This window comes from Somniosus microcephalus, chromosome 8, assembly GCF_052327205.1.
Source record: "Somniosus microcephalus isolate GS21.2 chromosome 8, FLI_Smic_1.0, whole genome shotgun sequence".
NCBI classification, from domain to species: domain Eukaryota; kingdom Metazoa; phylum Chordata; class Chondrichthyes; order Squaliformes; family Somniosidae; genus Somniosus; species Somniosus microcephalus.
The window spans coordinates 268,411,237-268,618,576 of record NC_140994.1 but is presented as its reverse complement, the minus strand read 5'-3'; the positions used below and the strand labels follow the sequence as shown (position 1 = coordinate 268,618,576).

Genomic DNA, 207,340 nt, shown 5'->3' with positions numbered 1-207,340 from the left:
ACCTAACCTACTGGTTCTGTTGGAGGATGTGACAACGGAGCTTGCTGGGGGTAAGGCAGTGGGTGTGATGCACCTGCATTTCAGGGAGGGCATTGATACAGTTACTCTGGAGAGGCTGGTACTGAAAGTAAAGAATGCAGAATCATTGGAAATAATTTACAATGGATACGATAACAACAACTTACATTTACACAGTCGCTTTAACGTAGTGAAACATCCCAAGCAGCAATTACCAAACAAAATTTGACACTGAGCCACATAAGGAGATATTAGGACAGGTGACCAAAAGCTTGGTCAAAGACGGAGGTTTTAAGGAGCGTCTTAAAGGAGGTAGAGAGGCGGAGAGGTTTAGGGAGGGAATTCCAGAACTGAGAGCCCAGGCAGCTGAAGGCATGGCCGCCAATGGTGGAGCGATGGAAATCGGGGATGCGCAAGAGGCCAGAATTGGAGGAGCGCCGAGATCTCGGGGAGGTTGTGGGGCTGGAGGAGGTTACAGAGATAGGGAGGGGACGAGGGCCGTAGAGGGATTTGAAAACAAGGATGAGAATGTTAAAATCGAGGCATTGCCGGACCGGGGGTTCAATGAGCACAGGGGGTGATGGGTGAATGTGAGTTAGGACACGGGCAGCAGGGTTCTGGGCGCGCTCAGACTTACGGTTGGTGCAAGGTGAGAGGCAGGCCAGAAGAGTGTTGGAAGAGTCATTGAAACGTATAAAAGTAGAGGGCTTGACGGGGTAGATGGTCCTTTTCGGAAGGAAATCAGCCGTCCTTACCCGGTCTGGCCTATATGTGACTCCAGACCCACAGCAATGTGGTTGACTCTTAACTGCCCTCTGAAATGGCCCAGCAAGACACTCAGTTGTAACAAACCGCTACGAAAAACAGTAATATTAAAACTGGGCGGACCCACCCGGCATTGACCTCGGCACTGGCTTCGGACACGATAACACCACACCCAGCCCAGTCAACCCTGCAAAGTCCTCCTCACCAAAATCTGGGGACTTGTGCCAAAATTGGGAGAGCTGTCCCACAGACTAGTCAAGCAACAGCTGGACGTAGGCATACTCACAGAATCATACCTTTCAGCCAATGTCCCAGACTCCTCCATCACCATCCCTGGGTGTGTCCCGTCCCACCGGCAGGACATACCCACTAGAGGTGGTGGCACAGTGGTAAAGTGTTGGGAGAGAGTCTCATGGCTTCAGGTCAAGCATGGGTAAGGAAACCTCCTGCTGATTACCACCTACCGCCCTCCCTCAGCTGATGAATCAGTACTCCTCCATGTTGAACACCACTTGGAAGAAGCACTGAGAGTAGCAAGGGCACAGAATGTACTCTGGGTGGGGGACTTCAATGTCCATCACCAAGAGTGGCTCGGTAGTACCGCTACTGACCGAGCTGGCCGAGTCCTGAAGGACATAACTGCCAATCTGGGCCTGTGACAGGTGGTGAGTGAACCAACAAGAGGGAAAAACCTACTTGACCTCGTCCTCACCAATCTACCTGTCGCAGATGCATCTGTCCATGACAGCATTGGTAGCAGTGATCACCGCATAGTCCTTGTCCAGATGAAATCTCATCTTCACACTGAGGACACCCTCCATCATGTTGTGTGGCACTATCACCATGCTAAATGGGACAGATTCCGAACAGATCTAGCAGTTCAAAACTGGGCATCCATGAGGCGCTGTGGGCCATCAGCAGCAGCAGAATTGTATTCCACCACAATCTGTAACCTCATGGCCCGGCATATCCCTCACTCTACCATTACCATCAAGCCAGGGGACCAACCCTAGTTCAATAAGGAGTGTAGAAGAGCATGCCAGGAGCAGCACTAGGCGTACCTAAAAATGAGGTGCCAACTTGGGGAAGCTGCAACACAGGACTACATGCATGCTAAACATCAGAAGCAGCATGCCATAGACAGGGCTAATCGGTCCCACTATCAACGGATCAGATCAAAGCACTGCAGTCCTGCCACATCCAGTCGTGAATGGTGGTGGACCATTACACAACTAATGGGAGGAGGCGGCTTCATGAATATCCCCACCTTCAATGATGGTGGAGCCCAGCACGTGAGTGCAAAAGACAAGGCTGAAGCGTTTGCAACCATCTTCAGCCAGAAGTGCCGTGTGGATGATCCATATCGGCCTACTCCCGAGGTCCCCACCATCACAGAAGCCAGTCTTCAGCCAATTCGATTCACTCCACGTGATATCAAGAAACGGCTGAGCGCACTGGATACAGCAAAGGCTATGGGCCCCGACAACATCCCAGCTATCGTGCTGAAGACTTGTGCTCCAAAACTAGCCGCGCCTCTAGCCAAGCTGTTCCAGCACAGCTACAACACTGGCATCTATCCAACAATGTGGAAAACTGCCCAGTTGTGTCCTGTCCACAAAAAGCAGGACAAACCCAACCCGGTCAATTACCGCCCCATCAGTCTACTCTCAATCATCAGCAAAGTGATGGAAGGTGTCATCGACAGTGCTATCAAGCGGCACTTACTCACCAATAACCTGCTCACTGATGCCCAGTTTGGGTTCCGCCAGGACCACTTGGCTCCCGACCTCATTACAGCTTTGGTCCAAACATGGACAAAAGAGTTGAATTCCAGAGGTGAGGTGAGAGTGACTGCCCTTGACATCAAGACAGCATTTGACTGAGTGTGGCATCAAGGAGCCCTAGTAAAACTGGTCAATGGGAATCAGGGGGAAAACTCTCCACTGGCTGGAGTCATACCTAGCACAAAGGAAAATGATTGTGGTTGTTGGAGGCCAATAATTTCAGCCCCAGGACATTGCTGCAGGAGTTACCCAGGGCGGTGTTCTAGGCCCAACCATCTTCAGCTACTTCATCAATGACCTTCCCTCCATCATAAGGTCAGAAATGGGGATGTTCGCTGATGACTGCACAGTGTTCAGCGCCATTCACAACTCCTCAAATAATGAAGCAGTCCATGCCCGCATGCAACAAGACCTGGACGACATTCAGGCTTGGGCTGATAAGTAGCAGGTAACATTCACGCCACAGCAGTGCCAGGCATTGACTATTTCCAACAAGCGAGAGTCTAACCACCGCCCCTTGGCATTCAACAGCATTACCATTGCCGAATCCCCCACTATCAACATCCTGGGGGTCACCATTGACCAGAAACTTAACTGGACCAGCCACATAAATACTGTGGCAACAAGAGCAGGCCAGAGGCTGGGTATTCTGTGGAGAGTGTCTCACCTCCTGACTCCCCAAAGCCTTTCCACCATCTACAAGGCACAAGTCAGGAGTGTGATGGAATACTCTCCACTTGCCTGGATGAGTGCAGCTCCAACAACACTCAGGAAGTTCGACACCATCCAGGACAAAGCAGCCCGCTTGATTGGCACCCCATCCACCACCTTAAACATTCACTCCCTCCACCACCGGCATACCGTGACTGCAGTGTGTACCATCTACAAGATGCACTGCAGCAACTCGCCAAGGCTTCTTCGGCACCACCTCCCAAACCCGCGACCTCTTCCACCTAGAAGGACAAGGGCAGCAGGTGCATGGGAACACCACCACCTCCAAGTTCCCCTCCAAGTCACACACCATCCTGACTTGGAAATATATTGGCCGTTCCTTCATCGTCGTTGGGTCAAAATCCTGGAGCTCCCTCCCTAACAGCACTATGGGAGCACCTTCACCACACGGACTGCAGCGGTTCAAGAAGGCGGCTCGCCACCACCTTCTCAAGGGCAACTAGGGATGGGCAATAAATGCCGGCCTTACCAGTGACGCCCACAGCCCAGGAACGAATAACAAAAGAAGATGTTGAGAGATTGTTTGCCCCTGGCTGGAGAGTCTGGCACTAGGGGGCCGAGTCTCAGAATAAGGGGTCGGCCTTTTAAGACTGAGATGAGGAGAAATTTCTTCACTCGGAGGGTGGTGAATCTTTGGCATTCTCTGCCCCAGAGGGCTGTGGAGGCTCAGTTGTTGAGTATATTCAAGGCTGAGATCGCTAGATTTTTTGACACTAAGGGAATCAAGGGCGATGGGGATCGGGCAGGAAAGTGGAGTTGAGGTTGAAGGTCAGCCATGATCTTATTGAATGGCGGAGCAGGCTCGAGGGGCCGAATGGCTGACTCCTGCTCCTAATTGTTATGAGTCGAGTCTGGAGATAACAAAGGATTGGATGAGGGTTTAGCAGCGTGGAGGTCCAGGGATTGTCATCAGCCCAGGAGAGTGTTACCAGTGGGATCCACATGGGATCTGCTTTGTGTTTAAAACACACTATCCCGGGGCAGAGAGTGCCTGCGGAAATGGCGAGCAATCTTTAACAAGGAATAACATCCTTCTCTTTTCAATGTATAAACACATAACATTTCTCAGAACCCATTTGTTAAAAAAGCTGCCAGCTCGTCATCGAGTGGTCATCGAACTTGGGACTTTGTGCCTCAGTACCACGTGGGGCAGTGCAGCCAACAGCTGAGATTATGATTTTTTTTTCGATGTTTTGCCCCCTCTCTGTGCCATGCCCTAGCTGACAGCCTCTCGGTCCCAACACCCGGCTTCTGCTACTGCCCCCGGCGTTACTTGTCGATTTGGTGGCACCCCTTAAGAGGAGCGGCTGAGATTTGTTCTTTGTTCGTTCCTGGGCTGTGGGCATCGCTGGCAAGGCCAGCATTTATTGCCCATCCCTAATTGCCCCCGAGAAGGTGGTGGTGAGCCGCCTTCTTGAAACACTGCAGTCCGTGAGGGTATTTTTTGTAGCGGTTTTAATTTACCTGAGTCACAGGAACAGGAGGAGGCCATTCAGCCCCTCGAGCATGTTACACAGGAACAGGAGGAGGCCATTCAGCCCCTCGAGCCTGTTACACAGGAACAAGCGGAGGCCATTCAGCCCCTCGAGCCTGTTACATCGGAACAAGAGGAGGCCATTCAGCCCCTCGAGCCTGTTACACAGGAACAGGAGGAGGCCATTCAGCCCCTTGAGCCTGTTACATTAGGAACAGGAGGAGGCCATTCAGCCCCTCGAGCCTGTTACACAGGAACAGGGGGAGGCCATTCAGCCCCTCGAGCATGTTACACAGGAACAGGAGGAGGCCATTCAGCCCCTCGAGCCTGTTACACAGGAACAAGCGGAGGCCATTCAGCCCCTCGAGCCTGTTACATCGGAACAAGAGGAGGCCATTCAGCCCCTCGAGCCTGTTACACAGGAACAGGAGGAGGCCATTCAGCCCCTTGAGCCTGTTACATTAGGAACAGGAGGAGGCCATTCAGCCCCTCGAGCCTGTTACACAGGAACAGGAGGAGGCCATTCAGCCCCTCGAGCCTGTTACACAGGAACAGGAGGAGGCCATTCAGCCCCTTGAGCCTGTTACATTAGGAACAGGAGGAGGCCATTCAGCCCCTCAAGCCTGTTACACAGGAACAGGAAGAGGCCATTCAGCCCCTCGAGCCTGTTACACAGGAGCAGGAGGAGGCCATTCAGGCCCTCGAGCCTGTTACACAAGAACAGGAGGAGGCCATTCAGCACCTCAATTCTGTTACACAGGAACAGGAAGAGGCCATTCAGCCCCTCGAGTCTGTTACACAGGAACAGGAGGAGGCCCATTCAGCCCCTCGAGTCTGTTACACAGGAACAGGAGGAGGCCCATTCAGCCCCTTGAGCCTGTTACACAGGAACAAGCGGAGGCCATTCAGCCCCTCGAGCCTGTTACATCGGAACAAGAGGAGGCCATTCAGCCCCTCGAGCCTGTTACACAGGAACAGGAGGAGGCCATTCAGCCCCTTGAGCCTGTTACATTAGGAACAGGAGGAGGCCATTCAGCCCCTCGAGCCTGTTACACAGGAACAGGGGGAGGCCATTCAGCCCCTCGAGCATGTTACACAGGAACAGGAGGAGGCCATTCAGCCCCTCGAGCCTGTTACACAGGAACAAGCGGAGGCCATTCAGCCCCTCGAGCCTGTTACATCGGAACAAGAGGAGGCCATTCAGCCCCTCGAGCCTGTTACACAGGAACAGGAGGAGGCCATTCAGCCCCTTGAGCCTGTTACATTAGGAACAGGAGGAGGCCATTCAGCCCCTCGAGCCTGTTACACAGGAACAGGAGGAGGCCATTCAGCCCCTCGAGCCTGTTACACAGGAACAGGAGGAGGCCATTCAGCCCCTTGAGCCTGTTACATTAGGAACAGGAGGAGGCCATTCAGCCCCTCAAGCCTGTTACACAGGAACAGGAAGAGGCCATTCAGCCCCTCGAGCCTGTTACACAGGAGCAGGAGGAGGCCATTCAGGCCCTCGAGCCTGTTACACAAGAACAGGAGGAGGCCATTCAGCACCTCAATTCTGTTACACAGGAACAGGAAGAGGCCATTCAGCCCCTCGAGTCTGTTACACAGGAACAGGAGGAGGCCCATTCAGCCCCTCGAGTCTGTTACACAGGAACAGGAGGAGGCCCATTCAGCCCCTTGAGCCTGTTACACAGGAACAGGAGGAGGCCCATTCAGCCCCTCGAGCCTGTTACATTAGAAACAGGAAGAGGCCATTCAGCCCCTCGAGCCTGGTACACAGGAACAGGAGGAGGCCCATTCAGCCCCTCGAGCCTGTTACACAGGAACAGGAGGAGGCCATTCAGCCCCTCGAGCCCGTTACACAGGAGCAGGAGGAGGCCATTCAGCCCTTCGAGCCTGCTCCGCCATTCAATGAGATCATGGCTGATCTTCTGCCTCAACTCCATTCACCGGCCCTATCGCCATATCCCTTGATGCCCTTACTAGTCAGAAATCTATCGACTTCTGTTTTGAATATACCCAATGACTGAGCCTCCACAGCCCTCTGGGGCAGAGAATTCCAAAGATTCACCACCCTCTGAGTGAAGAAATTTCTTCTCATCTCAGTCCTGAATGGCCGACCCTTTATCCTGAGGCTGTGGCCCCTGGTTCTAGACTCCCCAGCCAAGGGAAACATTCTCCCAGCATCCATCCTATCAAGCCCTGTAATAATTTTGTATGCTTTGGTAAGGGCTCCGTAACCCTTAATCCCCTTACCCAACAACAATCTATCAATCTCAGTTTTGAAATTTTCAGTTGACCCCCAGCCTCAACATGTTTTTGGGGAGAGAGTTCCAGATTTCCACCCCCCTTTGTGTGAAGAAGTGCTTCCTGACATCACCCCTGAACGGCCTGGCTCTAATTTTAAGGTTCTGCCCCCTTGTTCTGGACTCCCCCCACCAGAGGAAATAGTTTCTCTCTCTAGCGACCCGATCGAATCCTTTAATCATCTCAAACACCTCAATTAAGGAGGAGATAGATAGATTTCTAGACATCAAGGGGTATGGGGAGAGCGCAGGAATATGGTATTGAGATAGAGGATCAGCCATGATCATCTTGAATGGTGGAGCGGGCTCGGATGGCCGACTCCTGCTTCTATTTTTCTATGTTTCTACCTCTCGATCTTCTATATTCAAGGGAATCTTAGTCTGTGAGGAGTTTTGAGAGAGGGGTTAGAGGGATCTCCCCAGATACAGGAGTGTGAGAGAGGCGTTAGAGGGACCTCCCCAGATACAGGAGTGTGAGAGAGGGGTTAGAAGGACCTCCCCAGATACAGGAGTGTGAGAGAGGGGTTAGAGGGATCTCCCCAGATACAGGAGTGTGAGAGAGGGGTTAGAGGGACCTCCCCAGATACAAGAGTGTGAGAGAGGGGTTAGAGGGATCTCCCCAGATACAGGAGTGTGAGAGAGGAGTTAGAGGGACCTCCCCAGATACAGGAATGTGAGAGAGGGGTTAGAAGGACTTCCCCAGATACAAGAGTGTGAGAGAGGAGTTAGAGGGACCTCCCCAGATACAGGAGTGTGCGAGAGGAGTTAGAGGGACCTCCCCAGATACAGGAGTGCGAGAGAGACGGGTTAGAGGGACCTCCCCAGATACAGGAGTGTGAGAGAGGGGTTAGAGGGATCTCCCCAGATACAGGAGTGTGAGAGAGGGGGGTTAGGGGGAACTCCCAAGATACAGGAGTGTGAGAGAGGGGTTAGAGGGACCTCCCCAGATACAGGAGTGTGAGATAGGGGTTAGAGGGACCTCCCCAGATAGAGGAGTGTGAGAGAGGGGTTAGAGGGACCTCCCCAGATAGAGGAGTGTGAGAGAGGGGTTAGAGGGTGTGAGGGGTTTTCTCTCCGAGATCGCAGAGGTTTCTCTCGCCAGAGGCCTCTTTCTCTTGCACAGTAAAACCTTGAGTGGTTCGACCCACTCGCCCCTTAGGTTCTAGACACTGGACTTAGGTGCAGGAACTACAATGCAGAGAAGACTCTTATGGACCAAGTTTAATGAAACGAAATGGAATTTTATTGCAAAAGGAAAAACAAATCAAATGCAAGCAAATAAGAGGGTACATGGGAGGGAAAAACAAATCATAACAATACAGTAATAACTGAAATAGATACAGGCATATTATATTTTACAAAAGCCATCATGAAATGGGGAAACACACGAAACATCGAGGGACAACAACTCATGTTAATTATACCCAAAATGCCCACCCCCTTAAACCTATCTAGATTCGATTATGTAGGGCCAGAAACATGCTCACCAATCCAACTAGGAATTGCAAGATTTTTAAACAGGTCTGCGTTTTGATCCTTTCAGGCGTCCTATCTCCTCGTGGTCAGCGCTGCGGGCTGCGAGCTGCGACACGCCTTCTCTTCCTCGAGGTGAAGGCCACGGACAGGCTGGATCTCAGCGGGCCCGGATGTCGATGTGGGGGAAGAGACCATCTGCTTGACCATGGTTGGAAGCCTCTAGCCGGCTTTCATATAGGTTTCTTCTGTAATTTTCTGCCTCTTTGTCTCATCAAACGGCCCGGGGTTTGTCGACGATCTCCCGATGGTTACCCCGGGGCGGGATGTAGACTCGAATCACCTTCTTCTTCTTCAAGCGGTGATGCCACCAATACGATGATAGCACCACGATGACTCTACACCTTTTGCTACCCCCGGGTTCCCCCAGATATACTTCTCAGGAGAAGCCTCTTTCTCCCGCCCAAAATCAAGGTTAGTTTTTGTTTAACTTTTGGCGGGCTTATAGCACAGCGGGGTAGTTATTATATTTAAACTGCTTACGGGATGGCCGGTGATGGCCATCTCTGGTCTGGAATGACCTAGTGATGTTTTAATGTCTTCTTGGTGTCTTTGATGCTCTTCTCATGAATATGAAACTGTTCCCCTTTGTCCGGGTAAACATTTTGATGGCCTTTATCTACAGGCCGATCTGACTGGATCTGCATCCAATCTATATGTATGTGGCTGTGTCTGGTTTCGTTCCCTCAGAAACGGCTTCCAGAACTTACTGTGGATTGAATCCACAAAGGCTGTCTGGGGACTACAGGAACCATTTTAAAGTGTCACGGGGTCTGGTGGCCATTTTATATGCCCCTTTTTCTGGGCTTCTTTTAAAACAGTCTTTAAAACATGGCCTCTTCTGCCAAAGGACCCTTATAGTACAATATTAATTTTGTGGATCTTACAGTCCCCCCTGATGATACTATATACTTGAAGTATCATAATTCTGGGTGTGCAAAATTTTCTGACTCTCCATAATTAAACAATCCCCTGTATTTACCTATCTATGATCCCATGACTCATGCATTTCCCATTTCAGAAAACCTACAGTGTGCATTAAGCATCTATAGATGGCAATACATTGGATTTAAAATCTGACACATTCATTTCCAGGCGTGGAGGGGGGCCTAATACCCCTACACCACCTGGTCCATACACATTATCTTTATTAATACCAACTCGCTTAATAAACTTCAATAACAAAAAAAACAAATAAAGTACACACACGACCAAACATCAAACATAGAGGAGGGAGAGAAACTTTAACTTTATACATAGCAGCAAAAATCTAAACAGGTGTCTCTTCTTCTACCCGCACATAATGCTCCCTCCATTCTCCCCTGTTCTCATACTTCTGTGAATTTCTGACCTTTCTACAGTGTACGAACAGTAAATAAATCACAATAAATACCTGACACACTACAAGGATGTGGGAGGCTATCCTAATCCAAGAAGGGACTTCTATATTTGTGAACAGATCCCACCACGGTGGGGTTACTATATCTAATATGTTTGCCCCTATTTCTAAAGTCTTCTGCTCCAGTGTGTAAAAATGTTTTCGTGAAACGACAACGGCTTTTAATATCTTGGTGAGGTGTTCAGGGAGAGGGGGAATGATGTAGCCAAAATGTGCAACGAATCATTGCAAATCGGTGAAATTCTCTTTAACAGTGATGTGAACAGTGGAAGGTTCAGGAATGGGGACAATTCGCTCTTGGGCCACTTGAACTTCTGCCTTGGGCTTGAAGCAGAAACTGCTGTCACTCACCGGACACCAGCCGTGCTGTTCATGTTGGTAGTGGGGTGCTGCAGTGGTGACACAGTATGTCCCACCTCCTATATATGCCACCTGCGGGGGCAGATGGCCTTGTGCCATTACCTCCATGGTGCAATTTATAGGCTTCACGCCAGCAGTTCTGAACCCGCACCGTGGTTTCGAATAGGCATTCAAGTGCTGGGGACACAGGATGATGTGTGCTCCCCGGCTCTGGCACCCCGAGAGGTCGGTACCCGTCATTGCATGCTCCCATCGAATGACGTAAGGTGGGACCGCTGTGTAGCGAATGTGTGCACCCCCTTGAATGACTCCAATGTTCTCCACCCTGTATACCGGGGCGGGTTTAGCTGTCTTTCCCATCACCGGCATTCTTACCACTATACCCATAATGGTGTGATTAGACCGCCCACAGTCCACTGGGACTGGGTAGGCCTCTGAAGCTAGTCTGAGCTGGCACGGACTTAATGCATTCTCAAAACGGTGGAGGGCTGCGAGGTGCTTGATGCTGATCCAGGAGGGGATTAAACCTTGTTTTAAATCCTCCAGATTACTGCAGCCCTCGCCCAGTAACCACGCCCCGTACAGCACGCAAGCTTCGTTCTGCGCAGCCTGATCGGACGCATTCCGATCCTCCCTGATGAGAGCATTTACCATTTTAGCGTGTTTCTCCAGCTCAGCAATAATTTCTTTTAAGTGTAGTGTCATGGCCTGGTCCTCATGTAACTCAGAACCCACTACCTTATTCTCGTCAGACAGTATCTTTCGTAACTGTGTTTTCAAGCCATTAATCTGGGCCTGTAGCTCCACGTCATCCAGAGTGTTGATGACGGAAGTCCCTGTGTTAAAAGCTGTGAAAATATCATTTACCGTACCCCTTCTTTGTCTCCCTACACTGTCCAAGACCTCATGTGGTGTGGTGTACAATTCGGCTCTGTCTCTATCAGCAAAGTCGAATTCGTAAAACTGCCTGAACATGTTTGTTAACAGGACCTGGTATAATTGCTCCGTTTCCTTGGGGCACCACTCTGGCAATCGCACCTCGTGAGGTTTAAAATCACCGAGGCTACCGCGTAGTGCACCCCTTGGTACAGCACCTGACCTGTGGGCACTAATACCAATCCGTTCCCGGGTCCCTTGGTAGTGGTGGGGCACCCTTCCCTGCGGGCTTTGGCTACCGGAATCGTGGGCAGGGGCTTGCGGGGTCGGGTGATGAGCTCAGTGGCGTTTACTGGGATCTGAGAGTATGGGACTCCGCACGCCCGTGTGCTGACGTCCCACCTCATTCCTTTCCCAGCATCCTGCCACTGTCTTTGGAAAAAGATGGAGACGGCTGTGGGGCAGGCGCGTTCTGAACCCCACATACAGATGTAAATCCCCTCATCTGGTTCCCACCATTTGTCCCAACAGACACTCAACCCCCTTGAGTCCCCGTAATAGTCCGATGGGTGTTGTTACCCAGTCTTTCCCATTCTACCGTGGAGTTCTTCATGGTCTTGCTCAACTTGCGCAGCCACCACCATCGGTCCAAAGGAACATGTCCAGTGCAATGCAAGCAAATCCTTTTCCTGACGGTGACGCTGACTCTGGGTGCGATGACCCTCACTCGGGGGCACACCAAAGATGTCTCTCGGTACGCAAACCCGGACTGGCTGGAGTATTCCGTAGAGTTCGACCCCAGCCATCCTGGCCACCTCCCTTCGTGGAAATAGGTGGCTGTCTCCTCAATGCACCGTGCGCCCGACCCATCGGTCGCGATGGGAGCTGTGTCTCCAGAGCACCCGTAAATCGTGGAGTCCTTGGTGCGGCCCCGATAGGCCCAGCTACACCCGATCACCGCGAGCACGACGCGAATTCCTCTCATCTCTTTTGTTTCCTGTAACAAATTAAACGATACAGCCAGGCTCCCGAGAGATTCTGGCTTATGTGAAGGCATGATCGGGTCTTTCGACCTCGATCCAAACAAACACACATACTGAGCAGATCTCAAAACTACTTACAACACTAATCACTTTATCATTTACACACCTTAAACTTAATCAAACTTAAACTTAACTTATGAACAGCGCCGCCGTCCCCGGGCGGCTTGCCTAACCCCTGTGTGGGCTGCAGCTCGCCGCTCCCTGTGGCGGGGCTGCACTGACCTGCAGCTTGGGTCCCCCACAGCCTTTTGCTGTTACTCGGGGACTGCGTTTTGCCAGGGATTTCCCAAGTCGGCGTTTACTGAAATCGGGGGAATCGGGCCAAGGTTTTACCGGCTGAGGCATTCGAGCCGACCTGCGAAGAGGCACTTTGGGCGTGGCTCCCTTAGCGAGTGGACCTTCGGTTGGGACTTTAGCCCTCACAGCCCGTGGCACCTCCACGGCTGCCGGCTTCGGCTCCCTTCCCTCAGGCCCCGCCCCTTTGGGATTTGGGTCTGTGGCAGATGACTCCTCCTCACCTGTCCCTAAATGTGGATTTCTACCTCCCCTAAATTTGAGTCGAGGGCGGGATCTCCGTCCTCCGACTCCACCTCCTCCAGAATCGTGTCAAGGGCGGGGCCTAGCTGTTCGGGCTCCCCCCCGATGGTGTTCGGATCAGGAGGAGGGCCTTGGTCTTCGGGCTCCTCCTCGTCCGAGTCCCAGGCCATTGGGAAAACCTCCCAGGTGAGCGGGACAGTTTCTCCCTCCAGGCAGGCTGCGGTTCCAGCCTGTGTGGTCTGTGACTTATTGCACGCCTCAGGCTGAGGATTTTCACCTTCAGACCTGGCCTCAGTTGTTGGCTCTTTTGCACCCAGCTTAAACAGTTTGCACTGCTTTATGTGAAACCACTTGTTGCGTCGGGGTACCTTCACTACACGACTGGCGGGGACCGGTTGATCTTGCACCGATTGCTGTCTATCCTGGTCCGTGTCTCTCTCGCCAGCGTGGAGGGTCAGACCCAAGAATTTTACTTTCCGCCGGCCGACCCGTGCTTTCGTTGGGTTGACCTTGGCACCCTCTCTCCCTTTCACACTCGTACCCATTCCCCAGAGACAGTGATTTCTCAGGTCCACGAGGATCCCGTGGGCTACCAAGAAATCAGACCCAAGGACTCCCGTTCCACCCCCCACCTCCCACTTCATTAGTGTACACTTCCACGTGGTGCGGAGTGGTCCTAAATGAATGGAGAGGGGAATGGAATGTGCGCCAGCCTGTTCTTCGCCCGTGAAGCCCGACAGAAGGTATGAAACCCCGGTGGACAGAGGCGAGGCGGTGGGGTTATCTGCGTGGATCACGGTGCATGATGCCCCCATATCCAACAAATAGGTCCCTGTTACCTCCTCCACCTCCATCTCCACGAGGGGTCTCCTCCATACATCATATCGCAGCGCACACAGGTAGACGGGCTGCGCCAGCTCTAGTCATTTGGGCACAGCGGTCGGGGTTTCGGGAACAACAAGACCAGTGGTGACGGCTATCTTCCCCTGCGCGATCATAAGAGACCGCATTGTCTCTAACATTGATTCTATTGCAGCGGGATCCATAGCTGCACCGGCTCCCTTTGCTGGGACAGGAGCTGCGGCTTGTGTTTGGGCTGGTGCTGGGGCGGCGGTCTGGGCTTGGGCTTGGGCTGCGGGAGATTTTCCCTTATTATCCTTCCACGGATTTTTACAGTCCTTGCGTCAATGTCCATCCTTCCCACACCCGTAGCAATTGAGCTTGGCTTGGGCAGGGCGATTCCCCTCCTGACGCCACTCCTTCTTACTTGGGGCTGCGGGTTTTGCCTCATGCACCTTTCCCTTGGAGGGGGGTACCTCCTGACTTCTACAATTCTTGTATGCAACGGTGAGCTGGCGGAGCACCGTTTCCTCCGTGACACCGGGACATTGGGGGTCAAACCAAGACCTGGCTAGGGCCTGTATCTGTGGCAAGCTGTTGGCAACCAAGCAATGGAGCCAATGAACCCGCTGCTCGGCGTTCATTCCAACCCGTTCAGGCATGCCCAGACAACTGCGCCGATACACTGGCCACAGCCTTTCTGCGAAAACCCGTGGGGGTTCTCCAGTTAGCTGCACAGTCCCTTCCACCCGTTGGAACGGATTACCGTCGTCCACTCCCATAACTTCCAAGACCTCATCCCTGAGATCCGCATACCCTTTCCGTCCCCTCTTACTCTCGTCTGAGAGGCACTGAAGGATTGTGCTATCCGGGGAGAAGAGCAGCATCTTTGCCTGTTCAAGATCATCACAATCATTGATGGCGGCTGTCTCCTCTATCTCCCTGAAATGAACTGACGGATCTCCCTTTACTTTGAGTCTTGGGAGGTGGCTCACCATGGATCTTAGTTGTGGGGCAGCGAAGGGCACCACGATCTAGTTCACGTGGGGTCCGGCCGTGCCATCTGCGGCGTTGGGACCGAACCTCTGGTGCCGAGCAGGACACATTGGTGCCGGCTCCGGCTGTGCTACCAGGGGCTGTTCCTCCTCCTGTACCACCTCGGCTACCCTTTCTCCCACCACCCCCTTTTCGGGCCAAGCCTCACTATAGCTCGGCGGGGCTGAGGGTTCAGTGGCTGGTGCTGCAACTACTTTGCAAGGAATCGCATGTTTGGATTCCTGCAAAAAGTCAATCTGACTTGCTTTTGGGCTTACGAGGCATACCATGCCTTTTGCCTTAACCAGGGCCGTTCTTAGGTCCTCTATGGTCTTTTGGCAGGGGCTATGGTCTGCGCTCTCGAACCCGTGCTCAAGGGACAGCTTGTAAGCTGCCTTAACCTCTACTACTCTCTCCTCCTGCGCTCTTAGCTGTTGTGCGAGGCGAACGTTTTTCTCCCGTATTCTCGCTTCATGGATCTTTGCCTCAGTAACCTGGCATTCCAGATACTCTATTCCAGCCTGGTGTTGGCTGGCTACAACTTGGCGTTCCTGATTCAGCACGTGAAGCACTGTGATGAGTTTTTCCCCACCCATGGCCTTTTCCTCTATCTCTGCTGCCTGGGTAGTAATTTTGGCTGCCTGTGCTGCAACGACTCTGTCCAAAATCTGGACCTGTTTCTTGTAGCACATCAGCCACACTGCCTTTTCCACTGACTTCTTATGCTCGTTGCTCTCTGTCCACCTGATGGCTGCGTCTACCGGACGCCCATCCAGTAAGAGATCGGAAATCCACTGCTTAGTGAGATTTACCTTACCAAAGACATAATCCGCTATCCTCTCATCCATTGCATTTTGACCATTCAAACTTGGGTCTAATACATTGCAATCCTGCTGCGAGTGTCCTGCCATGGTCGCCATTTTCTGTAAGGGGTTTTCTCTCCGAGATCGCAGAGGTTTCTCTTGCCAGAGGCCTCTCTCTCTCTCTTGCACAGTAAAACCTTGAGTGGTTCGACCCACTCGCCCCTTAGGTTCTAGACACTGGACTTAGGTGCAGGAACTACAATGCAGAGAAGACTCTTATAGATCAAGTTTAATGAAATGAAATGGAATTTTATTGCATAAGGAAAAACAAATCAAATGCAAGCAAATAAGAGGGTACATGGGAGGGAAAAACAAACCATAACAATACAGTACTAACTAAAATAGATACAGGCATATTATATTTTACAAAAGTCATCATGAAATGGGGAAACACACGGAACATCGAGGGACAACAACTCATGTTAATTATACCCAAAATGCCCACCCCCTTAAACCTATCTAGATCCGATTATGTAGGGCCAGAAACATGCTCACCAATCCAACTAGGAATTGCAAGATTTTGAAACAGGTCTGCATTTTGATCCTTTCAGGTGTCCTGTCTCCTTGTGGTCAGCGCTGCGGGCTGCGAGCTGCAACACGCCTTCTCTTCCTCGAGGTGAAGATCATGGACAGGCTGGATCTCAGCGGGCCCGGATGTCGATGTGGGGGAAGAGACCATCTGCTTGACCACGGTTGGAAGCCTCTAGCTGGCTTTCATATAGGTTTCTTCTGTAATTTTCTGCCTCTTTGTCTCATCAAACGGCCCGGGGTTTGTCGACGATCTCCCGATGGTTACCCCGGGGCGGGATGTAGACTCGAATCACCTTCTTCTTCTTCAAGCGGTGATGCCACCAATACGATGATAGCACCACGATGACTCTACACCTTTTGCTACCCCCGGGTTCCCCCAGATATACTTCTCAGGAGAAGCCTCTTTCTCCCACCTGTCGAAGTCTCGACTTCCGAGTAAAACTCTTTAAACACAAAGTATCGTCAAAGGAAGACTTTATTAGTTCTTGTATACAAGGGAAGCGGACATGTAGACAATGGCTACGCTGACCACTTCAAAGATCACAGGCAAAAGGTAACATATTTATAGTTAAAGCAGGCCTTCAGAATCACATGATCGAAGTCTGAGATCATAATTAGTAATAAGAAAAATATAGTGTTAGTCAAACTGTAATCAAGGATAAAAAGGACTGGAACAAAAGGAATGCCTACAGATGGGGTTATCTAATCTATAAGTTCTGTTCTTCTCTGACTCCCCATCCTGGTTTATACATGACTCAAGGGCTTTCTTCATCTAACTATGAGAAAGAGATAGGGAGGCTAGCAGTATGTATCTTTGGAGGTCTTTGTTCTAATAAACAGTTGAGATCATTTTGTTAATTGGAGAGTTCCGCTTTTTCAGCAGAACTAGCAATTACTAATCTATGGAAGCCATTTTGTGTTTTCTGGTCTGTACCTTGGGAAGCCATTTTGTAATATAAAAGTACACTTCCTCACACCCAAAATCAAGGTTAGTCTTTGTTTAACTTTTGGCGGGCTTATAGCACAGTGGGGTAGTTATTATATTTAAACTGCTTTTGGGATGGCCGGTGACGGCCATCTCTGGCCTGGAATGACCTGGTAATGTTTTAATGTCTTCTTGGTGTCTTTGATGCTCTTCTCATGAATATGAAACTGTTCCCCTTTGTCCGGGTAAACATTTTGATGGCCTTTATCTACAGGCCGATCTGACTGGATCTGCATCCAATCTATATGTATGTGGCTGTGCCTGGCTTCGTTTTCTCAGAAACGGCTTCCAGAACTTACTGTGGGTTGAATCCACAAAGGCTGTCTGGGGACTGCAGGAACCATTTTAAAGTGTCCCAATAAGTCGGTCACGGGGTCTGGTGGCCATTTTATATGCCCCTTTTTCTGGGCTTCTTTTAAAACAGTCTTTAAAACACGGCCTCTTCTGCCAAAGGACCCTTATAGTACAATATTAATTTTGCGGTTCTTACAAGGGACCTCCGCAGATACAGGAGTGTGAGAGAGGGGTTAGAGGGATCTCCCCAGATACAAAAGTGTGTGAGAGGGGTTAGAGGGACCTCCCCAGATACAGGCGTGTGAGAGGGGAGTTAGAGGGACCTCCCCAGATACAGGAGTGTGAGAGAGGAGTTAGAGGGACCGCCCCAGATACATCAGTGTGTGAGAGGAGTTAGAGGGACCTCCCCAGATACATCAGTGTGAGAGAGGAGTTAGAGGGACCTCCCCAGATACATCAGTGTGAGAGAGGAGTTAGAGGGACCTCCCCAGATACATCAGTGTGTGAGAGGAGTTAGAGGGACCTCCCCAGATACATCAGTGTGTGAGAGGAGTTAGAGGGACCTCCCCAGATACATCAGTGTGAGAGAGGAGTTAGAGGGACCTCCCCAGATACATCAGTGTGTGAGAGGAGTTAGAGGGACCTCCCCAGATACAACAGTGTGAGAGAGGAGTTAGAGGGACCTCCCCAGATACAGGAATGTGAGAGAGGAGTTAGAGGGACCTCCACAGGTACAGGAGTTAGAGAGAGGAGTTAGAGGGACTGTCATGAATCTTATCTATCATGAAGAAATTACTCATGAAATAACACTGGGCAGCCAGCTGTTGGCGCCGTCCAAGGTGTATAAATACTCGGGCGTGGGCCCAGCTTGCTCAGGACGTTTTTCTAACCAGGAACTAGTGATGTAACTAGAATCTCATGCTAGTGAAACAGTTGATTAAAGCCTTGTTTTATACTAAACCAAGGGCTTAGTGAGTTTTCATACATCAGGGACCTCCCCAGATAGAGGAGTGTGAGAGGGGTTAGAGGGACCTCCCCAGATACAGGAGTGTGAGTGAGGGGTTAGTGGGACCTCCCTAGATACAGGAGTGTGAGAGAGGGGTTAGAGGGACCTCCCCAGATACAGGAGAGTGAGAGAGGGGTTAGAGGGACCTCCCCAGATAGAGGAGTGTGAGAGAGGGATTAGAGGGACCTCCCCAGATACAGGAGTGTGAGAGAGGGGTTAGAGGGACCTCCCCAGATACAGGAGTGTGAGAAAGAGGTTAGAGGGACCTCCCCTGATACAGGAGTGTGTGAGAGAGGGATAGAGGGACCTCCCCAGATACAGGAGTGTGAGAGAGAGTACAGAGGGACCTCGCCAGATACAGGAGTGAGAGAGAGGGATAGAGAGACCTCCCCAGAAACAGGAGTGTGAGAGAGAGGGGTTAGAGGGACCTCCCCAGAAACAGGAGTGTGAGAGAGGGGTTAGAGGGACCTCCCCAGATACAGGAGTGTGAGAGAGGGGATAGAGGGACCTCCCCAGAAAGAGGACTGTGAGAGAGGGCTTAGAGGGACCTCCCCAGAAAGAGGAGTGTGAGAGAGGTCTTAGAGGGACCTCCCCAGATAGAGGAGTGTGAGAGAGAGGGGTTAGTGGGACTTCCCCAGATACAGGAGTGTGAGAGAGGAGTTAGAGGGACCTCCCCAGATACAGGAGTGTGCGAGAGGGGTTAGAGGGACCTCCCCAGATACAGGACTGTGAGAGAGGGGTTAGAGGGACCTCACCAGATACAGGAGGGTGAAAGAGAGGGGTTAGAGGGACCTCCCCAGATACAGGAGTGTGAGAGAGGGTTTAGAGGGACCTCCACAGATACAGGAGTGTGAGAGCCGGGTTAGAGGGACCTTCCCAGATACAGGAGTGTGAGAGAGGGGTTAGAGGAACCTCCCCAGATACCGGAGTGTGAGAGAGGAGTTAGAGGGACCTCCACAGATACAGGAGTGTGAGAGAGGGGTTAGAGGGACCTCCCCAGATACAGGAGTGTGAGAGAGGGTTAGAGGGACCTCCCCAGATACAGGAGTGTGAGAGAGGGGTTAGAGGGACCACTCCAGATACAGGAGTGTGTGAGAGAGGTTAGAGGGACATCCCCAGATACAGGAGTGTGAGAGAGGGGTTAGTGGGGCCTCCTTAGATACAGGAATGTGAGGGAGGTGTTAGAGGGACCTCCCCAGATACAGGAGTGTGAGAGAGGGGTTAGAGGGACCTCCCCAGATACAAGAGTGAGAGAGAGGGGGTTAGATGCACCTCACCAGATGCAGGAGTGTGAGAGAGGGGTTAGAGGGACCTCCCCAGATACAGGCGTGTGAGAGAGGGGGTTAGAGAGACCTCCCTAGATACAGGAGTGTGAGAGAGGGGTTAGAGGGACCTCCCCATTTACATGAGTTTGAGAGAGGGGTTAGAGGGACCTCCACAGATACAGGAGTGTGAGAGAGAGGGGTTAGAGGGACCTCCCCAGAGACAGGAGTGTGAGAGAGGGGTTAGAGGGACCTCCCCAGATACAGTAATGTGAGAGAGGGTTTAGAGGGCCCTCCACAGATACAGGAGTGTGAGAGTGGGGTTAGAGGGACCACCCCAGAAACAGGAGTGTGAGAGAGGGGTCAGAGGGATCTCTCCAGATACAGGAGTGTGAGAGAGAAGGGTTAGAGCGACCTCCCCAGATACAGGAGTGTGGGAGAGGGGTTAGAGGGACCTCCCCAGATACAGCAGTGTGAGAGAGGGGTTAGAGGGACCTCCCCAGAAAGAGGAGTGTGAGAGAGGTCTTAGAGGGACCTCCCCAGATACAGGAGTGTGAGAGAAAGGGGTTAGGGGGATCTCCCCAGATACTGGAGCGTGAGAGAGGGGTTAGGGCGATCTCCCCAGATACAGGAGTGTGAGAGAGGGTTTAGAGGGACCTACCCAGATACAGGATTGTGAGAGAGACGGATTAGAGGGACCACCCCAGATACAGGATTCTGAGAGAGAGGGGTTAGCGGGTCCTCCCCAGATGCAGGAGTGTGAGAGAGGGGTTAGAGTGACCTCCCCAGATACCGGAGCATGAGAGAGGGGTTAGGGCGAACTCCCCAGATACAGGAGTGCGAGAGAGGGTTTAGAGGGACCTACCCAGGTACAGGATTGTGAGAGACAGGGATTAGAGGGACCTCCCCAGATACAGGAGTGTGAGAGAGGGGTTAGAGTGACCTCCCCAGATACCGGAGCGTGAGAGAGGGGTTAGGGGGATCTCCCCAGATACAGGAGTGTGAGAGAGGGTTTAGAGGGACCTACCCAGATACAGGATTGTGAGAGAGAGGGGTTAGAGGGACCTCCCCAGACACAGGAGTGTGAGAGAGGGGTTAGAGTGACCTCCCCAGATTGAGGACTGTGAAAGAGAGGGGCTAGAGGGACCTCCCCAGATACAGGAGTGTGAGAGAGGGGTTAGAGGGATCTCCCCAGATACAGGAGTGTGAGAGAGGGGTTAGGGGGATCGCCCCAGATACAGGAGTGTGAGAGAGGAGTTAGAGGGACCTCCCCAGATACAGGAGTGTGAGAGAGGATTTCGTGGAACCTCCCCAGAAACACGAGTGTGGGAGAGAGGAGTTGAAGGACCTCTCCAGATACAAGAGCGTGAGAGTGGGGTTAGAGAGACCTCCCCAGATACAGGATTGTGAGAGAGAGGGATAAGGAGACCTCCCCAGATACAGGATTGTGAGAGAGGGTTTAGAGGGACCCACCCAGATACAGGATTGTGAGAGAGGGGTTAGAGGGACCTCCCCAGATACAGGAGTGTGAGAGAGGGTTTAGCGGGACCTACCCAGATGCAGGATTGTGAGAGAGGGGTTAGAGGGACCTCCCCAGATACAGGAGTGTGAGAGAGGAGTTAGAGGGACCTCCCCAGATACAGGAGCGTGAGAGTGGTGTTAGAGGGAACTCCCCAGATACAGGAGTGTGCAAGAGGGGTTAGAGGGACCACCCCAGAAACAGGAGTGTGAGAGAGGGGTTAGAGGGACCTCCCCAGATACAGGAGTGTGAGAGAGGGGTTAGAGGGACCTCCCCAGATACAGGAGAGTGTGAGAGAGGGGTTAGAGGGACCTCCCCAGATACAGGAGTGTGAGAGAGGGTTTAGAGGGACCACCCCAGACAAAGGATTGTGAGAGAGGGGTTAGAGGGACCTACCCAGATGCAGGATTGTGAGAGAGGGGTTAGAGGGACCTCCCCAGATATAGGAGTGTGAGAGAGGAGTTAGAGGAACCTCCCCAAACACAGGAGTGTGAGAGAGGGTTTAGCGGGACCTACCCAGATGCAGGATTGTGAGAGAGGGGTTAGAGGGACCTCCCCAGATACAGGAGTGTGAGGGAGGAGTTCGTGGAACCTCCCCAGAAACACGAGTGTGGGAGAGAGGAGTTGAAGGACCTCTCCAGATACAAGAGCGTGAGAGTGGGGTTAGAGAGACCTCCCCAGATACAGGATTGTGAGAGAGAGGGATAAGGAGACCTCCCCAGATACAGGAGTGTGAGGGAGGAGTTAGAGGGACCTCCCCAGATACAGGAGCGTGAGAGAGGTGTTAGAGGGAACTCCCCAGATACAGGAGTGTGCGCGAGGGGTTAGAGGGAACTCCCCAGATACAGGAGTGTGCAAGAGGGGTTAGAGGGACCACCCCAGAAACAGGAGTGTGAGAGAGGGGTTAGAGGGACCTCCCCAGATATAGGAGTGTGAGAGAGGGGTTAGAGGGACCTCCCCAGATACAGGAGAGTGTGAGAGAGGGGTTAGAGGGATCTCCCCAGATACAGGAGTGTGAGAGAGGTGTTAGAGCGACCACCTAGATACAGGAGTGTGGGAGAGGGGTTAGAGGGCCCTCCCGAGATACAGGAGTGTGAGACAGGGGTTAGAGGGGCCAACTTAGATACAGGAGTGTGAGAGAGGGGTTAGAGGGTCCTCCCCAGATACAGGAGTGTGAGATAGGTGTTAGAGGGACCTCCCCAGATACAGGAGCATGAGGGAGGGGTTAGAGGGACCTCCACAGATGCAGGAGTGTGAGAGAGGGGTTAGAGGGACCTCACCAGGTACAAGAGTGTGGGAGAGGATTTAGTGGGGCCTCCTTAGATACAGGAGTGTGAAAGAGGAGTTAGAGGGACCTCTCCAGATACAGGAGTGTGTGAGAGAGAGGGGTTAGAGGGACCTCCCCAGATACAGGAGTGTGAGAGAGTTGTTAGAGGGACCACCCGAGATACAGGAGTGTGTGAGAGAGGTTAGAGGGACCTCCCCAGATACAGAAGTGTGAGAGAGGGGTTAGAGGCATCTCCCCAGATACATGAGTGTGAGAGAGGTGTTAGAGCGACCACCTAGATACAGGAGTGTGGGAGAGGGGTTAGAGGGACCACCTAGATACAGGAGTGTGAGAGAGGGGTTAGAGGGTCCTCCCCAGATACAGGAGTGTGAGATAGGGGTTAGAGGGACCTCCCCAGATACAGGAGTGTGAGAGAGGGGTTAGAGGGACCACTCCAGATACAGGTGTGTGTGAGAGAGGTTAGAGGGACATCCCCAGATACAGGAGTGTGAGAGAGGGGTTAGTGGGGCCTCCTTAGATACAGGAGTGTGAGGGAGGTGTTAGAGGGACCTCCCCAGATACAGGAGTGAGAGAGAGGGGTTAGAGGGACCTCCCCAGATACAGGGGTGTGAGAGAGGGGTTAAAGGGACCTCCCCAGATACAAGAGTGTGAGAGAGGGGGTTAAATGGACCTCACCAGATGCAGGAGTGTGAGAGAGAGGGTTTAGAGTTAGCTCCCCAGATACAGGAGTGTGAGAGAGGGGTTAGAGGGACCTTCCCAGATACAGGAGTGTGAGAGAGGGGTTAGAGGGACCTCCCCAGATACAGGAGTGAGAGAGGGGATAGAGGGACCTCCCCAGATACAGGAGCGTGAGGGAGGGGTTAGAGGGACCTCCACAGATACAGGAGTGTGAGAGAGGGGTTAGAGGGACCTCACCAGATACAAGAGTGTGGGAGAGGATTTAGTGGGGCCTCCTTAGATACAGGAGTGTGAAAGAGGAGTTAGAGGGACCTCTCCAGATACAGGAGTGTGTGAGAGAGAGGGGTTAGAGGGACCTCCCCAGATACAGGAGTGTGAGAGAGTTGTTAGAGCGACCACCCCAGATACAGGAGTGTGTGAGAGAGGTTAGAGGGACATCCCCAGATACAGGAGTGTGAGAGAGGGGTTAGTGGGGCCTCCTTAGATACAGGAGTGTGAGGGAGGTGTTAGAGGGAACTCCCCAGATACAGGAGTGTGAGAGAGGGGTTAGAGGGACCTCCCCAGATACAAGAGTGTGAGAGAGGGGGTTAGATGGACCTCACCAGATGCAGGAGTGTGAGAGAGAGGGTTTAGAGTTAGCTCCCCAGATACAGGAGTGTGTGAGAGAGGTTAGAGGGACCTCCCCAGATACAGGAGTGTGAGAGAGGGGTTAGAGGGACCTCCCCAGATACAGGAGTGAGAGAGGGGATAGAGGGACCTCCCCAGATACAGGAGTGTGAGAGAGGGGTTAGAGGGACCTCCCCAGATACAGGAGTGTGGGAGACGGGTTAGAGGGACCTCCCCAGATACAGGAGTGTGAGAGAGGGTTTAGAGGGACCTCCCCAGAAAGAGGAGTGTGAGAGAGGTCTTACAGGGACCTCCCCAGATACAGGAGTGTGAGAGAGAGGGGTTAGGGGGATCTCCCCAGATACCGGCGCGTGAGAGAGGGGTTAGGGTGATCTCCCCAGATACAGGAGCGTGAGAGAGGGTATAGAGGGACCTACCCAGATACAGGATTGTGAGACAGAGGGATTAGAGGGACCACCCCAGATACAGGATTGTGAGAGATAGGGGTTAGCGGGTCCTCCCCAGATGCAGGAGTGTGACAGAGGGGTTAGAGGGACCTCCCCAGATACAGGAGCATGAGGGAGGGGTTAGAGGGACCTCCACAGCTACAGGAGTGTGAGAGAGGGGTTAGAGGGACCTCCCCAGATACAGGAGTGAGAGAGAGGGGTTAGAGGGACCTCCCCAGATACAAGAGTGTGAGAGAGGGGGTTAGATGGACCTCACCAGATGCAGGAGTGTGAGAGAGGTGTTAGAGGGACCTCCCCATTTACATGAGTTTGAGAGAGGGGTTAGAGGGACCTCCCCAGATACAGGAGTGTGAGAGAGGAGTTAGAGGGACCTCCCCAGATACAGGAGTATGAGAGAGGGGTTAGAGGGACCACTCCAGATAGAGGAGTGTGTGAGAGAGGTTAGAGGGACATCCCCAGATATCCCCAGCTGTGAATGAACTGAAAGAGAAAGCAAGAAGGGCTTTCTATTCCATCAAAAAATCAATCCAAATAGAAATCCCAATTAGCATTTGGCTCAAAATTTTCAAATCAGTAATTGAACCAATTGCACTCTATGGCAGTGAGGTCTGGGGACCACTAACACAACAAGATTTTGCAAAATGGGACAAACACCCAATTGAGATCCTACATGCGGAATTCTGTAAAAGTATCCTCCGGACACAAAGGAAAACAGTAAACAACGCATGCAGGGCGGAACTAGGCCAATACCCATTAATAATCACTATCCAAAAAAGAGCCACCAAATTTTGGAATCACCTACAAATGAGCAACCCCCAATGCTATCACTACGACGCCCTGAAATGCCAAGAGCTGACCATAAAGAAGAATACCCTCAGTCAACTAGTCCTGGGACTCAATAAAGTAACTATTAACAATACTAACAATAACCAGCCCCAGGACAGTGACAGGGTAACACAAAGAATTCGACCCAACACAATCGTCGCTAAGCAAAAGGAAAAATATCTGTCATATTGGGCAGAAACAACAAAAACCCAAAGCAAACTCAATTGCTACTTGGCCCTAAACAGAAAATACAACATAGCTGATTACCTGACCATGGTAAAGGATAACAAACTGAGAAGAACCTTGACAAGGTACAGACTTAGCGAACATAGCCTAGCGATCGAAAAAGGCAGACACAGGCAGACCAGGCTGCCAAGAGAAGACAGGATATGCTCTCACTGCAGTCAGGGAGTAGTTGAGACAGAGATGCACTTCCTCACAGCCTGTGGAAAATATCAGGGCATCAGAGAGAATTTCTATCAAAAATTCTCACAAATATGCCCTGAATTCAGAAATCTGACTGACAACCAAAAACTCCCATTCCTACTGGGGGAGGAGAGAAGCTGTGTAACACTGGCGGCACACTATGTTACAGCTTGCCATGAACAGAGGGACAACCAGTAAACTAAGACAAGAGTATATATAAACAAGGCAAAAATATATTTATAAACTCAGGGATATACCTGTTTATACACTGTATGAATGGAACCGCGTTTATGTGTTCAACCATGAATGTATTTTGATGCTTTGGCAACATAAGATGTACCTTATCATGCCAATAAAGCGATTTGTATTGTATTGTATTGTATTGTATTGTACAGGAGTGTGAGAGAGGGGTTAGTGGGGCCTCCTTAGATACAGGAGTGTGAGGGAGGTGTTAGAGGGACCTCCCCAGATACAGGAGTGTGAGAGAGGGCTTAGAGGGACCTCCCCAGATACAAGAGTGTGAGAGAGGGGGTTAGATGGACCTCACCAGATGCAGGAGAGTGTGAGAGAGGGGTTAGAGGGATCTCCCCAGATACAGGAGTGTGAGATAGGGGTTAGAGGGTCCTCCCCAGATACAGGAGTGTGAGATAGGGGTTAGAGGGACCTCCCCAGATACAGGAGCGTGAGGGAGGGGTTAGAGGGACCTCCACAGATACAGGAGTGTGAGAGAGGGGTTAGAGGGACCTCACCAGATACAAGAGTGTGGGAGAGGATTTAGTGGGGCCTCCTTAGATACAGGAGTGTGAAAGAGGAGTTAGAGGGACCTCTCCAGATACAGGAGTGTGTGAGAGAGAGGGGTTAGAGGGACCTCCCCAGATACAGGAGTGTGAGAGAGTTGTTAGAGGGACCACCCGAGATACAGGAGTGTGTGAGAGAGGTTAGAGGGACCTCCCCAGATACAGAAGTGTGAGAGAGGGGTTAGAGGCATCTCCCCAGATACATGAGTGTGAGAGAGGTGTTAGAGCGACCACCTAGATACAGGAGTGTGGGAGAGGGGTTAGAGGGACCACCTAGATACAGGAGTGTGAGAGAGGGGTTAGAGGGTCCTCCCCAGATACAGGAGTGTGAGATAGGGGTTAGAGGGACCTCCCCAGATACAGGAGTGTGAGAGAGGGGTTAGAGGGACCACTCCAGATACAGGTGTGTGTGAGAGAGGTTAGAGGGACATCCCCAGATACAGGAGTGTGAGAGAGGGGTTAGTGGGGCCTCCTTAGATACAGGAGTGTGAGGGAGGTGTTAGAGGGACCTCCCCAGATACAGGAGTGAGAGAGAGGGGTTAGAGGGACCTCCCCAGATACAGGGGTGTGAGAGAGGGGTTAAAGGGACCTCCCCAGATACAAGAGTGTGAGAGAGGGGGTTAAATGGACCTCACCAGATGCAGGAGTGTGAGAGAGAGGGTTTAGAGTTAGCTCCCCAGATACAGGAGTGTGAGAGAGGGGTTAGAGGGACCTTCCCAGATACAGGAGTGTGAGAGAGGGGTTAGAGGGACCTCCCCAGATACAGGAGTGAGAGAGGGGATAGAGGGACCTCCCCAGATACAGGAGCGTGAGGGAGGGGTTAGAGGGACCTCCACAGATACAGGAGTGTGAGAGAGGGGTTAGAGGGACCTCACCAGATACAAGAGTGTGGGAGAGGATTTAGTGGGGCCTCCTTAGATACAGGAGTGTGAAAGAGGAGTTAGAGGGACCTCTCCAGATACAGGAGTGTGTGAGAGAGAGGGGTTAGAGGGACCTCCCCAGATACAGGAGTGTGAGAGAGTTGTTAGAGCGACCACCCCAGATACAGGAGTGTGTGAGAGAGGTTAGAGGGACATCCCCAGATACAGGAGTGTGAGAGAGGGGTTAGTGGGGCCTCCTTAGATACAGGAGTGTGAGGGAGGTGTTAGAGGGACCTCCCCAGATACAGGAGTGTGAGAGAGGGGTTAGAGGGACCTCCCCAGATACAAGAGTGTGAGAGAGGGGGTTAGATGGACCTCACCAGATGCAGGAGTGTGAGAGAGAGGGTTTAGAGTTAGCTCCCCAGATACAGGAGTGTGTGAGAGAGGTTAGAGGGACCTCCCCAGATACAGGAGTGTGAGAGAGGGGTTAGAGGGACCTCCCCAGATACAGGAGTGAGAGAGGGGATAGAGGGACCTCCCCAGATACAGGAGTGTGAGAGAGGGGTTAGAGGGACCTCCCCAGATACAGGAGTGTGGGAGAGGGGTTAGAGGGACCTCCCCAGATACAGGAGTGTGAGAGAGGGTTTAGAGGGACCTCCCCAGAAAGAGGAGTGTGAGAGAGGTCTTACAGGGACCTCCCCAGATACAGGAGTGTGAGAGAGAGGGGTTAGGGGGATCTCCCCAGATACCGGCGCGTGAGAGAGGGGTTAGGGTGATCTCCCCAGATACAGGAGCGTGAGAGAGGGTATAGAGGGACCTACCCAGATACAGGATTGTGAGACAGAGGGATTAGAGGGACCACCCCAGATACAGGATTGTGAGAGATAGGGGTTAGCGGGTCCTCCCCAGATGCAGGAGTGTGACAGAGGGGTTAGAGGGACCTCCCCAGATACAGGAGCATGAGGGAGGGGTTAGAGGGACCTCCACAGCTACAGGAGTGTGAGAGAGGGGTTAGAGGGACCTCCCCAGATACAGGAGTGAGAGAGAGGGGTTAGAGGGACCTCCCCAGATACAAGAGTGTGAGAGAGGGGGTTAGATGGACCTCACCAGATGCAGGAGTGTGAGAGAGGTGTTAGAGGGACCTCCCCATTTACATGAGTTTGAGAGAGGGGTTAGAGGGACCTCCCCAGATACAGGAGTGTGAGAGAGGAGTTAGAGGGACCTCCCCAGATACAGGAGTATGAGAGAGGGGTTAGAGGGACCACTCCAGATAGAGGAGTGTGTGAGAGAGGTTAGAGGGACATCCCCAGATATCCCCAGCTGTGAATGAACTGAAAGAGAAAGCAAGAAGGGCTTTCTATTCCATCAAAAAATCAATCCAAATAGAAATCCCAATTAGCATTTGGCTCAAAATTTTCAAATCAGTAATTGAACCAATTGCACTCTATGGCAGTGAGGTCTGGGGACCACTAACACAACAAGATTTTGCAAAATGGGACAAACACCCAATTGAGATCCTACATGCGGAATTCTGTAAAAGTATCCTCCGGACTCAAAGGAAAACAGTAAACAACGCATGCAGGGCGGAACTAGGCCAATACCCATTAATAATCACTATCCAAAAAAGAGCCACCAAATTTTGGAATCACCTACAAATGAGCAACCCCCAATGCTATCACTACGACGCCCTGAAATGCCAAGAGCTGACCATAAAGAAGAATACCCTCAGTCAACTAGTCCTGGGACTCAATAAAGTAACTATTAACAATACTAACAATAACCAGCCCCAGGACAGTGACAGGGTAACACAAAGAATTCGACCCAACACAATCGTCGCTAAGCAAAAGGAAAAATATCTGTCATATTGGGCAGAAACAACAAAAACCCAAAGCAAACTCAATTGCTACTTGGCCCTAAACAGAAAATACAACATAGCTGATTACCTGACCATGGTAAAGGATAACAAACTGAGAAGAACCTTGACAAGGTACAGACTTAGCGAACATAGCCTAGCGATCGAAAAAGGCAGACACAGGCAGACCAGGCTGCCAAGAGAAGACAGGATATGCTCTCACTGCAGTCAGGGAGTAGTTGAGACAGAGATGCACTTCCTCACAGCCTGTGGAAAATATCAGGGCATCAGAGAGAATTTCTATCAAAAATTCTCACAAATATGCCCTGAATTCAGAAATCTGACTGACAACCAAAAACTCCCATTCCTACTGGGGGAGGAGAGAAGCTGTGTAACACTGGCGGCACACTATGTTACAGCTTGCCATGAACAGAGGGACAACCAGTAAACTAAGACAAGAGTATATATAAACAAGGCAAAAATATATTTATAAACTCAGGGATATACCTGTTTATACACTGTATGAATGGAACCGCGTTTATGTGTTCAACCATGAATGTATTTTGATGCTTTGGCAACATAAGATGTACCTTATCATGCCAATAAAGCGATTTGTATTGTATTGTATTGTATTGTATTGTACAGGAGTGTGAGAGAGGGGTTAGTGGGGCCTCCTTAGATACAGGAGTGTGAGGGAGGTGTTAGAGGGACCTCCCCAGATACAGGAGTGTGAGAGAGGGCTTAGAGGGACCTCCCCAGATACAAGAGTGTGAGAGAGGGGGTTAGATGGACCTCACCAGATGCAGGAGAGTGTGAGAGAGGGGTTAGAGGGATCTCCCCAGATACAGGAGTGTGAGATAGGGGTTAGAGGGTCCTCCCCAGATACAGGAGTGTGAGATAGGGGTTAGAGGGACCTCCCCAGATACAGGAGCGTGAGGGAGGGGTTAGAGGGACCTCCACAGATACAGGAGTGTGAGAGAGGGGTTAGAGGGACCTCACCAGATACAAGAGTGTGGGAGAGGATTTAGTGGGGCCTCCTTAGATACAGGAGTGTGAAAGAGGAGTTAGAGGGACCTCTCCAGATACAGGAGTGTGTGAGAGAGAGGGGTTAGAGGGACCTCCCCAGATACAGGAGTGTGAGAGAGTTGTTAGAGCGACCACCCCAGATACAGGAGTGTGTGAGAGAGGTTAGAGGGACATCCCCAGATACAGGAGTGTGAGAGAGGGGTTAGTGGGGCCTCCTTAGATACAGGAGTGTGAGGGAGGTGTTAGAGGGACCTCCCCAGATACAGGGGTGTGAGAGAGGGGTTAAAGGGACCTCCCCAGATACAAGAGTGTGAGAGAGGGGGTTAAATGGACCTCACCAGATGCAGGAGTGTGAGAGAGAGGGTTTAGAGTTAGCTCCCCAGATACAGGAGTGTGAGAGAGGGGTTAGAGGGACCTTCCCAGATACAGGAGTGTGAGAGAGGGGTTAGAGGGACCTCCCCAGATACAGGAGTGAGAGAGGGGATAGAGGGACCTCCCCAGATACAGGAGCGTGAGGGAGGGGTTAGAGGGACCTCCACAGATACAGGAGTGTGAGAGAGGGGTTAGAGGGACCTCACCAGATACAAGAGTGTGGGAGAGGATTTAGTGGGGCCCCCTTAGATACAGGAGTGTGAAAGAGGAGTTAGAGGGACCTCTCCAGATACAGGAGTGTGTGAGAGAGAGGGGTTAGAGGGACCTCCCCAGATACAGGAGTGTGAGAGAGTTGTTAGAGCGACCACCCCAGATACAGGAGTGTGTGAGAGAGGTTAGAGGGACATCCCCAGATACAGGAGTGTGAGAGAGGGGTTAGTGGGGCCTCCTTAGATACAGGAGTGTGAGGGAGGTGTTAGAGGGACCTCCCCAGATACAGGAGTGTGAGAGAGGGGTTAGAGGGACCTCCCCAGATACAAGAGTGTGAGAGAGGGGGTTAGATGGACCTCACCAGATGCAGGAGTGTGAGAGAGAGGGTTTAGAGTTAGCTCCCCAGATACAGGAGTGTGTGAGAGAGGTTAGAGGGACCTCCCCAGATACAGGAGTGTGAGAGAGGGGTTAGAGGGACCTCCCCAGATACAGGAGTGTGAGAGAGTTGTTAGAGCGACCACCCCAGATACAGGAGTGTGTGAGAGAGGTTAGAGGGACATCCCCAGATACAGGAGTGTGAGAGAGGGGTTAGTGGGGCCTCCTTAGATACAGGAGTGTGAGGGAGGTGTTAGAGGGACCTCCCCAGATACAGGGGTGTGAGAGAGGGGTTAAAGGGACCTCCCCAGATACAAGAGTGTGAGAGAGGGGGTTAAATGGACCTCACCAGATGCAGGAGTGTGAGAGAGAGGGTTTAGAGTTAGCTCCCCAGATACAGGAGTGTGAGAGAGGGGTTAGAGGGACCTTCCCAGATACAGGAGTGTGAGAGAGGGGTTAGAGGGACCTCCCCAGATACAGGAGTGAGAGAGGGGTAGAGGGACCTCCCCAGATACAGGAGCATGAGGGAGGGGTTAGAGGGACCTCCACAGATACAGGAGTGTGAGAGAGGGGTTAGAGGGACCTCACCAGATACAAGAGTGTGGGAGAGGATTTAGTGGGGCCTCCTTAGATACAGGAGTGTGAAAGAGGAGTTAGAGGGACCTCTCCAGATACAGGAGTGTGTGAGAGAGAGGGGTTAGAGGGACCTCCCCAGATACAGGAGTGTGAGAGAGTTGTTAGAGCGACCACCCCAGATACAGGAGTGTGTGAGAGAGGTTAGAGGGACATCCCCAGATACAGGAGTGTGAGAGAGGGGTTAGTGGGGCCTCCTTAGATACAGGAGTGTGAGGGAGGTGTTAGAGGGACCTCCCCAGATACAGGAGTGTGAGAGAGGGGTTAGAGGGACCTCCCCAGATACAAGAGTGTGAGAGAGGGGGTTAGATGGACCTCACCAGATGCAGGAGTGTGAGAGAGAGTGTTTAGAGTTAGCTCCCCAGATACAGGAGTGTGTGAGAGAGGTTAGAGGGACCTCCCCAGATACAGGAGTGTGAGAGAGGGGTTAGAGGGACCTCCCCAGATACAGGAGTGAGAGAGGGGATAGAGGGACCTCCCCAGATACAGGAGTGTGAGAGAGGGGTTAGAGGGACCTCCCCAGATACAGGAGTGTGGGAGAGGGGTTAGAGGGACCTCCCCAGATACAGGAGTATGAGAGAGGGTTTAGAGGGACCTCCCCAGAAAGAGGAGTGTGAGAGAGGTCTTACAGGGACCTCCCCAGATACAGGAGTGTGAGAGAGAGTGGTTAGGGGGATCTCCCCAGATACCGGCGCGTGAGAGAGGGGTTAGGGTGATCTCCCCAGATACAGGAGCGTGAGAGAGGGTATAGAGGGACCTACCCAGATACAGGATTGTGAGACAGAGGGATTAGAGGGACCACCCCAGATACAGGATTGTGAGAGATAGGGGTTAGCGGGTCCTCCCCAGATGCAGGAGTGTGACAGAGGGGTTAGAGGGACCTCCCCAGATACAGGAGCATGAGGGAGGGGTTAGAGGGACCTCCACAGCTACAGGAGTGTGAGAGAGGGGTTAGAGGGACCTCCCCAGATACAGGAGTGTGAGAGAGAGGTTAGAGGGACCTCCCCAGATACAAGAGTGTGAGAGACGGGGTTAGAGGGACCTCCCCAGATACAGGAGTGTGAGAGAGCGGTTAGAGGGACCTCCCCAGATACAGGAGTGTGAGAGAGGGGATTAGAGATATCTCCTCAGATACAGGAGTGTGAGAGAGGGGTTAGAGGAACCTCCCCAGATACAGTAGTGTGAGAGTGGGTTTAGAGGGCCCTCCACAGATACAGGAGTGTGAGAGAGGGGTTAGAGGGACCTCCCCAAATACAGGAGTGTGAGAGAGAAGTGTTAGAATGACCTCCCCAGATACAGGAGTGTGGGAAAGGGGTTAGAGGGACCTCCCCAGATACAGTAGTGTGAGAGAGGGGTTAGAGGGACCTGCCCCCAAAGAGGAGTGTGAGAGAGGTCTTAGAGGGACCTCCCCAGATACAGGAGTGTGAGAGAGAGGGGTTAGGGGGATCTCCCCAGATACTTGAGCGTGAGAGAGGAGTTAGAGAGACCTCCCCAGATAGAGGAATGTGAGAGAGGGGTTGGAGGGACCTTCCCAGATACAGGATTGTGAACGAGAGGGATACGGAGACCTCCCCAGATACAGGAGTGTAAGAGAGGAGTTAGAGGGATCTCCCCAGATACAGGAGTGTGAGAGAGGGGTTAGATTGACCTCCCCAGATACAGGAGTGCGAAAGAGAGGGGTTAGAGTTAGCTCCCCAGATACAGGAGTGTGAGAGAGGGGTTAGAGGGACTTCCCCAGATACAGGAGTGTGAGAGAGGGGTTAGAGGGACCTCCCCAGATACAGGAGTGAGAGAGGGGATAGAGGGACCTCCCCAGATACAGGAATGTGAGAGAGGGGTTAGAGTGACCTCCCCAGATACAGGAGTGCGAGAGAGAGGGGTTAGAGTTAGCTCCCCAGATACAGGAGTGTGAGAGAGGGGTTAGCTTGACCTCCCCAGATACAGGAGTGCGAGAGAGAGGGGTTAGAGTTAGCTCCCCAGATACAGGAGTGTGAGAGAGGGGTTAGAGGGACCTCCCCACATACAGGAGTGTGAGAGAGGGGTTAGAGGGACCTCCCCAGATACAGGAGTGAGAGAGGGGATAGAGGGACCTCCCCAGATACAGGAGTGTGAGAGAGGGGTTAGAGGGACCTCCCCAGATACAGGAGTGAGAGAGGGGATAGAGGGACCTCCCCAGATACAGGAGTGTGAGAGAGGGGTTAGAGGGGCCTCCCCAGATACAGGAGTGTGAGAGAGGGTTTAGAGGGACCTCCCCAGATACAGGAGTGAGAGAGGGAATAGAGGGACCTCCCCAGATACAGGAGTGTGAGAGAGGGGTTAGAGGGGCCACCCCAGATACAGGAGTGTGAGAGAGGGTTTAGAGGGACCTCACCAGATACAGGAGTGTGAGAGAGGAGTTAGAGGGACCTCCCCAGATACAGGAGTTTGAGAGAAGAGTTAGAGGGGCCTCCCCAGATACAGGAGTGTGAGAGAGGGGTTAGAGGGACCTCCCCAGATACAGGGGTGTGGGAGAGGAGTTAGAGGGACCTCCCCATATACAGGAGTGTGAGAGAGGGGTTAGAGGGACCTCCCCAGATACATGAGTGTGAGAGAGGAGTTAGAGGGACCTCCGCAGGTACAGGAGTGTGAGAGAGGTGTTAGAGGGACCTCCCCAGATACAGGAGTGTGAGAGAGAGGTTAGAGGGACCTCCCCAGATACAGGAGTGTGAGAGAGGGGTTAGAGGGACCTCCCCAGATACAGGGGTGTGGGAGAGGAGTTAGAGGGACCTCCCCATATACAGGAGTGTGAGAGAGGGGTTAGAGGGACCTCCCCAGATACATGAGTGTGAGAGAGGAGTTAGAGGGACCTCCCCAGATACAGGAGTGTGAGAGAGGGGTTAGAGGGACCTCCCCAGATACAGGAGTGTGAGAGAGGGGTTAGAGGGACCTCCCCAGATACAGGGGTGTGGGAGAGGAGTTAGAGGGACCTCCCCATATACAGGAGTGTGAGAGAGGGGTTAGAGGGACCTCCCCAGATACATGAGTGTGAGAGAGGAGTTAGAGGGACCTCCCCAGATACAGGAGTGTGAGAGAGGAGTTAGAGGGACCTCCCCAGATACAGGAGTGTGAGAGAGGGGTTAGAGGGACCTCCCCAGATACGGGAGTGTGAGAGAGGGGTTAGAGGGACCTCCCCAGATACAGGAGTGTGAGTGAGGTGTTAGAGTGATCTCTCCAGATACAGGAGTGTGAGAAAGGGGTTAGAGGGACCTCCCCAGATACAGGAGTGTGTCCAGTTTTTTGGATTGAAAAATTTAATCGGGGTGCCACCTATTACGTCCGTGAATGATTGAGACACGGACAGCAGGAGTGGAACAAAATAAGTCTTTACTGGTGGAAGTGAATCGTGAAACTGAAACAACAGAGGCTCATTCGTGCCTTTTATACATGGGCGGTCACTGCCGGTACTGCAGTCTGAGACCAGTTATTCTCTTAAAGGTACATACACAACAATTCCTCCCCTTTTAGATAAACAGTACATAACATTCATTTAACAACTAAATGATAACTAATTACACAATTACAGTTGCTAGATACATTGATTAAGTTTAAGCAATTAAAAGTTCAGTCTTTGAGGAGGCTTCCTGATTCTGTCTGGATAACGCCTCTTTGGGGTATCAGGTTCTTCTGGCAATGTTGAGTCGGGATCAATGTCGTTGTTTGGTTCATCTGCTTCCAATATTACCGGTTCTGCGGTAGCTGCAATTGGAACGTCGATTTCATTACCAGGTGTATCAGATCGTGGTGTGGAGTTGACGTTTTCCAGTGACTCCAAAATCTGGTCAGCATGGCGTCTTACAATGCTCTCCCCAACGTCCACGGTATACATGAGAGGTCCTTGTCGTGTACAAATCGTTCCTGGCTGCCATTTCTCAGTGCGGTAGTCCCGGGCCAAAACTGGTTGACCTATCTTAAAACTCCTGGTCGGCCTTTCATTCATATTCTGAAACTGCCTGTTGTCCACATCTCTTCGGGCGTTTGGCTTAACCAAATCCAAGCGGCATCGTAGTCTTCGATTGAAGAACATCATGGCTGGAGTTTGGTTGGTAACCGCATGTGTCGCATTCCTGTGGTTTTTGTTGAATTTCTGCAGCTCCCCTGGCTGCTGCTTCATATGATACTGCCACGCTGAAAGCCTTATCTAGCGTCAGCTCTTTCTCTGAGAGTAACTTCTTCTGTGTTCCTTCACTCAGGAGTCCACAGACAAATTTGTCCCGTAGGGTATCTGCCAGTCCTGCTCCGAACTGGCAGTGCTTTGATAGCTTGCGTAGTTCCGTAAGATACTCAGCATTGCTCTCATCTTTGTGCTGAGTTCTCCTGTGAAATTTAAATCTTTCTGTTATCAACAGCGGTGCAGGGTTTAGGTGTTCCTGTAGGACAGCAACAATTTCGTTAAAACTCTTCGCCTTCGGTTTGGCTGGAGTAATCAGGTCCTGCAATAGGCCGTACGTTCTAGCGTCCATTAAGTTTAGCAATATCGATGCCTTTTTCCCCTCCGCTATTTCGTTTGCCTCGAAATATACCTCGACTCTTTCCACATACGTGGTCCATTCCTCTATTGTATTATCAAAAGTAGTGATACAGCCAATCTTCGGCATCTTGCAAATCTAAAATGGCGCCTCCCGCGCTTTGCCTTCTTCCCCGATTTAACAAAATGGCGCCTCCCGCGCTTTGCCTTCTTCCCCGCTGTTGTTAGCGCTGCTTTCCACGGTTTCTTGCGCGTTTAATATTTTTATTTTTTATTTTCCCGTCGTGGAACAACCCTGTGGGACTCTTGCCTCCCTCTTCGCGGGTTTATACGCAGCCCGGCTTCGTAGCACCGGCCGCGCCCTGTGTGCTCCACCCTCTCTCTCTCTTCTTCCCGACAACGCTGCTCGGCCCCGTTGCAAACCACCCGCTCGAGTTCGCGACCGTCGCAGCCCAGGAAGGATCAGTGCACTACTTGCCACCAGCCCGATTAGCTGAAGCACCGTCGACAGGAACCAGGCCCCGCATCCGACAGCTTCTCCAGCAATCTTCAACTCTGCAACACAGGGCGGGTGCCCACGGTCGACGCCCGTTTCTACTGCCTCTTACTTTCTTTTCTTTCTGGCCTCGACCTCTGCTCACTTCGCTGTAGGAATGGATCCCAGGAGGTGGTGCAGACTGTAGGTAGGTTCGTATCTGCTCGTCGCCAGTATTACGTCCGTGAATGATTGAGACACGGACAGCAGGAGTGGAACAAAATAAGTCTTAGTCAATAGTGAAACTGAAACAACAGAGGCTCACTAGCGCCTTTTATACAGGGGTGGTCACTGCCGGTACTGCAGTCTGAGACCAGTTATTCTCTTAAAGGTACATACACAACACCACCCTTTCCTGATTGAACACTCGCCCCCGCCCCCCCACCCCCCCCACCAGTCAGGAATGGACAGCACTGCGACTGATTCCCGGTTTCAGTGTCGAAAGCTCAGTTCCATCCTTCACTCGTAAAGCAAAGCCAGTCACTATCTGTTCACCATGAATGGTTTAGCTGTCAGTGGGGCTATCAGTGGTCAGGTTATTTTCGGATTACATCTGTAAGGCAGAGGATGTGCCAGACGAGTTCGCAGCAGCGCATTAAAAGCAGAAGTCGGGTTGCAGATTGTGCTGAGACATGAAGAATCAGTTCAGTGATTTCCACAATGGGGACCAAGTCCTGATCAGTGCTCGTTGCTGTAACCTCGGATCGGAGCTGACTATGTATCTGTGGCTCGTCCTCCTCATGCTGCCCCTTGCCTGTGTGGCAGGTAGGAATGTAACTTTTACAGGTTGAATCTATCTCGCCTTTCCACTCCCTCGTACATTCGTCCAGCTCGGTCAGATTGACGAGATACCGTGGCTCTGTGTGTGAGTGAAACTGCACTCTCTGGGCAGGCGGGAGAAGCTGGGGTTGTTCTCCTTAAAGCAGAGAAGTTTAAGGGGAGATTTTTAATCGAGGTGTTCAAAATCATGCAGGGGTTTTGAAAGAGTAAATAAGGAGAAACTGTTTCCAGTGGCAGGAGGGTCGGTGGCCAGCGGACACAGATTTAAGGTGATTGGCAAAAGAACCAGAGGGGAGATGAGGAGAATATTTTTTACGCAGCGAGTTGTTGTGATCTGGAACGCGCTGCTTGAAAGGGCGGTGGAAGCAGATTCAATAGTAACTTTCAAATTGGAATTGGAGAAATACTTCAAGAGGAAAAATTCACAGGGCTGTGGGGAAAGAGCCGTGGGGAGTGGGACTAATTGGAGAGCTCGTTCAAAGAGCCGGCACAGGCACGGTGGGCCGAATGGCCTCCTCCTGTGCTGTTTCATTCTATGATTCTCTCTCTCTCTCGCTCTCTCTCGCTGCAACTCCTCTGCTCATGAACAGCCCAGCATGGCTCAGCTCCCAACCCTCTTTCCATCTCCCAGGACAAGTAGCTGTTCCCATTCTTGATCCCTTCGTGGTCCAGCCCTGACTGCGCTGGGATCAGGCAGTCAGACCCTGCTACGTGCCTCACTGCCTGTCATGGAACGCGTTAGTGAAGCGAGGCAGAACCATAGAATCTTACTGCACTCAGCACAGTCTGCCTGTCTGAAAGAGCTCTCCCCTCTGTTCCATTCCACCTGCCCTCTCCCCATTCGGGCCATTGCTCCTGTGTTGTCTCTCTGAAAGTGCTATCCTCTGGGTAAAGAAGTTTCTCCTGAATTCCCGATTGGATTTATTAGTGACCATCTTATATTTATGTCCCTTAGTTCTGGTCTCCCCCACAAGTGGAAACATTTTCTCTACGTCTACCCTATCGAATCCCCTTTCATAATCTCAAAGACCTCTATCAGGTCTCCCCTCAGCCTTCTCCTTTCTAGAGAAAAGAGCCCCAGCCTGGTCAATCTTTCCTGATAGTTATAAACCTCTCAGTTCTCGTATCATCTCTGTAAATCTTTCTTACACTTTCTCCAGTGCCTCTATATCCTTTTTATAATATTCTATCCTATTCCCCTCTTTGCTGCATTTATCTAATGAGGGAAGCCCCAATATTTCAAGTCTTTCGTTGTGTTTGTGTTCCCTCGTGTCAGGCAGAATCCCAGTGAATCTGTCCTGGACCTTCTCGAAAGCCTTACGGTTGGATAGCCCCCCGAAAACAGGCACGGGGATCGCGATGTGCGGTTAACCGCGCTGCCCACTCATTGCATTGCAGGCAGCGCGCCAGCTTCATGCTGCCTGCTCATTGGAAAGGTCTCTACGCCCAGCCGGCGCTAACCGCGCTGTTCATTGGCTGGACGCATCAGCGGGGGGCCAGTATCGTGAGTGGCCAGCACCACTTAAAGCTAGCCTGCACTGCTTAAAGCTAGCCTGCACCTCTTAAAGGGGAGGTGCAGTGTGGCTGGGGCAGGTGCTGGGAGTCGTGGTTGAAGAGAATCCGACCTGGGAAAGAGCGAGGAATGGCACACTGATTGACGTCACGATCTGCCTGCTCTAAAACAAATCTGTATTTGTGAAATGGATTAAAAACCTCGACTGAAATACTTTTTCCTAAAACAATACTCTTTTGCATTGTACGGGCAGTGTCTGTTTAGTAACCTCTTCTAGTGAATATTCACTCTGCGCGCTAACTGAGGAAGGATGTTCTTGCCATGGAGGGAGTGCAGCAAAGATTCACCAGGCTGATACCTGGGATGGCAGGAATGACGTATGAGGAGAGATTGGGTCGTTTGGGCTTGTACTCGCTGGAGTTTAGAAGAATGAGAGGGGATCTCATTGAAACTTATAAAATTCTAACAGGACTAGACAGACTAGATGCAGGAAGAATGTTCCCGATGGTCGGGGAGTCCAGAACCAGGGGTCACAGTCTAAGGATAAGGGGTAAGCCATTTAGGACAGAGATGAGGAGGAATTTTTTCACCCAGAGAGTGGTGAACCTGTGGAATTCTCTACCACAGAAGGCAGTTGAGGCCAATTCATTAAATATATTCAAGAAGGAGTTGGATATATTTCTTAAGGCTAAAGGGATCAAGGGATACGGGGAGAAAGCAGGGACAGGGTACTGAATTTGGATGATCAGCCATGATCGCATTGAATGGCGGAGCAGGCTTGAGGGGCCGAATGGCCTACTCCTGCTCCTATCTTCTATGTTTCTATGGCCAAGAAATTCAGTATAGCCACGTTCGGGGCGCTACAGTCGGGCGGCCGCTAAAGTTTGCGCCCGGCGCAAGTTCGCGCCACCTTCGCCGATATTCAGTCGCATCGCCCCAAGAGGTTGCTGCTGCGCTAAAACAGGCGATGCACGACCATCATTAGGCGCTAAGCCGGCGGTCCGGGGCGATACCCCCGAGGGCGGGCGCAGCGCAGGTGTGGCGAGTTGCTGATTGACGGCAGACACTCTGGCGCCGGTCAGCTCTTAAAGGGGCAGGGTGGACTTGTCTGGCTGCCATGCCCTGCGCACTGTAGCCCTGAAGCAAGGCCTGACCAATGCTGGTTCATCAGTTCTACGCCCTTGACCATGGGGAAGCCCGCTATTCTTCCAAATCCCATTGGACGCTCTTGCTGCTTGTCCAGGGTCATGGGGAAGGAGATGTACTGACGTCTCCTTCTGAAAAGGGCATTGTTCACCTGTTGGATGCAGCAATGTACCGCAAACTGGGAGATGTTGGCAATGTCCCCAGTAGCGGATTGGAAGGAGCCGGTGGCATAGAAGTTGAGAGCCACCGTCACCTTCACTGCCACCGACAGAGACGTCCTGCTCCTCAGCTGTGGCTGCAGATCTCTGCGAAGCAGGTGGCAGATCTCAGTGACCACCTCCCTTCTGAATCGCAGCCTCCGAACACACTGCTCCTCAGACATGTTCAGATATGAGAACTGCTGGCGGTATACCCTGGGTGGGTAAGGCCTCCTGTGCCGACACCTGTTGGCCCTTCTCCGTCTGGCCATGACTGGCACTCTCTCACGGCGTCTCTGATCCCTTTGAATGCAATGCAGAAAGCCAACGTTTCCACCCATTGTAGCCCCCATTATATGTGGCGACTCAAGGCTATGGCACTGAAAGTTAAATCCAACTGCAAAGCTCTGGCCTGAAGCCAGAAGTACCTGTGCGAGCGCTGAGTCAAAGCAGAAAGCTCTCTGCCTTTGTCTCTCACACAGAAGGATTGGCACAAAATGGCTGTCACTTATAATGCAGGAGGAGTCCCCTTTAAATAGCGCCCCCCGCACCCCGCAGCGACTGGGAACCGTTCCCCTCTACCAGTCGCTGGGGGCGCCAGGCGCAAAGAAGGGCGGCGCCACTGAAGTTCCGGTTTGGGGCGCACAAAGGACGTTGCACGATGAAATGACGTCAGGATCTGCGCGCGCAGCTGAGCGCGCGCAAAGACTTTGTGCCGACGCTAAATCTCTAGTGAAGTTGGGGAGAGGCGCAGATCGCGCTGCGCCCGGCCGCTAGCCGCCTATCGCCCAACATCTCCTCCTCCTAAGGCGCTACCGGCTGGCGCAAGCAACTGAATTTCTAGGCCTGTGTTTCCAACGCCTGCACCAATATGGCGTCCGGCGCGATTCACCCCACAAGTGTGCGCGCGTGCCATGGAGGCCATTTTGGAACTCTAAGGGCACTCATAGCGCCCAAAAAACGGGCGCTAACGAGTCCAATTTCTCGGCCTCAATATCCTTCCTATAGTGTGGTGCCCAATACTGCACAGCACTCGAACTGAGGTCCTATAGAGGCTCATCATTGCCTCTTGACTTTTGTATTCCATGCCCCGACTTATAAATCCTGGGATCCCAGATGCTTTTTTGCAGCTTTATCAACTTGCCCTCGCAGCCCTTCTAAACACTTACTGATCCTGGGCTCTCCCCGACAGATCCACACACGCATTTTCCAAAAAGTGCCACAGGGGAGTGATCAGGAGTGGGGAGCCTGGCTAACCTGCCCCTCTCCCCGGCTCAGGAACACTCTGAGCAAAACACTCGTATTTATTCCTGGTGCCTGTCACTGACGGGGGGATTAGCAATAACAGATACTCCCTCAGGGAGAAAATTAAGGGTTACGGAACCAAGGCGGGTCGATGGAGTTAAGATACAGATTAACCATGATCTAATTGAATGGTGGAACAGCCTTGAGGGGCTGAATGGCCTCCTCCTGGTCCTAATAGAGGTGTTCTAATTTGTGAGAGGGTTTGATAGAGTAGAGAAGGAGAAAGTGTTTCCAGTGGCAGGAGGGTCGGTGACCAGAGGACACAGATTTAAGGTAATTGGCAAAAGAACCAGAGGGGGAGATGAGGGGAATTGTTTTACGCAGCGAGTTGTTGTGATCTGCAATGCGCTGCCTGAAAGGGCGGTGGAAGCAGATTCAATAATAACTTTCAAAAGGGAATTGGAGAAATACTTGAAAAGGAGAAATTTGCAGGGCTGTGGGGGAAAGAGCAGGGGGGAGTGGGACTAATTGGAGAGCTCGTTCAAAGAGCCGGCACAGGCACAATGGGCCGAATGGCCTCCTTCTGTGCTGTGAGATTCCATGAACACAGCAGACACAATCATTCTTAACTCAGTTACCCTGAGTGGAGTAACAATAATGAATCTCGAATGTTACTCTGCCTTTAGTTGCACTATCTGAAGGGTAGGGTCCAGCTAAGAAAAGAAAGGTTGATATTTATACACAGTCCTGTTGCATCACTGAGTTATCTGACTGTTACAGAGGCAACTCAGTGTTAGCTACATGTCCCACACAACAGTGAGGTGAATGAGCAGCGAATCTGTATCATGATGATGTTGTTTGTGTGAGGAATGTTGTACAGGATACTGGGAGAGAGCTCTTCGCTATTCTTCCAATAGTGTCCGTACAATCTTTAAGACTCCACTGAAGAGGCAGACGGGGTCTCGGTTTAACACCTCATCTGATGGACCACACCTCCGACAGTGCGGCGCTCCCTCAGTACTGCCCGTCCGACAGTGCAGCGCTCCCTCAGTACAGCCCCTCCGACAGTGCAGCGCTCCCTCAGTACTGCCCCTCCGACAGTGCAGCACTCCCTCAGTACTGCCCCTCCGACAGTGCAGCACTCCCTCAGTACTGCCCCTCCAACAGTGCAGTGCTCCCTTGGTACTGCCCCTCCGACAGTGCAGCACTCCCTCAGTACTCCGCCTCCGACAGTGCAGCGCTCCTTCAGTACTGCCCCTCCGACAGTGCAGCACTCCCTCAGTACTCCCCCTCCGACAGTGCAGCGCTCCCTCAGTAATGCCCCTCCAACAGTGCAGCACTCCCTCAGTACTGCCCCTCCGACAGTGCAGCACTCCCTCAGTACTGCCCCTCCAACAGTGCGGTGCTCCCTTGGTACTGCCCCTCCGACAGTGCAGCACTCCCTCAGTACTCCCCCTCCGACAGTGCAGCGCTCCTTCAGTACTGCCCCTCCGACAGTGCAGCACTCCCTCAGTACTCCCCCTCCGACAGTGCAGCACTCCCTCAGTACTGCTCCTCCGACAGTGCAACGCTCCCTCAGTACTCCCCCTCCGACAGTGCAGCGCTCCCTCAGTAATGCCCCTCCAACAGTGCAGCGCTCCCTCAGTACTGCCCCTCTGACAGTACAGCACTCCCTCAGTACTGTACTGGGAGTGTCAGCCTGGATTTTGAGCTCCAATGATGCAGAGTCTTGCAGAACTCCCAGATAATTTCACAGGATGAGTGAGATAGCTTGTCATGCTTGTCCCTTTCGAATCCTAAAGATCAGGAAACGTATCACCTCTCAACCTTCTCTGCTCCAGCGAGAACCTGCCCAAGTTACATAATCACTCCTCATAATCAAGTCCCTCCATCTCCTCAGTTATTCAGGCTGCTCTCAGTAGCTGCCTTATCCTTTCTGTGCTGTGGTGACCCGAACTTTACATCATGGGCCAGAAATTCGGGTCCAAATGCGTGAGTACGGTCTGGGTACTCACGCATCTGGCCGGAGGAAATGCCGGCGTTCAGGAAACACCGCGCATGCGGGGAACGCCGGCATTTCCAGTCCTCTGAACGAAGGGGTTCAGAGGCACAGCGCGCGCGACTGCACAGGCAGCGCGTGCGCAGTGAAATTCCCTTTTTTTTTCAGAGTTGCGCGTGTGTAAAGGCCTCCGGTTTTTACACGTGGAAAAAACAAGTGTAAGTACTTAGTTTTACAGGTAAGTGGGCTTTTAGTACAATTTAGAATTTTTTTTTCCACAGGTTTGTTATTTTTAAAGAATTTACAGTAAGGTAAGTTTAGTTTTAGCCCCGATTTTTTATTGTTTAAAATAGTTTTTCATAGTTATTTATGGTTCATTTAAGTATTGCAATGTTTTTTTAAATTTTCTTTCAGGTTTAAGTAGTGTTTTGGGGCCAGCAGTTTTCATGAGTTTGACAGCTCTCACTGTCAAACTTATGAATGAACTTTTGCAACCTCCCATTGGTTGCCCAGTGCCCACGTGATCCCAGCCGGCTCATCGCACTAAGTACGCCGCTGGGTCACGCACGCACAGCGCGGCAGGACCTCAAGCTGGCCAGTGAGGGGAAATGCATTGCGGGCCAGGATTTAAGACGCTCCTTAAAACCTCCCTCTTTGACCAAGCTTTTGGTCACCTGCCCTAATATCTCCTTATGTGGCTCAGTGTCAAATTTTGTTTGACAATCGCCCCTGTGAAGCACCTTGGGATGTTTTACTACGTTTAAGGCGCTATATAAATGCAAGTTGTTGTTTTAGTGGAGGAGCGGGGACACCCCTTGGAAATTCACCCCGATTCATTCTCGGGTGTGCCCATGATCATGCCAATCCCCTCTTTGTCTCTCTCAGTGGCACCAGACCCTCTCTCCCCGAGTCAGTGACAGAAGGGATGGCCCTTTGTGAATTAGCGTCCTCGACCTCCTCGGCCAAATGGCCAACGATCCCTAATCATGACCGTATTAAAGGGAGACGCTAACAAGGGAGTGATTAATAAAACTACTAGGCACTTGGTCTAAGCGTTAAAGAAAGCTTTAATCAACTGTTTTACAACATGGAGGTCTAGTTGTGTCCTTCACTAGTTCCTGTTAAGAATGTCCTGCGCAAGCTGAGCCCGTGCCCGAGTATTTATACTCTCCCTGGACAGCGCCACCCGCAGGCCGCTCAGTATTATTTCATAAGTCTTTCTTTCATGAATGACTGAGTCATGTCAGGGAGGAAAATGACTTGGTGTTCACTTGCTCGGTCCCGAGTGAGATTACAGCCTCTATAATCACTCAGCCCCAGAGTTACATGGAAACAGCGACGATCTCATTTTCTAGGATTTTTTAAACGTCCCTGTTGTCTTTCAGTTTAATAAAAGTGGAAGTGAGAATTGCAGACTGATGTTAATTTTCCGATCAAGTTGTGTTTTGAAATCAAAACAAGTTGAAAGCCTTGTTTCGCAGTGCGGTAAATTGTTGATTATAATGAATAATAAAACACTAACCCCGGCATGGTTCCTATTTTACCGTGCTGTTTCTTCAATCAATACATGAAGTGAGGCGTTGGATGTCTGGTGCGTTTGTCAGAGTGTACGAGTAAATGATATCGATGAATAGAAGTTTTTTTCTACACATTCGGTGAGAGAGTTGGAAGAGAGACTTCAGAAACTCTCTCCGCAGCGGCAACTACTGGCCAGAGCCCGCAACTACACCGCGACAGGGAAGTGTTTACATCCAGGGTTTCAATGTTAAATGTTGATATAGAATCCTGACCAAAGACCAGGCCAACATGGAGTTGGGCAGGAAATGTGAAAACATGCACAAGGTTTCCAATAATGTATTGGAATTTAAACGGTTTCTTGGCTGAATTCAGAGTCTATTGGTTTCATTTATACATCGCTGCTTTCTACTTTCAACTGTTCCCCGTCAACATAGGCAAAATAAACTAAAGGGTACAATTTTAAAGGGGGTGCAGGAACAGAGTGACCTGGGGGTGTTTGTACACAAATCATTGAAGGTGGCAGGACAGGTTGAGAAGGCTGTTAAAAAAGCACACGGGATCCTTGGCTTCATTAATAGAGGTACAGAGTATAAAAGCAATGAAGTTATGCTGAACCTTTATAAATCACTGGTTCGGCCTCAGCTGGAGTATTGTGTCCAATTCTGGGCACCGCACTTTAGGAAGGATGTCAAGGTTTTGGAGAGGGTGCAGGGGAGATTTACTAGAATGGTTCCAGGGATGAGGAACTTGAGTTATGTGGAGAGACTGGAGAAGCTGGGGTTGTTCTCCTTAGAGCAGAGAAGGTTAAGAGGAGATTCATTTTTTTTATCTTTGAAGGTAACTAATGTGATAGATACGGGAGTGTCTATGGATGCTGTTCATATGGACTACCAGAAGACATTCAAAAAGGTTCCACATAAGAGACTTTTAACAGAAAATGGAGCGAATGCAATTGGAGGCAACCTATTGGCTGGGACAGGGAATAGGTTGGGAGGTAGGATGCAGAGAGTGGGGATAATGGGAATGTACTCCAATTGGCAGGATGACTAGTGGTGACCCCCAGGGATCTGTACTGGGGCCTCAGCTTTTCACTGTATTTGTAAATGCCTTTGATGAAGGAATAGGGAGGCGTATATCTAATTTTTCTGACGACACTATGTTAGGAGGCACAGTAAATAGTGTAGACGGGAGCGGGAAGTTGTAAAGGGACATTGATAGATTCAGTGAGTGGGCAAACCTGTGGCGGATGGAGTTCAATGTGGGGAAGTGCGAGGTCATCCACTCTGGATCCGAGAAAGATCGATCAGAGAATTCTCTAAACAGCGAGAAGCTGGGAACTGTGGAGGAGCCGAGAGATTGAGGGCTCCAAGTACAGAAATCACTGAAAGTTATTGGACAGGTCCAAAAAATAATTAAAAAGACTAATGCAATGCTGGCCTTTATCTCGGGGTCTGGAACACAAAGGGGAGGAAGTGATGCTACAGCTGTACAGAGCTCTGGTCAGACCCCATCTTGAGTAACTGGGTTCAGTTCTGGGCCCCGCACCTCAGGAAGGATATACTGGCTTCGGAGGGGGAGCGGCGCAGATTATACCGGGGCTAAAAGGGTTAAATTATCAGGACAGGTTGTGTAGACTAGGATTCCTTTGAATATAGAAGATTAAGAGGAGATCTACTTCAGGTGTTTCATGTGATTAAAGGTGTTGATAGGGTAGAGAGAGAGAGAAACTATTTCCTCTGGTGGGGGGAGTCCAGAACAAGGGGGCAGAACCTTAAAATTAGAGCCAGGCCGTTCAGGGGTGATGTCAGGAGGCACTTCTTCACACAAAGGCTGGTGGAAATCTGGAACTCTCTCCCCCAAAAAGCTGTTGAGGCCGGGGGTCAACTGAAAATTTCAAAAATTAGATTGATAGATTTTTGTTGGGTAAGGGGATTACGGGTTATGGAACCAAGGTGGGTCGATGGAGTTAAGATACAGATCAGCCATGATCTGATTGAATGGTGGAACAGGCTCGAGGGGCTGAATTGCCTCCTCCTGTTCTGATATTCCTGCGTTCCGAAAAGAGGTGCCCAAAATGATGAGGCCTTTTGATAGAGTAAATAAGGAGAAACTGTTCCAAATGGCAGGGGGGTTGGTAACCAGGGTACACAGATTTCAGATAAAGAACCAGGGCCGAGATGGAGACATTTTTTACACAGCGAGTTGTTGTGATCTGGAATGCGCTGCCTGAAAGGGCGGTGGAAGCAGATTCAATAGTAACTTTCAAAAGGGAATTGAATAAATACTTGACTAGGGATAATTTGCAGGACTGTGGGGAAAGAGCAGGGGGGAATGGGACTACTTGGAGAGCTCTTTCAAATTTAGTTTATATGTCCTCGCCTCATTCTTCCTTCCAAAATGAATCACTTCACACTTTCCTGCATTAAATTTAATTTGCCACGTGTCCGCCCATTTCACCAGTCTGTCTATGTCCTCTTGAAGTTCATCACTATCCTCCTCACTGTTTACTAAATTTCTGAGTTTCGTGCCTTCTGCAAACTTTGAAATTGTGCCCTGTACACCCAAGTCCAGGTCATTAATATGTATAAAAAAGAGCGATGGTCCTAGTGCCGACCCCTGGGGAACACCACTGTATACTTCTCCCCCAGTCTGAAAAACAACCGTTCACCACTACTCTTTTACTTTCTGTCCCTTAGCCAATTTTGTATCCACTTTGTCACTGTCCCTATAATCCCATTGGCTTCAATTTTGCTAACAAATCTGCTATGTGACACTTTGTCAAACTCCTTTTGAAAGTCCACATACACATCATCAACTGCAATACCCTCATCAACCCTCTCTGTTACTTCATCAAAGAGCTTAATCAAGTTAGTCAAACATGATTTGCCTTTAACAAGTCCGTGCTGACTTTCATTTATTAATGCATATTCTTCCAAATGCCAATTAATTTTGTCCAGGATTATTGTCTTTAAAAGTTTTCCCACCACCAACGTTAGGCTGACTGGCCTGTAGTTGCCACTTTTATACCTCTCCCCTTTTTTAAACAGGGGTGTAACATTTGCAATCCTTTATGTAAAGTCTGTGGGTTGTATAGCGAAGTAATACACAGACTACAAGAGTAACTTTAACAGGACTTTACTATTCGAAGGTCAGGGCGAATCTGCCCAATAAATCCTGACACTGCACTTATATACCGGTGTGGTCACCGTTGGTATTACAGTATACAGCAGCCAAGGCAAAGTAGTGCCACACATAAAATAGTTCTCTTAAAGGTGGACGGTTACATACAGTAGTTCTCTTAAAGGTAGAATAGTTACATACACTACAATCCTCCCTTTTTAGCTTACAACATACTTATTCCCCATTAACATAACATCATAACATATATACAACTTTATGCAAAACAGTTCACAGATTCAGTCTCTCTGGAGGTTTCCTGACTCTATCCAGATAACGCCTCAGTGGTGTAGTAGTTTTCGGCGGGGTAGTAGGTTCTTCTGGTAAGGTCGAGTCGACTTGAAGGACAGTGTCAGGTTCATCTGATTCCAGTACCACCAGATCGGAGGTAGGTGTTCTGGGTATCTCTGCTTCAACATTAGCAGTGTAAGGTTGTGGAGTAGGTTGGCTCTTTGTGGATGACCCTATGATCTGGTCAACATGGCGCCTTATTATGCTGTCACCAATGTCCACGGTATACAGCAGCGGCCCTAGCCTTTTTACAATAGTTCCAGGCTGCCATTTCTCGGTACGGTAGTCCCGGGCCAAAACTTGTTGACCTATCTGAAAAGATCTAGTTGGCCTTTCATTCATGCCCTGGAATTGCCGGTTCTCTACGTCCCTTCTGACGTTTGGCTTAATCAAATCCAGCCGGCATCTCAGTCTTCTATTGAAAAACATCATGGCGGGAGTTTGATTTGTGACCGCATGTGTTGCATTCCTGTACGCCAACAAGAAGTTATCTACTTTATGTTGTAAGTTGATGTTTTCATTACCCATGGCCTTTATGGCCTTCTTGAAGGTCTGGACAAACCTTTCAGCTAATCCATTGGTGGCGGGATGGTATGGGGCTGACGTGTAGTGCTTGACCTCATTGCTTTTTAAGAATTTCCTGAATTCTTCGGACACAAATTGCGGTCCATTATCAGAACAGACCTGTTCCGGCAGCCCATTCCTGGCAAACATGGTCCTTAATACTGTGATGGTTTTTTCCGTGGTGGTGGAGGACATCTTTATTACCTCCGGCCACTTGGAGTGTGCATCCACCGCTATTAGAAACATTGAGTCCATAAATGGACCAGCAAAGTCGATGTGTACCCTTTGCCAAGGAGATGAGGGCCACTCCCATGGATGCAGAGGAGCTTGTGGTGGCGCGTTTTGGACCTTCTGGCATCCTAGACAGCTCTTGGTTATTTCTTCGATGTCTCCATCAATACCTGGCCACCACACAAACGCTCTTGCTAGGTTCTTCATTTTCACTCCACCCAGATGCCCCTCGTGAAGCTCCTTTAGCACCTTATGCTGAAGTTTGGGTGGAATCACCACTCTCGATCCACACATCAAGGTTCCTCGGCACACTGACAGCTGTTCTTTTCTTTGCGAAAATGCTGGCAGCGTTGGTTCGCCATGTGCTGGCCATCCCTCCACTGTTAAATCGTAGACTCGTGAGAGAGTCGGGTCATTCCTTGTTTCATTCTCGATCATCGAATTTGTCACTGGTAGACATTCTACTATGGACGAGTGGAACATCTCTGGTCCACTGCAGCCGCCTCTTCAACTACCGGCAACGGTAGGCGCGATAACCCATCAGCATTTCCATGCTGTTTGGAGCTTTTGTATTCGATGTCATATTGGTGTGCCCCAAGTAACACGGACCACCTCTGTAACCTTTGCGCTGTCATAGTGGAAACGGCCTTGTTAGGGTTGAATATGGACACCAACGGCTGGTGGTCTGTCAGTAATGTGAACTTCTTGCCCTGCAGGTAATGATTGAATTTCTTTACTCCCCACACAAGGCTGAGGGCCTCCCTATCTATCTGGGCGTAATTTCGCTCAGCGGAGGTCAATGATCGGGACGCAAATGCGACTGGCCTTTCCGAGCCATTTGGGAACCTGTGTGAAAGTACTGCTCCAATTCTATAAGGGGAAGCATCACAAGCTAGCCGAAGAGGTAACGTTGGGTTGAAATGAGCCAACACTTCCTCAGAGGCAATCAACGCCTTGCTTCTGCGAAAGGCCTTTTTACAGTCCTCGCTCCACTTCCATGGCACTTCTTTCCGCAACAGAGTATTCAGCAGATGCAACACCGTGGATAAATTTGGCAGAAACTTGTGATAATAATTAATCAACCCCAGAAACGATCTCAACTGTGATACGTTTTCCGGAGCGGGGGCCTTCACGACAGCTTCTATTTTGTCAGGCGACTTGTGTAGCCCCTCTTGGTCAATGATATGACCGCAGTACGAGATCCGTTTCTGGAAGAACTCACATTTCTGGCGATTAATTCGAAGGCCATATTCCTTCAACCTGGTGAGCACCCGTTTCAAATTTGTGAGGTGTTCCTCTTCGTCTTCTCCCGTAATCAGGATATCGTCCAAGTAACACTGCGTGCTTGGAATAACCTGTAAGACCTGCTCCATGGCCCTCTGCCAAATTGCTGGAGCCGAAGCTACTCCAAAAACCAGTCTATTATAACGATACAAGCCTCTGTGCGTGTTGATTGTGAGATACTGGCGCGACTCTTCCTCGACTTCCATTTGTAAGTATGCTTGTGCCAGGTCTATCTTGGTGAAGTGTTTCCCGCCAGACAATGAAGCAAAGATATCCTCAATCCGCGGAAGCGGGTATTGTACCGTGTGAAGCATCGGATTAACTGTGATCTTGAAGTCTCCGCAGATGCGGACCTTTCCCGGTCCCCCTGGCTTGTTACTTGATGAAGACTTCATGATGGGAACAATGGGCGTGGCCCACTCACTCCAGTCCACCTTAGACAGTACCCCTGAACGTTCAAGCTCTTCCAGTTCTGCCTCCACAGCAGGTCGTATCGCGTAAGGTACCGATCTGGCTTTGAAAAATTTTGGGCTTGCATGTTCTGCAATCTTGATTTTTGCTTTAATTCCTCTCAGTGTTCCCAGTCCTTGCTGGAATACCTCTTTAGCTTCGTCCAATATTCTGGACAACCGTTCAGGTTTGACATCTTCCTTTCCGGAATCTACCGTCATTGTGTTTAGTGAATGCCAGTCTATCTTTATTTTCCTGATCCACTCCCGTCCCAGAAGTGGTGGACCTCCCTTGGGCAGCACATACATGTCCATCCCTTGGTGATCTTTGTCCTTGTATCTCACCTTGACTTTTATCTTTCCGATGGGGTATACTTTGTGCCCCGTGTATGTCTGCAATACTATCTCCGTATCCCGTAGGGGAATATGTTTGAATAACTTTTTGTAATCTTGCTTATTCATGACCGTCAACGCCGATCCGGTGTCCACTTCCATCTTCACTTGGACTTTTGCAATCTGTAGTGTGACCCAGATAGTTTGTCGGTCAGCTTCTTTACTCACATTGTGAATCCTCAGACTACCCAGTTCCTTGCTGCTGGAGTCTGAGTCCGAATTCTGTTCATCTGGACTCTTCCCAGTCACCTCATGTACCTTTCTGTACTTCTTCTGCGGTGACTTATTATTGCTGGTCATCTTTCCTGCCCGGCATACCTTAGCTATGTGGCCAAGCTTGCCACATTTCCTACATTCCTGGTTTTTAACCCAGCATTAGTTCTGGTCGTGTGTTGTCTTCCCACAACGATAACATTTCGTTGTACTCGAAGTCATTTGATCCACTCTGAGTACCGCTGTCTTCCGCTGCATTTCCGCCGTGCCTCTCGCTGCGGCTTCGTGCGATGCTGCAATAAGGACAGCCTTATCAAGTATAAGATCGTTCTCTTCGAGCAGTCGTTTTTGTGTTCCTTCCTTCGACATTCCGCACACGAACTTGTCTCTCAGTGCCTCTGGCAGATTTACCCCAAACTGGCAGTATCTTGCTAGCCTCCGCAGTTCAACCAGGTACTCCACGTTGCTTTCCTCTTTTCGTTGCATTCTCACGTAAAATTTAGATCGTTCCGCTAACATCAACGGTGTGGGGTTCAAATGATCCTTCAGGACAGCAACAATATTAGCGAAAGTCTGATCCGCCGGTTTAGCTGGTGATAGAAGATGCTTCAATAGGCCGTATGTCTTCGCCCCCATCGCGTTTAGCAAGGTTATAGCTTTATCATCATCTTCTATTTTATTGGCCTCACAATATATCTCTATACGTTCTACGTACGTGGCCCAATCTTCCACCTCGGCATCGAAGTTGTTGATGTTACCATGCTTAGGCATCTTCACTATCTCTCACTATCTTTCTGCGAACAACAGAATTTCTCTTTAACTTTTTAACTTTTTCTCTTTTTTTTTCAAAAATGGCGGTTTCCCGCGCTTGTCTTCTTCCCCGCCTACTGGCAAAATGGCGGTTTCCCGCGCTTGTCTTCTTCCCCGCCTCCGAAAATGGCGGTTTCCCGCGCTTGTCTTCTTCCCCGCCTCCAAAAATGGTGGTTTCTCGCGCTTGTCTTCTTCTGGTGGGAGGGTAAGCTTTGCCCTCGGGCGCCGACCGCTGGTTTACGGGGTTTGGGGTCTGTGCGCCGGCTTCAGTTTATTCTGAAGCGCGCGCTAGAAAAGCTGATCGCGTTCCTTGTTCCCCCCCCCCTTCTTTTCGGCAGGGGCAACTGGCGCTGGGGACAACCAGTTTGCGTCGGACAGTTCCAGCCCCTGGTCCTTCACGGCAGCTGCTGTAAGCCGCTGGCCGGAACCTCGCTCGGTCTCTCTCTCGGGCTCTGTCTCTCCCGCTCGCGTGGCTCTCGCTCGCTCTTTCTCGGGCTCTGTCTCTCCCGCTTGCGCGGCTCTCGCTCGCTCTCTCTCGGGCTCCCAATCGCGCCTCCCAGCCCTCTCACAGTCCATGTTTCCCTCCCCGGCTGCGGCTGAGTTCTCCGCGATTTATTTTTATATCTTCCCGCGCCTTACGATCCCGGTCGCAGCGCCTCGTGGTCGCAGTAGTTGTCCGGCCTTTTTCGCCGTCGCGGTCTAGCCGTCTCACAACGCTCCCCAGCCCGCTTGTACCGCGGCTTCCGTGCTCCACGCTGCCCCGTCTCAGCGCCTCTGGGCCCGACTTCTGTCCGGCTCCTTCCCCCTCGACCGTGGTCGAGTTCACTGCCCTTCTCCTTCGTTGATTTTATTTATTTTCCCTTTACTCACAGTCACCGTGGCCGACTTGCTTCTCGTGCTGCTCGGCTCAAGCACCACTGTGGCAGAAGGGACAATCCGTGCCTGTTGCTGATGGAAGGCTTCGTGTCTGAAGTCTTCCTTCTTTCTTGCTGTGCAGACTCGAGTTTTCTCTCAGCAGAACGACGAGGGCGGTTGCCTCTTCTCGACGCTTCGTTAACTGCTTCGGAAGTATTGCTGCACGCAGGGTAAGATCGAACTCGTCACCACTGTAAAGTCTGTGGGTTGTATAGCGAAGTAATACACAGACTACAAGAGTAACTTTAACAGGACTTTACTATTCGAAGGTCAGGGCGAATCTGCCCAATAAATCCTGACACCGCACTTATATACCGGTGTGGTCACCGTTGGTATTACAGTATACAGCAGCCAAGGCAAAGTAGTGCCACACATAAAATAGTTCTCTTAAAGGTGGACGGTTACATACAGTAGTTCTCTTAAAGGTAGAATAGTTACATACACTACACTTTAGTCTTCCTTTAGTAGGTGCATGGGAACACCACCACCTCCAAGTTCCCCTCCAAGTCACACACCATCCTGACTTGGAAATATATCAGCCGATCCTTCATCGTCACTGGGTCAAAATCCTGGAACTCCCTCCCTAACAGCGCTGTGGGACCACCTTCACCACCAGCAGTTCAAGGCGGCTCACCACCATCTTCTCGAGGGTAATTAGGGATGGGCAATAAATGCCGGCCTTGCTAGCGACGCCCACATCCCAGGAACAAATTTTTTTTAAATGTCCTCTGGCACCACCCCTGTTTCTGAGGAGGATTGGAAGATAGTGGCCAGAGCCTCCGCAATGTCCATCCTTACTTCCCTCAGTAACCTAGGACTTTTCTACTTTGCGCACCTCTTCTTTATCTATTTTTATCTGATCCAATTTCTCTACTGCCTCCTCCTTTACTGCTACATTGGCTGCATCCTCTTCTCCAGTGAAGACAGATGCGAAGTGCTCATTTAGTGCCTCAGCCATGCCCTCTGCCTCCACACGAAGATCTCCCTTTGCCCCTAATCTGCCTCACCCTTCCTTTGACTACCCTTTTACTATTTATCTTTCTATAGATGACATGTGTCACCCGTGGCTCAGTGGGTAGCACTCTCTCTCTCACCTCAGAGTCAGACAGTTGTGGGTTCAAGTCCCACTCCAAGGGACCTGAGCACAACAATCTAGGCCAACACTTCAGCGCAGTGCTGAGGGAGTGCTGCACTGTCTGAGGTGCCGTCGTTCAGATGAGATGTAAAAGATCCCATGGGCACTATTTCGAAGAAGAGTAGGGGAGTTCTCCCCGGTGTCCTGGGGCCAATATTTATCCCTCAACCAATATCACTAAAACAGATTATCTGGTCATTATCACGTTGCTGTTCGTGGGAGCTTGCTGTGCGCAGATTGGCTGCCGCGTTTCCCTCATTACAAAAGTGACTCCACTTCAAAAAGTACTTCATTGGCTGTGAAGCGCTTTGGGACGTCCGGTGGTCGTGAAAGGCGCTATAGAAATGCAAGCCTGTCTTTTTGGGTTCCCTTTTATGTTACCCGCAGATCTTTTCTCATAGTCTCTCTTTGCCCCTCTTATTTCCTTTTTCAGTTCTCCTCTGTACTTTCTGTTTTCTGTTTAGCTCTCCACTCAATCGTGAACCCGACATTTAGCTTAAGCTTCCTTTTTACTGTTTCAGTCATCCGGCGAGCTCAAGCTTTGAATGCCCTTCCTTTCCCCAAATGTTGCTCCAAATACCATCGACTCATAAACAACAATAAGGCAGCCTCCATCAGTAAACCCAAGTCTCCCATGAATTGAAACTTGCAATCTTTTGTTTGATGTGATCAGGATACTTACCCACAGAGCTCAGAGTTACCCGGTGATGTGATGTTACCTGGGAGTAAATGGGCTGTCCGAAACTTTCACCTGTCCATTCTCATAGGTGGCGAATACCACACTGCCAGACAGGCTAACACAAGTAGTAGAGTTTATTTACAAACAATGTGATTACACAGAAGCAGAAATGTGCAGCAACCAATTAACAGCACAGCGCTAACTGAGAAAACTGTTTCAGAAACAATTCAGAAGACTATTCCAATAACTGTTGAATGGAATGCCTCGTAAAACATTAGCCAGACAACTGACACCACAGAGATTTGCTCATCACCTCATTGTGGAAACAGGAAGTCAGAAGAGGGAACTGGCATTACAGGGGAAACCCGTACCTCCAGATCTCCAAATAACTGGTGTCCTCTGAAGATTAAATATGTTCTCTCCGAGCAATCCGTCACTCAGAATATCAATTATCGCTCATTAATGTAGTAAAGAGGCTGATTTACTGTATTGAGTGTGGAAGAGGTTCCTGCGGGCATTTATTGCCCATCCCTAATCGTCCTTGAGAAGGTGGTGGTGAGTCACTGCCTTGAACCGCTGCAGTCCATGTGGTGATGGTACTCCCACAGTGCTGTTAGGTAGGGAGTTCCAGGATTTTGACCCAGCGATGATGAAGGATCGGCGATAGACTTCCAAGTCAGGATGGTGTGTGACTTGGAGGGGGACTTGGAGGTGGTGGTGTTCCCATGCGCCTGCTGCCTTTATCCTTCTAGGTGGAAGAGGTCGCGGGTTTGGGAGGTGCTGTCGAAGAAGCCTTGGCGAGTTGCTGCAGTGCATCTTGTAGATGGTACACATTGCAGCCACGGTGCGCCGGTGGTGGAGGGAGTGGATATTGAGTCCTGTGGTAGGGACACCAATGAAGTAGATTTCTCTGTCCTGGATGGTGTCTCCCTATCTCTGTAACCTCCTCCCACCCTACAACCCTCCAAGATCTCTGCACAATTCTGGCCTCTTGCGCATCCCCGATTTTAATCGCTCCACCATTGGCAGCTGTGCCTTTAGCTGCCTGGGCCCTAAGCTCCTTTAAAACCTACCTCTTTGACCAAGCTTTTAGTCACCAGTCCTAATATCTCCTTATGTGGCTCGGTGTCAATTTGTGTGTGATAACACTCCTGTGAAGTGCTTTGGGACGTTTTACTACGTTAAAGGCGCTATATAAATGCAAGTTGTTGTTGCTAAGAATCTTGAGCGTTTCGGTTGCACCCATCCAGGTGAGTGGTGTTCCATTGAGAGTCAACCACATTGCTCTGGGTCTGGAGTCATAGATAGGCACAGACCAGGTCAGGACGGCAGACTTCCTTCCCTTGAAACATACAAAATTCCTACAGGGTTTGACAGGGTAGATGCAGGGAGGATGTTTCCCCTGGCTGGGGAGTCTAGAACCAGGGGTCACAGTCTCAGGATAAGGGGTCGGCCATTCAGGACTGAGATGAGGAGGAATTTCTTCACTCAGAGGATGGTGAATCTTTGGAATTCTCTACCCCAGAGGGCTGTGGAGGCTCAGTCGTTGAGTATATTCAAGACAGAGATCGATAGATTTTTGGATATTAAGAGCATCAAGGGATATGGCGATAGGGCCGGTGAATGGAGTTGAGGCAGAAGATCAGCCATGATCTCATTGAATGGCGGAGCAGGCTCGAAGGGCCGAATGGCCAACTCCTGCTCCTAATTCTTATGTTCTTAAGTAAAGGGACATCAGTGAACCAGTTGGGTTTTTATGACAATCTGACAGCCTCACGGTCACTGTTACTGAGTCCAGTCTAACCCTCAGTGATCAATGCTGAACGTTAGTGGCAGGATCACAAGTTATTTACAATATCAAAACGGAAAGTCTAAACCTTTTGTAAATACCAGGTACAGCTCATGGTACAGACTATGTACCTGCGTGTTTTGTGTTACAGTGTGTGAGATAAACTTCCATTTACAAAGTATTTACAGCACAGAAATAGGCCATTCGGCCCAACTGATCCATGCCGGTGTTTGTGCTCCACATGAGCCTCCTCTCCTCCCCTCTTCATCTCACCCCATCACCATATCCTTCTATTCCTTTCTCCCTCATCTGTTTATCTAGCTTCCCCATAAATGAATTCCACATTCTCACCACTCTCTGGGTAAAGAAGTTTCTCCTGAATTCCCTATCGGATTTATTAGTGACTATCTTATATTGATGGCCTCTAGTTCTGGTCTCCCCCACAAGTGGAAACATCTTCTCTAGGTCTACGCTGTCAAGTTGCATCATAATCTCAAAGGCCTCTATCGGGTCATCCCTCAGCTTCTATTTTCTAGAGAAAAGAGCCCCAGCCTGTTCAGTCTTTCCCGATAGTTATAATCTCTCAGTTCTGGTATCATTCTTGCAAATCTTTTCTGCACCTTCTCCAGCGTCTCTATATTCTTTTTATATTGGGGCAGTAATTCCTCCCCAAACGCGTGAGTACGGAAGGGGCACTCACGCGTCTGGCCGGAGGAAATGCCGGTTTTCAGTATGCACAGCGCATGCGCTGAAAACCGGCATTTCCTCATCTAACCCAAGAGGTGAAGAGGCTAGCGCGTGCGCTGTAGGGGGCAGCGCGTGCGTCTTGGATTTCCTCTGTTTTGGGGGATTTGCGCATGTGTAAAGGCCTCCGGTCCTTACGCTTGTAAAAAGCACACGTAAGTATTTATTTTTACAGGTAAGTGGTGTTTTAGTGCAATTTATAAAAAAAAATTCCACAGGTTTATTATTTTAAAGAATCTACAATAAGGTAAGTTTAGTTTTAGACCCTTTTTATTAAAAATTTATTTGTTTCAAAAAAAAAATTATTGTTTAAATTATGTTTTAAAACTTATTTATACTTAATTTAATGATTGGGATGTTTTTTAAAATTTTATTTAAAGTTTAAGTAGTGTTCTGAGGTGCAGTACTTCTCATGAGTTTGACAGTTCTTACTCTCAAACTTATGAATGAAGTTTCCCCTCCCCTGATTGGCTGAACAGTGCTCACCTGATCCCAGCCGGCACATCGCACTAACTACGCCGCTGGGTCAGGTTAGCGCAGCGCGCCGACATCAGAACCGGGCCACTGACAGGAAATCCACTGCGGGCCAGGTTTCAGATGTCGGTGCGCCGGGTAAGTGCACATCGGGGGCTTGCACGCGCGGCAAGCCCCCGACACCAAGTTCTGGGCCATTATGGAGCCCAGAACTGTGCACAGTGCTCCAAGTGCGGTCTAACCAAGGTTCGATACAAGTTTAACAATCTTCTCTGCTTTTTAATTCTATCCCTCTAGAAATGAACCCAGTGCTTGGTTTGCCTTTTTATGGCCTTATTAACCAGCGTCGCTCCTTTTAGTGATTTGTGTAGCTGTACCCCCGGATCCCTTTGCTCCTCGACCCCTTTTAGACTCTTATTATCCAAACAATATGTGGCCTCCCTATTCCTCCTACCAAAATGCACCACCTCCCACTTAAGCATTTTGAAATTAATTTGCCATTTACACGCCCATTCTACAAGTTTAGTAATTGTTAAGTATGTGTATTGTATTGAACAATTAACACAAAGACTTAAACGTATAACTCAAACAGGTCTTTACTGGTTGGAGGTAGGGACTATACATAGGTCTTTACTTCATGCCCACAGGCGGGAACTGAGGGGGATCAGTACCCACAGTACTATTTATACCCCTATGGCCAGGAGTGGTACTGCGTATCACTACGCCCAACAAGTAGTGCAGTCCTGTCCATAGGTTCAAAGTAGCACACATATTACATACACAACATTCCTCCCTTCCTAGCTTTACAGTCATCTCCCCATTTAACATAACGTAATAACATATATACATATATAACTTCAGGTTTACATAACAGAATAACATAGATACATAGATAACTTCATGTCAAAACAGATCACAGATTCAGTCTCTGCGGAAAACAGTTCACAGATTCAATCTCTGTGGTGTAGTCGGTTCACGTTGCTGGAGTGACTCATTCAATAGTCCTTCCATGGATTTAACAGTTTGAACTTCCGAACTGAATTGGCTCCGTTCGGAGGGACCACGTGTGTGATCTGGTAGAGGTGATAATGGTTCAGATGGGTCATCTTCTGTTTTTACTTTTCCTTTTCTGCTTCTTGGAGACTCTCTGGGCTCCATTGTCAGCTGCCACAGCTGCCAGCTGCATGCGCAGTTCCTCCTTCTCTTCCTCCTGTTTCCGTCGTAGAGCCAGCTTCTCCCGATGTTCCGTAGACTTTTGGTGCTCCTCCATGATTTCTGCACTTTGGGAGTCGAAGTTACAAGCTGGGCAGGACAGGACATCGTAATATTCGGTGTCGTCCTGAGCTAGACCAGTGAGAGGGTCGTCTATTTCCTCCATACCCAGCTGGACGTTAGCCAGCTCTTGTTCCAAATCCAGACATCTTTCCTGAAGAGACTTCTTCATGTGTACCTCTGCATCCAGCTTTTTCTGGGCTTTCAGCAAGTCGTTTACTAGTGACCTCATTTGTGATTTTAATACTTCAACTTCCTTTGGAGATTGATTGATCGGACTATGCAATCCCTCTACCGGAGCAGCTGTTTCAGCGGTCTGTTGTTCTACGTTGACGTGAGTCAGCGTACTTTTGGCATCCAAGGGCTGCTCTGTTGCAGTCATCTCAGTCTGTGTTGCCACCTCAGCTCTTCCAATAACCTTTGAGAGCTCCGAACCCCTTTCGTTTGAATATTGAAGTTCATGTTCAAGTTTTTCCCATTTCAGAGTCCTGTCCTTCAGCATATGCAGGAGTTGGCTGACCGTTAACTCCTCTGACATCAGACGTTTTGTGTGCTCCTGCTCCATTTTCTCCATCAGCTGCTTCTGTTGTCTTTCCAGATTCTCCAACTCTATATCAAAGAACTCTTTCGTTGCATTCAACTCTTGCTCAAAACGGCGAAGCATTTGTTCTAATTGCTGTTGTAGTTTGAAATGGAGTTGAGTTCGAGCCCGGTGTCCCTCAGAAATGGGCACATCAGTAGACTTGCCAGACTCAGAATCCACAGTTAAACTATGTTGTTGTTGCTCAGTGGAATTCTGTGCTGAAACTTTGTCTTTTGCACCTGAGTTGGGCTTACCATCATCCGTTCCAGAGTCTGGGCCGACTATCTTCACCGAGTTCTCACTCGTTATTGTTTGTAGGAAATGCCAGTCCATATTCATTTTCCTAATCCACTCCCGTCCTAGTAGTGGAGGACCTCCTTCAGATATCACATATAAGTCCATTATTTGACTGTCTTCGCCCTTGTGGACCACTGCAACCTCTATTTTCCCGATGGGGTACACTCTTTGCCCCGTGTATGTTTTCAATATAATCCCCGTATCCTGTAGGGGAATATGTTGGAATAACTTTCCGTAATCTTTCTTATTTATGACCGTCAATGCCGATCCAGTGTCCAATTCCAGTTTTACTTGGACTCCTTCTATCTGAAGAGTGACCCAAATTGTCTGGAGGTCTGCACCCTTACCAGCGTTGAGTACTCTTAAGCTAGCCAGTTCATTACAGCTTAAGCTAGCCAGTTCATTACTGCTAGCGTCTGAATCGGACTCCTGTTCGGTCACCTTGTGTACCTTTGCGTATTTTCCTTGCGGTGACTTCTTGTTGCTGGCCTTCTTCCCTGACCTGCATACTCTAGCTATATGTCCAAGCCTACCACAAGTTCTACATTCTTGGTTTTTAAACCAACACTGGTTCTGATCATGCGTTGTCTTTCCACAACGATAACATTTGCCAGAACTCACACCCAATTTGTGTGCACTGAGCTCCGGTGACCGTAGCTGCATTACTGCCGTGCCTCTCGCTGCGGCTTCGTGTGCTGCTGCCATAGTGACCGCCTTCTCAAGCGTCAGCTCATTCTCCTCGAGCAGTCGCTTTTGTGTATCCTGTTTAAATAAACCACACACAAATTTGTCTCGAAGTGCCTCTGTCAGTCCCGTTCCAAACTGGCAATATTTCGCTAATTTACACAATTCCAGCAAATAATCAGCATTGCTTTCATGCTGTAGCTGCCTTCTGTCGTAAAATTTAAATCGTTCCGCTAGCATCAGCGGCGTGGGGTTTAGATGATCTTTCAGGACAGTAACAATCTCATCGAACGTCTTATCCGCCGGTTCATCTGGTGATAACAGGTGTTTCAATTGCCCGTATGTCTTCGCACCCATTAAATTTAATAATGTTAGTGCTTTATCAGCCTCACGAATTTTATTGGCCTTACAATAATTTTTAACTCGTTCAACATATATGGCCCAATCTTCGATGTCACTATCAAAGTTGCTAATATTCCCGTGTTTAGGCATTGTAGTACTTTATCAGATTTGCAATTTCTCAGATTTTTTTTTTTACTGTTATCCAAGATGGCGGCTTCCCGCTCTTGCCGTCGTCCTCCGCCCACAAAATGGCGGTTTTCCCGCTTCTGCCTTCTTCCCCAGCGGTTTTCCCGCGAAAAATGGCGGCTTTCCCGCGCTTCTCGCTCTCCCCGCCCACTTCAATGACGGTTTTCCCGCGCTTCTCGTCGCTGACTTTCAGCCCGATTGCGGCTCTTATCTCCTGTGCGATCGCTGGTGCGCCGCCCGCCCGAAACGGTTCTCAGCCCTTATCACCGGTGCGATCGCTGGCCCGCTAAGCGCCTCCCGCTTGAAGCGGCTCCCGGCCTCTGGCTCACCCGCTCGGCGGCTCTTGCTCGCTCCCTCCCGGGCTCTGGCTTACCCGCTCGCGCCCTCCCGGGCTCTGGCTTACCCACGAGGTTATGGAGGCTTCAGGGTCCTAATGCCTGTCGCTTCCAGTCGCTGGAAGCTGTCAGGATTTCTGCTGCCCTTCAGTTTTCAGTGGGGTGTTGAGGATTGGAACCTCTCTTCAACGTCCTGTCTTTGGACGAAGCCGCCGTGGAATAACTGCCGCAGGGTTCGAACCGACTCGTCGCCAGTGTTAAGTATGTGTATTGTATTGAACAATTAACACAAAGACTTAAACGTATAACTCAAACAGGTCTTTACTGGTTGGAGGTAGGGACTATACATAGGTCTTTACTTCATGCCCACAGGCGGGAACTGAGGGGGATCAGTACCCACAGTACTATTTATACCCCTATGGCCAGGAGTGGTACTGCGTATCACTACGCCCAACAAGTAGTGCAGTCCTGTCCATAGGTTCAAAGTAGCACACATATTACATACACAACAGTAATGACTTCCTGTAAAGTCTGTGGGTTGTGCAGTTAATAAATACACAGACTTCAGAAGTAACAAACAAACAGGTCTTTACTATTCGAAGGTCCGGGCAAATCTGCCCCAGCAATCCTGCCACAACACTTATATACTGGTGTGGTCACTATTGGTATTACAGTATACAGAAGCCAAACAAATAGTGCCACACCTAAAGTAGTTCTCTTAAAGGTGAACGGTTACATACAATAGTTTCCTTAAAGGTAGACGGGTACATACACTACAATCCTCCCTTTTTAGCTTTCAACATACTAAGTCCATAGTGAACATACATTCTAACATATATACAGGTTTATGTAAGACAGTTCATAGATTCAGTCTTTCTGGGGGTTTCCGGATTCTGTCCGGATAACGCCGCAGTGGTGTTGTCATTTCAGGCGGGCTAGGAGGTGCTTCTGGCAAGGTCGATTCGGCTTGAAAAGCCGTGTCAGGTTCAGCTGACTCCATTATTATTAGATCGGAAGTAGGTGTTCTGGGTATCTCAGTCTCGACCTTACCCGGATAAGGTGGTGAAGTCGGTTGCCCATTTGTGGCGGACCCTATGATTTGGTCAACATGGCGCCTTATTATATTGTCTCTAATGTCCACGGTGTACATCAACGGCCCCAGCCGTTTCCCAATAGTTCCAGGCTGCCATTTCTCAGTACGGTAGTCCCGGGCCAAAACTCGTTGACCGATCTGGAAAGATCTAGTGACCCTGTCGTTCATGCCCTGGAATTGCCGGTTCTCTACGTCTCTTCTGACGTTCGGTTTTAGTAAATCCAGCCGGCATCTTAGGCGTCTATTACAGAACATCATTGCGGGAGTTTGATTTGTGACCGCATGTGTTGCATTTCGGTATGCCAACAAAAAGCTATCCACCTTATGTTGTAGACTTATGTTTTCATTACTCATGGCCTTTACGGCCTTCTTGAAGGTCTGGACAAACCTTTCAGCCAATCCATTGGAGGCGGGATGGTATGGGGCTGACGTGTAATGTTTAACCCCATTGCTCTTTAAGAATTTCTTGAATTCTTCGGACACAAATTGTGGTCCATTATCAGAACAGATCTGTTCCGGCAGGCCATTCCGAGCAAACATAGTCCTTAATACGGTAATGGTTTTTTCCGTCGTGGTGGTGGTCATCTTAATTACTTCCGGCCACTTGGAGTGGGCATCCACCGCTATCAGAAACATCGAGTCCATAAATGGACCAGCAAAGTCGATGTGTACTCTTTGCCAAGGCGATGAGGGCCACTCCCATGGATGCAGAGGAGCCTGGGGTGGCGCGTTCTGAACCCTCTGACATCCTAGGCAGTTCTTCGTGATCTCCTCTATGTCTCCATCAATGCCTGGCCACCACACAAACGCTCTTGCTAGATTCTTCATCTTTACTCCACCCAGATGTCCTTCGTGCAGCTCCTCTAGCACTTTCTTTTGGAGTTTGGGTGGAATCACCACTCTAGATCCACACATCAGGGTTCCTCGACACACTGACAGTTGTTCTTTCCTCTGTGCAAATGCTTGCAGTGTTGGTTCGCTCTGTGCTGGCCATCCCTCCACCGTTACATCATAGACTCGTGAAAGAGTCGGGTCATTCCTTGTCTCATTCTCAATCATTGAGTTTGTTATCGGTAGACACTCCACCACGGATGAGTGGAACAACTCTACTGGGTCCACTATACTCGCTTCTTCTACCATCGGCAATGGCAAGCGTGACAACCCATCAGCATTTCCATGCTGTTTAGACCCTTTGCACTCAATTTCGTATTGGTGTGCCCCAAGTAACACGGACCACCTTTGTAACCTTTGTGCTATCATGGTGGAAACGGCCTTATTCGGGTTGAATATGGACACCAACGGCTGGTGGTCTGTCAGCAATGTGAACTTTTTACATTGTAGGTAATGGTTGAATTTCTTCACACCCCACACAAGACTGAGGGCCTCCCTATCTATTTGGGCATAATTTCGCTCCGCGGGTGTCAATGATCGGGACGCGAAAGCCACTGGCCTTTCCGAGCCATTTGGTAGCCTGTGCGAGAGTACTGCCCCAATTCCGTACGGGGAAGCATCGCAAGCTAGACGAAGGGGTAATGCTGGGTTGAAATGAGCCAGCACTTCTTCAGAGGTAATCAACTCCTTGCTCCTGCGAAAAGCCTTTTTGCACTCTTCACTCCACTTCCATGGTGTTTCTTTCCGCAACAGGTCATTCAGCGGATGCAGCACCGTGGATAAATTTGGCAGAAACTTGTGATAGTAATTAATCAACCCCAAGAATGATCTTAACTGTGATACGTTTCCTGGAGCGGGGGCCTTCACGACCGCTTCTATCTTTTCAGGTGACTTATGCAGTCCCTCTCGGTCAATAACATGACCGCAGTATGAGATCCATTTTTGGAAGAACTCACACTTCTTGCGATTAACCCGAAGGCCATACTCCTTCAACCTGGTGAGTACCAGTTTCAAATTCGTGAGGTGTTCTTCCTCATCTTTTCCCGTGATTAAAATGTCATCTAAGTTGCACTGCGTGCTTGGAATTCCTTGTAACACCTGTTCCATGGCCCTCTGCCAAATTGCTGGCGCCGAAGCTACCCCAAAGACCAGTCTATTGTAGCGATACAAGCCTCTGTGAGTGTTGATGGTAAGGTACTGGCGTGACTCTTCCTCGACCTCCATCTGTAGATATGCTTGAACCAGATCTATTTTCGTGAAATGCTTCCCTCCAGCCAACGAAGCAAAGATATCTTCAATCCGCGGAAGCGGGTATTGTACCGTGTGAAGCACCGGATTCACAGTAATCTTGAAATCTCCGCAGATACGGACCTTCCCCGGTCCCCCTGGCTTATTACTTGGTGAGGACTTCATGACGGGAACAATGGGCGTGGCCCACTCACTCCAGTCCACTTTTGACAGAACCCCTGATCGTTCAAGTTCTTCCAGTTCTGCCTCCACAGCTGGTCGTATTGCGTAAGGTACCGATCTGGCCTTAAAAAACTTTGGGCTTGCATTCTCTGCAATCTTAACCTTTGCTTTAATTCCTCGCAGTGTTCCCAGTCCTTCCTGGAATACCTCCTTAGCTTCGTCCAATATTCTGGACAACCGTTCAGGTTTGACATCCTCTTTTTCGGAATCCACCGTCATGGTGTTTAGTGACTGCCAGTCCAACTTTATTTTTCGGATCCACTCCCGCCCCAGAAGTGGTGGTCCTCCCGCAGGCAATACATACAGGTCCAACCGGTGATGATCTTTATCCTTGTATCTCACCTTGACTTCTATCTTTCCGATGGGGACTACTTTGTGCCCCGTGTATGTCTGTAATACTAGTTCCGTATCCCGTAGTGGAATATGCTTGAAAAATTTCTTGTAGTCATGCTTATTCATGACCGTCAACGCCGATCCGGTGTCCACTTCCATTTTTACTTGGACCTTTGCAATCTGTAGCGTTATCCAGATAGTTTGTCGGTCAGCTTCATTGCTCACGTTGTGAATTCTCAGACTGTCCAGTCCTTTGCATTTGGAGTGTGAGACCGACTTCTGTTCCCTCAGCCTCTTCTTAGTCACCTCTTGCACCTTTCCGTACCATTTTTGTGGTGACTCCTTATTGTTGTACGTTGCTCCTGACCGGCATACCTTAGCTATGTGCCCGATCTTGCCACATTTCCTGCATTCTTGGTTTTTAAACCAGCATTGATTCTGGTCGTGTGTTGTCTTCCCACAACGGTAGCATTTTATTGTGCTCGAAGTAATTTGGTCCACCCCTAGTGCCGCCGCCTTTAGCTGCATTTCCGCCGTTCCTTTCACTGCGGCTTCATGCGATGCAGCTATGAGGACAGCCCTGTCCAGTGTGAGGTCATTTTCTTCCAGTAGTCGCTTCTGCGTTCCTTCTTTGGACAATCCGCATACGAACTTGTCACGCAGTGCCTCTGTCAGATTCCCTCCAAACTGGCAGTATTTCGCTAGCCTACGCAGTTCGACCAAGTATTCCGCATTGCTTTCGTCTTTCCTCTGCGTTCTTGCGTAGAATTTGAATCGTTCAGCCAGCATCAACGGTGTGGGGTTCAAGTGATCCTTCAGCACTGCTACAATATCATCGAAAGTCTGATCTGCCGGTTTAGCTGGTGAGAGAAGATGCTTCAACAACCCGAATGTTTTCGCACCCATCATGTTAAGTAAGGTTAAAGCTTTTTCATCCTTAGCTATTTTGTTAGCCTTACAATGTATCTCAATACGTTCTACGTACGTGGCCCAGTCTTCTATCTCCGAATTGAACTCGTTGATGTCCGCCCGCTTAGGCATCTTCCTTCCCTTGGGTACAACACAAGTATTTCTTTAAATATTCTTATTTATTTGTTTATTTCTAAGATGGCGGTTTCCCGCTTCTGTCGTCTTCTCCGCCTAATGGTGGTTTCCCGCGTTTCTTCCCGGTGGAAGGGGTACGCTTCCCCCACAGCGGACAGGTTCAGCCGCTGGCTGGCTTCCGCACAGCTCCCCTTACTCGGCTCTGTCTTTTCCTCCCGCCCGCACGGCTCTACCGGCGCTGGGTACACCCCATTAACGGAGGACAGTTCAGCCGCTGGACTGGCTCTCGCGCAGTCTCTCTCTCCGTACCCGGCTCTGTCGCTCTCTCTCCCGCACGTTCGGTTCCACCGGCTCTGGGTACCCCATTGGTGGAGAACAGCTCAGCCGCTGGACTGGCTCTCGCACAGTCTCTCTCCCCTTGCTCGGCTCTGTCTCTCTCTCCCACCCGCACGGTTCCTGTTCGCCTCCCAGCCCTCTCGCAGACCGGTGTTTCCCTCCCCGGCTGCGGCTGGGTTTCTCTTCCCGCGCCTACTCCCAGTCTCAGCACTTCGTGGCTGCGGTCGCTGCCCGGCTTTCCCCGCCGATCGCGGTCCGACTGTCTCACGACGCCGTTGGACCCGACTTTCTGACCGGCTCCGTTCCCCCTCGACCGTGGTCGAGTGCACAGCCCTTATCCTCCGGATATTCTCTACCTCTTCCCCTACTCACAGTCTCCGCGGCCGCCTTGTTTCCTGCTGATCGGCTCACTCCGCACCGTGGTAAAAGGGTAGTCAGTGCCTGTTGCTGATGAACTTTTGTTGCTAGTCTGCTTCCTTTCTGTTGCTGCCGCCTCGTGTTTTCTCTTTCTGTTGCTGCAGCCTCGTGTTTTTTTCCAGCAGCACGACGAGGGCGGTTGCCTCTCTTCGACGCTCTTCGCTGCTTTGGTAGTCTTGCCGCAGGGTACGATCGGACTCGTCGCCACTGTAAAGTCTGTGGGTTGTGCAGTTAATAAATACACAGACTTCAGAAGTAACAAACAAACAGGTCTTTACTATTCGAAGGTCCGGGCGAATCTGCCCCAGTTATCCTGCCACAACACTTATATACTGGTGTGGTCACTATTGGTATTACAATATACAGAAGCCAAACAAATAGTGCCACACCTAAAGTAGTTCTCTTAAAGGTGAACGGTTACATACAATAGTTTCCTTAAAGGTAGACGGGTACATACACTACACTTCCTGTATTTAATTGTTAATCAAGTTATTTTTATTGATGTCAATGCCAGGCACTATCCTGAGCCTCGATTGGGTAAGGACTGGATGAAAGGCGGGGTCTGCTGACGATGGCGGAACCTGGTCAATTAAAAAAAGGAGAGAAAGGACAAAATAATTTTATATCAAAAAATATCAATACCACACGAATCGAGCCAAGTGAGAATGGCCATGTATCCATCTGGACTCTAATTAATCGCATCACGGAATGGGGCTCCATGGCAGGAACCTCCCATAGACTCCATGTAACACTATCTAACCCTAACATCCCAAACCCGCGGCCTCTACTGCCTAGAAGGACAAGGGCAGCAGGTGCATGGGAACACCACCCCCTCCAAGTTCCCCTCCAGGTCACACACCATCCTGGCTTGGGAACATATCGCTGATCCTTCATCATCGCTGGGTCAAAATCCTGGAACTCCCTCCCCAGCAGCACTGTGGGAGTACCTTCACCACACGGACTGCAGCGGTTCAAGAAGGCGGCTCACCACCACCTTCTCAAGGGGCAACTAGGGATGGGCAATAAATGCTGGCCTTGCCAGCGACGCCCACATCCCGAGAATGAATAAAAAGTAAAAGCTTCTCCCAGGTAAAGCTCCTGAACTCACGAGCACCATCTCCCTAGGTTATCCTGCTCCTGGGTGAGGGCTGTGTCTTTGTGTAAGTGTCAGCTGTGGCTCAGTGGGCAGCGCATTCACCTCTGAGTCAGAAGGTTGTGGGTTTGAGTCCCACCCCAGGGACTTGAGCACATAGAGCTAGGCTGACACTGCAGTGCAGTGCTGAGGGAGTGCTGTGCTGTCGGAGGGGCAGTACTGAGGGAGCGCTGCACTGACGTAGATGCCGTCTTTCGAATGAGATGTTAAACTGAGGCCCCCGTCTGCTCTCTCAGGTGGATGCAAAAGATCCCAATGCACTATTTCGAAAAAGAGCAGAGGAGTTCTCCCTGAGTATTGTGTGCAGTTTTGGTCGCCTTACCTGAGGAAGGACGTTCTTGCCATGGAAGGAGTGCAGCGAAGATTCACCAGGCTGATACCTGGGATGGCAGGAATGACGTATGAGGAGAGATTGTGTCGATTGGGCTTATACTCACTGGAGTTTAGAAGATTGAGAGGGGATCTCATCAAAACCTATAAAATTCTGTCAGGCCTGGACAGACTAGATGCTGGAAGGATGTTTCTGATGGCGGGGGAGTCCAGAACCAGGGGTCACAGTCTAAGGATAAGGGGTAAGCCATTTAGGACTGAAATGAGGAGGAATTTCTTCACCCAGAGTGTGGTGAACCTGTGGAATTCTCTGCCACAGAGGGCGGTGGAGACCAGTTCATTAAATATATTCAAGAAAGAGTTGGATATATTTCTTAAGGCTAAAGGGATCAAGGGATATGGGGAGAAGGCAGGGACAGGGTACTGAGTTTGGATGATCAGCCATGATCTCATTGAATGGCGGAGCAGGCTCGAAGGGCCGAATGGCCTACTCCTGCCCCTATCTTCTATGTTTCTATGGTGTCCTGTGGCCAATATTTATCCCTCAACCAACATCATTAAAACAGATGATCTGGTCATTATCGCTGTTTGTGGGAGCTTGCTGTGCGCAAATTGGCTGCTGCATTTCCCACATTACAACACTTCAAAAAAAAGTCCTTCATTGGCTGTGAAGCTTTGGGACATCCGGTGGTGGCGAAAGGTGCTGAAGAAATGCAAGTCTTACTTTCTTTCTCGATTCTGAGCCATCCTCACCCCTTCCCTCGGTTATTTGCTTTCCAAAGATAAGCCACTTCCAGGTTCTTGTCGAATCCTTCTTAAGTTGCAAAGAAAACCCCAAAGCTGTACACATGACCTCAGACAGGACCTCTCATTTTTAAATACCCCAGGGCCCCGATTGAGGGCGGACGGCTGCAGATGTGGCAATGATGTACGGCCAGGGCTGTGGTCAAGGAGGAGTTACGTAATCCTGGAGTCACAGCACAGAAGCAGAAGTGGGACTGAGAAATGAGAATTGAAATTGCGTATTTTTTTGATTTGTTTTTTCTGGTTCACGTTTGTCTCGCCATCAGATTCTTCCTGACTTTTCTTGTTGAATCGAAACCCTTGACACATTTTCAGCATCTCCAGTTCACTTGGACACAACAGCTTTCAGTTCCCCCTCGGTGCTACCTTGATACACACACACGCACATGAAGCCACTCTGTGTTTGAGTTGGTCGGTGGTGAGTGACAGAATTGAGTGGGTTAATTTTATATTGCTCAAGTTAATCGTGCTGACGTGCATCTGCTCTGGCTCTTGGGAAAGGGTACCGCCCTGATCTGTGAGTTAACTGGGTTCAGTTAATGGCAATAGCAACACCAGAGTTGGCCTCAGTATTATGACAGACTCGAGGGGCTGAATGGCCTCCTCCTGTTCCTATGACAGACTCGAGGGGCTGAATGGCCTCCTCCTGTTCCTATGACAGACTCGAGGAGCTGAATGGTCTCCTCCTGTTCTTATGACAGACTCGAGGGGCTGAATGGCCTTCTCCTGTTCCTATGACAGACTCGAGGGGCTGAATGGCCTCCTCCTGTTCCTATGACAGACTCGAGGGGCTGAATGGCCTCCTCCTGTTCCTATGATAGACTCGTGGGGCTGAATGGCCTCCTCCTGTTCCTATGACAGACTTGAGAGGCTGAATGGCCTCCTCCTGTTCCTATGATAGACTTGAGGGGCTGAATGGCCTCCTCCTGCTCCTATGACAGGGCTGTGCTCCTGTCACAGAGAGCGTCACAGGCACTGTTGACTGTGATGATTCCCAGAGCATAGAAACACAGAAACATAGAAGATAGGAGCAGGAGCCGGCCATTCAGCCCCTCGAGCCTGCTCCGCCATTCAATGAGATCATGGCTGATTATCCAAACTCAGTACCCTGTCCCTGCCTTCTCCCCAGATCCCTTGATCCCTTTAGCCTTAAGAAATATATCTAACTCCTTCTTGAATATATATAATGAATTGGCCTCAACTGCCTTCTGTGGTAGAGAATTCCACAGATTCACCACTCTCTGGGTGAAGAAATTCCTCCTCATCTCAGTCCTAAATGGCCTACCCCCTATCCTTAGACTGTGACCCCTGGTTCTGGACTCCCCCGCCATCGGGAACATCCTTCCTGCATCTAGTCTGTCTGGTCCTGTTAGAATTTTATAAGTTTCAATGAGATCCCCTCTCATTCTTCTAAACTCCAGCGAGTATAAGCCCAATCGACATAATCTCTCCTCATACGTCATTCCTGCCATCCCAGGTATCAGCCTGGTGAATCTTTGCTGCACTCCCTCCATGGCAAGAACATCCTTCCTCAGATAAGGCGACCAAAACTGCACACAATACTCAAGGTGTGGTCTCACCAAGGCCCTGTACAACTGCAGCAAGACATCCTTGTTCCTGTACTCAAACCCTCTCGCTACGAAGGCCAACATACCATTTGCCTTCTTAACCGCCTGCTGCACCTGCATGCTTACCTTCCGCGACTGGTGCACAAGGACACCCAGGTCTCATTGCACTTCCCCTTCTCCCAATCTATTGCCGTTCAGATAATAATCTGCCTTCCTGTTTTTGCCACCAAAGTGGAAAATCTCGCATTTATCCACATTATACTGCATCTGCCATGCATCTGCCCAATCACCCAACCTGTCCAAATCATCCTGGAGTTTCTCGGCATCCTCCTCACAGCACACACGCCCACCCAGCTTTGTGTCGTCTGCAAACTTGGAGATATTACATCTAGTTGCCTCGTCTAGATCATTAATATATATTGTGAATAGCTGGGGTCCTAGCACCGATCCCTGCGGTACCCCACTAGTCACTGCCTGCCACTCGGAAAACGACCCATTTATTCCAACTCTTTGCTTTCTGTCTGCCAACCAGTTCTCTATCCAAGTCAATACCTTGCCCCCAATCCCATGTGCTTTAACTTTACATGCTAAGGAGGGAGGAAGGCTACCAATAAAACAAACCTTCAGAGTGACACCGCCGATACAGAGCGGTAATAATCAGTGATGAGCAGTGCACCGACACGAACCTCCGCCTGCCCGGGTTTTACTCTCATTACGGGTCAAATCATTGGGTTAAAAAAATATTTGGATTTAAAACAGAAAATTCTGGAAATATACAGAGGGGCAGTGGGCACAGCAGCACCATTGTCGGAGGGGCAGTACTGAGGGAGCGCCGCACTGTCGGAGGGGCAGTACTGAGGGAGCGCCGCACTGTCGGAGGGGCAGTACTGAGGGAGCGCCGCACTGTCGGAGGGTCAGTACTGAGGGAGCGCCGCACTGTCAGAGGGTCAGTACTGAGGGAGGGTGTCACTGTCGGAGGGGCAGTACTGAGGGAGCACCGCACTGTCGGAGGGGCAGTACTGAGGGAGCGTTGCACTGTTGGAGGGGCAGTACTGAGGGAGCACCGTACTGTCAGAGGGGCAGTACTGAGGGAGCGCTGCACTGTCGGAGGGGCAGCACTGAGGGAGCGCCGCACTGTCGGAGGGACAATACTGAGGGAGCGCTGCACTGTTGGAGGGGCAGTACTGAGGGAGCACCGCACTGTCGGAGGGACAATACTGAGGGAGGGTTGCACTGTTGGAGGGGCAATACTGAGGGAGCACCGTACTGTCAGAGGGGCAGTACTGAGGGAACGCTGCACTGTTGGAGGGTCAGTACTGAGGGAGTGCCGCACTGTCGGAGGGTCTGTACTGAGGGAGCGCCGCACTGTCGGAGGGGCAGTACTGAGGGAGCGCCGCACTGTCGGAGGGGCAGTACTGAGGTAGCACCGCACTGTCGGAGGGGCAGTACTGAGGGAGAGCCGCACTGTCGGAGGGGCAGTACTGAGGGAGCGCCGCACTGTCGGAGGGGAGGTACTGAGGGAGTGCTGCACTGTTGGAGGGGCAGTACTGAGGTAGCGCCGCACTGTCGGAGGGGCAGTACTGAGGGAGAGCCGCACTGTCGGAGGGGCAGTACTGAGGGAGTGCCGCACTGTCGGAGGGGAGGTACTGAGGGAGTGCTGCACTGTTGGAGGGGCAGTACTGAGGGAGCGCCGCACTGTCGGAGGGGCAGTACTGAGGGAGTGCTGCACTGTCGGAGGGGCCGTCTTTTGAATTAGACATTAAATCGAGGCCCCATCTGCCCTCTCAGGTGGATGGGAAAGATCCCTTGGCCACTATTTCGCAGAAGAGCAGGGGAGTTCTTTCCGGTACTCTGAAAAATATTTATCCCTCAACCAACATCACTAAAAAGAGCAGTCCTTACCCGGTCTGAATGAAGAATTAATTTTAAGAAAGAGATTAGCTAACTCAGCCACTGCCGGGTCCGATGGTGCAATCACCCACTGCTTTGTTTTGCATTTCACGTCCTTGCAAAGCACCGTCTTGTGCGAGTGGTGACCTTTCCCATATCCTGATATCAGTGGTTGACTCTGCTCGGAATTACCGTCACAAACTGACGTCCTTACAATTTTTTTCATGAAATTACAGTTTTACCCTTAGAGCACCAACAGATCCGGAGAAATTTCCATTTCCCCGAGCAGTCAATGGCCCAGAAATTCGGGTCGGAGGCTTCCCGCGGGTGCAAGCCCCCGACCTGCACTTACCTAGCGCGCCGGCCGTTGAGCTGTGGGCCCGCGTGGGATTCCGATCCTGGGCCTGCTCCAACTGCCGGCGCGCAGTGCTCGCGTATCCCAGGGGCGCAGTTAGTGCGAAGCATCCCCTGGGATCACGTGGGCCATGGCGAGCCAATCGTAGCAGGGAATCTGTATTCATAGATTTGACAGGAAGAGCTGTCAAAACTATAAATACAATTCAGCCCCAAAATATAACTAAAACTTCAAATAAATGTTTTTAAAAATCACATTTTTAAAATAACTATAAATTACATAAAATAACTATTTTAAACAATAATTTAATTTTTTGAAAAAATTAATTACATTTCCTAACGGGGCTAAAAATAAACTTACCTTTCTTTAAAGTATTTAAAAATAATAAACCTGTGGAAAAAAATGTTTTAATTTTACTTAATTCACCACTTACCTTGTTAAAAGCAGGCCTTGCGACTGCTTTTTAAAAGCGTAGCTCCTGGAGACTTACCCTCCCGGAGAAAGCTGGAAAAAAAACGGAAGTTCGATGTGTACGCGCTGCCTCTCCGGCGCACGTGTTCGACCTGTGAACCTCTTCCTTTAAGGGAACGGAAGCTCCGGTTTCCCGCGCATGCGCAGTGCATGCACAAAACTGGCACTTTTGTTGGGCCTACGGGTGAGTACCCAGCGCGTACTCACCCGTGGAGACCCGAATTTCTGGGCCAATGTTTGTTTGTTGTGCATTCGAGGCAGTTCAGAGAAGGTTCACGAGGTTGATTCCTGGGATGAAGGGGTTGTCTTATGAAGACAGGTTGAGCAGGTTGGGCCTATACTCATTGGAGTTTAGAGGAATGAGAGGGGATCTTATTGAAACATATAAGATTCTGAAGGGGCTCGACAGGGTAGATGCTGAGAGGATGTTTCCCCTTGTGGGGGAATCTAGAACTAGGGGGCATAGATTCAGAATAATGGGGCACCCTTTTAAGACGGAGATGAGGAGGAATTTCTTCACTCAGAGGGTGGCGAATCTTTGGAATCCTCTACCCCAGAGAGCTGTGGAGGCGGAGTCATTGAATATATTCAAGGTGGAGATTGACAGATTTTTGAACGGTGAGGGAGTCGAGGGTTATGGGGAGCGGGCAGGGATGTGGAGTTGAGGCCAAGATCAGATCAGCCATGATCTCATTGAATGGTGGAGCCGGCTCGAGGGGCCGAATGGCCGACTCCTGCTCCTATTTCTTATGCTCTTCTTATGTTCCAGCTCATGCACTGAAACAAACACAAATATTACAGCAATAAATTCACTCAAACATCAGGGACAGATGTGTCGCTGAAATAGGAACACAAAATGGAACGCTAATCAGAGGATTTTACAGGGAAAGGGCTCGATTATGACTTTGTGCGATGGTGTCAAACGAGCGATCGGGAGTCGGCAGCCCATCACTCCCCATTTTCATTTCCATTGACTACTGAGGAAGGAGATACTTGCCCTAGAGGCGGTGCAACGAAGGTTCACTAGATTGATTCCTGGGATGAGAGGGTTGTCCTATGAGGAGAGATTGTGTAGAATGGGCCGATACTCTCTGGAGTTTAGAAGAATGAGAGGTGATCTCATTGAAACATATAAGATTCTGAGGGGGATTGACAGGGTAGATGCTGAGAGGCTGTTTCCCCCCTGGCTGGATGTTGGATGTTTATCTTTTTCCTTAATACAAGTTTGAGGGCGAGGAAATACTGAGACACCTGATTAATAATCTATATTGCACATAAGAATTAGGAGCAGGATTCGGCCATTCGGCCCCTCGAGCCTGCTCCGCCATTCAATAAGATCACGGTTGATTTTCGACCTCAACTCCACTTTCCCGCCCGATCTCCACATCCCTTGATTCCCCGAGAGTCCAAAAATCTATCGATCTCAGCCTTGAATATAGTCAATGACTGAGCCTCCACAGCCCTCTGGGGTAGAGAATTCCAAAGATTCACCACCCTCGGAGTGAAGAAATTTCTCCTCATCTCAGTCCTAAATGGCCGACCCCTTATCCTGAGACTGTGACCCCTGGTTCTAGACTCCCCAGCCAGGGGAAACATCCTCCCTGCATCTACCCTGTCAAGTCCTGTAAGAATTTTGTATGTTTCAATGAGATCACCTCTCATTCTTCTAAACTCTAGAGAATATAGGCCTAGCCTACTCAATCTCTCCTCATAGGACAATCCCCCCATCCCAGGAATCAGTCTGGTGAACCTTTGTTACACTCCCTCTATGGCACGTATATCCTTCCTCAGGCAAGGAGACCAAAACTGTCCACAATACTCCAGGTGTGGTCTCACCAGGGCCCTATATAATTGCAGTAAGACGTCTTTACTCTTATACTCAAATCCTCTTGTAATAAAGGCCAATATACCATTTGCTTTCCTAATTGCTTGCTGTACCTGCATGTTAACTTTCAGTGATTCGTGTACAAGGACACCCAGGTCCCTCTGAACACCAACATTTCCCAATCTCTCACCATTTAAAAAATACTCTGCTTTTCTATTTTTCCTACCAAAGTGGATAACTTCACATTTCTCCACATGATATTCCATTTGCCATGTTCTTGCCCACTCACTTAGCCTGTCTATATCCCCTTGAAGCCTCCTTGCATCCTCCTCACAACTTACATTCCCACCCAGCTTTGTATCATCAGCAAACTTGGATATATTACATTTGGTCCCCTCATCCAAATCATTGATATAGATTGTGAATAGCTGAGGCCCAAGCACTGATCCTTGCGGTACCCCACTAGTTACAGCCTGCCAACCCGAAAATGACCCGTTTATTCCTACTCTCTGTTTTCTGTCCGTTAACCAAACCTCAATCCATGCTAGTATATTACCCCACATCTCATGAGCCCTAATTTTGTTTAATAACGTCTTGTGTGGCACCTTATCGAATGCCTTTTGAAAATCCAAATACATCAAATGACACAAAGCTGGGTGAGCGTGTGTGCTGTGAGGAGGATGCCGAGAAACTCCAGTATGATTTGGACAGGTTGGGTGATTGGGCAGATGCATGTGGATAAATGTGAGGTTATCCACTTCAGTGGCAAAAACAGGAAGTCAGATTATTATCTGAATGGCAATAGATTGGGAGAAGGGGAAGTGCAACGAGACCTGGGTGTCCTTGTGCACCAGTCGCTGAAGGTAAGCATGCAGCAGGCGGTTAAGAAGGCAAATGGTATGTTGGCCTTCATAGCGAGAGGTTTCGAGTACAGGAACAAGGATGTCTTGCTGCAGTTGTACAGGGCCTTGGTGAGACCACACCTTGAGTATTGTGTGCAGTTTTGGTCGCCTTATCTGAGGAAGGATGTTCTTGCCATGGAGGGAGTGCAGCGAAGATTCACCAGACTGATACCTGGGATCGCAGGAATGACGTATGAGGAGAGATTGGATCAATTGGGCTTATACTCACTGGAGTTTAGAAGAATGAGAGCGGATTTCATTGAAACTTATAAAATTCTAACAGGACTAGACAGACTAGATGCAGGAAGGATGTTCCCGATGGCCAGGGAGTCCAGAACCATGGGTCACAGTCTAAAGATAAGGGGTAAGCCATTTAGGACAGAGATGAGGAGGAATTTCTTCACCCAGAGAGTGGTGAACCTGTGGAATTCTCTACCACAGAAGGCAGTTGAGGCCAATTCATTAAATATATTCAAGAAGGAGTTGGATATATTTCTTAAGGCTAAAGGGATCAAGGGATATGGGGAGAAGGCAGGGACAGGGTACTGAATTTGGCTGATCAGCCATGATCGCATTGAATGGCGGAGCAGGCTCGAGGGGCCGAATGGCCTACTCCTGCTCCTATCTTCTATGTTTCTCTGTTTCTATGTATCACATCCACTGGTTCCCCCTTATCTATTCTGCTAGTTACAACTTCAAAGAACTCTGAACTGATTTGTCAAACACGATTTCCCTTTCATAAGTCCATGTTGACTCTGCCCAATCGTATTATTATTTTCTAAGTGCCCTGTTACCATGTCTTTAATAATAGGTTCTAGCATTTTCCTTATTACTGATGTCAGGTTAACTGGTCTGTAGTTCCCAGTTTTCTCTCTCCCTCCTTTCTTAAAGAGTGGGTTTACATTTGCCACCTTCCAATCCACAGGAACCATTCTAGAATCTATGGAATTTTGGAAAATGACAACCAATGCATCCACTATTTCTATAGCCACCTCTTTCAAAACCCTACAACGATAATGGAGTTGTTGACTGTTCACGGCGATCAATCTCTATCAATGAGTCTACAACAGACCCAGACACGAGGCGAGGGAAACCCCCAGTGGTGGAGAGCTTTGGGAACCACAGGTCCAGAGTCACCTGTTCCTCCCGAGCTGGGCACCACGCTTTAGGAAGGACGTGACGGTTTTGGAGAGGGTGCAGAGAGATTTACCAGAATGGTTCCAGGGATGAGGGACTTCAGTTACGTGGAGAGACTGGAGAAGCTGGGGTTGTCCTTCTTAGAGCATAGAGTCATAGAGTCATAGAGTTATACAGCACAGAAAGAGGCCCTTTGGCCCATCGTGTCTGCGCCGTCCATCAATCCCTGTCCAGTCTAATCCCATTTTCCAGCATTTGGTCCATAGCCTTGTATGCAGTGGCATTTCAAGTGCTCATCCAAATGCTTCTTGAATGTTGTGAGGGTTCCTGCCTCTACCACCCTTTCAGGCAGTGAGTTCCAGATTCCAACCACCCTCTGGGTGAAAAAGTTCCTCCTCAAATCCCCTCTAAATCTCCTGCCCCTTACCCTGAATCTATGCCCCCTTGTTATTGACCCCCTACTAAGGGGAAAAGTTCCTCTTTATCTACCCTATCTATGCCCCTCATCATTTTGTACACCTCAATCAGGTCCCCCCTCAGCCTTCTTTGCTCCAAGGAAAACAACCCCAGCCTGTTTAGTCTTTCTTCATAGCTGAGGCGCTCCATCCCAGGTAACATCCTGGTGAATCTTCTCTGCACCCTCTCCAAAGCAATCCCATCCTTCCTATAGTGAGGCGACCAGAACTGCACACAGTACTCCAGCTGTGGCCTCACCAGCGTTTTGTACAGCTCCATCATAACCTCCCTGCTCTTATATTCTATGCCTCGGCTAATGAAGGCAAGTATCCCATATGCCTTTTTAACCACCTTATCTACCTGTTCCGCTGCCTTCAGGGATCTATGTACATGTACACCAAGGTCCCTCTGACCCTCTGTACTTCCTAGGGTCCTACCACTCATTGTGTATTCCCTTGCCTTATTTGTCCGTCCAAAATGCATCACCTCGCACTTTTCAGGGTTAAATTCCATTTGCCACTTTTCCGCCCATCTGACCAACCCGTTTATATCGTCCTGTAGCCTGAGGCTTTCCTCCTCGCAATTTACCACCCCACCAATTTTCGTGTCATCCGCGAACCTACTGATCATACCTTTTACATTCTCATCCAAATCATTTATGTAGATCACAAACAGCAAGGGACCCAGCACCGATCCCTGAGGTACCCCACTGGACACAGGCTTCCAGTCACAAAAGCAACCTTCGACCATCACCCTCTGCCTCCTGCCACTCAGCCAGTTTAGGATCCAACGCGCCAAGGCACCCTGGATCCCATGGGCTCTTACCTTCTTGACCAGTCTCCTATGCGGGACTTTGTCAAAAGCTTTGCTGAAGTCCATGTAAACCACATCCACAGCATTTCCCTCATCCACACACCTAGTCACCCCCTCGAAAAATTCAATCAGATTTGTCAGACATGATTTACCCTTGACAAAGCCATGCTGACTATCCCTGATTAATCCTTGCCTCTCCAAGTGGAGACTAATTTTGTCCCTCAGAATTTTTTCCAATAATTTCCCTACCACAGATGTTAGGCTCACTGGCCTGTAATTCCCTGGTTTATCCCTGCTACCCTTCTTGTATAATGGTACTACGTTAGCTGTTCTCCAGTCCTCTGGTACATCCCCTGTGGCCAGAGAGGTTCTGAAAATTTGTGTCAGAGCCCCTGCAATCTCCTCCTTTGCCTCATACAACAGCCTGGGATACATCCCGTCCGGGCCTGGGGATTTATCCACTTTTTGGCCTGCTAAAACTGCTAGTACCTCCTCCCTCTCGATGCTAATATGTTCAAGTATGTCACAGTCCCCTTGCCCGATTTCTATGTCTACATCGTCTTTCTCCATAGTGAACACAGATGCAAAAAATTCATTTAAAACCCCGCCTACATCATCTGGCTCTACACACAGATTGCCACTTTGGTCCCTAATGGGCCCTACCCTTTCCCTGGTTATCCTCTTGCCCTTAATATACTTATAAAACATCTTAGGATTTTCCTTTATTTTGCTCGCCAGTGTTATTTCATGGCCCCTCCTCGCCCTCCTAATTTCTTTTTTAAGTATGCCCCTGCACTTTTTATACTCCTCTAGGGCTTCCTCCGTCTTTAGTCTTTTGTAACTGCCAAAAGCCCCCCTTTTTTTCCTAATGCATTTTTGTATATCCCTTGTCATCCAAGGTTCCCTTTGCTTGTTGGTCCCACCCTTGACCTTTACAGGAACATGTTGGCGTTGTACTCTCTCTATTTCCCTTCTGAAAGTCTCCCACTGTTTTGATGTGGATTTTCCTATAAGTAGCTGCTCCCAGTCCACTTTGGCCAGATCCTGCCTTATCATATTAAAATCGACCTTCCCCCAATTTAGAACCCTTATTTCCGGGCCGTCTTTGTCTTTTTCCATGACCACCTTAAATCTCACCGAATTATGGTCACTGTCGCCAAAATGCTCTCCTACTGACACTTCCACCACTTGCCCGGCTACATTCCCTAGAATTAGGTCCAGTACCGCCCCCTCTCTTGTAGGACTTTCTACATGTTGGCTCAAAAAGCTCTCCTGGATGCACTTTAAGAATTCTGCACTCTCTAAGCCTTTCACACTCTGACTATCCCAATTAATATTGGGGAAGTTGAAATCCCCCACTATTATTACCCTATTATTTTCGCACTTCTCTGAGATTTGCCTACATATCTATTCCTCTACCTCCCCCTGACTGTTTGGGGGCCTATAGTACACTCCCAGCAAAGTGCTTGCCCCCTTTTTGTTTTTAAGTTCTACCCATATGGCCTCATTAGAGGAACCTGCTAATATATCATCCCTCCTTACAGCAGTAATTGACTTCTTAATTACTATTGCAACACCCCCTCCCCTTTTACACCCCCCTCTGTCTCGCCTGAAGATTCTATACCCCGGAATATTGAGCTGCCAGTCCTGACCCTCCCTCAACCATGTCTCCGTGATAGCAACAATATCGTACTCCCATGTGTTCAACAACAACTTCAGTTCATCCACCTTGTTTGCAAGACTCCTTGCATTAAAATAAATGCCTTCCAGCCTTGCCATATTCCCTTTTGCCTTCCCATATTTGCTCTGCCTTCCCAGCTGACTTGTTTTTTCCTCCGTATTTGGCTGTAAATCACCCCCTACTATAGCTCCACTCTGTATCCCATCCCCCTGCCAAGTTAGTTTAAACCCCCCCCAGCAGTGCTAGCAAACCTCCCCGCAAGGATATTGGTTACTCTCTGGTTCAGGTGTAAACCGTCCAACTTGTACAAGTCCCACCTTTCCCAGAAGCAGACCCAGTGATCCAGGAAACTAAAGCCCTCCCTCCTGCACCATCCCTTTAGCCACGCATTCATCTGTTCTATCTTCCTATTCCTATACTCACTAGCACGTGGCACCGGGAGTAATCCAGAGATTACAACCTTTGAGGTCCTGCTCTTTAATCTTCCACCTAGCTCCCTAAATTCTTGCTGCAGGACCTCATCCCTCTTTTTACCTATGTCGCTGGTACCAATGTGGACCACGACCTCTGGCTGTTCACCCTCCCCCTCCAGAATGCCCTGCAGCCGCTCAGTGACATCCTTGACCCTGGCACCAGGGAGGCAACAAACCATCCTGGATTCACGTCTACGGCCACAGAAATGCCTATCTGTTCCCCTTACTATAGAATCCCCTACCACTATTGCTCTCCCACTCTTTTTCCTCCCTTCCTGGGCAGCAGGAGCACCCCCAGTGCCAGGAAGTTGGCTGCTGCTGCCTTCCCCTGGTGAGTCATCCCCCTCAACAGTATCCAAATTGGTATACCTGTTTGAGAGGGGAATGGTCACAGGGGTCTCCTGCACTACCTGCCTGCTTCTATTGCTCCGCCTGGTGGTCACCCATTTCCTTTCTTCCTGTGCAGCCCTTACCTGCGGTGTGACCAACTCACTAAACGTGTTATCCACGTCCCTCTCAGCATCGTGAATGCTCCACAACCCATCCACCTGCAGCTCCAGCGCCTCAATGCGGTCTGCTAGTAGCTGCAGCTGGATGCATTTCCGGCACACGTGGTCATCAGGGGCACCGGCAGTGTCCCTGAATTCCCACATAGAGCAAGAGGAGCATAACACGGGGCTGGGCTCTCCTGGCATGACTTACCCTTTAATTAATTTAAATTAATTCACTATCACCAATTAAAGATATTTCTAAGGAGCTTGTATAGTCTACCAACAGTCCCTGCTACACCAGAAAAGACCCTAGTAACTATAAGCTACAGAGTTAAAGTTTAAAAAAGAGAAATACTCACCACCCAATCACTTACCTGCTCCCTGGTGACGTCACACTCTGATTACTTTTTACCTCTCTCCCCGCTGCTGAGTTGGTGTGCCTCGCTGCTTGCGCCGGTTTTTATGCCGGGCTCCGCCTCACCTCGCTCCCTGGTCCGAACTGGTCGGGCCTCGCTGCTTGCGCCGGTTTTTATGCCGGGCTCCGCCTCACCTCGCTCCCTGGTCCGAACTGGTCGGGCCTCGCTGCTTGCGCCGGTTTTTATGCCGGGCTCCGCCTCACCTCGCTCCCTGGTCCGAACTGGTCGGGCCTCGCTGCTTGCGCCGGTTTTTATGCCGGGCTCCGCCTCACCTCGCTCCCTGGTCCGAACTGGTCGGGCCTCGCTGCTTGCGCCGGTTTTTATGCCGGGTTCTGCCTCACCTCGCTCCCTGGTCCGATGGCATGGCAGAGAAGGCTAAGAGGAGATTTGATAGAGGTGTTCAAAATCTTGAAGGGTTTAGATAGAGTAAATAAAGAGAAAGTGTTTCTAATGGCTGAAGGATCGATAACCAGAGGGCACAGATTTAAGGTGATTGGCAAAAGAACCAGAGGCGACAGGAGGAAAAACTTTTTTTACGCAATGAGTGGTTAGGATTTGGAATGTGCCGACTGATAGATGGTGGAAACAGATTCAATAGTGGCCTTCAAAAGGGAATTGGATAAATACTTGAAGGAGAAAAAATTGCTGGGATATGGGGAAAGAGCGGGGGAGTGGGACTGACTGGATTGCTCTTCGAAAGAGCCGGCACAGACTCGATGGGCCGAATGGCCTCCTACTGTGCTGTACTGTTCTATGATTCTATGATAATCTGCTTTTTTTAGTGATGTTGATTGAGGGATAAATATTGGCTCAGGGCGCCGAGGAGAAATCCCCCTGCTTGTCTTCGAATAGTGTCCGTGGGATCTTTCCTGTCCACCTGAGAGAGCAGATGGGGCATCGGTTGAGCACTAGACACCCGGTGAGATAAAATAAAAGTGGTCCCTCCTACCCATCCTTTCCCTTTCCCCACAAACTAATGGAGACAGACACAAATCCTGTGGAGCCTCGTTCACTTTCAGTCTTGGTTGGCTGAGGAGACCTTCTGAAGAATTGGAGTCGCTCCGCGATGATTTTCTTGCAGGATCCTTCAGGTGTGGAAGGGATCTGCCTGTCACAAAGGTTCACAAAGTCCCGTCCAAAACTTTATATTCTCAGTCCCCTCATCCTTTCCCGCAACAAATCTCTCTCCAGCTTCCTGTTGAATTTGCCAACACTGTCCACTCACTCCCAGGACAGTCTATCCCCCCACATTCCCATCCCTACCTCACTCCCAGGACAGTCTCTCCCTCCACATTCCCATCCCTACCTCACTCCCAGGACAGTCTAACCCTCCACATTCCCATCCCTACTTCACTCCCAGGACAGTCTCTCCCTCCACATTCCCATCCCTACCTCACTCCCAGGACAGCCTAACCCCCCACATTCCCATCCCTACCTCACTCCCAGGACAGTCTAACCCCCCACATTCCCATCCCTACCTCACTCCCAGGACAGTCTAACCCTCCACATTCCCATCCCTACCTCACTCCCAGGACAGTCTAACCCCTCACATTCCCATCCCTACCTCACTCCCAGGACAGTCTAACCCTCGACATTCCCATCCCTACCTCACTCCCAGGACAGTCTATCCCCCCACATTCCCATTCCTACCTCACTCCCAGGACAGTCTATCTCCCCACATTCCCATCCCTACCTCACTCCCAGGACAGTCTATCCCCCCACATTCCCATTCCTACCTCACTCCCAGGACAGTCTATCCCCCCACATTCCCATCCCTACCTCACTCCCAGGACAGTCTATCTCCCCACATTCCCATCCCTACCTCACTCCCAGGACAGTCTATCTCCCCACATTCCCAATCCCTACCTCAATCCCAGGACAGTCTATCCCTCCACATTCCCATCCCTACCTCACTCCCAGGACAGTCTAACCCTCCACATTCCCATCCCTACCTCACTCCCAGGACAGTCTATCCCCCCACAGTCCCATCCCTACCTCACTCCCAGGACAGTCTATCCTTCCACATTCCCATCCCTACCTCACTCCCAGGACAGTCTATCCCCCCACATTCCCATCCCTACCTCAATCCCAGGGCAGTCTATCCCCCCACATTCCCATCCCTACCTCACTCCCAGGCCAGTCTCTCCCTCCACATTCCCATCCCTACCTCACTCCCAGGACAGTCTATCTCCCCACATTCCCAATCCCTACCTCACTCCCAGGACAGTCTATCCCCCCACATTCCCAATCCCTACCTCACTCCCAGGACAGTCTATCTCCCCACATTCCCAATCCCTACCTCACTCCCAGGACAGTCTATCTCCCCACATTCCCAATCCCTACCTCACTCCCAGGACAGTCTATCCCCCCACATTCCCAATCCCTCCCTCACTCCCAGGACAGTCTATCCCTCCACATTCCCATCCCTACCTCACTCCCAGGACAGTCTATCCCCCACATTCCCAATCCCTACCTCACTCCCAGGACAGTCTATCCCTCCACATTCCCATCCCTACCTCACTCCCAGGACAGTCTATCCCCCACATTCCCAATCCCTACCTCACTCCTAGGAAAGTCTTTCCCCCCCACATTCCCAATCTCTACCTCATTCCCAGGACAGTCTATCCCCTCACATTCCCATCACTACCTCACTCCGCGCAAAGCAATCAACTCAAAATCAGTTCCCTCTTCTGAGCTCGAGTCCGATTTATTGGGGTTCATTTTATCGACACCCTTTGGACTCTGGCTATGCTCTCCACTTCTTGTTGAAACTTTGTTAGAATGCTTTAAGATGATTTAAAAGCTCAAGCAATCCCATCATCCTTTCGCTTAGGGTTATGGAATTATATTAATAGTGGAGCAAAGGGAAAATCTTAGACTTGCCTCCAGTATTGAACAACGGACAGTTTGGAAACACAAGGACACAGATTGATAAACACCCAGGTCGCGAAGAAGGCTCACACACTGATAAGAGACTAGTTGCTAAGACACCACATTGCAGAGTAAGAGATACGGTTTGGCCGACGCACTTACAGAAAAACAAGCTTGTGGGACAAAGACAAGGGCTGAAAGATTAAAAGCTGGATAAACAACTAAACGTGTGGCTTCAGCAAACGGCATCTGCGCTGTTGTGTTATGGGTAGATGAAGCTCAAGGCAGCCAAATGGTTTAAGAATGGGACATTGTGATATCCGAGTGGTAAGGTCCGAAACTGAGATAAGCGAGATCTTAAGGAACAAAACCCAACTGTTTATTACACAGTGTAGCAGAGAAACATCTCTTACAGGCTGCAAGCGAAACACACACTTCTTACTGCACGAGCACCAAGATGGAGGATTCACCTCTGAGTCATACCCATAATGCAATGCCACATTACCATACTAACTGGTGTACCAAGACATTACCTTAAACACTGGTGAATATGATCCCTTAATCTTTGGCTCCATCTGGTGGATAACTTAAACATTACATCCCAGATTACTATAGACATGTTCCTTGTATGAGTCAGATAAACGTCTCGTGGGCAGGTGGAAGCCCACAGTCACGCTGGCGGCCAAGAGGGATCACCCCAGGCCTGAGGAACAGGGTGTGTTATTGGCATGTCATCTTATAACAACAACTTGTATTTGTATAGCACCTTTAACATAGCAAAACGTCCCCAGGTGCTTCACAGGAGCGTTATCAATAAAAAACAATTGACAAAAAAAAAGAACATTTTGGCACCAACCCACACAAGGAGGTCTCAGGCCAGCTTGGTCAGAGAGGGAGGTTTTAAGGAGCGTCTTAGAGGAGGAGGGAGAGGCAGAGAGGTTTAGGGAGGGAATTCCAGAGCTTAGGGCCCAGGCAGCTGAAGGCACGGCCGCCAATGGTGGAGCGATGGAAATCGGGGGATGCTCAAGAGGGCAGAATTGGTGGAGCGAAGAGGTCTCGGAGGGTTGTGGGGCTAGATAGGGAGATAGGGAGGGGCGGGGCCATGGAGGGATTGGAAAACAAGGATGAGAATTTTTTAATTGAGGCGTTGTCAGACTGGGAGTCAATGTAGGTCAGCGAGCACAGGGGGTGATGGGTGAACGGGACTGGGTGCGAGTTGGGACACGGGGCAGCAGAGTTTTGGATGAGCTGAAGTTTACGGAGGGTGCACTGTGGGAGACCGGACAGGAGAGCGTTGGAATAGTCGAGTCTAGAGGTAACGCTGTAGAACAGTTATATAAAATCTAACAATGTTATTGGTTAATGTAATAAAGCTGGTTATTAGAAAAACCACTCGTGCATGAATCACAAGCAGAGTTATTGTCGCCGGACTAACAACCCTTTGTAACGGTAACCACGGGGAAATCTGCTAACAACCTTTCATTTTCAGAGTTGCAGATTGAACTCGACACCAGGGAGCTGGTGAGACTGAAAGGCGAGAACTTTTCGATTAGCTGCTCTGCAGAATCTAATTCCTTGTTCCTGTCCGTGAACTGGATTCACCCACGAGGCTCCGTAAGTCAGACATTTACTTATACTTTCTTTTTTAAGCAGTTCCGTTTTATTTTATTTCCAGCTTGCATTCGTGTCCGCTCGATCTGGTCGTCGAATCGATCAGTCGCACTTTGTGAGCTCGTTGGTTGCTGTGGAAGGGTGAGTTGGACGAGGCCGAACGCCCTCACTCACCCCCTGACTCGGTCTGTCTAATCAGAGTAAAGAGTGCGACCCGTGGCACAATTGATGGGATGTGTCCCAGGCTGCTGTGTGAGGCAAGGGAGGAGATTGCAGGGGCTCTGACACAAATTTTCAGAACCTCTCTGGCCACAGGGGAGGTGCCAGAGGACTGGAGGACAGCTAACGTAGTACCGTTGTTCAAGAAGGGTAGTAGGGATAAACCAGGGAATTACAGGCCAGTGAGCCTAACATCAGTGGTAGGGAAATTATTGGAAAAAATTCTGAGGGACAGAATTAGTCTCTACTTGGAGAGGCAAGGATTAATCAGGGATAGTCAGCATGGCTTTGTCAGGGGGAGATCATGTCTAACCAATTTGATTGAACTTTTCGAGGGGGTGACTAGGTGTGTGGATGAGGGTAGTGCAGTTGATGTCGTCTACATGGACTTCAGTAAGGCTTTTGACAAAGTCCCACATGGGAGATTGGTCAAGAAGGTAAGAGCCCATGGGATCCAGGGCAATTTGGCACGTTGGATGCAAAATTGGCTTAGTGGCAGGAGGCAGAGGGTGATGGTCGAAGGTTGTTTTTGTGACTGGAAGCCTGTGTCCAGTGGTGTACCGCAGGGATCGGTGCTGGGTCCTTTGCTGTTTGTAGTGTACGTTAATGATTTAGAAAAGAATGTAGGAGGTATGATCAGTAAGTTCACAGATGACATGAAAATTAGAATATAAGAGCAGGGAGGTTATGATGGAGCTGTACAAAACGCTAGTTAGGCCACAGCTGGAATACTGTGTGCAGTTCTGGTCACCACACTATAGGAGGGATGTGATTGCATTGGAGAGGGTGCAGAGGAGATTCACCAGGATGTTACCTGGGCTGCAACGCTTCAGATATGAAGAGAGACTGGACAGACTGGGGTTGTTTTCCTTAGAGCAGAGAAGGCTGAGGGGGAACCTGATTGAGGTGTACAAAATTATGAGGGGCATAGATAGGGTAGATAGAAACATAGAAACATAGAAGATAGGAGCAGGAGTAGGCCATTCGGCCCCTCGAGCCTGCTCCACCATTCAATGAGATCATGGCTGATCATCCAAATTCAGTACCCTGTCCCTGCCTTCTCCCCATATCCCTTGATCCCTTTAGCCTTAAGAAATATATCCAACTCTTTCTTGAATATATTTAATGAACTGGCCTCCACTGCCCTCTGTGGCAGAGAATTCCACAGGTTCACCACTCCCTGGGTGAAGAAATTCCTCCTCATTTCAGTCCTAAATGGCTTACCCCTTATCCTTAGACTATGACCCCTGGTTCAGGACTCCCCGGCCATCAGAAACATCCTTCCTGCATCTAGTCTGTCCAGGCCTGACAGAATTTTACAGGTTTCGATGAGATCCCCTCTCATTCTTCTAAACTCCAGTGAGTATAAGCCCAATCGACACAATCTCTCCTCATACGTCATTCCTGCCATCCCAGGTATCAACCTGGTGAATCTTCGCTGCACTCCTTCCATGGCAAGAACATCCTTCCTCAGGTAAGGCGACCAAAACTGCACACAATACTCAAGGTGCGGTCTCACCAAGGCCCTGTACAACTGTAGCAAGACATCCTTGTTCCTGTACTCGAACCCTCTCGCTACGAAGGCCAACATACCATTTGCCTTCTTAACCACCTGCTGCACCTGCATGCTTACCTTCAGCGACTGGTGCACAATAACACCCAGGTCTCTTTGCACTTCCCCTTCTCCCAATCTATTGCCATTCAAATAATAATCTGCCTTCCTGTTTTTGCCACCAAAGTGGATAACCTCACATTTATCCACATTATAGTGCATTTGCCATGTTTCTGCCCAGTCACCCAACCTGTCCAAATCGTACTGGAGTTTCACAACATCCTCCTCGCAACATACCCTCCCACCCAGCTTTGTGTCATCTGCAAATTTGGAGATATTACATCCAATTCCCTCGTCCAGATCATTAATATATATTGTGAACAGCTGGGGTCCTAGGACCGATCCTTGCGGTACCCCACGAGTCACTGCCTGCCACTCGGAAAAAGACCCGTTTATTCCAACTCTTTGCTTCCTGTCTGCCAACCAGTTCTCTATCCAAGTCAATACCTTGCCCCCAATCCCATGTGCCTTAATTTTGCACGCTAATCTCTTATGCTGGACCTTATCGAAAGCCTTCTGAAAGTCCAAATACACCACATCCACTGGTTCTCCCTTCTCTATTTTACCAGTTACATCCTCAAAAAATTCCAGTAGATTAGTCAAGCATGATTTACCTTTTGTAAATCCATGTAGACTTTGTCCGATCCTGTCACTGCTTTCCAAGTGCTCTGCTATTACATCTGTTATAATAGACTCTAGCATTTTCCCCACTACCGATGTCAGGCTTACCAGTCTATAATTCCCCGCTTTTTCTCTACCACCTTTTTTGAATAGTGGGGTAACATTAGCTACCCTCCATGGGTACTGTTCCAGAGCCTATCGAGTTCTGGAAGATGACCAGCAATGCATCTACTATTTCTAGGGCCACTTCCTTAAGTACCCCAGGGTGTAGATTATCAGGCCCTGGGGATTTATCGGCCTTCAGTCCCATCAATTTTCCTAACACCATTTCCCTACAAATACTGATTTCTTTCAGTTCCACCCTTTCATCAGACCCTCTGTTCCCCGGCATCTCTGGGAGGTTATTTGTGTCCTCCTTTGTGAAGACAGAACCAAAATATGTATTTAGTTGGACTGCCATTTCTTTGTTCCTCATTATAAATTCCCCTGATTCTGACTGCAAGGGACCTACGCTTGACTTCATCAATCTTTTTCTCTTCACATATGTATAAAAGCTTTTACAGTCAGTTTTTATGTTCCCTGAAAGCTTACTCTCATATTCTATTTTCCCTTTCTTAATTAATCCTTTTGTCCTCCTTTGTTGAATCCTAAACTGCTCCCAATGCTCAGGATTATTGCTTTTTCTGGCCAATTTATATGTCCTCTCCTTGGATCTTATGCTATCCCTAATTTCCCTTGTTAGCCACAGTTGAGTCACCTTTTTTGTTTTATTTTTATGCCAAATTGGGATGAACAAATTCTGTAGCTCATCCGTTCGGTCTTTGAATGTTTGCCATTGCCTATCCACCGTCAACCCTTTGAGTGCCATTCCCCAATCAACCCTACCCAACTCGCTCCTCAGACCATCATAGTTTCCTTTATTTAAATTGAGGACCCTAGTCTCTGAGTCAACTACTTCATTCTCCATCTTAATGAAGAATTCGATCATATTATGATCGCTCCAACCCAAGGCGCCTCGTACAACAAGATTGCTAATTAATCCTTTCTCGTTACATAATACCCAGTCTAAGATGGCCTGATCTCTGGTTGGTTCCTCGACATATTGGTCCAGGAAACCATCCCGTAAACACTCCAGGAATTCCTCCTCCGCAGTATTGTTACTAATTTGGTTGGCCCAATCTATATGTAGATTAAAGTCACCCATGATGACTGCCGTGCCCTTATTGCACGCTTCTTTAATTTCCCTTTTAATGCCATCCCCAAACTCCGCCTTACTGTTTGGAGGTCTATATACCACTCCCACTAATGTTTTTTTCCCCTTAGTATTTCTCAATTCTACCCATACAGATTCCACATCATCAGAGCTAATATCCTTCATTACAATTGTGTTAATCCCTTCTTTAACCAGTAATGCTACCCCACCTCTCTTTCCTTTTTGCCTATCTTTCCTGAATATTGAATACCCCTGGATGTTGAGCTCCCAGTCTTGGCCAACTTTGAGCCACGTTTCCGTAATCCCAACCAAATCGTATTCGTTTACCTCTATTTGCGCAGCCAATTCATCCACCTTATTACAAATGCTCCTCGCATTAAGACACAAAGCCTTCAGGCTTGTTTTGTTAATGCTCTTAGACCTATTAGAATTATTATTTACTGTGGCCACTGTAATGACCAATAACATGTCATTCTATAGTGGGCACTAGGTGGAGCCGTAGAGCTGTATATAGCTGTATGTATAAGACTACACTACCCAGCTGTATGTATATTAAGACTACATTACCCATGAGGCACTAGGCTACCCACAAGGCAACAGTCAAGCTGGAAGCCTCTACAGATACTGTACCTAGTCCACATGTGCTCAATAAAAGTGTCTGGCAAAAGCTTGCTGTGTTCATAATAAGAATGTCTATTTATTAATGAACATAAGATGGTACCAGGATGGTGAAGATCTGCTGAAAATTGTGAAAAGCGAAATGGAGAATTTGAAGCCACCAGAGCGTTTGAAACTCACAGGAAAAATCGACTACAATTGGCAGACTTTTAAACAACAATTCGAACTCTACATTGCAGCCATCGGATTCGGTACGAAGCCAGACGCAAGGAAGATAGCGTTGCTGCTTACGGTTGCAGGCCCACAGGCGATAGAGGTATTTAATACATTTGTATTTAATCCAGAGGAGAACAGAGAAAAATTAGAAGATGTGCTAAAAAAAATTTGATGCACATTGCTCTCCCAAAAAGAATGAGACCTATGAAAGATACATCTTCCGTTCTCGGGCACAGCAACAAAATGAGACTTTTGATAGCTTTATAACTGATCTGAAACTGAAAGCACAGACATGTAATTTCTCTGAGCTCAAAGCATCCATGATTCATGACCAGATTGTGTTTGGTATTCATGATAAAAAAGCCAGGGAACGTCTGTTGAGAGAAACCGAACTAAATTTGGAAAATGTGGTGAAAATATGCTAAGCCAGCGAGCTAGCTCGAAAGCACGCGAAGACTTTCAGTGAAATCAATAATGATGCGGTTGTAATGAGTGATAATGCTGCTGTCGGTGCTGTGTCCTATAAGGGGAAGAAACATGGGCAGAACAGAAATGAAAAGCAATCGGAGGATGAAATTTTTAATTGTAAACGCTGTGGTTACAAACACCAGTTAAGACAATGCCCAGCGTTTGGAAAAATGTGCACAAAGTGTAATGGAAAGAATCACTTTGCCAAACAATGCTTTTCAAAAGTAAAAACAACGAAAGGGCAACAAGTTAATGTGATTGAGGACACTGATTTAAGTGAGACATTTTTTGTAGGAATGGTGTCATGTGACGATATCAAAAAAGATACAGAAAATGTGCAGCCCTCAGAAATGGACAATGCTGAACATAAAGTCAATGCAGTAAAAGTGGACAAATGGATGATCCCACTGCAGATAAATGGAGCATTAGTTACATTGAAACTGGACACTGGGGCAAAAGCAAACTTAATCAGTATGAGTGACATAAAAAATATGAAAGAAAAGCCCAAAATACAGAAAAAGTCAGTACTACTGAAGAGCTATAATGGACAGAAAATAGATAGCTTACGTGTATGCAGACTTAAAGTGACAGTCAAAGACAAAGTGCATCATCTCATGTTTTCTGTTGTGGCTGAAAGACTTGATTCGATACTAGGTGACAAAGCTTGTGAAGACTTAGAACTGGTCAAGAGAGTCTACCGTATAAACTGTGCCATCAGCAGACCAGATGACTCAGGTGATGAAGCAGAGAGCCCATCAAGGATGAAAAGGCCAAAGGGTATCCATGTCTTCAAAAAGCCTAGTTTCTCCAAGAAGAAAGAAAAAGACTTTAAGGTCAAAGAGAAGCCAAAGGAAGAAAAGCACAAAGAGGAAAAACACAAGGAGAAAAAGTCCAAAGATATAACCGCAGCAGATGTTGTTAAGCAGTGGAAAGAGAAAAAGAAAAAGAAGAAGCCTGCACCAGAGCAGGAAGCAGTTCCGGTGGATACTCCTTCTTCCCTCAGGCCAATCTTTGGTGTTCCATTAGCCGAGGCTGCTGAGAGGACTATGCTGTATGATGGGATCCAGCTGCCAGCAGTTTTTCGAGAGTGCATTGACTACATTGGGAGTTATGGCATGAAGAGTGAAGGAAACACTGAAACCCTCTCCAAGCAAAGATCGCAAGGAGACCTCAATCTATACAAGAGCAGATCGATGACAATGCCGCAACTGTATCTTGTCATTCACCGCCAGAACAATCTCATGAAACATAGAAACATAGAGATAGGAACAGGAGTAGGCCATTCGGCCCTTCGAGCCTGCTCCGCCATTCAATGAGATCATGGCTGATCTTCGTCTGAGATCATAGCTGATCTTACCAGTTCAGTACCCCGTCCCCGCCTTTTCTCCGTAACCCTTAATCCCCTTAGCCTTCAGAAATATATCCAATTCTCTCTTGAAAATATTTATTGAATTAGCCTTCACAGCCCTCTGTGGCAGGGAATTCCACAGGCTCACCACTCTTTGAGTGAAGAAATTCTTCCTCATCTCTGTTTTAAATGATTTGCCCGCTATTTTTAGACTGTGGCCCCTGGTTCTGTGCTCCCCGGCCATTGGAAACATTCTCTCTGAATTCAGCCTGTCCAGGCCTGCCATAATTTTATATGTTTCGATGAGATCCCCTCTCAATCTTCTAAACTCCAGTGAGTACAAGCCCAAACTATTTAATCTCTCTTCGTAGGTCATTCCCGCCATTCCAGGTATCAGCCTGGTGAATCGCCGTTGCACTCTTTCCATGGCAAGAACATCCTTCCGCAGATGGGGCGACCAAAACTGTACACAATACTCCAGATGCGGTCTCACCAGCACCTTGTACAGCTGTAGTAAGGTATCCCTATTCCTATACTCGAACCCCCTTGATATGAAGGCCAACATACCATTTGCCTTCTTAATCGCCTGTTGCACCTGCATGCTCTCCTTCAGTGACTGGTGCACAAGAACACCCAGGTCCCTCTGCACTTCCCCATCTCCCAATCTATTGCCATTTAGATAATAATCTACCCTCCTGTTTTTACCCCCAAAGTGGATAACCTCGCATTTATCCACATTATAGTGCATCTGCCACGTATCCGCCCATTCCCCCAACCTGTCCAAATCGCACTGTAGCCTCCTGACATCCTCATCAGAGCCCACCCCTCCTCCTAGTTTAGTGTCGTCAGCGAATTTGGAAATATTGCATCCAATTCCCTGATCCAGATCATTTATATATATTGTGAACAGCTGGGGTCCCAGGACAGATCCTTGCGGCACCCCGCTGGTCACTGCCTGCCACTCCGAAAACGAGCCGTTTATTCCAACTCTCTGTTTTCTATCCGCCAGCCAGTTCTCTATCCACGTTAATACTTTGCCCCCAATCCCATGAGCCTTAATTTTGCATGATAATCTTTTGTGTGGAACCTTATCGAAGGCTTTCTGGAAGTCAAGGTACACCACATCCACTGGCTCTCCCCCATCTATTTTACCAGTTACTTCCTCAAAAAATTCCAGCAGATTAGTCAAACACGATTTACCCTTTGTAAATCCATGTTGACTCTGTCCGATCCTTTCCCCATTTGTCAAGTGCTCCGCTATTTTATCCTTAATAATGGACTCTAGCATTTTGCCCACAACCGATGTAAGGCTTACTGGTCTATAATTCCCTGCTTTCTCTCTACCCCCCTTTTTAAATATTGGGGTAACATTAGCTACCCTCCAATCCACGGGTACTGTTCCCGAGTCAATGGAGTTCCGGAAGATGATCCTTAGAGCATCTGCTATCTCCAGGGCCACCTCCTTAAGTACCCTAGGATGTAGTTTATCAGGCCCCGGGGATTTGTCGGCCTTCAGTCCCCTCAACTTACCCAACACCATATCCCTAGAGATACTAATTTCTGTCAGCTCCTCCCTCTCATTAGTCCCTATGTTTGCCGATATTCCTGGGAGGTTATTTGTGTCCTCCTTTGTGAATACAGAACCAAAGTATGAGTTTAATTGGTCTGCCATTTCCTTATTCTCCATTATATATTCTCCCGAATCGGACTGCAAGGGACCGACTTGGGATTTTACCAGTCTTTTCCTCCTGATATACCGATAAAAGCTTTTGCAGTCTGTCTTTATGTTTGCTGCAAGTTTACTTTCGTATTCTATTTTCCCCTTCCTGATTAATCCCTTTGTCCTCTTTTGCTGTATCCTGTACTGCCCCCAATCTTCCGGTCTGGTGCTTTTTTTTGCCAGTTGATATGCCCTTTTTTTTGATTTTATGCTGTCCCTAATTTCCCTCGTTATCCACGGTTGAGTCACCTTTTTAGGTTTATTTTTATGCCAAACCGGTATAAACATGTTCTGGAATTCTTCCATTCTATCTTTGAATGCTTGCCATTGTCTATCCACTGTCAATCCCCCCAGAAACACCACCCAATCAATCTTACCCAATTCCCGTCTCATACCCTCGTAATTCCCTTTATTTAAGTTCTGGACCTTAGTCTCTGATTCAATTTCCTCACTCTCCATCTCGACTGAGAGCTCGATCATATTATGATCGCTCTGACCCAAGGGGCCTCGTACAAGAAGATTGCTGATAAGTCCCTTCTCATTGCACAATACCCAGTCTAAAATGGCCTGATCTTGAGTCGGCTCCTCGACATATTGGTCCAGATAACCGTCCCGAAAACATTCCAGGAATTCCTCCTCCTCAGAATTTTTACTAATTTGGGTAGTCCAATCAATATGTAAATTAAAGTCACCCATGATGACAGCTGTGCTCTTATCGCACGCTTCTCTAATTTCCCTTTTTATGCCTTCCCTCACCTCCATATTACTATTTGGAGGCCTATATATCACACCCACTAACGTTTTCCTCCCCTTGCTATTTCTCATTTCTACCCATACAGATTCCGTTTCATCCGAGTTAATATCCTTCCTTTCCATTGCATTAATCCCCTCCTTTACCAGCAATGCTACCCCACCTCCCCTACCTTTTTGCCGATCCTTCCTAAATATTGTATATCCCTGGATGTTAAGTTCCCAGCCTTGCCCACCCTGCAGCCACGTTTCTGTAATCCCAATCAAATCATACTTGTTTACCTCTATTTCCACAACTAATTCATCCACCTTGTTCCTAATGCTTCTAGCATTAAGATACAAAGCCTTCAGGCTTGCTTTTTTCACACTCTCATTATGAATTAGTTTGGCCCTTTGTGTTTCTCTCCTTTGCTTATTGCTTCTCACCTTTCTACCATCTATTTCTGACTTCATATGACTTCCCTCTTTTCCACTACCTAGGTTCCCATCCCCCTGCCAAATTAGTTTAAATCCTCCCGAACCGCCCTAGAAAATATTACCCCGAGGACATCGGCTCCCTCACAGTTCAGGTGTAGACCGTCCCCTTGGTACAGGTCACTCCTCCCCAAGAACTGGTTCCAATGCCTCAAGAATTTAAATCCCTCTCCCTTGCACCACTGCTCAAGCCACGTATTTAGCTTATCTATCTTACTCTCTCTAAACTTATTAGCTCGTGGCACTGGTAGCAATCCAGAGATTACTACCTTTGAGGTCCTACTTTTCAATTTAGCTCCTAACTCCCTAAATTCAGCTTGTAGGACCTCCTCCCTCTTTTTACCTACATCGTTGGTACCTACATGTACCACGACAACTGGCTGATCCCCCTCCCCCTTCAGAATGCTCTGCACCCGCTCCGAGACATCCTTGACCCTTGCACCAGGGAGGCAACATACCATCTTGGAGTCTCGGTCTCGGCCACAGAAACTCCTATCTATCCCCCTTACAATTGAATCCCCTATCACTATAGCCCTATCCCTCTTTTTCCCGCCCTTCTGTGCAGCAGAGCCAGTCATGGTGCCCTGAACCTGGCTGCTGGTGCCTTCCCCTGATAAGTCATCTCCCCCAACAGTACCCAAAACGGTAAACCTGTTTTGGAGGGAGATGACCGCAGGTGACTCCTGCACTACCTTCCTGCCTTTACCCTGCCTTTTGGTCACCCATTTACTGTCTGAGCTAGCCTTTACCTGCGGTGTGACCAACTCACTGAATGTGCTATCCACAGCATCCTCAGCATCGCGTATGCTCCAGAGTGAGTCCATTCGCAGCTCCAGCGCCGCCATGCGGTCCGCTAGGAGCTGCAGCTGGACACACTTCCTGCACACATAGTTGTCAGGGACAGTGTCCCTGATTTCCCACATGGCACAGGAGGAGCATGACACGGGTCCGAGCTGCCCTTCCATGACTTAACCCTTACAATACCCTTTTATTTACTACGATTTAGCTTAATTATTGAATTCTACTTAGAATAAGTTTGTGAAAGTACTCACCAACCAGTCACCTACCTGTTTTCTGGTGTTGTATTTTCACTGCCGCCTCCTGTCCTGGAACCTTTTCCACCTAGGTTAGGCTCCTGAAATAAAATAAATTGAACCTACCTTTTCAACTTCCCCTAACCCCTAAAAGGTTAGAGGAGGTGGAAGGGTGGGAGACACTACACTGTAGTGTTTCGGGTTTAGCAACAGCTCCACCTATATAAGAGTTACTGGCCTCCTGCTCTCCCGACTGCACCAGCTGTGAAAGAAAAAGCCCGCGAAAGGTGAGCTTTTAAACTCACCAGTTACTGGCCTCCTGCTCTCCCGACTGCCCCAGCAGTTACTGGCCTCCTGCTCTCCCGACTGCCCCAGCTGTGGTCTCGGGCCTCGCCTCTCTCCGGTTTTTATACCGGGCTCCGACTCACTGCTCCCGACTGGTCTCGGGCCTCGCTGGTCGCCGGGTTTTCTCCCGAGCTCCTCCTCGCTGCTCCCGCTGGTCCCGACTGGTCTCGGGCCTCGCCTCTCTCCGGTTTTTATACCGGGCTCCGACTCACTGCTCCCGACTGGTCTCGGGCCTCGCTGGTCGCCGGGTTTTCTCCCGAGCTCCTCCTCGCTGCTCCCGCTGGTCCCGACTGGTCTCGGGCCTCGCCTCTCTCCGGCTTTTATACCGGGCTCCGACTCACTGCTCCCGACTGGTCTCGGGCCTCGCTGGTCGCCGGGTTTTCTCCCGAGCTCCTCCTCGCTGCTCCCGCTGGTCCCGACTGGTCTCGGGCCTCGCCTCTCTCCGGTTTTTATACCGGGCTCCGACTCACTGCTCCCGACTGGTCTCGGGCCTCGCTGGTCGCCGGGTTTTCTCCCGAGCTCCTCCTCGCTGCTCCCGCTGGTCCCGACTGGTCTCGGGCCTCGCCTCTCTCCGGTTTTTATACCGGGCTCCGACTCACTGCTCCCGACTGGTCTCGGGCCTCGCTGGTCGCCGGGTTTTCTCCCGAGCTCCTCCTCGCTGCTCCCGCTGGTCCCGACACATCAGACTTACCCGTGTTCAGAAGATCCACACGTGAAGTAAAAAAGCCTGATAGACTTAATCTTTGAGTACAATGTAAAGCTTTGAAAATGTGTTGACTGTTTTGAAAATGTTTATGTTTATACAGCACTTAGATAAGTGTTACTGATATTATCTTTATTGTTTTCTTGAAAGTTGATTGATATTGATTTTGTTAAACCTCAAAGAAAGGGGGATGTAATGATCAACAACATTTCATTCTATAGTGGACACTAGGTGGAGCCGTAGAGCTGTGTAGAGCTGGATATAGCTGTATGTATAAGACTACACTACCCAGCTGTATGTATATTAAGACTACATTACCCATGAGGCACTAGGCTACCCACAAGGCAACAGTCAAGATGGAAACCTCTACAGATACTGTACCTAGTCCACATGTGCTCAATAAAAGTGTCGAGCAAAAGCTAGCTGTGTTCATAATAAGAATGTCTATTTATTAATGAGCATAAGAGACCTGGATGTTGAGCTCCCAGTCTTGGCCAACCTTGAGCCACGTTTCCGTAATCCCAACCAAATCGTATTCATTTACCTCTATTTGCGCAGCCAATTCATCCACCTTATTACAAATGCTCCTCGCATTACGACACAAAGCCTTCAGGCTTGTTTTGTTAATGCTCTTAGACCTATTAGAATTATTATTTACTGTGGCCACGTTTGAGTAAAACCGTTGACTTCTCTGACTGCCACTTTTGTTTTTCTCCTTCCTATCTTTTGCTTTTATCCTTGTTTCCCTTTCCTCTGTCTCCCTGCTCAGGTTCCCAACCCCCTGCCATTTTAGTTTAAACCCTCCCCCAGGGCACTGGCAAACACTCCCCCTAGGACCTCGGTTCCAGCCCTGCCCAGGTGCAAACCGTCCGGTTTCAACTGGTCCCACCTCCCCCAGAACCGGTTCCAATGTCCCAGGAACTTGAATCCCTCCCCCTGGCACCATTCCTCTAACCACGTATTCATCTGAAGTATCCTTCTATTTCTACTCTGACTAGCACGTGGCACTGGTAGCAATCCTGGGATTACTACCTTTGAGGTCCAGTTTTTTAATTTATCTCCTAACTCCCTATACTCCGCTTTTAGGACCTCATCCCGCTTTTTACCTATGTCGTTGGTGCCTATATGCACCACGACAACTGACGGTTCACCCTCCCCTTCCAAGATGTTCTGCAGCCGCTCGGAGACATCCTTGACCCTTGCACCAGGGAGGCAACACACCATCCTGGTGTCTCGTTTGCGGCCGCAGAAACGCCTATCTATTCCCCTTACAATAGAATCCCCTATTACTATAGCTCTACCCCTCTTTTTCCTCCCATTCTGTGCAGCAGAGCCACCCCTGGTGCCAGGAAGTTGGCTGCTGCTGTCTTCCTCTGATAAGCCATCCCCCGCAACAGTACTCAAAGTGATGTATCTGTTGGAGAGGGGGATGGCCACAGGGGACCCCTGCACTACCTGCCTGTGCCTAGTACTAAGAACACAAGAACATAAGAAATAGGAGCAGGAGTAGGCCAATCGGCCCCTCGAGCCTGCTCCACCATTCAATAAGATCATGGCTGATCTGATCCTAACCTCAAATCTGCTATCACTCTGCATCCACCCGAACCCATGTGATCTCCCAGGAGAGGCGAAAAACCAGATAAAAGACCCCATGGCCAATTTGGGAGAAAAAAATCTGGGAACTTCCTCTCCGACCCATCTAGGCGATCGAAATTCTTCCAGGAGATCACTCTGTCCTTATATTTTCTGCAGTACGTACCTTCTGTAAAGGCGATCTCCACCCCAGCCAGGAACAGGAATAAAACCATCTCCTGAAATCTAACACAGAATTAGAACACAGTAGGAGCAGAACCAGGCTACACGGCCCCTGGGCCCACTCCACTACCCACAGGGCCATGACCATTCCGAACCTAGACTCATGTCCAATTTCCTGCCCGCTCCCCGTAACCCTTAATTCCCTTTACCTCTAGGAAACTATCTATTTCTGTTTTAAATTTATTTAATGATGTAGCTTCCACAGCTTTCTGGGGCAGCAAATTCCACAAACCTACCACCCTCTGAGTGAAGAAGTTTCTCCTCATCTCAGTTTTGAAAGAGCAGCCCCTTATTTTAAGATTATGCCCCCTAGTTCTAGTTTCACCCTTCATTGGGAACATCCTCACCGCATCCACCCGATCAAGCCCCTTCACAATCTTATATGTTTCAATAAGATCGCCTCTCATTCTTCTGAACTCCAATGAGTAGAGTCCCAATCTACTCAACCTCTCCTCATATGACCACCCCCTCATCCCCGGGATTAACCGAGTGAACCTTCTTTGTACTGACTCGAGAGCAAGTATGTCTTTTCTTAAGTATGGACACCAAAACTGTATGCAGTATTCCAGGTGCGGTCTCACCAATACCTTGTACAACTGCAGCAATACCTCCCTGTTTTTATATTCCATCCCCCTAGCAATAAAAGCCAACATTCCATTGGCCTTCTTGATCACTTGCTGCACCTGCATACTAACTTTTTGAGTTTCGTGCACCAGGACCCCACAGATCCCTTTGTACATACATAGATACATAGATACATAGAAGATAGGAGCAGGAGTAGGCCATTCGGCCCTTCGTGCCTGCTCCGCCATTCAATGAGATCATGGCTGATCCTTTAATTCAGTATCCCGTCCCCGCCTTCTCTCCGTAACCCTTAACCCCTTTTGCCCGTAGAAATATATCTAATTCCCTCTTAAATATATTTAATGAGCTGGCGTACACTGCCCTCTGTGGCAATGAGTTCCACAGGTTCACCACTCTCTGAGTGAAGAAATTCCCCCTCATCTCTGTCCTAAATGGTTTAGCCCTTATCCTTAAATTATGTCCTCTAGTTCTGTTCTCACCCGCCAAGGGAAACATTCCTTCTGCATCCAGTCTGTCTAGACCTGTCAGAATTTTATACACTTCTATGAGGTCCCCTCTCAATCTTCTAAACTCCAGTGTGTACATCCCTAAACTACATAGTCTCTCCTCATAGGTCATTCCCGCCATTCCTGGTATCAGCCTGGTGAATCGCCGCTGCACCCCCTCCATGGCAAGAACATCCTTCCTCAGATGAGGCGACCAAAACTGTACACAGTACTCGAGGTGTGGTCTCACCAGTGCCCTGTACAGCTGCAGCAAGGTATCCCTGTTCCTGTATTCTAACCCTTTTGCTATGAAGGCCAGCATACCGTTTGCCTTCTTGACCGCCTGTTGCACCTGCATGCTCGCCTTCAGTGACTGGTGTACAAGAACACCCAGGTCTCTCTGTACTTCCCCCTCTCCCAATCTATTGCCATTTAAATAATAATTTGCCCTCCCGTTCCTGCACCCAAGGTGGATAACTTCGCACTTGTCCACATTATAGTGCATCTGCCATTTATCCGCCCAATCGCCCAGTCTGTCCAAATCGCTCTGGAGCTTCCTGGTCTCTTCCTCTGAGCCCACCCCCCCTCCTAGTTTAGTGTCGTCTGCAAATTTGGAAATGCTGCATCCGACTCCCTGATCCAGGTCATTAATGTAAATTGTGAACAGCTGGGGGCCCAGGACAGATCCCTGTGGTACCCCACTTGTTACTGCCTGCCATTCAGAAAATGAGCCGTTTATTCCAACTCTCTGTTTTCTATCTGACAGCCAGTTCCCTATCCACGCCAATACTTTCCCCTTTATCCCATGAGCCTCAATTTTCCATGCTAATCTTTTATGTGGGACCTTATCGAAGGCCTTTTGGAAGTCCAGGTACACCACATCTACTGGCTCTCCCCCATCTATTCTACCAGTTACTCCCTCAAAAAATTCCAATAGATTAGTCAAGCACGATTTACCCTTTGTAAATCCATGTTGACTCTGTCCTATCCTGTCCCCATTTGCTAAGTGCTCCGCTATTTCATCCTTAATGATGGACTCCAGCATTTTGCCCACAACTGATGTAAGGCTTACAGGTCTGTAATTACCTGCTTTTTCCCTACCCCCCTTTTTGAATAGTGGGGTAACGTTAGCTACCCTCCAATCCATGGGCACTGTTCCCGAGTCTAATGAATTCTGAAAAATCATCCTTAGTGCATCCGCTATCTCTAGGGCCACCTCCTTCAGTACCCTAGGATGCATGTTATCAGGCCCTGGGGATTTGTCCACCTTCAATCCCTTTAGCTTCCTTAACACCATATCCTTAGAGATATTGATTTGCGTCAGTTCCTCCTTTGCCAATGTCCCTATTTTTCCCGATATCCCAGGGAGGTTTTTTGTGTCTTCCTTCGTAAAGACTGACCCAAAGTATGCATTTAGTTGATCTGCCATTTCCTTATTTCCCATTATATATTCCCCCGTATCTGACTGCAATGGACCAACTTTGGTTTTCACCAGTCTTTTCCTTTTGATATACTTATAAAAGCTTTTGGAGTTAGTTTTTATATTTTCCGCCAGCTTGTTTTCGTAAGCTATTTTGCCCCTCTTGATTATGCCCTTTGCCCTCCTTTGCTCTATCTTAAACTGTTCCCAATCTTCCGCTCTGGCGCTTTTTTTGGCTATTTTATACGCCCTATCTTTGGATTTTATGCTGTCTCTAATTTCCCCTGTTATCCACGGTTGAGTCACCTTTTTAGATTTCCTTTTATGCCAGATTGGTATAAACAATTTTTGCAATTTTGTCATTCTATCTTTAAATGTTTGCCATTGTTTATCTACCTCCAGTCCTCCCAGGAACGTTGTCCAATCAGACCTACTCAGTTCCCGTCTCATGGCATCATAATTCCCCTTGTTTAAATTCAGGACCTTAGTCTCTGAGTCAATTTCTTCGCTCTCCATTTCGAGTGAGAAATCGATCATGTTATGATCGCTCTGACCCAAGGGTCCCCGTACAACAAGATTACTGATTAGTCCCTTCTCATTGCACAGTACCCAGTCCAATATAGCCTGTTCCCGAGTTGGTTCCTCGACATATTGATCCAGATAACCATCCCTTAAACACTCAAGGAATTCCTCCTCCTCATTATTTTTACTGATTAGGCTAGTCCAATCTATATGTAAGTTAAAGTCATCTATGATGACAGCTGTGCTCTTATTGCACGCTTCTCTAATTTCCCTCGTGATGCCCTCCCTAACCTCTATTTTACTATTTGGAGGCCTATATACCACTCCTATTAATGTTTTTCGCCCCTCGCTATTTCTTAGCTCCACCCATATAGATTCTGTATTAACTGAGTTAATATCCTTCCTTTCAATTGCATTTATCCCCTTTTTTACTAGCAATGCTACCCCTCCTCCCTTTCTTTTTTGTCGATCCTTCCTAAATACTGAATACCCCTGTATGTTAAGCTCCCAGCCCTGCTCACCCTGCAACCATGTTTCCGTAATCCCAATTAGATCATAATTATTAACCTCTATTTCCACAGCTAATTCATCTACCTTGTTCCTGATGCTTCTCGCATTAAGGTATAAAACCCTCAGGCTTTTTTTATGCTCACATTTTTTATGAATTAGTTTGGCCCTTTGTTTTTTGTTCCTCACCCTTTTACCATTTATTTCTGTCTGCCTTTCACTTTCCTCTATTTCACTACATAGGTTTCTAGCCCCCTGCCATACTAGTTTAAATGCTCCCGAACTGCTTTATCAAAAATTACCCCGAGAACATCAGTTCCATCTCTGCACAGGTGTAGACCGTCCCTTTTGTATAGGTCACACCTACCACAAAACTGGTTCCAATGCCTCAAAAATTTAAAACCCTCCCTCTTACACCACTGCTCAAGCCACGTATTTAGCCTAACTATCCTGTTCTCTGTACTCTTACTAGCACGTGGCACTGGTAGTAATCCAGAGATTACTACCTTCGAGGTCCTACTTTTTAGCTTGGCTCCTAACTCCCTAAATTCTACTTGTAGGACCTCTTCCCTTTTTTTAGCTACGTCGTTGGTACCAACATGTATCACGACAACTGGCTGTTCCCCCTCCCCCTCCAGAATGTTCTGCACCCGCGCCGAGACATCCTTGACCCTTGCACCAGGGAGGCAACATACCATCCTGGAGTCTCGGTCGCGACCACAGAAACCCCTATCTATTCCCCTTACAATCGAATTGTACTACAGTACTTTCCAGTTTCTTGCCATTAAGATAATAACTTGCTCTATGATTTTTCCTGCCAAAGTGCATAACCTCACACTTTCCAGTATTGTATTCCATCTGCCAAATCTCTGCCCACTTACTTAGCCTGTCTATGTCCCTTTGCAGGTTTTTTATGTCCTCCTCACTCACTACTTTCCGTCCCATCTTTGTATCATCTGCAAACTTTGATATGTTACACTCGGTCCCCTCCTCCAAATCGTTAATATAGATTGTAAAGAGTTGGGGACCCAGCACTGACCCCTGCGGAACACCACTAGTTACTGATTGCCAATCTGAGAACGAACCATTTCTCCCAACTCTCTGCTTTCTGTTAGAGAGCCAATCCTCCACCCATGCCAGAATATTACCCCCAATCCCGTGATTTTTTATCTTGAGCAATAATCTTTTGTGTGGCACCTTGTCAAATGCCTTTTGGAAGTCTAAATACACTACGTCCACTGGTTCCCCTTTATCCACCCTGTATGTTACTTCCTCAAAAAACCCAAGTAAATTTGTCAAACATGACTTCCCCTTCATGAAACCATGCTGAGTTTGTCCTATTAAATTATGTTTATCCAAATGTCCCGTTACTGTCTCCTTAATGATGGACTCTAACATTTTACCAACCACAGATGTTAGGCTAACAGGTCTATAGTTTCCAGCCTTCTGCCTACTACCCTTTTTAAATAAGGGTGTTACATTAGCAGTTTTCCAATCTGCCGGGACCTTTGCTGAGTCCAGAGAGTTTTGGAAAATTATTACCAATGCATCCACAATCCCTACCTCCACTTCCCTCAAGACCCTAGGATGTAAGCCATCAGGTCCAGGGGATGCCTGTTGGTCACCCGTTCCCTTTCTTCCAGTCCAACCTCTACCTGCGGTGTGTCCAACTCTGTAAACGTGCTATTCATGATGTCCTGAGCATCGTGAACGCTCCATTATGCATCCAATCACAGCTGCAGTGCCGCAATGTGGTCTGTCAATAGCTGCAGCTGGGTGCACTTCCTGCACACGTAGTTGTCAGGGACACAGGAAGTGTCCCTGAGTTCCCACATATCGCAGGAGGAGCATATCATGGGGCCCGGCTGTCCTGCCATGACTTACCCTTTAAGTAATTGAATTTAAATCAATCAATCCCACTATTACACTACAGTTAACTGGTTTACCAACAGTCCCCGCTACACCAGAGAGACCTTAGAAACTATAAACCAGAGTTAAAGTTTAAAAAAAGAGAGAAATACTCACCAACCAATCACTTACCTGCTTCCTGGTGACGTCACACTTTGATTACTTTTTACCTCTCTCCCTGGCTGTTGAATTGGTCGGGCCTCGCCTCGCTCACTGCCGCCGATTTTAAACTGCCGCCGATGCTCAGTGTTCCCACGCAGGTCCGCTCTGGTCGGAACTTTTCCCCTTAGTAAAGGGGTCAATAACCAGGGGGCATAGTTTCAAGGTAAGGGGCAGGAGGTTTAGAGGGGATTTGAGGAAAAGCTTTTTCACCCAGAGGGTGGTTGGAATCTGGAACTCACTGCCTGAAAGGGTGGTAGAGGCAGGAACCCTCACAACATTCAAGAAGCATTTAGATGAGCACTTGAAACACCATAGCATACAAGGCTACGGACCAAGTGCTGGAAAATGGGATTAGAATAGATAGGGCTTGATGGCTGGTGTGGACACGATGGGCTGAAGGGCCTCTTTCTGTGCTGTATAACTCTATGACTCTAATTCCAGGGTTGGTCGGCTGGCCGGCTGGAGGTGCAGTAGAGGGAGCAGGACATCAGCTGGGGTCCCGGCCGTTTCTGGAGGGGCCTGTTTGAGAAAGGTTCTTCCCAGACTCTCTTCCAATGAGCAACCACAACACTAAGATCAAGTCCAGTGTTCAAATTCCTCCCCATCTCTGTAACCTCCTCCAGCCCTACAACCCTCCAAGATGTCTCCTCCAATCTGGCCTCTTGCATATCCCCGATTTTAATCGCTCAACCTTTGGTGGCCGTGCCTTCAGCTGCCTTGGCCCTAAGCTCTGGAATTCCCTCCCTAAACCTCTCTACCTCTCCACCGCTCTCTCCTCCATTTGGGCCTGGACCCCAATCCGAAACGCCGGCTAGACATTCTGTAATGGGGATAATGGGACAGGGGATGAAACTCTCATTGGCTGGGGGCGTTCTGTTTCATTAAAATGATAGGGGAAAGTGTACATGGGCTGTGGGAGGATATTAAATGGGTGGGTAGAGTCTGTGATAGGGGAGCATGTACATGGGCTGTGGGAGGAGATTCAATGGGTGGGTAGAGTCCATGATAGGGGAGAGTGTACATGGGCTGTGGGAGGAGATTCAATGGGTGGGTAGAGTCCATGATAGGGGAGAGTGTACATGGGCTGTGGGAGGAGTTTAAATGGGTGGGTAGAGTCCATGATAGGGGAGAGTGTACATGGGCTGTGGGAGGAGATTAAATGGGTGGGTAGAGTCCATGATAGGGGAGAGTGTACATGGGCTGTGGGAGGAGATTAAATGGGTGGGTAGAGTCCATGATAGGGGAGAGTGTACATGGGCTGTGGGAGGAGATTAAATGGGTGGGTAGAGTCCAGGATAGGGGAGAGTGTACATGGGCTGTGGGAGGAGATTAAATGGGTGGGTAGATTCCATGATAGGGGAGAGTGTACATGGGCTGTGGGAGGAGATTAAATGGGTGGGTAGAGTCCATGATAGGGGAGAGTGTACATGGGCTGTGGGAGGAGATTAAATGGGTGGGTAGAGTGCACGATAGAGTCGATGTACATGGGCTGTGGGAGGAGCTGGGTTGATGGGATGAATGGCGTTTCCTGTTCTGCATGTTCTAATGAATTCAGTCGCAGTTTTGAAACCATTTGCGATGTGTTTTTTCTCTCCAGCCTGTCAAAGTTAATTTTTCTCGAAGTTATCACACCGTGTTCCAGAAAACGGCATTGCTGTACATTGACGCTGTGAGCGGGACTGATTCAGGAAATTTCACCTGTGTCGCGGAATTAGATGAAGCCGGGAAGAGGGAAGAACAGTCGGCTGTGACTTCGTTGCGTGTTGTTGGTAATAACCATGTGTCCTGGCCATGGCCCCTCTCGGAACGCAGGGCGTGTGGGTGCAGACAGTGGCGGGAGTGTGTGTAGACAGGAGTGACTTACACTGGGTTCTGCCCCCTCTAACTGTCATCATTAATTCGATGTGAAAAGTCTCCGAGGGCACAGGGCGCTCCCCATCAGTCTGTGTGAAATGATAACATTGATGAGGGACTTCATTTACGTGGAGAGACCAGAGAAACTGGGGTTGTTCTCCTTAGAGCAGAGCAGGTTAAGTGGGTCGGTGACCAGAGGACACAGATTGAAGGTGATTGGCGAAAGAACCAGAGGGGAGATGAGGAGAATGGTTTTTTACGCAGTGAGTTGTTGTGATCGGGAATGTGCTGCCTGAAAGGGCGGTGGAAGCTCTGGGTATGTTTTGGGGGTTAAGCTCTCCCCTATTGGGATTGGGGTTCAATATTAGGAGTTGGGTTTAAAGGTGTGTTCCAGCTCAGGGGAAGGGGATAGGTTTAGGGTCAGGGGTTGGGGGTTTAGGGTCAGGGGTTGGGGGATGGGGGTTTAGGGTTGGAGGTTGGGGGGTTTAGGGTCAGGGGTTGGGGGATGGGGTTTAGGGTCAGGGGTTGGGGGTTAGGGGTTTAGGGTCAGGGGTTGGGGGTTTAAGGTCAGGGGTTTAGGGTTGGGTTGTGGGATGGGGGGTTTAGGGTCAGGGGTTGGGGGTTTAGGGTCAGGGGTTGGGGGTTTAGGGTCAGGGGTTGGGGGTTTAGGGTCAGGGGTTGGGGGTTTAGGGTGTTTAGGGTCAAGGGTTGGGGGTTGGGGGGGTTCGGGTCAGAGGTTGGGGGCGGGCGGTTTTGGGCTCAAGGCTCAGAGTTTGATCTTAAAAGGAGGACTTTAGTCTCCGGTTTACAATTAGGATTTTAGGATTTGGGCTTAGGGTTAGTGTTGGGGGCAGGTTGGAGTTAAGGTTGGGGTTATGTTGGGGTTAAGGTTGGGGTTAGGGTTGGGGTTAAGGTTGGGGTTAGGGTTGGGGTTAAGGTTGGGGTTAGGGTTGGGGTTAAGGTTGGGCTTAAGGTTGGGTTAGGGTTGGGGTTAAGGTTGGGGTTAAGGTTCAGATTAAATTTGGGATTAAGGTTAGCGTTAAGGTCAAGGTAAGGGTAGGGTTAAGATGAACACTGTACCGGCTGGGCATACTATCCCGTTGAGTGCAATCTCATAGTCAGTTGGGATGTGGGCGTCGCAGGCAAGGCCGGCATTTATTGCCCACCCCCAGTTGCCCTGAGAAGGTGGGGGTGGGCCGCCTTCTTGAACCGCTGGGAGCGGGTTTGATACAAACTGAGTGTCTCGCTCGGCCACTTCAGAGGGCAGTTCAGAGTCACCCACAATGGTGTGGGACTGGAGTCACATATAGGCCCAGACCGGGTAAGGACGGCAGGTTTCCGTCCCTAAAGGACATCAGTGTATGAGGGTGCCAGTCAGTTCCTTCTGTAACCTCTAGATGGCACCTTCACTTGTTTGTAGTCCTTGTTAATTGTTCCTAGCCTCCTGTGTTAATTGTTCCTAGCCTCCTGTGTTAATTGTTCCTAGCCTCCTGTGTTAATTGTTCCTAGCCTCCTGTGTTAATTCTTAACGGCCTGTTAGCTGTTCATGGGTTTCACCTGGTTTTCTTGGCATATAAGTTCTGTGGTTTCTTCTCTCTGTGCTCAGTCCTAACCGGGGAACCGGGGACTAGCCTTCGCTCTGTGGCGCCTGGCTTTAACTAGCTGGCTGCCATAGTTCTCTCGAGCTCTGTATTTAAGATGTATCTAAGTCTGTGTTCTTGTTGTTCTTAGTCTTGATAAGGTGCTGGGCTGGACTAGCGTGTTGCCATGTTGGAGCTTGTCCTGAGCTTTGTATTGATAAGCTGATTACCCCTGTGGTAGCTTGTCTCGAGTCTCGTCTCGGCAAGCTGGTTGCCCTTGTGGTAGCTTGTCTCAAGCTCAGTATGGACAAGTGGGTTGTCCTCATGGAAGCTGTCCTGAGTTCCTATCTTGACTAGCCGTCTTGTAACTGGTCTCTAGTTCTTATGTATGTTGTTCTTGTCTTGAGTTCTATGTATGCTGTGGTGTTCCTCTCTCGAGTTCTTACGTATGCTGTTGTGTTCCTTGTATGAATCTAGTTATGTGTGAATCTAGTAAAGTTCAAACAAAGTACTGTATATTTGCCTCTCGCCTCGTTTCTGCACTTGGGTCCAGAACCTACATTACCCGGAGAGCACGGCCCTGTGTCTACATGGCCCCGTGGCTCCCCAACCCCATCACAGTAGGACTGAGCCATTATGGACCCAGCAGCGATGGAGGAATTTTGTTTCATGCTCCCCGCTGTGGCTTTGTGTTTAATTTTTGAGTCTCCTAGGGAGAAGACCCTCTGTGTTAAATGTTCAAGTGAACTTTTAAGTCTCCTGTGTTAAATTTTCGAGTGAATTTTCAAGCCTCCAGTGTTAAATGTTTAAGTGAACTTTCAAGCTTCCTGTGTTAAATGTTTAAGTGAACTTTCAAGCTTCCTGTGTTAAATGTTTAAGTGAACTTTCAAGTTTTCTATGTTAAATTCAAGTGAATTCTCAAGTCTCCTGGGCCTTCATAGTGTTAAACTTTCAAGTAAAACTTTTGAGTCTCCTGGGCCTCTATTGTTAGACCCCCAGGTGAACTCTCAAGTCCCCTGGGCCTTCATTGTGTTAAAATTCTGAGTGAACTTTCAAGTTTCCTGGGCCTTCGTTGTGTTATATTTTCAAGTCAACCTCTCAAGCTTCTTGGGCCTCTACTGTTAGACCCCCAGGTAAACTCTCAAGCTTCCTGGGCCTCTACTGTGTTAAACCCCAAGTAAATTCTCAAGCTTCTTGGGCCTCTACTGTTAGACCCCCAGGTAAACTCTCAAGCTTCCTGGGCCTCTACTGTGTTAAACCCCAAGTAAATTCTCAAGCTTCCTGGGCCTCTACTGTGTTAAACCCCAAGTAAATTCTCAAGCTTCCTGGGCCTTTATTGTGTTAAATTTTCAAGTCAACTTTCAAGTTTCCTGGGCCTCCCGTTGTGGTCAACTTTCAAGTCAACTTTCAAGTTTCCTGGGCCTTCATAGAGTGAAATTTTCGAGTGAATTCTCAAGTCTCCTGGGCAAATTAAGCTTTCGAGTTCTTCTGGACAAATGAAACTTTCGAGCTCTACTGGATAAGACACTCTCAAGCTCTCCTGGACAAGTTACATTCTCGAGTCTTCGCCTTTCTTGCATCCCTTCGGAATATAATCCATTGAGCGTGCTAACTCTGGAGAACAATGACTTCGTTGCTTACAAAGATTTTGGTCATATGATTGCCACGACATGTCCCTGCCGCTAGTGGATGAAGAGGATGATTCTGTCTTGAGATTTCTGAACATCTGCAGTTTGTGAACAGTTGGAATGGGGAATATCTTTGCTTGAAAAGCTAAGAAGATTCGCCCTGTGTATTCGAGCCCTGTGTCTTAGCGCCCTGTGTCTTAGCGCCCTGTGTCTTAGCGCCCCGTGTCTTAGAGCCCAGCACCCAGTGTATTTCGAGCCCAGTGTATTTCGAGCCCAGTGCCTCTCGAGCCCAGTGCCTCTCGAGCCCTGTGCCTCTCGAGCCCTGTGCCTCTCGAGCCCTGTGCCTCTCGAGCCCTGTGCCTCCTCAGGGATTTTCGCTATCGCTATCCTAATCGTCCAGAGGGAACGTCAGGAGCCGTTCCTTGGGGAAGGGGTCCTGCGAGGGTGCCAGTCGGTTCCTTCTGTAACCTCTAGATGGCACCTTCACTTGTTTGTAGCCCTTGTTAATTGTTCCTAGCCTCCTGTGTTAATTGTTCCTAGCCTCCTGTGTTAATTGTTCCTAGCCTCCTGTGTTAATTGTTCCTAACCTCCTGTGTTAATTCTTAACGGCCTGTTAGCTGTTCATGGGTTTCACCTGGTTTTCTTGGTATATAAGTTCTGTGGTTTCTTCTCTCTGTGCTCAGTCCTAACCGGGGAACCGGGGACTAGCCTTCGCTCTGTGGCGCCTGGCTTTAACTAGCTGGCTGCCATAGTTCTCTCGAGCTCTGTATTTAAGATGTATCTAAGTCTGTGTTCTTGTTGTTCTTAGTCTTGATAAGGTGCTGGGCTGGACTAGCATGTTGCCATGTTGGAGCTTGTCCTGAGCTTTGTATTGATAAGCTGATTACCCCTGTGGTAGCTTGTCTCGAGTCTCGTCTCGGCAAGCCGGTTGCCCTTGTGGTAGCTTGTCTCAGGCTCAGTATGGACAAGTGGGTTGTCCTCATGGAAGCTGTCCTGAGTTCCTATCTTGACTAGCCGTCTTGTAACTGGTCTCTAGTTCTTATGTATATTGTTCTTGTCTCGAGTTCTATGTATGCTGTGGTGTTCCTCTCTCGAGTTCTTACGTATGCTGTTGTGTTCCTTGTATGAATCTAGTTATGTGTGAATCTAGTAAAGTTCAAACAAAGTACTGTATATTTGCCTCTCGCCTCATTTCTGCACTTGGGTCCAGAACCTACATTACCCGGAGAGCACGGCCCCATGTCTACACGGCCCCGTGGCTCCCCAACCCCATCACACAGTGAACCCGTTGGGTTTTTACGACAATCCAACAGCTTCACGGTCACTTTTACTGAGACCAGTTTTTTATGTCTAGAATTTTTTTAGAAAACGGAATCCAAATTCCCAAACTGCCCTGGTGGGATTTGAACTCACGTTCTCTGGATTATTAATCCATTGAGGGGATGAGAATCCTGGAGACTTGGTTAATTTTTGTTCAGCAGTGGATGCAGGGCCGCTGGTCTCAGGAAGTCACTCAATTTCTTATCGTGTGTTGACAGAGAATGGTTACCTGCGAATCTCTACTATCGAGCAGGACACCATCCTGTACGCAGACATCGCGGAGAACCTCCAACTCCACGTGAGAATCGAGGCCTATCCCATACTGAGGGAGCATCGGTGGATCTACAAGACCAGGAACAACACCTCTGATCACAAGACGGCATTCAGTGCTCGGTTCAATAGGTAACGTGTCAAAGGAGCTGTAGCAAACCATGCGCAAGAACACTAGAACTAGGAGCAGGAGTAGGCCATTCGGCCCCTCGAGCCTGCTCCGCCATTCAATAAGATCATGGCTGATCATCCAAACTCAGTACCCTGTCCCTGCCTTCTCCCCATATCCCTTGATCCCTTTAGCCTTAAGAAATATATCCAACTCCTTCTTGAATATATTTAATGAATTGGCCTCCACCGCCCCCTGTGGCAGAGAATTCCACAGGTTCACCACTCTCTGGGTGAAGAAATTCCTCCTCATCTCAGTCCTAAATGGCTTACCCCTTATCCTTAGACTATGACCCCTGGTTCTGGACTCCCCGGCCATCGGAAACATCCTTCCTGCATCTAGTCTGTCCAGGCCTGACAGAATTTTATAGGTTTCGATGAGATCCCCTCTCAATCTTCTAAACTCCAGTGAGTATAAGCCCAATTCCTCCTCAATTCAGTCTTAAATGGCCCACCCCTTATCCTGAGACTGTGCCCCCTGGTTCTAGACTCTCCAGCCAGGGGGAAACAATCTCTCAGCATCTACCCTGTCAATCTCCCTAAGAACCTTATTTATTTCAATGAGATCACCTCTCATTCTTCTAAACTCCAGAGAGTATCGACCCAATCTACTCAATCTCTCCTCATAGGACAACCCTCTCATACAGGGGCACATGGTGCTCAGTCCCCACCCCTGGTCTCTGCTCAGTTAGACCATCTATCTTTATATTAGCTCTCCGGATGCTGGCTTATTGCCCATCGACAGTGACCCGGAGCATTCACCTGTAACTGGTTGTCCTGCTAGGTTACTTCAGGGGCGGTCAAGAGTCCATCACATTGGGTGGGCTGATCCTTCAGGGGCGGTCAAGAGTCCATCACATTGGGTGGGCCGAGCCTTCAGGAGTGGTCAAGAGTCCATCACATCGGGTGGCCTGATCCTTCAGGGGCGGTCAAGAGTCCATCACATCGGGTGGCCTGATCCTTCAGGGGCGGTCAAGAGCCAATCACATCGGGTGGCCTGATCCTTCAGGAGTGGTCAAGAGTCAATCACATCGAGTGGCTCGAGTCTTTAGCTCAGCAGTAGCACTCCTGCCTCTGAGTTTTCAAATCACACTCCAGACAGTCCCAACGAGTGGAGACAGGAGCTCCAGCTTGGATTTCCGGGTTGACATCCAATGGGATTTATTTGAATTGATTCCGGGGATGTGGGCGTCGCTGGCAAGGCCGGCATTTATTGCCCATCCCTAATTGCCCCCTTGAGAAGGTGGTGGTGAGCCGCCTTCTTGAACTGCTGCAGTCCGTGTGGTGAAGGTGCTCCCACAGTGCTGTTTGGGAGGGAGTTCCAGGATTTTGACCCAGCGACGATGAAGGATCGGCCGATATATTTCCAAGTCAGGATGGTGTGCGACTTGGAGGGGAACTTGGAGGTGGTGGTGTTCCCATGCGCCTGCTGCCCTTGTCCTTCTAGGTGGTAGAGGTCGCGGGTTTGGGAGGTGCTGTCAAGATACTTGCATCCAGTGGGTGTGGGTGACCACCCCCTCATCATCGTACAGGTGTGGAAGCCCACATAAGAATATAAGAAATAGGAGCAGGAGTCGGCCATTCGGCCCTTCGAGCCTGCTCCGCCATTCAATGAGATCATGGCTGATCTTCTGCCTCAACTCCATTCACCGGCCCTATCGCCATATCCCTTGATGTCTTTACTAGTCAGAAATCTATCGACTTCTGTTTTGAATATACCCAATGACTGAGCCTCCACAGCCCTGTGGGGTAGAGAACTCCAAAGATTCTCAGTCCTGAATGGCCGACCCTTTATCTTGAGGCTGTGGCCCCTGGTTCTAGACTCCCCAGCCAAGGGAAACATTCTCCCAGCATCCACCCTATCAAGCCCTGTAATAATTTTGTATGCTTCAATGAGATCCCCTCTCATTCTTCTGAATTCAAGAGAATACAGGCCTAGTTTACTCAATCTCTTCTCATACGACAGTCCCGCCATCCCAGGAATCAATCTTGCGAACCTTTGTTGCACTCCCTCTATGGCAAGTATATCCTTCCTTAGGTAAGGAGACCAAAATTGTACACAGTACTCCAGGTGTGGTCTCACCAAGGCCCTGTATAATTGCAGTAAGACTTCTTTACTCCTGTACTCAAATCCTCTTGTAATGAAGGCCAGCATACCATTTGCTTTCCTAATGGCTTGCTGCACCTGCACATTCACTTTCAGTGACTCATGTACAAGGACACCCAGGACCCTTTGAACATCTGCATTCTCCAATCTTTCACCATTTAGGAAATACTCTGCCTTTCTGTTTTTCCTACCAAAGTGGATAACTTCACATTTATCCACATTATAATCGATCTGCCATGTTCTTGCCCACTCACTGAGCCTGTCGCGATCCCCTTGAAGCCTTTTCATATCCTCTTCGCAACTGACACTGCCACCTAGCTTTGTATCATCAGCAAATTTGGAAATGTTACATTTAGTCCCCTCATCCAAATCATTGATATAGATTGTGAATAGCTGGGGCCCAAGCACCGATCCTTGCGGTACCCCACTAGTCACAGCCTGCCCTCCCCGCCGTATCAGACTGACTACCCTACCGACTGGGGTTAAGATGGTCACAGCCCTGGAAGGAGCATTGACGCCGCAGCCTGTCAGACTGTGAATCAGCCCGCGACCCCTCACACTGCTTCACACCGTTGTCCAAGGGAAGAACGTGAAGATACAAGAACAATGGCGAGCACATAATCTGAGACTGGAGTCACACACAGGCCCAGCCCGGGTAAGGATGGCGGGTTTCCCTTCACTAATGGACATTAGTCAGACAGTTGAGTTTTTACGACAATCTATCCGACAGCTTCATGGCCACTGTTGCCGACCCCAGCCCACAAATCACCAGCTTTGTTGAATTCAATCTCATAATGTCGCACGGCTGCGGTTTGAGCTCTGGGTTGTGAGTCCAGAACGAGAATCAGTCCAGTGCCACACCCGGTGGGTTCATGCGATCAGGTCAAGCCTAGAGTGGAGGGTAAACACCGACGGGTTGGGCTGAGCTATTGATGAATATAATAATGAAATGTGTTGTAATAGCGATGTAATCCTGGGTGTTATATGGCGAGCTTACCGCCAACAGTGGGAAGTTGGAGATAATTATAGTCGCAAGCTCCGCCCTGCTGCAAAGAAACTGCTTATTCAGGAAAGAGAACGATGCTTTATATATCGCATCTCAAAGCGTTTCACACACTTTGAAGCACAGTGACTTTGTAGGCAAACAGGCAGCCATTGTGCACATAGCAAGATCCCACAAACGGTGAATGAAGTAAATGGCGCAGTTTGAGTGGAACGCGAGATCTTGGCGAGGACGCCTCACCACTCCTTGAACAGTGTCTATGGGGAAAGAGCAGGGGGGAGTGGGACTAATGGGAGAGCTCTTTCAAAGAGCCGGCACAGGCACGGTGGGCCGAACGGCCTCTTTCTGTGCTGTAAGATTCTATGATACACTGAAAAGGATATTCAATACTCAAAGGTTAAACAGTGTTGTGTCCCCATGGTCCAGCGGGTAAATGAACTGGCATGGCACTGAGCTCCATAGCCCAGTACCTTCCTTGGCCTGTGTTGAGTTATCTGATCCCAGCCAGATTGGCCCGTGACAATTAGTCTCATTGCTCCTGGGTGAGAGAGGTACAATCAGCCAGGGTCCCTGCTCCTGATCACTAGCCAGTGACTCCTGATCACTAGCCAGTGACTCCTGATCATTATCCAGTGACTCCTGATCACTATCCAGTGACTCCTGGACACTATCCAGTGACTCCTGATCACTATCCAGTGACTCCTGATTGCTATCCAGTGACTCCTGATCACTAGCCAGTGACTCCTGGTCACTATCCAGTGACTCCTGATCGCTATCCAGTGACTCCTGATCGCTATCCAGTGACTCCTGATCGCTATCCAGTGACTCCTGATCGCGATCCAGTGACTCCTGATCACTATCCAGTGACTCCTGATCGCTATCTAGTGACTCCTGATCGCTATCCAGTGACTCCTGATCGCTATCCAGTGACTCCTGATCGCTATCCAGTGACTCCTGATCGCTATCCAGTGACTCCTGATCGCTAGCCAGTGACTCCTGGTGACTATCTAGTAATTCCTGGTCGCTATCCAGTGACTCCTGATCGCTATCCAGTGACTCCTGATCGCTATCCAGTGACTCCTGATCGCTATCCAGTGACTCCTGATCGCTATCCAGTGACTCCTGATCGCTAGCCAGTGACTCCTGGTCACTATCCAGTGACTCCTGATCACTAGCCAGTGACTCCTGATCGCTATCCAGTGACTCCTGCGGAAATGTGCGTGTATGTGGGAGTTGGGCAAGGGCAGGGGTTGTGACGCCTCCCACATCAGAATAGCCAACTGCGATTTAATCACTAGGTTCACACATGAAGGACAAATCCTTAAAGAGAGGAGGGGAGGGGGTAAGGAGGAGAGAGGAGGGGAGGGGGAAGGGAGAGAGAGTGAGGAGGGGAGGGGGAAAGGGGGAGAGGGAGAAGAGGGGAGGTGGAAGGGGAGAGGGAGAAGAGGGGAGGGGGAAGGGGAGAGAGAGAGGAGGGGAGGGGGAAAGGAGGAGAGAGAGAGGAGGGGAGGGGGAAAGGAGGAGAGAGAGAGGAGGGGAGGGGGAAAGGAGGAGAGAGGAGGGGAGGGGGAAAGGAGGAGCGAGGAGGGGAGGGGAGGGGGAAAGGGGGAGAGACAGAGGAGGGGAGGGGGAGAGACAGAGGAGGGGAGGGGGAAAGGGGGAGAGAGAGGGAAGGGGAAAGGAGGAGAGAGGAGGGGAGGGGGAAAAGGGGAGCGAGAAGGGAAGGGGGAAAGGAGGAGAGAGGAGGGGAGGGGGAAAGGAGGAGAGGGAGAGGAGGGGAGGGGGAAAGGGGAAGAGAGGAGGGGAGGGGGAAAGGAGGAGCGAGGAGGGAAGGGAGAAAGGAGGAGAGAGAGAGGAGGGGAGGGGGAAAGGAGGAGAGAGAGAGGAGGGGGAAGGGGGAAAGGCGGAGAGAGGAGGGGGAAGGGGGAAAGGCAGAGAGAGGAGGGGAGGAGCTGGTAAGTCGAGCAGAGCGTGGAGGGGAAGAGGGGGCAGATTCAGTGCTGTGATTTTGCAGCTTTTTATTACACTGCAGATACGAGAGTTCGCTCTCACTGGTGCGACTGAAGGAGACCGAGAGCGGCCCATACACGTTCTTCGCATCCAATGGAGAAGTAAACTCGTCCCTGACCTTCCATTTATTGATAAACCGTAAGTAACGACTCATTAAAATGACCGGGGAATCCTCTGACCCCGCCCGAGACGCTCCCCGTTCGGAGAGCGCCGAGCAAGTCTCAGACTCCACCGTGCTGCCCGTCCGGTGATTCTCCCGCGGCCCGTCGTGGTGTAGTTGCGGGCTCTGGCCAGTAGTTGCCGCTGCGGAGAGAGTTTCTGAAGCCTCTCCCCCAACTCTCTCACCAACTTGTGTAGAAAAAAACTTCTATTCATCGATATAATTTACTCGGACACTCTGACAAAGGCACCAGACATCCAACGCCTCACTTCATGCATTGATTGAAGAAACAGCACGGTCAAATAGGAACTATGCGGGGTTAGTGTTTAATAATTCATTATAATCAACAATTTACCGCACTGCAAAACAAGGCTTTCAACTTGTTTTGATTTTAACTGAAGTCCCTCATCCCCTGGAACCATTCTAGTAAATCTCCTCTGCACCCTCGCCAAGGCCTTGACATCCTTCCTAAAGTGCGGTGCCCAGAATTGGACACAATACTCCAGCTGGGGCCCAACTAGTGTTTTATAAAGGTTTAACATAACTTCCTTGCTGTTGTACTCTGTACCTCTGTTAATAAAGCCAAGGATTCCGTGTTAACTGGTCCTGCCACCTTCAAAGGTTTGTGCAGGTGACCCCGCTCCCCCCAGGTCTCTCTGTTCCTGCACCCACTTTAGGATTGTACCCTTTAGTTTATATTGCCTCTCCTCGTTCTTCCTACCAAAATGTATCACTTCGCAATTTTCTGCGTTAAATGTTATCTGCCACCTGTCCGCCCATTTCACCAGTCTCCCTATGTCCTCCTGAAGTCTGTCGCTGTCCTCCTCGCTGTTTGTTACATTCCTAATTGGAGTGTTCAACATGCCGGAGAGACCTTCCTGCTTCTGCGACAAGTCCTCACCAATCAGTCTTTGCCGTCTGTGCGTTTTTCACTCTCCGGTGCTTCCTGCCGTCCTTTAGCATGAATGAACATTTTCTTTTCTTTCTCTCTCTCTCCCCCCAGGAAAGCCAACGGTGACCATCAGGAGGGATGATGTATTTCGCTGCCAAGCCAGTGGGTTTCCTGCCCCGACCATTCACTGGTACCAGTGCCCAGCGCACAGAGACAGGTAGACGGGAGCACGCGAGCCGAGCGATTCCTGGAGCGAGAGCCAGTTGGCGCGTTGACGATACAGGGACTAGACAGAGGAGGGCCTAGAAATGGGCTGAGGCCGTGCATGTTTTTTGCAGACGGGGAACGGGCGCCTAAGCGTCCAATATGGCGGGGGGGGGGGAGGGGTGCACGCGCCCACATTCCGCGCCGGGAATGCACCGCCCGCAATATTGGCAAAGACTCCAGTGTCGGCGCCCAGGACCCATGCATGAAACAGGCGTCCAGGCCTCTTTCCAGACGCAAGGACCCCTTCCCCAAATCGGGCTCGCCGCGAACACCTACCGCGCTGAGGAAATCCTGGTCCAAGTGCGGCCGAGCTGAATGCGAAAAGAAAAAGACAGACTTACATTCCTATAGCGCCTTTCACCAACTCAGGCTGTCCCAAAGCGCTTCACAGCCAATGAGGTAGTTTTGTAGTCACTGTAGTAATTTAGGAAACGTGGCTGCCAATTTGCGCACAGCAAGATCCAAGTGATATTGGTTGAGGGATAAACCGGGGCGAACTCCCCCTGCTCTTCTTTGAAATAGTCTCTCTCTCTCCTCGGCAGTCCCTGGGAACCGAGGATGACTTGCTTCCACATTAAAAATGAGTTCGCAGGTGACTGATGAGTCCAATGCGGGACCTACAGTCTCTGTCACAGGTGGGGCAGACGGTGGTTGAAGGGGCGGGTGGGTGGGGTGCTTGGGCTGACGTGCGCTCCTTGCGCTGCCTGCGCTTGGCTTCCGCTTGCTCCCGGCGAAGAGACTCGAGGTGTTCGGCGCCTTCCCGGATGCTTCTCCTCCACTTTGTGCGGTCTTGGGCCAGGGATTCCCAGGTGTTGAAATGGTGCCGTGGGATCTTTTACGTCCACCTGAGAGGGCGCCACTCTCTCTGATTTTTCTCCCGGGTTTTTTGCTCGGAGCCGTGTCCTGGAGATGAATCTTCAATTCCTGGAGACTCGCGGGCAGTCCCACATGGCTGGCCACTCCTCCAGGTAGCGGATAGGCCAAAGTAAACATTCAAACTGTTCTCATCCCGACACAGGTGCGCGGAGAACGGAACCGTCGACCCCAGCTACCTGATCCCCCAGTCGAACTCATCTATCGTCTCCGAGACTCTGTACGGACGGACGGTGGTGGAGAGTGTGATCCTGGGGCAAGTGGTGACGCCCGAAACCCGGTTGGAATGCTATGCTTTCAATAAAGCCGGAGAGAGTTCCGATTCCATCACAATCCCTGGTGTGTGGTCCCGCTCCGTGAGTGAGTGTCATTCACTTTGGTCCTAAGATAGATCAATCAGGGCACTTTCTAAATGGTGAGAAGCAGGAACTGTGGAGCAGCAGAGAGTTTGAGGGCTCCAAGTACAGAAATCACTAAAAGTTACTGGACAGGTACAAAAAATAATTTAAAAGGTTAATGGAAGGTTGGCCTTTATCTCGGGGTCTGGAATACAAGGGGTGGAAGTGATGCTTCAGTTGTATAAAGCTCTGGTCAGACAGACCCCACCTGGAGTATCTGTGTTCAGTTCTGGGCCCCGCACCTCAGGAAGGATATATCGGCCTCGGAGGGGTAGCAGCGCAGATTATACTGGGGCTAAAAGGGATAAATTATGGGGACCGGTTACACAGACTGGGTTGGATTATGGGGACCGGTTACACAGACTGGGTTAGATTATGGGGACCGGTTACACAGACTGGGTTGGATTATGGGGACCGGTTACACAGACTGGGTTAGATTATGGGGACCGGTTACACAGACTGGGTTGGATTATGGGGACCGGTTACACAGACTGGGTTGGATTATGGGGACCGGTTACACAGACTGGGTTAGATTATGAGGACCGGTTACACAGACTGGGTTGGATTATGGGGACCGGTTACACAGACTGGGTTAGATTATGGGGACCGGTTACACAGGCTGGGTTGGATTATGGGGACCGGTTACACAGACTGGGTTGGATTATGGGGACCGGTTACACAGGCTGGGTTGGATTATGGGGACCGGTTACACAGACTGGGTTGGATTATGGGGACCGGTTACACAGACTGGGTTAGATTATGGGGACCGGTTACACAGACTGGGTTGGATTATGGGGACCGGTTACACAGACTGGGTTAGATTATGAGGACTGGTTACACAGACTGGGTTAGATTATGGGGACCGGTTACACAGGCTGGGTTGGATTATGGGGACCGGTTACACAGACTGGGTAGGATTATGGGGACCGGTTACACAGGCTGGGTTGGATTATGGGGACCGGTTACACAGACTGGGTTAGATTATGGGGACCGGTTACACAGACTGGGTTGGATTATGGGGACCGGTTACACAGACTGGGTAAGATTATGAGGACCGGTTACACAGACTGGGTTAGATTATGGGGACCAGTTACACAGACTGGGTTAGATTATGGGGACCGGTTACACAGACTGGGTTAGATTATGAGGACCGGCTACACAGACTGGGTTGGATTATGGGGACTGGTTACACAGACTCGGTTGGATTATGAGGACCGGTTACACAGACTGGGTTGGATTATGAGGACCGGTTACACAGACTGGGTTGGATTATGAGGACCGGTTACACAGACTGGGTTGGATTATGAGGACCAGTTACACAGACTGGGTTAGATTATGGGGACCGGTTACACAGACTGGGTTAGATTATGGGGACCGGTTACACAGACTGGGTTGGATTATGGGGACCGGTTACACAGACTGGGTTGTATTATGAGGACCAGTTACACAGACTGGGTTGGACTATGGGGACTGGTTACACAGACTCGGTTGGATTATGAGAACCGGTTACACAGACTGGGTTGGATGATGGGGACCGGTTACACAGACTGGGTTAGATTATGGGGACTGGTTACACAGACTGGGTTAGATTATGGGGACCGGTTACACAGACTGGGTTAGATTATGGGGACCGGTTACACAGACTGGGTTAGATTATGGGGACCGGTTACACAGACTGGGTTAGATTATGAGGACCGGTTACACAGACTGGGTTGGATTATGGGGACCGGTTACACAGACTGGGTTGGATTATGAGGACCGGTTACACAGACTGGGTTAGATTATGGGGACCAGTTACACAGACTGGGTTAGATTATGGGGACCGGTTACACAGACTGGGTTGGATTATGGGGACCGGTTACACAGACTGGGTAAGATTATGAGGACCGGTTACACAGACTGGGTTGGATTATGGGGACCGGTTACACAGACTGGGTTATAATTTGGGGACCGGTTACACAGACTGGGTTGGATTATGGGGACCGGTTACACAGACTGGGTTAGATTATGTGGACCGGTTACACAGACTGGGTTAGATTATGGGGACCGGTTACACAGACTGGGTTGGATTATGAGGACCGGTTACACAGACTGGGTTAGATTATGGGGACCGGTTACACAGACTGGGTTGGATTATGGGGACCGGTTACACAGACTGGGTTGGATTATGAGGACCGGTTACACAGACTGGGTTAGATTATGGGGACCGGTTACACAGACTGGGTTGGATTATGGGGACCGGTTACACAGACTGGGTTAGATTATGAGGACCGGTTACACAGACTGGGTTAGATTATGAGGACTGGTTACACAGACTGGGTTGGATTATGGGGACTGGTTACACAGACTGGGTTGGATTATGAGGACCGGTTGCACAGACTGGGTTAGATTATGGGGACCAGTTACACAGACTGGGTTAGATTATGAGGACCGGTTACACAGACTGGGTTAGATTATGGGGACCGGTTACACAGACTGGGTTAGATTATGGGGACCAGTTACACAGACTGGGTTGGATTATGGGGACCGGTTACACAGACTGGGTTGGATTATGGGGACCGGTTACACAGACTGGGCTGGATTATGAGGACCGGTTACACAGACTGGGTTAGATTATGGGGACCGGTTACACAGACTGGGTTGGATTATGAGGACCGGTTACACAGACTGGGTTAGATTATGGGGACAGGTTTCACAGACTGGGTTGGATTATGGGGACCGGTTACACGGACTGGGTTGGATTATGAGGACCGGTTACACAGACTGGGTTGGATTATGAGGACCGGTTACACAGACTGGGTTGGATTATGAGGACCGGTTACACAGACTGGGTTAGATTATGGGGACCGGTTACGCAGACTGGGTTAGATTATGGGGACCGGTTACACAGACTGGGTTGGATTATGGGGACTGGTTACACAGACTGGGTTGGATTATGAGGACCGGTTACACAGACTGGGTTAGAGTTTGGGGACCGGTTACACAGACTGGGTTAGATTATGGGGACCGGTTACACAGACTGGGTTAGATTATGAGGACCGGTTACACAGACTGGGTTGGATTATGGGGACCGGTTACACAGACTGGGTTGGATTATGAGGACCGGTTACACAGACTGGGTTAGATTATGGGGACCGGACACACAGACTGGGTTAGATTATGGGGACCGGTTACACAGACTGGGTTGGATTATGGGGACCGGTTACACAGACTGGGTTAGATTATGAGGACCGGTTACACAGACTGGGTTGGATTATGGGGACCGGTTGCACAGACTGGGTTAGAATTTGGGGACCGGTTACACAGACTGGGTTGGATTATGGGGACCGGTTACACAGACTGGGTTAGATTATGGGGACCGGTTACACAGACTGGGTTAGATTATGGGGACCGGTTACACAGACTGGGTTGGATTATAAGGACCGGTTACACAGACTGGGTTAGATTATGGGGACCGGTTACACAGACTGGGTTGGATTATGGGTACCGGTTACACAGACTGGGTTAGATTATGAGGACCGGTTACACAGACTGGGTTAGATTATGAGGACCGGTTACACAGACTGGGTTGGATTATGGGGACCGGTTACACAGACTGGGTTGGATTATGGGGACCGGTTACACAGACTGGGTTGGATTATGGGGACCGGTTACACAGACTGGGTTGGATTATGGGGACCGGTTACACAGACTGGGTTGGATTATGGGGACCGGTTACACAGACTAGGTTAGATTATGGGGACCGGTTACACAGACTGGGTTAGATTATGAGGACCGGTTACACAGACTGGGTTCGATTATGGGGACCGGTTACACAGACTGGGTTGGATTATGAGGACCGGTTACACAGACTGGGTTGGATTATGGGGACCGGTTACACAGACTGGGTTAGATTATGGGGACCGGTTACACAGACTGAGTTAGATTATGGGGACCGGTTACACAGACTGGGTTAGATTATGGGGACCGGTTACACAGGCTGGGTTGGATTATGGGGACCGGTTACACAGACTGGGTTAGATTATGGGGACCGGTTACACAGACTGGGTTAGATTATGAGGACCGGTTACACAGACTGGGTTGGATTATGGGGACCGGTTACACAGACTGGGTTGGATTATGAGGACCGGTTACACAGACTGGGTTAGATTATGGGGACCAGTTACACAGACTGGGTTAGATTATGGGGACCGGTTACACAGACTGGGTTGGATTATGGGGACCGGTTACACAGACTGGGTTATAATTTGGGGACCGGTTACACAGACTGGGTTGGATTATGGGGACCGGTTACACAGACTGGGTTAGATTATGTGGACCGGTTACACAGACTGGGTTAGATTATGGGGACCGGTTACACAGACTGGGTTGGATTATGAGGACCGGTTACACAGACTGGGTTAGATTATGGGGACCGGTTACACAGACTGGGTTGGATTATGGGGACCGGTTACACAGACTGGGTTGGATTATGAGGACCGGTTACACAGACTGGGTTAGATTATGGGGACCGGTTACACAGACTGGGTTGGATTATGGGGACCGGTTACACAGACTGGGTTAGATTATGAGGACCGGTTACACAGACTGGGTTAGATTATGAGGACTGGTTACACAGACTGGGTTGGATTATGGGGACTGGTTACACAGACTGGGTTGGATTATGAGGACCGGTTGCACAGACTGGGTTAGATTATGGGGACCAGTTACACAGACTGGGTTAGATTATGAGGACCGGTTACACAGACTGGGTTAGATTATGGGGACCGGTTACACAGACTGGGTTAGATTATGGGGACCAGTTACACAGACTGGGTTGGATTATGGGGACCGGTTACACAGACTGGGTTGGATTATGGGGACCGGTTACACAGACTGGGCTGGATTATGAGGACCGGTTACACAGACTGGGTTAGATTATGGGGACCGGTTACACAGACTGGGTTGGATTATGAGGACCGGTTACACAGACTGGGTTAGATTATGGGGACAGGTTTCACAGACTGGGTTGGATTATGGGGACCGGTTACACGGACTGGGTTGGATTATGAGGACCGGTTACACAGACTGGGTTGGATTATGAGGACCGGTTACACAGACTGGGTTGGATTATGAGGACCGGTTACACAGACTGGGTTAGATTATGGGGACCGGTTACGCAGACTGGGTTAGATTATGGGGACCGGTTACACAGACTGGGTTGGATTATGGGGACTGGTTACACAGACTGGGTTGGATTATGAGGACCGGTTACACAGACTGGGTTAGAGTTTGGGGACCGGTTACACAGACTGGGTTAGATTATGGGGACCGGTTACACAGACTGGGTTAGATTATGAGGACCGGTTACACAGACTGGGTTGGATTATGGGGACCGGTTACACAGACTGGGTTGGATTATGAGGACCGGTTACACAGACTGGGTTAGATTATGGGGACCGGACACACAGACTGGGTTAGATTATGGGGACCGGTTACACAGACTGGGTTGGATTATGGGGACCGGTTACACAGACTGGGTTAGATTATGAGGACCGGTTACACAGACTGGGTTGGATTATGGGGACCGGTTGCACAGACTGGGTTAGAATTTGGGGACCGGTTACACAGACTGGGTTGGATTATGGGGACCGGTTACACAGACTGGGTTAGATTATGGGGACCGGTTACACAGACTGGGTTAGATTATGGGGACCGGTTACACAGACTGGGTTGGATTATAAGGACCGGTTACACAGACTGGGTTAGATTATGGGGACCGGTTACACAGACTGGGTTGGATTATGGGTACCGGTTACACAGACTGGGTTAGATTATGAGGACCGGTTACACAGACTGGGTTAGATTATGAGGACCGGTTACACAGACTGGGTTGGATTATGGGGACCGGTTACACAGACTGGGTTGGATTATGGGGACCGGTTACACAGACTGGGTTGGATTATGGGGACCGGTTACACAGACTGGGTTGGATTATGGGGACCGGTTACACAGACTGGGTTGGATTATGGGGACCGGTTACACAGACTAGGTTAGATTATGGGGACCGGTTACACAGACTGGGTTAGATTATGAGGACCGGTTACACAGACTGGGTTCGATTATGGGGACCGGTTACACAGACTGGGTTGGATTATGAGGACCGGTTACACAGACTGGGTTGGATTATGGGGACCGGTTACACAGACTGGGTTAGATTATGGGGACCGGTTACACAGACTGAGTTAGATTATGGGGACCGGTTACACAGACTGGGTTAGATTATGGGGACCGGTTACACAGGCTGGGTTGGATTATGGGGACCGGTTACACAGACTGGGTTAGATTATGGGGACCGGTTACACAGACTGGGTTAGATTATGGGGACCGGTTACACAGACTGGGTTAGATTATGGGGACCGGTTACACAGACTGGGTTGGATTATGGGGACCGGTTACACAGACTGGGTTAGATTATGGGGACCGGTTACACAGACTGGGTTAGATTATGAGGACCGGTTACACAGACTGGGTTAGATTATGGGGACTGGTTACACAGACTGGGTTAGATTATGGGGGCCAGTTACACAGACTGGGTTGGATTATGGGGACCGGTTACACAGACTGGGTTGGATTATGGGGACCGGTTACGCAGACTGGGTTGGATTATGAGGACCGGTTACACAGACTGGGTTAGATTATGGGGACCGGTTACACAGACTGGGTTGGATTATGAGGACCGGTTACACAGACTGGGTTTGATTATGGGGACCGGTTTCACAGACTGGGTTGGATTATGGGGACCGGTTACACGGACTGGGTTGGATTATGGGGACCGGTTACACAGACTGGGTTGGATTATGGGGACCGGTTACACAGACTGGGTTAGATTATGGGGACCGGTTACACAGACTGGGTTGGATTATGGGGACCGGTTACACAGACTGGGTTAGATTATGAGGACTGGTTACACAGACTGGGTTAGATTATGGGGACCGGTTACACAGGCTGGGTTGGATTATGGGGACCGGTTACACAGACTGGGTAGGATTATGGGGACCGGTTACACAGGCTGGGTTGGATTATGGGGACCGGTTACACAGACTGGGTTGGATTATGGGGACCGGTTACACAGACTGGGTTAGATTATGGGGACCGGTTACACAGACTGGGTTGGATTATGGGGACCGGTTACACAGACTGGGTTAGATTATGAGGACCGGTTACACAGACTGGGTTAGATTATGGGGACCAGTTACACAGACTGGGTTAGATTATGGGGACCGGTTACACAGACTGGGTTAGATTATGAGGACCGGCTACACAGACTGGGTTGGATTATGGGGACTGGTTACACAGACTCGGTTGGATTATGAGGACCGGTTACACAGACTGGGTTGGATTGTGAGGACCGGTTACACAGACTGGGTTGGATTATGAGGACCGGTTACACAGACTGGGTTAGATTATGGGGACCGGTTACACAGACTGGGTTAGATTATGGGGACCGGTTACACAGACTGGGTTGGATTATGGGGACCGGTTACACAGACTGGGTTGGATTATGAGGACCAGTTACACAGACTGGGTTGGACTATGGGGACTGGTTACACAGACTCGGTTGGATTATGAGAACCGGTTACACAGACTGGGTTGGATGATGGGGACCGGTTACACAGACTGGGTTAGATTATGGGGACCGGTTACACAGACTGGGTTATAATTTGGGGACCGGTTACACAGACTGGGTTCGATTATGGGGACCGGTTACACAGACTGGGTTAGATTATGTGGACCGGTTACACAGACTGGGTTAGATTATGGGGACCGGTTACACAGACTGGGTTGGATTATGAGGACCGGTTACACAGACTGGGTTAGATTATGGGGACCGGTTACACAGACTGGGTTGGATTATGGGGACCGGTTACACAGACTGGGTTGGATTATGAGGACCGGTTACACAGACTGGGTTAGATTATGGGGACCGGTTACACAGACTGGGTTGGATTATGGGGACCAGTTACACAGACTGGGTTAGATTATGAGGACCGGTTACACAGACTGGGTTAGATTATGAGGACTGGTTACACAGACTGGGTTGGATTATGGGGACTGGTTACACAGACTGGGTTGGATTATGAGGACCGGTTACACAGACTGGGTTAGATTATGGGGACCAGTTACACAGACTGGGTTAGATTATGAGGACCGGTTACACAGACTGGGTTAGATTATGGGGACCGGTTACACAGACTGGGTTAGATTATGGGGACCAGTTACACAGACTGGGTTGGATTATGGGGACCGGTTACACAGACTGGGTTGGATTATGTGGACCGGTTACACAGACTGGGCTGGATTATGAGGACCGGTTACACAGACTGGGTTAGATTATGGGGACCGGTTACACAGACTGGGTTGGATTATGAGGACCGGTTACACAGACTGGGTTGGATTATGAGGACCGGTTACACAGACTGGGTTAGATTATGGGGACCGGTTACGCAGACTGGGTTAGATTATGCGGACCGGTTACACAGACTGGGTTGGATTATGGGGACTGGTTACACAGACTGGGTTGGATTATGAGGACCGGTTACACAGACTGGGTTAGAGTTTGGGGACCGGTTACACAGACTGGGTTAGATTATGGGGACCGGTTACACAGACTGGGTTAGATTATGGGGACCAGTTACACAGACTGGGTTAGATTATGAGGACCAGTTACACAGACTGGGTTGGATTATGGGGACCGGTTACACAGACTGGGTTAGATTATGAGGACCGGTTACACAGACTGGGTTAGATTATGAGGACCGGTTACACAGACTGGGTTGGATTATGGGGACCGGTTACACAGACTGGGGTGGATTATGGGGACCGGTTACACAGACTGGGTTGGATTATGGGGACCGGTTACACAGACTGGGTTGGATTATGGGGACCGGTTACACAGACTGGGTTGGATTATGGGGACCGGTTACACAGACTAGGTTAGATTATGGGGACCGGTTACACAGACTGGGTTAGATTATGAGGACCGGTTACACAGACTGGGTTCGATTATGGGGACCGGTTACACAGACTGGGTTGGATTATGAGGACCGGTTACACAGACTGGGTTGGATTATGGGGACCGGTTACACAGACTGGGTTAGATTATGGGGACCGGTTACACAGACTGAGTTAGATTATGGGGACCGGTTACACAGACTGGGTTAGATTATGGGGACTGGTTACACAGACTGGGTTAGATTATGGGGGCCAGTTACACAGACTGGGTTGGATTATGGGGACCGGTTACACAGACTGGGTTGGATTATGGGGACCGGTTACGCAGACTGGGTTGGATTATGAGGACCGGTTACACAGACTGGGTTAGATTATGGGGACCGGTTACACAGACTGGGTTGGATAATGAGGACCGGTTACACAGACTGGGTTTGATTATGGGGACCGGTTTCACAGACTGGGTTGGATTATGGGGACCGGTTACACGGACTGGGTTGGATTATGAGGACCGGTTACGCAGACTGGGTTGGATTATGAGGACCGGTTACACAGACTGGGTTAGATTATGGGGACCGGTTACATAGACTGGGTTAGATTATGAGGACCGGTTACACAGACTGGGTTAGATTATGAGGACCGGTTACACAGACTGGGTTAGATTATGGGGACCGGTTACACAGACTGGGCTGGATTATGTGGACTGGTTGCACAGACTGGGTTGGATTATGAGGACCGGTTACACAGACTGGGTTAGATTATGGGGACCGGTTACACAGACTGGGTTGGATTATGGGGACTGGTTACACAGGCTGGGTTAGATTATGGGGACCGGTTACTCAGACTGGGTTGGATTATGGGGACCGGTTACACAGACTGGGTTGGATTATGGGGACCAGTTACACAGACTGGGTTCGATTATGGGGACCGGTTACACAGACTGGGTTGGATTATGGGGACCGGTGACACAGACTGGGTTGGATTATGGGGACCGGTGACACAGATTGGGTTGGATTATGGGGACCGGTGACACAGACTGGGTTGGATTATGGGGACCGGTTACACAGACTGGGTTGGATTATGGGGACCGGTTACACAGACTGGGTTAGATTATGGGGACCGGTTACACAGACTGGGTTAGATTATGGGGACCGGTGACGCAGACTGGGCTTGTACTCCCTCGAGTTTAGAAGATTGAGGGGTGATCTGATCGAGGTGTTTAAAATGATCAACGGAGTTGATCGGGTCGGTAGAGGAACTATTTCCTCTGGTGGGAGTACCCATGGATTCCTGGTCAATCTCCTCCGCACCTTCTCCAAGGGTTTGACATCCTTCCTAAAGTGCGGTGCCCAGAATTGAACACATTACTCCAGCCGGGGTCGCACCAGTGACTTATAAAGGTTTAGCGTAATGTCGTTGCCTTTGGGCTCTCTGCCTCTATTTATGAGGCCCAGGATCACGTGTGCTTCTTTTAACAGCCGTGTGTTGTATGTTTCCACAGGCAACCCTGTCAGAAATGCCTTGTTCAACCCCGTGCTCGTGAGCGCAGTGTCGGTGGCAGTTCTACTCCTGATCTTCCTTGCTATTTTGCTCTACAAATACAAACAGGTTAGGCCTGCGCCCGTCCATTCCATCGACGCTGGCGAAATGTTCCCGAGTGTCTCCACCCCTTGTTTATCATCAAAACTCTTGTGATCCTAGAAACCAACTTACGAGATCCGCTGGAAGATTATCGAGGCGGTCCATGGGAATGACTACACCTTCATTGACCCGACCCAGCTTCCGTACAACGAGAAGTGGGAGTTCCCCAGGGAGAAACTTCGTCTGGGTACGGTCAAGATCTCCTCAAAGTGCTTTTCATCAATATTCCACTCTATTTATTCTGGATTTCACCCCTCCAGCCCTCAAGTACCACACTTGGAGCACTGTGCACCGTTCCGGTCTCCATATACCTTGGTTAGACCACACTTGGAGCACTGTGCACTGTTCTGGTCTCCATATACCTTGGTTAGACCACACTTGGAGCACTGTGCACAGTTCTGGTCTCCATATACCTTGGTTAGACCACACTTGGAGCACTGTGCACAGTTCTGGTCTCCATATACCTTGGTTAGACCACACTTGGAGCACTGTGCACAGTTCTGGTCTCCATATACCTTGGTTGGACCACACTTGGAGCACTGTGCACAGTTCTGGTCTTCATATACCTTGGTTAGACCACACTTGGAGCACTGTGCACAGTTCCAGTCTCCATATACCTTGGTTGGACCACACTGGGAGCACTGTGCACAGTTCTGGCCTCCATATTATAAAAGGTATATAGAGGCCCTGGAGAAGGTGCAAAAAAGATTCACGATAATGCCAGAGCTGGGAGGATTTACTAATCAGGAAAGATTGAACAGGCTGGGGCTCTTTTCTCTGGAAAGGAGAAGGCTGAGGGGTGACCTGATCGAGGTCTTTGAGATTATGAAAGGGTTTGATCGGGTGGACAGAGAGAAGATGTTTCCCCTTGTGGGGGAGACCAGAACTAGGGGCCGTAAATATAAGATAGTCACTAATAAATCCAATAGGGAATTCAGGAGAAACTTCTTTACCCAGCGAGTGGTGAGAATGTGGAACTCGCTGCCACAGGGAGTGGTTGAGGTGAATAGTGTCGATGCTTTTAAGGGGAGGCTGGACAAGCACATGAGGGAGAAAGGAATAGAAGGATATGTTGATGAGGTGAGATGAAGAGGGGTGGGAGGAGGCTCGTGTGGAGCATAAACACCTGCACGGAGTCAGTGCCCCTGGTGCCTGTAAATTAAAATTGCAGTTGGTGGATCGGGGCGAGAGGCCAGTGGGTACGTTTCTCCGCTCCATTTTAATTGCCCCCGCCCCCCCCCAGTTTCTGCCAGGGCGGAGGGAGTTAAAATTCCCCCATGACAACAACAACTCCAGACCCCATGAAGTCTCATGGCTTCAGGTCAAGCATGGGCAAGGAAACCTCCTGCTGATTACCACCTACCGCTTGAACACCACTTGGAAGAAGCACTGAGAGTAGCAAGGACACAGAATGTACTCTGAGTGGGGGACTTCAATGTCCATCACCAAGAGTGGCTCGGTAGCACCACTACTGACCGAGCTGGCCAAGTCCTGAATGATATAGCTGCCAGTCTGGGCCCGCGGCATGTGGCGAGAGAACCAACATGAGGGAAAAACCTACTTGACCTTGCCCTCACCAATCTACCTGTCGCAGATGCATCTGTCCATGACAGCATTGGTAGCAGTGACCACCGCACAGTCATTGTGGAGACGAAGTCCCGACTTCACACTGAGAACACCCTCCATCGCATTGTGTGGCACTACCACCGTGCTAAATGGGATAGATTCAGAACAGATCTAGCAGCTCAAAACTGGGCATCCATGAGGCGCTGTGGGCCATCAGCAGCAGCAGAATTGTATTCCACCACAATCTGTAACTTCATGGGCCGGCATATCCCTCACTCTACCATTACCACCAAGCCAGCTGCAATGAGGAGTGTAGAAGAGCATGCCAGGAGCAGCACCAGGTGTACCTAAAAATGAGGTGCCAACCTGGGGAAGCTGCAACACAGGACTATATACATGCGAAAAAGCAGAAGCAGCATGCTATAGACAGAGCTAAGCGATCCCACAATCAACGGATCAGATCAAAGTTTTGCAGTCCTGCCACATCCAGTCGTGAATGGTGGTGGACCGTTAAACAACTAACGGGAGGAGGAGGCTCCATGAATATCTCCATCTTCAATGATGGTGGAGCCCAGCACGTGAGTGCAAAAGACAAGGCTGAAGCATCTGCAACCATCTTCAGCTGCCCAGGTATGTCCTGTCCACAAAAGGCAGAACAAATCCAATCCAGCCAATTACTGCCCCATCAGCCTACTCTCAATCATCAGCAAAGTGATGGAAGGGGTCATCGACACTGCTATCAAGCAGCACTTACTCACCAATAACCTGCTCACTGATTCCCAGTTTGGGTTCTGCCAGGACCACTCGGCTCCCGACCTCATCACAGCCTTGGTCCAAACATGGACAAAGGAGCTGAATTCCAGAGGAGAGGTGAGAGTGACTGCTCTTGACATCAAGGCAGCATTTGACTGAGTGTGGCATCAAGGAGCCCTAGTAAAACTGGTCAATGGGAATCGGGGGGAAAACTCTCCACTGGCTGGAGTCATACCTAGCACAAAGGAAGATGGTTGTGGTGGTTGAAGGTCAATCATCACAGCCCCAGGACATCGCTGCAGGAGTTCCTCAGGGCAGTGTCCTAGGCCCAACCATCTTCAGCTGCGTCATCAATGACCTTCCCTCGAACATAAGGTCAGAAGTGGGGATGTTCGCTGATGACTGCACAGTGTTCAGTGCCATTCGCAATTCCTCAGATAATGACAAGCTTTCGGAACGCTGCTCCTTCGTCAGGTAAAGTGAAGAGTTGCATATAAGCACAGCATATATAGTCAGAGAATACTGCCAGATGATTACAGGTAATCTTTCTAACTGCCCTTTATCACACCTCGGCAGAGAGATAATCACAGCAACCAAAGGTGTGAATGGTGTCCAAACAGGTCAGTCAGGAAAACATTACATCAAAGAACAATGAGGTGGGGTCACAAGGGGTCAAATGTTGCAGATGCTGGGGTCTGTATGAAAAACAAAAAACTATTTTTTTGCTGGAAATCACAGCAGGTCCGGCCGCATCTGTGTAGAGAGAACAAGCCAACGACAACTCGAGTCTGGATGACTCTACGTCAGGTGGGGTTACATGTAGCTTGACATGAACCCAAGATCCCGGTTGAGGCCATCCTCATGAGTGCGGAACTTGGCTATCAGTTTCTGCTCGACGATTTTGCGTTGTCGTGTGTCTCAAAGGCCGCCTTGGAGAATGCTTACCCGAAGATCGGAGGCTGAATGTCCTTGACTGCTGAAGTGTTCCCCGACTGGGAGGGAACACTCCTGCCTGGCGATTGTTGTGCAGTGTCCGTTCATCCGTTGTCGCAGTGTCTGCATGGTTTCACCGATGTACCGTGCTCTGGGGCATCTTTTCCTGCAACATATGAGGTAGACAACGTTGGCCGAGTCACATGAGTATGTACCATGTACCTGGTGGGTGGTGTCCTCACGTGTGATGATGGTATCTGTGTTGATGATCTGGCATGTCTTGCAAAGGTTGCCGTGGCAGCGTTGTGTGGTGTCGTGGTCGCTGTTCTCCTGAAAGCTGGGTAATTTGCTGCGAACGATGGCCTGTTTGAGGTTAGGCCTAACCTTTGAGGTTAGGCCTAACCAGCTTTCAGGAGAACAGCAACCACGACATCACACAACCCTGCCACGGCAACCTCTGCAAGACATGCCAGATCATCAACACAGATACCATCATCACACGTGAGGACACCACCCACCAGATACATGGTACATATTCATGTGACTCGGCCAACGTTGTCTACCTCATACGTTGCAGGAAAGGATGCCCTGGAGCACGGTACATCGGTGAAACCATGCAGACACTGCGACAACGGATGAACGGACACCGCACAACAATCGCCAGGCAGGAGTGTTCCTTCCCAGTCGGGGAACACTTCAGCAGTCAAGGACATTCAGCCTCCGATCTTCGGGTAAGCATTCTCCAAGGCGGCCTTCGAGACACACGACAACGCAAAATCGTCGAGCAGAAACTGATAGCCAAGTTCCGCACTCATGAGGACGGCCTCAACCAGGATCTTGGGTTCATGTCACGCTACATGTAACCCCACCTGACGTAGAGTCATCCAGACTCGAGTCGTCGTTGGCTTGTTCTCTCTACACAGATGCGGTCGGACCTGTTGTGATTTCCAGCAAAAAAATAGTTTTTTTTTTGTTTTTCATACAGGCCCCAGCATCTGCAACATTTGACCCCTTGTGACCCCACCTCATTGTTCTTTGATGTAATGTTTTCCTGACTGACCTGTTTGGACACCATTCACACCTTTGATTGCTGTGATTATCTCTCTGCCGAGGTGCGATAAAGGGCAGTTAGAAAGATTACCTGTAATCATCTGGCAGGACTCTCTGACTATATATGCTGTGCTTATATGCAACTCTTCACTTCACCTGATGAAGGAGCAGCGCTCTGAAAGCTTGTGATTTCAAATAAATCTGTTGGACTATAACCTGGTGTTGTGTGACTTCTTACATTTGTCCACCTCAGTCCAACACCGGCATCTCCACCTCAGATAATGAAGCAGCCCATGCCCGCATGCAGCAAGACCAGGGCGACATTAAGGCTTGGGCTGATAAGTGGCAGGTAACATTCGCGCCACACAAGTGCCAGGCAATGACTATCTCCAACAAGCGAGAGTCTAACCATCACCCCTTGACATTCAATGGCATTACCATCGCCGAATCCCCCACCATCAACATCCTGGGGGTCACCATTGATCAGAAACTTAACTGGACCAGCCACATAAATACTGTGGCAACAAGAGCAGGTCAGAGGCTGGGTATTCTGTGGCGAGTGTCTCACCTCCTGACTCCCCAAAGCCTCTCCACCATCTACAAGGCACAAGTCAGGAGTGTGACACAAAGAAGATAGGAGCAGGAGTAGGCCATTCGGCCCCTCGAGCCTGCTCTGCCATTCAATGAGATCATGGCTGATCATCCAAACTTAGTACTCTGCCCCTGCCTTCTCTCCATATCCCTTGATCCCTTTAGCCTTAAGAAATATATCTAACTCCTTCTTGAATATATTTAATGAATTGGCCTCAACTGCCTTCTGTGGTAGAGAATTCCATAAGTTCACCACTCTCTGGGTGAAGAAATTTCTCCATATCTGTCCTAAATGGCTTACCCTTTATCCTTAGACTGTGACCCCTGGTTCTGGACTCCCCGGCCATCGGGAACATCCTTCCTGCATCTAGTCTGGAATACTCTCCACTTGCCTGGATGAGTGCAGCTCCAACAACACTCAAGAAGCTCGACACCATCCAGGACAAAGCAGCCCGCTTGATTGGCCCCCCATCCACCACCTTAAACATTCACTCCCTCCACCACCGGTGTACAAAATTATGAGGGGCATAGATAGGGTAGATAGAAAGGAACTTTTTTCCCTTAGTAGAGGGGTCAATAACCAGGGGGGATAGATTCAAGGTAAGGGGCAGGAGGTTTAGAAGGGATTTGAGGAAGAACTTTTTCACCCAGAGGGTGGTTGGAATCTGGAACTCACTGCCTGAAAGGGTGGTAGAGGCAGGAACCCTCACAACAGTCAAGAAGCATTTGGATGAGCACTTGAAATGCCATAGCATACAAGGCTACGGACCAAATGCTGGAAAATGGGATTAGATTAGACAGGACTTGATGGCCGGTGCGGACGTGATGGGCCGAAGGGCCTCTTTCTGTGCTGTATAACTCTCTATGACTCTATGTACCGTGGCTGCAGTGTGTACCATCTACAAGATGCACTGCAGCAACTCGCCAAGGCTTCTTCGGCAGCACCTCCCAAACCTGCGACCTCTTCCACCTAGTAGGACAAGGGCAGCAGGCGCATGGGAACACCACCACCTCCAAGTTCCCCCCCAAGTCACACACCATCCTGACTTAGAAATATATCACTGATCCTTCACCGTCATTGGATCAAAATCCTGGTACTCCCACAGTGCTGTTAGGGAGGGAGTTCCCTCACCACACGGACTGCAGCGGTTCAAGAAAGCGGCTCACCGCCACCTTCTCGAGGGCAATTAGGGATGGACAATAAATGCTGGCCTTGCCAGCGACACCCAGATCCTGGGAACGAATTTTAAAAAAACTTGTATCTATACAGCACCTTTAACGTAATAAAACTTCTCAGGGCGCTTCACAGGTGTGTCATAAAATAACATTTCACACCGAGCCACAGAAGGAGAAATTAGGGCAGGTGACCAAAAACTTGGTCAAAGAGGCAGGTTTTAAGGAGCGTGTTAAAGGAGGAGAGAGAGGTGGAGAGGCGGAGAAGTTTAGGGAGGGAATTCCAGAGTTTAGGGCCTCGGCAGCTGCAGTGTGTGCCCCCGGGTATCGCTCTGTACCACCTACATCCCTGGAACTAACTGCCTGAAACCTTCTCTTCCCAGGTAAGATCCTTGGAGCCGGAGCGTTTGGGAAAGTGGTCGAAGCCACTGCGTACGGACTGGGCAAAGAGGACTCGGCTACCAAGGTGGCTGTGAAGATGCTCAAACGTAAGAGGTTTAACTGACCCCTGTCCGACCCTCTCTCCACCTCCACCAAGGATCATGACCCTGGCTCCACTAACACCGGGGGTCGTGACCCTGTCTCCACTGACGCCAGGAGTCGTGACCCTGTCTCCACTAACACCGGGGGTCTTGGCCGTCTCTCCACCTCCACCGAGGGTCATGACCCTGTCTCCACTAACACCAGGGGTCGTGACCCTGTCTCCACTAACACCAGGGGTCGTGACCCTGTCTCCACTAACACCGGGGGTCGTGACCCTGTCTCCACTAACACCGGGGGTCGTGACCCTGTCTCCATTAACACTGGGGATCGTGACCTGTCTCTACTAACACTGGGGTCATGACCCTGTCTCCACTAACACTGGGGGTCGTGACCCTGTCTCCACTAACACTGGGGTCATGACCTTGTCTCCACTAACACTGGGGGTCGTGACCCAGTCTCCACTAACACTGGGGGTCGTGACCCTGTCTCCACTAACATTGGGGATCGTGACCCAGTCTCCACTAACACTGGGGGTCGTGACCCTGTCTCCACTAACATTGGGGGCCGAGACCCTGTCTCCAGTAACACCGGGGGTCGTGACCCTGTCTCCACTAACACCGGGGGTCGTGACCCTGTCTCCACTAAGACCAGGGGTCGTGACCCTGTCTCCAGTAACATTGGGGGTCGTGACCCTGTCTCCACTAACACCGGGGGCCGAGACCCTGTCTCCACTAACACTGGGGGTCGTGACCCTGCCTCCACTAACACTGGGGTCATGACCCTGTCTCCACTAACACCGGGGGTCGTGACCCTGTCTCCACTAACACTGGGGGTCATGACCCTGTCTCCACTAACACTGGGGGTCGTGACCCAGTCTCAACTAACACTGGGGGTCGTGACCCTGTCTCCACTAACATTGGGGGTCGTGACCCTGTCTCCACTAACTCTGGGGGTCGCGACCCTGTCTCCACTAACACTGGGGGTCGTGACCTTGCCTCCACTAACACTGGGGTCATGTCCCTGTCTCCACTAACACTGGGGGTCGTGACCCTGCCTCCACTAACACTGGGGTCATGACCCTATCTCCACTAACACAGGGGGTCGTGACCCTCTCACCGCCTCCAGCACTTGGGTCATGACCCTGTCTCCAATAACACTGAGGTGGGTAAGTGATTGAAAAGAGCCCCATTTACAATCGCTGTAATATCTGAGAATGTCCTACAACATCCTAATCATGTAGAAAACCATTAACCTCCCTGAGATATGCAAGATGCAGTGTTTCCACTTGTGTTCGATTTGAGAGAATTTCAAGCTGAATTTGCCCTGAATTTTGAAACCATTGTATTTCACTTTCTCCTGGAGTTTATATAAAGTCGTCTCCTTCTTCCTTCAAGCTGGCTGTTGTCAGTGCTGATTGGAAATCCGATCTCCAGGCTGTGCAGGCTTTCCCAATAATCTGCCGGTGGGCCAGAGACTTCCCGTGGGAAAGCTGAAAATTATCCCGAATAATTCAGAGTAAATGAAAGAGGTTTACTATCGAATTATTGTCGAATCGTACAGTATCTCTCGTCCATCGCACGGTCGATGACTTGGAAATGTGGTCACTGTTGTTAAGTAGGGAATCTCGCCGCCATAGCAAACTCCAGGCAATGAGACCGACGGCCAGTTCCTGTTAACCAGCTATTGAGCAGTGGAGGGCATCACACTTGAGCCCACTCATCTGATCACCCACTGGGACCATAGCCAGGAACCTTTCTCGGGATGTGGGTGTCTCTGGCAATGTCGGCATTTATTGCCCATCCATACTTGCCCTGAGCGGCTCATTGGCCAGTTCAGAGGGCAGTTAATAGTCACGTGTCTTCACAGAGCGGGTAAGGACGGCAGGTTTCAAGGAGGATGCAAGGAGGCTTCAAGGGCATATCGACAGGCTAAGCGAGTGGGCAAGAACATGGCAAATGGAATATAACATGGAGAAATGTCAAGTTATCCACTTTGGTAGGAAAAATAGAAAAGCAGAGTATTTTTTAAATGGTGAGAGATTGGGAAATGTTGGTGTTCAGAGGGACCTGGGTGTCCTTTTACACGAATCACTGAAAGTTAACATGCAGGTACGGCAAGCAATTAGGAAAGAAAATGGTATGTTGGCCTTTATTACAAGAGGATTTGAGTATAAGAGTAAAGATGTCTTACTGCAATTATATAGGGCCCTGGTGAGACCACACCTGGAGCATTGTGGACAGTTTTGGTCTCCTTACCTAAGGAAGGATATACTTGCCATAGAGGGAGTGCAACGAAGGTTCACCAGACTGATTCCTGGGATGGGGGGATTGTCCTATGAGGAGAGATTGAGTAGACTGGGCCGATATTCTCTAGAGTTTAGAAGAATGAGAGGTGATCTCATTGAAACATATCAAATTCTTACAGGGTTTGACAGGGTAGATGCAGGGAGGATGTTTCCCCTGGCTGGGGAGTCTAGAACCAGGGGTCACACTCTCAGAACAAGGGGTCGGCCATTTAGGACTGAGATGAGGAGGAATTTCTTCACTCAGAGGGCGGTGAATCTTTGGAATTCTCTGCCCCAGAGGGCTGTGAATGCTGAGTCGTTGAGTATATTCAAGGCTGAGATCGATAGATTTTTGGACTCTCAGGGAATCAAGGGATATGGAGATCGGGCGGGAAAGTGGAGTTGAGGTCAAAGATCAGCCATGATCTTATTGAATGGCAAAGCAGGCTCGAGGGGTCGAATGGCCGACTCCTGCTCCTATTTCTTATGTTCTTATGTGGGCTTCCCTAAAGGACATGAATGAACCAGTTTCCAGTGGCAGGAGGGTCGGTAACCAGAGGACACAGATTTGAGATAATTGGCAAAAGAACCAGAGGGGAGATGAGGAGAATGTTTTTTACGCAGCGAGTTGTTGTGATCTGGAACGCGCTGCCTGAAAGGGCGGTGGAAGCAGATTCAATAGGAACTTTCAAAAGGGAATTGGATAAATAGTTGAAGAAGAAACATTTGCAGGGCTGTGGGGAAAGAGCAGGGGGGAGTGGGACTAATTGGACAGCTCGTTCAAGAGCCGGCACAGGCACGATGGGCTGAATGGCCTGTTTTTGAGCTGTAAGGTCCTATATGTTGATTTTATACGACAATCTGACAGCTTCATGGTTACTTTTACTGAGACCAATTTCCTAGTGTGTAGGGCTCAGTCTCACCCGTCCGATGCCTGCCCCCATTGGCCCATTAAGGAAGCACCTTCGCCTGTTCTCGTTGAGAGAGTCGGACAGTTCTTGGCCTGGACACTAGATGGAGTGGCTCAACGTGACACTCCACCTTAAACAGGGAAAGAAAGCATGGACAGAACAAGCGCAGTCCCACGGTCACAGACTCTACGCAGCCAATGTGAGGGCAGCGCTGCCCTTGGCTGCGAGATTCTAGTGTCAGCATATCTGCTCCTAACGCTAACCAAGGGAACTAGATGTAATATCTCCAAGTTTGCAGACGACACAAAGCTGGGTGGGCATTGTAATGATCAATAACATGTCATTCTATAGTGGACACTAGGTGGAGCCGTAGAGCTGTGTAGAGCTGTATATAGCTGTATGTATAAGACTACACTACCCAGCTGTATATATATTAAGACTACATTACCCATGAGGCACTAGGCTACCCACAAGGCAACAGTCAAGATGGCAGCCTGCACACAGGAGCACACATGCTGCATCTCTACAGATACTGTACCTAGAGAACGTGTACTGAGTAAATGACTAGCTAGAAGCTAGCTGTGTTCATAATAAGAAAGACACATCAGACTTACCCGTGTTGAGAAGATCCACACGTGAAGTAAAAAAGCCTGATAGACTTAATCTTTGAGTACAATGTAAAGCTTTGAAAATGTGTTGACTGTTTTGAAAATGTTTATGTTTATAGAGCACTAACAAAAGTGTTACTGATATTATCTTTATTGTTTTCTTGAAAGTTGATTGATATTGATTTTGTTAAACCTCAAAGAAAGGGGGATGTAATGATCAATAACATGTCATTCTATAGTGGACACTAGGTGGAGCCGTAGAGCTGTGTAGAGCTGTATATAGCTGTATGTATAAGACTACACTACCCAGCTGTACGTATATTAAGACTACATTACCCATGAGGCACTAGGCTACCCACAAGGCAACAGTCAAGATGGCAGCCTGCACACAGGAGCACACATGCTGCATCTCTACAGATACTGTACCTAGAGAACGTGTACTGAATAAATGACTAGCTAGAAGCTAGCTGTGTTCATAATAAGAATGTCTCGTTATTAATGAACATAAGAGGCGTGTGTGCTGTGAGGAGGATGCCGAGAAACTCCAGTATGATTTGGACAGGTTGGGTGATTGGGCAGATGTATGGCAGATGCAGTATAATGTGGATAAATGCGAGGTTATCCACTTTGGCATCAAAAACAGGAAGGCAGATTATTATCTGAACGGCAATAGATTGGGAGAAGGGGAAGTGCAACCAGACCTGGGTGTCCTTGTGCACCAGTCGCTGAAGGTAAGCATGCAGGTGCAGCAGGCAGTTAAGAAGGCAAATGGTATGTTGTCCTTCGTAGCAAGAGGGTTTGAGTACAGGAACAAGGATGTCTTGCTGCAGTTGTACAGGGCCTTGGTGAGACCACATCTGGAGTATTGTGTGCAGTTTTGGTCACCTTATCTGAGGAAGGATGTTCTTGCCATGGAGGGAGTGCAGCGAAGATTCACCAGACTGATACCTGGGATGGCAGGAATGACGTATGAGGAGAGATTGGGTCGATTGGGCTTATACTCGCTGGAGTTTAGAAGAATAAGAACATAAGAACATAAGAAGTAGGAGCAGGAGTAGGCCATACGGCCCCTCGGGCCTGCTCCGCCATTCAATAGGATCATGGCTGATCCGAATCTAGACTCACGTCCACTTCCCTGCCCTCTCCCCGTAACCCCTAATTCCCTTATCTGCTAGGAAACTGTCTATCTCCATTTTAAATTTATTTAATGTTGCAGCTTCCGCAGCTCTCTGGGGTAGCAAATTCCATAGATTTACTACCCTCTGAGTGAAGAAGTTTCTCCTCATCTCAGTTTTGAAAGCACAGCCCCTTATTCTTAGATTATGCCCCCTAGTTCTAGTCTCACCCATCAGTGGAAACATCCTCACTGCATCCACCCGATCAAGCCCCCTCACAATCTTATATGTTTCAATAAGATCGCCTCTCATTCTTCTGAACTCCAATGAGTAGAGTCCCAACCTACTCAACCTTTCCTCATACGTCAACCCCCTCATCTCCGGAATCAACCGAGTGAACCTTCTCTGAACCGCCTCGAGAGCAAGTATATCTTTTCTTAAATATGGAAACCAAAACTGCACGCAGTATTCCAGGTGTGGCCTCACCAATACCTTGTATAACTGCAGCAAGACTTCCCTGTTTTTATACTCCATCCCCCTTGCAATAAAAGCCAAGATTCCATTGGCCTTCCTGATCACCTGCTGCACCTGCATACTAACTTTTTGTGTTTCATGCACCAGGACCGCCAGATCCCTTTGTACTGTAGCACTTTGCAGTTTCTCTCCATTTAGATAATAACTTGCTCTTTGATTCTTTCTGCCAAAGTGCATAACCTCATACTTTCCAACATTATATTGCATCTGCCAAATCTCTGCCCACACACTTAGCCTGTCCATGTCCTTTTGCAGGTTTTTTATGTCCTCCTCACTCACTGCTTTCCCTCCCATCTTTGTATCGTCGGCAAACTTGGATATGTTGCACTCGGTCCCTTCCTCCAAATCATTAATATAGATTGTAAAGAGTTGGGGTCCCAGCACTGACCCCTGCGGAACACCACTAGTTACTGATTGCCAGCCCGAGAATGAACCATTTATCCCAACTCTTTGTTTTCTGTTAGATAGCCAATCTTCCACCCATGCCAGTATATTACCCCCAATCCCGTGATTTCTTATCTTGATCAGTAATCTTTTGTGTGGAACCTTGTCAAATGCCTTTTGGAAGTCCAAATACACTACATCCACTGGTTCCCCTTTATCCACCCTGTATGTTACGTCCTCAAAGAATTCGAGCAAATTTGTCAAATATGACTTCCCCTTCCTAAAACCATGCTGACTCTGTCCTATTAAATTATGTTTATCCAAATGCTCTGTTACTGTTTCCTTAATAATGGACTCCAACATTTTGCCAACCACAGATGTTAGGCTAACTGGTCTATAGTTTCCAGCTTTTTGTCTACTTCCCTTCTTAAATAAGGGTGTTACATTAGCAGTTTTCCAATCTGCTGGGACCTTTCCTGAGTCCAGGGAGTTCTGGAAAATAATCACCAATGCATCCACAATCCCTACCGCCACTTCTCTCAAGACCGTAGGATGTAGGCCATCAGGTCCGGGGGATTTATCCGCCTTAAGTCCCATTATTTTACTGAGTACCATCTCCTTAGTGATTTTAATCGTGTTTAGCTCCTCCCCTCCCCCCCATTGCCCCCTGTTTGTCCAGTGTTGGGATATTTTTAGTGTCCTCTACTGTAAAGGCTGATACAAAATATTTGTTCAGCGTCTTTGCCATCTCCATGTTCTCCACCACTAGTTTCCTGGTCCCATCCTCTAAGGGACCAACGTTCACTTTAGCCACCCTTTTTCTTTTTATATAGCTGTAGAAACTCTTGCTATCTGCTTTTATATTTTTTGTTTGTTTACTTTCATAATCTATCTTCCCTTTCTTAATTAATCTTTTAGTTATTGTTTGCTGGCTTTTAAATGCTTCCCAATCTTCTATCCTCCCACTAGATTTGGCTACTTTATATACCCTTGTTTTCAGTCGGATACTATCCTTTATTACTTTACTAAGCCACGGATGGCTGTCTTTTCTTTTATTCCCCTTTTTCCTCAGTGGAATATATTTATCTTGAAAGATGTGAAATATCTCCTTGAATGTAGACCACTGCTCTTGTACCGTCTTACACTTTAATCTGTTTTCCCAGTGCACTTTAGTCAATTCTACTCTCATACCTTCATAGTCTCCTTTATTTAAGCTCAGTACGCTGGTTTGAGATCCAACTCTCTCATCCTCAAACTGAATTTGGAATTCAACCATATTATGGTCACTCATTCCAAGGGAATCCTTTACTAGGACATTTTTTATTAATCCTGTCTTATTACACAGGACCAGATCTAAGATTGCCTGCCCCCTGGTTGGTTCAGTTACATACTGCTCAAGGAACCCGTCCCTAATACACTCTATGAACTCTTCCTCAAGGCTGCCATGTCCAATTTGATTAGTCCAGGGGATCTCATTGAAACTTATAAAATTCTAACAGGACTAGACAGACTAGATGCAGGAAGGATGTTCCTGATGGCGGGGGAGTCTAGAACCAGGGGTCACAGTCTAAAGATAAGGGGTAGGCCATTTAGGACTGAGATGAGGAGGAATTTCTTCACCCAGAGAGTGGTGAACCTGTGGAATTCTCTACCACACAAGGCAGTAGAGGCCAATTCATTAAATATATTCAAGAAGGAGTTAGATATATTTCTTGAGGCTAAAGGGATTAAGGGATATGGGGAGAAAGCAGGGACAGGGTACTGAGTTTGGATGATCAGCCATGATCTCATTGAATGGCGGAGCAGGCTCGAGGGGTCGAATGGCCTACTCCTGCTCCTATCTTCTATGTTTCTATGTTTCTATCCCGCGTACATCTGCCTTGAAGAGGAAGGTAAAACGAGGGGGATCCAATGGGACACACATTTAAGGCCGAACATCTCATAGAGTCATAGAGTCATAGAGTTTTACAGCACAGAAAGAGGCCCTTCGGCCCATCGTGTCTGCGCCGCCCATCCATCCCTGTCCAGTCTAATCCCATTTTCCAGCATTTGGTCCATAGCCTTGTATGCAATGGCATTTCAAGTGCTCATCCAAATGCTTCTTGAATGTTGTGAGGGTTCCTGCCTCTACCACCCTTTCAGGCATTGAATTCCACATTCCAACCACCCTCTGGATGAAGAAGTTCCTCCTCAAATCCCCTCTAAATCTCCTGCCCCTTACCCTGAATCTATGCCCCCTTGTTATTGACCCCCCCACTAAGGGGAAAAGTTCCTCTTTATCTACCCTATCTATGCCCCTCATCATTTTGTACACCTCAATCAGGTCCCCCCTCAGCCTTCTCTGCTCCAAGGAAAACAACCCCAGCCTGTCCAGCCTCTCTTCATAGCTGAGGCGCTCCATCCCAGGTAACATCCTGGTGAATCTTCTCTGCACCCTCTCCAAAGCAATCACATCCTTCCTATAGTGTGGCGACCAGAACTGCACACAGTACTCCAGCTGTGGCCTCACCAGCGTTTTGTACAGCTCCATCATAACCTCCCTGCTCTTATATTCTATGCCTCGGCTAATGAAGGCAAGTATCCCATATGCCTTTTTAACCACCTTATCTACCTGCTCCGCTGCCTTCAGGGATCTATGTACATGTACACCAAGGTCCCTCTGACCCTCTGTACTTCCTAGGGTCCTACCACTCATTGTGTATTCCCTTGCCTTATTTGTCCATCTCCCACCCGCCCTCCTGTCTAGTGGAGAGTCCGAGCTGCCAATTTCCACCCACCTCACCCCCGTGTTGTTTCAAAATCTACCGACCGAGGTGGACAAGAGACACCACTGCATTTTCCTCAAACTCTTCCTCATCTCCGCTTTCAGCCAGTGCCCACTCCACCGAGAAGGAGGCCTTGATGTCGGAGCTGAAGATCCTGAGTCACCTTGGGCAGCACACGCACGTTGTCAACCTTCTGGGAGCCTGTACACACGGAGGTGAGAAACGACTGTTCGTATTTATACCGCTCACTGTTAGAGCATGACCATAACAACTGGCATTTATATAGCGCCTTTAACATAGTAAAATGTCCCAAGGCGCGTCAGAGGAGCGATTATCAAACAGAATTTGACACTGAGCCACATAAGGAAAGAAAGAACTTGTATTTCTATAGCGCCTGTCACGACCTCAGGACGTCCCAAAGCGTTTTACAGCCAATGAAGTACTTTTTGAAGTGTGGTCACTGTTGTAATGTGTGAAACGCGACAGCCGATTTCTGCACAGCAAGCTCCCACACACAGCAATGCGATAATGACCGGATAATAATAAGGAGATATTAGGACAGGAATAACAACAGAAAATGCTGGAAATACTCAGCAGGCCAGGCAGCATCCGTGGAGAGGGAAACAGGGTTAACGTTTCAGGTCTGGGACCCTTCATCAGAACTGGAAAAAGCTGGAGATGTAACAGATATTAAGCAGGTGCAGAGACAGGGGGGGGTGGGGGGGCGGGGGTTAGGAGGGGAGGAAGAAATAGAAAGAACATCCTGTACTTTTGTAAGAGGCAGGAAAGATTGAGGGCTAGATTTTCAGTTGCTTGCGCCAGCAGTTAGCGCCTTAAGAGAAGTGATTTTCGGGCGCTATGCGTGTAGCGCCCGGGCGCAGCGCAGTTTGCGCCCTGCCCCAAATTAAGTTGCCCGTTAGCGCCGGCGCAAAGTTTAGCGGCCGCCCGGATGCGCGCGCAGAAAATGACGTCACATCCTCGTGCAACGCCCTTTGGCCGCCCCGAATCCAAACTTCAGTCGGACCGCCCCATTGTGCGGCTGGCGTCCAGAGCGTTTGTAAAATGGAACGCTACACACCGTGTCAGTTCTATCTCCCACACTTCTGCTCTCACCCCTTCCCCTCCCTCCCAGAACCACGATAGGGTTCCCCTTGTCCTCACCTTTCACCCCACCAGCCTCCAAATTCAACGGATCATCCTCTGCCATTTCCATCACCTCCAACGTGATCCCACCACCAAACACATCTTCCCCTCACCTCCCCTTTCAGCATTCCGAAGGGGCCGCTCCCTCCGCGACACCCTGGTCCACTCCTCAATCACCCCCAGCACCCCTTCCCCTTCTCCTGGCACCTTCCCGTGCAAGCGCAGTAGATGCAACACCTGCCCTTTTACCTCCTCCCTTCCCACTGTCCAGGGCCCCAAACACCCCTTCCAGGTGAAACAGTGATTTACTTGTACTTCTTGCAATCTAGTATACTGTATTCGCTGCTCACAATGCGGTCTCCTCTACATTGGGGAGACCAAACGCAGATTGGGTGACCGCTTTGCGGAACACCTCCGTTCAGTCCGTACGGGTGACCCTGAGCTTCCGGTCGCCTGTCACTTTAATTCACCGCTTCACTCCCACTCTGATCTCTCTGTCCTCGGGCTATTGCATTGTTCCAATGAAGCTCAGCGTAAGCTCGAGGAACAGCACCTCATCTTTCGATTGGGCACTTTGCAGCCTGCCGGACTCAGCATTGAGTTCAACAATTTCAGATAATTATCCCTGCCCCCATTTTTCATGCAGTATGATTTTTGCCATTCCCATTTGCAACATTTTACCTTTCCTGCCTCTTACAAAAGTACAGGATGTTCTTTCTATTTCTTCCTCCCCTCCTAAACCCCCCCCCACCCCCCTGTCTCTGCACCTGTTTAATATCTGTTACATCTCCAGCTTTTTCCAGTTCTGATGAAGGGTCCCAGACCTGAAACGTTAACTCTGTTTCTCTCTCCACGGATGCTGCCTGGCCTGCTGAGTATTTCCAGCATTTTCTGTTGTTGTTTCAGATTTCCAGCATCTGCAGTATTTTGCAATTATATTAGGACAGGAACTTGGTCAAAGAGGTGGGTTTTAAGAAGCATCTTAAAGGAGGAGAGAGAGGCGGAGAGGTTTAGGGAGGGAATTCCAGAGCTTAGGGCCTCGGCAACAGAAGGCACGGCCGCCAATGGCGGAGCGATTAAAATCAGGGGATGCTCAAGAGGCCTGAATTGGAGGAGCGCAGAGATCTCGGAGGGTTGTGGGGCTGGAGGAGATTACAGAGTTAGGGAGGGGCGAGGCCTTGGAGGGATTTGAAAACAAGGATGTGAATTTTAAAATCGAGGCATTGCCGGAACTGGAGCCAATGTAGGTCAGCGAGCACAGGGGGTGATGGGTGAACGGGACTCGGTGCGAGTTAGGACACAGGCAGCAGAGTTTGGGATTACCAAAATAATTCTTGGGCATGAGTGAAGTGGACTCTCCACAGACATTTCCACTGTGATCCTCGCTTTTATTTAACGGGATTTGCCTTTTAATTGTAGGCCCAGTTCTTGTCATCACGGAATACTGTTGCTATGGCGATTTGCTGAACTTCCTGAAACACAAGGCCCAGTACCTGACCTATTGCGATGCACTGAATAATTACAGGAACCTGTCCCAGCACAAAAGGCCCATAAGGTAAGTGACCTTTGATGTCTTCAAGGGATGTTCCTGACCGCGCTGTCAGCCCATCACTAAGACCCACCAATGGGAAGCGTGATCTGTGTTGTGTATGTAATATGTGTGCTACTTTAAACCTATGGACAGGACTGCACTACTTGTAGGGCGTAGTGATACGCAGTACCACTCCTGGCCATAGGGGTATAAATAGTACTGTGGGTACTGATCTCCCCTCAGTTCCCGCCTGTGGGCATGAAGTAAAGACCTACGTGTAGTCCCTACCTCCAACCAGTAAAGACCTGTTTGAGTTATACGTTTAAGTCTTTGTGTTAATTGTTCAATACAATACACATACTTAACACTGGCGACGAGTCAGGTTCTTACCCTGCGGCAGTTGAAGAGAGGTTTCAAACCTCACCACCCCACTAGAAGTGACAGGCTTTAGGACTCTGAAGCCTCCATCAGCGACTGAGCACTGGAGTGCAGCAGCCATCCTGACAGCTTCCAGCGACTGACAGAAGTCTTTCTGCAGTTTCCTTGTTCAACCTAGGTGGTGGGGTAAGCCGTGCAGCGTGGGCTGCAAAGACAGGGCTGGGGAAGTCGGAGGAGATAAGGGCCATCGATCGCGATCGGAGATAAGGCCGGGCCGCTTTCAAGTGCGAGGCACAGCGCGGGCCAGCGATCGGGACCAAAGATAAGGGCCGCACTCGGACTGAAAGGCGCGGCGGCTGCAGAAGCTCAAGGTGCGAGAGCCGCGGTGCACAGCGCGGGCTATCGATCGCACAGAAGATAAGGGCCGAGAGCCGCTTCGGTCGGGAGCCACTTCGCGATCCAGCGATCGCATCCGCTGATAAGGGCCACACTCGGGCGATCACGGCGAAGATAAGGGCCGCACTCGGGGGCTGAAGGGAGACGGCGTCGGGGGACGGGTGAAGACCGCCAAGCGCGGGAAAACCGCCATTTTGTGGGCGGAGGACGACGGCAAGAGCAGGAAGCCGCCATCTTTGATAACAAGTAAAGAAAAGAAAATCTGAGAAATTGCAAATCTACAATGCCTAAACACGGGAATATTAGCACCTTTGATAGTGACCTCGAAGATTGGGCCATATATGTTGAAAGAGTAAAAAATTATTGTAAGGCCAATAAAATTCGTGACCAAGATAAAGCTCTAACATTATTAAATTTAATGGGTGCGAAGACATACGGGCAATTGAAACACCTGTTATCACCAGATGAACCGGCGGATAAGACGTTCGATGAGATTGTTACTGTCCTGAAAGATCATCTAAACCCCACGCCGCTGACGCTAGCGGAACGATTTAAATTTTATGACAGAAGGCAGCTACAGCATGAAAGCAATGCTGAATATTTGCTGGAATTGCGTAAATTAGCGAAATATTGCCAGTTTGGAACGGGACTGACAGATGCACTACGAGACAAATTTGTGTGTGGTTTATTTAAACAGGATACACAAAAGCGACTGCTCGAGGAGAATGAGCTGACGCTTGAGAAGGCGGTCACTATGGCAGCAGCACACGAAGCCGCAGCGAGAGGCACGGCAGTAATGCAGCTACGGTCACCGGAGCTCAGTGCACACAAATTGGGTGTGAGTTCTGTTAAATGTTATTGTTGTGGAAAGACAACGCATGATCAGAACCAGTGTTGGTTTAAAAACCAAGAATGTAGAACTTGTGGTAGGCTTGGACACATAGCTAGAGTATGCAGGTCAGGGAAGAAGACCAGCAACAAGAAGTCACCGCAAGGGAAATACGCAAAAGTACACAAGGTGGCCGAACAGGAGTCCGATTCAGACGCTAGCAGTAATGAACTGGCTGGCTTAAGCAGTATTGAACTGGCTAGCTTAAGGGTACTCAACGTTGGTAAGGGTGCAGACCTCCAGACAATTTGGGTCACTCTTCAGATAGAAGGAGTCCAAGTAAAACTGGAATTGGACACTGGATCGGCATTGACGGTCATAAATAAGAAAGATTATGGAAGGTTATTCCAACATATTCCCCTACAGGATACGGAGCTCATATTGAAAACATACACGGGGCAAAGAGTGTACCCCATCGGGAAAATTGAGGTCACAGTGGTCCACAAGGGCGAAGAAAGTCAAATAATGGACTTATATGTGCTTTCTGAAGGAGGTCCTCCACTACTAGGACGGGAGTGGATTAGGAAAATGAATATCGACTGGCATTTCCTACAAACAATAACGAGTGAGAACTCGGTGAACATAATCAACCCAGACTCTGGAACTGATGATGGTAAGACCAACCCGTGTGCAAAAGACAAAGTTTCAGCACAGAATTCCACTGAGATAGAGAATTCTGAGTCTGTCCAGTCTACTGACATGCACATTTCTGAGGGACACCGGGCTCGAACTCAACTCCATTTCAAACTGCAACAGCAATTAGAACAAATGATTCGCCGTTTTGAGCAAGAGATGAATGCGACGAAAGAGTTCTTTGATATAGAGTGGGAACATCTGGAAAGACAACAGAAGCAGCTGCTGGAGCAAATGGAGCAGGAGCACACAAAACGTCTGATGTCAGAGGAGTTAACGGTCAGCCAACTCCTGCATATGCTGAAGGACAGGACTCTGAAATGGGAAAAACTTGAACACGAACTTCAATATTCAAACGAAAGGGGTTCGGAGCTCTCAAAGGTTATTGGAAGAGCTGAGGTGGCAACACAGACTGAGATGACTGCAACAGAGCAGCCCTTGGATGCCAAAAGTACGCTGACTCACGTCAACGTAGAACAACAGACCGCTGAAACAGCTGCTCCGGTAGAGGGATTGAATAGTCCGATCAATCAATCTCCAAAAGAAGTTGAAGTAGTAAAATCTCAAATGAGGTCATTAGTAAACGACTTGCTGAAAGCCCAGAAAAAGCTGGATGAAGAGGTACGCATGAAGAAGTCTCTTCAGGAAAGATGTCTGGACTTGGAACAAAAGCTGGCTAACGCCCAGCTGGGTATGGAGGAAATAGAAGGGCCTCTCGCTGGCCTAGATCAGGACGACACCGAATATTACCATGACCTATTGAGTGACACTGAATATTATAGTGACCTGGTCTGCCCAGCTTGTGATGAAAACTCCCAAAGTGCAGAAATCAGGATGAATCACTTAAAGTCTAAGGAACATAGGGAGATGGTGGCGCTACAGCTGGCAGCTGACAGGGGAGCCCAGAGAGTCTCTAAGAAGCAGAAAAGGAAAAGACGAAGCAGAAGATGATAACCATCTGAACCATTATCACCCCTACCAGATCACACACGTGGTCCCTCCGAACGGAGCCAAATCAGTTCGGAAGTTCAAGCTGTTAAATCCATGGAAGGACTATTGAATGAGTCACTCCAGCAACGTGAACCGACTACACCACAGAGATTGAATCTGTGAACTGTTTTCCGCAGAGACTGAATCTGTGATCTGTTTTGACATGAAGTTATCTATGTATCTATGTTATTCTGTTATGTAAACCTGAAGTTATATATGTATATATGTTATTACGTTATGTTAAATGGGGAGATGACTGTAAAGCTAAGAAGGGAGGAATGTTGTGTATGTAATATGTGTGCTACTTTAAACCTGTGGACAGGACTGCACTACTTGTAGGGCGTAGTGATACGCAGTACCACTCCTGGCCATAGGGGTATAAATAGTACTGTGGGTACTGATCTCCCCTCAGTTCCCGCCTGTGGGCATGAAGTAAAGACCTACGTGTAGTCCCTACTTCCAACCAGTAAAGACCTGTTTGAGTTATACGTTTAAGTCTTTGTGTTAATTGTTCAATACAATACACATACTTAACAATCTGCTGCTCTCTAGCTAATCCTCCTTCGCTCCTCAATGATTCTTAAATCTCTGTGAAGCCCAACTCCACCCAAGACTTGGCCAGCCTTGGCTCTTCTACCCCCTTCCTCACACTGTCAGAAGAGGTACAAGAGAAAGGCCGTTGCCTGGAAGGCTCGCCCTCTCTCCGACCTCTTGGCCTAGAAATTCGCTATCGCCGCGCCAGGTCTTTAGCGCCCGAAATTTAGCGCTCGCCCGGATTCCCGTAGCGCCCGCCTGAAATTCAGTTGCGGCGCCCCAAGACGGAGGCAGGCGCTATTGCAGGGTTTGGCCGCCTCGCTTGGGGCGATGAAAATCAATTTCAGGCGTCCAGCTGCCGCTGCGGCACCCGATGCGGTGCGGCAGGCTGGGATACTGCAGGCCTCCTCCTTCTCTTAAGGAGGAGCTGCCTGCAGCCGTGAGATCGCCGCTGGATTCCCCCGTCAAATGAGCCCAGCACCACGGAGAAGTGCCGGGCTCGCGGGAGTCAGACACCAATGCCGCGGGGGGGTGGTGCAGGAGTCCGGGGAGGGAGGTGCGGCCAGGCGGCCGCCGGGAAAGCGGCCGGCCGCCCCTCCACCTTTATGCGCCGGCCTCTCGGAGCTGCAAGGCCCCGTTTTTCAAACGCTGTTTGCGGCCGCTACGGGCGAGGCGGCCGCAACTGAATTTGGCCGTCGGCACGGAATCGCGTTGGAACCAGGGCGCTGCGCACACCGATGACGTCATCGGTGCCAGCTCAGCGCTACCGGCTAACGCCGATGTTAGGGACCAACTGAATTTCGGGCACTAAAAAACTTCCGGCGCAAACCACTCTTTAGCCAATAAGTGGGCGCAAACGCGACTGAATTTCTAGGCCCTTATGCCTTCAGAATTTCCCTCTGCTTTGTCCACACTGAAATCAATGCTGCTTTGAATTTTCTTTGCTTGCTCCTCCTACACTCCAAATCCAATAGCCAATGCATTCTTCCTAAGGTTACCAACCCTCCGGGATTGCCCGGGAGTCTCCAGGCATTGAAGATTCATCTCCAGGACGCGACAGCGAGCAAACAACCCGGAGAGAAAAGTCATCAGGCATTAAACAAAAATTGTTTTTTTTTCCCAAATTTTCTTTGAACACTTTATTCACAAGTTATTAAAATATTGGAGATGGCGGAAAAAAAGGCCGTTTGACTGAGAGTCAAGAGTCACCCAATGGGGTAACAAAGAGTCTGTTCGCTTTCCGATTGGCCGTGGGAAAGCGGGGTGCCGTGAGGATGGACGTGTCACATGACCAATGGCGGGAGAGCGTGGGGGGCGGGGCGGTTGGGGGCAGGAGGTCATGTGAGGAATCCGCCAGGTGTACATCCAACCAGCGCTGGATGTACACCTAAACTCTTCCTCTTCCCTACACCCAGTGTTCAAGCCAAGGCCCAGCTTACACTCAACTCATTCTTTCCTCCCACCTCCTTTAATAGTCCCTCCCTCCTGCAATCTGCAGGCTCTTTGAAACCCAAGCTTTGCGTCTTCGTCTCTGCTCCTCCTTCCTACCTCGGTGGTGTCCGGCTCTGAACTGATTTGAATGATTCACCTTGTCTTTCCCACAGTGACTGCCTGGAAAGTTACCTGCCCATGAGGCCCAGTGTGTCCAGTATGAGCCCAGTGATTTCTCAGACAGATCTCCAAGCCACTAAAGGTAAACTAGAAACTATTCAGACCATTGTCAATTTTTTAAAATATATATTAATTCTCAGGGTGTGGGCATCACCCATCCCCGAGTTGCCCTGAGAAGGTGGGGGTGGGCCGCCTTCTTGAACCGCTGGGAGCGGGTTTGATACAAACTGAGTGTCTCGCTCGGCCACTTCAGAGGGCAGTTCAGAGTCACCCACGTTGGTCTGGGACTGGAGTCACATATAGGCCCGGACCGGGTATGGACGGGATCTCTGTCCAGCGATAGCGCTATTCCACCTGTTCCACTGCGCTGAGGCCGATTGGTTTTTCAGAGTCTATTCCTTGCTTGCTTTGGCCACATTCACTGCAACTGTTGTCTTCACATCGTGAAGGGAATTCTACAGTGAGAAAAGTTAGGAAGAAAAGTCACTCTAACTAGACCATCTTCTTCAAACAGAGGATGAAGACCCACTGCCACTGGACTTCGAGGACCTTCTCAGCTTCTCCTACCAAGTTGCCACTGGGATGGATTTCCTGTCCTCCAGAAACGTGAGTACAGATTGAACTCGATGAGTGAATCCACCGCCCAGTGTTTCACTGAGCCACACACTCCGCCAATTCCTCGACTTCAATCCCGGGGCTGGGCTGAGTTAACTGGCCGCATCCAGGTGGAGGCGCTGCAGTTGGGCTCAGTGCCCCTGGGCTCAGGAGTAAGGGAGTTCCTCAGGGTTCCCACTCCTGATCCTATTCAGTAATTCTATCTGATCTGTCCATTCCCCGCGCCTCTGTGCACAGCAGTTATATCTGATATGGGGGACTGGTGAGAAGGTGGGTCAGTGGGGTTGTGGGATATGGGGAGAAGGTGGGTCGGTGGGGTTGGGGATATGGGGAGAAGGTGGGTCGGTGGGGTTGGGGATATGGGGAGAAGGTGGGTAGGTGGGGTTGGGGATATGGGGAGAAGGTGGGTCGGTGGGGTTGGGGATATGGGGAGAAGGTGGGTGGGTGAGGTTGGGGATATCGGGAGAAGGTGGGTGGGTGGGGTTGGGGATATGGGGAGAAGGTGGGTGGGTAGGGTTGGGGATATGGGGAGAAGGTGGGTGGGTGGGGTTGGGGATATGGGGAGAAGGTGGGTGGGTGGGGTTGAGGATATGGGGAGTAGGTGGATGAGTGGGGTTGGGGATATGGGGAGAAGGTGGGTCGTTGGGATTGAGTGATATAGGGAGAAGGTGGGTAGGTGGGGTTGAGATATGCATAGGGTTGAGATCAGTCAGAAAGGGGTGACCCTGTTGGGTCTAACTGCCTCTTCCTGATGCTAAAAATCTTTCTGTTTATTAATGTGAATTTAACCGTCTGATTTTCTCACCGGAGGATGGATTAACCTGGGGACCTGACAGAATTGTGGAGCATGAATAATATATTGAGGTATAACATATTGGTGAGGTTTTGTCTTTGAGGTGAATGAATGGTTCATGGGTTTATGTTGCAGTGCATTCACCGTGATCTAGCCGCGAGGAACATTCTACTGACGCAGGGGCGGATCGCGAAGATATGCGACTTCGGATTGGCGAGGGACATCATGAACGACTCCAACTATGTGGTCAAAGGCAACGTGAGTTCAACCATCACCAAGCGGCCCAACTGTTAGATGTCTCAGCGGGTTAGCTCATCTCCCAGTGCGGTGCTGAGTCACATGCCCCAGGGAAGTCCCAACCTCCGGTCCTGGTTGATTTTATTCATTCTCAGGATGTGTGCGTCGCTGGTAAGGCCAGCATTTATTGCCCATCACTAGTCGCCCTGGAGAAGGTGGTGGTGAACTGCATTCTTGAACCGCTGCAGTCCGTGTGGTGAAGGTGCTCCCACAGTGCTGTTAGGGAGGCAACGGGAACCGAGACTAGGCCGATACTCTCTGGAGTTTAGAAGAATGAGAGGTGATCTCATTGAAACATGCAAGATTCTGAGGGGGATTGACAGAGTAGATGCTGAGAGGTTGTTTCCCCCTGGCTGGAGAGTCTCGAACTAGGGGGCATAGTCTCAGGATAAGGGGTCGGCCATTTAGGACTGAGATGAGGAGGAATTTCTTCACTCGGGGTTGTGAATCTTTGGAATTCTCTACCCCAGAGGGCTGTGAATGCTGAGTTGTTGAGTATATTCAAGGCTGAGATCGATAGATTTTTGGACTCTCGGGGAATCGAGGGATATGGAGATCGGGCGAGAAAGTGGAGTTGAGGTCGATGATCAGCCATGATCTTATTGAATGGCGGAGCAGGCTCGAGGGGCCGAATGGCCAACTCCTGCTCCTAATTCTTATGTTCTTATGTCACACACACACCATCCTGACTTGGAAGTATATCGCCGTTCCTTCATCGTCGCTGGGTCAAAGCGAAAAAGCGGAGTTGCGGAAGAAGATCAGCCATGATCTTATTGAACAGTGCAGCAGGTAGCGGACGGTAAGGAGGATGGATGGAGAGAGGGCACAGGTTCGAACTCACATGTGAGAAAATATACTCAGAATTGGTACAAATAACCGGTACACATGGGGTTAATGAGAATGAGCCTCCCCTTTAAACAGATTCGATGCATAGACAAGAAAAAAACCCAGCAGCAGAAAGAGAGAAGGCAGCTCGATACTTCGGGTTCAGAAACTTCGTCAGTTTTGAAGTTGAAAATCTGAGCCATCTTTTATCAGTCGGGGCTCAGCTGCCCGGCTCGGACTTTCCATCGTGTTCTGTTTCCATTCCCATGAGATGCCTGTACCTCCAGCTGTTTCCATCGCTGACCCGCTCTCTGATTTCAGGCCCGTCTCCCGGTGAAATGGATGGCTCCGGAGAGTATCTTCGACTGCGTCTACACTGTGCAGAGTGACGTCTGGTCCTACGGGATCCTGCTGTGGGAGATCTTCTCACTGGGTAAACGGGCCGGCCATTATCCCACGAGTCACAATTCCGCTCATTCACTCGGCGAAATGCAATGAACCATTGCCCCTAATTGATAGAAATTCACAAATAAGAGTTCCCCAACACACTCCCGGGGACCCCCTGTAAATACTGACACACTCCCGGGGACCCCCTGTAAATACTGACACACTCCCGGGGACCCCCTGTAAATACTGACACACTCCCGGGGACCCCCTGTAAATACTGACACACTCCCGGGGACCCCCTGTAAATACTGACACACTCCCGGGGACTCCCTGTAAATACTGACACACTCCCGGGGACCCCCTGTAAATACTGAGACTCCCGGGGACCCCCTGTAAATACTGACACACTCCCGGGGACCCCCTGTAAATACTGACACACTCCCAGGGACCCCCTGTAAATACTGACACACTCCCGGGGACCCCCTGTAAATACTGACTCACTCCCGGGGACACCCTGTAAATACTGACACACTCCCGGGGACCCCCTGTAAATATTGTCACACTCCCGGGGACCCCCTGTAAATACTGACACACTCCCGGGGACCCCCTGTAAATACTGACACACTCCCGGGGACCCCCTGTAAATACTGACACACTCCCGGGGACTCCCTGTAAATACTGACACACTCCCGGGGACCCCCTGTAAATACTGACACTCCCGGGGACCCCCTGTAAATACTGACACACTCCCGGGGACCCCCTGTAAATACTGACACACTCCCGGGGACCCCCTGTAAATACTGACACACTCCCGGGGACACCCTGTAAATACTGACACACTCCCGGGGACCCCCTGTAAATACTGACACACTCCCGGGGACACCCTGTAAATACTGACACACTCCCGGGGACCCCCCGTAAATACTGACACATTCCCGGGGACCCCCTGTAAATACTGACACACTCCCGGGGACACCCTGTAAATACTGACACATTCCCGGGGACCCCCTGTAAATACTGACACATTCCCGGGGACCCCCTGTAAATACTGACACACTCCCGGGGACCCCCTGTAAATACTGACACACTCCCGGGGACACCCTGTAAATAATGACACACTCCCGGGGACCCCCTGTAAATACTGACACACTCCCGGGGACCCCCTGTAAATACTGACACACTCCCGGGGTCCCCCTGTAAATACTGACACGCTCCTGGGTCCCCCTGTAAATACTGACACACTCCCGGTGACCCCCTGTAAATACTGACACACTCCCGGGGACCCCCTGTAAATACCGACACACTCCCGGGGACCCCCTGTAAATACTGACACACTCCCGGGTCCCCCTGTAAATACTGACACACTCCCGGGGACCCACTGTAAATACCGACACACTCCCGGGGACCCCCTGTAAATACTGACACACTCCCGGGTCCCCGTGTAAATACTGACACACTCCCGGGGACCCCCTGTAAATACTGACACACTCCCGGGGACCCCCTGTAAATACTGACACACTCCCCGGGGACCCCCTGTAAATATTGACACACTGCTGGGGACCCCCTGTAAATATTGACACACTCCCGGGGACCTCCTGTAAATACTGACACACTCCCGGGGACCCCCTGTAAATACTGACACACTCGTGGGGACCCCCTGTAAATACTGACACATTCCCGGGGACCCCCTGTAAATACTGACACACTCCCGGGGACTCCCTGTAAATACTGACACACTCGCGGGGATCCCCTATAAATACTGACACACTCCCCGGGGACCCCCTGTAAATATTGACACACTGCTGAGGACCCCCTGTAAATACTGACACACTCGCGGGGACCCCCTGTAAATACTGACACACTCCTGGGGACCCCCTGTAAATACTGACACACTCCCAGGGACCCCCTGTAAATACTGACACACTCCCGGGGACTCCCTGTAAATACTGACACACTCCCGGGGACCCCCTGTAAATACTGACACACTCCCGGGGACCCCCTGTAAATACTGACACACTCCCGGGGACATCCTGTAAATACTGACACACTCCCGGGGACCCCCTGTAAATACTGACACACTCCCCGGGGACCCCCTGTAAATATTGACACACTGCTGGGGACCCCCTGTAAATATTGACACACTCCCGGGGACCTCCTGGAAATACTGACACACTCCCGGGGACCCCCTGTAAATACTGACACACTCGTGGGGACCCCCTGTAAATACTGACACATTCCCGGGGACCCCCTGTAAATACTGACACACTCCCGGGGACTCCCTGTAAATACTGACACACTCGCGGGGATCCCCTATAAATACTGACACACTCCCCGGGGACCCCCTGTAAATATTGACACACTGCTGGGGACCCCCTGTAAATACTGACACACTCGCGGGGACCCCCTGTAAATACTGACACACTCCTGGGGACCCCCTGTAAATACTGACACACTCCCAGGGACCCCCTGTAAATACTGACACACTCCCGGGGACTCCCTGTAAATACTGACACACTCCTGGGGACCCCCTGTAAATACTGACACGCTCCCAGGGACGCCCTGTAAATACTGACACACTCTCCCGGGGACCCCCTGTAAATCCTGACACACTCCCGGGGACTCCCTGTAAATACTGACACACTCTCCCGGGGACCCCCTGTAAATACTGACACAATCCTGAGGACCCCCTGTAAATACTGACACACTCCCGGGGACACCATGTAAATACTGACACACTCCCGGGGACCCCGTGTAAATACTGACACACTCCCGGGGACCCCCTGTAATACTGACACACTCCCGGGGTCTCCCTGTAAATACTGACACACTCCCGGGGACCCCCTGTAAATACTGACACACTCCCGGGGACCCCCTGTAAATACTGACACACTCCCGGGGTCTCCCTGTAAATACTGACACACTCCCGGGGACCCCCTGTAAATACTGACACACTCCCGGGGACCCCCTGTAAATACTGACACACTCCCGGGATCTCCCTGTAAATACTGACACACTCCTGGGGTCTCCCTGTAAATACTGACACTCTCCGGGGACCCCCTGTAAATACTGACACACTCCCGGGGACACCATGTAAACACTGACTGTAAATTTTTTGCTGTTGCAGGTTCGAGTCCCTACCCAGGAATCCCTGTGGACACCAGATTCTACAAGCTGATAAGAGATGGATTCCAGATGGAGCGACCCGACTCTGCAACACCAGAATTGTAAGAGAGATTCCTCTCATCGTGCATTTTGTTCTTGATTCAGTGGAGGGAGGGAGAAAGGCAATGGTAGCAGAGTGGTAATGTTTCTGGATCAATAATCTGTGAGACAAGTGTTCACAATCCCACCATGTGATGCTGGGGAACTTAAATTAATTAAATAAATCTGGAATAAAAAGCCAGCATCAGTAATGGTGACCATGAAACTACGAGATTGTTATAATAAACCCATCTGGTTCACTAATGTCCTTTAGGGAAGGAAATCTGCCGTCCTTACCCGGTCTGGCCTATATGCGGAAGGTGGAGATGAGGTCAAAGATCAGCCATGATCTTATTGAATGGCCGAGCAGGCTCGAGGGGCCGAATGGCCGACTCCTGCTCCTAATTCTAATGTTCTTATGTGGCTCCAGACCCACAGCAATGTGGTTGACTCTCTAACTACCCTCTGAAATGGCAGCTCACCCCCACCTTCTGAAGGGCAACTTAGGGATGGGCAATAAATGCCGGCCTTGCCAGCGACGCCCACATCCCATGAACGAATAAATAACAACAACAAAATTGAGTTTATCATTTTTTTTACGCAGCGAGTTGTTGTGATCTGGAACGCGCTGCCTGAAAGGCGGTGGGAGCAGATTCAATAGTAACTTTCAAAAGGGAATTGGAGAAATAGTTGAAAAGGAAAATTTGCAGGACTACGGGGGAAAGAGCCGGCGGGAGTGGGACTAATTGGAGAGCTCGTTGAAAGAGCTGGCACAGGCTCGATGGGCCGAATGGCCTCCTCCTGTGCTGCATCATTCTTTGATTCTATGATGTTGCACATAATTCTGGATTAATAATACAGAGAACATGACAGTTTGAGAATTGGACTTAAGGCTAAAAATACCTGGAAATAAAAATCTGGTCTCAGTAAAAGTGACCGTGAGGCTGTCGGATTGTGTAAAAACCCAACGGGTTCACTGCTGTCCCTTTAGGGAAGGAAACCTGCCGTCCTTACCCGGTCTGGGCCTATATGTGACTCCAGTCCCACACCATCGTGGCTGACTCTGAACTGCCCTCTGAAGTGGTCGAGCGAGACACTCAGTTACATCAAACAGCTATAAATGAAGGTTTACTGTTAAGATGCAGCCAATTGTGCCACGGAATCTTTTACATCCATTTGAGAGGGAAGACAGGGCCGCAGTTTAATATCTCATCCGACAGTGCAGCGCTCCCTCAGTACTGCCCCTCTGACCATGCAGCACTCCCTCACTACTGACCCTCCGACAGTGCAGCTCTCCCTCAGTACTGCCCCCCGACAGTGCAGCGCTCCCTCAGTACTGCACTGGAGTGTCAGCTTGGATTTTGTGCTGAAGTCTTTGGAGTGGGCTACTACTGAGCCAGTCTGACAGATGGTGTGAGGGACTTGGGGGTCATGAACCTAAGGGTGAGAGACTAGGGGTCATGAACCTGAGGGTGAGAGATTTGGGGTCATGAACCTGAGGGTGAGAGACTAGGGGTCATGAACCTGAGGGTGAGAGACTAGGGGTCATGAAACTCAGGGTGAGGGATTTGGGGTCATGAACCTGAGGGAGAGGGATTGGGGTCATGAACCTGAGGGTGAGGGATTTGGGGTCATGAACCTGAGGGTGAGGGATTTGGGTTCATGAACCTGAGGGAGAGGGATTTGGGGTCATGAACCTGAGGGTGAGAGACTAGGGGTCATGAATCCAATGGTGAGGGATTTGGGGTCATGAACCTGAGGGTGAGAGACATGGGGTCATGACCCTGGAACGAGGGGCGCTGTAGAATTAACCTCAGCTTGCAGCTGACCTTTGAACTCTGTTTCCAATAGGTATGACATCATGACCCGGTGCTGGAATCTGGAGCCCACGGAACGCCCGACCTTCGATCAGATTGTGAAGCTGATCAATCGGCAGACGGGCGACGTGACAGCGCAGGCGAGTGGGATCTTGCTGTGTATTTACTGAGAAACTGGGGAGAAGGGGCCAAGAACCCAAACTAGAGTCCAGCGGGTTTGATGGGAAAATGGAAGGAACACGATCCTTAAAACACCAGTAAATCCCCAAGAAAACAGTGAATGGGACTCACTCTGGAATTGTAAACCCGTCACCCAGAGCGCAGTGCAGGGAGCCAATGAATGGGAGATAGATCAGTGTCCACAGCACCTTTCACCACTTCAGGACGTCCCAACGCGCTTTACAGCCAATGAAGTACTTTTGAAGTGTAGTCACTGTTGTAATGTAGGAAACGTGGCAGTCAATTTGCGCACAGCAAGCTCCCACAAACAGCAAGCTGATGATGAGCAGATCATCCATTTTTCAGTGATGTTGATTAAGGGATAAATATTGGCCCCAGGACACCGGGGAGAACTCCCCTGCTCTTCTTTGAAATGGTGGTCATGGGATCTCTTGCATCTGAGAGGGCAGTCGGGGTCTCAGTTTAACATCTCATCTGAAATACGGCACCTCCGACAGTGCAGCGCTCCCTCAGTACTGTCCCTCCGACAGTGCGGCGCTCCCTCAGTACTGCCCCTCCGACAGTGCAGCGCTCCCTCAGTACTGCCCCTCCGACAGTGCATCTGTCCCTCAGTACTGCCCATCCAATAGTGCAGCGCTCCCTCAGTACTGCCCCTCCGACAGTGCAGCACTCCCTCAGTACTGCCCCTCCGACAGTGCAGCGCTCCCTCAGTGCTGCCCCTCCGACAGTGCAGCGCTCCCTCAGTGCTGCCCCTCCGACAGTGCAGCGCTCCCTCAGTACTGCCCCGCCGACAGTGCGGCGCTCCCTCAGTACTGCCCCTCCGACAGTGCGGAGCTCCCTCAGTACTGCCCCTCCAACAGTGCATCTCTCCCTCAGTACTGCCCATCCAATAGTGCAGAGCTCCCAAAGTACTGCCCCTCCAACAGTGCAACGCTCCCTCAGTACTGCCCCTCCAACAGTGCAGAGCTCCCTCAGTACTGCCCCTCCGAGAGAGCGGCGCTCCCTCAGTACTGCCCCTCCGATAGTGCAGCGCTCCCTCAGTACTGCATCTCCGACAGTGCAGTGCTCCCTCAGTACTGCCCCTCTAACTATGCAGCACTCCCTCAATACTGCCCCTCCGACAGTGCGGCGCTCCCTCAGTACTGACCCTCCGACAGTGCGGCGCTCCCTCAGTACTGCCACTCCGACAGTGCCGCGCTCCCTCAGTACTGCCCCTCCGACAGTGCAGCGCTCCCTCAGTACTGCCACTCCGACAGTGCAGCGCTCCCTCAGTACTGCCCCTCCGACAGTGCAGCACTCCCACATTACAGCCCCTCCGACAGTGCAGCGCTCCCTCAGTACTGCCCCTCCGACAGTGCAGCGCTCCCTCAGTACTGCCCCTCCGACAGTGCAGTACTCCCTCAGTACTGCCCCTCTGACAGTGCGGTGCTCCCTCAGTACTGCCCCTCCGACAGTGCGGCACTCCCTCAGTACAGCCCCTCTGACAGTGCGGCACTCCCTCAGTATCGCCCCTCCGACAGTGTGGCACTCCCTCAGTACTGCCCATCCGACAGTGCAGTACTGCACCGGGAGTGTCAGCCTGGATTTTGGGCTGAAGTCTCTGGGGTTGGACATTCCCTCCTAACGAAGATGCGAGTGTGCTACCCACTGAGCCACGGCTGACACCTTGAGGGAGCGGCAATGCTGAGGTGACAGCAAGCTTAGATTCCAAACCCCTTCAGAATGTAGCAGGAAGAGACAGTCTGAGTTTGAGCAGAGTCTCGATTGCAAGTGAGAATACAGGGAGGTGTTCTTACATTACAGCAGTGTTTTGGGATGTCCAGAGGGGGTGAAAAATGCTACATAAATGCAAGTTTCCTTCTTTTTTCATTCTTTCTTTCTTGCTTTATTGCAAGGGGGTTGGAGTATAAAGTAAGGAAGTCTTGCTCCAATTGTACAGGGCCTTGGTGAGACCACACCTGGAGTACTGGGCACAGTTTTGGTCTCCTTATCTAAGGAAGGATATACTTGCCTTGGAGGCGGTGCAACGAAGGTTCACTAGATTGATTCCTGGGATGAGAGGGCTGTCCTATGAGGAGAGATTGTGTAGAATGGGCCGATACTCTCTGGAGTTTAGAAGAATGAGAGGTGATCTCATTGAAACATAAGATTCTGAGGGGGATTGACAGGGTAGATGCTGAGAGGTTGTTTCCCCCTGGCTGGAGAGTCTAGAACTAGGGGGGTGGTTTTGCCAATGGGGGCCCGTTAGAGGCGGGACTGCTGCTTGTGGGATTTTAGCCCCACCTCCATCGACTTGTGGCCAACACACGCTATTTTCCCATGATTGACCTTGTTAAGCCCCGCCCAGCAGGCTCAGCAGGCCAATTAAGGGGAAGCCGGTTACAGAGAACGTCAGCGTATGACTTTCGAAGGAAAAATTCGGTATCGCCCCGTTTGGGGCGCGATTATCGGCCGGGCACGAAGATTAGCGCCTGGCGCTAATTATCGCCTCCGACTTGTAGGGGGCTTTTGCTACTTGCTTTGGCCAGTCGGTTATGTCTCCGGCTGCCTTATCTCTGAGCGGTTCGAATCGCTCACCCCTTAGTTCTGATCCCCGGGTTTATTGGCAGATAGCGATATAGACAAACGAGCAGACCAGTGGTTTGGAACAAAGAAAACCAAAATTTATTAACAGAGAAAATAAGATAACAATACCATACAAAAGGATGATATGAATGCAGTACACGTACACTTAACAGGGGAGGAGAAACGGCACATCGAGGGAAAATGGCTAAAATGACAATTCAGCAATCCCCTTAACTCCCACCCTCTACACCTAGCTAGATTATCTTGCGATGGGTCAGAAGTATAATGCTGACCGGTCTGAGATGTTGAAAGAAAGCCTCGCTCCTTTGCCCTGTTGCCTGCCGATGTCACGTGGTCCCGCTGTTGCACAGACTTCACCGTCCAGGTAGAGATACCCCAGTAATTAAAAGGTCTCTGACAGGGTATCCTACCTCTCTGGACGGGCTCTCCTTCAATGGTCTTCTTCCTTGGTTGATGGCGAGGCAGGGCGCAGGAGGCGAGGTGAGAGAGAGAGAATGGCTGCTAGAGAGGCTAGTTATACCCTCCTCGGTAGCCCTTATCTCTACGTTCAATCAGCTCATTCTTTGTATGATTTGGGTGAGCTCGTTTAAAACAAAAGGTACCGATCTTGGCCCATCGACTTAGATGGCCGGTATTCAGTTCCTGCCGGTTCTGCAACTGCTCTCCTTTGTCCAACAGGTGCTTTGATGGGGGCCAGCCCCGTCTCGGTGGCCCCGCTGATTATTTTGATTGTTTGAGCAAAACACCTTCATGGCCTTTATGCGTAGGTCTGATTGTAATTGGGTTTGTCCCCAATGCATATGCAAAAGTTTTGTTTGGTTTCGTGATCTCCTTGCTGCAGACATTGAAATACACAAGCTGTTAGCTTGCCAGGGTCCGAATTGAAACTGACAGGCTTTCGGTCACGAGGTCTGACCGCAGCCATTTTGTTGTGCCCTGGATTTTAAAACTCAGTCCGACCAGGGTCTCTTTTAATTAAATAATCTTCGGGGGGGAACTGCCTGAATTTTGCGAAACTTACAGTCTGCAAACTTGGCTTCTATCGCCCCTGGAGGTGATTGGAGCACTAAATCAGGCGCTTCACACCTGTCTTAAGGCGCAAAGGCCGAGGAGCGAGGCGCTAGCTCAGAGCGCTGACGAAGCTCATGTGATGTCAGTCAGCGATGGAACACAGACACACTGGCGCCGGCCAGATGTTAAAGGGGAGGGTCGATCTTGCTCTCCATCCACACCCTGCTCATTGCAGTCTTGAATCTCGGCCTGGAGAGACCTGTACATCAAATCTGCTGGAAAGAACAATGGAGAGGCCCAGGGAAAGAGCTCAGAGTGCAGCCCCCACAGTCTCTTCTAAATCGATGCCAGGAAGGTCAAATCAAAATGAACCTGCAAAGTGCTGCTCAGTACCCAAAACTCCTTCACACAGCGTTGAATCTCTCCAGAAGTCTCTCTCTCTTTCTCTCTCAGAATGTGTGGTGACAAAAATGTCACCAACAAAAAAAGGCAGGAAGCGGTCGCCTTTAAATAGCGCTCCCCCAGTCCCTTCCTGACTGCAAAACACTCCCCTCAACCTGTCGTTGCTAGCGGCAGGCGGTAAGGCAGGGGGCGCCACTCAATATCCGGTCCGGGGCGCTACCGGGGCGTTGCACGTTTGACTGATGTCACGATCTGAGGGCGCAGGAGATCGTGGCGGTAGTGTTTAGTGCCGCCGCAAAATGTCTGGTCCATTTCGTGAGCGGCGCAAACATCGCCGCGCCCGGGCGCTAGTTGCTTTACGCCACATTCGCGCCCTCTTAAGGTGTTAACGGGAGGCGCAAACCAACTGAATTTTTCCCCCTACATCTTTCAAAAATTTTTGACAGATGCATTGTCATCGTTTGACAGGTTTGAGAAGCTGTCAAACACTGACGCTCTCTGTTGTTTGGTGAGTTCTTGTACTTGAGGCTCACCAAACCTGTTTTGTGAGCAGAAAGCAGATGGTTGTTGCATTGGAGAATGCAGCAGCCAATCTGTCATCTCTGCCCCGGAGATGCCGGAGCCTCCGGATCCCCAACGATTGAAGCCTGTGGGAAGAAACAAAGGTAAGGAAACTTTTTCTAACATTTTCACTCAGCTCACATACTCACCTCTCCACACTTGCACCCATCACTTACCTCCACAGCGCACTTTTTCACCCCTCCGACCCCCGCAGACCCACTGCTCGCCTCGATGACCCTGGCGGGGTTTCCCGACATCGGGAAGCCCGCGCCTCTGGTGGAAAAATGGGGATAATCCTCTTAATTGCTTGTCAACTACCTGTTAACAGGCAGTTAAGTGACTGTAATCCCCTTCCTGCCTCCAGGACACGGGACCCGGCGCGGGTCGGGTACCCGCCTCCTGGGAAGATGGCACAGAGGCGGGTTGGGGGTGGGATGGGCACCCGCTCCCCAGATTCTGCCATTTTTCCGGCAGTCCCGCCTCCATACCCGCCTCCCCAGGGCAAAATCACCCCCTCGGGGTCAGAGTCTCAGGATAAGGGGTCGACAATTTAGGACTGAGATGAGGAGGAATTTCTTCACTCAGAGGGTTGTGAATCTTTGGAATTCTCTGCCCCAGAGGGCTGTGGATGCTCAGTTGTTGAGTATATTCAAGACTGAGTTCGATAGATTTTTGGACTCTCGGGGAATCAAGGGATATGGGGATTGGACGGGAAAGTGGAGTTGAGGTCGATGATCAGCCAGGATCTTATTGAATGGCGGAGCAGGCTCGAGGGGCCGAATGGCCGACTCCTGCTCCTAATTCTTACATTGTTTCTTTCTATTCTGTTGCTGTCGGGCCAAGGTTCTGTTTCTGATGCTGTGTGTCTGTTCCTTTAGGATTACGCGAACCTGCCCACTGAGCGAGAAGCCCCAGAATCTCCCACCTGCTACTCTCCAGATCACAGCAACTGCGAGACAGGAGGCGAGACTGTGCGACTGATCAATCCTTACAGCAAGATCTGAGACGCCAGCTCCAGCTTCGCACAAAGCAAACGGATTAAACTGCGCTCGCCCCTCACTCTGCGAGGGCGACTCGGTGACTGAGCTTCAATCTCCTGTGCCCGCGACTCAATACTTCTTATTCTATTCATGTCAATGTTTTCTACATTATTCACAGAATGAATTGTTACAGATTTAATTTTACAAGACAGAAGGGATCTAATCGATGAATAATGGGCTAAATTGAATCGAGAATCAGACAGATATTTGAGGGAGGGTGGTGTTTTTTTTGAAGGGGATGGTTGGTGTGGTGGGGGGGCGGTAGATATGCTGGTTAATTTTTCCCCGGTGCTACTCTCCCTGCAAAGTGGTTTTCGGTTAATGCTGAACATCATCAGAACTTGTAACTCGTGCTGGCTAATCCGGAGGGTGTGGTGGAGTCTGGTGTCCGGGGCGATTGTCCCCGAACCCCAGTGTCACATTACGCATCAGAGTTAATGTAGCATTAAAGGCGAATCCAGGTAAGAGAGCCGTCACCTGGCAACACAGGTGCGGGCGAGCCACGGGTAGAACACACCTGGATTTTAACCCTTTCACTAACACTGCTGTGGCGATGAAGTAGTTTGAAATACCGTATTACCTTGTGTATGGGCTGCATTTTTAACTGTTAAATGAAGGACGGGGTGCGATTTATACGTGGGTTCATTTTTTTTTAACTTGGGGGCTGAAATCTGGGTTGGATTTCTGTCTGTGCGATTTAAAAACAGCCATTAACTTGCTTATTTTAGATTACTAACACTTAACAGCCTCCTGTTACTGGGATAAAGCGTGCGGTAAAGTTAGGATGAGGAGGGAGCAGAGAAGGAACTGATAAATTACTGAATTTAAGGGAAATCAAGCCCAGTCTGTGTAACCGGTCCTCATAATCCAACGCAGTCTGTGTAACCGGTCCTGATAATTTAACCCTTTTAGCACCGGTATCATTCTGGTGAATCTGCGCTGCTCTCCCTCCGAGGCCGAGATATCCTTCCCGAGGTGCGGGGCCCAGAACTGAACGCAGTTACTCCAGATGGGAAGTAACACAGCTTAAAACTGAGAAGTTAAATTGCCAGGGAGCTGAGTGTACCATTTAATGTCGATGTAGGCCGGTAACATCAACCTGCTCACAGTTCAAAAAACGTCACGGGCAAACGGGCCCCAGTACGTACAGTTCCACTGAGATTTTCATGCTCCTGCTGCTCCCTGATTCAACTGTGCTGCTGGACAGTGTCAGGAGGGTGGCTGATCCGATAGCAGCTGTTCGACCAAGACGTGCGGCACAAGACAGTCTTCTTCTTCTTTTGTACAGTAATAGCAAATCAGATGTCAATATCTGAGTCGGCTATCCAGGCCAAAGCTTCCGGTGTAACAGCGTGGATTTCTTGTAGGCTGCCTGTGAATTTCCTCTGAGGGCAGTGCTCAATGATGTACTCCAGGGTCTGATCAGGAGCTCCACAGTTGCATGATGGGGATGCTTTAATCTTCCATCTATGGAGAAGGTGGCAGCATCTACCATGACCGGTTCTGAGGCGGGTGATAGTTGTCCACTGTTTGTGAGGAAGGTTTGACCCTTCAGGGTGTGTTGTGGGGTCCTCTATAAGGAATCCATTCCGTATGTGGCAGTTCTTCCAAGCATTTCGCCATCGGTCATCAAGGCTGAGAGGAGATCGCTGAAGGGCTTCGGCACAAGACAGTGCAACATGTTTTCATATTTTTCCAAATTGTTTCCAAAGGAAAGGTAATCATACCGCACAGAAGGAGGCCATTCGGCCCATCGTGCCTGTGCCGGCTCTTTGAAATAGCTCTCCAATTAGTCCCACTCCCCCCTGCTCTCTCCCCACAACCCTGCAAACAATCCAGGGAGGGCAATGAGGAGAAATCTTTTTACGCAGCGAGTTGTTGTGATCTGGAACGCGCTGCCTGAAAGGGCAGTGGAAGCAGATTCAATAGTAACTTTCAAAAGAGAATTGGATAAATACTTGAAGGGGAAAATTAGCAGGGCTGTGGGGAAAGAGCAGGGGGGAGTGGGACTAATTGGGAAGCTCTTTCAAAGAGCCGGCCCAGGCACGATGGGCCGAATGGCCTCCTCCTGTGCTGTCGGATTCTGTGAAGCGTTGCTGCACAATTTTTTGATACAGTTCGCCAATCCCAGCCGCGTTAAAATGAAACAACTGACGGCACAGAGCCTGTTAATTGGCAATTCATTAATTCATTAATATATAGCTCAAGGCCTCTGACGACCCTCGGGCAACTTCCTCGCAGAATTATTGTGGGTTAAGTGGGAACTGAGTGTTGAAATATTTTCTCTATTTTGCCGCAGCGGGGGTTTGTCAGTGGCCTGAGTCACTGGGTCGAGGTGTCGCTAGCCATCGTACACCAACTACTGTGTGTCAAAATGTTCCAAACTTTTTCCACTCGAAAAGGAAAAATAAGAAGTATGAAGGGAGGTTTTTTAAACTTTGTTCACAGATTGTGGTTTTTGTGAAACGCTTTGTGTGGGATGACTTTGCTGGTCTTGCACAGCTGAGCAATGATCGTTGTGAGGAACGGAACCAATTTAACCAGTTTAACATTTTATTGAATCTCAATTTATAACATTTTCCTGCAGCATTAAACCTTGTAACTGAAGCCTAACATCACTGCAATATTATGTTTTATATTCGCAATAAACACCCATTAACAGTTCATGCTTCGCTCTTTTATTTTTACTGTTGTTCCTTTGATCCTAATTTTCCCCAACTCCTGTTCTGAAGACAAGAAAAGCTTTCACCACCTCAGGACGTCCCAAAGCGCCTCACAGGCAATGAAGTACTTTTTGAAGTGTAGTCACTTTTGTAATGTGGGAAACGCGGCAGCCAATTTGCGCACAGCAAGCTCCCACAAGCAGCACTGTGATAATGGCCCAGAAATTGGTGTTGGGGGGCTTCCCGCGGGTGCAAGCCCCCGACCTACACTTACCTAGCGCGCCGACAGTTGAGGCCTGGCCCTGCGTGGATTTCCTGTCAGTGGCCCGGTCCAGCTCCCGGCGCGCTGTGCTTGCCTGATCCAGCGGCGTAGTTAGTGCGATGCGCCGGCTGGGATCACGTGAGCACTGGGCAACCAATCGGAGGTTGCAAAAGTTCATTCATGAGTTTGATAGTAAGAACTGTCAAACTCATGAAAACTCCGGGCGCCCAAAACAGTACTTAAACTTCAAATAAAAGTTTTTAAAAATCCCACTAATTAAATGAACTATTAATAACTGTAAAAAACTAATTTAAACAATTATTCAAATTTTTGAAAAAAATAATTTTTTAACAAATTGGGTCTAAAAATAAACTTACCTTACTGTAAATTCTTTAAAAATAATAAACCTGTGGAAAAAAAATTCTAACTTTAATTAATAGACCACTTACCTTTCAAAACTAAGTACTTACGTCTGCTTTTTTCTCACGTAAAAACTGGAGGCCTTATCGCACGGGCAACCCTGTAAAAAAAAAGGAATTTCAGCGCACACACGTTCGACCTCTGAACCCCTTGGTTCAGAGGAAAGGAAATGCCGGTTTTCCGCGCATGCGCTGTGCACGCAAGATTCCGGCACTTCCATCGGGCCCACGCGTGAGTACCCCGTGCGTACTCATGCGTTGCGGCCCGAATTACTGGGCCTATGACCAGATAATCTGTTTTTTAGTGATGTTGGTTGAGGGATAAATATTATCTGAGGAAGGATGTTCTTGCCATGGAGGGAGTGCAGCGAAGATTCACCAGACTGATACCTGGGATGGCAGGAATGACGTATGAGGAGAGATTGGGTCGATTGGGCTTATATTCGCTGGAGTTTAGAAGAATGAGAGGGGATCTCATTGAAACTTTTAAAATTCTAACAGTACTAGACAGACTAGATGCAGGAAGGATGTTCCCGATGGTGGGGGAGTCCAGAACCAGGAGTATCAGTCTAAGGATAAGGGGTTAAGCCATTTAGGACAGAGATGAAGAGGAATTTCTTCACCCAGAGAGTGGTGAGCCTGTGGAATTCTCTGCCACACAGGGCAGTTGAGGCCAATTCATTAAATATATTTAAGAAGGAGTTAGATATATTCCTTGAGGCTAAAGGGATCAAGGGATATGGGCAGAAAGCAGGGACAGGGTACTGAATTTAGATGATCAGCCATGATCTCATTAAATGGCGGAGCAGGCTCGAGGGGCCGAATGGCCTACTCCTGCTCCTATCTTCGATGTTTCTATTGCCCCAGGACACCGGGGAGAACTCCCCTGCTCTTCTTCAAAATAGTGACTGTGGGATATTATACGTCCACCTGAGAGAGCAGACGGGGCCTCGGTTTAACGTCTCATCCGAAAGACGGCAAATCCGACAGAGCAACGCTCCCTCACTACTGCCCCTCCGATGGTGCGGCGCTCCATCAGTACTGACCCTCTAACAGTGCAGCGCTCCCTCAGTACTGCCTCTCTGACAGTGCAGCGCTCCCTCAGTACTGCCCCTCCGACAGTGCAACGCTCCATCAGTACTGCCCCTCCGACAGCCAGCGCTCCCTCAGTACTGCCCCTCCGACAGTGCGGCACTCCCTCAGTACAGCCCCGCACTCCCTCAGTACTACCCCTCCGACAGTGCGGCGCTCCCTCAGTACTGCCCCGCTGACAGTGCAGCGCTCCCTCAGTACTGCCCCTCCGACAGTGCAGCGCTCCCTCAGTACTGCCCCTCCGAAGTGCCCCTCCGACAGTGTGGCGCTCCCTCAATACTGCCCCTCTGACAGTGCAGCGCTCCCTCAGTACTGCCCCTCCGACAGTGCAGCGCTCCCTCAGTACTGACCCTCCGACAGTGCAGTGCTCCCTCAGTACTGCCCCTCCGACAGTGCAGCGCTCCCTCAGTACTGCCCCTCCGACAGTGCAGCGCTCCCTCAGTACTGCCCCTCCGACAGTGAGGCACTCCTTCAGTACTGCCCCTCCGACAGTGAGGCACTCCCTCAGTACTGCCCCTCCGACAGTGCAGCGCTCCCTCAGTACTGCCCCTCCGACAGTGAGGCACTCCTTCAGTACTGCCCCTCCGACAGTGAGGCACTCCCTCAGTACTGTCCCTCCGACAGTGCTGCACTCCCTCAGCACGACACTGCAGTGTCAGCCTAGATTTTTGCGCTCAAGTCTCTGGAGTGGGAGTTGAACCCACAACTTTCTGACCCAGAGGCGAGAGTGCTGCCCACTGAACCACGACTGATGCACAAGATGTTGTAAAATTCACAAAATTAATATTGTATTATAAGGGTCCTCTGGCAGAAGAGGCTGTGATTTTGAAAGACTGTTTTAAAAGAAGCCCAGAAAAGGGACACATAAAATGGCCACCAGACCCCGTGACCGACTTATTGGGACACTTTAAAATGGTTCCTGCAGTCCCCAGGCAGCCTTTGTGGATTCAACCCACAGTAAGTTCTGGAAGCCGTTTCTGAGAAAACAAAACCAGACTTTAACACATACATAAAGATTGGATGCAGATCCAGTCAGATCGGCCTGTAGATGAAGGCCATCTAAATGTTTACCCAGACAAAGGGGAACAGTTCCATATTCATAAAGAACGCATCAAGGACCCATTAAAGACATCAAGAAAACATTAAAACATTACCAGGTCATTCCAGACCAGAGATGGCCATCACCGGCCATCCCGAAAGCAGTTTAAATATAATAACTACCCCGCTGTGCTATAAGCCCGCCAAAAGTTAAACAAAGACTAACCTTGATTAGGCGGGAGATAAGGCCTCGATTGAGAAGTATAATTGGGGATCCCGGGGAAAGACAGGACTGCTGGTTGTAGAATTGAGCGCCCAGACAGCCGATGACACTGGGGATCCATTGAAAATCTAGGAGGAAGCTTGTAGATGCTTCTGGAAGACGAGCACGCTAAAACCTCGTAGCCAGAGAGAGAAGTCGATAGCGGGAACGCCTCGGCCATTCCCGATTCGAGAAGGTGGTTCAAGTTTGATTCGGCCTCCGGGGTATTCATCGGGAGATCATTGACCAAAAGCCCCGGGGCCGCTGCAAAAGGAGGAGAAAGTCGAGGAGAAGAAGAGAGGACGAAACGCCCCACCACATCGTGGGCCGGAGCACAGAAAAATAATGAGCTGTGAACAAGATGAGGGTCCGCTCGTCTTGCTGAAGTAAAGGAGCCATCAGCCTGAGCAGCCCGCTGCTCCCACAGCCCAACGACCACGTGGAGACAGGACGCCTGAAAGGATCAAAACGCAGACCTGTTTCAAAACTCTATACTTTTCCAACTGGATTGGTGAGCATGTTTCTGGCCCTTCATAATCGGATCTAGATAGGTTAAAGGGGGTGGTCATTTTGGGTATAATTAACATGAGTTGTTGTCCCTCGATGTTCCGTGTGTTTCCCCATTTCATGGTGACTTTTGTAAAGTATAATATGCCTGTATCTATTTTAGCTAGTATTGTATTGTTATGATTTGTTTTTCCCTCCCATGTACCCTCTCATTTGCTTGCATTTGATTTGTTTTTCCATATGCAATAAAATTCCATTTCGATTCATTAAACTTGGTCTATAAGAGTCTTCTCTGCATTGTAGTTCCTGCACCTAAGTCCAGTGTCTAGAACCTAAGGGGCGGGTGGGTCGAACCACTCAAGGTTTTACTGTGCAAAAGAGAGAGAGAGGCCTCTGGCGAGAGAAACCTCTGCGATCTCGGAGAGAAAACCCCTTACAATGTTCATGTTCGAGTTGAAATGATGCAAAGGAATTGCTACGTGTCCAATCACAGCAGAGGAGCCGTCAGCATAACCAATAGAATGCTACTTGTATAGAAAGAACGGACTTGCAATTATATAGAACCCCATCAGATCCTCAGGACGTCCCAAAGCGCTTCACCGCCATAACTGGGAACGATTGGAGATGTAACAGGTTTTAAGCAAGTGCAGGGGCAGGGAAAGGGAGGAGGGCAGGAAAGAACTAAAAGGGAAGGCCTGTGAGAGGCTGGTAGGTGGGAGAGATTAAATGGCAAAATGGATGATGGTGGGAGGTGAAAGGAGACGGTAATGGGACAAGTGATGAAACAAAAGATGGGTCTGGAGGAGGTGTAACTAGGAATAGCAGAACCACTACCAGCACCTCCTGTATGAATAAACTGGGAACGATGGTTACGATCTGAAATTGTTGAACTCAATTTTGAGTCCGAAAGGCTGTAAAGTGCCTGATGGAAAGATGAGGTGCTGCAAGATATTAAGAGGAACAGACAGGGTAGATCGAGAGAAACTATTTCCACTGGCTGGGGAGTCTAGGACTAGGGGGCATAGTCTAAAAATTAGAGCCAGGCCTGTCAGGAGTGAAATTAGGAAACACTTCTACACACAAAGGCTGGTAGGAGTTTGGAACTCTCTTCCGCAAACGGCAATTGATGCTAGATCAATTGTTAATGTAAAATCGGAGATTGATAGATTTCCGTTAACCAAAGGTATTCAGGGATATGGACCTAAGGATGGAAGATGGGGCAAAGGCAGGTCCATGTCTGAATGATGTCTTTCTATTGGGATAGTGTTATGTATTGTGTGTTCTATTGTGTGTTCTCCTCCCACCTGTGGTGGCGCTGTCACAGGAGATAAATGGTTGGGTGTTCTCTGTTAAGTTTAGCTCTCTTTGTTCGGAACTTTCCAGAAATTCCTTTCCTTCCAATAAAGCACTTCATGTTTGAATCTCTGAGTTCTGAGTCCTAAATTGTGTCTAGGTAAAAAGGTACCGACACAACAAGTGGCAACGAGGAGCGGATGAATCTGCGTACGTTACGGGTGCAGTGAGTAAACAGAAATTTTAATTTGAAACGTGAGATGGCTACTATATTAGGAAACATTGGTGATTTTGATGAAAATGTGGAGCAATGGAGCGCATATACGGAACGTTTTGACTATTTTATATTGGCAAATGCGGTGGCAAATGAAAAGGTCGTGCCTACCTTTTTGAGTGTAATCGGGCCGAAGACATTCAATTTACTTCGCAGCCTCGTGCAGCCAGATAAGCCAGGAACTAAAACATATAAGCAACTAGTGGAAATTCTTGGAGCAGATTTTTCACCAAAACCTCTGGTTATTGCTGAGAGATTTAGATTTCACAAACGGAATCAAGAGGAGGGGGAATCAGTGACGATGTTTATTGCTGCTTTAAAAAGGTTGTCGGAACACTGCCAGTTCAAGGAGGTGCTGAATGACACCATTAGAGACAGACTTGTGTGTGGTCTGCAAAATGCAGCCACACAGAAGCGCCTTTTTACTGAGGACAACCTTACTCTTGAAAAGGCCATTGAAGTTAGTGTCTCCATGGAGATGGCGGAAAAGGAGGCTCACCAGTTGAGTTCAACAGGGAGAGTTCACAAGGTGTCGTCTGAGCCTAAAGGTGCGCGGAATGGCACATGTTACCGTTGTGGGAAAACGGGCCATCACGCTAATGACTGCTGGTGTACGGAGCTGGAATGCCGAAATTGTGGCAAAAAGGGTCACATTGAACGCGCTTGTAGAGGTAAAAAAAGAACAGACAGAGCTGGGAAGCATGGAAGCAAAATGTCTGTATTTGGACAAGAGAGGAAAAAGAGTGTTCATTCAGTGCAGTATGATGGAATAAGCAAAACAGAGGGGAGCGACACCTCTGAGGAGGAAGAGGTGCACATACTGACGGTTGCAGGTGATTCAAATGGCTACTGGGTGTCACCACTGGTGGAGGGACAATCAGTGCAGATGGAGGTGGACACAGGCGCGGCTGTGTCCCTTGTTTCAGACACTGTCTACAACAAAATGCTAAAGCATCTTACCCTTCAGCCAACAAACATTGTGCTAAAGACGTATACCGGCGAACCTGTGGCCATGAGAGGCGTCATTGAGGTGACAGTTAAATTGAACGGACAGACTGCAAAACAGCCACTATATGTGGTAAAGGGAAATTACCCATCGCTACTGGGACGTGCGTGGCTAGAGAATATCACGCTGGACTGGCCTGCAGTCCGCATGATGTCAAAAGGGGAGTCAGGTCTGACTGCAGTGTTAAACAAACATGCAGAACTCTTCAATGGGGAACTTGGGAGCATGAAAAAGATCAGCGTGAGACTGGACATTAAACCTGACAGCAAGCCGAAGTTTCACAAAGCCCGACCTGTACCCTATGCAATTAGGCCAAAAGTTGAGGCTAACTTGGAGGCCTTAGTCGAGAATGGAGTCCTGGAGCCTGTGAACGTGAGCAAATGGGCCACACCCATTGTTCCTGTCCTGAAAAAGGATGGATCTGTTTGAATCTGCGGGGATTTTAAAGTGACTATTAACCCGGTGCTGTCTGCGGAACAGTACCCTCTTCCCCTCATTGATGATCTTTTTACGAGCCTGGCCGGAGGGCAAAAGTTCAGCAAAATAGACTTATGCCAGGCTTATCTACAAATGCATGTCGATGACAAATCAAAGGAGCTGCTGACAATTGTGACACACAAGGGGCTATACAGGTACTGCCGCCTTCCGTTTGGAATTACGTCAGCCCCTGCTCTATTCCAAAGGGCAATGGATCAGATTTTGAGTGGACTGCCAGGAGTCCAGTGCTACCTGAACGACATCCTTGTCACTGGGACAAATGAGAAGGATCATCTTCTGAACTTGGATGCCACACTACAACGACTGAAAGAGTACGGACTCAGAGTTCGTAAAGACAAATGTGAATTCTTTCAGTCTTCAGTTGAGTGCCTGGGGCATGTGATTGACGCTACTGGCCTGCATAAGGCACCGTCAAAGGTCAAGGCGATCGTGGAGGCCCCAGCACCCCAGAATGTGAGCCAGTTACGTTCATTTCTGGGGCTACTTAACTACTATGGGAAGTTTATTACAGACTTAGCAACATTGCTGAAGCCGTTACATCAGTTGCTATGTTAAGGCAAAACATGGAAATGGACTGAACTGTGCAACGAAGCTTTCGCCCAAGCAAAGAAAGCATTGCTGAAATCAGAGGTCCTGACACACTTCGACCCAAAGCTACCCGTGCAGCTAGCATGTGATGCGTCACCATATGGTGTGGGAGCAGTCATATCCCACATCATGCCTTCGGGTGAAGAGAAACCTATCGCCTTCGCATCACGCACCTTGAACAAGGCCGAGAGTAACTATGTGCAGATCGAGCGCGAGGCCTTGGGAATCGTTTTTGGAATTCGAAAATTTCATCAGTACCTGTTTGGGAGAAGGTTCACACTCCTGACGGACCACCGTCCATTGACTTCAATCTTCGGGCCCCACACCGGAATTCCGTCTCTCGCTGCAAGCAGGATGCAAAGGTGGGCTTTACTGTTGTCAGGACACACATACGACATCAAATATCGCAAATCAGACTTGCACGGCAACGCAGACGGTCTCTCGAGGCTACCCTTGCCTGTTACTCCCCCAGAGCCTCATCAGATAGACATCTTCTACTTTAGACAAGTGGAGGGAGCACCTGTCACTGCAGTTCAGGTGCGAAGGTACACCCGCAACGATCCAGTCCTGTCTGAGGTAATGGACGATGTCATTCTCCTAGTTTGAAACCTTACGTTTCAAAAAGAAATGAGCTCTCCGTCCAGGCAGGTTGTCTTCTTTGGGGACGACGTGTCATCATTCCGCCACCTCTGAGGGAACCTATACTGCAACAGCTTCATACAGGCCACAGTGGGATGGTTCGGATGAAGGAAATGGCAAGAAGCTACTTCTGGTGGCCAGGTCTCGATGGGAATATTGAGGAGAAGCCAAAACATGTTCCCCATGTCAAAGGGTCCGGAATGTTCCACAGCTGGCAACCCTACACCCCTGGGATTGGCCTGCAGAAGTTTGGCAGCGAGTACATGTGGATTTGGCCGGTCCTTTCGAAGAGAAGATGTTTATGGTGGTTGTAGACGCTCGTAGCAAGTGGCCGGAGGTCGCTGTGATGAGGTCTACCACGGCAGAGAAAACAATTGAGAAACTTGGTGAGATGTTCAGCCGTTATGGCTCACCGGAACAACTCGTAAGTGACAACGGTCCACAATTTGTATCACAGGAGTTTGCAACCTTCCTGCATGTGAATGGTGTCCAACACATCAGGTCTGCGCCCGATCATCCCTCTACTAACGGCCAGGCAGAAAGGTTTGTGCAAACTTTGAAGCACGCCTTGAAGGCATCGCAAGGTCAGGGCTCAATACACCAACGTCTGAACAGCTTCCTGTTGTCCTACAGGAACGAGCCGCATGCCATAACCAAAACTTCCCCCACTTCGCTCATGATGAAGAGGCAGTTGCGGACAAGTTTTGACTTACTCAAACCTCCAAGGGCAGAACAGGTTGTCCATTGTCAACAACAAGCTCAAGTTGAAAAGAGAGAGAAAAGAGCCAAGGAGAGACGGTTTCACCCTGAAGAGCACGTCCTAGCTCAAAACTACAACACTGGACCGAAATGGGTTCCTGCTACGGTGATCGCGCAGACGGGCCCTGTGTCTTACACGGTTGAGACTGCTGAGGACGTCGTCTGGAGAAGACACACAGATCAACTGTTGCTAGGAGCAGAGACAGCCACAGAGGCTCCAACGGCTGGTTGGCCTGAACTGTTTCCGGATGATACCGCAAACCAGCATCCTTTGCCACAGTGCTCTTCTCCAACACAGGAAGTCAAAGAGACTGTTCCACCTGTGCAAACTCCTGACTTTCGACTGACACAGGCACCTTCTCCATCCAGGCCTGTGTCAATGCCTACTGCTGTGGAAGCCAGCGATGACCGCCGGTATCCTGTCAGAGAGCGGCTGCCTCCAAGGCGCTTGGATCTGTAGGCTTAGTGACTTACCCACAAGACTGGGGCAGAATAAACCCCAGGGTAAAGTCAGGGTTTGAGGCAGTCTACCTCTACCCTAGGTTCGTTGAGTGCATTGAAAGTAACTTACCTGTTGAGGAATAATGTGGACCTTCCATTTAAGAGGGGAGGAAATGTTATGTATTGTGTGTTCTATTGTGTGTTCTCCTCCCACCTGTGGTGGCGCTGTCACAGGAGATAAATGGTTGGGTGTTCTCTGTTAAGTTTAGCTCTCTTTGTTCGGAACTTTCCAGAACTTCCTTTTATTATGTCCGTGTATAATTGAGACACGGACTGCAGGAGTTGATTATAACAAGTCTTTACTGAATGGAGACAACCTGGAAACTGAAACTACAGAAGCCTGCTAGGGCCTTTTATACAGGGGTGGTCACTGCCGGTACTGCAATCTGAGACCAGTTATTCCCTTAAAGGTACATATACAACAATTCCTCCTCTTTTAGATAAACAGTACATAACATTCATTTAACAACTAAATAATAACTAATTACAATTACAATTATGGTTGCTAGATACATTGGTTGAAGTTAAGCAATTATAAGTTCAGTCTTTGAGGAGGCTTCCTGATTCTGTCTGGATAATGCCTCTTTGGGATATCAGGTTCTTCTAGCAAGGTTGAGTCGGGATCAATGTCGTTGTTTGGTTCGTCTGCTTCCAATATCACCGATTCTGCGGTAGATGCAATTGGTACTTCGGTTTCATTGTCAGGTGTATCAGATCGTGGTGTGGAGTTGACGTTTTCCAGTGACTCTAGAATCTGGTCAGCATGGCGTCTTACAATGCTCTCCCCAACGTCCACGGTATACATTAGAGGTCCTTGCCGTGTACAGATCGTTCCTGGCTGCCATTTCTCTGTGCGGTAGTCCCGGGCCAAAACTGGTTGACCTATCTTAAAACTTCTGGTCGGCCTTTCATTCATATTCTGAAACTGCCTGTTCTCCACATCTCTTCTGACGTTCGGCTTAACCAAATCCAAGCGGCATCGTAGTCTTCGATTGAAGAACATCATGGCTGGAGTTTGGTTGGTAACCGCATGTGTTGCATTCCGGTAGGCAAACAAGAAGTTATCCACCTTGTGTTGTAGGGGTATCTCTTCATTACACATTGCCTTGATAGCCTTCTTGAATGTTTGAACAAACCTCTCAGCCAATCCATTAGTGGCTGGATGATATGGGGCGGATGTGTAATGCTTAACACCATTGTTCTTTAAGAACCTCCGGAACTCTTCAGACACAAACTGTGGTCCATTGTCAGAGCAAATCTGTTCAGGCAGCCCATTCCTGGCGAATATGGTTCTAAGACTGCGATAGTTTTTTCTGTGGTGGTTGAGGACATTTTTATTACCTCTGGCCACTTTGAATGTGCATCCACTGCAATTAAAAACATCGAGTCCATAAAGGGACCAGCAAAATCAATGTGCACCCTTTGCCATGGAGATGAGGGCCACTCTCATGGATGTAGAGGGGCTTGTGGTGGGGCGTTTTGGACCTTCTGGCATCCTGTACAGCTCTTGGTCATCTCTTCGATTTCTCTATCGATTCCCGGCCACCACACAAACGCTCTGGCTAAGTTCTTCATTTTTACCCCTCCCAGATGACCCTCATGAAGCTCATTGAGCACTCTATCCTTCAATTTGGGTGGAATTACTACTCTGGATCCACACATCAAGGTTCCTCTGCACACTGACAGCTGTTCTCTTCTCGGCGAGAATGCTGGCAGCAGTGGTTCGCCATGTGCTGGCCATCCCTTCACCATTAAATCATAGACCCAGGAGAGTGTCGGGTCATTTCGTGTTTCCTTTTCTATGTTTGCATTCGTCACAGTGAGACATTCGACTATAGTCGAGTGGAATAACTCCACTGGATCCACTGCCAGTTCTTCTTCCACCGTCGGCAACGGTAGGCGCGACAATCCATCAGCATTCCCATGCTGTTTAGTTCCTTTGTACTCGATGTCATATTGGTGAGCCCCTCGGAAAAGGGACCACCTCTGCAGCCGTTGTGCCGTCATTATCGGTACGCCCTTCTGAGGGTTGAAAATGGAGACGAGAGGTTGATGATCAGTTAGTAGAGTAAATTTCTGACCGTGCAGGTAGTGATTGAACTTCTTCACCCCCCACACCAGGCTGAGGGCCTCTCTGTCAATCTGGGCGTAGTTACGCTCGGCTGAAGTTAACGAGCGTGACGCAAAAGCTATCGGCCTCTCTGAACCATCAAGGAATTTATGTGACAGTACCGCCCCAATGCCGTAGGGAGACGCATCACACACCAGTCTTATCGGTAGTGATGGGTTGTAGTGAGCCAATACTTCTCTTGAAGTGATTAGGTCCTTACTCTTCTGAAAGGCCCGCTTGCATTCATCGCTCCATTTCCATGCTACTCCCGTTCGTAGTAGGGCGTTCAGTGGATGCAGAATTGTGGACAAATTCGGCAAAAACTTATGGTAGTAATTCACCAATCTGAGGAATGACCTCAGTTGCGACACATTTTCAGGCGCTGGAGCCTTAGCTACCGCTTCAATTTTGTCAGGGGACTTATGCAACCCCTCTTCATCAATCACGTGGCCACAATACGATATCTGTTTCTTAAAAAACTCGCACTTGGGGCGATTGGCTCGTAGCCCATGTTCACGTAGTCTAGTGAGCACCTGCTCTAGGTTGGCAAGGTGTTCACTTTCATCTTCACCTGTCACTAGGATGTCGTCCAAGTAACACTGAGTCCCCGGAATCCCTTGCAGGACTTGTTCCATCGCTCTTTGCCATATCGCCGGAGCTGATGCTACTCCGAATGCCAGTCGATTATACTGGTAAAGACCTTTGTGAGTGTTTATCATGAGATACTTCCTAGAGGATTCTTTAACCTCCATCTGCAAATATGCTTGAGCTAGGACAATTTTTTTTAAATGCTTCCCTCCAGATAGTGAGGCGAAGATATCTTCTATCCTTGGAAGAGGATATTGTACTGTGTGAAGGACTGGGTTCACCGTCACCTTGAAGTCCCCACAGATGCGAACCTTCCTTGGCTCTTCAGACTTATTGTTTAACGTTTTTTTCATGACAGGAACGATGGGTGTCGCCCACTCGCTCCAGTCTACCTTAGATAACACACCTGCATTCTCCAGATTCTCCAGCTCTGCCTCGACGGCTGGGCGAATTGCATATGGTACCGGTCTTGCTTTGAAAAACTAGGGAATTGCATTCTCCTCTATTTTTATCGAGACGGTTACGCCTTTAAGAGTGCCCAGTTCTTGTTGAAATACCTCTTTGGCGTCAGCTAAGATTGTTGACATTCGTCCAGGAGTGACGTCGTCATCCTTTTTACCAGCCACCGTCAGTGCCTGAATGGAGTGCCAGTCTAAACTTATCTTTCTGATCCATTCACGTCTCAATAACGGTGGTCCACCATCTTGCAGAATGTAGAGATACAATTTCCGTATTTTCTTGCCGTTGTATTCGACAGGTACCCTTATTTTTCCTCTGGGGTATACTTTTTGCCCCGTATACGTCCTCAAGACAATGGATGTCTCTCTCAAGGGTATGTGTGAGAATAGCCGCTCGTAGTCTCGTCGATTCATGACGGTTAGAGCTGAACCTGTATCCAATTCCATTTTGACTTGGGACCCTGCTATCGTGAGGGTGACCCAAATGGTTCGGTGATCCTCTTTTGCGATTACGTTGTGAGGTTTGAGACAGCTTAGTCTCTTGTTCCCAGATTCACTATCGCTCATCTGGTCTTCGGAACTGCTGTCCGTCATCTTTTGTACTTTCCTGTACGGTTCCTTAGTAGCCTTTTTGTTGTCGTTGGTCTTCTTCCCAGACCTGCAAACTCGTGCAATGTGTCCCATCTTTCCGCATTGCCTGCATATTTTGTCCTTGGACCAGCAGTCCTTCTGGTCATGGTTTGTTCTGCCGCAGCGATAACATTTTGCAAATCCCCATGTCATTTCGTGGGTGCCGTATTCCTGTGGCTTTTGTTGTATTTCCGCAGCTCCCCTTGCTGCTGCTTCGTACGATACTGCCACGCTGAAAGCCTTATCTAGCGTCAGCTCTTTCTCTGAGAGTAACCTCTTCTGGGTTCCTTCACTCAGGAGTCCACAGACAAATTTGTCCCGTAAGGTATCTGCCAGTCCTGCTCCGAACTGGCAGTGCTTTGATAGCTTGCGTAGTTCCGTAAGGTAATCAGCATTGCTCTCATTTTTATGCTGATTTCTCCTGTGGAATTTAAATCTTTCTGCTATCAGCAGCGATGTAGGATTTAGGTGTTCCTGTATGATAGCAACAATTTCATTAAAACTCTTCGCCTTCGGTTTGGCTGGAGTAATCAGGTCCCGCAATAGGCCGTACGTTCTTGCGCCTATTAAATTTAGCAATACCGATGCCTTTTTCTCATCGGCTATTTCGTTTGCCTCGCAATATACCTCGACTCTTTCCACATACGTGGTCCAGTCTTCTATTGCATTATCGAAGGCAGTGATATCGCCAGTTTTTGGCATCTTGAAAATCTAAGATGGCGCCTCCCGCGCTTTTCCTTCTTCCCCGCCGAGTTAAGATGGCGCCTCCCACGCTTTCCCGCCGCTGCCGCTGCTGTCAACGCTTTTGCTGGTGATTATATTTATTTTACTATCCTGTAATGGCGACGCCCTATGGTCTTCGCGCCTCCCCGATCGCTGCTGCCAACGCCGCTCTCCGCGGTATTTTATTTTTCTATCGCGCTTCAATATTTGCTCCGTTAATTGAAGAACCGTTCCCGTCATGGAGCGGACCCTCTGGGACACTTCCCTCCCTCTTCTTAGGTCCGAATGCTGCCCGGCTTCGAAGCACCGGCCGCGCCCTGAGTGCTCCACCCTCTCTCTCTCTCTTTGCTTCCCGACTCGCTGCCCGGCCCCGTTGCAGAGCCACCCAATCGAGCTCTAGCCCGCCGCAGCCCAGGAAGGATCAGTGCCCTACCTGCCACCAGCCCGATTAGCTGGGAAACCACAGACTGGAGAACCAAGCCTGGCTCTCGACAGTCTCTCCTGCAATTTTTTTCAATTCGATGATTTGGAGGGCGGTAGCCCACGGTCGACGCCCGTTTCTCGAGTTTCCTTGGATTATTTTTTTTTTCTTTCTTCTGGCTTCGACCTTCAATAACGTCATCTGAGGTGCTGCCGAGTTGCAGGTAAGTTCATTTCTTACTCGTCGCCAGTATTATGTCCGTGTATAATTGAGACACGGACTGCAGGAGTTGATTATAACAAGTCTTTACTGAATGGAGACAACCTGGAAACTGAAACTACAGAAGCCTGCTAGGGCCTTTTATGCAGGGGTGGTCACTGCCGGTACTGCAGTCTGAGACTAGTTATTCCCTTAAAGGTACATACACAACACCTTTCCTTCCAATAAAGCACTTCATGTTTGAATCTCTGAGTTCTGAGTCCTAAATTGTGTCTAGGTAGAAAGGTGCCGACACAACAGATAAATGTAGAGTGATGAAGTTGGTCAGGGGCAATCCAAGCCCGCAGACCAGGCAGGGTTGCACGCTGAAGGTTACTGAGTGGGGGAAGGACCTGGGGGTAAGGGTAGTTGAGCAGAGCCATGAGGCTATTTCAAAAACAAATAGGGTGTTAGGATATATTGCCAGGACAAATAAATATAAAACAAGAAACACTACCCTTTCTCTGTATAAGGCCACATCTACAACAACTTGCATTTATATAGCACCTTTAATGTAGTAAAACATCCCAAGGTGCTTCACAGGAGCGATTATCAAACAACATTGGACACCGAGCCACATAAGGAGATATTAGGGCAGGTGACCAAAAGCTCGGTCAAAGAGGTAGGTTTTAAGGAGTGTCTTAAATGAGGAGTGTAAGAAGTCACACAACTTTACCTGAAGAAGGAGCAGCGCTCCAAAAGCTTGTGATTTCAAATAAAGCTGTTGGACTATAACCTGGTGTTGTGTGACTTCTTACATTTGTCCACCCCAGTCCAACTCCGGCATCTCCACACCTTAAATGAGGAGAGAGAGGCGGAGAGGTTTAGGGAGGGAATTCCAGAGCTTGGGGCCCAGGTAACAGAAGGCACAGCCGCCAATGGTGGAGCGATGGAAATCGGGGATGGGCAAGAGGCCAGAATTGGAGGAGCGCAGAGATCTCAGGGGTTGTAGGGCTGGAGCAGGTTACAGAGAGAGGGAGGGGGCGAGGCCGTGGAGGGATTTGAAAACAAGGATGAGAATTTTGAAATCAAGGCGTTGCTTAACCAGGAGCCAATGTAGGTCAGCGAGCACAGGGAGGGTGATGGGTGGGAAGAACAGACTCGGCAGCAGTGAGTAAAGCAAAGCAGAGGTTGGAATGTGTTAAAAGACCAATGTGGAGCTGAAATAGTGAGGTGATCCCGCCACTTTATAAATCATAGGTGCAACCACACTCGGAATACTGGGTACAGTTCTGGTCGCCAGAGTACAGAGAGGATATTGCAGCTACTGAGAGGGATACAGAAGAGAGCAACCAGGATGATTGAGGGGATGGAGGGATTGGATCAGGAGGAGTGATGATTGTAAATTGGGCCGTATCCCCACTGGAATAGAGAAGGTTGAGGGGCGATGATTGCTGACTTTAGGATTCTAAAGGGATTGAATAATGTCGACTGTGACAAACTGTCTCACCATGTCCAGAACAGGAGATCCAGAGGACACGGCCCGCACTTGAAGGGGGTAAATACAAAGCTAATCTGCAGAATCAGTATTTGAGTGAGCGAGTGGTCAATCTATGGAGCAGTTTCAGTGAGCGAGTGGTCAATCTATGGAACAATTTCAGTGAGCGAGTGGTCAATCTATGGAGCAGTTTCAGTGAGTGAGTGGTCAATCTATGGAGCAGTTTCAGTGAGCGAGAGGTCAATCTATGGAGCAGTTTCAGTGAGCGAGTGGTCAATCTATGTGTATTGATTTCTTTGTGGGTTCAATGATGAGACATTTATGAAAGAGAATGTCTTTTAATCTAAAGTCTGTTCAACTCTTTATACAGCATTTCAGGAGACACCATGCTTGTGATGCATCTAGAACGAAACTGAAACTAAACCAAACTGCTTGTCTCTGTCACATGACCTCTGCTGGTCAGGCATAAGTAATCAATCAGGCAACTATGCTGGTAAGACATGATAATCAAACAGGCAAATAACATCACTATTTGCTGATATCATTACATCTCCTTTTCTTAAAACAAAAGTATTTTACTTTTAACTAACAACATGTTTTCTTTGTATTAATCTGCATTTTAATGGTAACACTTAATGAACTTACATTATCATTATCATGATCAAGGTTTTTTAACCTTGCTTTGTGTGTTCACATGAAATATGTAACTACACTAGAACTTGAAGAAAGAATAAGATAACATTACTTCCTTCTATAACAATAGTCCTTAACTTTGCTCAATGAGTCTCTCAGGAGGCTTCACGTGTCTTGAGGATTTTCTGATTGATTGTCCTTGAATCTGAGTTGTTGCCTCAGATGATTGGTTCTCAGCTGTGTGATCAGGTTGTTCAACAGTATCAGTCTCTTGACCTGCTGTGGCTGGTCCCATGAGAAGATCTCGACGATTTCTTCTCAGAACAGCACCCTCATCTGTCTGAATGGTGTATGATCTTGGTTGAACTTCACTCAGGACAGTTCCCTTCTGAGTCCATGTGTTTGTTTTGTCTTTCAACCTTACTTGGTCACCAGTGTGGAGTTCAGGTAGGTTTTGTGTTCCTCTGTCATAGTAGTACTTTTGCTTTTCTTTCTGTTGTTCTTTGAACTTTCACTTTGATTCCATGTATCTTTGGTCTGGGTCTAATTTTCTTAAAATCAGTCTCTGATATCACATTAACTTGTGCTCCAATATCCAATTTAAATGGAATGTGTATGTCATTCACTTTAGTGTCAACATCCAGTCTCTTTCTTCTTTTTTGTTTTCAGACACAACATCTACATTGAACTCCTCTATGTCACTTTCATCTACTGCATGGACCTTGTTTTGTTGCACTTGGTTCTTGCAGCAACGGGCATAATGGTTGTTTTTGTTGCAACTATTGCATTTTTTACCATATGCTGGACACTTTTTTGGTGGATGCTGTGTACCGCATCGACTACATGACTTTCGATTGTCCCTTTCATTTTCATTCGCTGGCCACGCCTCTTTTTTCACATTGGCGCTCGTTTTGTTAAACGGTTTGTATCCATTCTTTCTCACTGCATCCACGTTGCAGCTATTGTCACTGAACAGCTCCTTTGCCTGCGACTTCACAGTTTCTGTAGCCCTGCACAGTGCTATGGCTTATCCCAGGTCTAGATCTTGCTCTCTTAGCAGTCTTTCCCTTAGACCATTATCTGGAATACCACACACCAGTCTGTCTTTTATCAGCGAGTCTGTCAGTCCCCCAAATTCACACGATTTGCTTCTGTTTCTCAGTTCAGTCACATACTGATCAATAGCCTCACCCGTTTTCTGTACACATGTGAAAAATCTGTGCCTCTCAAACGTCACGTTACGTTTAGGTATGCAGTAGGCCTCAAACTGTTCCATTATTTTATCTAGTTTCATTTTGTCTCCATCAACAGCGAATGTGAAGTTATTATACACCTCCAGCGCTTCATCACCCACGACATGTAAGAACAGTGACGATTTCTTTTTATTACTTTTCTCGTCAGCTCCGATTGCCGCTAAATACAATTCCAAACGTTGTTTGAATCTCCTCCAATTTTCAGCCACATTACCTGTCAACTGAAGCGTCGCCGGTGGGTGTAAACCTTCCATTTTTTCACTTCGTTAGCTATTCTCTAATGGTAAGTAACGATGTTCTCTTTTGGCTTGCTAATATGTGGAGAGCTGATTTAACTTCAGATTTTTTCTCTTCATCTCTTTCAGTCGCTTCTGACACCATGTATTGATTTCTTTGTGGGTTCAATGACGTGACATTTATGGAAGAGAATGTCTTTTAATCTAAAGTCTGTTCAACTCTTTTATACAGCTTTTACAGGAGACACCATGCTTGTGATGCATCTAGAACGAAACTGAAACTAAACCAAACTGCTTGTCTCTGTCACATGACCTCTGCTGGTCAGGCATAAGTAATCAATCTGGCAACTATGCTGGTAAGACATGATAATCAAACAGGCAAATAACATCACTATTTGCTGATATCATTACACTATGGAGTGTAATGATAGCAGCAAATAGAGATGGTATTTGCCTGTTCGATTATGATGCCTTAATAGCATGATTGCATGTATTGATTGCTTGTGCCTGACCAGCAGAAGGCATGTGACCGAGAGAAGCAAGGCAGTGAGTTTAGTTTCGGTTTCGTTCTAGATGCATCACAGCATCGTGTCTCCTATAAAAGCTGTATAAAAGAGTTGAACAGACTTTAGATTAAAACTCATTCTCTTTCATAAATGTCTCATCATTGAACCCACAAAGAAATCAATACATGGTGTCAGAAGTGATTGAAAGAGATGAAGAGAAAACATCTGAAGTTAAATCAGCTCTCCACAAATTAGCAAGCCAAAAGAGAACATCGTTGCTTACCATTGGAGAATAGCTAACGAAGTGAAAAAATGGAAGGTTTACACCCACCGGCGATGCTTCAGTTGACAGGTAATGTGGCTGAAAATTGGAGGAGATTCAAACAACGTGTGGGGTTGTATTTAGCGGCAATCGGAGCTGACGAGAAAAGTAATAAAAAGAAATCGTCACTGTTCTTACACGTCGTGGGTGATGAAGCGCTGGAGGTGTATAATAACTTCACATTTGCTGCTAATGGAGACAAAATGAAACTAGATAAAATAATGGAACAGTTTGAGGCCTACTGCATACCTAAACGTAACGTGACGTTTGAGAGGCACAGATTTTTCACATGTGTACAGAAAACGGGTGAGATTATTGATCAGTATGTGACTGAACTGAGAAACAGAAGCAAATCGTGTGAATTTGGGGGACTGACAGACTCGCTGATAAAAGACAGACTGGTGTGTGGTATTCCAGATAATGGTCTAAGGGAAAGACTGCTAAGAGAGCAAGATCTAGACCTGGGAAAAGCCATAGCACTGTGAAGGGCTACAGAAACTGTGAAGTCGTAGGCAAAGGAGCTGTTCAGTGACAATAGCTGCAACGTGGATGCAGTGAGAAAGAACGGATACAAACCGTTTAACAAAACGAGCGCCAATGTGAAAAAAGAGGCGTGGCCAGCGAACAAAAATGAAAGGGACAATCGAAAGTCATGTAGTCGATGCAGTACAAAGCATCCACCAAAAAAGTGTCCAGCATATGGTAAAAAATGCAATAGTTGCAACAAAAACAACCATTATGCCCGTTGCTGCAAGAACCAAGTGCAACAAAGCAAGGTCCATGCTGTTGTGTATGTAACCTGTTCCACCTTAAGAGAGCTTAAGCCTGTTCCACCTTAAGAGATGTACTACTTTCTCAGGCTGCTGTAGACGTAATACCGGGGGTGAACACACCGGTATATAAGCACTGTGCAGTAATCTTGTATTCAGTATAGTCCCTACCTCCAACCAGTAAAGACCTGTTTTTATTGTTACTCATTAGTCTGTGTCTTAATGAACTAAATAATTCACAGACTTAACACTGGCGACGAGTCAGGTTCTTACCCTGCGGCAGTTATTCCACGGCGGTTGAAGAGAGGTTTCAAACCTCACCACCCCACTGGAAGCGACAGGCATTAGGACCCTGAAGCCTCCATCAGCTTGTGAACCGGAGTAGAAGACAGGGCTGGGGAAGACAGAGGTACAGGGCGATAGCGATCGGCAGATAAGGGCCGGGCCGCTTTCAAATCGATCGCATCTGCGATAAGGGCGCGAGAGCCGCTTCGAGCGGGAGGCGTTTCAAGCCAGCGATCGCACTCCAGATAAGGGTCGAGAGCCGCTTCGGTCGGGAGCCGCTTCGCGATCAGCGATCGCATAAAAGATAAGGGCCGCACTCGGGCTTACAGACAGCGTCGGGGGACGGGTGAAGACCACCAAACGCGGGAAAACCGCCATCTTGGGAGCGGAGGACGACGACAAAGAGTGGGAAGCCGCCATCTTGTGTAACATAAAATTCCAACAAAATTGTAACAATGCCTAAACACGGGAATATTGGCACCTTTGATAGTGACATCGAGGATTGGGCCATATATGTAGAACGAGTAAAAAATTATTGTAAGGCCAATAAAATTCGTGAGCAAGATAAAGCACTAACATTATTAAATTTAATGGGTGCGAAGACATACGGGCAATTGAAACACCTGTTATCACCAGATGAACCGGCGGATAAGACGTTCGATGAGATTGTTACTGTCCTGAAAGATCATCTAAACCCCACGCCGCTGATGCTAGCGGAACGATTTAAATTTTATGACAGAAGGCAACTACAGCATGAAAGCAATGCTGAATATTTGCTGGAATTGCGTAAATTAGCGAAATATTGTCAGTTTGGAACGGGACTGACAGATGCACTACGAGACAAATTTGTGTGTGGTTTATTTAAACAAGATACACAAAAGCGACTGCTCAAGGAGAATGAGCTGATGCTTGAGAAGGCGGTCACTATGGCAGCAGCACACGAAGCCGCAGCGAGAGGCACGGCAGTAATGCAGCTACGGTCACCGGAGCTCAGTGCACACAAATTGGGTGTGAGTTCTGTTAAATGTTATCGTTGTGGAAAGACAACGCATGATCAGAACCAGTGTTGGTTTGAAAACCAAGAATGCAGAACATGTGGTAGGCTTGGACATATAGCTAGAGTATGCAGGTCAGGGAAGAAGACCAGCAACAAGAAGTCACCGCAAGGGAAATACGCAAAGGTACACAAGGTGGCCGAACAGGAGTCTGATTCAGACGCTAGCAGTAATGAACTGGCTGGCTTAAGCAGTATTGAACTGGCTAGCTTAAGGGTACTCAACGTTAGTAAGGGTGCAGACCTCCAGACAATTTGGGTTACTCTTCAGATAGAAGGAGTCCAAGTAAAAATGGAATTGGACACTGGATCGGCATTGTCGGTCATGAATAAGAAAGATTACAGAAGGTTATTCCAACATATTCCCCTACAGGATACGGAGATTATATTGACAACCTACACGGGGCAGAGAGTGTACCCCATCGGGACAATAAAGGTTGCAGTGGCCAACAAGGGCGAAGGAAGTCAAATAATGGACTTATATGTGCTACCGGAGGGAGGTCCACCACTACTAGGCCGGGAGTGGTTTAGAAACATAAATATGGACTGGCATTCGCTAAAAGCCATAAAGAGTGAGAACTCGGTGCAGATAATCAGCCCAGACTCTAGAACTGATGATGGTAAGACCAACCCATGTGCAAAAGACAAAGTTTCAGCACAGAATTCCACTGAGCAACAACAACATAGTTTAACAGAGAATTCTGAGTCTGTCAAGTCTACTGATATGCACATTTTTGAGGGACACTGGGCTCGAACTCAACTCCATTTCAAACTACAACAGCAATTAGAACAAATGATTCGCCGTTTTGAGCAAGAGATGAATGAAATAAAAAAGTTCTTTGTTACAGAGTGGGAGAATCTGGAAAGGCAACAGAAGCAACTGAGGGAGAAAATGGAGCAGGAGCACACCAACCATCTGCGCGAGGAGGCCGAACGAATCAAAGCTGATTCAGGTTCTGAAGGTGCGTGCCATAATCTGGTGTCAGAAGAGTTAACGGTCAGCCAACTCCTTCATATGCTGAGGGACAAGACTCTGAAATGGGAAAAACTTGAACACGAGCTGCGATCTTCAAAGGAAAAGGGTTCGGAGCTCTCAAAAGTCATTGAGATGGCTGATGTGACGACACAGACTGAAACGACTGCAACAGAGCAGCCATTGGATGCCAAAAGTACGCTGACTCACGTCAATGTAGAACAACAGACCACTGAAACAGCTGCTCCGGTAGAGGGATTGCATAGTCCGATCAATCAATCTCCAAAGGAAGTTGAAGTATTAAAATCACAAATGAGGTCACTAGTAAACGACTTGCTGAAAGCCCAGAAAAAGCTGGATGCAGAGGTACACATGAAGAAGTCTCTTCAGGAAAGATGTCTGGATTTGGAACAAGAGCTGGCTAACGTCCAGCTGGGTATGGAGGAAATAGACGACCCTCTCACTGGTCTAGCTCAGGACGACACCGAATATTACCATGACCTGGTGGATGACACCGAATATTACGATGTCCTGTCCTGCCCAGCTTGTAACTTCGACTCCCAAAGTGCAGAAATCATGGAGGAGCACCAAAAGTCTACGGAACATCGGGAGAAGCTGGCTCTACGACGGAAACAGGAGGAAGAGAAGGAGGAACTGCGCATGCAGCTGGCAGCTGTGGCAGCTGACAATGGAGCCCAGAGAGTCTCCAAGAAGCAGAAAAGGAAAAGTAAAAACAGAAGATGACCCATCTGAACCATTATCACCTCTACCAGATCACACACGTGGTCCCTCCGAACGGAGCCAAATCAGTTCGGAAGTTCAAGCTGTTAAATCCATGAAAGGACTATTGAATGAGTAACGTGAACCGACTACACCACAGAGATTGAATCTGTGAACTGTTTTCCGCAGAGACTGAATCTGTGATATGTTACGTTAAACATGAAGTTATATATGTATATATGTTATTACGTTATGTTAAATGGGGGGATGACTATAAAGCTAAGAAGGGAGGAGTGTTGTGTATGTAACCTGTTCCACCTTAAGAGAGCTTAAGCCTGTTCCACCTTAAGAGATGTACTACTTTCTCAGGCTGCTGTAGACGTAATACCGGGGGTGAACACACCGGTATATAAGCACTGTGCAGTAATCTTGTATTCAGTATAGTCCCTACCTCCAACCAGTAAAGACCTGTTTTTATTGTTACTCATTAGTCTGTGTCTTAATTAACTAAATAATTCACAGACTTAACACATGCAGTAGATGAAAGCGACATAGAGGAGTTCAATGTAGATGCTGTGTCTGAAAACAAAAAAGAAGAAAGAGACTGGATGTTGACACTAAAGTGAATGACATACACATTCCATTTAAATTGGATACTGGAGCACAAGTTAATGTGATATCAGAGACTGATTTTAAGAAAATTAGACCCAGACCAAAGATACATGGAATAAAAGTGAAAGTGACAGGATACTCAAGTACTGATATACCAGTGAAAGGAAGATACATTGTCAAAGTAACACACAAGGACAGAGAGCACACGCTAGCATTAATCGTGGTGCCAAAGGATGTGCAAGCCATACTAGGTTTAAAAGCCTGTGAGAGACTGAACCTGGTAAAGAGAGTCCTCGTTGTGGAAAGCGAAGGAGAGACAGTCTATGATGAACTCATGAAAGAGTACAATGACCTATTTAAGGGTCTAGGCTGCATTCCAGGAGAACACACGATCAGAGTAGATAAAAGTATGACACCGGTCATACATCCATGCAGAAAAGTTCCGTTTGCTCTTCAAAAGCAACTGAAGGCAGAGTTGGACAGGATGGAAAGCCTGAACGTGATTCAGAAGATAGATGAGCCAACTGAGTGGGTGAGTTCCCTCGTCGTAGTGGACAAAAAGAATGGAAAGCTCAGAATTTGCCTGGATCCAAGAGATCTAAACAGAGCAATAAAGAGAGAGCACTTCAAGCTTCCTACACGTGAGGAAATCATGGCACAGTTTGCAAATACAAAATATTTCAGCAAGTTAGATGCATCATCAGGATTTTGGCAGATGAAGCTGGACGAAGCAAGTTCAAGACTGTGCACGTTCAACAGTCCATTTGGCAGATACAGATTCCTAAGGTTACCATTTGGCATTGCCTCAGCTCCTGAAGTGTATCACAAGACTATCCATATGATCTATGAGCACCTGGAGGGAGTTGATACATCAATGGATGACATCATAGTATGGGGAACCACGAGAACTGAGCATGACGAGAGACTGAAAAAAGTGCTGGAAGCAACAAGGAAAGCAAACCTGAAGCTGAATAGAGAGAAATGCCAGCTCGGGGTGACAGAACTGACATTCGTGGGAGATATCCTTAGCAGTGAGGGCATCAGACCAGATCCCAGAAAGGTGTCCGCCATTGAGAATATGCCAAAGCCACAATGCAAAAAGGACGTGCAGAGGTTTAATGGAATGATCAACTACATGGGGAAATTCATATCCAACCTCTCAGAAAAGATGGCGCCACTGAGAAGACTAACTGAAAAGAACATAGAATGGGAATGGAATCATGAGCATGAGAAGTCATGGAGCGATCTAAAGAAACTGCTCACAGAGGAACCAGTTCTGAGGTTTTATGACCCAGCGAGACCCATCAAGATATCATCAGATGCATCACAGAGTGGGCTCGGTGCCGTTCTTCTGCAACAATATGACTACTGGCAACCTATTGCATATGCATCGCGCTCAATGACAGACGCGGAGACACGATATGCTCAAATAGAAAAGGAGCTGCTCAGCATCACATATGCCTGTGAAAGATTTCACCAGTTTGTGGCAGGACAAGCAATCAGTGTAGAGACTGACCATAAGCCCTTGATTGCATTGTTCCAAAAGCCACTAAATAGTTGTCCGCTTAGAATACAAAGAATGATGATCAGGCTGCAACGCTATACACTGAATGTTGCGTACACACCGGGTAAGCTGATGTATACAGCAGACACGTTGTCCAGAGCTGTTGACCCAAGTGAGCCCGCAAACACCACAATGGATGACAAAGTGAACGCCTACGTGGACATGATCACAAGTGAACTGCCCATAGCAGATGCAAAAATGGAGCTCATAAAGACTGAGACAAACAAAGATGAAACAATGAGACGACTGAGAAAAAGCATCTTGGATGGATGGCCCAACATGAAGCAAGACTGCTCACCTGATATAGCAGAGTACTGGAACTGCAGGGCGGAACTATCAGTGGTCGAAGACATCATCTACAAAGGAAGTAAAATAGTTATCCCAAAGAGTCTGAGAAGAGAGATGCTAAAAAAGATCCATGGAGGACATCTGGGAATCGAAAAGTGTAAGAAAAGAGCACGAGAGGTGATGTACTGGCCACGAATCAACCAAGATGTGACAAATGAGGTGTCAAACTGCACAATATGCCTGAAATATCGAGCAAGCAATCCGGTAGAACCACTAAAGCCACACCCAGCACCAGACAGACCTTACCAGAAGGTAGGCGCTGACCTATTCGTATGTCAAGGGAAGGACTATCTTGTAGTCACAGACTATTACTCCCTGTATCCAGAGGTTTGTAGACTGCACACCGCCACTGCAGATGCTGTGATAACATGTATGAAAGCCATATTCTCCAGACATGGCGTGGCAAGCGAGGTCTTCACAGACAATGGACCTCAGTTTTACAATGCAAGTTTCCGACACTTTGCCAAAGAGTGGGACTTTGTCCACACAACGTCAAGTCCTCACTATCCACAGTCCAATGGACTAGTGGAAAAATCGGTCCAGACAGTGAAAAGACTGATGTACAAGGCAAAAGACAGTGGAACTGACTTCTACCAGAGCATGCTTGTATACCGCACAATGCCGCTCGAGTGTGGTATGTCACCAGCCCAACTCCTGATGGGACGTCGGCTAAGGTCAAACCTACCCATCCCAGAGAACCTCCTGAAAACAAAAGAGGGGGAGAAAGTGAGGAAGTTCAAAGAACAACAGAAAGAAAAGCAAAAGTACTACTATGACAGAGGAACACAAAACCTACCTGAACTCCACACTGGTGACCAAGTAAGGTTGAAAGACAAAACAAACACATGGACTCAGAAGGGAACTGTCCTGAGTGAAGTTCAACCAAGATCATACACCATTCAGACAGATGAGGGTGCTGTTCTGAGAAGAAATCGTCGAGATCTTCTCATGGGACCAGCCACAGCAGGTCAAGAGACTGATACTGTTGAACAACCTGATCACACAGCTGAGAACACATTATCTGAGGCAACAACTCAGATTCAAGGACAATCAATCATAAAATCCTCAAGACACGTGGAGCCTCCTGAGAGACTCATTGAGCAAATTTAAGGACTATTGTTATAGAAGGAAGTAATGTTATCTTATTCTTTCTTCAAGTTCTAGTGTATTGACATATTTCATGTGAACACACAAAGCAAGGTTAAAAAACCTTGATCATGATAATGATAATGTAAGTTAATTAAGTGTTACAGTTAAAATGCAGATTAATACAAAGAAAACATGTTGTTAGTTAAAAGTAAAATACTTTTTGTTTTAAGAAAAGGAGATGTAATGATATCAGCAAATAGAGATGGTGTTTGCCTGTTCGATTATGATGCCTTAATAGCATGATTGCATGTATTGATTGCTTGTGCCTGACCAGCAGAGGGCATGTGACCAAGAGAAGCAAGGCAGTGAGTTTAGTTTCGGTTTCGTTCTAGATGCATCACAGCATCGTGTCTCCTGTAAAAGCTGTATAAAAGAGTTGAACAGACTTTAGATTAAAACTCATTCTCTTTCATAAATGTCTCATCATTGAACCCACAAAGAAATCAATACATGGAGCAGTTTCAGTGAGCAAGTGGTCAATCTATGGAGCAGTTTCAGTGAGCGAGTGGTCAATCTATGGAGCAGGCTCCCTCGGGAGACGGTGGAAGCAGTTAGTGTCATGTGTCAGCTGTGGCTCACTGGGTAGAACTCCTCAGCTCTGAGTCAGAAGGTTGAGGGTTCCATTCGCACTCCAGAGACTTGAGCACAAAAACTGAAGGAGCGCTGCACTGTTGGAGAGGCAGTACTGAGGGAGTGCTGCACTGTCGGAGGGTCAGTACTGAGGGAGAGCTGCACTGTCGGAGGGGCAGTACTGAGGGAGAGCTGCACTGTCGGAGGGGCAGTATTGAGGGAGAGCCGCACTGTCGGAGAGGCAGTACTGAGGGAGTGCTGCACTGTCGGAGGGTCAGTACTGAGGGAGAGCTGCACTGTCGGAGGGGCAGTATTGAGGGAGTGCCGCACTGTCGGAGGGGCAGTACTGAGGGAGCGCCGCACTGTCGGAGGGGCAATACTGAGCGAGTGCCACACTGTCGGAGGGGCAGTACTGAGGGAGTGCTGCACTGTCAGAGGGGCAGTACTGAGGGAGTGCAGCACTGTCGGAGGGACAGTACTGAGGGACTGCTGCACTGTCGGAGGGGCAGTACTGAGGGAGTGCCGCACTGTCGGAGGGGCAGTACTGAGGGAGTGCCGCACTGTTGGAGGGGCAGTACTGAGGGAGTGCCACACTGTCGGAGGGCAGTACTGAGGGAGTGCAGCACTGTCGGAGGGGCAGTACTGAGGGAGCACTGCACTGTCGGAGGGTCAGTACTGAGGGCGCGCTGCACTGTCGGAGGGGCAGTACTGAGGGAGCGCCGCACTGTCAGAGGGGCGGTACTGAGGGAGCACCGCACTGTCGGAGGGGCAGTACTGAGGGAATGCCGCACTGTCGGAGGGGCAGTACTGAGGGAGCGCTGCACTGTCGGAGGGGCAGTACTGAGGGAGCGCCGCACTGTTGGAGGGCTAGTACTGAGGGAGCGCTGCACTGTCAGAGGGGCAGTACTGAGGGATTGCTGCACTGTCGGAGGGTCAGTACTGAGGGAGCGCTGCACTGTCGGAGGGGCAGTACTGAGGGAGCGTTGTCTCGACCTCCAAGTGAGGTCGAACTCCAAAACATTGTCAACACCTTCACCGGAGCCTACGAGAGCATGGGCCTTACACTAAACATCCGTAAGACAAAGGTCCTCTACCAACCTGCCCCCGCCACACAGTACTGCCCCCCGATTATCAAAATCCACAACAAGGCCTTGGACAACGTGGACCACTTTCCATACCTCGGGAGCCTACTGTCAACAAGGGGAGACGTTGAAGATGAAGTCCAACACCACCTTCAGTGTGCCAGTGCAGCCTTCGGTCGCCTGAGGAAGAGAGTGTTTGAAGACCAGGACCTCAAACCCGGCACTAAGCTCATGGTCTACAGAGCAGCAGTGATACCCGCCCTGCTATATGCCTCAGAGACATGGACCATGTACAACAGGCACTTCACAGCATTGGAGAGGTACCACCAACGCTGCCTCCGCAAGATCCTGCATATCTATTGGCCGGATAGGCGCACCAACGTCAGTGTTCTCGCTCAGGCCAACATCCCCAGCATTGAAGCTTTGACCACGCTTGATCAGCTTCGATCGACGGGTCACATCGTCCACATGCCCGATACGAGACTCGCAAAACAAGCGCTCTACTCGGAGCTCCGACACGGCAAGAGAGCCCCAGGTGGGTAGAGGAAACGCTTCAAGGACACCCTCAAAATCTCCTTGAAAAAGTGTAACATCCCCACCGACACCTGGGAATCCCTGGCCCAAGACCGGACAAAGTGGAGGAGAAGCATCTGTGAAGGCGCCGAACACCTCGAGTCTCTTCGCCGGGAGCAAGCGGAAGCCAATCGCAAACAGTGGAAGGAGCACACGTCAACCCAAGCACCCCACCCACCCGCCCCTTCAACCACCGTCTGCCCCACCTGTGACAGAGACTGTAGGTCCCGCATTGGACTCATCAGTCACCCGAGAACTCATTTTTAGTGTGGAAGCAAGTCAGCCTCGGTTCCGAGGGACTGCCTAAGAAGAAGAAGAAGACTGAGGAAGCGCTGCACTGTCGGAGGGGCAGTACTGAGGGAGTGCCGCACTGTTGGAGGGGCAGCACTGAGGGAGCGCCGCACTGTCAGAGGTGCCGTCTTTCGGATGAGACATTAAACTGAGGCCCCGTCTCTTCTCTCAGGTGTTCGTAAAGGTCCCATGGCCAATATTGGAAGAAGAGCAGGGGAGTTCTCCCCAGTGTTCTGGGGTCAATATTTATCCCTCAATCAACATACCAAAAACAGATGATCTGGTCATCATCACATTGCTGTTTGTGGGAGCTTGTTGTGTGCAAATTGGTTGCTGTGTTTCCTACATTACAACAGTGACTACACTTCAAAAAATAAGTATTTCATTGGCTGTAAGGCACTATATAAATGCACAAGCAGCACGGTGGCATAGTGGTTAGCACTGTTGCCTCACAGCGCCAGGGACCTGGGTTCAAATCCGGCCTCGGGTGACTGTCTGTGTGAAGTTTGCACATTCTCCCCGTGTTTGCGTGGGTTTCCTCCGGGTGCTCCGGTTTCCTCCCACAGTCCAAAGATGTGCGGGTTAGGTTGATTGGCCATGATAAAAAAAATTGGCCCTTAGTGTTAGGGGAGATTAAATACGTGGGGTTACGGGGATAGAGCTTGGGTGGGATGGCTGTCGGTGTAGGGACCGAGTGCTAGGGTTTGGATGATCAGCCATGATCTCGTTGAATGGCGGAGCAGGCTCGAAGGGCTGAATGGCCTACTCCTGCTTCTATGTTTCTATGCAAGTCTTTCTTCCTTTTTGATTCATTGAGATGCAAATCAGAAAATGCCAGTTTGGGATCCAGTATCTGAGTCGTTTGAGATGTGACGTGTGGGGAGTGTAGCGAGCTCGGGAGGAACAGGTGACTTTGGACCTTTGGTTCCCCAAGCTCTCCACCACTGGGGGTTTTCCTCGCCTCATGTCTGGGTCTGCTGTAGACTCATGGATAGAGATTGATCGCTGTGATTGGTCAACCACTCCATTATCGTTGGATCATGGGACTGCCAGGATGGTAGAAGGCAAACTAGATGGACCGTGGCTCTTTGTTCGTCCAGCGATTCCTATGAAAAGAAGGTAAATCTATGTTAAGGTGTTTATAGATGAACATTAGATGTATTAAGATGGTGGATCTGGAGGCTGTTGTGGCCGTCGTGGACTCTGATGTGGTGGATATTCCAGTAACATGATGAAATCCCGTGGAGAGAAGTTTAGACCAAACTGGTTGAGATAGAAACAGAGACAGAAAGACAGATGGAGACAGACAAGTAGAGAAAGTAGAGAGAGAGAGAGAGAGACAGAGAGAGAGAGAGAGACAGAGAGAGAGAGAGAGAGACAGAGAGAGAGAGACAGAGACAGAGAGAGAGAGAGAGAGAGACAGAGAGAGAGAGACAGAGAGAGAGAGACAGAGAGAGACAGAGAGAGAGAGACAGAGAGAGAGAGAGAGACAGAGAGAGAGAGAGAGAGACAGAGAGAAATTAAGAATAGTCTTGGGGGAAGGAGACAGACCATATCTTGGTGCCCAATATGTAACAACATGTCACAGCCTGAGGAACAGTGAGTGACTAACGAGCACACCCATAGCATATATACTCTAAAAATGTTTAAATCAATACAGAATGTACCCAACGACTGTTTAAATTAATACTGAATGTACCCAATGAGGGTCAACGACTGTTTAAATTAATACTCTCTGTACACAACGAAGGTCAAAATTGTTTGACACCTACAGAATGTTGGAAACCTGTACTCTTTTGTTATGTAAGCTTTGGCAATATGGTTCCCTGTAAACTTTCATGCCAATAAAGCATTTGAATTTGAATTTGAATTTGAATTTGAATTTGATTTGAGAGACAGAGAGAGAGAGACAGAGAGAGAGAGACACAGAGGGAGAGAGAGAGAGAGAGAGAGAGAGAGACAGAGAGAGAGAGACAGAGAGAGACAGAGAGAGAGAGAGAGAGACAGAGAGAGAGAAAGAGAGAGAGAGACAGCGAGAGAGAGGGAGAGACAGAGAGAGAGAGAGAGACAGAGAGAGAGAGACAGAGAGAGAGAGACACAGAGGGAGAGAGAGAGACCAGTTTCATTTTAGTTAAAGTTAGTTCGGAAAAAGTTTAATTTTATTTAAATTTAGTTCGAAAAAAACCTGAAAAAAGAACAACAAACCCGCGAGGAAAAGGAATAGAAACCCGAGAGAAACGATAAACTACCCGAACCAAGAGCCTGTGAGAGAAAGAGAAAGATAAGCCTTTAAGAGCAACTATATCAAAGATGAACCCCTGAAAAACTCCCAATTTTGGACCTAAAAGTGGGCTAAGGTGGAACACGACACAAAAAAGAGAAAAAAAAAGTTATCTATCTGAGACAAAAAACAAACGACTACAATGAGCAGGGAAATGATATATCCTGAGCAATGCACAAAAAATAATGCAAAGGAAAAATACAAGTACACAACACTAAAAAATAACCCAGAGATCCTCTACGTTGACTATACCACACACAAAGGGACTAAGCTGAAGAACAACCTCATATTCTACACCGAATACGTCACCTCCTGGAAGGAGACTTTACAAAAACACTACACATACGTCTCCAGTGAAGGTATTGGCAGTGGAGGCAGACTGAAAATATGTAAAGATGGAAACCTAGATAAAGATGACCCCCTGCTAACCATAAGCTACTACAACAAAAATAGAAAGATCATGATACAGGGGAATGTGGAAAATCTGGACTCCTTCGAAAAGGAATTCCCCCAGTTGAAAACTAAGGCAGACACAAAGAGGACCAATGGACAGGAAGCAAAAGAGAGTCGAACAGAGGATGATGAGAGCCAAGTGGAGGAAGAAGAAGAGAGACCAGCAGAGGAAAACACCTCCCTGTCCATCTCCACCCCCCCACACCTCTCAACGAAAACAAAATGAATCACAGAATCACAGAAACCCCACAGTGCAGATAGAGGCCATTTCGGCCCATCGAGCCTGCACCGACACATATCCCACCCGATCCCCGTAACCCCACGTATTTAATCCCCCTAACACTAAGGGTCAATTTATCATAGCCAATCAACCTAACCCGCACATCTTTGGACTTTGAAAGAGAATCTGGCCAAACTAGAACTTGATTTCAACGAATACAGAGAAACACTGGCCAAGAATTTGAAGGAGGAATTCAAACAGCTAAAAACGGAACACGAGTCCACCATCCACAAGCTGAGAAAGACCATAGAGGAGCAAAGAAATGAGATCAAAGAACTCCGTACTCAACTAAACAAAACGAAGGAGACCGTAGAAAGGCTCAGCAGGCAACACAAACCTCTTAAGGTCCAAAAACCTGAGGACACAAAAACAACACACACAAGGACACAGAACCCGCCGGATGCCACCCCACACGAAGACACACCGAAAGCCACAAACCCCGCTGCAACCAGCCCTCAGTCGAGTCATGCCCAGACTACTGCTACCCAGTCCTCACACACAGGAACACAAAAACCGTCAGATACCCCCCCAAACGAGGACACACCGAAAGCCCCAAACCCCGCTCCTGCCACACAACATATCCCAGAAACCCAGCCAACAACCAGCCACCAGGCGAGTCCTACCCAGACTACTGTTACCCAGTCTGAAAAACCAGCCCCTCAGGCGGTCCTGCTGACCGACTCCAACGGAAAGTTTCTGGACCCCCAGAGGCTGTTCCCAGACCATCAAGTCCTGAAAAAATGGTGCAGCAACACAGACCAAGCAATGAAGATCCTGAACAAAGAATCCCTTGGAAGCCCCAAATGGATTGTGATCCACACAGGCATGAACGACCTACGCACCCTACAGGAAGGCACTGCTAGGGCGGTGAGCAGGATGGCGGAAAAGGCCAGCAGGGAATTCCCCGAGGCGCGGATCGTGATCTCCACACTACTGCCCAGAAAGGACACCCCAGCCTATATAATCCACAACACCAACAGGGAGATCGACACGAGATGTTCTGTCTTCCCCAACGTCTCCCTGGCCCATCATCCAAACATCAACACAAGGGACCTCTATGACGAAATACATCTACTCAAACAGCGGATGTGGGTCTTCGCAAGAAACCTCATAAACACTGCCAAAAGACGCAGCCCTCCCACCCCCTCTACCACTGGGAGCCCAAACAGGACCACCAATGTCCCCCACCCCCCTATACAAAACCAACAACAGAACCGTGCTTTTATACCTGACCCAAGACCCCCCTCTAGACCACAGACTGTAGACCAAGAACTGAGAAAGATCATGACGATGCTGAACAGTCTGATAGAAAGCCGGAGAAATTATTAATATTGTTATTTATCATTATCATTATTGTTATCTTATCAGTATTATTACTATTATTAGATAGCTATATGTGCATGCCTCATGAAATTTATACTAAATCATCATTTAGCATTATAGAAAATAGTGTTTCCACACTCATCCCACAAAATAGGTCCATTTTATTTCGTTTTTTTGAACTATATAAATGCGTTCTTTCCACATAAGCTGCTGGAACATCCAGGGCCTCCGCTCCTCAACTTTTGGGATGAAGAGTACAGACCCTGAATTCCTAAAAGCTATAAAAGACATTGATATAATTGTGCTAACAGAAACATGGTGCCAAAAGGGCGTGCCGACCCACTGTCCTCCAATGTACCATGAAATCATTGTGCCCTCAGTAAAGAACACTAAAACACGCAAGGGCAGAACCTCCAGGGGAATATTGGTGTGGTATAAGGGAGAACTGGACAAACACATCTCACCGGTAAAACAGGGAAAATCACACGTATGGCTAAAACTAGATAAAAATATAGGAATAGCAAAAAAAGATGTTTACTTATGTGCGATCTACATACCTCCAATAGAATCGCCATATTTCAAAGAGGAGTTATTTGATACTCTCCACATGGAAATCAGCCATTTCCAGGCCCAAGGAAAGGTGATAATATGTGGGGACCTAAATGCAAGGACCGGTTGTGAACCTGACTTCATAGACCCACAGGGAAACAACCATGTGTTTGGCCAGACCCCTTTAGATGTCACACCAGCCATCGCAAATCGGAACAACCTTGATCGTGAAATAAATAAAAGCGGTAGGGAGGTAGTGCAACTCTGCCAAGCCTTAGGCCTGTACATAGTTAACGGTAGGTTCAGAGGGGACTCCCTAGGGAGACTCACATACTCCTCAACTCTTGGGTCTAGTGTGGTGGACTATACAATCACTGACCTGGACCCCTGCGATATCAACTCATTCACTGTCAGGCAGCAAACCCCCCTCTCAGACCATAACCAAATAAATATGTACCTTAAACTTTCTGCCCAAACTACAGACACAAAAAAGGAACCCAGTAAGCTCCATAAAATAAACCAGACATACAGATGGGCCCCAGACAGTGGAGAAAAATTCATCACAGCACTAAAGTCACCTGATCTCACAAGTAAAATATCAAAATTTAAAGAAAACCCATACGAGATCACCAGAGATGGTGTAAACATGGCCATAGAGGATATAAATATGATCTTCCATGAGGCAGCTGTAAAAGCCGACCTTGTGAAACAGAAGAGGAAGCGTCACAAAAGACAAAATAAAAATAAGAAATGGTTTGACCACGAATGCAAAAATGCCAGAAAAGACCTGAGAAAAATATCAAACCAAAAGCATCGCCAACCAAACAATCCGGACCTACGTACTAGATACAATGAAACCCTCAAAAGATATAAACACACCATTAGGAACAAAACACAAAACTATACCCACAAAATACTCGAAGAAATTGAAAACTCCACCAATCCAAAACAATTCTGGGAAATGTGGAATAACCTGAGTACAACACAATTGCAAGCATTACCAATCCAAGATGGCGACATCTGGAGAACACATTTTGAAAACCTCTACAAAGACATCCCAATAAACGAAACAAACCCAAGTCAACATCAGGTCACAGAAAAACTCCACACATTAGAAGCAACAATTAAAGACAACCAAAACCCTCTAGACTCCCCAATCACATGGAAAGAACTGGCCACAAAAACAAAATCTCTCCACCTAAAGAAAGCCTGTGGCCCAGACAACATCAAAAATGAAATGCTCAAGTTCAGCAATATGGAGATGCAGGGTGCGGTACTCAAATTATTCAACATCATATTACGTTCAGGCTGTTTTCCCGATATCTGGTGCCAAGGACTAATCTCCCCCATATATAAAAGTGGAAACAAATCAGACCCAAACAACTACCCCGGCATCTGTGTCAACAGTGGTCTAGGGAAGTTATTCTGCAGTATTCTAAATAGTAGATTACTTGATTTTCTTAACAAACATAATATCCTCAGAAAAAACCAAATAGGCTTTCTTCCAAAACACCGCACCGCCGACCATATCTATACCCTTCACACCCTCATTGAAAAACATATACACCAAACAAAAAATGGGAAAATATTCGCCTGTTTCATCGACTTCAAGAAAGCCTTTGACTCTATATGGCACGAAGGGCTCTATTATAAACTTCTTCAGTGTGGAATAGGGGGCAAAGTCTATGACCTTATTAAATCAATGTATCTGAAAAACAAATGCGGGGTCAAAATTGGAGACAAACGCACCGATTTCTTCACCCAGAGAAGAGGCGTCCGGCAGGGCTGCAATTTGAGCCCGACCCTCTTCAACATATACATAAATGAATTAGCAGACATGCTGGAGCAAAGCGAGTCACCAGGTCTCCGTCTCCTGGATGGAGAAGTGAAATCCCTGTTCTATGCGGACGACCTGGTTCTGCTGTCTCCCACAGAACAGGGATTACAGCAACAACTAGACCTACTCAACAAATACTGCCAAAATTGGGCTCTAACAGTAAATCTAAAGAAAACCAACATCATGATTTTTCAAAAAAGGCCCAGATGTCAGGAAAACAAATACCAGTTTACCCTCAGTGATACCACTATAGGACACACTATGAGCTACACCTACCTTGGTCTAACTATTACAGCATCAGGGAGCTTCAGCATAGCAGTGAATGCACTAAAAGAAAAAGCCCGAAGAGCCTTATATGCAATAAAAAGAAAATTCTACAACATCCAAATCCCAATCAAAATCTGGCTCAAAATATTTGACAGCATAATCCTGCCCATTGCACTGTACGGTAGTGAAGTATGGGGCCCGCTAAATCACCAAAGCTACACTAAATGGGAAAAACACACAATAGAAGCCCTACATGCAGAATTCTGCCGAAGCATCCTTCGCACCCAAAGAAAAACGCCAACAAATGCATGCAGAGCCGAACTAGGCAGATACCCACTGATAATAAACATCCAAAAACGAGCACTAAACTTCCTAAATCACCTCAAATCTAGCTCCCCAGACACCCTTCATTTCAAAGCCTTTCAGACCCAAGAGCTAAACCCAGAAAAGAGTCCCCTGAGTCAGCTGCTACTGAAACTAAGTACTCAGCCAGACCCTGACCAGCCCCAGACCAACACAGCCATCCAAACACCAATCCGAGTGAACCAAATCATTAAACAATGCAAAGAAACCTACCTGGAACATTGGAACAAAATAACCGAAAGCCAAAGCAGATTAGAATGTTACCGGGCCCTAAAAAGAGAATATAAACTGGCAGACTACCTCACGACCATCAGAGACACAAAACAGAGACAGACCCTCACCAGGTACAGACTAAGCGACCACCAACTGGAAATTGAAAAAGGCAGATACAAGAAATCCTGGCAGCCTAGAGAGAATAGAATATGCGATCAATGTCTGGCCGGCGAGGTTGAAACAGAAATGCATTTCCTCCTAAAATGTGAAAAATTCAACACATCAAGAAACATATTATTCAACAAGCTAAGCCAAACAACCCCAGATTTCAAGGAATTGGATGACCTGTCAAAATTGAGATTAGTCCTGGGAGAAGGAGACAGACCATACCTTGGGGCCAAATATGTAACAACATGTCACAACCTGAGGACTGTTTAAAATTAAACCTGTTTAAAATTAATATTGAACGTACCAAATGAAGTACAAAGACTGTTTAAAATTAATATTGTTTAAAAGTAATATTGTATGTACCCAACAAATGTCAAATCGATTGACACCTACAGAATGTTGGAAAACTGTACCTTTTTGCTATGTAAGCTTTGGCAATATGGTTCTCTGTAAACTTTCATGCCAATAAAGCATTTGAATTGGAATAAAGCATTTGAATTGGACAGAGAGAGAGAGAGAGAGAGAGAGACAGCGAGAGAGAGAGAGAGAGAGAGACAGCGAGAGACAGAGAGAGAGAGAGACAGCGAGAGAGAGAGAGAGAATGTACCCAACGAGGGTCAACGACTGTTTAAATTAATATTGTCTGCACCCAACGCAGGTCAAAATTGCTTG

General features: G+C 49.1%; 1 protein-coding gene across 1 annotated transcript; it reads left to right on the top strand.

The window, feature by feature from the left end:
• The first annotated feature begins 37,113 nt into the window (after positions 1 to 37,113).
• LOC147114388 (macrophage colony-stimulating factor 1 receptor-like) lies at positions 37,114 to 170,230 on the top strand. Its single transcript, XM_085996057.1, has 19 exons — positions 37,114 to 37,378; positions 86,568 to 86,692; positions 107,032 to 107,203; positions 112,035 to 112,218; positions 117,397 to 117,512; positions 118,538 to 118,643; positions 119,712 to 119,926; positions 130,457 to 130,563; positions 130,657 to 130,783; positions 137,046 to 137,150; positions 145,851 to 145,961; positions 148,309 to 148,444; positions 153,845 to 153,933; positions 154,366 to 154,457; positions 155,395 to 155,517; positions 156,703 to 156,814; positions 159,893 to 159,992; positions 161,821 to 161,926; positions 167,405 to 170,230. The coding sequence occupies exons 1-19, from the start codon at positions 37,246 to 37,248 to the stop codon at positions 167,528 to 167,530; spliced, it is 2,385 nt and encodes a 794-aa protein (XP_085852183.1). The 5' UTR covers positions 37,114 to 37,245; the 3' UTR covers positions 167,531 to 170,230.
• Positions 170,231 to 207,340: the final 37,110 nt, after the last annotated feature.

Bases quoted from the DNA above. Each gene is read 5' to 3' on its own strand.
- LOC147114388 (XM_085996057.1), top strand. From the start codon at position 37,246: ATGAAGAATCAGTTCAGTGATTTCCACAATGGGGACCAAGTCCTGATC. The intron at 117,513-118,537 runs GTAAGTAACGAC...CTCTCCCCCCAG, and splicing joins CTTCCATTTATTGATAAACC to GAAAGCCAACGGTGACCATC. The intron at 154,458-155,394 runs GTGAGTACAGAT...TTTATGTTGCAG, and splicing joins ATTTCCTGTCCTCCAGAAAC to TGCATTCACCGTGATCTAGC.